The sequence below is a fragment of the Ictalurus punctatus genome, chromosome 16 (assembly GCF_001660625.3).
Source record: "Ictalurus punctatus breed USDA103 chromosome 16, Coco_2.0, whole genome shotgun sequence".
In the NCBI taxonomy this organism is placed as follows: Eukaryota; Metazoa; Chordata; class Actinopteri; order Siluriformes; family Ictaluridae; genus Ictalurus; species Ictalurus punctatus.
In genome coordinates this window covers 11492845-11765582 of record NC_030431.2, presented here as the reverse complement: position 1 = coordinate 11765582, position 272738 = coordinate 11492845, and the positions used below count along the sequence as shown (strand labels likewise).

At 38.6% G+C, this 272738-nt stretch overlaps 6 protein-coding genes and 1 long non-coding RNA gene across 18 annotated transcripts in view; 3 read left to right on the top strand and 4 right to left on the bottom strand.

Annotated features, from left to right (window-relative positions):
* The window catches only part of map3k7cl (map3k7 C-terminal like), a 9110-nt gene extending 49 nt beyond the window's left edge, over positions 1-9061 (top strand). Inside the window, exons 1-5 of the mRNA XM_017489487.3 lie at positions 1-356; positions 843-924; positions 2455-2513; positions 4722-4837; positions 7944-9061. The exon at positions 1-356 is cut by the window's left edge and continues 49 nt beyond it. Of these exons, the coding sequence (XP_017344976.1) occupies positions 849-924; positions 2455-2513; positions 4722-4837; positions 7944-8124 (432 nt within the window). The 5' untranslated portion in view covers positions 1-356; positions 843-848 and the 3' untranslated portion in view covers positions 8125-9061. The remainder of the gene's footprint in view (positions 357-842; positions 925-2454; positions 2514-4721; positions 4838-7943) is intronic.
* Positions 9062-11330: 2269 nt separating this feature from the next.
* bach1b (BTB and CNC homology 1, basic leucine zipper transcription factor 1 b) lies at positions 11331-31122 on the top strand. Of its 8 annotated transcripts, none has more exons than XM_017489810.3 (5): positions 11332-11458; positions 12957-13233; positions 13416-14579; positions 20060-20266; positions 30019-31122. In XM_017489810.3, exons 2-5 carry the CDS (start codon positions 12994-12996, stop codon positions 30430-30432), a joined length of 2025 nt encoding a protein of 674 aa, XP_017345299.1. In that variant the 5' UTR covers positions 11332-11458; positions 12957-12993; the 3' UTR covers positions 30433-31122. The 8 variants fall into 8 exon arrangements, with proteins under 8 accessions (XP_017345300.1, XP_017345299.1, XP_017345292.1 ...); XM_017489803.3 differs by having other exon boundaries at positions 20048-20266; XM_017489807.3 differs by having other exon boundaries at positions 11348-11454; positions 12982-13233; positions 20048-20266.
* An 8064-nt stretch (positions 31123-39186) lies between these two features.
* On the bottom strand, positions 39187-100232 carry grik1a (glutamate receptor, ionotropic, kainate 1a). Its single transcript, XM_047160856.2, has 17 exons — positions 99762-100232; positions 83521-83688; positions 83009-83263; positions 65897-66078; positions 65668-65721; positions 63607-63780; positions 62519-62662; positions 56541-56648; positions 51834-51944; positions 51545-51748; positions 50768-50991; positions 49139-49257; positions 44248-44465; positions 43309-43534; positions 42531-42781; positions 42076-42245; positions 39187-39888 (listed from the first exon to the last, which is right to left on the bottom strand). Exons 1-16 carry the CDS (start codon positions 99877-99879, stop codon positions 42111-42113), a joined length of 2691 nt encoding a protein of 896 aa, XP_047016812.1. The 5' UTR covers positions 99880-100232; the 3' UTR covers positions 39187-39888; positions 42076-42110.
* Positions 100233-102766: 2534 nt separating this feature from the next.
* tiam1a (TIAM Rac1 associated GEF 1a) lies at positions 102767-164588 on the bottom strand. 4 transcript variants are annotated; one of them, XM_017489643.3, is made up of 28 exons: positions 164327-164588; positions 155938-156010; positions 144737-144818; positions 142773-143673; positions 141261-141732; positions 138968-139140; positions 138108-138332; positions 136342-136527; positions 134705-134851; positions 134333-134407; positions 132847-133014; positions 130434-130538; positions 129678-129759; positions 129465-129551; positions 125008-125220; positions 123910-124046; positions 111721-111933; positions 111334-111402; positions 110649-110774; positions 110421-110529; positions 109627-109806; positions 109008-109126; positions 108691-108799; positions 107193-107251; positions 106498-106594; positions 105694-105781; positions 104975-105144; positions 102767-104840 (listed from the first exon to the last, which is right to left on the bottom strand). In XM_017489643.3, exons 4-28 carry the CDS (start codon positions 143661-143663, stop codon positions 104293-104295), a joined length of 4848 nt encoding a protein of 1615 aa, XP_017345132.2. In that variant the 5' UTR covers positions 143664-143673; positions 144737-144818; positions 155938-156010; positions 164327-164588; the 3' UTR covers positions 102767-104292. The 4 variants fall into 4 exon arrangements, with proteins under 4 accessions (XP_017345132.2, XP_017345131.2, XP_017345133.2 ...); XM_017489642.3 differs by lacking the exon at positions 155938-156010; XM_017489644.3 differs by lacking the exons at positions 155938-156010; positions 164327-164588 and adding an exon at positions 154445-154463.
* Positions 164589-197976: 33388 nt separating this feature from the next.
* On the bottom strand, positions 197977-204298 carry sod1 (superoxide dismutase 1, soluble). Its single transcript, NM_001200992.1, has 5 exons — positions 204165-204298; positions 203114-203210; positions 202066-202135; positions 198702-198819; positions 197977-198337 (listed from the first exon to the last, which is right to left on the bottom strand). Exons 1-5 carry the CDS (start codon positions 204228-204230, stop codon positions 198230-198232), a joined length of 459 nt encoding a protein of 152 aa, NP_001187921.1. The 5' UTR covers positions 204231-204298; the 3' UTR covers positions 197977-198229.
* A 1171-nt stretch (positions 204299-205469) lies between these two features.
* scaf4a (SR-related CTD-associated factor 4a) lies at positions 205470-232217 on the bottom strand. Its single transcript, XM_017489486.3, has 20 exons — positions 232083-232217; positions 226362-226445; positions 226142-226186; positions 225858-226019; positions 220249-220387; positions 219497-219642; positions 219235-219411; positions 218985-219073; positions 218688-218802; positions 217075-217233; positions 216778-216848; positions 216418-216608; positions 216082-216182; positions 215852-215965; positions 215608-215764; positions 208686-208792; positions 208196-208358; positions 207950-208030; positions 207732-207797; positions 205470-207193 (listed from the first exon to the last, which is right to left on the bottom strand). Exons 1-20 carry the CDS (start codon positions 232110-232112, stop codon positions 206448-206450), a joined length of 2943 nt encoding a protein of 980 aa, XP_017344975.1. The 5' UTR covers positions 232113-232217; the 3' UTR covers positions 205470-206447.
* A 15-nt stretch (positions 232218-232232) lies between these two features.
* Positions 232233-254646, top strand: LOC108277105 (uncharacterized). Of its 2 annotated transcripts, none has more exons than XR_008398117.1 (5): positions 232233-232316; positions 232771-232830; positions 247378-247460; positions 253747-253828; positions 254260-254646. It is a non-coding gene; the product is annotated as an uncharacterized LOC108277105 (long non-coding RNA). The 2 variants fall into 2 exon arrangements; XR_008398118.1 differs by lacking the exons at positions 253747-253828; positions 254260-254646 and adding exons at positions 245035-245093; positions 249175-249651.
* The last annotated feature ends 18092 nt before the right edge of the window (positions 254647-272738 follow it).

Below are 272738 nucleotides of genomic sequence, written 5' to 3'. Positions count from 1 at the left end.
AGCACTGATTGGAACAAAGGACATTTTTCTTGGCTAAAGTCATGCGTCCGAGCCGTTTAACTGGCAACGGTGTAGGGGGAGTATCTGTAGTCCTAGTGGGCAGCACACACACACATACACACACATACACACACTCGCACACACAGAACTGCCATGTTTCTGAAGAGTAGACGAGATGTTTCTTGTGAAAATGGTCTTCTTCTCCTCTCTGGCCCTCATTAGCTGGCCCAGATGATTGCATGACAAGCTCACTGTGGAAAGCTCTGACACGTCCTGCACGCTTTTTCTGTGGAAGGAGTCACTCTTGAACCTTGTTAAGTTTAAGGACTTTCTAAGAAGTAAGCGTTTGTTGCCAGGTAAGTTTTAATTCACTTATATACATAGCCATAATATTTTATCGCCAGACCAATAGAGTTCTAAAGATTTATTTAGCTTTGCTGACAATTTTCTGAATTTTATGTTGTATCTCTTCTGCAACTGCTTTGATTTTTTAAAAACTATTATTATTGTGGAAGCCAAAATGTTTCAGTACATTAAGTGGTTTGACTTGATGGGGATAATAAAATCATGTTTAACAGTTTATATGACTCTCATTCATAAATGCACCTGGATTAAATGATAGAAAATGCTTTGGTCAGTGCAAAGACATTGGAGATGTGTGACCTCATCTTCTGGCTCGGAGGGGCTCTACCTCTAATTGTTTAATCCATGATGCAGCTTTGGGCACATGATGAGATCCAGACATTGCCCCTGAGAGGTGAATGATCTCATGTTACAGCTGTGTATTAACGGAAACTCACTTTATGCCCCCTATGTTGTCATACTTATCTCCCTTTTACAAGGAATAAATGATCACCTCAGCAAGACGAATCACCTCAGACAAACCTGAAGTTCAAATCTCCTTCAGCCTTGATGAGTCCTCAGGTATGTTGCTTGTTTTGGTTCTACATTTATAGGTGTTACTTAACTGTTATGATTTTAAAAGGGTTTTGTCCTCTCAACCACCTCCCCCTCATCTGTAATGGCATACACTGCATGCCTCCCACCAAAACAGCAACCCGCAAAAGCCAGCACAAAGCCCTTCTCGTGCCGGATCCGTTTTTGTCATTCTTTTCAGTAAAACAGGTGCTCCCTCTATTTCGGTTGATCACTGGCATCTTACAAACAAAATATCTACCTAGACACAAAGCCAATCTGGTCCCTGCTGTCAAAGTGTTTTACGGCTATTCAGACGAATGTTTGGATGGCAGCTGCAGAATCAAGTTTCATCTTCAATACCTCACTGCTGTGTGATTCACTCATTTGCTTTTATAACACTGGCCTATATTTAAAGGAACTTATTATATGTCAGAATGGATTTTACATTGTTTGTCAAACTTAAAAACCTCTTAAAATTTTATACCATAGTAGAGTGACAACAGCAAGAGCCTGGATCTTCTACACTGGGAATTACTTCATCCCTACAGTGTCTTAATCGAGTTGAAATGCTATATCAGGCTGCGGTTGAAGCCAGTGGCCAATTCTGCTTGTGTATATCTCGCTTATAATTAGTGCCATGGTCAATGTGTGACCACACCCCATTTTTAGCTGGTTGCATCACAGGATTCCTGAAGTGTGTACCCTGGCTACGTACATAGCTTGCATGATAGCAGCCAGTGTAGACAACTCGTCTGTCATAGTCCTCTTTAAAGACGGCTCATCATCAGGTGTCTAGGAGATAGTTAGGGCCAATCTGTCCACTCAAGCTTTAGTTTATGTGGACCAGACTAACAGGTGTTGGCTGATGTTCCTCTTGCAGTGATAGAAAAACAGGCCTGTTTTGTTTCTATAAACATAGCCATGCTGAAGATCCTCAGTTGTTGGTTTGGCACTTAATTTTATAATTAGTAATGATTTAATTACTCAAACTATGAAATATGTAACCAGGAGCCTCTGGGTATGCTCTGTTTGTGGGAAGGGGCAGAGGAGGGCATGCAGAAGCACCTCTGGCATTTAGTATGTTTCTAAAAGGGTATCTGGCCAGTGGACAAAATTAGAGTCATTACCATTTAAGAAATTAGGTTTTAAGCAATTACTGTAAAAATAACTGATTTTTATCCTGAGTTTGGGTTACTGTCCAAATTGAATTTTGCATGATCTCTCTGTGTAAAAATGAGTTCTCCAGATTCTTTTCACCTCCCAAAAACAATAAGGTGGACTGTCCATGTAGGTGTAGGTCAATGGCAATGTAGGTGGACTGTCCATGATAAATTGCCCCTAGGTGTGAATGAGTGTGTGAATTTGTGTATGCATGGTGCGCTGTGACAGACTGCTGTCTCATCCAGGGTGTATTACCACCTTGCGCCCAGTGTTCCCCGGATCCACTGCGACCCTGACCAATAACCAATACTTGGTATCCCTTCTTACATCCTCAATGAACCAGAGTTGCTAAACTGATTGTCTTTATTAATACAGAGCTGACCGATGCAGAGGATCAATTTCCATCTTTCCCTGATCTTGAGCAACGCCTGCAGGTAAAATTGAGTAATTCTCTAAAGACAGTGGTATATTGATGTAAATCACATTTCTGTGATTTAGCTGTTTATGGTAATTTGACATTGTTTTTATGAGTAGTCAGTAAGTCAGTCAAGGGAGGCAGAGCAAACATTGCAATACACTTATTATACCACAGTTTGAACACAAGAGGGCAGTAGTATGTGTTTGCAGTTTGTAGTTCTTAAATGGCGAACTTCTGCGAGAACTTCCAGTACAACAGTGTTTCTCAATTTTCTGGAGATCCTCTAATAACCTCACATTAGTAATTTCCATTGAATCTTATTAGTAATTAGCATTGAATTTTATTACCCATTAGTATTGAATAATTGTATTAAGTACTGTTGTTCACTAGATAAAAGTCAGGAATCTTTATTGCTTTATTGTACTATATTCTTAAGATTAAATTAATTTATTAACATGACCATATTTCATATAGGACCTACATTATAAACTGGCCATAACCAACCATTAATTTAGTTATTTGTTGAGCAGTGACTGCTATTATACAACAAACTCTTCAGTGGCTTCTGCATGAACTTCATGTACAATACAGGAATATGCATATGCAGACGGGTGATTAATTAAAGTTAAAACCAACATAAGTGTGTTATTAAGGTGGTGGGCCACCACAAGCAACCAGCTTCAATACACCTTGGCATACTTTCTATAAGTTTCTGAAAGTGTACTGGAGGGATGAGCATTCTTCCAAAAGATATCCCCTCAACTGGTGTTTTGATGATGATGATGGTGTAGAGTGTTGTCCAGCATGTCAGTAAAAAAATCTCTTATAGCAGTTCAGCTGAATTGAGATCTGGCGACTGTGAAGGTCATAGCATATGATTGATATTTTTTACATACTCATCAAACTATTGTGGATAGGGGCACTGTTATTCTGGGAAAGACCACTTCCATTAGGATAGAAATATTTCATAGGATAGGTGATCAATTAGAATAACTTTTTATTGATCCGCAGTAACAATTCCTTCAAACAACATAAAATAAACCGAAGACCCAAGAATATTTAAACATGTAACACATTGGGAGCCAGAGGCAGATAAATGCAATCACACTGATATCTGTTGCAGGGGCCAAGGTATAGCAAATGTCAGATAAATTAATGAATAAATGAATACATACATACAGTACATACATACATATACAGAGCCAGCAATTATGTAACCAGATGCTGAAAACAAATGTGTATAGTTACACTGACAGCTAAGTGCTAATTAGACTATTAAGAACAAACTAAACACAAACAAAGTCACTGGAAGGGAGAAACTGTGGAGCTGGAAAAGGAGGAAGCAGACAGCCAGAAAACCTCAAATGAGAATCTAAAGCAAAAGGAAACAGGAGTTGTTTAGGACAAATCACCATGCTTACAGTACATCAAGAAAATATCTTTTCTCTGTAAGTGCACACAGTGGAAGAACATCATTGAGTCAGCTGTACAGTCAGACCTGCAATAATTTCAGATCCCCTAAATGAGCCATCTTATATTATATTTTCACTTATTGCTAGAACTCAAGCCATTATAGCTTCATTCCTTTATTTATAAGGGAGTTTATACATTTATATACAATTATTTTGTTTAAATGAATTAATACATAAATGCTCTGTGAGATAGCAGAAGTTGAAGTAATATTTTGGAGTAGTTGGCTATGAGTCATCTTGAAAGCAGAAGTCCTGCTCGAGATGAAGCCAAAACTTTTTACAGACAGTTTCCTACACAGTATGGTTTGATCTGTAAGTGGTGAGCTGGTTGATATCATGGAAAGTGATAGTTTCTGGGGGGATTTTTGTTCCATGGGAAGCCCAGGTTTGTTCAGCACTAGTTTTGTGGACAGCTATTTAAATAATAAAAAGTTTGAACACGGAACAGAAACCGCAGAACTGGCTAGCTGGCAGAGACCACAGCAATGAGTGGGTTATACCTCTTCTTTTCTGACTGCGTTGTGATTAGTGTTTGAACTTGCTCCAACTCTCTCATGTAATCTTCCTGAAACTTTTTACTACAATCTTTAACTTGTGTCTGGTAGAATGGTGGAACCCTAATAGTTTTGTATTACTGTCTGTCAGCTGCTTTGACATCAGTATTTATGAAATCTGTTATTTCTTCATTTTAAGTCACGTTGAATGAATGATTATGTGTGTGTGTTGGTCTTGTGTCCCCTTCATTTCTGCAGCCAGTGTTGCCATGTCAGTCTCTAAAGGAGTCTGTCCAAGTCTACAGAGACCATTGCAGAATGGCAAAAGAGTTTCACCAGGTTAAAACAGAAATCGCTCTGCTGGAAGACAGAAAGTAAGTGGGAAGGCTGAGAGCAGAGAAAACCCTGCCACTGTACAAGGAAAGCTGATTTTCCACTTTACCCACGACACATTTGTGCGTACATATATGCAACAAGCTGAAACTTGATAAGTTTCATAAGGGAACAACGACAAGAACAATTTCGGATTCCTATTAAAGTTTATTTCAGAGACTCTTCACCGTGATGCAACATGGTTTGTCTGGTGTGCTTCCTTAGGACGCATTCCATTTTGACTGACAAGGGGGATTTCCTTACAAGTCACGCTGTGCTGAGTAAAAATAGGCCTGTGTAATCATGACAGCCTCTTACATACTGTATTGTGGCATGCAGCACTTGTGTTTTTCGAAAATGGCTTGTGTTGCCTGTAGCAATCAGGCATGATTACATTATATTCAAATTAATCTTTAATGTAAGAAGCTAATTTATGAATTTATATTTCAAACTAAATTGGATAGCATTGATAAATAAACTGTAATCTTTTCTTGAATAAGTAATATATCAACCTATCAGATATAATGTGGACTTCCACAATAGCATCTTCTTCTGTCTTTTGTATCACCCCCACTGGAATCATTGGGATATTTTGTAAGGCAATTATGTGCGCTTTCTACAGGCAAGCAGGTTTTAAATTACAAAATGTTTATAACTTACATTATATCACAGCATTGTTGAATTCTCAAATTTGATTGGTCAGAAGATGTTGATTACTTTTCTATAACAGCACGCCTCTGACACTAGTGCAGAGTTTAATTCTAGTCACATGTTAATGCACTCGTTCCTACGTTGTTGTTTCTAGGGTAACGACTCATTAACAGGGACTTGTATGGCAGATGATCTACATTATCTACATCTAAGACTTGTAATAAATAGATCTATAGATAAATAGAAGTGGTATTATTTAAAGAAATGAAAGGAACATGTGTAATTGTTGATATGATGAAGCTTACTATAAGAAGACATTTATTTAACATAACTCTCAGTCAACTCCCAGGTGTCTATGCTTTGTAATGGTCGGTACATTTTTTTTTTTTTTACATGGGAGACTCTTCATGCTTTCTGGTTTCTCTATAACATGACAGGCTTGCATTTTTTTTTCTTATTAACTCGTATAGAGAGAGAAAAGACAGGCTGGCAAGCGAATGATTGTTTATAGTTGTTGTAATGTACAGATAAAAACCCACACCACATTTCATTCATTAATAAATTAATCTTTATTTGTCCATTTAACATTGGCAAACCATTGAGGTACTATAGGAATAAAACATCATGGGTCATGCTGTTATATGAAAATAAGTGGAAATACCCAAATCATTCAACCCAGTTGTGGATTATTTTCCTCTAATAGCACACCTTGTCATCTTTTATTCCTTAAATATCACATATTTATGAGCTTCCTGGTAACATTCCATTAACATTACATTCCATCCATCAATCCATCCATCTTTGGTAGTATGTATCCTTACTAGGTTGCAGGGAACCTAGAGCTTCTCCTAGGAAGCATAGGGCACAAGGCAGGGGACACCCTGTACAGGGTGCCAGTCCATCACGGCACAATCACACACATTCATACACTACGGACACTTTTGGAAATGCCAATCAGCCTACAATGCATGACTTTGAACTGGGATAGGTAATCGGATTACCCGGAGAGGGGAAACCCCTGAAGCACAAGGAGAACATGCAAACTCCGCACACACTGCCACTCAACCCTGGAGGTGTGAGGCAAATGTGCTAACCACTAAACCACTGTGCCCCCCATTCATATACTTAATAATAAAACTTCTAGCACTGATTAAGAGTATTCTTCCTAAGTTCTTAACATTTTTATGACTTAAAATTTGTCAAAGTAAATTGTGGTTAATTTACTGGAAGCCTCAGGCTATTGTACCCACCCTAGATGCGGTGCACTGGCAGTTTCACTAACTGGCAGCTTGCCATGAGATCACATGCTATTGGAACAGGAAGTGATAGTACATCCAGTAGAAACAGCACAGCCAGTTACACTTTAGTTGTGTACAATCTGAAAATAGGTGTTACAGGTGTATGTTTAGTGTCAGCTTGGTTTTGGTGTAGATAAATATGATTAGATTAGCAGACCATAGATTAGGCGTTTGACCTTCATTTGATATTAAAATTATATGTTTGCACAAACCTTGTGCAAACTATTCCATTTAGGAAACTAAATTGAATTGCAAAAAGTAAAAAAAAAAAAAAAAAAAAAGTATCCTCAGAATAAAAGGATAGTAAAAAAATTGAAATAATAAAATATTGAGAAATTATATTTAAGTGAAATTTAAGATACTTTGTCAAAATGTTATTAAATTAAAAAAAGTGGAAGTATCCAGTAAAATACACTCAAGTATAAACAATGCTACTTTTAAATGTTTTTTTTAAGTAGATGTTGTAACTGATGAATTTAAGTAACAACGTTTCCATGTGAGAATTAACTTTCATTGCTTATTAAAATGCTGTTTTGCCTGAAAACAATCTTAGTAAGTTATGTATGACTAACTCTACATAGGTTGCTAATGAATTACTCAGAAGTAAAATATCATGGAAATAACCAATATTTACCATTGGCTATAATTTAACTTGCTGCCTAGCCAATTATACCACTGGAATCAATGCTAAGCTGGAATTAGCAAAGAAAATAGGATAACTTAGTTCAATATTGCCAGTTAATGTTAGCAAATTGGTGAAACTTACCTTGTCTTGCCATGCTTTTTAAATGAGTTGGCATTCATGCCTTCTAGGAAGCCAAATGAGACAGCCCATTTTATGAGAGTCTCTGCTTACTGTAGTATATTGTAACATTTTACTCTGGCCAGCCTGATATCTATAGCATTAACTACATTGTGTAGCATGAGAAGGTCATAGCAGGTGATGAATTGGCACAATTCTTGATAGTTTTTTCTACATTTTATGAAACTGATTGAATGTCAAACTGATATAATTGAATGTTAAACTGAAATGATCGAAAAGTATGTTTTATCTTGGAAATGTAATTAAGTAGCATTAAAAGTAAACAGCAGTGAAAGTAACAGCTGTAAAGTTTATTTCCTCCCCTGTTCTCTGTGTATGTTTGTATGCCCACCCCAGAAGGGAGCTGATAGCTGACCTGGCTGAGGACGAGAAGGTGACATTGGAGATTGCTCGACTGGAGGAAGAGTTCCGCCTTTTGACGGAGGAGAACCGTACCCTCGTCACCATGTACACGGAGCGCACTCAGCAGCTTGCAAATTTACGCATAGTCAATCAGAAGAGGCAGGGTTCCTCATGACCCTTGGCCTTTTGTGCAGTGGTCAGAATGAATGTGTTTTCAAGATTTTTTTTTCTTTATGAGCCACCTTAACATTGGGGTATGATACAATGTACATTTAACATGCCATCAGTGTTTTGCTGTACTCACCAGCAGTTAAAAATGATGAGCATTACTGTTATATAATGTGAGGTTGAGATCAGTACAACGAAAGGGTGAGTATTTCATATTAAGAAGAGTAAATATTTGAGATCATTGTATCATGGTTCAAACTCTATCACCAGCTAAAGAGAGAAAATGGCTCTCTAGCACTTATTGATTGTAATACAGATCTTAGAATTCTAGGCAACTGTTTAGGTGACTAAAGGGTTTTATTCTAAACCTGGATTTACAATATAAATTATTCATTAATGAATAATGGGTATAGTTAGCTGTGTTCTGCAATGAGTAATAAAAATGAAAGTGTGCTGCGTTAATACCAATCTGAGCAAGAAGCACTTGTAAAATGATCATAATTGGTTATTGCGTCTGCATTGGAGACCAGAGGATTATCTATTCTGACTCTTATATGGGCTCAGGTTAGGGGCTTGTATGATGTCTATATATGCAAGTATTATAAATAACTAGAATTTTGACAAAAAAAAAAAAAAAACCCCACAAAGCAGCAGAATATAGTTATGGTTAAATTAATCACAATTTAAATCAATAAATACATATACTGATGCTGAATCCAGAAAGCTGAACATGATGATTGCTCCTGAGTATCTCAGTTAAAGTGTTTTATGTTTAATTCAAAATTCACACTTCCTATGATGTCTGATGTAAACGATAAAGAGGCTAAATTTCTATATTATGCTATTTTTTATAAATATGGCATCCCTGGTGGAGAACATTCTGGGTTCTGAAGTTTTGTAAAGGATCACATCAATCCTATCAATAAATGCTTTTTAATGTTTTATTTATTTTTTAATCTTTTGCTTTTTACTTTCCAACCTGCATGTCTTCTCATTATTTGTCTGATATTCAGAACTTGGTCATTGATAAACTGACATAGTTATATCACTCTTTAGTCTGTAAATATTGTGGCTATTCATACTGTATGTCAGTGATTTTGTGTCATTTCCTTTAGTAAATATATCCTTAATTAACAAGAGAATCATGCAAATTGAATATTCTTCACTATGGTGAGTCAATAATAATAAACTGCCTCATTTAAAATGAGATCAGCACATTGTGGGATTGTGAAAATCTTCATAATGCAATGTCTCTCATCCCACGCAGTATTATCGGACAACTTCAGAAAGATGCAGTTGATATAGCTCTGGCTATGCAGTAGAAATTATATGATAAATATGAATATGCATGTGGTGCAGTGTTGCTACCTCACAATTCCAGGGATCTGGGTTTGATCTTGAGCTTAGGCCCAGAAACCATCATCCAAAAACATTCAAGTAGGTGAACTGGCTATATTAAACTGACCCTTAGTCATGTCCTATTTGGGGTGAGTTCTCACAGTGCTGCCAACAAAGGCAACACGCTGACCAGGATAATGTGGTTACTGAAAAAGAATGAATAAATATTGAGTATTAACATATAACATCAATATTGAAGCCCGAAATCTCAAACATAAATGTTCTGTAAATTAGTAATATAAATTTTTTCATTATATATTTTTTTCTAGTTCGATATTGAAACCAAGTTATTGTCTGTATGGAATTTCACATCTCCCACCGCTTAAAATCATGCCAGTAGGTGGATTGGCTAAGTTAAATCGCACCTGGGTACGAATGTGATGTGTGTGGGTGTGTGTGCGTGTGTGTGTGTGTGTGTGTGTGTGCGCATATACATACTCTGCCTGTGCCTGGGGCCCCACTGCTCTTTTGCCCCCTTGAATGTACTCATATTGACCTACACAGACACATAGACTGCACAAACCTGTTCAACTTTTACATGTCAGATGAAGTTTAAATTTTTTATATTTTATTACTCTAAATTTCTACATAAATTTCCTACATAATTTCCAACAGGCTTTCCACTAGATTTTGGAGCGTGGCTGGGATTTGACCATTCAGCCACAAGAGCATTAGTGAGGCTAGGCACTGATGTTGGGTGAGGACGCCTGGGGGGCCTCCATCATCCCAAAGATGCTCAGTGTGTTTGAGGTCAGGGCTCTGTGAAGGCCACTCAAGTTATTCCACTCCAACGTTTGCTTTGTGCACAGGGGCATTGTCATGTTGGAACATGTTTGGGCCCTTTATTTCCAGGGAAAGGAACTTGGAGTGCTCCAGCATACAAAGATGATTGTGTGCTTCCAACTTTGTGGCAGCAATTTGGGGAAGGCCTACATTTGTTTGCGTTGGTCACATGTCAACAAACTTGTGGATGAGGACTAAGAGATATTGTAGTTTCAGATTTTTTTTTTTTAATCGCCCACGAAGCATCTCCTTTTGTCAAATTCAACAGGAAACAGTGATATTTTGATAATGTAGTGGTAGAATGTAGTATGCAGTACTCTTTCTCTCATTCATGTTACAGCTGGAACTAATGTCCAAACCGGACTGTTATATGAAAATAATGTACAAATTAGATTTGAGAATTCCTCCATGCTGTGGTATAGCAACAACGGTATGTTTTTTAATTGTTTAATAACAACATAATTTTAATCCATTATTGTGAAGCATCAAGGCCCTGTGAATGAGTTGTTACTATAAAAGCGATAAGAAGGAGCACATTAATGTACACCTGTGATTTACAGTCATTAACTCTCAGGAATTTGTTGTATGCCATCGCCCTTTTTTATGCTGATGCGGCCAAATTTGACCTATTTGTTACTTTATTTATTAATAAGCCGCAGAAGCTTGTTCTTTTAGGCTAAGTAGTTTTAACTGAATTAAGTAGTCACATTTCAGGACTCGACCGATGAGGGATTTTAAGTGCTTTTTACTGTCTTATGCGCGAGGTTTTGCTAAATCAAGTCGCTATCAGACATTTACACGTTTCCACCGCCCGTTACAGACCCTAGAGCAAAAATACCGCTGTTGGAAGTGGTATTACGAGGGAGTGACTGAAACACTGACCGTGGCTGAATCCCAATGAATAGCTATTGGTGAACTACATAGGGTGTGAAAGTCGACATTTTGTACTGTATCTAGGGCGTCTATACAGGGAGTATAAAGGTATTGGGAATGAGCCTCCGTGTTTCAGTGGGCTGGATGATAACAAGTCTTGGCTTTGGTCACATGACGGAAACACAAGCTCCTCCTTGTTTGCTACGATCGGAGGTTTTTTTTTTTTTAAGTTACGTGTATTGTTGACAAATCGAAACGTCTCGAGTTTTACTCGAGTGACATGGTAGGTGAGTATTAACTTTTATCTTGGACGAATGTTTATATCGGTGAAGGATTTACTCGTTACAGTAAGAACGGGAAACACGAGAGAAAAAAAACAGCTTTCCTACCTAACATATGCTGTCAAAGTTTTTCAGACTGGGTGTTTACTACAGTTTGGACTGAAGTTAAATGGGGTGAACACGTGTGTGTTTATATAGAATATGTCAGGATTTCTTAGTAACCAACAACACCACTGTTTTAAATCAAAACGGTTTCACTCGCGTCCTTTTTTCTCCTGACATTTTTCTTTATGACTTTCCCCCGTTTTTTTCCTCCTTAAACTTGGGCAGAACTGAACCTCTCCAGGGCTTTTAGGGAAGTAGGTTGGTGTGTCCGCTGACGTGCGGTGTTGTAGAGTTTCCTCAGAAAGTGACTGGAATATGTGAAGGGAGAGGCGGAGAAATGTGCTGCCTCATCCTTTATCAGCAGCGCCGTGAGTCAGCAACAGCCCCAGCACAGACTCGCCTGACCCCACTTCTCTCTTTACTTTACCTCTGATAACGACCGGCAAGGACACGAACATGGCAGCAGTCACACTGTCTTTGTAATTAGTTTGTATCCGTGTATTAATTTTTTTAAAAAAAAATATATATTAAACAATGATAGGAGATCCCAGGTTTCTTTCATTGAGGCGTTAGTTGTTTATACCCTGACGGTGTTTATGTCTCAGGAACTCGGTCGCTCCCTGCAGGATTGTTCTCTTATCTTACATGTGTACGTATCAAGAGCTATGCTTCTGTCATTGTTTGTTTGTTTGTTTGTTTGTTTGTTTGTTTGTTTATTTATTTTTTAAAGACGTGATGATTGTGGTGACTACTGTATTATAGTTGGTATAGTTACAGTTGTTGATTTGTAAAAGCACAATTGACTGGTCACTTGAATTGAATGGCTTGAAGACTGTGTTGGTCACACTAATGTGTTGGTTAGAAGTTGTTCATTTCTCAAGCTGAAGTTTATTAAATGAAAACAAGCATCGCTTCAACTACAGTTTTATTAAAACTAAGAAAACAGCTGTTTAATAAATTACAGTTTTAAATCTAGCTCATTTGTAGCACTGTGGGTGAAACAGAATGAAACGCTCTTAATAGCTCCAATAAACAAATACACACTTGCCAATTTGAAAAGAGTGAATAGATTTATTAATGTTAATAAAATAAATCCGTGATTTTAATTGGGTCCATGCAGCTTGTCGGTGGAATTAGTTTTGGACCGGAAGTCTGCCTTGGCCCACGTTAACACTTTTTCCTCTTTGTTCCTTCAGAAGCAAGGAGGAAAAAGTGTTAACAGCCCAGAGCGTAGCTCTCTGACTACAGTTTATTTGTCAAGACGTAGTATGTATCAAAGTCCATCTGTTGTAAATCCTGTCAGTGAGATAATGAGCAGCCGCAAATATCTGTCGGCCTCAGTTATGATTAAGTGACAAAATCAACACTTTCACGTTTTTTTTCTTCTTCTCATGTGCAGAATTTCCTCTTTCACTATGATGTAGGTGTAATTTAGCATGACAATGTCGAGCTGCAAGACTTCAGAGTTCACGTTCCAGTCGTCTGTGCACAGTACGCATGTACTACGCTGTCTGGATGAGCAGAGGCAGAAGGACCTCCTGTGTGATGTGACGGTGGTGGTAGAGAACCGCAGTTTCAGGGCTCATCGCTCGGTTCTTGCCTCCTGCAGTGAATACTTCAGCGCCCGCATGACCAACCACACAGGCCAGGGACTCATCATCAATTTGCCTGAGGAAGTAAGTGCATACTGTACTATCTAATGCCCTGTAACACTGACTGCTCTTTACTTTATTACACATTCAGCTATATACAACAAATACATCATTGCTTACCCTTTTGAATAGTATTTCTCAAAAAAATGTCCTTTAAAAAATGAAGTGATTTGATTCCAATGCTTAAAGTGGTTTTGTTTTCCAAGGTATCGACTGAAGGATTTGAACCCTTGCTGCAGTTTGCATACACCTCAAAACTGCTCTTCACCAAAGAGAATGTGTTGGAGATCCATAACTGTGCGACTGTTCTGGGCTTCAAAAACTTGGACAAAGCCTGCTTTGACTTCATCTTGCCCAAATTCTTTGACAGCAGCAAAGGTTCATCGAAGGTCCAGAGGAATCAATGCTGCAAGACCAAATGCTGGAAAGCCAAGGTTGAATCAAGCTTTAACAATGATGGTGCTAATGATACTGGTGATGTATCATCAGCAAGTCAGCCCTTGAAGAAACAGGAGCCAAACATCTCCTCAAATCTCAGTGAAAATGCAGCAAGAAGCTGTAGCCCATGTCAAGTAGAAACTGAGCCAGATACAGAAGCAGAGTCAGACTACTCCTCACTTTGTCCAAAATACCGCAAGTTTCAGCTCGCTTGTGGGAAAGGCCAGTCTTACACAGACACAGAACCAGAGAACACTGAGAGTACCTGCTCTCTAAACTGCCTGCCTTGCTCCAGCTTTGAAACATGTGAGTCTGCAGATACTGTGTCTGTCAAAACCTCAACAGGAATCACTGAGGAGGATACTATGTCCATTTGCTGCACATTAGCAAAGCAATCTCCAGTTGAAACACCTCCAAGTCATTGCTCAGGCAAGACATCTCCACAGATGTGTCCAAAGACTGCATCCTGTAGCCAAGGAGGTTCTTTCCTTCTTCCTCCTCCTCCTCCATCAGCTGGTGAAGTGGTTGAACATTCTTCTGTGCGTGTCATGGGAAAAGACTGCACAGTATCAGATTGTAGAACTGGAACTGTTTGTCTGAACCCAAGAAACGAGCAAAGGAGCAGTGTGGAGATGGAGGTGGCCAACCAACTCAGCACCTGGTCCGACATTTGCAGTTCTCGTGGCTCAGAGCCTGCTTCAGCACATGGCCAAGGCATGGTAATGAAAAGCTCAGAGCTACAATGGCTAAAACAGCTAGAGTGTCCCTTTCTCAGGGATTTGGGTGCAGTGAATGCTCAGGTGCGATGCAGTGAGGTGACATCCCGCTCAGAGGAGTGTTCCTACATTTCCTCCATTCATTCAGGAGAGGACTCTGACAGCTTTGATACTGAGGGGGACAGTGAGTCCTGCACCAGTGAGCAAGCAAGTCTGGTAAGCGTCTTTTTGATTTCTGATACCTTGACATATTAGCACTCAAATGTAGGGCTGCAAAAAAGTTGTATAAAAAATCGTGATCTTGATCTGGTTTGCAATGGAATTTGATTCAAAACAGCGTTGATTCTGTAGCATTTACATTTGGGTAACAATTGCATAAAACAGCACCCCTTATTCGTTATGATCAATGACAATAGATGTTGTACCATATGACCTCATGCACAAACCTGAAGTGCAGCGAGCCTACAGAAGAAAAGGGCAAGAAAAATCATTGGAAAGCTAAACTGTAAGTGAATTTTAAAATGACCCAATTGCCTGCATGTATTGAGAAGGGACACTGCAAAACATTAAATTCCTAATCACTAAACACTTGGTGACTAAATGTATGAAATTAAATACTGAGCAAGTGCATCATGGCTACAGCTGCTGTCTCACACAAAACTTGCCAGTAACACATAACGCATAGAGCATCTTTATCATCTTTGAAGCGAAAGTTCACCCTAAAAGGAAAATTCTGTCATCAATTACTCACCCTCATGTCGTTCCAAACCCATAAGACCTTAATTCGTCTTCGGAACACCAATGAAGACATTTTTATTGAAACCTGGAAGATTTCTGTCCTTCCATTTACAGTCCAGTAACCAAAACTTTAAAGCTCTAAAAAGTTCATAAAGGCACTATAAAAGTAATCCATGTGACTACAGTGGTTTAATCCCAATTTTATGAAGTGATACAAATGCTTTTTGTGTGCAAAAAAAACTTTCTTTATTCACAAAATATCTTCACTTCTACACAGATCTCTGACTCGCATTCACGAGAGAACCACGATGCATGCGTGTTGTGTTGACGCGAGAGTGAAGCAGACATAAAAAGTCCTTTATGTCGAAATCTGCAAACATGTTTGTTACAAAGATTGTTCTATGTGACTCAGTTTGTGTACAGTATACCTTTTCCTCTGCTTTAAACAGTGCAGTGCTTCCGGGTCCAGATGTTCTCGCAAGAGCAGAATGTTTTAGTTTTTTTGCGCACATTGTATTGCTTCATAAAATTGGGATTAAACCACTGGAGTCACATGGATTACTCGATAACATTACGATGCCTTTCGGAACTTTTTGGAGCTTTAAAGTTTTGGTTACTGGACTGTAAACGGAGGGACAGAAATCTCCCGGGTTTCATTAAAAATGTCTTTGTTTGTGTTGAATGTAATTGACGACAATTTTCATTTTTGGGTAAACTATTCCTTTAAGACTTTATAAAGTGGCTTATGAGTTGCTATCATTTGACCTGCTAATTTTTTAACAAACTGTTAATATTACTGGTTTCTTTTTAACTTTGGGAGAACACATTCTGTGCTCTTTAATATGTTTTAAAGTTACAGCAGTAATTCAAAATGCAGATGAGCTGTCTTTAACAAACCTCCACTAGGAAAATGTAGCTACTAGGGATGCACCGAATGTTCAGTGAAAAGGCCGAATAAATTTGACCGAACAATGACGTGTTTGATGACGCGACCAAATAGCCTAGCAACCAGAGTGAGATGTGCGAATGTCACGACCTCCATTTCTGGCAGCGCGCTCGGAGAGATGAGGGGGTGCGCGCATACACGATCTACGTGCACGAGTGCTCAGCAAGTGCATGCTCTTCGGATGTTGACAACCATGACATTGTTTACTGTGGACAAGTGCGTTTGTTTTGTTTCTGTTCCGGAGTATTCTGTCACGTCGCGAGACATAAGGGAGTAGAGTACGGAAGCAGGTAAAGATGTATTTATTTAAGGGCAGGCAGACAAATCCAAATCGTAATAAAAAAAAACGTAGTCAAGACATACAATAGGTCGGACGATCGGCAAACAGGCATGAACGGGGCAAAGCAGGAATCAATGTCGCGATCACAGAAAACAGGGTCACAAAACAAAACAAGAAACATGAGTACAAAGTACTATGGACTGGGAGCGGAAAACCAGCGGGGACTAAATGAACTAATCTATAGTTTAAACTAACTAAATCTATCAAGGAACATAACATTAACAATGTATCTAACTATACTATATCTACTATAATACTCTGCGAAGTGTATAGGGAAACGAGTGGTATATATCCCCAATATAATCAGCCGTATATATAACCGAATGGAACCATTTTTTGCACTCTTATCAATGCACTTTTTATGCACTTTTTTGTTGTAGGCTACAGAGTGTTACATTCTTTCAGCAGTCAGTTATAGGCCTAACATAGGCTATTCAAGGGGGGCTCAAAGATGACCACATAAAAATATTTTTATTGTAATAATTTATTTATTTAAAGTTATATTGTGCCTTGTTGGTAGCCTATGCCTGCTGGAATGAAAAAAAATGTTCAATGTTAAATAAATATTTTGAAATTATAATTTTTGTAATTGATTTTTTTTCTTTGAAAAGCAAGACAAAATAGTAAAAGGCACATTTTGACTATTTAATTTATGCAATGGTGAAAAAAAGGCCAAAATAAATGGAAAAAATGTGTTCGGTATTTGGCCTTCGGGCAAGTTTTTCATTCTCGTCGGCTTCGGCCAAGAATTTTCATTTCGGTGCATCCCTAGTAGCTACCACTGCCTGATGCAGTTATGTAAGAATTTAATAAATAAAACATATTATTCCTTAGAAATTGGTCAAATAATTGCAATTTTAATCATTTACAACCAGAACTTTAAGGGGCTAAGGAAAAAGGGGAATAGCAGGGCAGCTGTTTTATGGCTAGGGATAGAACAAATTTCCAGGCTAGAAAAATTTTAATATACAGTGGATATTTCGCATAAGTATTCACCCCCCTTGAACCTTTCCACATTTTGTAGTGTTACAACCTGGAATTGAAATGGACTTAACTTTTAACATTTGATTTACACAATATGTCCAGTATTTGAAGGTGCAAAAACATTTTTTATTGCCTTTATATTTATGACACAAATAAAACAAAAATAATTTGTTGATGCATAAGTAAGATATATAAAAAATGATCTAGTTTATCCCTGCAAAGCACAACATGACAATACTTCCACCTTCCATACTTCCACCTTCACCTTCCACTCTTCAGTGTGTGGCTGGTGTTCAGGGTGATGAGCATTGTTGGATTTCCACTTGTGGCTTCCTCTAGGCAGTTCCACAGTTGTGCCATATTCTGTAAATTTCTATATGGATTTAATGGTGCTTTGCAGGTTGTTGAAATTTTGGGATTATTTTTTATAACCAAACATTGATTGGTACTTTACTAAACTCTTTTGATAGCTCTGTCACCTTCATGCTGTTTGCATCGGTTCTCTCTCGGTCTCCCAGGAACAGGTGTATATATGTTCTGATCATATTACACTGTAATTCCACACAGGTGGACTCCAATCAGCTAATTATGTGACTTCTGGTGGGGACAGGTTGCACCAGAACAGATTCAGGGTTTTTACAGCAACAGGGGTGAATATTTATTGAAAAGTTTTACATTAATTATTTTATAAAGCACACTTTTTGCAAGGCACTTGAGGAATGAAGTGAAGAAACAATTCCAGGTCCACTGCTTGGCAAATGACTGTTTTTAAAATATATAATTGGTATATGCATTGAAATTAAATGTACCTTTAAATGCCTCTAAATTGTTTATAGGGTTTTTTAATTTTAAAGTTATAAAAACCTATTCTAAAGAACTCGGATGTTTTCCAATAGTCCATGCTATAGAAGTCTAATGACCAATTGTGCAATAACAGCACTTGTGGTGCAATAACTGTGCTTGTTGAGGGCCTATAAAATGTTGGTAGTGTTCTTATGTTGCATGATTGCTGACCCATAACCAGCTTTATTGAAAAGGCAAAAGTCCACTAGATCACAAAAAAAAAGGCCTCATGTTGGGCAGACACAGGCACACACTATAATAAACCAGTTACAGTTTTATATGTACATTTACATTTATTCATTTAGCAGATAATTTTATACAAAGTGACTCACAAATGAGGAAATACAAGCAAAACAAATTTATTGTAAACAAACAATGCAAAGAATTAATGATAGCCAGGCCAGGTTTTGTTAATAGTTTACGATTGCACTGTCATAATTTTTCAGTGCTGTGAGGCTAGAAACTTAGATGATAAAGTGGATATTGTACTTATAATTCAGGGAAAGACCCAGTGTAATAAACAACTCATTGTACAAATCTTTCACAAGCTTTAGGTACAATAATACAATGTTTACTTTTGGCACATATTAACAAAATTATATTACTGTTGTTTTAAGATAGTAAAAAAACAATGAAACAATATAGCCAACAGCAGTTAAGGGGTCAAGCACTTTCTCGCTCCCACCCCACGACACAGGAAGAGCAGAAGCCACTGGGGCCATCAGCTCTTATTTGCAGGGACATATATTAAATTTGATTTAAATTTCAATACAACAAGCTTTCGGCTTTAATTTGAGTGTATTCCAGCATCACTCTATAAATTTTGGAGCACCAAAAGGCCCAGGAGACCATGGAAAACATCTGTGATTGATGATAGAAGAATTCTTTCCCTGGTGAAGAAAAAAACCTTTCACAAAAGTTGGCCAGAACAAGATCAACCTCCAGGAGGTAGGTGTATCTGTGTCAAAGTCAGCAATAATAATAAAAAAAAGCCTTCACTAGAGTAAACACATATGGTTTACCACAAGATGTAAACCATTGTTAAGGTTCAAATCAGGAAGACTTAAATGGACAATGACCTGAAGCACATTTTAAAACCAACCCAAGACTTTTTTTAAAGGCAAAGAAAAGCAATGTTCTGCAATGGCCAAGTCAATCACCTGACCTGAATCAAATTGAGCATGCATTTCACTTGCTGAAGGCAAAATGCCCCTGGAACAAGCAGGAACTGAGGACAGCTGCAAAGGATTTGCAACCAAATATTAAAAATGGCAATTTAATTTATGATTGTTCATTTGCCCAGTTGCTTTTGCTCCCATAAAAAGGTGGGGGCCATATATAAAAAGTGCTGTAATTCCTACACCTTTCACATGATTTGGGTATGAATATGCTCATATTAAAGCTGAAAGTCTGCACTTATTAGTTTATATTCATTATTGAAGTTCAAGTCCAATATACTGTGGTAGACAGCTACAATAACAGTAATTACAATAACCTTGTCAATGTCCAAATATTTATGGACCTGTCTGTATATGCCAAGTTTGGTGTCAAAATAATAGCATTTCTGAGATGTGACCTTACTTCCTTTTTGGTGACCTTGTCATAAAGTTTATTTGCATGTTGTGGACAAACTGTACCACTATTATTTATCAAAAATCTGAGAAACAAGTTGTTTGTTAGTCTCACAATGTTGTGATCCAGATTTTGTCATGAATTGACAATTTTTCACAAAAGGAAAGGAATTTTATAAAATCAAAATGTCTGACTTCCTGTTCGACAAAACTTTGAATTCATTACTTCAAGAATGCAAAACAGGTTGACTGAAATTTCCAGCTTCTTGCACAGATGCAGCTGCCATTTTCTGTGGAGGGCATCGTATCGCTGAGCCGCAATGACTTCCAGCAGATGTTGAAGACGCAGCGGCTGACACGTGAACAGCTCGATTTTGTGCATGATGTACGGCGCCGCAGCAAAAACCGTATTGCTGCTCGTCACTGCCGCAAGAGGAAACTCGAGTGCATCCACAACCTGGAGTGTGAAATTGAAAGACTGGTAAGTGACTGATGTGTTGATTCTTTCCTTCTAAACACAGGTAATTACGGTGGACCTGTAGTGCACAACACAATGAAATTTAAAAAGCAAACATAAGTTAACAATACAACGGAATCAAGCCGCAATACAACGGAATCAAGCCGCAACACAACGGAAATGCTCCCAACCACTAGGGGACAGTGTTGGCATGGGAAAGAAAATACGAGTACAATGTAAAAATACTTCTTTACAAGTACTGTAAATAAACACGTAAGCAAAAGACACTAAATATGTTTTTGTGTTTTAATGCCTAAAACAAAAGAACTCATTGTGCAAATTCAGGCGCTTTTTTTTTTTTTTTTTTTTTTTTTAACACTAAAAGCTCCAGAAACATCACATGTACGGTGCCTGTAAACCACGTCATCAGACGTAATTTTATAGCCATACCCCTGTATGACAAAGCTACCCAACATCTCGTTCCCTTCTCACGGAACAGGGTAACATGCATGACCCAGATGTTCCCTTTCAAAGGGAACTTAACGTTGCTTGAGCTTCACGCCGTGGGAATGAGTATACACACTCCATCATACTGAGGGTATGGCCTGTCCAAAAACGGTCTTGACCTGAGGGTCACTGCAAGATCCTTGACCAACCTGTAATACTGAATGAATGTGTGCAGCATAGACCACCTTGCCACAGCACACACATCCTGTAAGGGTACCCCTTAGATAACGCCTTTTGCCCAGGCAACCCCCCAGTGGAATGAGCCCCTATGCCCAGAGGCTTAGCGAGACCGCGCGCCTCATAAGCAATAGAGATTACTTCCACTATCCAAATAGAGATGTGCTGCTTTGACACAGCATCACCTCTACTGTCACTACAAAGCAGACCAGCAACTGCTTCGCCTTATACCCCTGGCCAGAGTGGTGGAAGTACACAGAGCCCTCACTGGACACAGTAGGTGCAGTATTCCTCATTCCGGTGTAAGGAACACAGGAGGGCAGAAAGCCTGCAACACTACTAGCAGAGCAGCAGACATAGGTGCATAGGATATAATCTAGCCTAGGATATAGGGAGGCCTTGGCTAATCCAGGGGCAAAGTCAAGGCAGGAAGGGGCAAAAGAGATGTCGGGGCCAGCCAAAAGAACCACCTTTAGGCTCTGAAGCTGACTCTAAGGGTTCAAATGCGGTGCCTGACTGAATTTCCAGGACCACAGAAGGTCCCAGGAAGGTATGCATGGTCTGCAGATGGGCCTCAGTCATCTGACACCACGCATAAACCTCGAAGTTAGAGGATGTTGCCCCACAGAGGCTCCATCAATAGGGGTGTGGCTGGCTGAAATGGTAGCTATGTAGACCCTTATTGTAGAAGTAGCCAACCCTGCTGAGAAACTTTATTGTAAGAATTCCAGGCATGTAGCTATTGTGCAGTTTACTGGGTCTCACTGACATTCCTCATACCACAATAAAAAAAGTTGCCTCTTGAATGCATAGTTTTCTTGCGGATGGCGCACTAGTGTTTACCATGGTCTCTGCATCCTCGGTTGAGAGGCTGGAATCTTAAAGTTGGTACCCCACAGGGGCCAGACCCACAGTTTCCATAGTTCCAGCTGAGAATGATAAATCAACCCTCTGGATTGAGATAATAGATTCATGCAAATGAGAATCTCCCAGGGAGTGCCGTCCAGCAGAGATATCATCTCCGAGAACAATATTTGAGCTGGCCAATCAGGTGCTGCTAGCAGCAGATGTAGCACAATCTTGGCAAACTCTCGCTAGAGCCTGTGGGAGCAGAGCAGTCGGGGGGGAAAGGTGTACAAACATGACCTTGGCCACGTGTGTACCATGGTGTCCAGCCCTAACCTCCGCCATATGAACTCTCCCACTATGCACACCTCCCGGGCCTCAGCCCCTGCATCGACAGGATGTCTGCCCAGATTGTACATTGCATACTGACACAACTTCCCCTCTGCCAGAGAAAAATTACAGGTGAAAATTCATGTCAAAGGAAAAGACCAGTAGGGGGCAGTCATGTTTCATTTGAACAAACATGGCTTGCTAGTCAAGTCTTTGTTTGACTTGTTTATTACTGAACCTGCACCATCACACGCCGCGCCAACCATCATAAGCCGTGCCAACCACCACCACAAGTAAATTCTCAATCTGTGGGAAACACTGACCATTAAACTAAAGCACTTTGCTAGCGGTTAGTCAACTCACCCAAACGCATCCTGTAAGAGATTAATCAGATTCATACACAACATAAATGCGATATTACAACCTGCATCTGTAACAACACATTTGATAAATGTTGGCAAATTTTTAATACACAATATTTGAATATTTGGTTTAATTTTGATCGATTCAAACAGTATAGGTACTATAACTATAGTATTTAAATTAACATGGTTAAAGTGTGTGTGGGTGTGTGGGTGGTAGAATAACGTAGTGGTAATGTGGTTGTTGGAGAACACCAGCAACATGGGTTCAATCCTCAGAGTTTCATTTTACTCAGGGCATTGAATATATATGATCAAATCATGTTAATGTAAAATTATGTTAATGTAACTCAATTCAATCACGTGGAGCTGATGTACGTATTTGAATGAAATAAATTAAATGAGCTTTTTTTCAGTGTGTGGACTGTGTTAATTTTTTCACTAGTGAAACTTTAAATCTAAGAAAAGTACAAAAATTTCCATTGGCAAGAAAAGAGAAAATGGAATTCATTCAACACTAATTTGAGGAAGGACATTCATATTTACACATGCACACACAAATTGACTTTATACACTGAAAAAATGTTCATTAAATGAATCTTGTAATTAGAATTTTTTAAAAATTAGGTTTAGCATATTAACCCATAATATCCTCTAATATTAAACCATATGCAACCATATATTAAACCATAATAACTGTAATATTAAACCATATGTAAACCATACATAATATTTTTTCTAAAATCTAACCGACCACACATTACTATTTTCACTTTTTTTTTTGTGCTATGTGTTTAGCTACAGTATGTTGTTCCATGCGCCACCTGATGGTTATTGTGTGAAGCACAACAAATGAATTTATATTCTAAGAAGCATGCCTGTAGGTTGCTGCATACTCACACTTGACGTATCACGTGAAACCACGTGAAAAAACACACATTCTTAAAGGCTACATCGGTAATTGAGCCTGTCTGAACAGGGGGCATGAACGTAACCCTCTCTGGTGATTGATATATGAGACTACCTCTGTACTGTCTGCCATAACTAACACATGGTGATCTCTCAGTGCTAGGAGTACGGCCCACACTTATAAGCAATTTATATGCCACACTTGATGAGGGCCGCTTGGGTCTGCACTTATATAGTGCTTATTTAACTTTAGCGGTTCCAAAGCGCTTTACACTGGTTCTCTAGAACAACATCTCAATGTTGAATCGCCAACTTCCTGGACCATGCTAGAATTAATCAGTCCTCCAGGTAGTTTAGCACACAGATGTGTGTGTCACCCTGGAGTCGCAAAGGCGCCAGCACAGCATCCATGCACTTCGTGAAGGTGCAAGGGGATAAATCTCGCGAAAGGAAGAACCTATATTGATGTGCATTGCCTCCAACCGCGAACCTCAGGAACTTCCTGTGACTGGGCAATGGACTATGCGTCTTTTTTAGATCTGTCATCACAAACCAATCCTCGAACTGAATCTGTGGAATGATGAGCATCAACATCCTGAACCTGTATGTCCGAACAGTATGTTTCAGATGATACAGATCTAAAATTGGACGCATACTCCTGTCTTTTCTGTGGACCAGTAAATAATGGCTATAAAAACCTCCCTGTCTATGACCCCTTTGTCCAAGAGTAATCTGCTTCCTAGGCTAACATCAGGCTCTGCTTTGTGCTGACTACTGTGGCGAGCACACCTCTGAAACAAAGGGTCGAACTGTGAACTTGACCCGGTGCCCTTTTCTATGGACGACAGAACCCATGGAAATACATTTGGCAGTAGTTTCCACGCTGTTACATGGTCTCTGACTTGTTGACCCTAGAAAACTGAAAACTTGGGATTATCTTGACTAGGGGAGCCCTACAGTAATACTCGGGGCTAACTGCCCTAACAACCTCTCATCTCATGATACCTCCGTGGCCTCTCAGGACAGCTTATTTTTGCCTTTTTGGTACTGATTATCATTTTAAAATCAGGCCTACTAGCAGGCTGCGACTGTGTCCACCCAGTCCCCCTGGCTTTCTGCTGGGGGAGGTGGGCCGCCACACTCTCTTCTGTGCCTCCCTCACAGTTAAGCAGGTTTGCCTGGTAGGCCTGCAACACTGCTATTGTATGCAAAGACCCACAAGCAAGACCCTTTGCTGCATGGTTTTGACAATCACTGCCGAGGTGGTCTTACATGGCTTGGATGTCAAAGCTGGCCCCCCTGATTTTGCTGCATTCGATGGAGAGAGCTAGCTCACAAGTGCCTAATCCACCTTCGGCATAACAAAATAACCGTACTGTTTATCCTCTGCGATGGCCGAACAATCCGAAGTCATGGAGTTATAAACACAGCTTTCCCCAGAATCTGAAACTTTATGTTGCACTTCCAGGGGAAAAAGGGGAATTTTTCAGTGGTGTGTGGGAGCGCTGTTATTCTCACTGGCTCTGCCTTCTGGCTCCTTGGAGTCGGAGAGGGTGGGTTGACTCTCCATACCAGAAGGAAAAGTTGCTTTGTGAACTCCAAAACCCGGAAGCAGAGAGTGAGATCCGGAGGAAAGAGCGAGAGATAGAGCAGTGCTCGTCTCTGGTTCCCTCTCCAGACCCCCAGGGTCCTGAGGTTTTGAAGCCTGAGCCGGGTGCAGAGGTGCTTCATTATGAAGCATTCACAATGAGTGCATTCAGCCCCCTCGAGGGCTGCCACAGCAAGCTCCACTCCCATAAACTTCATACATAAAATATGTCCACCCCCCCCATCCAGGAGGGCCATTTTATCGATTAGTTGTCACAGCGCTAGTACCATTTGCTGGTTAGCTGACATACTGATGTGAATATAGTGGTAAATAGTGGTAAAAAGTAAGGATAACTTACTCTTTTATGCTCTGCTCATTTATGCATTTATGCTCTGTTGGTAATTTTTTTTAAACATTTTTTTATTACATTTTTTTTTTTTTTTTAAAGTAGTGCCTGGGTAACCTTACCAGTCTACTTCAAGTGTTCACTAAAGTCATATAGTCAACAGTAAATTCTTATAAAAATGTATCTAGTGTAGTTGCTTTGGTTTATGCCATCACTTCCTTTACTCATATTGGTTTACTAGTTATAATATCAGTACACTATACTAGTTATAATATTAGGTAGAATAGACATCAAAATAAGTAACATACTGGAAAAACTGCAAAAAAAAAAACCAACTCCCTGCTGTGATTCTGTTAGAACAGTTTACAGCAAAAAAAGACGACTGAACTGTCAAGGGTTTCAGGTGCATGTTGGAAAGTATTTTCCAACTTGCACATTCATGAAGCTACTGTCATGTACAAAACTGCCAATGACCTCATCAACCATGCCCTTTTATTATTATTATTATTATTATTATTATTATTATTACTATTATTATTATTATTATTTAAGTAAATCCTATAAAACACAATTAGTATATGGAAAAAATACTAGGGGAGACATCAAGGGCAACTGAACTTATAAAAAACTACAGAACACGATTCCCTAACATAATTTGTATATATGCAACTTAAAATACAAAGGTTAAAAATTGAACTCCAGCCAGCCACTAAAGGGCCTCAGAGACATTTTGGCCACACCTTTTCACCCCTGTTATGACAGCCACCCATATATACAGTCATTTTATGGAATATATTGCTTTCACTGTCTGATAGTAGGCTGATTGTCAATAACAACAAACAACAACATCACTCACCTATCACTGTAGACATTCTTGCCTAGCCTGCATCAATGCTGCTTTGTGCTGCTAGTAATGATCTCATGTTGACTTTTATGTTTATGATGCTTTATCAGGATACTTGTATTATTGGAAGTTGCTGTAGTTCCTCCTCTTGATAATTTCCTAGAACACATTTTGCAGTCTGCTTTGAATTGATCATTATTTGGGAAAAACATCATGATTCCTGCCATTTCACGTCATCTGTTCATATGCTAGCCTTAGGTCACACAGTATCACCTGATATTGGATGTTGGTATTGGGGCATCTTTCATGAATACGAGCATGAGTAAATGAACTCAGTATCCGGTTGATACCCAATACCAGTATTATTATCGCTGCATTCCTAGTAGCGACCAAGTGAGGGGTTTGACATTAAAAAAGCAAGGTGGGGTATGGCATGCTTAAACACTTTTCTATATTCACAGACCCAGTTGTCGGTCCTCAAGTGTCTACCAGTCATCAGTAAGAATAATCGGTGGAGCTTTATTTATTCAACAGTTAGTGTTAATTTATAATAATTATAAAATATATAATTTGAATTATATTTACATTAAATACAATAAGTTGAATGAATGTGTCTCGCTGTGTAATAGGGTTCAGTTAAACACTCACTGTAGTGAAAGCTAATCTCTGAGCAAAGGTCTACAAGGCTATTATTTTCCAAATATTGTAGAATAGATTAGTTTATTAATCTGTTCATGTGTAATCTAATTAATATATGAATCATTAATTAGTCATGTTTGTTACTTTTGTATTCCTAAATGTGTTCATTGTTCAGAGGGTTGTGTGGTGGGCACACATGCACTGCTATTAAAAGAATCTGAATTAAGTGGTTAGCAATTACCTGAATAATTGTACTTTGTTACTATACTTGAGTATTATTTTGCGGGGTATTTATTGTTAAAATTGAATACTTGTATGTGAGTAATTGTAATTGAGTATTACATTTCTAATAAACAAAACACACTTTTTACTTCTTATATTTTTATTTATACCTTCGGAATACTCATTACAGATCACAAAGGTCTCTTCTTCTCTCATCTAACTAATGACTATATACCATATGTCAATTGGCTGGGCTTCCTCTCATTTTATTTAAATTTCACTTTAAAGCATTCAATGAAGTTAAATCAATAGAGAGAAAACGATCAAGAATCATACCAATTCATCATCTACAGTAACCTTCACAATGTAGTTAAAGCTATCTGTGTGCATTTGAAGATGGATAAGCTGCTGGACTGCAGTGTCAAACTTGAGGATGAGCGGCCCAACCCTACCTCAGTATAATGTTTCAATATAATAGCGTAAGCAAAGACTCAAATTAAATGATGTAAATTTTCTTCCCTTCGTAGAAGTCATGAACTCCATCTAGTTTGAAAAAGCATGCTGAGGTAAATTTTGCTAATTTGCTAACATTATCTTATTCTTCTTCTATAATTGTTATTATCATTATTATTATTATTATTATTATTATTATTTACCAGTAATGCAAGGCAAATTCTAGGTAATTGTAAATATTTGTTATCAGTATGATATATATATATATATATATATATATATATATATATATATATATATATATATATATATATATATATATATATATATATATATATATAATCTTCTGATTCATTAGTAAACTGCATGGTCATGTATATGACCAGTGAACTTACAGAGATTGAATGATATTTTCAGGCAATATGGCATAGTTGTTTACAGCAGTTTTAGATTAGTAACAGGATTTACACAAGTAAATTTACAAAGGTTTTTACACAAAAACACATAAAAACACTTAATTTCATCTGTTGAAAACCTTTACTTTTTATGTTTAATACTCTTTTAACTTTTACTTAAGTACATTTTTGCCTTGATACTTTCACTTTTAATTGGGTGTGATTTATAAAAATGAATTAGAACCTATCGCACAAACACTTCTTATACTCCTGCTAATTGACCTTCAGCCACATTATTAACTTTCTGCTTCACTGAAGACTTTCTTATGTGCCAGGCAGATTAAAAAAAAACAAAAAAAAAAAAAAACAAGCATGGGTGAGATTGGTCAAACTTTCTGCAGGAAATCAGGCATCATTGGTCAAAATTCCTTTGGGTACAGGCAGGAGTCTGGTTGAAAAATACTTCTTGCCCACACCTCTATCCTGCATATGTCAATATAAACTATCATTAATCACTGAATAATGACTCCCCAACTAACCATGGTCAAAGGCATGAGCCTTGTCTCCTGACTGCCCATGAAGGAAATTCACAGGGAAGGTTGGGAAGTGTTTACCTTCCCACCCCCTCGTTCTCCCTGACTTAGAGCTGCTGTTGACAGCCATATTCCCACACCTTGATTTGCTAATGCAGATCCCATCCACAAGCATTTGACAGCTCTTGGAAATTTGACCTATTTGTGTCCAGGATTAGTGGATGGAATAGTCACTACCTTCAAATTATGTTTTTTTTTGTGGTCGTGTTGAGACACTGGTCCTGGAAATGCCTTGGCTCCTCAAAGCACTAGCTCACCTGCACGGGCCTTACCCAGAGAGGAAAAAAAGGGATGGTGGGGATAGACAATATAAAGTTGATATACGAGGTGGGGACACAGAGGGGATCTCATTTCTGGGCAGTAGGGATGGGAGAGCGTGTGAACATGCGTCCCAAAGCTGTTGCACATACTGTAGGTGAACAGGTGGCCAATCTTGCTGAAAGTCAGACACAGAACATCTGATTATGTTGTTCAGGGACACAGCCTGATGGCCTGAATCAGTTGGTTGTACTCCAGCTGGTTCTGGGCTGGTATCTGCCATTAGCTCGGCTTCCCCAAACAGCAGAGACAGTCCATTAGGCTCCAGGCAGCAAGCTCCAGAGACTTGTTCCTCAGACTGTGCCTTAAAGTGTTAGTGATGTTTGGCCCACAGGTTGAGCAGGGCCTGGTGTTAGGCTTGATGGAGCTGAGAGATTTAATCACCTGAGTCAAGTCAAGTCAAGTGGCTTGAGATTAATCTGTCCTTTAGGTTTTTTTTTTTGCATCTCTGTAAGAGTATGGTAGGCAGAAAGAGGAAAAATGACACATTTTTGTTTCTTCTATTTTTTTTTCTAGAGTGTTTTTTAGGAACATTCTTGCAAATATAAATCACTTCTCAAAATTTAAATATACAGCACACACACAACATTTCATTCTCATAGCTCAGGCCATTGTCAAATTCCATAGGATTTGTTCCAATCTCCATGGTCCTGCTCTTTATCTGCAGAGAGATGCAGAGAGAGGAAACACAAATAGTTTATTGTAAATCATACACTGGTGTAGGTACTCAGTCATTACCTGCTCGTTCTCTGTGACTCCTCCCTTCTGTTACAGCTGGTGCTTAAACATGCCTCCTTTGCCACAGCCATCATAACCAGACTAGTGACCATTTGTCATGGTAGAAATGAAAGCTTTGTTATTACTTGTACACGGAGTGCCATACTAACTGAACAGCTTTATCATCCTAGTTAACATTGTTTGCTATATAGTATGTACCTATGGTGGGATACTACTTTGGTTTACAGTTAGGTATTGTAGTAAACATATTTGGACTGTATTCTCATTTGTATACATCACCTTGAAGAAAGCTTTTCAGAGTATTAAATATTCTAATAAAATAATAGAATATTTATATTTTCACAAAAACAGCAGCTGAAGGAAACACAAAGATTAGCATTTTTTCTGGCAAAATTATCAAAACAATTGAATAGGACTTATGTCCTGTGATCTTTTTCTTTCTTATGTTCAGTTAGATATTCATTGGAATGCATGGGTTTGACACTTGCTTGCTTTTTTCTGTTCCACAGCGGTGTGAGAAAGACAAGCTGAAGACTGAGAAGCTGCAACTGGACCAGATGAGGCTGAAGATATGGGAGAATTACTCAGTTCTGTATGACAGGCTGTGTGCTGAGGCCAAACTGCAGCCTGAGCAGCTACAGGTGTTTGCCAAGTATACCTCTCTGGCAGAATGCCCTTTCTCTACCCACCTGTCTACCAAAGCGCAGCTTTACCACTGCTGTGAACCTGAGCTCCAGCCCTTAGCATCATGCATTGGCACTGACACTTGCATCTATGAGCCTGGCACCTCCACCAGATCTGCCAACACTCAGAATCATGCAGCTTCAGATCTCCGATCTACTGAACCTCCACACACAGGGAACAGAGAGACCATGTCCATCTCTCCAGACCAAATCGGTAAACTTGAAACAAATAAATTATAAGGTGCTTCCTTTTACATTGTTTGTAAATCAAGAACTGTGCTTGAATTTTTTTTTGTTTACTATATGAATCAAACATTTATTGTTGACAATCAGTTTATTAGATTAGATCAGTGTATTCAAGTCTTTTCTCTTTATGGTTGTATGTTGCTTCTCTTATGTATGAAGGTAAGGTTTGTTTCTTAGTGTTCTATGAACTTTTTGGTGAACCAAATTATATTTTTTATACTTCTAAGGTAGGTTCCGCATAATTATACTCCCATGGACTTTTTGACCATCACTTCTTGACCATCCTGATCATTTGAGTCCTGAAGAGGTAATTAAAGATATTGTATTACATATGGAGTATATAGCATTAATTATGGCTGAGGAGCAAGGTGTACAGATGGCCCAGGTATATGTGAATTTTAGGATGATTTTCTAATGTACATTTTTATGACAATCAAAACCTGGGCTACATAAACTGCTTCAACTAACTATGTTATTGGCACAGTTTTGTCTTAAAGCAAATGTAATTGTAACAGGCCATTACAGGGTGAAACATTTATAATATTTTTTTTCCTCTCAAATATCAATATTTTAACCTGATAGTTTTGATTATGTTGTTACCTCTGCGGTTTTCTTGCAAGGGGCCATATTATTTCATTTGTCTTACAAGACAACTCAATAAATTGTTTGAACTTTTTAACTTCACTAAGCACTGGATTGATTCATTTGTACAGAATCTAGCAGTCAGTTTGATAAGCAATTTGATCTTGATTTTATCATTTGTACAGTTATATTTTTTTACATTAATGTTCATTGTTAGTCACTACTGTGAGTATTTGTTGGAAGGAACAAGTATTTCACCAGCAGCTGGCAGCACATGACTCTAATAACTTTGGTAACAACCAGTCTTAGTCAAGGTTTAGTAGATTTCATCTGGTAATAAATGCAGCTCAAGCAAGCAACATGATCACCCAGCGCCTTGTCGTTTTATCGTTCTGAAATGTTTGTCTTCAGAGAAACCTTTTAGAGAATCAACATAATGATGGCTATTGTTTCCTTCCCTATAAACCTCACCTTTCCCAGATATGTGAAAGTTTGAGTAACTTTTTTTGTTTAGTTATAAAATAATTCTTAAATAATTCTGCAACGTAGTTTCTAACTGATATGACCTCTATAAAGCTGTATAAATCAGTATCAGAAATAGAGTTTCTATCCAGGACCAAGGCAGTACAAAAGAATGCTGTTGGGATCTTTTTTGTTAGAAAACAAGTCGTGAAAGGAAAACAGCAAATATATTTTGTGCTGTGAATGCAAAAAGCATGAAAACAGGCAAGGAAATTGATGGCAGGTGTCACTACTCATTCTATCTTGAATTGTAATGTCTGTTACAATTCAACAGTATCTAAGGCAGAATCAGAATCCGCAGTGTCCTGACAGATTGTTCTCGAACTGTCATTCAGGTGAAATCAGATGCTAAGAACAGGACAGCCAGAGAAGCACATAATCCACAGTCATGTTCATTCAAGATTAAAATATAGAACAAAAAATCTGCTTGAGGTACAAAGCAGATTAGAGGTCACATAACGAGTATTACAGATGTCTAAACCCAATTGTGGAATTAATCAAAATAGGCTACAAATGAGGGGGGAGGGGGTTACATCAATGAAAAGTCTTCTTGGGCTGATTCCTGACTCCTATAAACATACAGTCATGTGAAAAAATAAGTACACCCAATGCAAATTTTGTTTTTCTTTTTTGTTTTAGATATTTGGACAAGCAAACATTTGATCCTCTTTGAAACAGTGCCTATTAATAAAGGTGATGCACTCTTTCAAATGAAACATAAAATTGACAGATTTAACTTTCAAAATTTCATTTTTTTCACCTAAAAAACACCCAGATCAGTCACATGGAAAAAGTAAATTATGGCCAAAATGATAATCCCGATTATTTTGATCAATATTGAGATCTCGATTATTTATCACGATTATTAATTGATTTTAGTGACAACATATTTTTATTGCATTTTCACATTTATTAAATTTTCTCATACCACAATATAACACACAAGTAGGCATGAGAAAACTTGAGCTGGTCAATTATGACAGAATTTAGGAACATAACGTGAACCATGACACATTCATTTACCTTCTGATAAACTAAATTTAATATTTTCAGTTCATTTTACAGACTATGCAAAAAAACAACCTTTAACCTGTTCCACCTTGTAAACAAATACAATAAAAATCAATTTTCAGTCTTTGAAGTCTACTCCTCTTAAATATATTTAAAGCTACACTATTAGACATTTTCCACTGTCATGGTTCTGGGCTGGACTCAGTTCTCGAACCACTCTCCGTATATTGTGTATATATCTGAATAATCTCATATAGGATGTGATTGGGTGAGTTCATTTACCCGTCAGATGCACAGCGCTTTAGTTTAATGGTGTTCATTACTCACGCTCCGATCAGGATTTTTACAGACGATACGATCCAGATACCAATCTTTTTTTGTTTAAACTTTAATCAGGAGGTCATAAACAGTTAAATTTAAGCTCTCTGCTCGTGGTCACTGTTAACTGAGTTAAAATAATAGCAATGAGATATTGTTGGTTAATTGATCAATAAAAAATAAAATATTTCTTTTTAAATATCTAAATTAGGATTCTTTATTGTTTTTAAGAGTAGACTAACACAAAAATGATCCATATTAGGAAAAAGGCTAATAACTTTCTAAGGAAATAGCGAACTAAGCTTAATGTCAAATTGATATTAAATGCAAGCCATAGTAATTAAACATTATTTCATTTCTCATTTTATTTATATTTTATGAAATTATATATTTTTTATATTAAGTGATTTATTTATAACTAAGCACATTTTCTGTCTTTACATTTTAGTAGTTATATTTTTGTTTGTTTATCAGTTTTAGATGGGTCTCCCCAGTACAGTGTTCCATGTCTGCTGATAAATAGTGTGTTTTGGGGGGAATGATTCAAAAATGGCAACTGATTTTGACTTTTCTAGTGATATCTGGCAACCGTGAGTTTAAATGGAGTGAATTAGTTAGTGAAGGAGACCGAAAAGTTGCTGCTCTTGATTATGATTGGTGAGGAATTTTTTTAAAAAAACAAGTTTGAATTAAACTCACCTTGTAGCATTAGCATTATTATTAATTTACTCGGCGCGAAGCCGCTGTTTCTACACGAGCAGCTCACAGTAGCGGGTTCAGGTTATTTTGCGGGATCAATAAAAGATGGCGGTTGTGAGATCGGGAGGTTGAAACCGATGATGTACAGAGTTACTTAATCATAATGGCTCCTCTGCAGTATTTACACACTTGTTCGGTTGGCTGAGGAGATGAAAAGCAGTGTGAAAGTAACTGTAGATGCATTTTGGACTTCCTGTAGTTTTTATTCCGATTGTATTACGCAACTCCGAACAGGTCACTCGCACCGGTGCGAATAAATATTTATTTATAGTCAAACAAAATACTTTTCAGTCACAAATGCGAGTGAAATGGTCGCACTGTAGAGCCCTGAGTTTATCTGCAAAGTTTTTTTCCCGTTCGGCGTGATGACGTTAAATGTCCCCGACAACCTCCGTAGTGCCATTTAGCATCATGTTAATGTCATGACTCCTCCTCGCGCAAAGCGCTGGAGCTCGAAGCGAAGCTGACCGCTAGAGGCTAAAATCCTAACTCCGTTTCGGGGTTTTGGCACTACAAAATGACGTCATCCCCGCGCCGCTCTATGGTGATTGGCTGTAGTGTAGGAAGCTTTTGATTTGATCTGCAGCAGAGTTTTCTATGACCGGAGGACGAACTTTAATATCGAAGTCGATCATGTTCATTTAATCGTGGGCAGTCAAAATCGGAATCGCGATCGATATACGATTAATTGTGCAGCCCTAACATCTATACATTTATCACATCTTCAAATCCATAAAATTAGAATCAGGTGTTGAAGATTTGGTGCCAGTGATTAGAAACTGCTTAGGGAGTGCAGGTGGAACCGGTCTTATTTATACCCCTCTCATATCTAGTGTCTGGTGTTCCCTTTGCTATTACGGTGTGTGGTGTCATCATGACAAGATCTAAAGAGTTCTTTAAGGCCTTCAGGAAAAAAGGTTGTGGATGCCTATGAGTCTGGCAAGGGATTTTAAGAAATCTCCTAATTACTTGAACTACATCATTCCACTGTAAGGAAAATAAACTACAAGTGGCAGAGATTTCAAACGATTACCAATTTGACCAGGACTGGCCAACCCGGCAAATTCAGCCGAAGAGCAGACCATCTGGTGCAAAAAAGTCCTCAAGAAACCAAAAATGTCATCACAGAATCTGCTAGTAAGTCTTACAACTGTTGGTGTCTAAGTGCATGCTTCTACAATCAGAAAGATATTTCTTAAATTTGACCTGCATGGGAAGCGTGCCAGGAAAAAGCCTTTGCAAGACTCCCGTTTGCCAATGAGCATACAGGCACAAAGACCAGACTTTTTGGATTAATGTGCTCTGGACAGACAAATCAAATATAGAGTAGTTTGGCCAAAGTAAAAGCAGACATGTTTTGTGCTGACCAAAGACAGCTTTTCAGGAGAATCACCTCATACCAACTGTGAAGCACGGTGGTGGAAATATTATGGTTTGGGGTTGCTTCACTGCCTCAGGGACTGAACAGCTTGTATTCATTGATTCAACTGTGTATTCTGCATCATATCAAAGAGTACTTGAAGATAATGTGAGGCCATCTGTCCAAAAGTTGAAGTTGAACTGAAAGTGGATCTTTCAACAGCATAATGATCCTGTTCTGAGGCCAAGGGTGTACTTACTTTTTCCACAGAAAAATATCAAATCTATTGATATTTCAGTTGAATAAATGCTTGAAAGCTATTTTTCCTTGTGGTTTGTTCAAGTATATCAACTTTATTAATAAGCACTGTTTCAAAGATGATCAAATGTTTGTCCAAATATGTCAAAAAATCCACGTTAACACGTTTGCCTCACACCACCAGGGTCGGGGTTCGATTCCTGCGACTCTGTGTGTGCGGAGTTTGCATGTTCTCCCCGTGCTGCGGGGGTTTCCTCTGGGTACTCCGGTTTCCTCCCCCAGTCCAAAGACATGCATGGTAGGCTGATTGGTGTGTCTAAAGTATCCGTAGTGTATGAATGGGTGTGTGAGTGTGTGTGTGTGATAGTGCCCTGCGATGGACTGGCACCCTGTCCAGGGTGTACCCTGCATTGTGCCCGATGATCCCTGGGATAGGCTCCAGTTTCCCCCGTGACCCTGAAAAGGAGTAAGCGGTTGACGATGGATGGATGGATGGATGGATGGATGTATATACAGATCTGTTAAATAAGTATTTGCCCCATCCTGATTTCTTCTGTTTTTGTGTATATCTCATATAAAAAAATTCCAGACATTAAAACAAAATCTAACATAAAACAAAGGCAAGCCGAGTAAACACAAAATTGTGTTTTTAAATGATAGTTATTTATTGAAGCAAAAGTTATCCAAGATCAATTGGGCCTGTGTGAAAATATATTTTCCCCTGTAATGACTAATTCCCCAAATCTATGGAACTGCATTCATAATGGGGTTCAGCTGGACGCAACCAGGCCTGATTACTACAAACCCTGTTCAATCAAATCAACACTTAAATATAACTTTTTCAACAGCATGAAGTTGGTTAAAAGGTCTTACTGAGTAACACACTATGCCAAAATTGAAAGAAATTCCAAAAATGATGAGGAAGAAGGTGATTGAAATACCTCACTCTGGGAAGGGTTACAATGCTATTTCATAGGGACTCCAGAGAACCACAATGAGAGCCATTATCTCCAAATGGAAAGAAAAAAAAAACTTGGCACAGTAGTGAACCTTCCCAGAAGTGGCTGACCTTCCAAAACTCCTCCAAAAGCATACAGTACTCATCCAGCAAGTCACAAAAGAGACAAGGACAATATAAAAGGACCTACAGACCTCTCTTACATCAAAAAGGTCACTGTTCATGACTCCACTATCAGAAAGACACTGGGCAAAAATGGCATTCAGAGTGGCGAGGTGAAAAGCACTGCTAACCCAGAAGAACATTAAGGCTTGTCTAAATTTTGCAAAAACACACCTTGATGATCCTCAAACCTTTTGGGAGAATGTTCTGTGGATTGATGGGTCAAAAGTGGAACTGTTTGGAAGATGGGGTCCCATTACATGTGGTGTAAACCAAACACAGAATTTCACAAAAAGAATATCATATCTACAGTCACAAATGGTGGGTTTCCGGCTACGCAGCCCCATATCCAGCAAGCTGTGATGCCCTGTGTGTTCTGACACCTTTCTATCATAGCCAACAATAATTTTATCAGCAATTTGTGCTACGGTAGTCCTTCTGTGGGATCAGACCAGACAGGCTAGCCTTCGCTCCCCACGCACATCAAAACATTCAGAGCTATTAATTGCTTAAACAATAAATCAACCATGGCAACAAGCAACACCTGTCAGTCACATGTTCCTATATTTTTGATTACTGGAAAAAAAGATGAGTGGGTTCAAACATAAGGTGCCATGGTGCAAGTTGTTTAACACAACTAGATGTAATATATGAGGAAATAAAAGTGAAATTCTGATCTATCTTCTCATGTTCATCTTTGGAGCTCAAACACAAATGTCTTCAGAGTATGACAAAAACAAATTAAATGGATTTGCTGTTTCAATACCTCTGAAGGGGTATATGTTTCCCCCTTAGTTAAGGTTTTTCATGGTTCATGGGGTTGTAGAAGACTTAATTGTTCCTAGAAAAGACATACAAAATACAATGTAAAGGAGGCAAACACTTCAGTTGGCATTTAACTTTCCAATCTGCTAAAAACAGATGTCTGAGCACACAGATGCTGGTGTGTTAATTATATGAGAGTAACAAAAGTCCAGCCTTTTGTTGCCCCTGTCCCAACTTTTTTGAGACTTGTTGCTGCCATCAAATTCAAAATTATCTTTTTTTTTTTCATTAAAACGGTACATTTACTCAGTTGAAACATTTTATATCTTTTTTTTACGCTCTATTGTGAATAACATATGGGTTTATGAGATTTGCAAATCACTGCATTGTTTTTATTGACATTTTTCACAGCATCCCATTTTTTTTGGAATTGGGGTTGTATTTCTTGTACACTGTTTGCTTTGGATACCTTCCTTTGTTTCTGCTTGCACTGGTCCCATAAAGATTTTCCTCATCTGTAAATGAGAAATCTACTCAGAACTCACAGCACAGAGACTGTATGGTCAAAAGTATGTGGACACCCCTCCTAATTATTGAGTTCACACCCATTGCTAACAGATACATAAAATCAAGCACATAGCCATTCAGTCTCCATAGACAAACATTGGCATTACGACCCATTCAAACGAGAATGGGTCATACTGAAGCGCTCAGTGAGTTTATACTGGATGCCACCTTTGTGAAAAGTCAGTTTATGAAATTTCTGCCCTGCTAGATCTTCCGCGGTCAACTGTAAATTGTATTATTGTGAAATGGAAGCATCTAGGTTCAACAACAGCTCAGCCATGAAGCAACAGACCACACAAACTCACAGAGTGGGGATGCCAAATGCTGAAGCACATAACACATAAAAATGGCCTAACCTCTGTTGCATCACTCACTACTGTGTTCCAAACTGACTAATTAATAAGTGTGAAATCTTTTTTGCACTTTTAAAATCACGTATTTTTAATTAATTTTTTTTTTTTTTTTTGAGGAGCCAGTCTCAAAAGGGAACTCTGTATACAATAGAGTCAAGCATTAAAAGCTACAGTAAACTGTGAAAATACACCCCCAACTGCTTTAACAGATGGAAACTATAGCAGGAGCTGCTAGTCCAGGCTCTGCAATCTGTTCACACTAACCCTACACTGTTATATTTTTCTGTATGTCTCTGCACCATAGAGTGCATATATCCCTTCCAAATATATGCACCATTGCTCTGTACATGCATGGAATATATATTGTCAGATTTTCCTGTTTCCTTCTTGCTAGAACTGATAACATTTATTATCAGAGGAAATATACTGACCTTTGGCTATGACAGGATTGTTATAGGATAATTTAGAATGCAATATGAAATTTCATATTTTATTTCAATCTTTCATCCTTCAAAAATGCAAGCTCTTGTGTAACCTCAGCAGAGGCAAACATATTTTAATCTAGTTAATAATTATTATGGAGTGAAGACTCCTTGAAGCATTTTCTCGGTGCATTCACCCGAGTCTCAGGGCTTTGATACGTACGGCTATTTCTGAACAGCCTTGAGCATTTCTTATCTGCTTATTTGAATGGCTTTCTCCATCTCTCTGAAGTTCTTGTTTTCTATGGAGGAAACCTATGTGAAAACCATGCATGTGTGTGAACACACACCCATACTATGTAAGTAAATGACTTTCGGCTAAAAAAAAAAGTAAAAAACTTCAAAGCTTTCCATCATATTTTTCATGTCTTTCAAGTTGAGCCATATTAGAACAAAATATGTACATACTAAGAATAATAATAATAAAAAAAAACATATCCAAACCATCTGGTTTTAACTGAAATAAAAAGTTGCTGTATAATCATGATAATAACAGTAAAGAGTTTGTTCTTTCACTTCTTCTGATGACTTATTAACAGCTATTGCTTTTTAAATGAAAGCTTTTAAGAGTGCATTTCGCAGGGCTTCAGTAAAGGTAGTAAGTCAGGGCAGTTTAATCTTTGACCTCTGTTGAGAGCCCCTGAGCTTTACAAACATCACTAGTCTGGTCAGTAGAATAGGGAAGTGCATTGTGTATATCAGAGAGGATGTACTGAATTGTCAGAAACTAAACAACAAAACAGAGGGGTTCAAATGAGTCTGGAATGGCTTGTGCTCAAATTCCATTTGGCACTGTCTATGTGCAGTTATTGTCTGTTCACATTCCCTCCAGGAAATAAAAATGATATCATTTGTGAATACTTGCCATTTGATCAAGACCTTTGTACAGATTTTAATTCATATAGACTAAGACAGTGCTGGTTAAAGTATGCAAAACCTCTTTATTTCGAAAACTGAGGACTGGGCACAAGAAATGCTACGATGGAATAACTGATGTATTCCCGATTCCACTCCATTTTCATTCAATAATTCCATGTACAAACAACTACACCAAGTGTTCCACTACCACAAAGTGAGATATACAAACTATGCCCATGTTCAAATAAATAAAATAAAATAAAATGAAATAAATCATTCAATTCAATTGACAAATTAAAATCCTTTGCCAAGTCATTAGAAGTCAGATCTTTTTCCATCTCCCTAGGCCACAGTTTCTTTCCTCAGGAAGCGTTTGGAATTGTATAAGACTCCTGTGAGTACTGCTTTTCCTCGTGGTCTTCTTCTTTTCCTCATTGCTTTGTGGCACCTGAAGGAGACTCCTAGCTCCTCCATCAGGTCGCTAAAACAAATGCACTGAAAAAGAAGGTGAAGACACAAGTGAGTGCTCATTGAAAAAGAGTAACACTGCGCCATCTCCTTACCTTAAAATCCTAAGCAGGAATAACTGAAACAGCATCAGACATGTTAATAGAAAAAAATTGCTTGGCACTTGCAGCGAAACTTAATAAATATCTAATATTTCAATTGAAGAAGTGCAATTCCAGCTTGAAGTCATAATGTAGGGCTCGCCTTATTTCTTTACATTCTTGGGCAAGTGCTTTTCATGGTTTAGAGTTCATGCAGTCTTTTGTTTAAGAAATAAAAAACTTCCAGCCAACACACTGTTATGCTCCTGAGTAAAATGCAGTCTAATGCCTTTCTCCAGTTTTAACAAATAACTTTTAATTACCTCAATTAATCTATGTCACATTACTGTAAATTACCACACATAATTTTGTTAAAAGCACACAAGATAAAATGAATATAAATGTCAACAAATGATACATGAAAACAACTGACTATTCTTTGAATTTATACAATGAAATAAGGCTACATAACAGGCAGATGATTTTCTTTGCTGGATGCAAAACATGGTCTTATTTTTGCTCAATGACAACAAAGACAAGTGTTATCCTGTTATCAACAATAATACATGTTATGCCACAAAAGCCACAAGCAGAGAGCTAATGCTTTGCTTATACAACCCCAATTCTGAAAAAGTTGGGACAGTATGGAAAATGCCAAAAAAAAAAAAAAAAAAGTCATTTGAATACTCAATTCACCCTGTACTATGTTGAAAACACATTATTTGATGTTTTACTTTGGGAATTTATCTTTGAAAATATACACTAATTTCAAATCTAATGACTGCAACACACTCCAAAAAAGTTGGGACAGTTGACTGTTTACTATTGTGTAATGTCACCTTTTCTTTTAATCACACTTAAACACTTATCACAGTGTTTGGTCACTGAAGACACCAGTTGGTTTAGTTTAGCAAGTGGAATTTCCCCCATTCATCTGTTATGCATTTCTTCAGCTGCGCAACTATATGTGACCTTCATTGTCTTATTTTACGATTCATAATGCGCCACACATTCTCAATCGGAGACAGGACAGCAGGCCATGCTAGCACCCACACCCTCTGCCATTGTCCTGCTCTGGATGGCCGCACATGTTGCTCCAAAATGTGTACATATCTTTCTGCATTAATGGTGCCCTCACAGATGTGCAAGTTATGGGCACTGACACACCCCCATACCATGACAGATGCTGGCTTTTGGACCTGATGCTGATAACAGTTTGGATGGTCCTTTTCCTCTTTGGCCAGGAGAACATGACGGCTGTTTCGTCAAAAAACTATTTGAAATGTTGTCGTCGGACCACAAAACACGATTCCACTGTACTACTGTCCATCTCAGATGAGCCCGAACCCAGAGAAGTCAGTGGTGCTTCTGTACAGTGTTGATGTATGGCTTCTGCTTTGCATAGTGAAACCTTAACCTGAGCCCATGTCAGGATATCCATTAAAGACTCATGACGGTTTTTAAGACAGTGACGTCTGAGGGATCAGATATCAAACGCATTCAGAAGTGTTTTTCAGCCTTGCCCCTTATGCACCAAGATTTGACTGGATTCCTTCAATCTTTTAATTATATTGTGCACTGTAGAAGGTCCTACTCAAAAATTCTACTCATTTGTTGTTCTCAAAGTGTTGGATTATTCGCTGATGCATCTGTTGGCAGATTGGCGAGCCTTGACCCATCCTTGCTCTTGAAGGACTAGGCCTTTTTTTGGAGGCTCCTTATATACTATGATTAGACGATTGCCTTGCCTGTTTATCTGAGCTAAACGTGGCCAATGCATGGGCACACACTCTGCATAGTTTATTGTTTTCCCTGCTTCAACACATTGATCAAACTAATCAGCTAATTAGCAGCCAGTCCTGTAACAAATAATATAAATATAAAGGGCAGGGCAACTGTCACATGTCACAAAAGTGAGAAGTCCATATTAAAAAAAAAAAGTCAATCTATATTAAATGTTCTCTATTATTCTCTATTATTTATCTGTGAATGATACATTTAGAGTCTAAAGGTATCATTCACAGATAAATAAATTTTAGACAGTGTATGTACATTAAATTGGGGTAAAAAATTGGGGTAAAAAGTGGAGGAAGGTCTGGTCATAGGGAAGGGTGATTAATAAGATCACACGCACCCCTTCCAAAGCTACTGAGGCAAGAGTGGTAGTGATTAATGCAAGGAGCATACGTCATCCTCAAGAAGGTGCCCACTCTCTAAATCTGTGGATTTGGATGTGCCAGTGATTGAGGGAGAATCGCGTCTCTGCAGCTGCCGTGACTGAACCCCATAATAGAAACAGAAGGCCTTGCAGATAAAAGACACAAAACATATGGGCAAATAAATGGAATCATGCAAATAAAAACACACAAAGGGAATGTAATGAGATAAGGAAATGAAATTTTAAAAATAACAAGTGAGCCCTTACTGAGATAAAATTAAAAATTAAATAAAATATAGTAAAGTAAGCATGTAAAGCCACCTGTACATATTCCATAAGCATGTACAGACCAACAATTCACCTGTAAGATCATTTAAGCTGTGAGCTATAAACATACACATAACATTTAACACACACTCTCCCATCCCCACCTCCTCAACATCGCTGTTCTGGCGAGATTTGTAGACGAATTCTCCAATTGCCACAAAAACAGAGAGAACGAGGCCAGCAGCAAGCACAATAAAGATACCCCCTATGTTCTCAACTCCCAAGGCATTGGCCTCCTTGTTGTTCTCCTCAGGGCAGCCATTCCCCCTCCACCACTTCTCCTTCATCATGTGGAGCTTGCCCTCCTCCTGCAGCTGCAGGATGGCGATTGTCACCTTGTCCCTGTAAGGCGAGCCTGGAAAAGATACAACTATTATGCTGCAGCTTGTGTTACAGGATAATGGACATATTCAGTTGCATAGTGCATAGGTTCACAAACAATGGAACTGCTTACAGCCATTAATGTCTTACATTTAGCAGTATAAACTGGATTACTGTCTGAACTGATTTATTCAAATATTTCCTCTCAGCTCCAAAAATACTCCAAGTAAAATCAAACTCAATGTAGACATAAACTATCCCATAAGTTATATAACAAAATTTAAAAAACCTTCAAAATAAAATTTTACTACATTATGTGCTGAACTATTGAACTATTCACAAATCTTACCAGATAAGCTCGCAAAATAGGTACATGCACTTATGAATAGTCCAATAATTTATAAATATTTCATGTGTTAAATATTCATGATATGTAGTTTTGCTTTGTGTGTTCAGAATTTACAATATAGAAACTGTATATGACATTTGAGGACCAGTGAAGTCATGTTCCTTAAAAACTAAATAAAAATCTAAAGTCCTTGAATCCATCAGCTGCTTTACCTATAGGTGTGCCTACTCCATAGCCTTTGGAGTCTATGAGTCCCCCAACCTGAGTGAGGTTACAGTTTCTCTGGCTAATGTATTCTATGCTGGTGGACTCCATAAGGAGGGCATAGTCAGTGGTGAGGACGCGTGTGATGCCCTCTCTATTGTTCTTCACCAGGGCTGTGTTCTTCCTGCTGCTCATGAACGCCCACATCTTCTCATATGTTGAGATCTTTGACTTCTGAAGGCAAACAAAAGCAAAGCAAAGTTGCTATGGACTAAAACTTTCTAAAGGTGGAAGAGCAATTCTTTCTGTGTTTCATTTGCTGTTTATGTAGTTATCAATGTCAGCTTATTGACATTATAAAGTGGGTCAGATCTGTGCAGCTGATGTGTAATAACATTATACCCACTGCCTCTCAGGATGAAGCAAAAACGGCCATGTGCCACTGATATGAAGCCTGTGTGTGTCAAGAGCTCAGCCAGGAGAAGTGGGACAGCTGCATGCTGAATCTTTCTGAGCTGATTCAATTTGTTTTGTTCGTCTACATGTCCCTGTTTTATCAGCTACAGGAAGCAGTAATCATGGTCTTTAATCTTTTCTGGATAAACCCATACTGGCTGTGCTAGCTCTCCTGACCTCAGCATGGGTCTCTACTGCCAGCTCTTTCTCTCTTTTTGCTCCTTCTTTCTTTCACTTCATTATAACTCTGTCTCTCCACCTCCACCCTTAAAAGCAGACAAAAGTAGGCTTTTTTATGTAAGCAGCACAAATATAGCTCATATACACTAGAGAAATGTATATGAGAAATGGAACTTTGGCCTGAGAAAAACCCCCTAATATCATTCAAGGGGATTTTAGTTCTGTCAGACTCTTACTTACTTAAATTAGTGCACAATTTTTTAAATGCTGAAACACAGCACATATACAGACCCTGTTGTGTGAAATCTTACCTTAAAGAAAGTCATGGTGGAACCGTCTCTCACTGCTCCATATTCTATTCTAGTCTGCTTGGCCAGATCATCAGCTGAATCGATTGGTGCGTCCATCCGCTCCACAGTGAGAAAGGCAGCCAGGTTAGCAGTGTAGGATGATATGATGATTAGTGTGAAGAACCACCAAATCCCCCCAACAATTCTGGTGGATAAAGCCTTGGGCATCTGATCTGACCCTGTCACAATAAGTAGGAGCACTGGTCAGCGCAATATAAGAACACGTATAAAAAAAAATTTAGGACCTGCAAAACTAAAACTGCTAAAATGATAAATAATTCATGAAAATTAATAACCATTTAATTGAACCATTTTAATAACCATCTTGATTTACTTTCAAACTGTAATTTGTGATTACTATTTTTTTTATTTGTAGCATTAGTATTGATGTTTCCAACTCTTACTTTACTGATACTAGCATTATTTCACATACAGTTGCAATCAAAATTATTCAACTTCCATTGCAAAGAGTTTATTGTCAAAATGTACAGACTTTCAGCTGCAATGAGCAAATCAAACAAAAGCAATTGAAATAGTTCAACACAACGAATGCTTCAAGTGGTTTCCCCAAATTTAACTGAAAATGCAACTTATAATAACTTCTCCAGTCTCACAATTACTCAACCCCTTCATGGCAAGCATCTTTAGTACTTAGTAGAGCACCTTTTGCAGTTATGACTTGCTGCAAACGAGATGCATAACCAGACACCAGCTTCTGGCGGCGTTCCTGAGGAATCTTAGTCCTACCCTCAAGATCAATGGCCTCCAGTTCAGCAATATTCTTGGGTAGTTTGCATGCTACAATTGCCTTCTTCAAATCCCACCAGAGATTTTCTTTGTCAGGTGACTGTGATGGCCCTGTAGAATCTTCCAGTACTACTTCTGCAACCAAGCCTTGGTAGAATTTGAGGTAGGTTTGGGATCATTGTCCTGTTTGGAAGGTCCAATGACACCCAAGCTTCAGCTTTCTTACAGACGGCATGATGTGGGGCGGCTGTGGCTCAGGTGGTAGTGTGAGTTGTCCACTAATAGTAGGGTTGGCGGTTTGATTCCTGGCCTGAATGACTCCACATGCCGATGTGTCCTTTGGCAAGACACTGAATCCCAAGTTGCTCCTGATGGCAAGTTAGTGCCTTGCATGGCAGTTCTGCTACCATTGGTGTGTGAATGGGTGAATGAGACACAGTGTAAAGTGCTATATAAATACACCATTTACCATTTACGTTTTCTCCCAGGATTTCCTGATACTTCAATTAATCCATCTTGCCTTCCACATGCTGCAGGTTTCCAGTGCCAGAGGATGTAAAGCAGCCCCAGAACATCTGACAGAGTGTTCTTTCTTCATTGTATTTCCTCCAGACATACCGCAGATCCATTGTGCCAAAAAGTGCCGGTTTTGTTTCTTCGCTCCACAGAACAGAATCCCAAAACTTCTGTGGCTTATTTATATGATTTTGAGCCGACTTTTCTTGTGCTTTTGGGTCAGTAGTGGTGTACGTCTTGGAGTTCTGGCATGGAAACCTTCTGTGTTTAATATGCACCTTACTGTGCTCACTGAAACCTCAGTGCCTGTTGCCACCAAATCTTGCTGCAGGTCCTTTGCAGTCACTTGACAGTTTTTCACAACCTGCCTTCTCAAAAATCTGGTTGCAGCTGTTGACAACTTCCTTTTTCTGCCTTGTCCAGGTAGTGTACACTCAACCCAGTTCAGGTATTTCATGTGTTCCAGCTCAAGCACACCTGGTGCAACTAATAAAGCCCTTGATTATTTGCATCAAGTGTGCTTGAGACACCACCTGTTTTGCATTTTTGTGCTGTTATGAGGGATTCTATTCAGGGGGTTGAATAATTTAGATGCTGGAGAAGTCATTATAAGTTGAATTTTCAGTTGAATTTGGGGAAACCACTTGAAGCATTTTTTGTGTTGAACTATTTCAACTGCTTTTGTTTGATTTGTTCATTGCAAACAGTTGACATTTTGACAATAAACCTGATTTACCATGGGGGTTCAATAATTTTGACTGCGACTGTAATAAGAAGGTGTAACCACTGAAGAGCTTTGCCTAGCTATAAACTGCATGACTCTACTACTATACACTATGTGGCCAAAAGTTTGTGGACACCTGACCATCACAACCACATGTGCATTTTTAACATCCCTTTCCCGATTTAGTCCCCCTTTGCTGTTATAATAAACTCCACTCTCCTGGGAAGGGTTTACACTAGATTTTAGCATGGCTGTGGTTATTTGTTCATTCAGCCACAAGTACCTTAGTCATTCCATTCCAATCTTGGCAAACCATGACTTCATGTATTTCACATTGTGCACAGGGGCATTGTCGCGCTGGAACATGTTTGGGCTTCTTAGTTTCAGTGAAGGGAAAAAAGTTTCTTCCAACTTTGTGGCAACAGTTTTTGAAGGAACCACATATGGGCATGATGGTCAGGTGTCCACAAACCTTTGGCTATATACTATATCTAATAATTCACATATGTATCATATATATTTCACTAAAATATTAATAATATGTAATATGATGCTCCAGTAACTGATATGAGAGTTTTGCATTCTATCTCCAAGACATGTGTACTATTTTAGGGGTTGTCAACTAGTGGACTACAGTTTGGAAGTGGACTGAGGAAAGTAATCCAGTGGATGAAACCAATTTCTCAAAAAACACTGTAACGAAACACCTGTAAAAAAAAAAACAGCCATAGTTGAATTACTCCAGGCGAGTTGAACTACTGCGGGTTCTGTAGCAGTTATGTTGCAGCATGTGGCCAATCACATGCATTAAATGATTTACCCCAAGCCAGGGTTATTCAGAAAGAACAGCTTTCACAGACTTTCATTAAAATAAAATTCATTTACTCTCTCTGCACAGAGCAGTATGCATACAATTCTTCACTTCAAGTTCAAAACGGATCTGTTCATAGTCTGTGGCACTAACCCAAATGGTAACGTGCATACACAAATGTACATCTTATGGCTGGGAAATTGAAGGATATTATAGGCTCATATACAGTACATCATGGAATTATGAAACTGAAACTATACAAAAGGACTACATTCTGGTTGTTACCTTTACTATGGCCTTGTTCAGACCTGGTATTCACATATGTCTCTTGATGTTGTAGGGGATGTACCAGGATGCATAGTCATTCACAACAATCTCTGACCACCTCCAAAATTAGTTTGAGTGATCAGATCACAAGGAGGTCTGTTCAAACCTGAATTTAATGCTGTCAACTTGTAATAGGATTAAACAAGACAGATGTTAAAATCACATCTGAACTGGTTTCATGCATGACCCCACCATACTCAAAACACTACCACTCTTTGGGACCAGAACTGCTTTAACTGCAGCCTCAATACATGGATTCAAGGGTTGCAACAGACTACAGCACAAGGTTTGTGGATAAATATCCAGGATATTTATTTTGTTTACAATATGACAAAGCTTAGGAATTTGGCCCATTTTTTGGGGTAAGGCTAGGGCCAAAGAAGACTTTGTGGATGAGCTCATAAAAGTGAGATCAAAAGGCTTCAGGTGTGAATATAATAAATATAAAGTTATTCAGAATGTAATGTCTTTCATGTATGACTGCTCAGAAGACAGATAGAACAGACTCAGCTGGTGATCTTTAGCTCGGCTTTGAAATTTCCTTTGACTTGCGGGGCATTGCTGTTACCCTATGATTCATGAATTACATCAAACAGCTGTGTTTAGTGGCATGCTGCGGTAAGCAAACACCAACACACAACTGCCCTTACACTGTGTTGGTTTATAGGCAAAACATCCATCCATCCGTCCATCCATCCATCCATTATACCGCTTATCCTTCCTTCAGGGTCACGGGGAAATCTGGACAGGGTGCCAATCCACTGCAGGGCACTCTCATATACACATTCACACACCCATTTATACACTACAGACACTTTGGACATGCCAATCAGCCTACCATGCATGTCTTTGGATTGGAGGGGGAAACCGGAGTACCCAGAGGTAACCCCCGCAGCACGGGGAGAACAAGCAAACACCGGACACACAGGGCCACGGTGGGAATCGAACCCCGACCCTGCGAGGTGAACGTGCTAACCACTAAGCCATCGTGTGATAGGCAAAACAAATGAATTTAAAATACTATGCCATATTTAAAGGAATAGTTCATGTGAAAGCACTAATGCTAGCCATTAAATTAAAATTTTATTGTTAGATCTCTTACATTCATTATTGACCATAGCTGTCAGATATCAAGTGGACTGATGGATACACATGCATTTTAATGAAGGCTTATGGATATGTAAGAAATTACAGTATCTGGACAAAAAGTGGATTATGAGCTTGTGGGAAGACCCACACAACTGCAACTACTCCCACAACAGGATGCTGAATAAGCTGCAACACCAAATTTCTAAATCTTTATTTTTTTCAACATGGCTGAAATCAACATGGTGTTTCAGCCTGCAGATCCTGCACTCACAGGATGTTTTTTTTGTTTGTTTTCTGCACCATTCTATGTAAACTCTAGAGACTGTTGTGTGTGAAAATCCAAGGACATCAGCAATTTACTCAAACCAGCCTATCTGGCACCAATCATACCATGGTTAAAGTCACAAGGATCATACTTTTCCCCCTTCTGATGTTTGATGTCAACATTAACTGAAGCTCTTCACTTGTATTTGAAAGTTTTTTTTTTAAAATTGTGCTGCTGCCATATGACTGATTAGATAACTGCATAAATGATCAGATGTACAGGTGTTCCTTATAAAGTGGCTGGTGAGTGTATAAACTGGCTTTTGCAATAGACATATTTATTTCATATAAAATATATATTTTTAATTTCCTACCTTGCCTCATGAGTGCTGCAATTCCAAACCACAAACTATTTAATAACGTGAAGTTGTTTTCCATCACATCTGATGAAGGATTGCAAGGATGAGGGTTATACCATTCATATGGTGTGAACCTGCATGGAGTTTGAAAAAGAGAATCATACACACACACACAATATAAATAATTAAGTTTTCAAAGTAGAGGAACCACACACGACATCATTATGGGACCTAATTTTCTGAACTGTCTGGTGCAAAAAAAAAGGTAAAAAAAAAAAGTTGTTTCGTAGCCAGATTAATTCACATGTATTATAATGAAATTGTGAGTGATAGAGATGAGTGCTATAAATGTGAGTTTTCAATAAAAACTCACAGTTTTTTAATAAGTGCTTAAACTCAATCCTGAATGTCCATCCATCCATCTTCAACCACTTACTCCTTTTCAGGGTCGCAGGGGAACCTGGAGCCTATCCCAGGGAGCATCGGGCACAAGGCAGGGTACACCCTGGACAGGGTGCCAGTCCATTACAGGGCACGCAATCACACACACATTCATACACTATGGACACTTTAGACACACCGATCAGCCTACCATGCATGTCTTTGGACTGGGGGAGGAAACCGGAGTACCCGGAGGAAATCCCCGCAGCACGGGGAGAACATGCAAACTCCGCACACACAGAGCCACGGGCATCGAACCTCGACCCTGGCGGTGTGAGGCAAACGTGCTAACCACTAAGCCACCGTGCGCCCTCATCCTGGATGTCCAATAACAGCATATGAGCCTCACTATAATTTTAAGCAAATGTAGACATAAACACACATGCCAATACTAACTTATGAGAACATTATATGTTCATTAGAAATACAGAACAAGTTACACAGGTAATTCAAAGTGTTGAATTAAAACCCAGAGTGTTGACTTAACACTTTCAGAGTTAATTTGTGTCCAATTGGACATATTAACAATGTAGAGTGTTAATTCAACACTGGGGATTTTGCTGTGTCTTGTAATTACATTTGGATTTCCAAATGTAAATTGTGTGTAGTCTTAAATTGATTTCTTTATTCTATAAATTCTCTCTATAACCATAGAAAGATGGATATCTGTCAATTTTAAAACCGGGTTTTTGATAATAAAACAAAAAGGCTTGCACTCTCACAATAATAAAGACAATTTATCATAATGTTATTATTGATATTACTTTGTAGTAGCACTCTGAAATTTAAAGGCTACATTGCCTAACAATCTACAGGATACACAAAACATATTTTGACAACAGATGTAGCTGGATTTTTCAAATTAATTTGAAACATTTTCAAATTTAAAAACCCTTTCAATGTGAAAGAGTACATGCTTTTGTATTAAACATCCAGGTGGATGCTACACACTGGTGGTAGTTGTGGAGATTTTGAGTGCTTTGAGTGCCTAGAAAAGCACTATATAAAATCTAAGGAATTATTATTATTATTATTATTATTATTATTATTATTATTATTATTATTATTATTATGTCCCTGATAAGCTTCTAGGAATCAGTTTCCCTGATTAAGCCTGGTCTTTGATTTTAAGTGTTTGGTGTATAAAAAAAGAAGCAAAATGCCAAAGCTAAGGTGTGGTAGAATACAGATTTCCTAATATACCTAGCAATAATGAAGAGCACGCAGCTGACTCCCAAACATGCCAGCAGCACATACATCCAGATGTCTGGGGTGAGAGGGTTGAGGAAAGAAAAAACTCCAGGGTTGGTGCCATTGGGTTTACGGTACAAGATACTAATCCCCAGGGTCATAAATGGCTTAGAGAAGTCTATGACTTTCTCTCGCACATAAGTGATGGTCAAAGGTGCCACAGCCAGATCAGCAATCTGAAGAGAAAATATACAGTTGGTTGATCATTTAGAGTAAAACAAATCCATGAATGCAAGTGACTGATGATCTGCACAGTGATAGGTGAGAATTTGGGAGCACTTCGAAATTCATGGAAGTCATGGAAGACCTGATAAAAAATAAATTACGGTGAATCACAAGATTTCTTATAACTTTTGTCAACAGACAAGTCCTCTCTTTAGTATTATGTGCTTCAATCTACTTATGGCAAGTTATTTAAGCAAGCTAAATTAATTGTCCAATTAGCCAGACCAAGAATATGTAGTTAATTAAATCCTGCACACTAATTCTCCAATCACGTTTTAAAACTATATTATACTCTCTGCTTTATGCAGCAGCATTTTGTCATATGATGTCAAAGTAATAACAAAGAAGGATATATATCTGCATTTATTTCAACCAATTACATAAAACTATTTCCACTGCAATGTCTGAATGAATATCTCAACTAAGCACAAATTCTACACCAGTCATTTGTCCTTGAAGGTAAAATGCTTTGGTAAATGAGACCTATTAGTGTGAGTGCCTCACATGGTCAATGAGCTCCCTGACCATTCCGTTCCATTCTCCCTTGTCATTCTGGGCACCGTACTTGCCATCCGACACCAGCTTGACTTCATAACTGAATCCCAGAATATTGGAGAGCTCCTTCAGTAGATCCAAACAGTAGCCTTCAAAGCGATCATTCCCATAAAGCACCTTATCAGACTTCTTATACATTACATACGGGTTCTCCTGCAAACACCCAACAAATCCACCTTATAAAAATATATTAATTTCCTACGAAAAGACATTAAAATCCCTACAAAAAAATTCTTACCAAAATTGTGGTAACAATCAGCGTTCTGTTGACCAGAGAATCTGTGACGTTATTAGAGCTGTCCCTTTTTTCAGTCAAGTTCAGACCAGTGTATGATTTCCACACCCCAATCTATGAGTAATGCAAAATGAATACATCTCAGGAAGAAACATAGCCAACATATTATGGGATGGAAAAAATATGGGAATGTAAAGTACTTAAGACAATAACAGAAGAATGACAATTTTATAGACAACAAAGGGGAATGTGGAAAGAAGACAACAAGAAGAAGGTGTGACATCTAAAGGACTGTCACTGAGGATTGAACTACGATATACAGTGTGTGTGTGTATTTATATTTACATTCACATAGATGCAATCAAAATTATTCAACCCCTATTACAAATCAGGTTTATTGTCAAAATGTACAGACTTTCAGTTGTTTGCAATGAGCAAATCAAACAAAAGCAATTGAAATAGTTCAACACAATGCATAGTGAAGCTTGGGTGTCACTGAACCTTATAACAGGACAATGATCCCAAGCAAACCTCAAATTACACCAAAGCTTGGTTACAGAAGAAGTCCTGGAAAATTCTACAGGGCCATCACAGTCACCTGACTTGAACCCCATAGAAAAACTCTGGTGCAGCATGCAAGAATATTACTGAACTGGAGACCATTGCTCATGAGGAATGAACTAAGATTCCTCAGGAACGTTGCCAGAACTATGCATCTCGTTTGCAGCAGGTCATAACAGCAAAAGGGTGCTCTACTAAGTACTAAAGATGCTTGCCATGACGGGGTTGAATAATTTTGAAACTGGAGAAGTCATTATAAGTTGCATTTTCACTTGAATTTGGAGAATCCACTTGAAGCATTTGCTGTATTGAACTATTGCTTTTGTTTGATTTGCTCATTGCAAACAGCTGAAAGTCTGAAAGTCACAAGTATATATATATATATATATATATATATATATATATATATATATATATATATATATATATATATATATATATATATATCCCCAATTCCAAAAAATTTGGGATGCTGTGTAAAGTGTATATAAAATCAATCAGAATGCAGTAATCTGTGGTCAGGTGAATCGAATTTTTAAATTATTTTTGGAAACCACGGACGCCGTGTCCTGTAAACTAAAGAACACTAAAGAGGAGAGGGAACATCCAGCTTTTTATGAGCACTCAGTTCAAAAGCCTGCATCTCTAATAGTATGGGAGTGCATTAGTGCCTATGGAATGGGCAGCTTTCACATCTGGAAAGATGCCATCGATGCTGAAAGGTATATACTGTACAGGTTTTAGCACAACATATGCTTCCATCCAGATTCCATCCCATCTTTACTTCTGAGAGACTCTGCCTCGATAAGATACTCTGCTCTTTTTATACCCAATCATGTTACTGACCTGTTACTAATTAACCTAATTAGTGGCAAAATGTTCCTCCAGCTGTTTCTTTTTAGTAACACTTACTTTTCCAGCCTTTTGTTGCCCCATCCCAACTTTTTTGAGACGTGTTGCGGCCATCAAATTCAAAATGACCTTATTTTTCTTAAAATGGTACACTTACTCAGTTTAAACATTTGATATGCTTTCTATGTTCTATTGTGAATAACATATGGGTTTACGAGATTTGCAAATCCCTGCATTCTGTTTTTATTTACATTTTACACATCGTCCCACTTTTTTTGGAATTGGGGTTGTATCTGTCTGTCTGTCTTCATTACCAGCACCATAAACTACTTTAAACATGGTGTATGACATACAGAACTGCTTCCCTCCAGGGATTTCTATAAATAAATTAGCACTTCTCCCCAAACATCTGCCATTGTATTAACTGTGTTTGTGTTAGAGCCACCTTCAGAAATATATTGGTTCATAAGAATTCAGTATTGACAAATGAGGAGGCTTTTCATTACTCTGAGTACATAAAATGTAATCAGTGCCGTTAATTATAGCTTACATATTCCAAAATCTCAGCTGTGCTTTATCCCTGTGAGAGTTCAGGGATAATCAGTGTTGGAAATTTATGAGGAAATTTTTATACAGGAAGATGACTCAGGGAAAGGGATATTTTGTTTAAGAACTGAAACACCAAAACAAGACTACAACAGACCTTTGTCCACAATTTTGTACGACGTGGTGCACCATCACCTACATGCTTTTGAAAAGTAAGCAAATAAACAAGGTTTCTGAAATTACCTTCTCTAACAATTCCTGTCTGCATTCAAATCACTTTGAGTCATGAATAAATGAATAAAAAATATTATTTTAGAAACATACAGTCCCCTCCGAAAGTACTGGAATTATGGAAGTATTTTGCGGACAATTTTCAAAAGCAACTGCAAACTGTATTTCCAATTGCATTTCCTATTTCCTACAGATGATTGTGCCAATGCTTTACTGAAAGATAATGAAGGATAAATCTTTCACCATAAAACCATAGATTTCAGAGCAACACTGCTAGTTTTTTTACTTGTAAAAAAAACTTTAGAAAGTAACTAAGAAATAAATGACTATAAACAAATGTACATACATTCAACAATACAGTCAAACAGAAACACTAGTAACGAGGCTCTGAAAGCACAGATAGACACACAAGTAAACTCTGGATTATCCAACACAGGTCAGACTCACTCGTTACCCAGTGTTGCCAAGTCGTGCAAGACAAATAAGCAACTGCATCCACAAAAACAAGCCCAAAACAAGCTCAATATAATTATTGTTTGTTACGGCCTCAGTGTAAACAGCCTCAATAAATGAGCCTGCAACATATTAAACTGAAACCACTTGCAGTTTAAAAAGAAAAACAGAATTTATTTAATAAAAAAAAAAAATCATCAAACGGCAACAAAGCTTATAGGAGGACAGGCACTATCCACTCATCTCTGATCACCTGTGAGCAAAATGATTGGAGAGATGGAAAAGGAGATTACATTACAACCATAAGTACTATTAGAATATCTGAGTATTATATGCTTGTTCTTTTTTTATAATAACCTGTAATAATTGTGGGAGGGTGAAATGCACTACAGCACTGATATTATTGTGAGGCTGTGAGCAGACAGTGTCAGTGCATTGGGGAAAATAGTGACCATAAAAGTTAAAAAAAAAAAAGTTGTTTGTCAGATTTTCTTAACAAGCAATTATATATTTTTTAAAACAAGCCCAAAAAACTGCAACATGTGATCCGTGATTTTTCCAAGAGACCTCAGACAAAAAGAAGCCCAAAGTCGTGTATTATAAGCGGACAAACCTCTGGCTTTACCTGCCGATTCAACCCTACCTCCACTCCATTCACAGCTGACGCTCAACCACGGCCCTGCCGGCAAAATCACATATATTATGCACATTCCAAAACGTTACAGTGCAAACTACACACCGAAATGAGATGACTGGATTTTTTCTAGTTTGTCCGATAAACTTTATCATTCCCGGACATGTTGGTCGGCACCAAATTTTTTTTGCGGAAACTCTGCTCTGAATGCCTACCCTTGGTTTGAGTCCAGTTCCACCTGTGAAGACTGAATTTGTTGTTAAAAAAGATAAACTTAGTGGAAGATCAGAGAGTTGTCTATGGGAGAGAAACAAACCATTTTGCAGCTGAGAAAAGAGGGAAAATCAGTTAGAGCCACTGCACAAGCATTGGGCATAGCCAAAACAATAACAGAATACCCTGAAACAGATAGAAAACCACTGGTGTACTAACAACCAGTCATGGAAAAAGTCAGCCAAGAAAAACAATGGCAGTTGATGACAGAAGCATTGTGAAAGCTGTTAAAAAAAACCCAAAACAACAATCCACTGATTGTGACATCATAAATAACCTTCACATGGCAGGGGTGAAGGTATCACAATCCACCGTTCAAATAAGACTTTAACAGCAGAAATATAGAGGCCATACCACAAGATGCAAACCACATATCAGCAGTAGCAACTGGAAGGCCAGATTGGAATTCACAAAGAAATATAGAGATGAGCCACAAAAGTTCAGGAACCAAGATTAACCTCTACCAAAGTGATAGAAAGGCCAAAGTGTGGAGATAGAAAGGATCTGTTAATGATTCAATCATACGGGCTCATCATTCAAGTACGGTGGAGGTAGTGTCATGGCTTGGGCTTGCACAACTTCTTCTGGAACTGGCTCACTATTCTTTATTGAGGATGTAATGCATGATGGTAGCAGCAGAATGAATTCAAAAGTCAACAGAAACATTCTGTCTGCCAATTTACAGAGAAATGCATGCCAATCTAATTGGGAGGGACTTCATCATGCAGCAAGACAATGACCCAAAACACTCTTCCAATTGAGCATCCATTTCATCTCCTGAAGAGGAGACTGAATGGAGAAACCCCCTAAGACAAACAACAACTCAAAGAAGCTGCAGTACAAGACAGGAAAAGCATTTAGCAGCAGCAGTTTGATGGTGTCAGTGGATTGCTGGGTCGATGCAATTATTGAAGACAAGGGATATGCAACCAAATATTGGTCCTGCCATTCCAATACTTTTGGAGGGACTGTAAATTACGTACATTTTTAAATCTCATATTGGAATAACAAGGTACATTAGATCATGATTGCCATACAAAAAGAAGTATGTAATGAATAGACTGTATTTAAACAAATCTATCAATGATCCATCGGTCCAAATACTGTTCAATCAGAAGCTCTAAAAATGTTCTTCCAGAGCTTTAACTGAGCTGCCTCACCTTTGTTGTACCTTCCTCCATAAGGCTGATGAGGTCCAAATCAAAGTCTTTCCTCAGTCCATCAGTCTTGTTAAGGACAATCCGTCCTGTCAGGCCATCCCATTGAGCCTGGGGTGTCCACCACAGTGAAAAAGAGACAAATGCTTAGATGTTAATCATTAAGTTCCACAACAGGATAGGTCAGCTTTTTAGCAAGATCAAAACAAATACTTGCTCTCTCTTTTATATAATTTACAAACTATTCTGATATATCTGACTAAAACTATATTACTAAAATGACTGAAACCGCTCAGTCTACAAGAAATTGATAGTGTGTCCTTTATGTACTATGCTGTGAAAAAGTATATACCTGATTTTTTCTGTTTTTGTGGATATCTCATACTAAATTGTTTCAGAAATTAAAACAAAATCTAAGATAAAACAAAGACAACCTCTGTAAACACAAAATACCGTTTTTAAATGATAGTTATTTATTGAAGCAAAAAACATTACCCAGAACCAACTGGGCCTATGTGGAATGTATTTGCCACCGCAGTTACTAATTTTCCAAAACTACGAAACTGCATTCATAATGGTGTTCAGCTGGAGTAGATGCAACCAGGCGTATTTACTGCAAATGCTGTTCAATCAAATCAACACTTAAAAACTTTTTCAACAGCATGAAGTTGGTTAAAAGGTCTTACCCAGTAACACACTATGCCAAAATTGAAAGAAATTCCAGAAATTATGAGGAAGAAATGTGAAATATATCAGTCTGGGAAGGGTTACAAAACGATTTAAAAGTCTCTGGAACTCAAAATGGCCACATTATCTCCTAATGGAAAAACTGGGCACAGTAGTGAACCTTCCCAGAAATGGCCGACGTTCCAAAATTCCTCCAAGGGCACAGTAACAGTGACAGCACAGTAACAACTAAATAAATAAAAAACTGTATTGTATGTTTTACTCGGGTTGCCTTTGTTTTATGTTGTATTTCGTTTGAAGATCTACAACTGTTTAGTATGAGATAAACACAAAAATAAAATAAATCATATCAGAAATCAAATACCTTTTCACAGCACTGCATATTTGAAATTCTAATACAGTGTCTTGCATTCACCTCCCCCTGAACTTTTCCACATTTTGCATCGTTATGCCCTGAAATCGAAAGGGACATAACTGGGATTAAAAACATTTACACAAAATAGCCTATAATACTATAAGACTTCTGGGTTGACACCCAATATTTTGGTGAGCAACAGTATAGAAAAATAGTCTTAAGGTTAATTAAAGTAAATAACACTTAATATTTGGTTGTATACTGTATCCCTTGCTTGCATTACCTACATCAAGCTGATGACCCAGTGAAATCACTAAACTGTTGCATTTTTATTTTGTGATACTTTTCCAGGCTTCTACCACAGCTTCTTTTAGTGGTTGATTGTTTGGGAAGGTTTCTCCCTTCAGTCTCTCCTTCGGGAGCTAAAATGCATGCTCAATTGGGTTAAGGTCTGGTCATTGACTTGGCCAGTCTAAAAGCTTCCCCCTAATGTGGGCAGTGTGTTTTGGGTCATTGTCTTACTGCATGATGAGGTTCCTCACAATTAGATTGGATGCATTTCTTGTAAACTGGCAGACAGAATGTTTCTGTAGAATTCTGAATTCATTCTGCTGCTACCATCATGAGTTACATCATCAATAAAGTGAGCCTGTTCCAGAAGCAGCCATTCAAGCACAAGCCATGACACTACCTCCACCATGCTTGACTGATAAGCTTGTATGTTTTGGATCATGAGCAGATACTTTCTTTCTCCACCACTTTTTTTCATCACTTTGGTAGAGGCTAATCTTGGTTCCAGAGCTTTTGTGGCTCATTTCTGTATTTCTTTGTGAATTCCAAACTGGCCTTTGCATCTTGTGATATGGCCTCTATATTTCTGCTCTCAAAGTCTTCTTTGAACAGTGGATTGTGATACCTTCACCCCTGCCCTGTGGAGCTTATTGATGATCTCACTGATTGTAGTTTTTGTGGTTTTCTTAAGAGCTTTCAGAATGTTTCTGTCATCAACTGCCATTGTTTTCCTTGGCTGAGTTGTTCCATGTCTGGTTGTTAGTACACCAGTGGTTTTCAGGGCATTCTGTTGTTGTATTGGCTATGCCCAATGCTCGTGCAATGGCTCTAACTGATATTCCCTCTTTTCTCAGCTGCAAAATGGTTTTTCTCCCATAGACAACTCTCTGGTCTTCATGTAAGTTTATCTTTTTTTTTTTTTTTTTTTTAACAACAAATTCAGTCTTCACAGGTGGAACTGGGCTCAAACCAAGAGTAGACATTCAGAGCAGAGTTTCCAGGTAGTTGATGTTGATGTAGTCTGTTGTTTTTGGGTTTTCCTTCACAGCACTCACAATGTTTTTTTCATCAACTGCCTGTTCCATGTCTGGTTATTAGTACACTGGTGGTTTCTTTCTTTTTCAGGACATTCCAAATTGTTGTATTGGCTATGCCCAAACAAAAGGTGCCATGTTATAAGTTGTTTAACACATCTAGATGTAAATATTAGGAAATGAAAGCTGAAATTCTGATCTCTCGTATCATATTCATCTAGTGTATAGCAAAAAACAATAATAACTGCCTTGCCTTTCCAATACTTTCAGTGGAGACCATATAGTAATACAAATACAAATACATAAAAGTATTTACAAATAAAAAACATAAAAGCTGTGATCACATAAATATTCAGCTCTGTTGCTGTGAAACCCCTAAATTAGTTCTGTTGTAACCACTTGCCACCAGAAGTTAAATAATTAGTGGAATGCACATAAAAGGGCCCAGAGAACTGTTAGAAATCTAAAAATACACGTAACAGACTATCAAAAGAAGTCCAGGACCAAGTTCTGGTAAAAACTATCAATTAGCGTTTCAGATGGGAGAATATGCTCACAGGACAGCCACAAGCTAGGCACTCCACAAAGTTGACTTTATAGAAGAGTGTCAAGAAGAAAGCCATTACTAAAAAGAAAAAGCCATAAGAAATACTATTTGCAGTTTGCCTACGAGGCTTGTTGGAGTACAAAACCCAGACCTCAGTCTAATTAACTATGTGTGGCAAGACATTGTTATTGTTTACCAAAGGTCTCCATACAATCTGACAGAATTTGAGCACTTTTGTCAAGATGTATGTGCAAGAAAAGGATTCACATGTGTAAGTGCAGACCCAAATGTGGAAAAATTCAAGGGGTGGGTGCTGATTACTTCTGCAAGGCACTATAGTTCACTGTAATTCAATAATATATGAGACATTCTTAATTGCAATGCATTTTTGAATTAAATTACATTTTATTAAACAAAATTAAACATTTTGATTTCACCTGAAACTACTGGCAAGAGTACCATATTTGAGTCAGATCAAGCCTGATACTGATGGTTCTCAGACTTAATGATATACAATACTTTATTGTGATTCCAATGCTAAATATTGTGATTGTGGTATATTGTTATAAGGCTTGAGTTACTTTGTCTTATACTGTAAAAAGGTACATTAACACTGCTTCTGAAGAGGTACAGAGGGGAAAGAAAGCTTAGACATTAGTACAGATGGCCAACCCTTCTCGTTTCTGCTAGCCATCCCTTTATAGACATTGGTGCTGGCCTTCACAGAAGCAGATTTCCAACCTGTCATAACACTTGGTCACTTTCTGTCAGATCACCAGGACATTACACTTTTTCTCCAGCCATCTCTGTGATGATCACAGTTCTACTCCCTTATCTCATTACCATTCAGAAGAAGGAAGTCCAAATCCTGTCCAGGAGAATGACAGCACTGCAGTGTGTGTGTTTTCTCAGCTCATGAATGGTTTGATAATTAGCTGCTGAGTAAGTCAGGTTAGGGAAAAGAAAATGCTACACACAGCAGTGTCTCAGGCTTCAAGGGATGGATTGTGTGCACCCCTGCTATGAACAGTAATGAGTCAATCATAGGTTTTATACCTGTCTCACATACATAAAGTAAAGCCTTCAAATAGTCTCAAGTATATTGCTTGGATTTTTCTAAAAGACTTAAGAAGGGTATAATGCATGACCTTGCTCATTGCAGGATACTTATTTCACAGGCCTTGTGAAATAAGAGCCCAGATGACGAAAGCTATATCAGCTTCTGCAGTGTGGCCTTGAATGGCAAATCAAAGCTGCATAGTGTAATCTCCACTGCAGTAAGCATATGCTGAAGTCCTCCTGCCCTAAATCAGATCCAGTACATTAGTTAATATTATAGCTTGGTGGATAAGCTGTGGGGGAAAAAAGTTCACAATACACAGTTAAATGACTTAATGATGATGTAATTGAGTTTTTATAGGTCATTTAAACATGGCATCTGGAGTCATTTGAGACTCAGCCAAGCTGTCTCTCTTTCTCTCCTCTTTCACCCATTTTATGTCACTGGATAAAGCTTTATTGCATTCTGCCTTGATTGTATTCTCTCATTCTCTACTCACACCCACTATTAGAGAGTGATAAGACCAATTATGCACAAATACTGTTCTTCTGTTCTGTCCAATTCATACTTAATTGTGAAGTGTTATTAGCCCTGGGGTCTGAGAGATTCCCTTTCAAAAATGCATTCATGGAATTGTAATGCCCATTATTACTGATGGCAATCAGTCTGCATGATATGCACAAAATATTAAACTGTGATTACACTGTGTTAAGTGTAATATGCACATAATATTACATTATTTTAACCGAATTGACTTACGTTAGGTCAATTTATCAAGCATCCACAAAAAGATGGGATATATGGGACTGAGCATGATGATAACAAGAAGGATTTAATGTGCAATAGAAATACTGAGAGATCTAACACAGTAATAACTAATAAATGATATACTGATATACTCAAACAGCCAAGTGACAAAATTTCACCTGTAAGCATGCAGCTGCATTGCCTTTTCATTCAAGTTAAAGATCTGGGGCTGAATATTCAAAACTGCATTTTGAGGCTGATGTCTGTAAGCCATATTGAAAACTTAACCTGAAATGTGTTGAAGGACTACTCCATCCTAAAGCACCTCCAGGAACTCATTTAATAGTCATCTTTTGTGTGATGAATTCTCAGAACAAAGAGTAAGCACAGGCTATAAAATGGACAAGGCCAGTGATTTACGCTGCATTTAGAGTGCATCAAGATTTAACAGGATCAATCTACACATTTATCAAAGTCCATTTTCTGCCCCCATATTCTGGCCTGCAAAATATCTTTGGCATCATGCATATGTCTTTGGGTGCCTTCAGGTGGAGTGAATAAAAGTGTAAGACATCAAATAAACAAGGTTGGTGGTCAAAATACTACTGATATTCCAGAACTAAAATGCAGGTTTGAGATGCAAAATGAAAATGGTTTGTCATTTGAAACTCTTGTGTTATATTTGCTGATTAAATTGTGACATGAAAGGGCTGTACCAGTATATATATGTACTGGTATGACCTGTAATATACAGTACCCTCCACTAATATTGGCACCCTTGGTAAATATGAGTAAAGAAGGCTGTGAAAATTGTCTTTATTATTTAATTATGCAATATCAACATAAGTCCTGCACCAAACAACAAATGAATTCTTCCATAAATGGAGCTGTAATCTTTAATTACTGTATATTGTATATTTTGGATTGTGCTATTCTTGCATGTGGTCTATAACTAGCTAAATATTTATTATTAGGTTAGAGAAGACAGAAGTCAGTCAACTACCCAGAAGAGTGTTTATTTTATGTGCCTGCAGAGTCTCACAATTGTTTATTTTTTATTTTTGTAAGGTGGGTTGGGATAGGCTGATGATATTCGCTTGTGAATTTCAGTTGTATAGTTACCATGCTATGAATTTTTCACACAATCTCAGCCCTTCTATGAATATGACCACTGAATAATGCATATTTTCTCTTGTGTCACTTTCACTTTTGTGTTCTTCTGGAAACTACCAGCAGCAAGTGTTTGTTAGGAGCACTCACCTCCTTAAACAGGTTCATGAAGCGGGGTCCATACCGCCACGGTTTGTGCCTGTGGCACTGCAGTGAGCTCACTGTCATCTGATTGGCCCGCTGTGATGCCACCGCAACCATGAACACAGCGTCATACATTAGAGCGGCTGATGTCTGCAAAGAAATAAAAATTATTCCAAAATATTAATAGAGCTCAAATTATGATCCCATCTGTCCTTCAATATATCATGATACCTCAATATGCAATTATGTGGTTCAAAGGTGACTATCATTGAAGTTGTCAGGAAGATAGGGCACAGAGGAATAGCTTCTAAATGCTGCCTCCAATATATACAGGATGGAAGAGATCCACAGTGCTCTCTGAGTGGCTAAAAGTTCAGTTGGCAGCATAGCTTCAATGCTTTTGGGCCAATATGGGGGCACTCAAGCAGGTTAGCTTAAAACAAGTTATATTATCCTGGGAGTTGTCTATAAGGGTCATTCTAGTAACCAGCTTTGTATTGACTATTTTTATTTTATTTTATTTATATCTTTTTTCAAAGCAAATCTGTGTTCATATATACAGGGTGTCACAAAAGTCTCCAAACATAAGGGACTATGTATGCTAGCACCACTTCGTTTGTGCCTTTTTCAATGGATGTTTGTTACTGTTGGTTTCCCAACACTTCCAGTCTTTTTGAATTTGTTAATAAGTCTGGCAACAGTGTCATATGTGATGTGCTTGCAATGTTTCCTGTTAATCAAATTTTTAATCAAAATCAAATTTACCATCAAACTGTAAATATGGGTCTGGAATACAGAGGTATTAGATACCCTCTTGAGTGCTCCATCTTTTTTTAAGCAACCTCAACCAGCTTGACTAATTCTACCTAGTGTCCAGTACTAGCATTTCATTTCAAGTACATTGTATTCTGGTTTTTGACCTTGAAAAATAACAATTAATAACTAACATAAAAATCCAAAGTACACATAACTGCGATGAGATAAAACAAATTAATTCTATCCAAAACATTTGTTACAACTGTTACACCTCTAACACACATGGTTAAAATGAAGCTTTAATGGATGGTTGACAAGTGAAATAGATCAATCCTTACAGTCATCATGCCACTCATCAAGCCACTTTCAGGTCTGTATGGGGCAAACTGCCATTCTGTGCTCCATTTCTGAACAACAGACACAACATAGGGGTTGTCCAGGTTTAGCAGGCGGAAAGAAGTCATGTTCACGCCACTGTATCGGTAGGGTTCCAGGTCAAGTGCAAAGAGATCCTTAAAAGTAGGCAAGAATTTTTTTAGACTGATAAAAGCTGGTGTCTTCTCTGTGAAAAACTGTGAGAGAGATTGCAAATAGAGAAACAGCATAATACATAAAGTTTCCAGAAATACAGGACATTATGGACAAAGGCTCTTCATTAGCTGTGTAAGCAAAGTGCTTCTGAGGCCGTAGGAGGTTAAAACCAGTTGATAGTTTGATTGCACAGCTAATGAAGCACTTTTATCCTAAATGCCCTGATTCCCTGAAAAGATTGCATTATGCTGCAATTTAACTACCTCAACATTTATTACTGAATTGCTGAATGTATTAATATATAATAACTGTGCAATAGAGTTTTCTGAGAAATATCCGTTTTAACGTTGTAACAGGGTTGATATACATATATGGTGTGAGGCACAAATATAAAGCATACTCTCTGAGTAGTAGGCCTACATGATACAGTAATGTGATTTCTTCTGTTTTTGTGTATATCTCATACTAAATTGTTTCAGAAATGAAAACAAAGTCTAAGATAAAAGTAAAGGCAAGCCGAGTAAACACAAAATACAGTTTTTAAATAATTTTATTTATTGAAGCAAAAAAGTTATCCAATACCAACTGAGCGTGTGTGAAGATGTATTTGCCCCCGTAGTTACTAATTCCTCAAATCTATGAAACTGTATTCATAATGGGGTTCAGATGGACTAGACACAACCAGGCCTGATTACTGCAAACCCTGTTCAATCAAATCAACACTTAAACAGAACTTTTTCAACAGCATGAAGTTGGTTAAAAGGTCTTACCCAGTAACACACTATGCCAAAATTGAAAGAAATTCCAAAAATGATGAGGAAGAAGGTGATTAAAATACATCAGTCTGGGAAGGGTTACAATGCTATCTCAAAGGCTGTGGGACTCCAAAGGACCACAGTGATAACATTATCTCCAAATGGAAAAACACTCAACAGTGAAGCTTCCCTGAAGTGTCCAACCTTCCAAAATTCCTCCAGGAACAGAACAATTAGGAAGTCATCCAGCAAGTCACAAAAGAGCCAAGGACAACATTACAGGAACTACATACCTCTCTTGCATCAATAAAGGTCACTGTTCATGACTCCACTATCAGAAAGACACTGGGCAAAATATGGCATCCATGAAAGAGTGGCAATGTGAAAAGCACTGCTAATCCAGAAGAACAATAAGGCTCGTCTAAATTTTGCCAAAACATCACCTTGATGATCCTCAAACCTTTTGGGAGAATGTTCTGTGGATTGATGAGTCAAAAGTGGAACTGTTTAGAAGATGGGGTCCTGTTACATGTGGTGTAAACCAAACACAGAATTCCACAAAAAGACATCATACCTACGATCAAGCATGGTGGTGGGAGTGTGATGATGTGGGGATGCACTGCTGCTTCAGGGCCTGGGCAACTTGCAATAATTAAGGAAAACATGAATTCTACTCTCTAACATAAAATCCTAAAGGAGAATGTCCGGTCTTCAGTCCATAAGTTGAAACTCAAGTGCAACTGAATTATGCAGCAAGACAATGATCCAAAGCACAGAAGTAAGTCCTAGTCCTAGAAGTAAGTGAAAGACTGATCTCCAGTTACTGGAAGCGTTTGCAGTTATTGCTGATAACAGTTACACAACCAGATTTTAAGTTTAAGGGATTGGAAAACAATTTTTTGCCTCAATAAAAAATTTAAAATAAAACTGTATTGTGTGCTTACTCAGGTTGGCGTTGTTTTATGTCATATTTTGTTTGAAGTTCTAAAACTATTTAATATGAGATATACACAAAAACACAGCACTGTATTTGCATGTGCATTTTCTTTGCATACAATGTGCTGTTATTATCAAAGCCGTCAACATTTGTAAATACTGTTTTTGCAAACTTACCAAAGTAGTGAAGAAAAAATGGTAGTACTCAGTCATCATTCCCATTGACATTAGCTATATATACAGAAAAAAACAGGAATGCACTATATCTTAAAATAATTTATAAACAGCCATATTTTAAGTGTGATAAAAGAACGTTTTAAAAACACTTTGGAACATTCCACAATACAAAGACTTTTAAGTGTTTAAGAGTCAAAGAAACAAATGTTTTTTCTTAGACATCTGGCACCTGTTTAAGCAGCTCAGAGGCCATTTGGTAGGAGCAGTCAAAAATGACATAGAACTCCTGTTCCTTCTTCATCTCCTTGAGAAGTGGGCGAGCATCACTGCTCCCCGTGGGCAGCTGGCGAATACGCACCTTCATACCATTTCTGGATGGTGCTTTGATAACCTCCTGCATGCGCATTAGGCCTGTTAAAAGTGAACATAAAGGGAACTCAAATGAAGGACAAGAAAGTTAGGAGGAAAACAAACTCATTAGGGGCTGGAGTAGTTGCATGTTTTTGATTTCCCTGGTGTGAGAATAGTGCTGCTCTGTATCACCACAATTGGGACCCTAATCGTTTTCTGTCTATTTATCTAATTTAACATGCTTATAGCTCTTTCACTTTCTTTAATCTAAAATTTCTACTTGTAAAAATGTGGGGTAGATGGGTTGTTAAAAACAAGAGAACACTTTAATGAGGCATGAAACAAGATTGGAAAATATGGTTTGGTTCCTTGTAACAAGTTATGTAACTATATGGCAGAATGTTTTGGTGAATACACATGGGTATGGAGAGGTTAAGCAGCTACACAATCCACAGTTGAAACAATTGCTATATCTCTTTGAGCAATGGTAGTATCAGACAGAGATTGACAGGGGTTTTGTTCAAAGCTGTCTTTAGGGAGGCGTTGGGGAGTCATATTCCTTTGAATCATAACGATGAGTACGCCAAATCTATAGATCAGACGCAGAAAAAAATATAGAGGAAATTATTATTATTATTATTATTATTATTATTATTATTATTATTATTATTTCATTTATTTGTTGTTATTTATTTTATTTTTTTTTACACCCACCCAAAAGAATACACACCAGCCCAGTTTCCTTCTGAACTAGGAGTATTACTGTGTTCTCGTCTCCTTGCCGAACAAAAAGAGCAAAGGCATTTTGTGTCCATGACCTGACCGTTTAGAACTTTGAGGCTTCAATGCAATCTAGCATGTGCTTTTTTTGTTTTTTGTTTTTAAATATGTGTACGTGGTATAGCCTTTCTTGTTTGGACAATTATAGTACAAAATAGCTTAGGCATTCAATCAGCTGTGTCCAGTGGAAGACCCAGTTTCAGTTTTGCAACCTTAATACCAACCTACAGCTCATTTGCTTCTATTGTTGGGCTGCGTTCCTGTGTTATGCTCGGATCTTCAAAATGCTCCATTGGGCTTTCTGCACTTTCTGCCAGGGGTGGGCTCATTACACAAGTCTAGAGAAATAGCCACTGAGAGTATATCAGTATCTGTATGTTAGGTAGGTGTACTAAGCTTCTGTGATTTCAGTTCATTTCACACTTTTTGCTATTGTATTGCTGCTAATAGCTCTTGCATTTGGCTCATGCCTCTTGCCAACTCCACTACTTTTCATTCATTCCAATATAGTAAAGGTTCTCACTCTTCCCATTACAGGAGGCTGAGCAGGCAAGCATTCAGAATGTTCCTGCTGCAACAACACAGCAGAGGAGCTTACATTTTTCTTCCTATAAGGCTCAACCATGCTACTTGCCTGCTTTACTCCTTCTGGCAATTGTGCAGAAGGATTAATGCACAGTCAGCAGTATTCACATAGTCTGTGAGCTTCATACGTTGCTATCAACATTATGCTGCAGTTATAGTAAGGCTCTGTAAGTCCTCAGGTCCCAAAATATTTGGGCTTTGTTGACTGTCTATCATCAAATTCCACTGGGGCCTGGCAAAAAAAACAAAACCCAGCAATCCTGCTCTATTCATGTACCAATGTACCTACTAATGTAGGCTACTGTATAAGGTTAAAAAAAATTTTTTATCTTGTTTTCAATGATGTAATAAACCACAGGTTCATCCATTAAGTATAATATTACATTCGAGCATAATGTTGATAATATAAACCTCTATATACAGTGGTGTTTGAAAGGTGAATTTTCTATATATCTGCATATATATGACCTAAAATATCATCAGATTTTCACACAAGTCCTAAAAGTAGATAAAAATAACCCAATTAAACAAATGAGACAAAAATATTATACTTGGTCATTTATTTATTAAGGAAAATTATCCAATATTACATATCTGTGAGTGGCAAAAGTATGTAAACCTTTGTTTTCAGTATCTGGTGTGACCCCCTTTTGCAGCAATAACTGCAACTAAACGTTTCTGGTAAGTGTTGATCAGTCCTGCACATCGGCTTTTTTAGGAATTTTAGCCCATTCCTCAGTACAGAACAGCTTCAACAATGGGGTGTTGATGGGTTTCCTCACATGAACTGCTTGCTTTAGTTCCTTCCACAACATTTCTATTGGATAAAGGTCAGGACTTTGAATTGGCCATACCAAAACATCAGCTTTTTTGTTCTTTAACCATTCTTTGGTAGAATGACTTGTGTGCTTAGGGTCGTTGTCTTGCTGCAAGACCCACTTTCTATTGGGATTCAGTTCATGAACAGATCTCCTGATATTTTCCTTTAGAATTCGCTGGTATAATTCAGAATTCATTGTTCCATCAATCATGACAAGCCGTCCTCCCCCAGATGCAGCAAAACAGGCCCAAAGCATAAAAAGAGCAGCATATGTCACAAATGGGATAAGGTTCTTACTCTGGAATGCAGTATTTTCCGTTCTCCAAACATACCACTTATCATTTAAACCAAAAGTTCAATTTTGGTCTCATCAATGCACAAAATATTGTTCCAAAAGCCTTCTGGCTTGGCAGTGTGATCTTCAGCAAACTTCAGAGGCACAGCAATGATAATTTTGTAGAGCAGTGGCTTTCTCCTTGCAACCCTGCCATGCACACAATTGTTGTTCAGTGTTCTCCTGATGGTGGACTCAGGAACATTAATATTAGTCAATGTGAGAGAGGCCTTTAGTTGCTTAGAAGTTACCCTGGCTCCTTTGGACTATTGACTCTTGCTCTTGGGATGATCTTTGTTGGTCGAACACTCCTGGGGAGTCTTGAATTTCCTCCATTTGTACACAATTTGTCTGACTGTGAACTCTTTAAAGATGGTTTTGTAACCTTTCCTAGCCTCTTGAGCTTCAATAACTCTTTCTGAGGTCCTCAAAAATCTCATTTGTTTATGCCATGATACACTTCCACAAATGTTGTGAAGATCATACTCTTATAGATCCCTGTTCTTTAAATAAAACAGGGATAAAACACTTACCTGACTCTAATTTCACCTTCAAATGAACTGCTAATCGTAGAGGTTCACATACTTTTGCCACTCACAGATTATATGTAATATTGGATAATTTTCCTTAATAAATAAATGACTAAGTATAATATTTTTGTCTCATCTATTGAATTGCCTTCTCTTTGTCTACTTTTAGGACTTGTGTGAAAATCGGATGATGTTTTAGGTCATCGTTATGCAGATATAAATACATTTCTAAAAGGCTCACAAACTTTTAAGCACCACTGAATATACAAATATATACAAATATCCCTATAAAAAGCTGACGTAGAGTATATGAGCATATTTATCAGAATATTTACAATAGGTTACTTTGAAGACTGTGGATTTGACAGAGAGAAAAGGGAATTCAGACATGCATTTTAGTCATGTAAAGTTTTCAGAAACAAGGCTATTCAGAAATAAAGGATCACAGAAGTCATTTATTAAATGTCCAGATGATACAGTGTGTATAATTATATTGCTCAGACTCATGACCTAAAGTCCCCATAACCTTAAAAAAGAATGGATGTAATAACCATAACAATAGAACAATCTCCTGAGAGTGTATATATATATATATATATATATATATATATATATATATATATATATATATATATATATATATATATATATATATATATATGGACATACGAGATAAAGGTTTTCATAGATAGCTATATGAAGTACAATTATTTTGAGCATCCAAAGATAAAATAGTGCTTTGTATTTACAAGTTATATAGCAGAGAGGATGTGGCTTAACAATACAGGATTTTATTTACTGACACAAGCAATCAGCTATAATGGGGTTCAGAAGATTACTGGCATTAATGGTTGTCGGGCTGTGGAAAACAAATGTAAACCTTTGGTGCATGAACATCTAGATTTACTGAATGACACAACTGGAATGTGACCATACAATTGGCCACTGTCATGGGTTAAAATTAGAAATTCACAGTTTATGTTAAATATAAATGGTAAAATATAGTCTTCACAATTCCACAATGATGCCTGTAGAACACAGTACATCTGATCTGAAGTATACTGTTTTTGTATCAAATTTGGCATAGTTATACTGTTTGCTGAGTTTGGCCCATGCTCTAATAGCCCGTAAGCCCATCTATTAACCATTGATTATTTCAGTTGCTTCTTAATCTCAGTCTAGTCTGCAGTGACCACTTAGCATGTGATTTTGACCTTCATATTTAATCACTTAATACATATGTATTCATTAAAGGTATTCCACTACCTATTACTCCTATTTCCTAGAAATTGTTTAATCTGGCAACGTACATTTTTTGATCAAACACCTTAGAGCAGGGATCATCAATTAGATTTGAAATAGGGCCAAATTCTTGAAAACAACAAACAAACAAATAAACAAACAAAAACTCTCATAATACATTCTGTGTTACTGTTTCTTGATGTCACCTAGGGCATCCAAAATGTGACAAAAAAGTTTCACGATAAAATGACAAATGATAATGGAAATGCATCAAATAATTATTATTTAACCCTACAGTATGTATAACTATTGCCCACACACATTGTAACATTTTCCTACTCTAATGTTAATTTTAAATGCTGGGGTGCCAAACAGGGTTTCTGTCATTTGAATTACAGTTTACGTTGTCCGTAGTTTTTATCAAGTCTTTAAGAAAACATACGAAGGTTGCATGCAATACCATAAAAAGTTTCATACAAAATACATGAACCTTTTACCTTGTTCAGAGGATTTTTTTCAGATATAAAACACCACTTGTTGAAAAGCATTCAAGTTCAAGTTCAAGTTCAAGTGGTTTTGTTATTTCAGCCATATACACTTGGTACAGTACACAGTGAAACGAAACAATGTTCCTCTAGGACCATGGTGCTACATAAAACAACACGCTAACCACATGAGACACAGAACTAGTTAGATCCACTAACATTCTACATAAAGTGCACATGCAGACGTGTGCGAACAACACAGGAAAGTACAGTACTACTAAGACAGGACAATAGGTACAGTAAGTGACAGTGTATCGCCGAGCAGTACACAGTTCTAGTGTGGAAGTGTCTGATATAACAGGTAGTGCAAAAGATGGGTGCCAAGGAGTAACAATATAATGAAAAAATGGTGTATAAAGGTAAACATAACATGCTATGACTGAGTATTTAGCAAATTAGCTTATACGAAATATTAACATAGCAGTTATAGTGGTAGCAGCCAGGTAAAGTGTATATAAAGTGTATATAGTGACAATAAATTAGATACTATATTTTTATAATACAGTAGCAGCAAAAAAGCAACAGTGTCAATGCAGGAATGTGCAAATATTTCAATGGGAGTTGGATGGTGTTCAGTTCAGACTGTGTGTGTGCATGTGTGTGTGTGTGTGTGTGTGTGTGTGTGTGTGTGTGTGTGTGTGTATATCAGACCAGTCTCTGAGTATTGAGGAGTCTGATGGCTTAGGGGAAGAAGCTGTTACACAGTCTGGTTGTGAGGGCCCGAATGCTTCGGTACCTTTTTCCAGACGGCAGGAGGGTGAAGAGTGTGTGTGAGAGGTGTGTTGGGTCATCCACAATGCTGGTGGCTTTGCAGATGCAGCGTGTTGTGTTAATGTCTGTGATGGGGGGAGAGAGACCCCGATGATCTTCACAGCTGTCTTCCCTATCCACTGCAGGGTCTTGCGATCCGATGAGGTGCAATTTCCAAACCAGACAGTGATGCAGTTGCTCGAGATGCTCTCAATTGTTCCTCTGTAGAATGTGGTGAGGATGGGAGGTGGGCTTTCTTCAGCCTTCGCAGAAAGTAGAGATGCTGCTGGGCCTTCTTGGCTTTGGAGCTGATGTTGAGGGACCATTTGAGGTTCTCCGTCAGGTGAACACCAAGGAATTTGATGCTCTTGACGATCCCCATGGAGGAGCCATCAATGCTCAGTGGAGAGTGGTCGCTCCATGCTCTCCTGAAGTCAACAACCATCTCTTTTGTTTTGTCCACATTCAGAGACAGGTTTATGGCTCTGCACCAGTCCGTTAGCTGCTGCACCTCCCCTCTGTATGCTGACTCATCGTTCTTGCTGATGAGACCCACCACGGTCGTGTCATCGGCGAACTTGATGATGTGACTGGAGCCATGCATTGCTGCACAGTCGTGAGTCAGCAGAGTGAACAGCAGTGGACTGAGCACACAACCCTGGTGGGTGCAAGTGCTAAGTGTGGTGGTGCTGGAGATGTTGTTCCCGATCCAGACTGATTGAGGTCTCCCAGTTATGAAGTCCAGGATCCAGTTGCAGATGGAGGTGTTTAGGCCAAGTAGGTTCAGCTTCCCAATCAAGTGCTGAGTTATGATTGTGTTGAATGCTGAACTGAAGTCTATGAACAGCATTCGAACATGAGTGTCCTTTTTGTCTAGGTGGGAGAGGGCCAGATGTAGGGTGGTGGCAATGGCGTCATCTGTTGAGCGGTTGGTGCAATATGCGAACTGCAGTGGGTCCAGTGAGTGGGGCAGCAGGGTCTTGATTTGCCTCATGACGAGCCTCTCGAAGCACTTCATGATGATGGATGTGAGTGCATGCCTGAATGCCCTTCCACATGCGCTGTGTGTTGCCGCTATCCGTGAAGTGACTGTGGATTTTCTGGGCGTGTGCGCGCTTTGCCTCTCTGATGGCCTAGGACAGTTTGGCCCTCGCTGCTCTTAGGGCTGCTTTGTCACCTGCCCTGAAGGCATAGTCTCAGGTCTTCAGTAGTGCTCGCACCTCCTCAGTCATCCTCGGTTTCTGATTGGAGCATGTGGTAATGGTCTTGGAGACGGTGACGTCATCAGTGCACTTGCTGATATAACTGGTCATTGACGCCGTGTATTCCTCCAAGTTGGAGGAGTTGCTGTCAGTTGCAGCCTCTCTGAACATGTTCCATTCAGTGTGCTCAAAACAGTCCTGAAGAGCAGAGATGGCTCCTGCTGGGCAGGTTTTCACCTGCTTGAAAACCGGTTTGGAGCGTCTGACGAGTGGTCTGTATGCTGGGATTAGCATAACAGAGATGTGGTCTGAGTAGACGAGGTGGGGGTGGGGCTCTGTCCTGTACGCACCGTGGATGTTTGTGTAAACAATATCCAGTGTGTTCGCCCTCTCGTTGCAAAGTCAACATGTTGATGAAATTTAGGGAGCACTGACTTGAGATTCACATGGTTGAAATCTCAGGCGATAATAAACAGTCCATCGGGGTGTGTGTTCTGCAGAACACAACACGACTCAAGGAGTAAAGTTCACTCTGTGTATTTACAACTTAAAGTGTCCAGAAAACAAGTTTCACCAATCCAAGAAAAAAAAAATTGTAAGTAAAAACAGTTCCTGTGCACAGTTGCAACAATCTCAACAAACAAATCAACAAACAAGAAGAACAAATAAATAAATACCATAGTCAGTCAGCAAGCTTGGGTAACTGGGTACTCACACCAATATGCCATTTATCTAATAGTCCGGCTTATAGATTGGCAACGAATGTATATATATGAGCTATAGATCGCACTCCATAAATCCAGATCACATTTTAGAAAGTGTCACTCCTGTTAAAAAATATGCATGCTGCGTCTCCACAAAATTCACCCACAACAGATAGGATATATTCCTATATTCTTTTCTTGCTGTGATTGGGATTGCAATGAATTAATACCACTGACGGAATTAAAATTTTAGCTGTGGGTAAAACAAATAAACCACAAGAAGAGGAGATCACATAGCTTTCGGTGCTATCAGAAACTGAAGGAGATTTTTGTGTCACGACTGTCCAGGACATTTCACTTCCATGCTACCAAACGACACCCTCCCCATGAAGTCTAGGGCTGCTCTACTGTCTTGCTCATTGAAAGGAGCCAAACCATGACTCCTGAAGTGTGAATGCTGCTGAAAACCAGAGACACTGCCCTCCGCACAGCAAGGGCCAATCTGTTCCGGGCTATCAGAGAGGCAAAGCACAACTATGCAGAAAGAATCCATGGTCACTTCCTAAACACCAATGACACAAGGTGTATGTTGCAAGGTATTCAGGCCATCACAGACTACAAAGCTATACCACTTGTCTGTGATGGTGACACCTCACTCCCAGGCAAAATGACTGATTTCTACACATGGTTCAAAGCACAGAACAACATACCAGAGAGCAAGACAACCCCAAATCCTATCAATCGATATTACTTTGTCTATCTGCAGTAGATGTCAGGAAGACTGTCTAGAATTAATCCACAGAACTTTGCAAGTCCTGAAAACATACCAGACTGGGTGCTCAGGTAGTGTGCTGATCAGCTTGCAGATGTCTGTAAGGACATCAACATTTCCCTGATGACCACCTGTATCCCTGTGCCAAAGAAATCATCTGTCCTTCCTGAATTACTACGGGCCCGTTGCACTCTCACCTATCATCAGAAAGTGCTTTGAGCAGCTAGTCATGAAACACATAAAAAGCAGTCTTCCCACCACACTGGACCCATTTAGTATGCCTACAATCCAAACTGCTCAACACAGGATGCCATATCTGCTATCATCCACCTTTCTCTGACCCATCTGGACAAAAAGGACAACTATGTAAGGATGCTGTTCATAGACTTCAGTTCAGCATTCATCCCACAACAACTGATAACAAAGCTGAGCCTGCTGGGTCTGACAACCCATCTCTACAACTGGATCCTGGACTTTTTGACTGGGAGATCCCAGTCCATCAGGATCTTGAACTCCACTTCCAGCATCACCACATTGAGCACTGGCGTTCCCCAAGGCTGCTTTCTCAGTCCACTGCTGTTCACACTTCTAACACATGACTGTGCTACAAAATGCTGTTCAAATCACATCATTAAGTTAACCGATGACACTACAGATGAGGGCCTTATCAGCAACATACAGAGAGGAGGCAAACCAGCTCACAGAATGGTGTAGAGACAACAGTCTATCTCTTAATGTTCATAAGACTAAAGAGATGATTATTGACTTCACGAGGACCCAAGTAGAATACTCACCACTGCAGGTCAACAGAACAACTCTGGAGAAGGTCAAAAACTCCAAGTTTCTTGGTGTGCACAGAAAAGAGGACCTCTCCTGGATTCTCAACACCACCTGCCTAGTCAAGAAGGCCCAGCAGTGCCTCTGCTTCCTGCGGAGGCTGAAGAGAGCCAAATTCCCCCCTGCAATCCTTACAACCTTCAACAGAGGGACCAGATTTAAAGCAGAGAGTATCCTGACCAGTCTACCCAGTCTTTGACTGCAAGGCCCTCCAGTGGATTGTGAGGATAGCTGAAAAGATCATCAGAGTTTCTCTACCCAACATTGACACCTCATACAACAACCACTGCATCCACAAAGCCACCAGTATTGCAGATGACCCCTCTCACCCATCCCATGGACTCTTCATCCTCCTGCCATCTGGAAGAAGGTACAGAAACATCCATGCCAGCATCAGCAGACTTCTTGTTTCTTCCTTGTGAGCATTGGGAGGCAGCAAGGTGTTGAGTAACCTGACTGCCTCCCAATGCTCCTCTGGGCTAGTCAAACACCTAACCCAGTATGACTAAATACCATTGAATACTGCACTTTACAAAGTGGCATCAGACAGTCTATGGAACAATTAACGTATTGCTGCTACATTACCAATAGATTACAGTTTACAGCCCATGTTCTGCAAAGGGCTTTTGATGCAATTCTCCATATGATAGAATTGGGGTACTCAAACCTGGACTCAGAATTGAGTCCGATTATGAACGAACTCGAACTTGTCCTGCACTCTGGTAAATTTGTACTTGAACTTGACACGGACTCTGACATTTTGGACATTTTGAGTCTGTGTCATGCGTAACATGAAAAGAAAGCTAAAAAATAAATAACAACATAAACTTAAGATAACAAGCAGGGGGCGCAGTTTGTGAGCAGGCAAGGCAGACAACTGGCCATTAGGGGACAATAAGGGGGCCCCGGGGCTGACAAACTTTACTCCACAGCAATGTCTCAAAATGTGGCAACAGCAGTGATAATGGAGAACTTGCAACGATATGACAGTTGGAAACCTGCTGAAAGGTGTCCCATGTCATTTCCGTTGACTTTTCGCTGGTAATATTTTCAGAAAACAACATCAATGAGGGAAAATGAAGAGGACTTTTCCGTCAGGAAGTGAAAAAAGGAAGAAAAAGACAAAAAACAGAACGAGGAAAAAAGAAAGGAAGACAGTGGTAAGTGGATCAGATAATGTCGATTATTTCTTTAAATATAACAGTAAATAACCAACTGCTGTTATTTAGATATGGAGGACATAGCGGCAGTATTAGCACTAGCCAAGGCCCGTAAGCAGCATTTGTAAAATCAGTGCTTAAAGCATGTTACTGAGCACTGTGGGTTTAGTTCCCTAAGAAAACAAACCACCCCCCCCCCCCCCCCCCAATTTTTTAGATATATAGTTTGTACTATGCTCATATTGTTTTTATTTTAAGTGTTTTGCAATGTTTTATCGTTCTATATATTTATATTTAAAATTTTTAATGGTCTTTTGACCTAGAGTTAATTAGTTATTTATTTAAGTTTTTATTGTTCTTTGTATTTATCGTTTGAATATTGTAATAATGTGAACATTTGAAATACACACAAAAGTTTAGATTGTGTACAGTTTTGGTTGGTGTCAGATTATTTATAACACAAGAGTGATGAACGCTGGTTGGAGGGGCCCCCTGAGCATTTTTGCCTAGGGCCCCAACAGACTTTAGAATCACCCCATGATAACAAGAATTTAATGAATGTCTCCCTGCCTGACCAGGGGCTTTCTGTGTGCACACCCTTGAAATGCGTGCACAGAAAGCCGGCTCATCGTGCGAGTACCAGATTGAGTTCAGACGGTCAAATAAATACACACACATCATGTCAAATTGCAGGTATGGCCAAGTAATCATGCAAACACTGTCGGTTATGTCTTAAGAAAATGTGAACAGTTGGGAAAAAAATCGAAGGTGTGTCAATACAGTTTATTGGATCTGTGCATTGGATCTTAAAGTGACAGCAGTCTAATATACCTGCTGATGTCTGTGTCATTAATGTTAATCAAACAACAAAAGACAAAGAGAATATCCCTCACTCACTCATTTGACGGAATAACGTCAGTAAATTTAACAGGAATCACAGTATACAGTGCATCTGGAAAGTATTCACAGTAATTCACTTTTTCCACATTTTTTTTGTTGCAGCCATATTCCAAAATGGATTAAATTAATTATTTTCCTCAAAATTCTACAAACAATACCCCATAATGACAATGTGAAAGAAGTTTGTTTGAAATCTTTGCAAATTTATTAAAAATAAAAAACAAAAAAAGCACATGTACATAAGTATTCACAGCCTTTGCCATGACACTCAAAATTGAGCTCAGGTGCATCCTGTTTCTACTGATCATCCTTGAGCTGTTTCTACAACTTGATTGGAGTCCACCTGTGGTAAATTCAGTTGACTGGACATGATTGGAAAGGCACACACCTGTCTATATAAGGGCCCACAGATAACAATGCATGTCAGAGCAAAAACCAAGCCATGAAGTCCAAGGAAATGTCTGTAGACATCCGAGACGGGATTGTATCGAGGCACAGATCTGGGGAAGGGCACAGAAACATTTGTGCAGCACTGAAGGTCCCAATGAGCACAGTGGCCTCCATCATCCATAAATGGAAGAAGTTTGGAACCACCAGGACTCTTCCTAGAGCTGGCTGCCCGGCCAAACTGAGCGATCGGGGGAGAAGGGCCTTAGTCAGGGAGGTGACCAAAAACCCGATGGTCACTCTGACAGAGCTCCAGCGTGTCTCTGTGGAGAGAGGAGAACCTTCCAGAAGAACAACCATCTCGGCAGCACTCCACCAATCAGGCCTGTATGGTAGAGTGGCCAGACGGAAGCCACTCCTCAATAAAAGGCACATGACAGCCCACCTGGAGTTTGAAAAAGGCACCCGAAGTACTCTCAGACCATGAGAAACAAAATTCTCTGGTCTGATGAAACAAAGATTGAACTATTTGGCCTTAATGGCAAGCGTCATGTCTCGAGGAAACCATACACCAGTCATCAATAGGCCAATACCATCCCTATAGTGAAGCATTGTGGTGGCAGCATCATGCTGTGGGGATGTTTTACAGCAGCAAGAACTGGGAGACTAGTCAGGATCGAGGGAAAGATGAATGCAGCAATGTACAGAGACGTCCTTGATGAAAACCTGCTCCAGAGCTCTCTGGACCTCAGACTGGGGCGAAGGTTCATCTTCCAACAGGGCAACGACCATAAGCACACAGCCAAGATAACAAAGGAGTGGCCACAGGACAACTCTGTGAATGTCCTTGAGTGGCCCAGCCTGAACCCAGACTTGCACCCGATTGAACATCTCTGGGGAGATCTGAAAATGGCTGTGCACAGATGCTCCCCATCCAACGTGATCGAGCTTGAGAGGTCTTGCACAGAAGAATGGGAGAAACTGCCCAAAAATAGATGTGCCAAGCTTGTAGCATCATACTCAAAAAGACTTGAGGCTGTAATTGGTGCAAAAGGTGCTTCAACAAAGTATTGAACAAAGGCTGTGAATACTTATGTACCTGTTTTTTATTTTTAATAAATTTGCAAAGATTTCACACAGACTTCTTTCACGTTGTCATTATGGGGTATTGTTTGTAGAATTTTGAGGAAAATAATGAATTTAATCCCTTTTGGAATAAGGCTATAACATAACAAAATGTGGAAAAAGTGAAGCGCTGTGAACACTTTACAGATGCACTGTATGTCATATAGTGAAGTCTATTTTATTTTACATTTAATTGGTTTATTCAATTTCTGTAGTATTTCTTACTTGAATACTGATAAACCTATCTGAGAAAACGTATTGTTATTGTGAAATAAGATTGTAGTCATATTGCCCACCCCTAAACATTAGCATTTGGTGATTCCAGTCTTGAATTTCATGTAAAATGTGAAATGTACTTCTTAATGTAGTAAATATCACAAACCTTGCTGATAAGTTTTTGTTGTTTTTTTCATTTTGGGAATTAAAATGAAAAAAGTTACAAGAATAGAACTGTGTTCAGAAACGAGTTTGTTGTCATAGACAGATTAAAAGCAGTAATAAAGCATGAAGCTTGTTGTTATGACATGCTCTAAATGTAACACTGTATTCTCTCTCAGCCTATATAACTGTGGGGGAGAGGCATCAAATAATTAAAATGTCAACTTGAACTGGAGGACACAATATAATGATACAATAACAAAACAGATAAATTTGCATTTTCATACACATATAATATAATAAAAGTTCTATTTATACCTTTATATCCCTTTTTTTCTTTGAAACCATTTTTTGATAGTTGAGGTGCATGAAATAAAATATCAAATGACAATAGCAAGATGTAATAATGGTATGTTTTGTTAGATTTATGTTGCCATTGGTTTGTGAAGATGAAAATATAAATTTAACAGCTCAGTGTTGAGTTTACAATTGCAATTTCAAATATTTCTGGACTCGGCCAGGCTCGACTCAGACTCGATTGATTAAAGACTTGGTCGCGACAAAGGTGGATTCGGCCCCAATACTACTATATTATTGGCAAGCACTTCCTCTGCTTTTCCCAGAGACATGGACAAAATCAAACAAATGCTCACTTTCATCAGAAGATCAGAAGACCTGGGCATTCATCAAATAATCAAGTTAGTGTAAAACAAATTCTGCTGAGCCATATCCTGATGTTACAAGGTTTGTCCAGTCTGTGCACAGCCCTGTACCCCAAGACAAACCACTGGACTCCTTGGAACCACTACCCATCCTGCAGCATCCTTGGTCTCACATAACAGTAGATTTTATCACTGCTCTCCCTGCTTCTCATAGTAACATACTGACATGTCACCTCAATTCACCTCACAGGTATGGCAAGCATTTTGAATGAATTGACCAAAACCAAGAAATTGGGAGGTTCATCAAAACACACTGCAGTAACAACCAGCATGACTGGAGCTGCTACCTACCCTGATTCACTCCTCCACTGGTTGTACCTCATTCCAGTGTGTATTTGGTTACCAAACATCAATCTTTCCATGGTCAGGAGAACCCTGAGTACCCTCTGTCAATGAATGGAAAGGAGAAGCCAGAAAACCTGGGCAGCAGCTGACCTCCAACTTCAAAGAGCCATCAATCAATAAAAAAACAAAGCAGATTGACATCGTGCCACAACTATAACCAGTAGAGATGGTCTGGCTCTCCACCCAGGATCTGAAACTAATAATGCCTTTGAGAAAGTCCCCAATTCTTTTGTCCATTTGAGATTTTAAGACAATTTAACCCTGTATCACGTAAACTGGAACTACCACCTAGCTATTAGATTGTACCCATGTTCCATGTCTCACTGCTATAACCTGTCTCTCCACCTTTTCAAAACAAGGTGACTGGAGGTGAGCCACCACTGCCGCTAGAGATCAACTGTTATATGTTATAATTGTTATAAAAACCTATTTGCCATTTTTTTTGTTTGTTTCTTTTGTTGTTTGATTTTTACTTTATCTGCTGTGTTTGCTAATAAGTCAGTGTTTACATTATTCTGCATTATATCTCAACTAGTCTTGATAAGCTTCACATGACATAAGACGTAGCTGCCAAATGGAGACAACAGGTTCAGGATCACTGAAGTTGTGGCAGTTTGGGGTGACTACTTGGCCAACAACAGCAACAGTTCAACTCTCTGAGGATCAGATGAGATCACGTATCAGATGCAGTGGCTAAATATCCTCACCCCCCCCCAACAGCAGTAGGGCTCACGAGGTAAAATTCCATCCTTACCCATGAATTCTGTACTAAATAGTGAGTGGTGAACTGTCTAGAAATTTTGAAAACCTTTTTCTGGACTTTTTAATAACATTTTTCATAACTTTCACTAGCAGGGAGCCAGTGGTGTATTAATACTTCTGCCATGAAAGGGCTCATGATCAGCTACTGAGTATACACTCTATGCATGTGTTGAAACACTGAGAGAGAAAAATGCACTCTGTGGCCCAGCTGTTACCAGAAGCTTAGCATAGCAAAGCTATGCAGCAATGTAAGTCACATCAACACTGGACTAAAGTTGAATGCTGCACCAGCTGCTGGCTAAATTACAATGATTACTGTTTAGAATGATTGTAGTTGTACACTCCTTTTAAAACATAAATGTAGCTTAGAATGCACTCAGAAACTCATCAACTGTCAAGTTAGCTCATAATGGATATCATTACTTATTAACTAAAAGTGATAACTACAGTGAAGTGAGTGAAGTGCGTTAGAGCAATATAACAGATACCTGGGTTGATTTATAACTAATCATTTTGTGAATGCCAAATTTATCTTAAATGGCATATGTGCATCAGGAAAATCAACATGCAAGCATGAACAAATTGATGTTTTTTAAACAATAGTTAGCTTGAAAAGGAAAGATCAATGCCCAAAGACAAAATCAGCACCCATTTTGTAAATGTTTATCAAAAAAAAGAGATTTGTTTAGCACTGAAAGTGTAAAGTTGCCTACTTTTCATTATACTGTGGGGTTTTTTTTTAAATGTTGTTGTCAAGTGTTTTTGCATTAAGCCAATACCAATAAGCCTTATATAGGGTTCATACACATTTTTATTTCCATGACTTTTCCATGACTTTTGAGACAAATTTTCATGACTATACATATAAACATGCAAAATAAGAATGAAAAATCAAACCAAAAGCAAAATAACTATAGTGAGGTTGTGTGTATTGAAAAATGTTTACACAGCTGTACTATAAAATCAGTCCATATGACACAAAGCTCTAGTATGGCCACTTGGAAGATAGCTTTTATAGTGCACATTTAAAGCTCATGATTGCAATGTTCTGCCATTTTATGGAATATAGCTATAATAGAGTGGAAAAGAGTTAATAAAAAGAGTTAAAAAAATATCTTCTTTATTGTTATGAAAAGTAACAGTATTTGGGTTTGGAATGACATACGGGTAAGTAAATGATAACAGAATTTTCATTTTTAGGTGAACTTACCCTTTAACTTTTTGAGCACAGACCTGGACATACCGACTACTATCAAAATACAATGGTTGCAGACACTTGGGGGTTTACTGTCCAAAAAAGAAAATTATACAAATAAAGAAAAATAGTTAAAGAACTAGATTTGCAAATAATGTTTTATTTTAATAAATGACTCTGTCCTCCACAAACTAAAAACACACACGTCAAATCCACACGTTTTACCATGTTCTAGTTTAAGTCCGAGGATGATAACTCTTCCACTTGGAGTGTTATGAATAAGTTTCTTAGATAAGTGAATTTACTGAAAGGCTACCAGGAAAACCAGGTTACCACGTTCATTCAATTCATTCTAAACTTGTAACTTTTTGTCATCCTAACAACATACATAGCAGTGTATACTCCAGAGCACATATTGCAGGGGGGATTATTGGGGAGGACATGTCCCCCTCAGTGTCAATGGTGGTTACAGCCCTGATTCAAAGTAAAAGCTGCAACTGTGCCAGACGTTATCCCATGCAGAGAACGTAATATTACATGACGTGACTTATCGTACTGTTTAAAGTATTAACAATTAAACATATATTCTATTATAAATGTGTTTCTGAAGCAAATTTCCATGACTTTTCCAAAACTTTCTGGGTTTATTTATTTTTCCAAAACCATCTCCAGGCCTGGAAATTGCTATTTTACAATTCCATGACTTTTCCAGGTTTTTCATGACCGTACGAACCTTACTTATATTTCTTTGCCAAACTATTATGACACTACATTTATGTGCCCCATCAAAGCCCCTCCTCACACTGACAATGTAAAACTGGGGGGAGGGGGGGGATGAAATCATAAAACATGAAAAGTGTGTAATACTGGTGTACAGACAATCACAAACATTGTCAAATAGTCTCTGTGACTCACCTATGCTGTCTTCATAGACCACTGTTAGAGTCTTCCACTTGTAGTAGGTCACAACGTCCAAAATGGCCCTGCTGATGGAGTTGTGCTCTGGATAGAGATTGATAAAGAAGGAGTCCTTGTTGTCCACTGGATGTTTCCAGTGGGTCTGGATGTGTGGGACCTCCAGGGCATTACAGATTGACTGAACTGCACTGACTGAGGAACTGTGAGCAGGGCCAAACACTGCAGCAACACCTAGAGCTAACTGATCACACACTGAGAGAGGACAGGCGTAAAGGAGTAACAAAAATCAATAAGGAGTTTCAAAAGAAATACAAAAAGAGAGAAGAACCAGGGAACAGAACAAAATTAAACACATAGAACGAGTACACAAATAAAGTTGCAACAGAATCAAAATGCAGAACAGAGAGAAGAAAGGAAAGACAGGTGAACTGAAAAGGTTGAATGAAAGTAAAATTATTACTCTTTGTCCAGACCACAATATAGCTATACAGCATGATCTGAATTCTGACCTCTTCGGGAGGCTTCAAAACTGTCAAAAAAGTTCACTCTCTGGATGTCGTAGGTCAATGTAGTGTTTGACATTAGTGTTCTGTTGCGGTTGATACTGGTAACAGCAAATTTGAAGGCTAACTCATCCACACTCACTGGCTCATTCTCCCGAGTTTCAAATATACCCCCTGCAAATGGAGATAAGCGGAGGGACAAAAAAGAGGAAGAAGAGAAAAAAAGAGATCAAAGAACAAACCAACACATTTGCATATGTGAACACCTATTGTCATTTTTGCCATTTAAAAAGGGAAACAATAAAACATTAATAAAAACTAGATAGATTTAAACTGTAAATATAAATGTAATGCTGTCTGAAATGCATTGTGGATATCATCAAATAAATAAGACTTTACTTAGTCAAAACTCATAGTGGTCTGAGAAGTAATAACATACTTGATGCTTCCGAAATGCAATTTAAGAACTTTAATTCTCATCCAAAGAAATTCAGAATACAGAGTAGAAGGAAGTGATTTCAGTCAGTTGGCATATTGAATTATGTCCCATACATAGAAGACAATGAACAAAATTGTTCATGTCACACTAAAATAATGTAATATCTGTAGCAGGTACTGCTGACTTTACCATATCATTTCATGAATCTCAAATTGGCAGCATGAGCATGGAAACTGTTAGAACATTTTGATTTTCAAAGTATCCGGAGATGTGTCTGTTTAAATAAAAGGCATATTAAGAAGTCACTGACAAAGCCAGGGTGTACAGTGAGGTGACAGTGAATGTGGCTGCTGTTGACAACTGTTCAAATTACCCACAGTAGTGGAGTTGGTTGAAAGTGATTAAAACACAATGTAAATATTTAATGAATTTTTAATATTACAGTGAGACTGAAACATATGCCACAAATTCATATAAACAAAGTAACATTCTGTAATGCTACAGCAATATTGCTACAGCAAAAGAGCAACTAAAAAAGGGCAGTAAGTGTCATGCTCTCTTGCCTGGACACAACACACAGACTGATCTTTCAAACTAATACCCAGTGCAGTCACTGGATAGAGACAAATGAAATTTAGCAAGTCAACACCTACATAAGATACTGTATACTTGGCTTACTGATGTATAAGGAATTTAAATTGCTCATCTTAAAATATAAAAATCAAGCATAGTATTTTTATCAATTGCTGAAACATTTGGAATGTGGTTTACACATACACTATGTGGCCAAACTTTTTGGACACCTGCTCATAATACTCATATATGCTTTTTGAACGTTCCATTTCAGATTTATTCCCCTTCTTTGCTGGTATAATAACCACCACTCTTCTGGGAAGGCATTCCACTTGATTTTGCTGTGGCTGTGGGGATTTCACCCAACTGAGCATTAGTGAGGTCTGGCACTGATGTTGGTTGATGGTGTGCAGGCCACTCGAGTTCTTCCACTCCAACTTTGGCAAATGTTTGAAAGCTTTAGATCCAGTGAAGGGAAATATTAATTTTACAGCATACAAAGACATTCTAGATGATTGTGTGCTTACAACACTGTGGCAAAAGTTTTGGGAAGACCCAGATGTTTGGGTGTGATTGTCAGGTGTCCAAAAATGTTTGGCCATATAGTGTATTAACAGATGGCATGATTGCATTGCCTTCTCACAGCTCCAGAGTCCATGGTTCAATAGGGTTATGAGCTCTGTGTAGAGTTTAGCATGTACTCCCACATGTTCTTGTGGGTTTCCTCCAGTTTTATTTCAACTCCCAAAAAACATTGTGATAGGTGGTCTGGCTACACTAAATTGCCCTGAGGTGTGAATGAGCGTTCAAATGTGTGTGTGTGTGTGTGTGTGTGTGTGTGTGTGTGTGTGTGTGTGTGTGTGTGCGTGTGCATAGTGCCCTGAGATGGACTGGCATCCCACCTGAGCTCAGGATTGAATTGGGAACCCTGGAGCTGTGAGGCAGAAACACTACCCACTGTGTGGCCCCAAACAAATAATTGCTATATAAATATGTTTGTGCAATACAAATATCTTGTGACAGGTAAACGGAGGTCTTCCAGTTGGAAATGAAAGGCTTGTCATCAGTGTTTGGGTGTCAATTAAAAGTAAAACAGATTTTTTGTGCATTTCTGTTGCCAAGTGTCTTAAAAATGATCTAATGAGAAAAGAGTGAGTTGTAAATGAGCTGATGTGACAAAACTTCTACAATATGGCTGATTTGACAACTACAATATGGCTAAAAAAAACTTTTACTTTTTTTGTGAGAAAGAAGTTTATGTAAGTTATGCATTTGTCAAATAAAACAACCATGTAGTGAATATTACTTGACAGTTCAGCTGATTTTGTTTTTCATACAACAGTGGCCTCAAGCTAATGGATAATTCACACGCAGTTTATTACATTGTGCAAAGGTGACATCTAGTCACTAGGGAAAATCATCACAATCAGGTAATTATAAAAGAATTGCAACAGGATTACTTTCAGGTGTTTTTTTTTTTTTTATATATATATCATTATCATTATTTTAAAGCATGAGCACATCATAGCTTACAGAAACAGCATTTACTATTGAATATGGATATTGGTATTGTAAAAGAAAAGCAGCCTTACAACTTTTATCTATACTTGTGTTGAAAAAAAATTGTAGTAGACAATTAACATATTCGCACAGCATTTGATTATTGGTTTGTTTATAAATAGCAGAGACAGAACAAGAACTCAGTTTGGTAATCACAACAAGACTCTTCACGGACCAAATTGTGACGTTTTTCTTTGCCCCAGAGTGGCTAAATTTCATATGATGCTTACTGAATTGTTTTGATTGGTATATTCCATTGGTCTCCATGGATACCAGAGAATTTATAGAGTATACTGCCCACACAAACTTGGCTCTGCCTAAGTGTTTAGCAGTTCGAGGAAGAGATACGCAGATTTGGTTTCAAATAGAGAGAATTTGAATGTGCATGCTGATATAGCCACTTTAATATGAACACCAATACACCTGCTCATTCATGCCATTTATAAAACCATACAGATACAGGTCAAGACCTTCCGTTAATGTTCACTTGAAACATCAGAATGGGGATAGTGACCATGGCATGTTTTTTTATTTTGTGTGAGATGGGCTGGTCTGAGTATTTCAGAAACTGCTGATATCCAGGGATCTTCGTACACAATAAAAAAATCCAATGTGCAGCAGTTGTGTGTATGGAAGTGCCTTGTTGATGAAAGAGGTCAGATAAGAATGGCCAAACTGGTTTGAGCTGACAGGAATACTACGATAACTCAAATAACCACTCTTTACAACCATGGTGAGCAGAAAAGCATCTCAGAACACGGCACACCTTGAGGTAGATGATCTACAACACATCAGGTTCCACTCCTGACAGCCAAGATCAGGAATCTAAATCTATAGTGGGTATAGGATCATTGAAACTGGACAGTTGAAGATTGGATAAACGTGAACTGTTTTTTTAAAAAACTTCAACTGTCCAGTTTCGATGAGCCTGTTCCTTTTATAGCCAATGAATACTGATTAAAACATTGAGAGTAGTGCTGTAATTCAACTGATATGTTTATATTAATGTGTCAATACAAAATTTAATCATTTCTATAGCAACAGATCATTCAGAGGGACTTTTATGACGTACGCTAAGTCCAACAAATAGCGGATTTAAAAATTGTTATTTTAACAAAGATAAACATACATACTGTGAAAAAGTATTTGTTCTGATTTATTCTGTTTTTGTGTCATACTAAATTGTTTCAAAAATTAAAACCAAATCTAAAATAAAACAAAGGCAACCTGAGAAACCACATAATACAGTTTTTAAATTATAATGTTATTTATTGAAGCAAAAAAGTTGTCCAATACCAACTGGGCCTGCGTGAAAATGTATTTGCCCCCATAGTTACTAATTCCCCAAATCTACAAAACTTGAAAGAAAGAAGTTGAAAGAAATTCCAGAAATGATGAGGAAGAAGGTGATTGAAATACATCAGTCTGGGAAGGGTTACAAAGCTATTCCAAAGGCTCTTTGAAGAACATTAAGGCTCATCTGAATTTTGCCAAAACACACCTTGATGATCCTCAAACCTTTTGGGGGAATGTTGATGATTCAAAATGATTCAAAAGTGGAACTGTTTGGAAGACAGGGGTCCCATTATATCTGGTGTAAACCAAACAAGGAATTCCACAAAAAGATACATCATAACTACAGTCACCATATGGTGGTGGAAGTGTGATGGTGTGGGGATGCTTTGCTGCTTCAGGGCCTGGGCAACTTACAATAATTGAGGGAAACATGAATTCTGCTCTCTACCAGAAAATCCTAACAGAGAATGCCTGATCTTCAGTCTATAAGTTTAAACTCAAGAGCAACTGGAATATGCAGCAAGACAATGATATAAAGCACCGGAGTAAATCCTAGTCCTAGATGTAAGTGAAAGACTCATCTCCAGTTATCGGAAGTGTTTGGTTGCAGTGGGAATCCACTGACTCTGTTTTCATTCTATTGGCAACAGAGGGGATATGAGGTACAGAGGCGAACCTAGATTATGTGGGAGCCCCAGGCAAAATTTCAGGATTTATGTTGCTATTATGTCTGAATGTTATCCAGAGATATTGTTGTGACCCTTTACTTCCGTGGAGGAACAGCAGTTGTTTGGAAGACTTTATTTCTTTATTGAAACAATTGTAATAACATAGAAAAACGAATAAAGAAAGGGGATATCCTATAACTGCTGAACACGGTCTCAAAACTGTACATGTTGAAAATATAAATATATAAACAAACATTTAAACATCTTTAAGGCAACAAAATGTCCATATTCAGCTAATGTTAACTAACATATAAATCAAAGTATTGATGTCCACAATGGCCACTTTAGTATCGTGTTTCCAGCTTGAGCATGAAGCTACCCTTGTGTTTTTTTCACTCATGAGGGAAGCATAAACTCAGCCACTGAAAATACAAAACCACAGTTTTTATGTATTGTGCACTTTATTTAAAATCATAATCTACATTGTGTCACCTGTACTGTATCTGCATAACTCATATCACATTTCTAGCTGTTTAACAGTTTCGTGAAACTGTTTAACAGTTTCGTATTTACAGCTGGCATATTGTTATTATAATAATAGAGCAGACAAAGCGTAACAGTGTGAGCTCTTCTTGTTTTTTCAATGCTTTGTATCCAGTCCTTTTTATTAGCACACTCTTCCTGACAGTTTGCCAAAAACTTTTAGTTCCTACTATGGTGGAGTGTGGAGGAGACTTCCTAATTGTGTTCCTACATCTTATTATATAATCCTGTATATCAGTGTGTTCCATACTAAGCAACATTTATCAGTCCCTCCAGGATTTTGCGATTTCGCAATAGCAGAAATTTACACAAAATCAAGCAAACTTCGCAATATGCGGAGGAGCTTGCAATTTTTCATTACCGCAGATTTTCGGCATTTGCCCTCTATGATTCACATGCGTCATGAGTACAGCTAAAAGGTCTCATTTACCAACAAACTTCAATGCAAAATCCAAACGCAAAACAATTTCACACAATTGCAATTTTATCAGTTCAAGTAGTTTTCCGCAAATAAGCACAAAAAACTCCATCGCAAAATCAAGAATTTTGGGCCAATTTCAAACAAACAATCACAAAAAAACTCTGCGAAATCCTGTACGGACTGATTTATAAAGGACACTAATGAAGTAATAAGCAACAGGTAAGTTCAAGTGTAATTACTAAAAAGCAGAGCTCACTCAGTGTGACAGAGAGAGAAAGACATGGTTATAGGTCACAGGTATTCAGTAGCTCTAATACTACACTTATACCATTCATTATTGCACATTTAACAGTTAATCTCACTCACAAAACAAAACAGAAAAAAGCCCTTAATTAAAATTTACCTACTCATAACTGATAAACAAACGGTATAGTTACCAAAACAGATTAAAATCAAAGTGCACTGTTGCCGTTTCTGCTGCCAGTAGTTGTAGCTGGTACAGTGTGAATGGACTGCGGTTGACATGCAATGCTTGACGCAAACTTTCATGCAAAACCTGATATAAAACACAACGTTTACATTTACAAATCAGGTTGAATCCAGGATAATACTGATTGATAACCATAAAAAGCAGCCTTACTTTTGTGAAAGTCAATAAAGAAAACAATAAGGATAAAAAAGAATAAGGAAATAAAATATCAAGTAAGAAAAGATAGACAATTGGGCAGTACACCTCAAGCTACTGGTGTTTCATTTATTCATTAAGCATAGCTGCAAAAAAAAAAATGTTCTCTTCCTTCTTTATGATTACACTTTCTGTAATAATTTAGTAATGCAGGTTAGCCATATAACTTGCTGATGGCCAGCTGAATTATTTAGTGCTCACACTATGCTATATTATATGATCATTTGTTCTGTGATTAGTGTTCTGCACATTCTGAGAACTAACAGGATTTTTTCTGCATGAGTTGTGAATAACTGCTATGAAAGTGTTATTAATGCATTACAATGCCTCAAGAAGTATGCCTCAAAAGTATAAGACAAAAAAATAGACAAAAGAAATTTCTGTCATTTCCGTTGAAATGTGACATAATCGCTTTTGCATGTGATTAGTAAAATCATTGGTGGTCAATCAACAGTTACCACTGTATCATGGTCAGGTAGATACACCCTGAATGTGATGTTAGTCACATTCACAGCTAGGGGCAATTCAGTGGTGGAAGGGAAAGTGAAACAGACAGTAACCAAATTTTTTTATTAGCTAATCTTATTTCAATTCTATGGTGTGTGCAGCTAGAATTCTTTAATACGTGCTGATACATTTGTCATGAATTCTGTGCACATTTTGCGACTACTGTGATTACATATGAGTGGGAAAGGAATATCTGGGAAAGCAAATTTATTAGTGAAAGATACAGTGCCCTCCCTTGGTAAATATGAGCAAAGAAGGCTGTGAAAAATTGACTTTATGGTTTAACCATTTGATATTTTGTTCAAAATTTTCACACACACACAAAAAATGCTCTGCTCTCATGGATATCAAACAATTGCAAACACAACACAGGTTTATCCAAAAAAAAATCTTTGTTAAATATAGATGTGCAACAATTATTGGCACCCCTATGAATTCATATGACAGAAATATGTTTGAAGTATATTCCCACTGATATTTTACATTTCTTTTAGTTCACCTGATTGACAATGAACAGGACATTGTTCAACCATGACTTCCTGTTTCACACGGGTATAAATATGAGGTAACACATAGACCAAATTACCTTAGTTATTCATAATAATGGATAAGACCAAGGAATATAGCTGTGATGTTCGGCAAAAGGTTGTTGAGCTAAATGGGAAGTGGCTATAAGAAAATAGCACAAGCATTGAAAATGCCCATTTCCACCATCAGGGCAATAATTAAGAAGTTAGAGTCGACTGAAAATGTTATGAATCAAATAGGAATTGGACGTGTGTCTATATTGTCTCAACGCACTGTGAAGAGGCTGGTTCGAGTGGCCAAAAAATCTCCAATGATCACACCTGGAGAATTGCAGAAGTTAGTTCTGTCTTGGAGTCAGAAAGTCTCCAAAACTACAATCCGAAGTCACCTACATCACCACAAGTTGTTTGCAAGGGGTTCAAGAAAAACAAACTCAAGCATCTTCAGTGTGCCAGACACTACTGGAACTTCAAATTGGATCCGGTTCTATGGTCAGATGAAACCAAAATAGAGCTTTTTGGCAATTAACACTAGAGGTGGTTTTGTCGCACACAGAGATGTAGCCATATGGAAAAATACCCCATGCCCATGGTTAAATATGGTGGAGGCTCTTTAAAGTTTTGGGGCTGTTTTTCTGCCAGAGGACCTGGACATTTTGTTAGGATACATGGCATCATGGACTCCATCAAATATCAACAGATATTAAATGAAAACCAGACTGTCTCTGCCTGAAAGCTTAAAATGGTCCGTGTTTGGATCTTCCAGCAGGACAATGATCCAAAACATACATCAAAATCAACACAAAAATGGTTTACTGACCACAACATCAAGTTCCTCCCATGACCACCTCTGACTTGAAACCCATTTGAAGGATCTGGAGAGATTCTGTATGGAGGAATGGTCTCAGATCCATTGACATGTTTTCTCCAACCTCATCGTAAGAGAAGACTCAGAGCTGTTATCTTAGCAAAGGGAGGTAGCACAAAGTATTGACTAAAAGGGTGCCAATAATTGTTGCACACAAAGATTGTTTTTGATAAACCTGTGCTGTGTTTGCAATTGTTTGATATCCATGAGAGCAAAGCATTTTTGTGATTTTTTTAAAACAAAAGATCAAAAGGTTAAACAATAAATACAATTTTTCACAACCTTCATTGCTCATATTTACCAAGGGTGCCAATATTAGTGGAGGGCACTGTATATTGAGGACACCTTGGGAGATATCTCAGCATCTCCAATGCCAAACAAATTTACAAATATATGTATAAAAAAAGAATATTAATGCAAATACAAAACATTCTGTTGATTAGGTGTAGATACTGCCATAACCGCAATAGCCTCATTTCATAGGCTTTAAATACGTGTTGGTGTTTCCAATTGATTTTTAAGTCTGTTCATTACTGGAGTCTAAAATACCCAGTAGGCGTTGACAGTGTATTAAAAGTGTATACTGGCAGGGAACTGAAATTATTTTTAAAATCACACAATAACACAAGTCTAAACAAATAAGCCAAGATGCTGCCTCCACCAGTAGGGCTGGGCAATATGGCATAATATCACCCGCGTGATATATTTTGTCATATATTGTGGGTGTTATGGTATTGTTTTATAACTTTTTACATAATGTTTCTTCTTTAAATAATAATTACTAAAATATTAAAGTTTTATACTGTTTTGAATCTTAAAAATTATAAAATGATTAAATCTTTCAAATTGTAAAAAAAAAAAAAAAAAAAAAGTATTTTATTTTTCCTTTTACAGATAAATAAATTAATTAATTTAATTTATTATCGCATTTTTAAAAATCATCATGCAACTTATTTTTTAAAGGTTTATTTTTAATGCTAAACTACTGTTTTATTGCCATTTTAAAAAAAGCAAATCTATATATTACGATGCATATTGTTTATCATATCATATCGTATATCAATTATTGTAATATGATATTTTGTCATATCCACCATTTTATAAGCCATTACTAAAATAAATAAATAGAAAAACATATATATCAGCCACCTTACTTTCAGAGGAACTTACTTTTAGAGGAAAGGTATATGAATTGCAGTCATAAGGGGCCCCTGAATGGCACAATATATAATCGTTTCCACTAACGCTGGGAGATTGTGAGTTTCCATCCCAATGATGCCACAGCCATCTATGCCCAGGAGCCTAGAGAGCAAAATTGGTGGTGCTCTCTGGGTGGGAGGGATGGCATACTCTCTCTCCCCTGTCGTCACAGCATCACTAGCCATCATGGTTGTCTGTGAGTTTATGCATGCAGAACAGGGCAGAATGTAGCACAAGCAGCAGTTTAAAAACATGTGGTTGGTTTAACTCACGTGTCTCAGAGGAAGCAATTGTTAGCCTACACCCTCCATGCCTGGTAGCTGTCGTATGATAGTCAAAGCAGGTGGGAAAATGGGCAGGAAAAATATGTGTTGCATTTATTAACATTGTGCACTGAGGACACAGCTGGGACAAAACTAGGCCACACAAGCAATATGTCAAGCCTTTCAGTCCAAATCAAGTCCAGTGTTTGGAAGAGGAGACTCAAATCAAGCTTTGGACAGAAAAGAGGATTAATGGAGGTTGTTAAAACTGATTTGGGGATTTTCTGAATGGCTTTGGCAGACGTTAGACACAGGCAAGGCTTTTCTTAGATAAAAACGCAGCTATAAATGTCTATTTAGTCATCCAGGTCATTTTTATTTGTGAAGTAGCAGTATGTCTAGACAACTGGTCTTTTTTTATTCCTGCCTAAAAGTCAAAGCCTACATCAGAAATTGATACAGCTTTCATACAAAAGTAAAAAACAAGATGTGAGGCAAACCTGAAAGTATGCATGCCTACAAAATACGAACAGGATGTTATGAGGTGTTTAAATTAGTGGAGATTAGTATACCAGTTTAGACGAGAAACTCCAAAAACAGCTAATGTTGCCGCCGTAAAACATACTTGTTGCAAACCTGCTGTGGGCTTGCCGCACTGAGTGCTCCCACTACCATAATCTCTAGTTTATGCTTTCAGAATTAAGTGTTGACACCTGCTGCACATGATCAAAAAGAAGTAGCAAACCTTTTCATGTATGTGGCATGATGATCGAGAGACTCACGGTGCCAAAGATCAGGAACCTACAGCAACCTTGATTTGACCATTTTTACCCTCTGGAGACATAATCTGTAGGTCTTTCAAATACACATGACAAACAATATGTTTTTTGGCTCACAAAAGCAGAAAAACAACCAAAAAAATACATGTTTCAAGGAGACCAGGAACAAAAATGATGGCAGTCCATTTCACACATGGACAAACTGCGGAAGTGAAGAGAAAAAGTGTTTGCAAGTCAAAGCTCACTATCAGGGATAAACTGACACTTTACAGCATAGTCTCATACTGCACCACCACTTCTGTCACCTAGTCTTAACATAAAACTGTATGCTGTAGCTTCACAAAGTTGGAAATCAGAAATATTTTGGTTTCAAAGGCCAATATGTGAAAATGAATAACTTGCTGTAAGAAGCATAAAGTCTTGACCCCTGAGCATGGGGAAAAAGTTGTATGGTCTGTTGAGTCAACTTTCATCATTTCCTACATCCTGAATGGATTTACATTTGGAGGAAGCCAAACAATACTTTTAACCCACAATGTCAGCTGCCAACTGTTAAGTATGATGTAGGACAAACAATGGTATGGGCAGCCCGGGGAAATCATTAGGTCCATCAAATATGAGACAATTTTAAAAGACAAGCAATGTTACAGGCAAGTTTAACGCTCTTTCCTGACAAAGTTCCCATACTGCAGGATAATAATGCCTTCATACAGACTACTAGAAACCATGATAAAGTCAAGTGCCTTTTATGGTCTCCTCAATCACCAGTTTGAAACATCATTGATAGGCTCTGGATCCATCATGACCCTGACCAGGATACAGTAGTAACTAAACTGAATGAATTAACCTTTATGCAAAGTTCTACAGCACAGAGCACAAAGTAGATCTGCCTTCTTATCTCTGAAAGAACTGGAAGATTTTCTTCTTGAATAATGGTCAAATATACCGCCACAAACATTCAGCACCTGTATGACAGCAGTCCATGGCCTTGGTGCATAGAGCAGCCCTAGTCTTTATTAGACCGTTTATATTACTATATTGTTACATGTTTTCATTATTGTGCCCACACTCTGTGTTTTACAGTAGAGCGTATATATTTTGGCAGCTGCCATCCCACATCAGAGCTTAAAATAGCTGGACAATGCACACAAGCATACACAAGTAATGCTAAATGCCCACAAGAGCAAAACTGCAAGTGACATAACTGGCTTATCTTTTGCTAGTGTGAACAAAGGGTCAGTCAGTACAGATCTGTGCTGATGGCTACAGATGAAATATCATCCTGCAGTACAGTACACACATGTATTGGGACTGGGATCCTGTGAGACCAACCAAATAAGTTGTTGGAATGGGTCCACTGTTATATTCTCATGTGGGCTGAAGCTCCCAAAACAAAGACAGGCCATTTTGGGAAAGTACTGCATATGGCATAGTGCTGCTTTAGTAACTGCTTTATTCTGGTCAGGGTTGCTGTGGTTCAAATAACCTTTTTCTTTATATTTTGGGAAATAGAATCAACTAATTAAAATATATTGCAGGCAAAAATAATTGGAGTTGGGATTGGTAAAACCTTTTGTGGAAGTGGGTAGGGATTGGTCAAGCTTTATTCACGAGCAAGAGGGATTGGTCAGAATTCCTTTGGGAGTGGCCAGGAGTGACCTCTAGTTGAGAATATAGTGTAATACTGCAATGATTGCTTAACAGAACTGACAATGAAAATTACAAAAATTCATCAATGTGGATCTTTAAACTACCAAAGTTGTTGGAGAAAGTGGCAGCAGTACTTCTATTGTTTCTTTGCACCCTATCATGCTACACATGGATCTGGTTTCAGTTGGTTCAGCTATCAACAATAAAAATAAATATTATAATATTACAATTAAACACAATTTTCTTTTGATGAAAATTAACCCAAGAAACAGACTGACTGGTTTTACTTGCAACTCTGCTGCACAATATTCACTTCTCACCACCTAAAAGTAAAGTAAAAACATTGAAGGCCTGATGTACTGACAAGCACCATACAATAAATCACATTTCACAAAGACAAAACTTTGATCAGTAGCACAAACAAATGTTAAAACTGTGCAAGCTTTCCACTAAAAGGCCACTCAAGTTCTTTATGGACGTTGCTTTGTGCACAGAGGCCTTGTCATGCTAGAACATGTTTAGGCCTCTTAGTTCCAGGAATTTAATGCTATAGCATACAGAGACATCCTATATAATTATTTGCATTCACCCTTGTAGCAAGAGTTTGGGAAAGGCCCATATTGGTGTGATAGTCAGGTGTCCACGTACTTTTGTCCTTATAGTATAAAATAATTACAAAATATTAGCTGTAACTTGTATATCTTGTTTATTGTAAATACAATTCAATGCAACTACAATTAATAAATAGTAGTTGCTTTTAGACAATCAGTGTGTTGGTGTGTCTCAGTAGAACTGGAGTGGAATCTTTAAATTTATTATTTCCTTTGAATGCTAATATTTTGTTTTCACTTTTGTGGGTAGTCAGACCTAAAATGCTGGTTTCAGATATATGCAAAATAGAAACACATGTATTTCTGTTCAGGAAAACCCATAATTTTCATCAGGAGAAAAGTAGAAAATTACAACATTTGACCATATGAAGATTTATAAGATTTACACATTTAGATGATAGTACAGTGCCCTCCCCTAATATTGGCACCCTTGGTAAATATGAGCAAAGAAGGCTATGAAAAATTGTCTTTATTGTTTAACCTTTTGATCTTTTGTTAAAGAAAAATCACAAAAATACTCTGCTCTCATGGATATCAAACAATTGCAAAGACAACACAGGTTTATCAACAAAAAAAAACAAAAACACATCTTTGTTAAATATAGCTGTGCAACAATTATTGGTACCCCTATGAATTAATATGAGAAAAATATATTTGAAGTATATTCCCATTGATATTTTACTTCTTTCTTTCTTTCTTTCTTTTTTTTTTTAGTACACCTGGGTGAGTAAGAACAGGACATTGTTCAACCATGGCTTCCTGTTTCACAGGGGTATAAATATGAGGTAACACATAGGCCAAATTTCCTTAGTCATTCATAACAATGGGTAAGACCAAGGAACATAGCTGTGATGTTCGGCAACAGGTTGTTGAGCTTCACAAAATGGGAAGTAGCTATAAGAAAATAGCACAAGCATTGAAAATGCCCATTTCCACCATCAGGTCAATAATTAGTTCCAGTCAATTTCCAGTGGCCAAAAAATCTCCAAGGATCACAGCTGGAGAATTGCAGAAGTTAGTTGCGTCTTGGGGTCAGAAAGTCTCCAAAACTACAATCCGAAGTCACCTACATCACCTACATCAAGTTGTTTGGAAGGGTTTCAAGAAAAAAGCCTCTACTCTCATCCAAAAACAAACTCAATTGTCTACAGTTTGCCAGACACTACTGGAACTTCAAATGGGATCGGGTTCTATGGTCAGATGAAACCAAAATAGTGCTTTTTGGCAACAAACACCGGAGGTGGCTTAGATGCATGTAGAGAGGTAGCCATATGGAAAAGTACCTCATGCCCACGGTTAAATATGGTGGAGGCTCTTTAATGTTTTGGGCTCTCCAGAGGACCTGGACATTTTGTTAAGATACATGGCATTATTGACTCTATCAAATGTCAACAGATTAGGGCTGTGAAGGTGACAGCTTTTTACCACCGCGATGCTTTAGTTATTAACCACCACGGTGGTAAACAGCTGCTGCCATCATAGCCCTAATCTGTTAAGCGGTGGTAATATATATAATTTTATAGGCATAAATTAAATAAAAACCTAAATATAAAAACATTAAATGAGGCTTTATTTTAGCACTTCTGTCAGTGAGACAACTCAATGCAGTTGTGTCGTGTTGTTGCAATGAGAAACAGCCTGAGGAGGCTGTGGGGTACGGTATTGTGATTGCACGCAAGAGGAGAGGAAAAGAAGTGGATAATAAAAAGATGGAGTTAAACATGGTCGCATGTTTCTCTGAGGAATACTTTATTTCTTTTACAAGTGTAGCATACCACAAGCCTATAAAACTTTGAAAGAAATACCAGTAGGATGGTAACCTAAATAATATGTTAAAAATCTAAATATTAGGGTTAGGGTAATAAGATTTTTAATAAGATTTAAAAAAAAACGCTGCCGGGTGACATGCCTGGAGATGGCTCCTGAGATTTGTAGGCTAGTGGTCGCCCGTTTAACACTTATTTTTTCCACAAAGCCGACATATGGCTTCATCCAAATTTATTGGTCACCTCTCTCATTAGGTACGAATCCAAAATATTCCCAGATCCCCGATGTAACATTTGGTTTCCCGAAAGCATCCATCGCAGCGGCAGAACCTGAAGTGAAATCACAGAATTTCGCCTGACTGGATTTTACCGCGCTCAAACAGACAACACCATATAAGGCATTTGATTATGATTAGGTTATTTGTGTATTAACATAAAATCTCCCGCTATGGTAGGCTGTAAATACAAATTAATATTACAACTGTTATTACTATTACACTTGTATACAAAACATTGTGTTTTGTACTTGTCAAAGTGCCCACTCCAACCTCATCAGGTTGTGTTTTCTCCAACCTCATCAGGTATCATAGGAGAAGACTCGGAGCTGTTATCTTAGCAAAGGGAGGTAGCACAAAGTATTGACTAAAAGGGTGCCAATAATTGTTGCAAAAATATTTAACAATATTTTTTTTTATATAAAGTTGTGTTGTGTTTGTAATTGTTTGATATCCCTAATAGCAGAGTATTTTTGTGATTTTTTAAATCAAAAGATCAAAAGGTTATAAAATAACTGCATTATACTGGTCAGGGTTGTGGTGAATCCTAAACCTATCCTGGGAACACTGGGTATGAGGTAGGAACACACACTTGATGGGACAACATTCCATTGCCCACACACACACACACACACATATGGAAAATTTAAAGGAGTCAATCCACCTACTAGCATGCTTTTAGGAGGAAACTGAGGAACACAGAAGAAGCCCATGTGGACAACACTGGATAAACAGAAATCCGAGCTCAAGATCAAACCAGGAACCCCAGAGCTGTGAGGTGGCAGTGCTACCCGCTGCACCACCATGTCATATGATCAGTTCATTTTAACCTGTTTAATATTCAAACTAACAATAAGGTCATGTCTACGCTCGGTCTGGCCTCCTGATTCGATACGGTTTAGAAGTTTACTTCTGATGTCGTGTTAATTTGACGTCACTTGCTGAACTCAGAGAGTTCCCTAGTAGGCGTTTTCTTTATTTTGGAAATTATGAAAATACAGAAGTTACAACCTTATGTCGAATACAGCATTACTTTCTTTCCAGAGGAGGAAGTGTAGCTTGATTAAGTTGAAATGTTTACTACACCACACATAATAAGCGGTAGGCTTATTTTTTCATGACGAATAGCCTACTTCATTATGCAGCCTGTTGAATGTCTTGTACGTGGATGTAATGAATTGCGAGCTTTTTATCGAACAAAAATGATTTAATGCATCATATTGGTATAGCCCTACTACTTTCCCTGAAGAGATCTGGCAAGCCTGTATGACCAACCAAACACTACAGCAGCCTCAGGTCAGTGAGTCAGGCGAGGATCAATAATCCAGCTATTTGGCTTGTACATGAGGATGGAGAAGAATTTAAATGATGATGTAAATGAGAAAGATTTTTATGAATTTTGCTTCACTAAAATTCTTATTTAGATTAAACTCTAATATTGATCTTGATATTAGCACAGGGCACTAATATCAATAGGTTAATCAAACCGTATCAGAAACTGAGCTTGAAAGAGAAACACTTTCCAGAGACCTGCTAATATAAGTTAACATTATCAGCTGAGTTCAAACTGAACAAACACAAAATCAAAGGCGACACAATTCTGTCATGAAACATACCGATTCGGAGGACCTGGTGCTCACTGAGACACAACTTCGACATCAGGAACAACAGCGAGAGCAGCAGCCTGGCTCGTTTCTCCATGGCTCCGTGATCGAAACTGATAATATACTTCATCTCCAACGTCTAGAGAAGACGCTGTCGAGTCAAATCCACTCGCATCCTCTTCCTTGCTCTTTCCGTCTCTTTCGGATACCTCAGTGAAAACTGGCTGCAGGAAGCCCTCTTCTCCGACTCGAACGTCAAAAACAGGACTTTTTTTTCGCCTCCGGTCTCTTTGCTGAGCTTTATTCCGTTCAAATCTTACCTGTCAGTTTCTACAGACAGAACACCTGGGTGAGCGCGCGAGAGCGTTAGCGCGCACTGGGTTGGGGCGCGTGCATCCAGCGTGCATATGTGGAGCATGTTTAAACTCAGTGGTCCATGAAGCACAGCAGTTTTATAAAATCAGCAGTTTATAAAACGTTATATGATTTAGGCCTACATTATAAGTTTATATTATTATATACCGTATACGTTATATTCGTGGAAATCACAACCCACCATTATCAAAGTTATAATATTTAGCCTATCTTTGAGGGTTTTTTTTTTTTTTTAAAGTTCGTTACTTTACATCTGTCATTTCAAGAAATCACAATAAAACCCTCTTGACTTGACAGTTTGACTTGAATTGAACAGCTTAAATACAACAAATTAAAAACAACCAGGCCTAAAAATAATGTAAACAATCTAATGATACAGTAATAATAATAACAACAGCAGCAGCAGCAGCAGCAGCAGCAGCAACAACAACAACAACAACAACAACAACAACAACAATAATAATAATAATAAAATAATAATAATAATAATAATAATAATAATAATAATAATATGATAATAATGCATTCGGAAGGTGTATTTCATCCTCCCAAGTTTGAGAAGTCCTGTGAAAACACAGTATGCTCTGGGGTACATCTGTAAAATTAGTATTGATACATTTTGACATACTGGCAAAAAAATTAATAAATAAGTAAATAAATGAGAAAAAAAAAAGCTGACCCATAAATCATGAAAAAAGAAAGTCAATTAAATATTAAATATGATCCATCCTTCTATGCTGCTTATCCTACAGGGTTGCAGGGAACCTGGAGCCTATCCCAGGGAGCATGGGGCACAAGGCGGGGTACACCCTGGACAGGGTGCCAATCCATCGCAGGGCACACTCACATACACATTCACACAATACGGACACTTTGGGCATGCCAATCAGCCTACCATGCATGTCTTTGGACCAGGGGAGGAAACCCAGAGGAACCCAGAGGAAACCCCCGCAGTATGGGGAGAACATCCAAACTCCACACACACGGGGCCCCAGTGGGAATCGAACCCCCAGCACTGGAGGTGTGAGGCGAACGTGCTAACCACAGTGCGCATTATATATGATGATGATGATGATGATGATGATAAATATTAGTAGTAATATTGAAGTGTGTGTATACTACCACTACAATGACTACTATTGTTGTTGTTTTTAATAGATTAACAGCTTAATTAGCTCTTAATATGATTTTTTTATCATTCAGCTGGTGAGCAAACATCTAATCATAGCATTAGTTGAATGACAAATAATTAGATTAGACAGCTCCTTTAATTCCATCTAGCTTGGGTCCTCGCTTTTCATGTTTTGGATTAACATTTTTTTGGGGTGGACTTAATTTGCAGAGTGACAATTTACAACGAACTGAAAGGTATTAATATGAGCTAAACAGACCACTTTTTACTGTGAGTTGGAGAATGGCGCCATCTAGTGGACATTTATTTACAATATGGACATGTATTTTTCAACCACAGTTCAGTACAATCTATTCTTATAAATAGACATACTTCTTGTTTTAATATGGATTTCGATCAAACTGGTGATCAGTGGTACTGGAAACATCTGATGAAACTGATTTTACTCATCAGTTTATTACCATGTTTAGTAAGGGTGTGTGAACTGGGTAGCTAACTACTTAAACTAAAACGTGACTAGAAAAGACCAGCGAGACACAATGTGGAGGACCCCTCCTGCAACATCCTACATGCTCTAACATCAGAACTGGTAATCATCAACCCAAACTTTATCAAGTTTCTTGTCCTACAGACAGATGCATCAGGGACTAGACTGTGGCAGTGACGACTATGTAAGGAACACCTGGCCACCCATCCAGTATACTGTGTGGGCAAAATACACATCAATCAAAGTTTGTTATCTGTAAATTACTACTCCTACCAGGTCAAGTACATTTATTTACATCATTTGTTGTTTCAATAATACTTTGTTAAATTACAGGAGTAAGTGACATTACCAAATGTTATTATATCCAAAAGCAGCAGAGTCACAGTTCATTCTGATTGGAGCATTCACCATGAACTGAATCCAAATTTAACCACAAGAAGAGCTATTGAAATTGAACTTGAAAAAAAGAACTCTGCTTCAAGTACAAGGGTTCAAATAGAAACAATGTTAAACTGACTCGCATGTTTCTACCATCACAAGCTTTCCTTTTTAATCTAAGAACTTCTTTATTCATTTATAGTGTTTTTTTTCATCCTTGTATCCTTCTGCTTAAAACCATACAGTCCCCCCCCCCTTTTACATTAAAGTGGCTGTATTGTATTACTTTAATTCTTGTGTCAATACATATTAAATAAATTGTTTTTCTATTTCTCTTCCTCTTTAGCTCAGGCCATTTTGCTGAGGTTGCTTGCTATCCATAAGCAGGCCCACAGTATTCATTAATATTAATTTATTGACACACATAGATTACAAAATACAGCTGCTACTTCCTGACCATACTTATAAACATCTCACTCACAACACTACGCACCTATGAACATCTAACACAAAACACTATGAAAAAGAAGCTGTTAATTGTGTTTTAACTGAAGTTTTAAGAGAAATATGTTTCACTGTATGTAGTTGCAATCGGCCTATCACACTACTGAAACTAAAATCTAAACTTGTTGAATAGGTCTATGATCTTTCTTTCTTTCTTTCTTTCTTTCTTTCTTTCTTTCTTTCTTTCTTTCTTTCTTTCTTTCTTTCTTCCTCTCTCTCTCTCTTTCTCTTTTTAATCAGGCAGGTAGTTTTGTCTGTGCATCCAACAGTAATGGACTTTATACTCAAGTAATGCCAATATATGCCAATATAAATAAAGAACCTTTATTTAAGAAGCGCAATAATAATAGTTCACAAAACTATGAGCATACATTTTCAAAAATGCACATTGTAAAAGTTGAGGAATATTTACAGTTGTTTTTTTTTTGACAACACGTCAGCCAAAAAATTTCATAACCACGTATACAGTAAGTGATTGCATTTCACAATGTCCACATTAATTTTAAAAATATAACTTATCTTTCAGTAATATTCTATATCCACCATCATCTAAAGAACCATTGTATAAAATACAACAAAAGGTCCAAATTCATCAAAGCTTTATATTTCACATAATTTAATTCAAACTCACTGCTTTCGAACTGTTCAAGTGTAGATTACATTACAGGTGTAATTGGTGATGTTATATCATACAGTGTGTCAGTGTTGACTTTGAGTGGGTATGTAATTCAGTAGTATATCATCATATAGAGGAGAATTTGTGATGAGTAGCTTGAATCAAAAGCACTCACATTATTGCAGTGTGCAGGGCTAAAATGTCAGGGCATTACACCTTCCCAAAAGAACTGTGATAGAAAATTCAAGTACACCAGGATCCATAATAATAATTTAAAATGTCCCTTCAGTGAATAGGGCTGGGTAATACTGGACTGGAGGGTATACTGTAAAACCAATAGGAAAGGACGGAACAAGGATGTTGCTGGGAAATGCTAAATAGTAAACAGTGACTTTCAGTTGACAAAGCTCTGGACAAAGTATTGGTCTCTGTGGTCTATTGGCCTGTGTGGTCTGTGTGGTGCTGTTAAGTATAATAAGGCCTGAGTTTAGCCACGGGTCCCTGGACATCACGAACACACACAGCCCTTGATTATGGAACAGCGGTCAAAAGCTATAAAAACAGGACAGCCCCACGTTCCTAGCATTTTTACAAAAATAATTATTTTGGCAACAAGGTTTGGAAAGGAAGTGTAGCTGCCTACAGGATATGAGTGCACATCATGCAGCATGTCAGTGTGTGTAGGATCTATAGACATGTGATTGTGCAGTAGGTCCCCCATGAAAGTTTACATGAAGTCCATACCAAAGTGCGATCCTATCCAGATGTTTTTCATCATCTTAAGTCAGTTCACACAGTCCCAATGCACTGCTTAAGAATTTAAGAGCTTGGAAGTAGTGTCACTACATCCAAACAAGGTGTGCAGGGACTTGAAGACTCATTGATACTGACCCATATTGCTTCTTTTAACTTATTGTCAAATGTATTTACACACGCAACAGAGTTTCCTTTGACCTTTTGTCTAACAGTAAGCTTAATCTATGGATAGAAAACTGGCTCAAATGTCTCTATGCACCTATGTTTTCAATCTCTTGTACTTTTACCATTGACTTCAGAAGATATCAGTGCCACAGCCACTGTTAAAATCATCTCTGCGAACCCAGATAACCTCTACCTCCCTCTGAGCCACATTGCCCTCTACAGCACACTGCTTGCGTAGCGGGGTCAACCTTAGTTGGCCAAGGGATTTTTCTGGGAGCTTGTTCTCTGAACCTCTGTTGGGAGCACTGTCTTCCTCCTTTTTGTCCTCTTCCTTCTGCTCCTCTTCTACTTCAGCAATAAGAGCTTCAAAAGACTCTTCCAGGCTGGGCTCAGCTGAGGAGCCCTTGACAGACTCACAGTATTCATCATCATCGCTGAGGATGTCTGTCTCCTTTACGTCCGTCTGTCTGTCATACAGCTTCAAGTCCAACTGTTCCTCCACCCAGTGGTTGGTGTCTCCATCAGCCTGGTGATTATTCTGGTATACCAAGGGATGATGTCTCTGAGGAAAATCTGAGGAGTCTTGGCTGGAGCAGTTGTCAAAGACAATGTCGGTGTTGATGGTGAAGCGGTTGCGTACAAGTCTTTTTTGGCCGAGGTTTCCAGGTGGAGCTGAAACTGAAAGAAGAAGTGAAATACAGTCAGACAGTTGTGCCTTCTTGGCTTGATAAGTAGTTGTTGGTAAGTTTCTTGGCTTGATAAGTAGATGCCAGGCAAATTTTTACACATGAAGAAAGGAGATGGAGGTTTACCTGCTCTGTTCATTGGCCTGACTCCTTTCAGTGCAAAAAAGCGTTTCCCTCCAAATGGAATGTACTGCTGATTAAGAGGCAGACTCTCTGTCTTTAACAACTGCCGACGCTGTTTGTCCCTTAAGACAGAGTGCACTGTTTTCAAGAAGTCCCTCTTACTCTCAGAGGAGCTGGAAAAGAAAATAGAAGGTGTCAATACATGTTTGTTTTCGTATAGACGTCATAGCTGGTGTTAATATATGTAGTCCATAATGATAGTACCATGCAAGTATATGTGAAACAATGTGCCTTATGTTTTATGCTCAAGATTTACTAATTATTACAGATTAATTAACTATTAAGATTAAGAACTATGCACAATTAATGGATATTTCTGAAAAACATAATTGCTGTCTTTCACTGTAATAAGTCATGTCTTTCAAAGATAAAAAGACATAACTCTTAAGTTTCTGTTTTTTGGCATCCATATCAGATTATGTACTGTTAACAAATGTCTTAAAAAAGATTATTTTGGATTGTTGCGGAACCAAGTGCAACAACACCACCAATGGTCATAAGAAGAACACAAATTATGGTATGAAGAAGTGGGTCTGGGATGATTCTTTCTAGATTCATGACAGTAACAGTCATATCAGGTGAGTACACTACTAGTACTATTAATCATCTACTAGCCATGTACTAGTAAATCCATATATGAGGTCTCATGGTTGAGGACTTACCTACAGCACAGTTGAAAAGTCCTCTCTGGCCTCCCTTCAGATTCTGATCGTGTGTGAACTATCTCACACACTGCCGTTCCATCTGAATCTTGACAAACATAGACAAATACTTACATTTGTTTATCGACTTCAATAGATCATCTACTTTAAACACAGATACACCACATGCACATCACAGGCATAATTTGTCCAATAGTAAGAGACTTTGTAGCTAATTTCGTAAACTGCAAGGACTCGAGAGATACTGAAATACATTCTCAGGCTACTGAGCTTCAGTGCAATAAGTTAAAAGTTAAAAGGCAATGCCTGGAGCCAACACTTTCCCATTTACTGAGAAGCATGCACTGCAATCCTGACACAACCTTGCAAAAATGAAGTACATGGGATATTTACCATCTTCTGTAAATAAGGAGTGAATGTAAAGGCAACTGGATGCCTAATATAATGTGTTTATAAATGTCTTTAGTAAATATAAATAAACATATATAACATATATAATATATTATATATATTTAGTAAATGGGATGGAATGGTTCGCTATATGCCTTTAATTATACATAGGGTTGTTGAATCTTCAAATGTAAAATATTCAAACAAGGTTTGCAAGCATGATTAATGGCCATATCTCTCAAATACAGTGGTAGACATGCTTGTGTTTTGTGTGTCAAGCTCGCATAGGGTCTTCATTTAACATCAAACTGTCGGAATGATTTATTTTCCAAGCTATTTTCCAAGTATCAACCTTACAAGGAGTCAGTAAGTATGGAAGTAGTGGAATGGAAGAAACTGAGTGGAGGGACTTACTAGTAGCATTGCGGACTTGGAGAGCATCTGAAGGAATCATGTGCCTGAATCTAAATGGATCTCTCTCATCAGAAACAAAGCCTCTGTGAGACGTTCCCTACAATGAGAGAAAGAAAAAGAAGAAAGAGAAATAACAAGAAATGATTGTAACCACTTAGAAAGACTGGGGTGGCAAAACAATTCATAGAGTCCCTGCGTCAGACTTTTTGGTCCAGTCCAAAATTATTGGCGCCCTTCATGAGAACAAGCAAAAACTATTGTATAAAATAAACACTGGAAACAATTGTAAAATTTTTAAATAAAAAATCATTTGTATATAGTTGTACTGTATTGAAACAGCTTCCCTATATATTTTATATTGAAAGAGTATCACCCAATGTATGTTATTTATTTATTTTTTATATAAATTTTTGCACATTTTAATAAAGTGTGCCAAAGTGTGCAGTTAGTAAGGTCTGGGTCAGTCCTGGGTGTCTCTAGCTGTTTTGACAACTAATGAGAACTTTAAGTTTCACTCAATGTAAAGAGCTTTTCTTCTCTGACATTTTTATTGCAGAGGTACACAAAGAAGGGCACAAAGAGACAACCATAGATGCATTAACAGTAATCATGCTGTCAGGACCAGACTTGTACTGCCCACGCTATAGTTCTCTTAATGCATAATAAAAGAAAAAGGGGGCAACAAAAGCACTCACAATTTTTTTCTTCTGCTTGGAGCAATCTTTGTACACAAAAACGATGGCTGTCTTGAAAACTGAAAAAGAAAGGCAGAGAGAAAAGCATTAGACCCAGGAGTTCAAAAGGCATGTCAGACTTTAATAGAATTCTTCAGCACAGATGGCTGACTAAATGGCGCTTGGGGCTCCATGTTCTTTTTGTTACCATCCTTTTAGTTTAGCATTTAAAGGGGGAAGTCATCCCCAATATGATGACCCAGGATAATGAGTAACCCACATCCGTGGGCAAACCAACTTTAATACCATCTGGCTATTTCTGTTTCTTTCTTTTTAAATTTCCTTATTTGCAAAAAAAATTGTAAAGGCTAATAGAAGCAATATTAATGTGTATAGTAGCAATTGTGTTTTCTGATGCAGTCCTGTGCAGTGGTGTATGGTAACAAAGTAGAAATACTTTGCTACTGTACTTACATACCCCTATGTTTTGAGAATAGTTATTATCCCACTATAAAGTTTTTGTTGACCTTAACTTTAGCTTCAGTACATATTCAAAATCAAATGGCTGTTTTCACTTCTTTACTTTTTCCTTTGTATTTTCCCCCCAGTCCACGTACATCAATTAGGCTACAGCCATGTCTCTATTGTTTACATCTAAAGAACCTTATATACAAGGACCCAAACTAACAGAACAGTAAATTGGTGCTAGCTAACAGATGATAATGTTCACTTTGTTATTAGATAGCACCAAATCCAAATAACTACAAATATAATCAATGAAAAGGCCATTTTTCTTTTGTTTTTGTAGAAAGAAAACTGTGATTGTTGAAGATAAAATTTACCATACATACAAATAATTTAGTTAACATGCTTGTTTGATGTACATATGTTTATATTTTAATGAATGTATATTTTATAATAAATTAAATTAGTTAACTACCTAATAATTACAAATTGATGTTTCAGTTCATGTTAGTCAACTAGCTAGCTAAAGTGTTGGTAAGGTAGCTAACATTAATGCTAGGCAAATGCTTGAGTAAAGGGGTAAACTGTAGTTACATAATGTAATTTCTTAACTATTCAGCTAAATGTACATTCCTATGGGTAACACTAAATTAATAATATATTAACACTAATCCCCCAGCTGTCAAATGGACAACATCTCTATGCTCAGAGAGTGTCTTTATCCAGCTGAATATCCTGTGATATCCAGCACCCAGTAAAAGTAGTCTGAAGAAAGAAGGTGTGACAACAGAAATATAGGTCATTGGTGTTCTTTAAAACTTACTACTTCATCGGTTGCTTTAACTTTTACACAAGTCATTTTCCAGAAAGGTATCTTTGCTTTTACTTAAGTCTGACTGATGGTTCCTTTACACAACACTGGCCATGGAACGGTAATTGCAGAGATCGGGTAATGAATAAGAGAAAAGATGCTATTCCAGGAACCAGTATACCACATTTTACATTCTCCCTTCAAAACACACATATGCATCAACACACACAGATGCACATTTACCAAATGCAGCAAGCTCTGGGTCTTTCTTTCCCTTCATCAGAGATGATGGAGGATTGATCCAAACCACAGTGGCATGCAGTAATAAGTCACCCATAGATAAATCAGCCACCTAGTACACATTGCAAACAGAATTATAATATAATTTTATAATATCATATATTTATAATAAAAAAGTATAATATAAAAGTAAAAGTAGCACTCTGCACTTACTACATAGGAATTTGTAAGCATGAACTATTAGTTTAGCACAAAATTTTATATAAAAAAAATTGTCTGCCTTTATTAGATGAACAAACAAATTTCAGCAGCTAACTTACCTCTTTCTTGTCTGTACTCTGGTCACTGATGAGCTGGTCAAACACAGCTCCATACTCCTCATGGATCTTCTGCATCTCATTGATGTGACTGGCCACTTTATTCATTGCATTAATAGCAACTGTACATGATGAAAAACAAAGGCAATAGAGTCAGACTACAAAAGAATACTTACTGCTCCATATAACGTAACCATGATGCATTTAACTGAGAAGCCAAGTGATGTTCCAAAAGTGACACAACATATAATAGATATTTTATAAAAATGATTGATTATTGAGTAGTTGGACAATGGTGATTTTAGTTGTTTTGCCCACCAGCACACTGGATTTTGAATTTGGAACAATGAATGTGAGTATAGTGTAGACTGGCAGCCTAAATTGAATTATTTACATCTAAATAACTGTCTAAAGAAATAAGTATACATTCATTTTGTCCAATAGTGTGTCCTTAGATCTTTGGTTAACAAAATATACAAATAATTGATTTTAGAAGTTGTGGTCAGTGAAACCATTGCTATTTCAGAAAAAACAAAAACAAAAACTGTTATTGAGCAATCACTTACAGACTGCATTGTAATTTAGACAGTAAAATGTAAAGCATGGTATTTTATCTACTTACCATTGAGATGGTAGTGCTCCTCACTTTCAGGGTCAGTGAGACAGTAGAGCTCTCTGAGCAGCAGAGGGTATTTCAGTACCCTTTGGATTGGCTTGATCAGGTAGGACTCCAGAGTGGATGAGTGTTGCTGCCTCGGGTTCCTCTTGGCAAGAAATGCTTTAAATTCAGGGTCTGTTTTAGCTACATTCACCCACATAGACAGGAAAATGGTTGTTAGACAATTTAGAAGCAAGGGGACAGACATGAAAACCTTCATCTAAGAAGCCAAGAATGGTAAGGAAGACATAGGAAATATTATATCTTAGTATGAAAAATATATAAGAAATGTTAAGAATTATACAGTTATCTTTAATCATTGGTTATACTTATGGTATACTTGTGTTCACAGTTCAACAATACAGCTAATATTTTGAAGTACTGTGTTTAATGCTTCCTTTTTTGATAATATAATATCCATATCCTTCAAGGTTTAAGGCCCCAGTGTTTCTAACAGCACATGGGGTCACTCCATTAAGTAAAAGTTCATTTTATATTTTTGTTGTCTTTAACTAATTAATGAATTAGCATTTTACATGGTTTTGGGCTGATCACCATAAACCTCCAAAGTATAGATAGTCATAGTTGCTGTTCTGAATGATGGGGGAGCAAACACTGCCATGTTTCCCGCCCAGAGAGCGTGAATTCTAACTTGGCCTCTAGGCCAAGGTTTTAATTAATGTAAAAGCAGCCAGGTTTTCTGGCACAGTGATCTAAGGCCTAAAAGGGAAATGAGGGTTAGTGTTGACTGGGTTTACCTTTGGTGAGGACTTTAGGGACTTTTGTATGGCTGGCACAGAAAGCACTGTAAATTTTGAAGCGGTCTGCATAGTAGAGGAAAGAGCCTCCAAGAGAGAACAACACTTTCTGTGGAGAGGAAGAGGAAGAGAATTTACTATAGTACTGGACGTTTATTGAAATGAAGTTATCTACACACAGTAGATAAACATTCCATTGGAAACAATTTAATGGTTTGACAATAGCACCTTGAACTGATCCACTCGCTCAAGCTTGTCTAAATCTGGAACCAATCTTGTGCCATCTTCCAGAGTCTTGAGAAACTCCACTTGAAACTCAGCCATCTCTGGCAAGTTTCCAAAAAGCACGTCCAGCTGTAAACACACACAGACAACACATCAGCATCCAGGTCTGACATCTCTACCAGTGAATCCATAGCATCAAACAGCACACAGTGTTTTAAAAATACACAACCTTTTTTATTTGAATGAATGAATGAATGCCTTTTATTGTCACTATACATATGTACAATGAAATTAAGAGCCACTCCTTTTTGTTCCGTGCAAACATATACATTCAATACACAATAAGAATAAACAGATAATACACAGATAAATAAACAAGATAAATAAACAAAATAAATAAACAAGATATACAATATATGCAAGATAGATATGCAAGATAGATATTGGGGTGGATGGGGGAGGTACTATGAAATGCACAGTTTTGAGACACTATATTTTTAACCAAGTCACCAAGTATTTTATATTTGCTTCTGTATTTTAAAAAAAAATGTTACTTCCTGTTCGACAACATACTGTACTGTGCTGCATGTCATTTCATTTAATTACTCATCATATTTTAGAAATGACTCAGAGGCACATCACATGAGTTCTATACAGAACTTGGTCCTAGGTCAGTTTTGGCACCTACCTCATCCTGTGACAGGAAATTTTCTTTCTGCAGAGGAGTCAGGTATCGTTCTATCAGAAAATGTAGGTCCTATGAACAGACAAATTTAGAAAGTGTAAGAGAGAGACTTTTTGGCTTTATTAGCTATTTCAGATGGTAAGAGAAATAACGAGAATGTAGTTGTTGTTTTTTGCCTGCAACCACACGAAGTAATCAGGATCAAACCATGGAGCCCTACAAGAGTAATTTATACTTCCTTATTCTTCAGATTCAGTAAATGTAGTTTTCTGACATGACAAGTGGATCCATAATATGTAGATGTGTCACACACATCAAGAGAGTAAATTGCAACTGGTCAACTAGTTCAGTGGCTTTAGTATTAAATGGTTATCTCCAGCAGGGTCTGACCTTCACATAGGTGCGCTCTGTGTCCACCAGTTCACTTATAACCTTGCGTAGTTTGTCAGCATCTGAGAGCTGGCGCTGGGTGGAAGGTACAGGCACTGGAGAGATAGGGCTGGGTTCACACGAGGAGGAGGGGGACGAGGAAGAGGATGCAACAGGCTCCGCAGGATTCATATCATGAAGGCTGCGGCAGAATGAAGTCATTTGCTCTGAACTCTGAAGAGAAAAAGCGAGAGAAAGACCCCAATTAGATACAGTGCATTAGATACAGGACCTTTCAGGTTCAGACTTCCTTCTTTTCATGTTCACTTATTGGAGGAGGATAAGTTTCAGTTGATCAGATGCAAAAATCTAATCTATTTGTTTCTAATTATAAGCATTAGATAACACAGAGAACCACATTAATGGAGTCAATGTAAATATAAATGCTATTCTATCTTAAGGAACAAATATAACATTAAAATTCATAATAAGTTCATATTAAGATATTTTTTGTATATTTGTTCCTAAATATGCAATCTCCGAGCAGGTAAATGTACAAACAGTTTAGACACAGCTAGTGAGCTTGACATTATAACATAACTCGAAACACTTCTGACACATTAGACAAAGTAAAAGAAAAAAAAGCCTGAGCTCTGTAATCACTCTGTGATTGTATGTTAGGAACATACATTAGCATTTAAATGAAATATCTTGGATTTAAAAAGAATGGGGCAAATGGTGTGGAAAAGACCCTTCAAATATACAGTGCCCTCCACTAATATTGGCACCCTTTAATGTGCAGATTAAGAAGGCTGTGAAAAATTGTCTTTATTTTTGAACCTTTTGATTGTTTGCTCAAAAAATTCACAAAAAATACTCTGCTCTCATGGATATCAAACAATTGCAAACAAAACACAGCGTTATAAAAAAACAAAACATCTTTGTTAAATCACTGGCACCCATTTAGTCAATACTTTGTGCTACCTCCCTTTGCCAAGATAACAGCTCTGAGTCTTCTCCTATGATGCCTGATGATGTTGGAGAATAAATGGCAAGGGATCCGAGACCATTCCTCCATACAGAATCGCTCCAGATCCTTCAAATTTTGAGTTCCACGCTGGTGTACTCTCCTCTTGAGTTCACCCTACAGGTTTTCCATAGGTTTCAAGTCAGGGGATTGGGATGGCCATGGGAGGAACTTGATTTTGTGCTCAGTAAACCATATTCGTGTTGATTTTGATGTATGTTTTGGATCATTGTCCTGCTGGAAGATCCAACCATGGACCACTTTAAGCTTTCTGGCAGAGGCAGTCAGGTTTTCATTTAATATATGTGGATATTTGATAGAGTCCATAATATCATGTATCCTAACAAAATGTCCAGGTCCTCTGGCAGAAAAAGAGCCCCAAAATATTAAAGAGCCACCACCATATTTAACCATGGGCATGGGGTACTTTTCCATATGGCTACCTCTCTGTGGTAATAATTTTTATTATTGGTTCTTAAATTAGTTCCTAAACTGTTAGATATTTGGGTAATTACCTATTGGGAACTAAATTATTTCCTAATTTGGTTTTTCTAATTGCCACCCATTAGCTAATTATCACCCTCTTATCACAGAGCAGCTATCAACCAGGAACTATGCTTTCTCTGAAATGTGAGGTCTAACACTCATTTGAAAACATCCATTAATTCTGAGGAACTAATGGATGTTTTCAAATTCCTGTCATGCATGTGACCGTGCAGCTGAACATACTCAGAGCAAAGTGCTATCTGCCCTCTTCCGCATACATGAGCTCAGAGTCGCCCACACACTGGTTTGTGTCACTCTGACAGGGGAGAGAGTTATGCCATCCCTCCCACCCAGAGAGCACAGATAAACTTTTGCGCTCTAGGAGAGGGGATGGTTGTGACATTGTACAGTAGGGTGAACACATTACTTTTGAGCCCACTGAGCAACTACCTTAACATTCAAATGGTGAACTCTACTAAATTACTTTATCCATGCCTCATTACTGAATGTAATGAGAATGTGAGTCGTGCTCGTGCTTGACCAGGCTTACATGCGTGATTCTTATCAATGCATGAATTAAGGGGTATTTTTATAGTTCACTGGTAGTTGCGTACAATTTACTGAAGGTAGGACAAAGACAAAAATGTGGACTAGCAGGATTGACTGGCTACAGTTTAGTTTTATAGATGCACACACACACACACACACACACACACACACACACACACACACACACACACACACACACAAATATACTGCTGACTCCAGTTAATTCTAGTGAATTATTTTTAAAGGAGAAAACTTCACTAACTAACTAATCGAAAAATATAAGCAGAAGTGAATTTGATATTGCTTTTAACTCAACACGCAGTCTCACATATTAGAAAAGAAAAACAATAGGTGGAGCTCTATGATTAATGACAAAGAACCTTGTGCTCTGGTTATAACAACAACAACAACAACAACAACAACAAGAAAAGAGTTTCCCTGTCCAAAATAAAAATAATTAGTAAAGTATATTGGAATTTTCTGCATGTAACATGATTAGATGAGGTATCTAGAACGCTTACATAAACTGAAACGAAATGTTGCACATGTGCACACACACACACACACACACACACACACACACACACACACACACACACACGCACGCACTAATAGCTGAACTGTAAAGATAAGGCTGAGAACAAACGAAATAGACAATAGAAAATTACGTCATGAAATGGCTGTACAGTGTGTAAATCTGTAAATCTATAAATATGCATTAACATGAAAAATTACTTCTTAGAATCGCTGCTCTGAAGAATTTTCCTCTGGGAAATGAGAGTATGTGTTTGTGTGTGTTCATGTGTGTTCTTTTTGCTGTTCAGCTGAATAACCGTATTCAACATAAAAACACACACACACACACCTTTTTTTAATGATATTAACTCATTAACATTAACTGCATGTTTCAGGGGGGTTGGAATTAGACTCACCGCCTCTTCACTGCTGCACTTCCGGTGTAAAATGTTAGCAGTGTAGAGTTTACAGAGCTTACAAACTGCAGTTTTGTCATCATTTCACACAAGAGACATCTTCTTTACACACAGCATGAAATCGATGTGTTTTCCCGCTCTCTTTTGATTGACAGGATATAATCAGCCATGATCATCGGATGTTTTTTAAAAAAAAAAAAAAGCCTTTATCGGCCGATACCGAATATCGGCCGATACATCGATGCATCTCTACAAAATGTTTATGTTTTTGTAATATGCAAAAAATGTTGCTTCTTTATCAAATCTTGGCTAAATCTGTGTGTATAGAGATATGCATTCTGGCATGAGAGCATTGCAATTTAAACGCTGGCCAAATTAGGCATGAAAATTGGTCATGGTGTAGGTGAATATTTTTGCTTCAAGGGACTGACAAAAGGTAAAATTATCCATAGTTGCTACTGTTGTGTAAAAACACAATATTTGATTCCTCAAACATCACAGAACGCATCAGTGATTCTGTGAAAAGAAATATAACACAATTTTATAATGACACAGATTTAGGATTGTATATTTTTCACCCACTATTATGATATGACACAATTCTCAGGCCCTGCCCAGGCCTATTTTACCCAACCTGACTAACAGTAGAGGTGGAACATATCCACGAGGACAGCAGGAGGAAAGGACAGATGTGGCTGCCAGCAACGTGGCCTCTCCCCTAACACACAGAGACAGACTGACATCTCATCACTGTCTCCTCTAAACTGCTCAGACAGCCACGGAAGAGTAGAATGAAAAGTAGCTGAAGGATTGACAGATCTTTTGGAACTACAGCAAGTAATTATTAATTTTACCCTGAGAGAGATCATGAATTTAAAAAAACACACACTGAAACATATACAAGTATACAAGTGAACAAAACATATACATGTTAGAGACTTAAAAAGGTCATACAGCCTGCAAGAGTGGTTATGTAACATTGCCCATAGCACACACACATGCTCAATCATGTACACACACACACACACACAAGGGTTGGCTCACCAGCTGCAGCATGTCATAGACAGACTCAGAGGAGCGCTTGGAGCTCCTAATCCTCCGCAGCACAGACATCCTAAACCTAACGTTTAAGGAGGTAACAACAGGATGACCCCTAAAAGGACCAAACCCAGCTCCACCATAAACTTATCTCCTCACAAGAGCTGCCCAAGCATGAGAATGAGACTCACTGCTCTGATGAGATGAAAAAGACTGCTTTCTTCTATAGTTCAGTGCTTTATCAGCAAAACCCTTTCCTCCCTTGTATCCCTTCCTCTCTCGCTTTGACTCGTCTGTTCTCTTGGTAAATGGCACAAGTGGTAGTGTTTGAAAGAGAGAGCAGGAGAGAGAGAGAGAGAGAGAGAGAGAGAGAGAGAGAGAGAGAGAGAGAGAGAGAGAGAGAATAATAACAATAATAATCCCATCTGGAGCAGGATGAGAGGGACAGGAGGGATGGGGAGGGGTAAAAGGCAGGAGAAGCTAAGCAGTGGCACGTCACTCGCCCCCACTTGCCCAGCAATGCACAGCTTAGTGTTGCTAAACACCAATAATACTACTGTCACCACCAACTATAAGATCCACACAAGAGCATGTGACTGTGTGATGCTCGTTGATTCACTTCAACTTTTCAACTTTTCTTTTCTCCGGAGAATGAGTGTGAACGAATTCCAGTGTAATTACTGTATATTGCAAATAATGTGCTGTGGGTCTTGACATGCTCATGTAATGCGTTTTCAAATGAGTTATGAATTGAATCCGTTCGTGTACATTTAGAGCTGCGAGTGGCACAAACGCAAAAGGTTATGCAAATTAACAAGGACTCCAGCATACGGAAGTGAGAACTTTCAACAAAGGACACTAAAATCCAGAGATCCTCGTTGCAATGATGCACAACATAACCAAGTGCAGTTCTAAACAAATCACAAATAAATTTGCTACCTTTATACATAGAACTGGAAGCATGATTATTATAGCCATTATTTAAGACAGGTGCAGGAAAACTGGCATAAGCAACTAGTGCAGCCAAAACATTTAGTCAAAAACCTTAAAAATTAACATTAAAAACGGCTAAATTTAAGAAAAATAAATAAATAAATCACTAAGGTGTCCAAAGCTAAGAAAATTAATACAAACATTAGCCATACCTCCATCAATGCACGTACGACCAGTAATAAGCTCAAGGGAAACAACCAAAAGAAGATGAAAAGGAGAACAAAAAAAAGGGAGCAGTCGAAAGTATGAGAGTGAGAAGGACACGAGTCCAAACTTGTCCACAGACTCTTGTGCTGCCAAAGGAATCTGAACTAGGAAACAGTTTTGTAGGTGTAGCTTTATACTCCAAATTTCCCACCTCCCCACTTACACAAACATACAGCCAAACACTTAAGGAAGACTTGTCTTATCAGAATGACTCATGGGACAGAAAGGCAAACATTTCCTTCCCAAGAGAGCAAGGATGTCCTCTTATCACTCACTTTCATTTAAACCCTATGTTACTATAACACTTCTGAATGACAAATATGCTGCCAGCACTTGACAAATTAATTGAGCTGTAAACAAGACCTGTAAAGTTGCTGTAAAAATTATTATTGTTCTGTTCATGTTAAGAGTATGAACAGAATACAGAACAAATGGAAAACTTAAGACTAAAATAACTAAAAGAAAAGTTCACTCCTTCCATTAATACACACCACAGTACACACTCATATGTAAACCCCACACACAATCAACAATGATCAACATCAGCACACTATAATGTTGTTCTTAAAAATATGTCCACCATATTTTACCTGCTCCAGACATTAAATGAACGCATCCCTTAGTCTGTTTAATCACATTTTATCGGCTGCCAGCTACAATAGTGAGAATTGAGTATCAGTATAGTGAGTATCATGCATCTTTCTCATTTCTGTTTGAAAGCCAACTAAATACACTCTGAAGATAGTGATATCAAGGTGACAGGTGATGAAGCACTGGAGGTTTACTGGAGGAGGAGAAAAAGACGAGCGGATCTGGTTTTGTAAGAATCATTTTCAGTGCAACTATTATAAATGTACAATATGTGGCAAAACTCAAAAATAATGATTAAATAAGAAATTTGTGCAATAACTGCTTAAACTATAGTTTGGACATCCACCCAAAATGTATGAACATGATCCATCCATCTACTTTGTGTTCCCTTATCCTACACGGGGTTGCACGGGAGCCTATCCCAGGGGACTCAGGGCACGAGCAGGAGGAAACCCTGGACGGGGGGCCAGCCCATCAGAGGGAACAATCGCATGCACACCACAGACAATCTGGAAATGCCAATCAGCCTACAATGCATGTCTTTGGACTGAGGGAGGAAACTGGAGTACCCAGAGGAAACCCTCGAAGCACAGGGAGAACATGCAAACTCTGCATGTAGGCAGGAATCGAACCCCCAATCCTGGAGGTGCGAGGTAAATGTGCTAACCACTAAGTCCCCCTATGAGCATGATGAACTTATTAATTTAATTGTACAGATCACACAGTGACATTTAGTATATGTCCTCACGCAATTAATTCTTGGCCATGTGACTATTTATGATTAATTTTTGCAAAGAAAAAAAAAAAGATAAAACCATATAGTTACAAAGTCTTGGAATAAGCTCATACATACACAGCCCACACAAAGCTACATGATAAATGTGAAATTAATTTGACTATCAAATCCATCTTTGTTTTTTCCCAGTGTGATTTGGCAAAGTAGCAAGGGCTGTATTGAATTAGTCTACAACTGAAATGACGACCCATACCATCTCATCAGAGAGGATGAGAAATGCACACAGGCATTATTCAATGAGAAATCTAATGAAGTCCTTCTCCTCATTGTGTGCTGGGCTGTCCGTTTCCTCCAGCACCTGCCTCAATTCATCAGAACAAAGCAATCTGAATTGTAATCGAGCAATTAGAATGAAGGGCTAATAAAAAAAAAAGGTGTCCTCCTTCCTTTTTTTTTTTTTTTTTTTTTTTTTGCTTTCCAGGAAAAAAACACGCTATGAGATCATAACACTGGTCGGCAGTGTGATTTAAAAAGGATAAAGTGCACAAAGCATGGCTGGCCTAAAAGATCTCACTTAGCAGGAGCTGAATAGCTGTTAAAGATGTTCATTTGATTATACAGAAGGAGCATTAGCTTCAGTAAGAGCTGTATGAAGAGGGAAAATGGGGTCTAATTACAGACTCTTCACTGTGAAGTAGCACCAGGTGAGAGATGTGAGAGACATTGTGATAGCTGTGATGGATACTTTATTAATTTCAGTAGAGGAAGAAAATATCTGTGAGTTACATTAGCTAATAAATACTATGTAAATAATAAATAAATAAAAATATAGGAATAATACATGTACTGATAGACAATTGTTATTTAGCAATTGTGTTATTTAGCAAGATACTCAAAAAAGTGTTAATTAGCTGTTAAACCAAAATATGGTAGTGTGGATTTGAATCTTTTTGAGACAGGATTTCTGTGTGTTGTTGTGCAGTGCATTCTGCGAGCTGAATACCGGTATAATGAGACATCTTAAGTCAAAAAGGAGAAAAAGAGACAGACATGGGGACACACACACATGCACACATGCACACATACACAGATGCCATGGCTTTGCTGTGCATGAGTTATTGGGGCTAAACATGAGGCTCAGCAGCAGATGGTGTATCGGCTCACCAGCTAGAGAGACAAAGATTATTCTCTCCTGTCATCAAGGTGGCAGAAACAGAAATGTGTAAACAATAAATAGAACAAGAAAGATGAGTATGAAAGGACAGATATAATGAAAACCCAGCTATCACCTTTTGCATTCAGTCGAGTCCCTAGACTGGTAAAATGCAAAAAGCACTCAGATCTGACCTCAGCTCAGCACTGCAAACAGACAAACAGGCTAAATCAAGCATGTAAATATCACTTTATTACTTATTACTGTGTGCTAAGTGAATGTACAAGGTATTATTTGAGATTTAATACCATGATGTGCTCTCTGAAGCACTGATTAACAGGAGGAAATGGGAATAAGTAGAAATTGGTTTTGAATGCAGCAACGGAAAATCAAAATGACAAGCATGGAGAGTGTAGCATGGCTTCTGCACTGACACTGAGGCAAATCAAATACATTGAGTGTGATTGGAGTCTGGATCTTTATTAGAATGAGGAAACATATGCAAAGAGGGTCTGTTTTTGTCTTTAAAGCAATAAATATTGCAAAAAGATCTCATAGTTTGCTTTTGTTTTTCATTTCAGATTTACTTGAACGATCTTGATTGACCAGGATATATACTCAGCAAAAAAAAGAAACCTCCCTTTTTTAGGAAACTGCATTTTAAAGATAAAATAAGTTTTACAGATCTTCATTGGAAAGGGTTTAAACAATGTTTTTCATGGTTGTTCAATGAATCATAAACAATTATTGCACATGCACCTGTGGAACAGTCCTTAAGACACTAACAGTTTACAGGATGTAGGCAATTATGGTCACAGTTACAATAACTTAGGACACTAAAGAGACCTTTCTACTGACTCTGAAAAACACCAGAAGAAAGATGTCTAGGGTTCCTGCTCACCTTCGTGAACATGTCATAGGTCTGCTGCAGGGAGGCATGAGGACTGCAGATGTGGCCAGAGCATTAAACTGCAATGTCTTTAATGTAAGACGCCTAAGACAGTGCTACAGGGAGACAGGAAGGACAGCTGATCGTCCTTGCAGTGGAAAATTACATATAACTGTCTGTCCCCCCAGACATGATCGAGAACTTGCGAATGCCTTGGTGGAAGAGTGGAGTAACATCTCACAGCAAGAACTGACAAATCCGGTGCGGTCCATGAGGATGAGATGCACTGTATTACTTAAAGCAGCCGGAGGACACACTACGTACTGACTGTTACTTTTGATATTGACCCCCCCCCCTTTGTTCAGGGACTCATTATTCCATTTCTGTTTGTCAAATGTCTGTGAAACTTAATTCAGTTTATGTTTCAGTTGATGAATGTTTTTATGTTAATACAATATTTACAAATGTTAAGAAATTTGCTGTAAATAAAAGCAATTGAATGTTTCTTTTTTTGCTGAGTAAGGCTCCAGAATACACATACATATTATATATATATATATATATATATATATATATATATATATATATATATATATATATATATATATATATATATATATACACACACACTACATAATTATTATACTACATTATATGTTGCATAATTTGTAATGAACATGATGTACACGCGCACACACACACACACACACACACACACACACACACACACACACACACACTGCTTAGCAGAGGGGGAAAACAAAATAAATACAGTTCAACAGTATATAACCACTGAATTTATAAAGAATTAGAACCAAGAACTGAACCGAGAAAAATGGAGAATTAATGTGTTTATTTCTCTTTCTGCTGTCCTCAATGGGATATAACAGTAATGCATCGTTACTACAGTTCACTGCACACGCATGTGTGAGCAGTCCCATCCTTCTGATGCTGCCTATAAAGCAAATGTGACCTGTGCGATCACATGACAAAAGAATACACTATACAATAGATTTATACAAAACCAAAAAACTCCAATGCAATGATACCCATGAGCTCAGATTACTGTATGGCCGACACTGTGCACAGTGTAAATAAAACCTCACAGAAATATTGAGAAATTGTACAGCTCAGTATAACTTATGCTCAAAGAAGAAATAGGTGTCAGTTATAATGTGAAACAGGAGATGGCCACATTGTGCTTTAGTCAGTGAGCTGATGTAAGAGGACAGGCTGTAAGAGAGATGTAGAACCAAAGAATCTGATCCTGGACAAATGAAAACCAAACCAAAGGCCCTGTAGCCATCATGAAGACCTGCTGAAGGCAGGGACACAGTGGCACACAGCGGCACACAGCTCCGTGTGTGTGCGTGTGTTTATCTACACTGGCACAGTGAAACACAACTCTATGTTTGTTTTTGAGTGCAGTAGGAACATAATTCATATATTTTTATATTAATATATGGATTATATTCCTAGTGTGTGCAAACTCATGGGGCAGATTGCCAGGCTTTAGCTATATTCCGCACCCCAACTACAACTGCACAAAAAGCCTTGAAACTAGCCAGAAATGTTTGGGAAAATGAAAAAATATTGGAACGTTTTACCAGTCTTTATCCAGGAAACAAGTTAACAGTGGTGCATTTCTGATTTGCAGAATCTGCAGTACGCATGCAGTGGGGGAAATAAGTATTGGACGCGTCAACATTTTTTTCAGTAAATATATTTCCAATGAGGCTATTCACATGAAAGTTTCACCAGACATCAGTTTTAACTCAAGAAATCACCAGACATCAGTATTAACTCAAGAAATCCAGAAATATAAAGAATTCACAAAATTAGTCCATAAATAAAGTTATGTGTAATGAAGTGGAATGACACAGAAAAAAAGTATTGAACACGATAACTGAAATTTATTTAATACTTAGTGGAGAAGCCTTTGCTTGTAATGACAGCTTCAAGATGCTTCCTGTATGAAGAAATTAATCGGCCGCAGTATTCAGGTGTAATTTTGGCCCATTATTCTAAACATATCTTTGGATTGCTGTCCTCCTGGAAGATCCACCCACATCTCATCATCATTCTGGTGGATGGCAGCAGATTCTTCTCAAGAATCTCCCAGTAAAGGGCTCCATTCATCGTTCGTTGAATTATATGACGTCTGCCATTGCCATGCGGTGAAAAACAGCCCCACACCATGATGCTTCCACCTCCAAACTTCACTGTTGGTATAGTGTTTTAAGGGTGATGTGCAGTGCCATTTCTTCTCCAAACATGGTGTGTGGTATGACAGCCAAAAAGTTCAATTTTGCTCTCCCAGTATTTCATAGGCTTGTCCAAATGAGTTGTAGCAAGTTTTAAGCAAACTTCAACATGCCTTTTTCTTTAGTAATGGAGTCTTGCGGGGTAAGCGTGCGGAGAAGCCATGGCATTGGAGTGCATTGCCTATTGTTTTCTCTGTGATGATGGCACCTGCTGCCTCCAAGTGTTTCTGGAGCTTTAGTAGTCCTTGGCTCTTGGGGTACACTTCTGATTATTCTTCTGACTCCCTGGTCAGAAATCTTCAGAAAAAGCGAGGAGCTCCAGTGCATAGCCGGTTGATGACGGTGATGTTGCTTCCACTTGCAGATAATGGCCCCACTGTTGCTTACTGGAGGATTCAGAAGTTTTGAAAAACATCTCTATCTGATTCCATCAATATGTTTTGTAACAATAAGATTGTGAAGGTCTTGGGAGGGCTCTTTGCTTTTACCCATTATGAGATGTTTCTTGTGTGACACTTTGGTAACGAAAAGCCTTTTTATAGACCATCAATTTACTAACCCAGCTGATATCAATTTGCCCAGATAGGGGGTATAAGTACTTACGGATTTCAGCTGTTTCCTTGCCTTATCTTGCCTTGGAGAACTGCATTCGCGTGTTCAATACTTTTTTCCTGTATCATTCCACTTTATTACACATAACTTTATTTATGGACTTTAATGTTGTGAATTCTTTATATTTACGGATTTCTTGAGTTAATACTGATGTCTGGTGAAAATATATTTACTAAAAAAAATGTTGACGCATCTAATACTTAATTTCCCCACTGTATAGTTTATGCTGAACCTGGCAACCCTGCATGCAGGACAAAGACCAAGTTCAAGTTCAAGCCGAATATGAAAACAGATACGAATTTTTTGAGCCCTAAACAAATGCAGATAGAGATAATGGCATTGTGTTACACCCTTAATCCACAGCGACTCTCTCTCTCTCTCTCTCTCTCTGTGTGTGTGTGTGTGTGTGTGTGTGTGTGTGTGTGTGTGTGTGTGTGTGTGTGTGTATCCACAGGGAAAGTGTCACACAGCTCTGTGTTTGTGTGTCTAACAACTCTGAAGTGAGTTGAACACATTGATAATGATACTCCAAACCTAGCAGTAAGTTGTGTTCCTACACTTTACTGTGCACTGTTCACACTCATACAACACCTCCTATCCACCATAATGACATCTGATCTGAAACTCATTGACCTCCATTTAATTACTTGAGCATACAGAGCATACAGAGTGCATACAGAACTCTGAGGCTGACTGCATTGAGCAACATTATATCATAGCAACTCTGCCTTACCTTGTGTTCAGAGTCAGTTTCCAGCTCAGCCACAGATCCATCCACTACATCCTCCACAGGTGAAATGGCATATTCTTCCATGTCTTCAGTGTCCGGGCTCTCAAGCACATTTCCAGAGGTCTCATCCAGGATGTCCTCTAGAGGGAGTAGGAGATGGAGAAGGAAAGTGGAGAGAAATCAGAGGTCTTTCCCATCCAAAGTTTAATCAGTTTTTTTTTAAACCAAATTTCATAAACTAACCACCAGATGAAAATGCAATCATTGAAATGTGAACTGCATACTTTCCAGGTAATCATTTATTTATTTTTAAAAATCTGTTTCAATCACCTTTACATTTTTTTTTTGTTTTTAATTCCTGGTGTTTCCTTTAAGATTTTCTCATGCACATGCCTGAAAGCTTCTCAATTCTACCAAATTTACGATTACTCACACTATCTCACCAATTCTAACATGTCATGTCACACCCATAAATAAAGCAACCATAATGTTAAACAGTTTCTGTGTTACTATCAACATCACTGAATAGTGTCTAGTATTTATTAAATAAAATAGGTGTAGTACCAATTCTACTGAACATAACATGAACCATTTAATTTATTTGATCTGAATTTACTCTTCTCTCTTTCCTAGTCTAGTTATCTTTGCTATTTATAACTTTTAAACTCTGTTTTCTATTTGAATTCTTCACTGTGATTGACTGCTGTACCAATGCAATTTACTTTATGGGATTCCTTAAAATTAATTATAATTATGAATTAAAATTAATGAACTAAGTAAATAATAATAATATAATAAAAATAGGGATGCGGCTGTCTGCTTGTTTGTGATGGAAAGTTCTACAAAATGCCAAAAGTATGATGGCTGCATGCTTTAAGACATGTGTTCTGAGTTTGTGTGGATGATCTGTGTTCATCATAACACACGCTCATGGTATAACATTCATCACTGGATTCGATTAGAAAATAAGCAACTCCCCATTCAATAAGATCCAGATTTTGAGGCCAGTATCATTCATTTTCAGGTAATCAGTGATATACAGTATCATACCATTACATCCCAAAGCCAATTTTAAATATGTTGTGAGTGTAATAATTGTACCTTGGCTCTGGGAGAAGATGTCTGTGTAGAGATCGTGGGGTGCGTCTGAGCGGCGGGGAAGCAGTAGACATCGCTGGCATGGCTCAGATTGGGGCACAGTACTGATGGTGACTGTGAGAGAAGGCTGAGCAAACGCGGCATTCAGGTCCGACAGCTCCAACACACTTGCCTCTTTATCGTTCAGCTGCAGGATCTCATCACCAGCTCTCAGACCTATAGACATGCACAGACACACACACACACACACACACACACACACACGCACGCAAGCTATCAGATGACAATTTAATTTAATTAAACAAATTTAATTAGAAATACTATCAATTTGAAAGAAGTAGATAGTGCTCTTTGGGAAAACTCTATGACATGCTAGATAATTCTCTATTTGACAGAGGTGTGTTCCTTAGTGTGGGCAAAAAAAAGAGCTGGAAGCAGTGTCACATGGGCTTTTTTGTTCCATATTCTCACAGATCTGTCATTTTTAAACCCTTTATTACACTCCTTGCTCAATAGGAGAAACAAAAAAGCTGTCTCTGCTGCACGCTCCAGCTGATTCCCATTCTCTTGATTATCAATTAGCAGCATAAGAGCTGCCCAATCAGCATCTGATTCGGTGCAATTTCAGTACTACTTATTACAGTACCACATGACTGCCACTCTAAATGCTTACTGACGCTCATAGCCAGGTCAGAGACTGGCTGCAGAGTCTTCTCTACCGCTTGAAGCTTGGGATGAGGTTACACGAGGTAGGCAGAGTAATATGCCTGATGTAAAGAAAAGACCTTTTACCACCCTAAAGTTGAGTACTTCCCAGCAGCATGTTTTGAAGTGTTTTCTTCTTCTTAAAATGAGAACAACAATTTATATTTACATTTAACATTGTCTGTGAGACAAGGTATTTCCTGTAATCACTTATGTTATAGTTATAAACAGTCGTTCCTCACCAGGCTCTCTTTTTTCTCTGCGTTGAAGTTAATAAGAGGCAGCTTGTCATGTTATTGAGAAAGCAGAAACTTCAAAGTGCTCTATCCTACAACCACTACAAACACTGACACACTAATGTTAAAAAAAGCTTCACCATATCAATGAGCTGAGTCCGTGTGAATTAGCTGTTACTATAGAAACAATAATGTATTAGTATGAACGCATTAATGCCAACCCATGCTTTGTCTTGCATCTGACACTACTGCCAGGGCTGCTTTTATTTAAAAATAATCAGTACCTTCTGACCAATCAGAATTTTACAATACTATGGTATACATATTAATAACAGTACTATTAATAACATATTAATAAATACCTTGCACATTATGCATCATTCCAGAAATTGGTTTTGTAATTTTATGTAACAGACAATCCCTGATATACTTATAGCCTACGTTTTGTTTTTGTCCATATCATTAGATAATGTGCTCATGATAAATCTGTAAATTATACTAGGAAACATGCATTAGCTCCATAGTTAGCTATCGCAGCTGGCCATATATTTTCCCATCATTCATTGAACATTGTGTAGACATAATATTCTTATTGTAAACATGTTTCAAATACAGCTTAAAAGCTTGATTTTGAAGAGCCAATCAAAATAGTTGTAGTTCCCCATGTGGAACCCTGCACTAAGCTGCACAACACAGAGAGGAACTTTTTTTTTAATATATAAAAAAGACATACATAATGCCACCAATATTAGTTTATGTAATATTCATGTCTGTTTATGAATGTGTTATGAAGGCCTAAAGTAAGTACACTTCAGAGAAGTGTTACCAAATAATTTAACTGGCCCTCGTTCTTGTAGGTGAACATTTCATTTTCAAGTTGCCGTTCTACACACAAATAACACACACACACATACAAACCCATACAAACATAGCCTGAAGTGTGACCCAATTGGATGTGAAGCAAACCGTCGCTACTGGAGTAATGATAAAGGCCAGAGAGATGTCATAAAATGAAGTGCCAGTGCCAGTGTGTCCAAACTGGCCTAAATAAAGAGCACAGCCCCTGGGCAACATGCTACAGTGCTATATATTCCATGCTCATTTGTCTCAGACTGCATGTGGCTTTATTTTCAGCTTCAGTGTAGAGTGTATGTTTGGGGCACACGCTTGACACACAGGCTTTGTTCTCCAGGGACAAACACTGTCTACTTGGCTTTGTGTTGATTGGCCTGGTTATTCAGGGAGTCTAGCTATAAGCACTTTTCTGCTCCAATACTTGTGCATGACTGGATGACCAGACTAACTAGTGCCAGTTAAAGCCTAGCACACACACATGTGCACATGTTTTAACTACAACAGTCCCAAAATATCCTACAGACTACTGTGCTTAAATTGTCCTCATATAGACATGTGTGCAAACTCCCTCATCACGTGACCTCTAGTAAAACACCTATCCGTGCTCCCAGTCACCTGATTACTAATGACACTCGTCTGTTTGCAATCACACTACACCCATTAAATAACACAGACTCTCCGTATAGCGACACAAACTCTTGCTCCAGCATTGTGTCTGTGACAATTTTAATCCTTTTGTTATCTACCTGATGTGATAAGTGTTTTGGCCATAGCTTGATTCTTATTACCGATCTAGTTTTGTCTAGTTTATGTTGATCGCCTGACCAATGTTTCTAAGCCTTACCTAGCCCTTGTGTTTGTTTGCTACATTGGTTTTAATATAACCAGAAAAACTGTGTCTGTCTATCTGCTCCAAGAGATACTGAAGTAAACAACATATCAGAAAGAGCACTGGAAACTGAATTTTTTTTTTAGCTTCTGATTTCATTCAACCCCAGTATTTTTGTTAGGACAGTATGCGTCACACATTTGAACCAAGTCATAACCTATGTCAAATGGAGATGAGTTGACATTTGGTGGCATGGAATTAATTTAACTTGCTGATCCAGTCACATGTGAAAGCTTTTAAAACACATTTCCTCCAGCTGAGTGGAGATTTGGGTCAGTCTGTGGTGTTTTAAATAGCTTGATATTCCCTCAGCAATGTGTCAGCAAAAGGCCAAGGTAAAGCACTTTATAAGAACACACTAAGTGAGGTTTGAAATAAATCTTCTGCCAAATCAATTTCCATTAGCCAGCAAAGCTATAACTTTTGACAGTAACATTAATGGTTCATTTGAACTTATAAAATAAGCTATACTTTAAGGTCTATTGGAAGATCACTGGATGTCCATTGGAAGGTTAGTGAATAAAACCAATTAAACTATGCAACTGCTTGTAAAATCATCTTAGATATTTATTCATGGGCTTAGTTTTTTCTGACTATGTGTTATATTTAATAATTGTATATTTATGATTATCTTTTACTTCTGATTAGATTGATTGATTATTAATGCATTCTTAATTTCTAGAATAGTGGTTATTAATGTGGGGTCTGGTATGGTTGGGTTGGGTTTAGTTATCACAGTGGAACTCACAACCCATATTGCCAAAGTTGTATTATTTATTGCTGAACAATTCAAACTTAGTGTATAGCTTGTTCTATAATTTCTTGTACTTATAAAACTATTTGATTGGCCACTTGAATTGAACAGGTTTAATCCAAGCCTCATTAACTCTATAAATAATTTGGACATAGTATCTTTCTGTTGGTTCAGGTATAGAAAGGTATGTTGCTTGAACAAATAGGGGAACAAAAATAATTACTGTACACATTAAAATAATATTCATAAAACAGTTTGGACTAAGGGGGAGTTCACATTAATTTATGAGGCATGTGGCTACAAAAAAGTCTGAGAACTCTTGGTTTAGAGATAATGTCTTGTGCTTTGCTCACTGCAAAGTTGGAGTGACCCTACAGATTAGTGTCTAGTTTGAGAACTAGTATATTCGGTGCAGTTTTTCCAAAAATGTAGCTTTATTTATGACAAAAGAACATGTAGTAGCTCCCAGTCAAAATTTCCTGCCTATCTGGTAGTCATGTTTGAGTGCTGATTTGTCACCATGAAGTAGGCTAATGGAAACTGTATAAAGTTTGGTTGAGAATACCTGTCTGTCAATTCCAATGGTGTCTTGTACCATGGTTTATCTCACTGTTTGAGATTTGAAAGTTTTTCAAAATTTACTCAGGATAGCTTTAGATAAAGCAGTGCACCTCTTTCAATAAAAAAAACAACAATGGCTTCACTTGTACAAAGGCAACCTAAATGGCTCTGAAAACCTTGTGGTTTAGTCTGAATACAGAATCTGTTCCTGAGTCAGCACTGTTACACTCAGTGGGGACATCTTTTGTATTTTTCATATATCTTTAATATGTATATGGACCAAAATTAATTTTTCAAGTTTCACTATGTGTATCTTTCTAGGTTATAGATCCATACTAAAAGTACAGAAATGTACCGGCAATAAGGAAAGGTATAGTTTAGTACCCTTTTTCTCATAGTGTACAACACTCTTACATCAGATGCCTAATTTACATTAAGGCATCAGAGCTGATCTACTCACCTTTAGTGAAAGCCATGCCTCCTGCCTTTACGTTTGTAATATGTAGCTGCTGTGTGCCATCCTCATCCACCACAACTACAGAAAACCCTATGGAGGAGACAGAAAGAAAAGAAAAGAGAATTTGATACCAGTTGATAAGTAGACTGATGCATTAAATTCAATAATACAATTTATGTATTTACTAAATGAGACAGCAGTGTATAAAAGTCTTACCATAACCAATAGCACAGGATTCCTTTCTGTCAAACTGGATAACTTTGGTAGTTTTGGTACAAATTTCAATCTCTTTGTAGAGCTGAAAGAAAAGGAAGAAAGTGTATAATGATCTGGATTTCTGTGTGAAAATATAATCTTATTACTATTATTTTAAGTTTTTAGAACCTACAGAAACCTCATAAAAGAATCCCTCTGAAATCAAACACTCTGACAACCTCTTTACACATAGGGAAAATAACACATAAACATAAACATCATTTGCTTAAAGACCCAAAACTACTTCACTGCAGATGTGTGTGTGTGTGTGTGTGTGTGTTTGTGTGTATGTGTGTGTGTGTGTGTGTGTGTGTGTGTGTGTGTGTGTGTGTGTGTGTGTGTGTGTGTGTGTGTGTGTGTGTGTGTGTGTGCATGGGTGCGAATGCAAATATTATTGTGCTGTGTTATTCCAAGGTTAAAATGGCCTGTACATCTTTGTGTGCAAATATGCTTTCATGTTTATTAAGGACACTGAGCCAAGCTGTTAGGGTTTAATTTAGGTAAATCATTTAAATATTTTTCCACCTTTGAAATGGTTAACACAATCCTAAATCAGGTATTCTGAACACTACATCTATGTCACACTGAGCTCTGTGTTCACTATCAGAAAATCATGGAATTGTTTGCATGAATATGTTCATCAATCAAAGATACTAGGGACTCTATCAGTATAGCACCAATATTCAATCCATGCTTATTGCTGTAGCTACAACTCACCAGGTCCCAGAGTTCCTCCTCAGGCTTAGGGACATAAAATTGCACTTGATTGTCGATTAGAAACTTCAGCCGGAGATAGTGCTTGGGCCGATCCAGAAAGTGGGCCTTGGGAGAGAACAGAGAAAAGAAATACATGATTAGCATCCACATCATGATTGATGAGGTCAAACATAGTGGAGCAAAACTGATGTAGTAAAAGACACTATGAAACACTGACTAAGAACCACTTGGGGAAAAGCTTTTAAGTCAGATCTGTTAAGTCATGTAATAATACAAAAGGTCATGGGTCAGTGCCCTATACTAATTCATTTCCTACAGGCATGTGGCAAATATCCATGGAACATTCTGTACATACCTCACTGTTAATATTTTGAAGCAATCATTTGGGTGAGAATGGTGCTACAGAAAGCATGAATTGCTTGAACTTGATCTAAACAATGGTGCTCCTTTCCAAGTGTCCTAGCAATGCTTAAAAGCCTTTTTTTCTTCTTCTAATAAGGTAGTTATATATACACGTGGCTGGCCCTATGTATCATAAACCCATTACTTATTAAAACATGAAAAAGTGAAAATATAAATTTTTTATGATGGAGTACAAAACATCAAGTGCCTCATACTGTATTCCATTACGTTACTTGACAGAAAACCATTTTTAAGATTGAACTGGTCTGCATACTAACATCACAATATAATTTATTTAAAATTCTATTTCCACAGCTGCTGCTCTTTTTTTTTTTTTTTTTTTTATAAATATTTGAGGTGCGTTTGCATATGCACACAGATTAAATGGCAAAATTCAAGGTCTCTTAGCAGCATTTATGTATCAAACATGCAATCAACCATTCAGTACATTATAAGTATACAGGATGAAAGTAAGTATTGATTATTGTGCACTTTCACATCATGTTCTTTTTTAGTTTAAAGTCTTTTTCAAGATATCATTCTGCATTCCTTTCTATTACCTCAACCTCCAACCCATAACATGCGTTACAGGGATAGTTTTTTCAAAAACTAAAGTATGTGCTGTTTTAACTTGTTGTTCAGGGTCAAGTTCTCTGATCCCTGGTTTACCGTTACCTCCAAGTAAAGTAATAAAGAGAAACACAGAAAAATTTACCAAGGTCACCAGACAGGAATGTGTCTTCCTTTAATTACACCAATCCAGGCCAGATAATTGAGATTACTCTCTATATTTATGCTTAAATGACAACAGCACTCGGGAATTAAGAGTTTATTCCTGGCTTTGGCACATGTACTGTAATCTAAGTTTTGGCCTCTTTATGGTAATTACAGGTCATAGTGTTTTCAACCAAAAGCAACCCAGTGGAAATATGTCTACAAGAGTGTAGAGTGAGGAACACTTTAAACATGCATTGTAATTGGTACAATGATATTTACACTGTGTTGCCTTTGGGAAACTGGACCACAGCCTGTCATATAGCCAATAATGAAACAAACTAAAGTATAGTATTTACATTGATATTTACTTAAATACTCATTAAGGATATGAAAAATTAGGTTTTTACACTTCTTAATTCATTAGACCTATGCTGACTAAATTTTGCTCTGAGATATATCATCCATATTAATAGAGGTTCTTCCGCTAATACACACATGGCAGATATAAAAGCCATTTTGAGAGTAGTGTTTAATAGTCTTTAGTGTTTAATATTACAGTCTGGTGTGGAAACCTGGGAGTGAGGAATAAGTATGAGTTGCACAAGAAAGAGAATACAGTAATAGGATGCCAGCAAACACAACAAGCTTGATAAACTATTTTTGCTGGCAATACAAGGGTTATATCCAATTCCACACACCTACTTTACTCTAAATTTGTAATGCTTCCATCTGGAAGAAGGTATAAGGTTCCCAAAGTTTTTAAAAACACTCTTTTATACCAGCGGCAGTGGTATGGAATTAAGTAAGGGTAAGCATCTTTTGTGAGAATGATTACTTTTATTTTATTGGGTGGTTGTTTTTTAAATTTGTTGTATGATTATGATTACTGTATGTGTCTTAATTGTGTAAGTTTATAACTTTTGTGTTTTATGAGAAGCCAGAGGAAAATTTCCACATTGGTAGATAATAAAGTTCAATCAATTACTCAATATAAATATTGTGATTTATTCAGATTTGTTGTTTTTAGTTCAGATTGTTCAAATTTAGTTTTTGTGGAAATTAAGAGATGCATGTGATAATTTAGCGGTATAGAGAGAATATGGTTAAAAAAAAGAATTAAAAAAAAGAACGAGTCTATATTATAGCTTTGAAGCTATACCCTCGGGCCTTTGCTGACCTGTAAGTGTGTGAATTGAGCTGCTTTGAGACAATGTCTATTGTAAAAAGCGCTATACAAATAAAATTGAATTGAATTGAATTGAATGTTTGTGTGCATGTATGCTTGTGTGTTCACCTTGCAGACAGATTCCAGGGCTTCCAGGGTCATCTCTCCTGGCTGTATAATTGCCAGAACAGGCTGATCATTGGGCAAAATTACCCAAGATGGCGTGAGGTATTCAGTGACCCAAACGTCACTGTCGGCAGCATGCTGAGGAAGGCTCCTCATGGAACCTGTCTGATCCTTGCATAAAGCAAACAACAAGAACGTCAATATGCAGGTAATAGGGCTGTACAATTATGGTCTGCTCTTCAGACTGCTCCTCAGTTTAAGTAACAATGTGCATAATATAAATGGGAATCCAAAACAGAAGTTAAACTAACAAATGAATAAATGAACTAATGAACAAACAAGCAAATAATGGTTTCATAATAGTAACACTGAGGTACAGTAGATTTTTTTAGCCTTCCCATTCAACATAACATCCACACACACACACCATGCCCATTTGACTTTGTCATGCCTGTACTATTTTAAATGTGGGCTTTATTTAGCCATATCACAATTAAACAGAGCTGTCTAGATGAATATAGGAGAAATGCATCAAGCCAGATCTGTCACTAATTCCAGCTAATTTGCTGAATCCAATTAACTTGGCATCAAACCATAACGGTATCTGATCTCTTTTTGCCCCTTAGAGCTAAAGCTTGGCCTGTGGTTGTTGATCAGTGGGGTGAATTTTGATGAATAGGAGAACATTGTGGCTAGGGTATGAGGCTCTTGGACTCCCAGGCCTGTCCGCAGATCCATCCTGCTGTCAGCAGCAGCATACTGCCCAAGTGCTGATATCTTATCATCCCATATCAGGTGACAGGCTTCACTGTGCCCTTTCCCTCCCAGCAATCTGGCTACAGCATGCCACTGATGGTGGACTATGTAATGAATGAGAACATGATCCCACACACAGGGATTAAAGGGAGTGTAAAGGATTGTGGTTGCATACACATGAACACACTGATGGCAGGCTGAAGAAGCTTGGTGGAAGGCTGATGAAATGGTAGCAGTTCGGTCGTTCGGTCACTGTGAGTTACTAATACAAATAAGCCATTTTTAATTCTCCCTTTGCATCACACACAGTATGCATAATCATTCCTTTGCATTCCTTCTCTTATACACAGATACAAATTCTCACATGTGTGTGCTCTTTCAAATGGTTCTCGCTCTCTGTCACATACACATGCAAATACATTTCACCCCCAAGACTCAAACCATCTGTCTCATCCAGCTCTGTTATGGATGTGTCGGGTGGGAAAATAGTCTAGCATCCCCCATCTCTCCCAGGAGACCCTTAGCAGCAATGTCCAATGAACAACTAAACTAAAAGTTTACACCCCTATTACTCAGTGCATTCCTCCTTTCCACCCCCCCCCACCCCCTTTACTGGGTTTCCAAAAAAAAAATTCTCTCCAAAAAATTGCACATAATGTAATTATTTACAGTTTGCAGTTCTCTTTCAAGGTTAATTCTTTTCATGAATTAAGTAAAGCTGTATTTTCATTACCAAGCTCTCCTTGGTTGGATCACCAAACATTTTCTCCAGACTTTTCTCCACTGGTTCCTCTCTATCCACAAACACCTATAACAAACAGAATAGACAGAGAAGCTCACATTTTGGCACTGTTAAAGGAGTCACTTTTCCAAAATATATATATTTTTTAAAAAAGCAGCGATGGCTTTGTGTACATTAACAACTGTCATCAGGTAGACTTAATGACAATACACATTACTGGCTTTCCTGACTGTGCTTAAATTTTGCATAGACAGATGCTGTTCACCTCTACTAGTGTCTTCCAATAGCTGATATCCTTTCAATATACTCATCTTATATGATTCAATCACATATAAACTATGATATTCATGTTAATTTGAAGACCTGGCTAATGCTGGGTCTGCTTTTGCTTTTCTTCTTTGAGGTAGTGTCCAGACCCCACAGTGAGGAAAAACGGCTCTTGCGTTTACTGGAAGAGCGGGACAGGGCATGGGTCCGCCTTTGAACGCCGCTCTCTGTCCGTGCTGCAACCTGGAAACCACACACAAATGCACAGAAATGCATAAATTTCCCTAAATATGGCTTTTAACGACATATGCTAATTAATGCATTAACCACAACATGCTTACATAGTTAGCCTCAAGTTTCAAAATCATGCCAAATAAACCTGCTGACATAAACAGTACCAAGCTTATCTTCCCTACAGTTACCATTTTTTGATAATGGTGAATGTAACCTGCTGACACCTCAGCAAATCCTAAGCCTCTGATAAGATTGGAAATATAACTTGCTGCATATATAGGTCACAGCATGAATATACACATAGCCACAATGTTTTGGCATCCACATTCACCTCCCGTAGAGACCCAGAATCTGTCTGGCATTTCTGGGTTAATTCACATTGGGGCAGAGCTACACAACAAAGCTGTAACTCTGTAGCAAAGATGAGAACATAAATCCCACATGTCATTAGCAAAGCACTAAATCACTTAGAAAATATGATTGCAACTCTTGTATGAAAGAAAGTGTAATCGCTGATGGGCCAATGCACTGAAGGCTTTATTCTGGTAGAACAGGGTTTATTACTATTCAGTTTTTGTGCTGAAGAGTGAGAGAAAGAGCTCTTTTAAAAAGACATGTTATGGTTCTTTAATCTTTTTAAATGCTCACAAAGAATATATTACACAGAGAGCAGTCCCTATACAAACCAAACAAAGCCAATTACTGACTCATCACTGAAGCTTTCCCCGGGAAAAAACTCTCTCTCAGCTTAAAACTGTAATCAATTTCTCATTGAATTCCCTTCTTATAGGGAAGAACAATGCTGACAGACTCATGTAGTTCCTCTATTTATTCCCCAAGTAGTTCCTTCAGGAGAAACTTTTTTCATGCATTGCCATTCGGCATAGTAATGGCAGAAGTGTGGGATGATGCTGGATGTGTTAAGAGTAGAGTGTACAGGTGGCTCATTCCTTCAGTCTGCCTACATAACTCGAACCTGTTTCCTTTTAAACATGAGAGGTGTTACATAAGATCACTATGAGATAGTGAATGTGTCTGTGGGTGTGTGAGAAACTGAAGGAAAACTAAATATATGCAGATTAGTACTGTAGAATGGCATGCATATGATAGAGGTATGTTTGCATTTGTGTGTGTGTGTGTGTATGTTTCTGTGTTGGCATACACAGAATGTAGCTCAAAGGAATTTTCACAGAAACAAAGCAAGAGAAAGGTAGTGAAGTAAGATATTCCAATTATTAAAAACAAAAAAAAGCTAAAAGGAAAAAAAAAGAAAACCTAAAGAGACATTGCTTATGCAATAATTAAGGAACATGTTTACAGGGCCTTATTAAAGCTACATATGCCTAAAGAAATGCTTGTAACACTTTACTTAAGGGCCATGTTTATAAGACTACATGAAACCCAAATAACTACAGTGTACATGTACATTTGAGTGTTTTTGTATGGATATGTGGATATGTATGGGTGGGGGGATGGTATGGTTGTAAGTGGGTGTGTACCAGGGCATGGAAGGAAGAGACGGAGAAGATGCCCAGGCGGCCCATGGCCAGCTTTGTGGGCCGCGAGGCGAAAGCCAGTAGACGCTTGGGGTTGGGAAGTTCGCCGCCCTGCAGGCTGGATAAGTAACAGCGAAAACGAAACAGATCCACATGAAACTGCTCGAGGTTCTGCTCCCAAAGGAAGATCTGAGTCAGAAAAAAAAGCAGGTGAGGCATAGATTCAGTAAGAACAATAAAGACTACAATACAATTCAATAGCAAAGGTCTACTGTATATGAAAATGCTTGCAGTCCTACTAGAATTTTAGATTCAAATAGAGATGATTATGGAATAAGATCAATAAAGAATAAAACAGCTTAGAAAAATGTTATCCCAACATTTATTTTTCTACCAAAAACTGGCAAAAATATAAAGCATTAATTGTTTTTAGGCTCTTATATTACTCCTATTACAAAATATTTAGAGGTATGAATATGATTAGGAAGGGATAGTGGTGCTTTGTGGTGAGTGCTGTGGGCAGGAATTTTCTTAATACTTATATTGTGCTAGAGAGCAGTGTTAGTGAGCAAACCAAGCACACACACACACACACACACACACACACACACACACACACACACACACACACACACACACACATTATACTGAGTCTATTTAAAAACCATGGAGGAGTGTACACCTCCATCATTGGAACAACAAAAAACAGAAAACTCTCTTAAGCACAAACCCCCTGTAACCCGAACACCCCCCCCCCTTCTCCCCCCGCAACAAGCACTCAGGCAAAGAGTTTTCAAACACATATTGCATACACCAATCTCCCACACACAAACCATAATGTCCATGCATGAATCAAAGCATTTTCTTTATCACAGTCCTACTCAAAAGATTCCCTACAAACAACCATTTAAAAAAAACAAAAAAAAAAAACACCTTTAATACAAAAAACACAAATATTAACTATTAAAGTACTTACAGTACTGTGCAAAAGGCACATGCAGAGAGATTCTCTTAAGCAAAGAAGCTTCCAAAAATATAGAACATTTTGTCTGAAATGTCTATTACATAATATACCTGCTTTACTGGCATACAAACATTTAATTTGCACATTTAATTTTAGATGGAAAGTAATGTTTAGAAACCAAAACTTTTTTTTTTTTTTTACTGACCCCATAATGCAGAACATTTAAGACAAAAATATTAGTTTAAAAAAATTTGGGTGCCTAGGACTTTTGCACAGTACTGTACTCCATACAAAAGGATTTTGTATAAACCATCAGGATGCACTTAAAGCACTTCAGCTGTTTATGTATGAATATGTTTTAAGTAAGCTCTACAGGAAGTATAAAACTGGCTACATAAAAACAACGACATAACTAGAAGAAATTAAAAACAGCAGCTAAAATGCACCTGCTTTTCAGAAATCCAGTAATCCTAACTGTGTGCACTACATTCCAGTCACATTTAAAAACAAATGCACAGATTTAGGACTGTGCCCTCAGTGCAAAGAGCATGGAATTCTTTCTGTAAATCTTTATACACGCAAAAATGTTTCAGAAGGAAATGGTACAAAAAGTCAGATAATTAGCCGTGAGACATATATGTATTTAAAACAATGAAAGCATGCAAACCTGTTCTTTAACGTTTGGCTCTATTTACTTAAAACAGTGAATGTTTTATGAATGTCTCCCTAAATATAACCATTCCTGAAAACCATCAGTGCTACAGTAAATCAGGATCTGAGAAGTTGATTGAACTCTGTCATGCACCTGTTCCAGAATGGTCTTCCTCTTTTTACTGTCAGTGACAGCTGAGAGCTGCATGTCTCCCATCTTCTTCATTTTCTCGTCCATATCAATCTTCTGCTCCAGCTTCTTTATCTCAGCACGCAGGAAGCGCACAGTGTCCTCGCGGTGGTGCTGCCGGGCCACCGCCGTGGCACATGCTGAGTGGATGGCCGTGATCCAGTTCTCCAGCTCTGTCTGACCTGACGTCTGATCACAGACACATCAAAGATTGCGTTTAGACAGTGGACTGAAATGATGGACTGAGTTCCAGCAAATCTACAAGATGTTTGCTGAAAGATGTGCCTATAATTATATTCGGCATAGATCTGTTTTATATTAGACATATACAACAATATGAAAACAACTGAGAACTAGATACACTTTCAACCAACAGCTAGACCTAAAAAGTGTATGTCTGAAAACAGAGAATTTGGGTATTTGCATGGTTATTGGGTCCTCCTTTTAATATGAAACTGACAGAAACAGAACATTTTGTTGCCATTTATGAGAGTAATAGCATGAATAATGTTAATGTCATTATTGGATCATGCCTGACAGATTGGCCTTTTAAACCAAGATACATATAATCTGCAGCACAATGAAATGCCACTAAGGCATTCAGATTTCTTGTATTATTACCAAGCACATAAAATGGTTCAGAAGAACCCTAACCATTAAGCCATTTATTGCTACACCTTGCTTGAGGAACTTGTAAAATGCTGAGAATTGCCTAATTTGGACAAATAGCTGGAGGTCTCTAATCACCTGATGTAACCACGGTTGCTTTCAAATATAGGTAGTAGCATTGCTAAATCCATTGGAATCAGGAAAAAAAAACTCACCTGGAAGAAAAAGGCATCACCTAATGAGTTACTTAGGCAGAAAACAAAGTCCTTCTTTGGGTGTTCAGGAACAGCCTGGACGATGCTGTTCTCAGCCCACACTGCATGTTTGGGAATGCTGTTGTGATCAATTCCTGAGCGTCCATCAGTCTCATAAAGGAAAAGTGTGCAACCTGGAAAGGGTAGACAACAAAAGAGAAGAGAGGGTAAAGATTTGTTTGATAGCATACTGTAGCTAGTAATGAACAGACAACTCTAGGATGGTATAAAAAGCAAGGGTTAGCAAGACCAGTTAATGCATGATTTTAACATTTAGTCCTTTTTGACTAAAATCTGTGTGGCATGAGATCATCACACACCAGTGGCCACAAGATAGGCAGTGAAAACCTAATTAGAATATCACACCAGATTTGTTTGGGGATTGCAATCCACAGACAGAGACATCTTGGAACCTGCAACAGACACTGCATTAAAATTCAAGGGCAAGTCTTGGCGTCTAGGTCAGAACTGATTTGTAATGAGCACTGAATAAATAAATAAAGGGGAATCTGAAGAATAAAGGGAAACAATTATAAAGGTTCATCTCTACCCTCCCATGATAATGAGAAAATGAACTGAGGAGTGGGAGGGCAGCAGTGATTTGATTTGACACCGCTAGGTTAAGGGGAATTACAGCACAAGGTCCAGAGAGAATACTTTCAAATTATTTTATTAGGTTTCATGTGCAAAGGACAAGAAAGAGTGCAATCTGTGATATTTTGAGGTGCTTCTTGAAGGAATAATGAATGAGATTAAAATTAAATCTATAGTGTGTTTTGTTAAATATGAAGAAAAAAAAGAAGACAGGATTCTCTATAACAGTGGTTCTGAAACCTGCTCTATCTATGTGTTGTGCATGTCCTCATGGGTTCCTTGAGGACTGTTTTGAGAACCACTGCTCTATAATAAACTTTTCCTGGCTGCTGTGATTCGCATAGTCAATCCTGCAATATTAATTCACTGTCAGCAGTGCGTCAGAGGTATTGAGTTGGAATTGGCAAGGAATCTGTACTCATTCAGTGCAGATGCACCAAATTATTTCACCCCAACTTAATATATGAAAGAAAACCACTCTGATGTGATGTGAACTGTGGTGAGGGTTGTAAATAACACGCTAACACTATCTGGTTTGTGCCAAACTTTTCTGACAGGCTGGTGAACAAAGTACACAGATTAGGTAACAAAATAAATGGAAAACACAGATCAGGTTAAAAAAGACATCAGAAAGAACCAGGTTTTAGATTTGTTCACTATTTTAGCTAGCTAGTTCACATGTAGTGTGAGATTACAACAGCACAACCCATTTCCCTTCAACCAGTGCTTATATTTTCACTAACTATAGTTAACATTAGGCAACTAGTTCTTTCTGTTGGTTATGTGTTGTTTATGGTGCCAGAGAATGAGTTACACCATGGTATCAGTTATGCATGGGCACTGATGCTTGATCAGGCAGTCACAATAAGAGCTAACAGCTGATTAAAACTAAAAGCCCTTCTTGAGAGACTTTCATCTTTCATCTTATACTAGCATCTGTGACAGACACATTGATGTGCACAATAATGTTATTTTATTCGCCTAACACTCCTAAAACTGAGCAACTGAGAGTCAGCACTAAACAACGGTGTCATTACTATTTAGTTATAATACTTAGAGAATGTTTTACAGTTTGGGACACAACCCTGACTCCTATATAGATGTGTGTATTTTCAGGCATGAGGTTAATGAATGCAGTGGAGGAAAAGCACAGCACAACCCACGTTAGGAAATGTTCTCCTGCCAGTAACTCACAATAGTTTTTTTTTTTTTTTTTTTACCAGAGCGTGTGAAATTCCACAATGTCCCAAGTAATGCCTCAAACGAAAGAATCAAAAGCTCTAGGTGAATTAACTTTACTGTTGATGTGATTAGCTGGTGAGGTAGAAAAGGAACAGGTGCATTGATGCATTTTGTCGTTGTGGCCTGAGGGTGTAATTCTATTGTACTTCAATGGATGAATTAGAGGACATGATCTTTGGAGGGAACAAATGTAACCACATGTATTAGAAAAATAGATGGGGCTTGGCAGGACAAACCAAATCCAACCAACTACTATTAAACTGAACAGTCATTCAAAGTATTCAAGTTTATATAGCTTAACAACACATCCAGGAACTGGAATTTATGTAAAATAAATAAGTAAAATCATGACAAATGTCTTTAGTTTTACAATCAGTATCACAAATAGGTGCCACTTAAAGTCAATCAGTGTTCTTACCTTTCAGTGATACCCAGTAGCGCTTCCACTTGCGCTTGGTTGCCGACTCAACCTTCTTATTCTTCTTATGCACCAAGAAGTTCTTCACAGCCAAGGCACCTGCCTTGCGTACTGTACCCTGCGTTGTCTCGAGAAACAGTGCCTCTGACAGGAAGGCAGAACTCGCTGTGCCACTGCTTCTCTCATCACTGACAGCCGACCCCGCCTCCTCAAGGCTTTCGCATGTCTGCCGTGAGCTTATCTCAAGCTCCTGTCGAAAGTTCTCATACACTCCTTGGCCTTCACCCAGCCGCCGCTCCCGATCCCCTCCTCCTCCACTGCTGCTTCCACTGCTGCTCCTGATGCTGGCAGCAGAGTACACGGAGAAAGAAGCCGACATGGCCTTGCAGCGACGTGACTGGGGCTTGGCATCAACAGTCACACCATCAATGCCACTGTCTCCATATTCACTGCCCTCGCCTGCTGTGATGTCCTATGAGCAGCATTAAGAACAGGTTTTAGTGCCTTTTAAACACTAATGCATTACTGGTACAATGACACTGGGAAGTGTATACTTTTAGAAACATTCATCAGTTTGCATGGTTGTACTTTTCAAGATTGGCGTCCTGGTCACCAGACCATTGTATCTGTGTGTGGTGTCTCTGATCCTAAGTTTCTTGGACCATAAGTCTAAAATATTAGACTTATGGTCCAAGAAACTTTGGACCTGGTCTTAACTGGCAAATGTCTGTTTTGGTCTCAATTGGTATATGTCTTGGACTTGTCTTGGTCTTGACTAAGACTGATACAGCACTGTTTGTTTGTACCTCTGTAGAAACCTAAAAGCTTCTATGTAGCGGGTTACAACAAAAAAGGTTCCAAATAGAAGCTGTTTAGAAAGCTATTAAGTTTGCCCATCCAAAGAACCATCTAAAACCCTCTACATTGCCCTCTTGAACTATAGAGATCACTCTGGCATTGCAGGGCACTTAAAAAGCTGGCGAGTATTGGCAAAGGTGTTCTATGAAACTGAGGACAGCGCCATGAAAATCTCAGTATAGCAGATATGTAGAAGGCAGAATTGCCATTGTGATCCTTTATTTTCAGCTCCCTTTTATCTTCTTACTTCAACATTTAAGAACTAGCCAAGCACCTCAAAATTTGGTCTTGATTATATATTCTAGGATCTAGAATTTATTACCATTACAATGGCATCAGATATCAAAGAACACAGCATTAGTTCTTGATTATTAAACTTTAATAGTATTGGGTGAAGAACAACAAGCTTGAGGTCTGTCACACTTTTTCTGATCCAATATTAAGGATAAGTGAGCTTATCATGTTATCATGATAATTTGAAGAGTCATACTCTAGTCATACACTCCTTGATCGTTGCACTTGCTAGCTGTTTACAGATATTACAGTAATTCAAATATTACAGTATTTTTGGTACTTTTTTTTAAATAAATGGAGTAAATGTTGTATATGCAGTTAATGGGCAATAATGCATATTATTTTAATAAAGGTACTTACATGCGAAGTCTGTGCACGCCGACCTTGCATGCTGGGGCACAGTGCCCCCTGTTGTTTAGGACGACCTTCAGAAAGGCAGTGAGAGCGTCTGCAGGGCAGTGTATATGCTCCATAACCACTGCCACCTTCTTCCTCTGGAGACAGCATATTATTGTTTATATTCCCGGCTGTTGTCCTTTTGCTATCCCGCCTGTACTTGTAGCGATTCCTAAAGCCACGGTGTGTGGATGTCTTCTGCATGCACAGCTCATCTAAAGAATTGGTCCTCTCGCCACAGTGACCCTCATGTCCTCCATTTAACTTTCCATTTTTAGGCTCAGTGGTATGGACGATCTCCTCTGTGCTAGTCAACTGTTCCTGGCTGAGGTCAGACAGCGAGAACTCAAGCGAGTCTTCGCGCCACATGTCGGCTGATTTGGAACGCTTCTTGTTCTTGAAGCTTCCACCTTCACCAAGTGGATCATTCACCCTCTGCAGGTATGACTTCTCTGTCTCATTGAGGCCGTCATCATCCTGTCCATCACCCACCACTGTTTCCCCTCCATCCTCTGAGCCTGGTGTGGTACTCTGTTCACCAGGCTGGTCATGAAAAGATATGGGCCGCAGGTTCACGCCAACTGGATCACCCCAGACATGTCCACTCAGAGCATCTGTCTCATTAAAGGGCTCCAGGCCATTTTCGCACAGCGACTGAGGGATGCTGGGAGTGCTGCTTGATCTGGTGCTGGCTTCCGAACCATTGTGCTCCTCTTTACCAGACGAAATGTTGCGAGAGCGGCAAGAATGCTTATTGGCGATCCGGAGAGAGTGTGACATGTGCTTGCGTGATAGATGGTTTTGAGTCTCGAAGTATAAGCTGTGATCTCCATTCTGGCTCTCTATATTTCCCATGGTTTAACATCTGAGACAAACAAGAACCAGGTTAGCATGGTTTAGCATCTGAGACAGACAAGAACCATTGGCAATTTTGCCACAACATAGCCTACTATTGGAGCTGTCATGATAAGGAATGCGCTGTTCCCAGCTTTGAACTACCTGAATAACACATTAGTCCTCGAACTCTCAAACATGTTTGACCAGCAAACTGTAAATTACTCCTAGAATGTTACAACTGACATACAAGCAAGATACTGACACCATGCACCACATTCAAAGGGAGTGGTTTCTCAGAGCATGTGTACTCACAAAGCACCTGCTGAGGTGAAAAACAGTGGAAGGCAAAAGAAGTCTCACCATCCACACACACAGCTATCAGAGTGAGAGAGCTGCAGCATGTGTATGCAGTGTCTTAAACACCAGAAATATCTCTGACACACAGCAAAGAGTACAGGATGTGAAGCCTACTCACCTCCCACTTCAGCAACATTAAAATTATATTTACAGTTAGACACAATCTTTTTCATAAATATGCAAATGGATTTACTGCTTTATGCATATTAATGGTCTGCACTTATATAGCAATTTTTTAACCTTAGTGGTTTTACAAGCACTTTACACTGGTTCTCATTCACCCATTCACACACCAATGGTAGCAAAGTTATGCAAGGTGCTAGCTTGCCATCAGTAGCAAATTGGGGTTCGGTGTCTTGCCCAAGAACACTTTGGCATGTGGAGTCATGTGGGCCAGGAATCGAACCACCAACCCTACGATTAGTGGACAACCCGCACTACCGCCTGAGCCACAGCCACCCACAAAGACAATTTTGCTTATTGGATATTTAAATAAAAAAAAGCAAAGCTACCATATTATCAAAGTGTTATAAAAATAAATACCACTACTCTAATATACATAAAATGACATTGCTGCTCACTGCCAATAATATTAAAGTTGGATGCGGGATATCATTTGTTAGCAATTTTACTGTCTCCTGTACCACAACAATTCTAACAACAAGTAATAAAACTCAGAACAAATTTTTGGGGCTTGTGTGATTTCTCTCTGTGTATAAAAGTGATCGCATTACCTGACTAAAACACTGGCATTACTGGCATCTCCAAAGAGGGATGTCACTGTTCACACACCTCATGGTCTTCTCATGCAAGGGTCTGTGGAACAAAGAAAACACAGATATAAGTCTTGCTGAAAGTGTAATAATGGTTGTGGGTAAAAGTATTGTTCTTTAAAAAAGACAGACAATAACTGGTCTTTAATTCTAAAAATAACTCAAAGAATGAGAAAGAGGAATGTTAAATGACCTACACAAACAGTGAAATTTGGAAGCGTACACCCACCCACACAGACACCCACACACACACACAAACACACTTACACACATACGAGCAAAGATTCCCCTAATTTGACTGGAAAGAAGAACATCAGCCTTGTGTAATAAAGTATGACTAAGGAATTATAGTGGAACAGCTGCAGTACTGAAACAAAAAACAAACTCAATTACATCCTTTTCAGTGCCTGCATGACCTAATTTCCTCTAAGCCAAGGCTGAGAGAGGGAAAAGTTCCCTCAATAGGTTAGTGGCATGCTTGCAGAGCAGGTGCAGGATACAATCAATCAAAAACTTAAATATATAAATGTAAACACAAAGTTATACATGCACATGCACAAATACTGGGTCCGTAAACACTCACCAGACACTTTATTAGGAACACCTATAGTCTTGCTCATTCATGCAATTATCCAATTAGCCATGTGGCAGTGCTGCAGTACATATAATTGTGCACACACTGTACATGGCAAGAGCTTCAGTTAATGTTCACATCAAACATGGGAGAAACTTTCAGAAACTGCTGATCTCCCAGGATTTTCATGAACTCTCGTAAACAAGGCATTTCCAGCCGCTCACTGGGATTTTTTCCCCTCACCATACTGAGTAAACTCTAGTGACTCTTACACGCTATATATGAATAGTTGGATAATCTTCATCAAAAGGGAGTCTGTGGAATTCCTTTTACAGTTAATGGGATCCCTGGCTACAAAAGCGTTTTAGATCCTGGGATAAAATGTGGATCTGGCCTGAGAAATGTATTCTCAAGCTTATTAGACTATCTGAAAGTAGATTATATGAAACTAGGCCACAAACAACCCAATGACACTTTTTATATAGCTCTCAAACATTAACATAGTGCCGCTGTATTTAAATAAATATGTGAAAATATTATAAGCATTTACTTGTTTGCCAAACTTTCATAACTTTATGCAACACTAATTCATTTTCCAGCATTTAATCTTTGATCAGCCAAAAAAATCAGCAAAATTGGAGGCTGTGAACAAATAATAAAGAGAAAATTAAAGAGCAGAGGTTGTATTTTTGTGCGTGTTCATGTGTGAATGGAAGCAATATGTGTGTTTGGTTAGACAGGATGAAGTAGAGAGTTGTCTGGATCAGGTTCAGAGAGAGAGAGAGAGATTGAGAGACAGAGAGCATCAAGGGTCCATTAGATGCTATTACTTAGCCAGCTTTCCTACAGAGTGGAGTATGATTTTGTGTGTGTGTGTGTGTGTGTGTGTGTGTGTGTGTGTGTGTGTGTGTGTGTGTGTGTGTGTGTGTGTGTGTGTGTGTGTGTGTGTGCGCGTGTGTGTGTGTGTCTACCATGCACTGTAGCAGTCAACCCTGCTGTAGCCTTACATAAACTTGATTTGGCCCCTTTTTCTTCCCGCCCAATGCACTTCACTCTTCTTTTTCCAACCTCTTCTCCTTTCATCACCCCTGTGTCATTTCCTTTACAACTCTTCCTTTCCTACTGCCTTTGCTCATCTGTCACAACAGCTGGAGGAATCTCCACCACAAATAATGAAGATCTCAACCAGATCTCGGGGGGAAACCAACAGACTGCTCAATGTGGTAATTTGTCACAGTGATTCCTTTGTAAAAGGAAAAAATAAATCCTCTGGCTTAAACTGTGATCCAGTGGAACTCAGGTATGATTTTCAAATTAATTCATTAATATGTTTAAGCGTAATCCTGTATCACAAAGCCAGTCCCCTTTTCATTTCCTTATCACTATAATTGAATCTTCTATCTAATCTATCTAATATTCTGTTTGTCTCTAACCTTTCACTGATGTTATTTGAATGATGCAGATCAATTTGGGCATGAATCAGAAAGATCAAATCTCTCACCTAGGCCTTTCATAAAAATAGATTTTAGTGATTTAAATGAAAGGGAAATGTGCTCACAGTTATCTGTCATATATTAATGTCAAAATTTAGAGAAATAATTCTAGGTGAACCGATTTCCCTGTTTTCTCTTTCTCTCACTCTTCTCATTCCCCTGTTAGGCTGCTGTGTCCTTCTGGTGCAATTAAACAACAAACACCTGCTACAAATCTCACTATGCTGCCAGAGGGTCTCACAGAATCGCAAAAACTCCTTAAAGGAGTAGTGACAAAAACAACAAAAAGAAATTTATTTAGCCTTTTAAGCATTGTGTTTCGTAGAAATATGAAACTATATTGTAAAATACAACACCTAATAACACAAACAATATGACGTTTGCATCAATACAGTAAATAGATTGAACAAGTGTGCTTAGATTCCACAAACACAAGTATTCAGAAACCACTACAATCAGCAGCGTTCAGGATGGCGAGGAACTATGAAGGTTTTTGGAATTACAAAACAGGAAATAAAATGCACAATCCTTTCTCAAACTCAAAGTTTCTGAGTTTCTCAAAAAAGAAAAAGCATATATCTACCATACAGCATATCCCAACTCCTAAGAACCTTTTCAGGAACTCAGGAACCAGGGCAGATTTTAGATGTTGTAGCTCCAGAAACCTTTTTAGTTCCATAGCAGCTTCTTTTCTACAGACCAGGAACTATGGGTGTAGCTATAGCTCACACTGTTATCTGGTTGCACACCACACTAGCAAAAAAAGGAAAGCAAAACAAAATAATATGTACATACCAGGCACGCAAATTTTCCTCATATGCTCACTTCTTCTTACAGTTAGCAAAAACACTGCATAGAATAATATGTAATAATAATAAAAAAAGAGCTATTCTCTATTTATGATACATCCATTTGAAGTGTAATATTTTGAGTTTGTCTGTATGTTTACAGAATGTTTTTAGCCATTAGATTGGCATAGTTAAATATTTTTAGACCATTGGACAGAATTTCTATATAAAAGCCATGGAGCACACTAAATGGTCAGAAACTACACAAACAAATATCCAGACATCCCAGAAACTGCCTATTGTAGAAAGAATGTTATTATATGTACAGTATATTTGAGTTATTATCCCTGTGCGCTGTATTCAGATTTATTAGAGCTGCTTGTAAGAGACTGGTTTTTAATCAGAACTCTGACAGTGTGTATCCATGCTCTTGTTATGCAGGAAATAAATTTATGTAGTTATGCAACTCAAGTTTTATTTAGGTTTTCCTTTCCTCTGTTTTTGTTTGAAAATACATGAAAGGTGATTAGATGAACAAAAGTCAAACAAAATGCCACAGAGATGATAGTAGGAGTAAAGCTTTTACCAACTGATATGAGCGCCAACCTTTTAATTAGGAAATGACATTCAATGGCTAAAAATAAACATTTCAATTGCGTTTGTTTTGGTAATGGCTGGAATTTTGGAGTCTCGTTTTGAAGTGACACCAGGCTGCTGATTTTACATCCGTTTTGAAAAGTGCTCACTGAAAATACCAGGTGATTTTCATGACCCATGAAAATACCAGGTGATCTGTCTCTGTGATTGGATCAAAAGTGGACAGTGCTAACTACAGAGCCTGAGTGACTGGATCACAAGACACATTTTACACCATTCAGACATGTATTTAATGCTGCCCATTTGCGATCCGGTCATCCGAGACAGATACTATTATCAAGTCTGAATGGGGCCCAAGTGTCAGCTTTAACCCTGAACTGAGCACTGCAGCAAAGGAAGAGGGAGGTAAAAAGGAAAAGAGGAGTAGATAGAGAGAAAAGATAAAAAAACATGGCTATGTTCATGTTTTCATCACAGCTTGCCACGTCTGCTACCTTTCCTGCAACTCTCCATGCAGTATCTTTTTGAACCTTTAATCACAGGCGCTTAGTAGGAGGCCTACCTCCTCCTTACTGTGTAGGATGTGCTGATCTGAAGTCTGTTATTAACACACACACACACACACACACAGACACACACACACACACACACACACACACACACACACACACACACACACACACACACAGATATATATACACACACAGATATATACACACATACCACCTCCTACAGAAATGCACTACAGCCCTAGTGTTAATCATCACACACTGACTCAGCATCCTTTCCTTCCTATCTATGAAAGAATAACAAATATGAATCCACCCAAACCATCCTTATGCAACAGGGAGATAAAGAAAACATCACACTTTTTTATTATTATAAAATGTGTCATCCATAACAAGTCATTTGTTGGTTCTGCAAAGCTTCTGCATCCCGATTCTTTCGCTAGCTCCATTTCAAAGGAACATAATGATCACCTAACTCAAAATTCAGCAGCCTGATTCTACAGGCTTTGGAGAGAAAGAGTGCAGGATAATAGGATAATGGAAATGAATGACTCCAGCAGCCCCTCCCCCGTATCTGATGGCATATTTTGTGAGAAGAATAGACTCCATGTGGAGTAATGTAGAGGGGGTTTGAGAGGAGGTCATCCCTGCCCCCCAGCTCAAGTGGAGGTCAATGTTTCCCCCCAGCTCTTCATTGCTCCTCATAGTACCACTACACTACAGCTGCAACCTCAGATCAATACGGACCTTATCCAAAAATAGAAACTCTTCAGTACTCTTCCCTAAATGTTCCCTTACATCCTGTACACAGTCGCCTCACATTTAACTGCACTGAAATAAACGAATTAGCAACAGCCCTGGATATGAATCATTCAGACAGGTTTCTTAGCAGCCAAAGGAAAGCCACAAACTCACAGTTATTATAATCCTCCCGTTTTTCGGCTGTAAGAGCCAGCTTGCAGTGATGACTGTGGAGAGAAGTGATGAAACGAGAAAGGATGCAGAGAAAAACAGCCCAAACAGACAGAGGAGGAATTGCTGTGGGGGACGACGATGATGAAGATGGAATTGCATATTCCCACTTCTACTTCAGTTCCAGTTAGTCAAGCGCTTAGTCTTTCGTTTTGGGTTGCTTCGCATAAGGCCCAGGGCACTGAGTAGGGTGAGATAACTCCCCTAAGCCCACTGGTAGAGAAGAAAGAGAGAACTGGGGGAAGAAAGATAGACAGAGAGAGAGAGAGAGAGAGAGAGAGAGAGAGACAGGATGTTCTATTGTTCTCTCAGCTGGAGTCTGTAATTCAGTGTCTGTATTCAGCCCGGCTCTGGTCTAATTGAGAGAGCAGAGACAAAGTGATGAACCCAATCAGGACACGCAAGGCTGCTTGTTATAGTGCTGAGTCATTAAAGAACACACATTCACACCGTGTCTTAGTCAATCTTACGACCAGAGGTGTTTATATTGTATTATTTTATGGTGTTACTCTAAAGAATGAAATCTAATCTGCTTTCCTTTGTTGGTTGGGTTAATTTGTAGAACAGGAATCCTGTTCTTAAATCCAATTCATTTCTTGAAGAAAAAGTGCATGCATTGCTTGTTATTACTCTCACAAAACTGGAACATTCAATAATTTTGCTGAATTGCACATTAAAGCAATGATTAGAATCATTTAACCCTTTCATGCACAGCATTTACATTCAGTGCTGTTTTAGGAAAATAGAAGACAATATAAATCACCTCCACCTGAAACATAACATACTATTGCTAAAACATAAATTATTATCCTCAATTCTGTTCTAGGCTATTTGGTATTCTCAGTGCACCATGTTTCCAATATATTTGTCCAAACTTTTTATACGAAAAGTACAAATCAAATCAAATATATTTTTGAGGTGCTAAAATGAATGTCAAATCTATATTGAAACTACTGAATAATCTCAGAAATCAGCTACATCATGCAACAGTCCTAAATTGTGTACATTTTCTACTTCAGCAATATTACTATACAAAGGTGCATTTTTAATCCTACATATGGCCAGTTTATTTACTTTTTAAATAAATTATATTTAGAAAGAAATCAAAATCCAGATAACATGTAATTTTAAGTTAGCTAAAGAACCTGGACAGGTTTTTAATGATTTACGCATGAAAGAGTTAATGCTATATTGGAAAATTAGAGAGAGGATTGGCTCTCTAAACCACCAAACATTATATGCTTTGTTTACCCTAGTTAAACATGCTGCGTGGAAAGTCCCCCCCCCCCCCCCCACCAAACCCCCCAAAAATAGAGGTACACACCAACTGCTCGTGCCACAATCCCCCCCACAGAGCATTTATCATTTCACCTCCTCTACACAAACACACACACACACACACACACACACACACGCGCACACGCACACTCACACACACACTCACACACACAGCTCACAGGTATCGGGTTTTAATGGCTTCTGTTCTAATGTCTTCCCTCCTTGCTGTGTTTGTGACAGCACTGCCTCTTTTGTTCCCTAAAAACCAAATAGGTGCAGCTACCTTTTAGCTAAACCTGCCCCAACAGGATAAAACAAGTTATTTCTCTCCTGCTTTCCCTGCCTCTCCCTCTCTCAGTCGCCTGCTTTACCCATTCTCATTATACATTCATAATCCCACCTGTTAAACATTATAACTGAAAAATGTGGTGATATAAAAGGATTGTGCTAATAGTGTTTGGGTAAAAACACAGTAGGGGAAAGCCAGACAGGTCTGAGAGTGTTTACTTTTGCATTTAACCTTGTTGACAGCATTAACATGAAAATAGTAGAACACCCACAAAACTGATCTTATCAGTGCTGTATATACACTATGTCACTGCCATTCTTTGGCATCTCAAACAACATTGGTGAGATGACTCACATTCATGTTCTGCTCTTTTACTGTTAGGCCACAACATATCACAATGACCTCAACAGTCCGGATATGATGGTGTACTGTGATAAATCAGTGTGAAAAAGTTTTAAAATGTTAAGCTATACTGGTGTGGGTAATAATGTAAGAGGGGAAAAAGGTGTGGCAAGTTCCTTGAAATATGCTGCAAAATTTTAAAAAGAAGGTAGAATCATTTTTAAAGAGCAGAAAATGAGTGCAAATATACAAAACTGAAGGTAATTATAATAAAAATGTTGTCACAGAACCAATTTAATACTTGCAGTACCTCTGCAGTGTCTTTTTTTTATTATCATCCTTTCTGAAAATACAGTGAAAGCCTGAAAAAACTTCTATCAGGGAATAAATTATCTTGTTAATTAATTATGGAGGGCTTTCACTGTGATTACAAATTCTCTGACTGAAGAAGAATGTGTATCTTAGTTTCACACTAACTGCTTTCACTTCTACATCTCTGCTACACCTACTGCCTTCAGGTCAGGTCTCCACTTCCCACATTCCTCATCAGATTCCCAGCATGGAAAAAGTCATGGAGTTGGGAGGAGTAAGGAGAGCCATTGTTCTTGGCAAAGCTTAGCATAAAGATGAGAGCAGCTACAATCCGAAAGCTGACAAGAAAATAGGGGGTTGAGTAAGGGAAGCTGAGCCAGAGAGAGTGCGAGAGAGAGAGCGAGAGAAAGAGCGAGAGAGAGAGATTCTTGTATCTCAAGTCTTGGCTCATTCACAAGAAGCTTATCAGCGCTGGTTCTGGTGAATTTATGTTCCCGCTTCAAGCCTCATTGGCTGGTAAAAGACATGTATGACACTCTGCAACCACATTTTCATCTTGTATCAAATAGAAATGAGGGTGTTGACTCTGTATAAGCACGGTGGTTGTGTGTGACATGCCAAATCCAAGACCAACTTATGCAGATAACATTCCAACTTATAGATGTTGAGAAGGAATCCCATCAGGGTTAAAATTACACATGCTAAAGATATATGCAATTCTGATTTACACACACAGAAATCCCCAGTCTTACACAGTTTCATTTAAGCTTAAATAAACATTGGGGATTTTGCTGAGTGTTTATAACACAAGAGGTACCATAAAACCTTCTATCATTATAGATTACTAAGGGTTAGACTGTATAATCAAGATCCATGGCACTCAGTCCAAAATATGGCTCTAAGAAATAAGTAGTGTATGTAATAAGTGCAACTTGCATTGAAGCAAATCCAAACCATTAGCAGGTGTTGAAAAAGTAGATAGTGGTTAGTGGTTTCTAAATGTTCATTGTAAACTGTCCATTTCTCCTAATAAAACAAGAAGACACCTACCTCCTCCATGTCTGCACATGTATTGCTTCAAAGCTATGTTTGCCCTCTTACACTCACATTGACCGCTTAATTAATATCTGATGTTCTGAACAATATCCATCAGCATCAATATAAATATCAGTATAAATTACTGCCTCACATCCTGAGCTCAGGTTCCTGTGTGTGGAGTTTCACATGTACTCCCTGTGTCTGTGTGGGTTTCCGCCGTGTTCCCTCCCACCTCCCAAAAACATGTTAAACAAGTTAATGGAATGGCTATGCTAATTACGTGTAAATGTGTGAATGCGAGTATGCATGCTGTCCTGTGATAGACTCTGGATCCACAGCCCTGACCAAGATGAAGTGTGAAAATGAATGAATGGATGGATGAATGAATAATTATTTCATGTCAGTTGTTAGTAATATATTGTACATGTACATGGATCATATATGGAATATGGAATATTCTTGCACTGACTGCCATATCAAATTACAGTGTGCTATAAACATTCAGTATAAGAAGCATTTTTTATCTAACTTCTCTCTTCTACCTAACATCACAGAGATTAGCACTGTAGCCTAGTCTTAAGTAGTATCTCTGATTTATATTCTCTCTGAAGGTTTAAGGTTCAACTACAGACACTTCAAAGTCGGACTCATCAGTTCATCTCTCAAGTCATGGGCTTACCATAGATTAAACTGTATAGCTCCCTGCACTCTCAGTGCTCATACTAATGACAGGAAATAAGCTTGACTCAAGGAACTCTGTCATCCGGGTCCATCACAGGGTACCATGCGCACTCACAGTCAGACACTCATTAAGACCTATGGGCAATTTATATTAGCCAGTGCACCTACTGGGATGGCTTAAGCTCAAAATTCGAGCCAAGGATGCCAGACCTGTGAGGCAGCAACACTACTACCCACTGTACCATTTAGTGAACTACAAAATTTAGTACATTAATACAGAACAATACATTATAATTGTACAAGGTTTATGCTCATACATACTACAGTCATATTTGTCTAATTTAGTGTTATTACATTGCTGTGTATTTGCATTATTACAGTACTGTTTGTACTATAAAGGGATAAAGCCAAAAGAGGACAGAGTTAAATTGTTAATCACATTTCTTAATATGACAAGTAATCATCAGATAAAATTTCATCACCAAGATTAGGCTAGGGTAAAATCGGTTAAATGGGTAAATACGATTGCTGGATTTCCCCATTGTGTCTATTTCTCATTCTGTAGGTCTGAAGGCAAAATGTGTTCAACGAATGATCTGTATTTTTTATTTTAACTATTACTTTCTGCTGCATGTCACTGCAAAGCTTCATTCTGTTTTCTGTAACTGGTTGTGTTAAATGGCTTAATCTAATTCAATGACTTGTATAGCTGCCTTGAAAGCATCTCATCATGTCTATTTAGTGGAATTCATGTCTACATCCTCTACACACACACAAACGACTGGATGGTGGTTACCTGGTTACCAGCAGTGAAGTAGGGAGAGATGGGAGAAAGGGGCTAATGTCTGTCCTCCGTTTTTGAGAGCAAAGGGGAGTGTGCAGTGATGGAGTGATGACATGCAGGAGAAGAGGAGAAGAAGAGCGCGGGTGGGGTGGGGTGGGGTGGGGTGGGGGTAAGCACAGATGGGCCCTTCGGCTGTTCAGAGAGAAGGAGTTTGGCGAAGGGAACTTATCATTAACACTCTCCCACTGACACGCCTGAACAAAGCCTTGCAGCCTGAGACACACACACACACACACACACACACACACACACACACACACACACACACACACACACACACACACATACACACTTGAACAGGGAGACACAGATTAAGACAGAGAGGCTGTCTGGCTGGTTTGATGAATTAATGAAAGGAACAACACAGAGATTCTAGTTTTAATGCATTTATCATTTTATATCTTTTTGTTTCCATTCCATTTACAAGCCTCATTGCCTAGTAAGGCAGCATGTCTGACACACCACTGTGACAAAATCCAAACACTCTCAAACGAAAAGAAAAACCTTTACTAAAAGTTACAGGAGAAACTGCAGAGAGATGGAACATGGTTTTACTGTAATAGTTGTTGTTTAGGCATTTAGGTAGCTACAGCATTAGTAAAGCTTTCTAAAGTTAAAGAAAGAACAATGCAGAGAGTGATAAAGAGAAGAAAATGATAGTAAACAGAATGATATTGACTGTATACATGTTTTAGTCTAATTCTGTGTCGGTTTTTATTATTAGGATTTAATTGTCTTCCCAGCACAAGGTCTAAGGCAGCTCTCCAACACCTGCCAACATGCAAACAAGCTATTATGCTTAATCAGCATGGTTTCTTAGAATTGGCTGAAGCAAACGTTCATGGTGGGGTTTTTTTATAGAACGTACTTTCCTATTATTCCTATTCCTATAATGGGTTGGGTGATAAACAGAAGGTAGTGAATATTTTGTTCACTGCTCATCCAAAATGGTTGCAAACTTTTTGTTAGTGAGTACGTTACAAGTGTTAGTGTGTGTTGATTTTTTTTCCAAGCCACTTTAAATTCTATTTAGTTAAAATATATGTTCAGATACATGTTAAGATGCAGGTGCTGAAATACTGAATCCATAATAAACATCTTCAGCGATAAAAGAGAACCATATCTCCAACCAAGCAAAATCAATTCATCAATTCATTCTTTAGACTACATTAATTAAGAAAATAAAACAATGTAGAATTTATCAACACTACTGCACTCCTTTGTTTATAAAACTGTTCAACTTTTTACAAGGTACGCACTGGTCAAATGCTGCAGAGATGAGACGAGAATGGGCCTTTTTGTTCCTATATCACAACAAACAACACTGTATTATCCAGGTCTTACTCCGGTGTCCTCCAGGGAGTCCAGAGGACTGAATCAGGCTGATTGGCATTTCCTATTGGTCTGTAGTGTGTGAATGCGTGTGTGAGTGTGTGCAATTGTACCCTGCGGGGTTGGTACCCTGTCCAGGGTGTCCCCTGCCTTTTCCCCGAGATAGGAGCCAGGCTTCCCACGACCCTGTGTAGGATAAGAGGTATATTACATTAATCTCATTTGTACAACTGTGCAGTTGAGGGTTAAGGGCCTTGCTAAAGGGCCCAGAAGTGGCAGGTTGGTGGAGCTGGGACTTGACTTTCCATGACCTGATATTACCTTCTGATCAGGAGTCCATTGTCGTAACCACTGAGCTACCACTGCTCTGTTTAACTTTATATTATACAGTCGTAGAGAAGTAATGATGCCAATATAATGCCAGTATCTGATGTCAGAATAGGATGGGTTCCATTTTGAGTTCCAAGGTTTCTTCCTCACCCTGTCTCAAAGAGTTTTAACTTTCCACTGTCACCTCTGATCCTCAGTAGAGATCTAAATCTTCAGATTTGTGCTCTATGCTTTATGTTAGTGGTATAGAAAATGGATGGATTGATGCGTAAATGAACAAAGAACAATGTTATTCATGAAAAGAAAAGCCCATTCAGTCATTCATTCATTGATTCATCTTCATTAACTGCTTTATCTAGCAGGATCGCTGTGGATCCAAAGCCTCTCTGGGCAGGAATATACGCTGGAGGCGGGAATACATGCTGGATGGGACACCATTCCATTGCAATGTACCATGTACACACATTCCCACACTCATTCACACCTAGACTTACTTTTAGTGTAGCCTAAAGTGGGAGGAAATCAGAGAACATAGAGGAAACCAAAGAAAACACACAGCGAGAACATGAAAAAACTCAGCAGATACAGTCACCCTGTAAGTTGGGAGAAGACGCAAAGTGAGATAAGTAAATCAGAAGTTCAATGCCTTGTTCAATGACAAAATTCCATATAGAATAAATGTCTATAATGTTCTAAAAATATATTCACCTCTGTCTCTTTCATCCCCAGTTGTGCACTTGATCTGTGTACACACGCAAAATAATTTTTAGAAGCTGCTAGTTTTCCGAAGGACACTTAGTGAATTTATTTCTAACAAACACACGCACTGGAGCAGCTTCAGAACCGGGTTTTGCTACTAGGCTCTCATAAACAGGGCAGACATTTAGTAAGGATGGGGGGGGGGTGCTCACATGGACACACCCAACACACCTGAGGGCAGATCTTAGAAATTCCCACAGCTGATGGGCCGGATTCATACGAGCCCTGGCAAGACCAGACAAGATGGGGGATGGGCGGGGGGTTTAAGAGGGAGCATTTTAAAGAGGAGGAATGAGGGTTCTCCCGTTCTGCTGCACCTGGGTCAACATGCACTGTCTGCAAACAAAGTGCATGTAGAAAAGAAGAAAGGGGAGGAAAAGGCGGAGAGGGAGGTGTAAGACCGCAGCTTTTGTTTTGGCCCCGGAGAAGATCAGAATGTCACACACAAACAATGAAGAGACACACACACGCGCACACACACACACACACACACACACACACACACACACACACACACACACACACACACACAAATGCTCATAGAGAGAGTTGAAAACTTTTGAGTAGCATTTGTAGTCAACATTGTCTCCATAATTAAGATAAGATCCAGTCTGCCATTATTAAAAGAATGTGCAACCTTTTTAAAATAGTAACAGCCATTGTAGGATGGTGTTTTTGTGACACACACTTACAAATGTCACCTGTTAGGCAGTCAGTCGTTGCGTTTTTGTGCTTTTGTGTTCATTTTGTAATGAGAGCTGAGTATAGGTTTGAATCACAATAGATTCATCCTAACGTTGCAATTCGTCAGTGAGGAGACAACAACCAGGTGTCTGTGTGTGTGCTCGGGTAAATCCCTCACCACACTATTAAAATTCACTCTTGCTGATATACAAAAATTAACAGTGAGTAACTGTAAATTACATGTAAATAAATGATTTCTTACAAAGTACTGTCCCATCACACTCACACTCTCATATCTATATAAAACCCTGAATATGACACATCACTACACACATACTCACCTCTCCTTACCTCTGAGCTGTGATTTTCAACAGCAGGTACTGAGGTCAAGCATGTGTCAGCCGCAAACACACAATTCACACACTGTTGCTTTTCATCAACAAATTAACAACACTCCTTTAGCAATCCGCACCAAAATGTATATTCACTCATGACGAATTCTGTCCTATTTCACTCCTATATTCACTTATGAGGAATTCTGTCCTGTCAATTGGTAAAGGTGTCCAGAACAATAGCAGCAAGTTTAGTAATTAATTTAACAGGTTCACAGAAGCTTAGGCTGTAATGTAAGAGAAATAACGCTCCTGAAATGTTCTGAAAGGGTAGTAGTAATGTAGCCCCTGTTTAGTCCATGATGTTCTTAGAATGTTTCTCACATAACACTGGGAAAAAGATTCTGTTATAGAAGCTAAAAAATGTTTTTATACACGTTATGTAAAAATAAATAAATAAATACATAATAAATTTTAAAAAATGGGGGCGGCTGTGGCTCAAGTGGTAGAGTGGGTTGTCCACTAATCGTAGGGTTGGCGGTTCCATTCCCGGCCCACATGACTCCACATGCCGAAGTGTCCTTGGGCAAGACATTGAAACCAAAGTTGCTCCCGATGGCAAGTTAGCGCCTTGCATGGCAGCTCAGCTATCATTGGTGTGTGTGTGTGTGTGTGTGTGTGTGTGTGTGCGTGTGTGTGTGTGTGTGTGTGTGCGTGTGTGTGTGTGTGTGTGTGTGTGAATGGATGAATGAGACACAGTTTAAATTGCTTTGGATAAATAAGTGCCGACCATTCATTCATTCCATTCAAATAAAAAAATACCAAGAATATTTATTAAACATTATAGGAACCAGAAGTTCTTAGAGTTGTAAAAACACTGATGTTATCAAAACACTGAATACATATTGGCAGTTTATATGAAGGCTGTAACGTTCCTGCAATGTTCTCTAAACATATGATGTAATATCACAGCACTTCCTTGTAAAATAAACACTACCGTTATATGAAGCATAATATATTTTAGAATAAGCATGATATATAAAATACAGAACTATGTAAGTATTTAAAGCCAGAACCATAGCATTCAGAAAAATTATAAACCCCTTCTGCCAATGCTATACCTGCTAAATGTCTCTCCTTCCTAGTGAATTAGCCTGTGTTAGAATTTCATACTAATTTACAATTGCAAGATATGAGATCAAACATGTATTTTGCAGAAAGGAGGAAGTCCACTTCAGATTCTAAAACATGGGCCTTTGTGGCTTTCATGACTTCCTGTCTCTTGCTGTAGGAAGCAAAATGGCACTTTTGGTGAAATGTGTGATCAGGTAGCCTTACTGCAAGGCACAGGTGACAGACACACTGCAGTCCGGGCGCTGTGTGTGTGTTTGGGGGGGGATCTTCTCCGTCAGCGAGACCCAGCTCAAAGGAGGAAGACGTACAAAAAAAGTAGTGCAAGAGCACAAAAAATAGGAGTGCCTCAAAACATGTGAGCTGAGAAGTAAAACAAGCTGCCATCTTGGATCTTTCCATTAAGTGATCTGATCTCCTCCACATGTTACTGAAATGCATGTGCACAAAAAAAAACATTGAAAGCTGCTTGATCACAGACAAACTCCTGTGGATTAAATACCCTTTTACTCTGGGCTCATCATTTCACACTGTACATAGAGGCAGCCAGGTGGAAAAGAACCTCATCAACACTGTTCCTTCTGTGCACACACTCTCACACACTTATAGACTCGATTTCTCTCTTCTGTGTGCTTCCTGTGTGTCATTTCATTCTTTGACCGCTGACACCAAACTGCGATAGCATCTAAAACAAGTAATGGACCATGAGTTTGTCTACAGCTGTGCTCCTCTCCCAAGCTGGTCTTTGCCAATGCTCTGAGTCAGTTACAAGGGGTGTGAGAAAAATGAAGCAAGGGCTCATGGTGATCTGAGATCAGTATTTTGCAATTTATTATGTAATAACTGTTATTATGTAATAACTGCTAACAACTTGATGAGATCAATTTATTTTAAGATAATGATATTTTTGTTCAGGTATCCAATGGGTAGGTCACCAGACCTCACACAAAAGTTTTATTTTTAATGACCAGTGTACCAAAAGTTTTAGCGCCAGGGAACTGGAACTTGCAGCCAATATAAATTGCAAAACAGATAATAGGACAAAGAAATAAATGTTAATCCAAGCACCCACTTTTATTGTCTTCACTGTGACAAACAAACTAACACTAGTGCTTCGTAATGTGGAAGAATCACCCACTGTGTCTGTAGGTGTGAAATGCAACTGAGGACTGAACAATTGGCTACTACAAACTGGCTAACCCTAATCCTACAGCCTCAGTTTGGGTCAATGTAGGACTACTCAGGAGTGCACTAATCCCAGCTATTATAACAGCTCATTTACAGTGGGTGTGTTGTGTCTGTGAGTGTGTGTGTACGACCACAAGGCACTTTGGTTCGAAAACCTGGACCTCCACCAAAAACAATGCTGGCCACACACACACACACACACACACACACACACACACACACACACACACACACACACACACACACACACACACTGCTAAACAAAAATACAAAATACAAATGATTGCTTGTAATACATGTTTCTATGTGTTTTGCTGTTCCTGTGGGAATATATGCACTTCACATGTCCTGTGGGAATATATGCACTTCACAACACGTCTTCTCTCAAAACATGTAAAGGATAAGAAAATAACAAGAGAAACATGGAGGACGATTGAAGAGATGCAAAGAGCGTGTGCATTAATTATACATTGCAGGGAGAGGATAAGAAAACAAATTTGTGGGCCTTTTTGCAAATGTCAGATTCTTTCCCCCAGAAAGCGTCCCCCCTAGACCCCCAACACCCTCCCTCGTGTCTCCTCCTCCTTTTTTCCCCTCCCGCTCCCCCCTCTGGGTGATTCTGGTTAAACAGCTATACACTCCTATGCTAATACCAAGGCGGGGGGACACAGCGCATTAGGAAGACACACATTAGCTTAAGAGATGAGGAAGCAGCAGGGGAGGTCAGGAAGCCCAGAACACGTGCAGCTCATTCATTCATGGAGCTGATAAAGGATGAAAGAGGAAATTTGAACAAGATAACACAAGAGTTGAGTTATTGATTTCATTTGAATGCAAGATGTTTATTTATTTCTTTTAAATATTGCATTTTTTACTGTATGTAAGTCAATGGCAATCTTGTGTATCAGTTTCTCTGTAGTTGGGGAAAATAACACAGGGATTATATTAAGTGATGTGACCGTGGCACAGTGTGAAAAACTAGGTCACTATAACGACTCTCTCTCTCTCTCTCTCTCTCTCTCTCTCTCTCACACACACACACACACACACACACACACACACACACACACACACACACACACAGCATGCTCTCTTATTGACTTCATTAAGGTGTTCTTTAGACATGCTACGACCCGTTTAAGTAACATCATCCAACACCCTCACTCACTCACACACACACACACACACACACACACACACACACACACACACACACACACACACACACACGCACACACACATGCTTCCGGAGACCCTCTCCACCCCCACCTAACACCCTGATGCCCCCTTCTCCACTGGGGCAGAAGGCTTGAGTGAAGTTGCTTCAGGGTTCCTGTGTACTCAAAGCAGAACCTCTGTGTCTCCTTCACACACAACATACGCATTGCTACCGTATATTTGTAGGGTATTTCCACTGACCTATATAATAAAATAGCTAGATAATACTATGCCGAATCCTAAACATAACCCTAACCTTAACCCAGTAGCCATATTTTTTTAGCTCTTCTAGTTTTTCAAATAATAGCTGAAGCATGTGTCATCATGGAGAGAAACCACATGGTTGAAAATGTCATATATTCCCACACATACACAACACACCATCCCCATTAAGCATCTAAATGTCAGTAGCCATCCAGTATATTCCAGTCTGTCAGAAAAAAAATGCCTAGTGTCTCTTTATCCTTATCTCAACATGTTTTACATTTTGTGCTAGTCACATGGACAACTCTGATAAAATACAGCCCAATTCCCCAGATAATCTACATTTGAAGAGAATGTGTTTAAAGCACCAAGTCAGACATCCAGACTGAGCCACAATGAGTTGTGACTGTGATAGAAAAGAGCTGATAAGGCCAACCGTTTGAGAGAGGAGGAGTGTGCTTGCTGAGCTTAATCTTCTATCTACAGCGTATGTGTGTGTGGGTATGTTTTTATATCTTGGTGGGTACCAAAATCACAACAAGCATGACAGTTTTGACCTTGTGGAAACCTTTTTTTTTTATTTTTTTTTTTTACTTCTCCCCACTAGGGAAGACATTTTGTTAAAAAATAAATAAATAAACGAGCCAAAGGTTTCCTTTTGGCTATTGAGGTTAAGGTTAGGGATAGAATTGGGTGTAGCATTGCATTAATTATCTGCATTAATGTCATTGGAATGTCCTCACGAGGATAGTAAGACAAACATGTGTGTGTGTGTGTGTGTGTGTGTGTGTGTGTGTGTGTGTGTGTGTGTGTGTGTGTGTGTGTGTGTGTATGTTTCTGTGTGTGTGTCACAATGCCAGGGCAACTGGAGTGTGATAAAGAGCAGGCACTTTCTAAAAGAAACTACCCAAACACAGCCAACCATTAAAACCAGAGTCACACAGGGATATACACACATAGGTTCTCTCTCTCTCTCTCTCTCTCTCTCTCTCTCTCTCTCTCTCTCTCTCTCTCTCTCTCTCAGTCCCCCCCCCCCCTCTCTCACACACACACACACACACACACACACACACACACACACACACACACACACACACAATTGTGGCTCATTGTCTCTTAACTCTCCTCGGTGTGGAGTGGAGGAGAGGCAGCAGGTCTTTGTTTGGGTTGGCTCTCCTCCACCATACTGCACACTAAGCAATTCCATTCAGAAGTAGAGTGTAAGACAGAACATGTTTAAAGTCTAGGAGCAAGTCTGCTGCTTCTTTATCCTCCTCTCATTCTTTGTCTCTCTTGTGCATTCTCATTTCCCTTCATGCTCTCTGTTTCTTATTGCACTATGCTGAAAAGCCAATTGTGGCACACTTTCTGTGTTTCTTTCTCTCTTTTGTGTCTTTATAGTCATCTTTTGGAGTCACCCCCACCCCCTTCTCTAGCTCCCTCATTTTCTTTCCTTCATACTTTGCACTTCAAATGGTTTTATAATGGATCTTTAAAGACAATTAAATGACAGTGATAATAAGCAGAGCAGTCATAAACACAACTGTAATAAGCACAACAGTGTTGATCGGTGTGGTCAATGACTTCCTTTGATTGTCATTCGTAAGCCGTCTGAAGATCAAAAAGGAAAATGTATAAAAATAACACCGAAATCAAATGTCCCTCTCTGCCCCCCTCTGTGTGTCTGGATGCCTGCAGTGATGCTGCACAGCCGTGACTTACAGCAGTGACCTAATGACCCCAGCAAGAGCATAGTCGAGTCTCTCTCTTTCTCTCTGCATTCACATGATCTTCATCTTATGACCCCTGTCTTGTATTCCCACCACTTACTCTTTGTTTTTATTTCCTTCCTGATCTTTGCCTTTCTCATCTTCCCTTTTCCTACACATTACCCTCTATCCCTCCAGTTTGACTTCCTTTTACATCATCCCATCTTCCTCTCTCTTTTTGAGTTCTGAGTTACAAAACAGTCTGAAAATCTTGTGAATTATGTAGTTATCTGTCTGTCCACATTACTTATTCCTTTTAAGAAAAAACAAAACAAAAACAAACTCAGACCTACACACACACACACACTAAAGGTCAGAGTCCAGTACAGCTGAGACATCAAACCAAGATACAGCCAAGAGTGTGAAACGAGGCAGCACACTCTCTGAGTTCTGGGACGGCTCCAGTTTTGACAGGTTTAGATAAACACAACACTTCTGGTACAGACTTGCGAGCCCTGTCATGCTCTTGCAATGCAATTTAAAAAGTTAGTGTGGAAGTGAGTGAGAGAGAAGATAGATTTAACTTCATTGAATCCACATATTGACTGCACACTCACAGAGCATGCATGCAAGATAGAGACAGATGAGTGTGCACCCCCATCTACTCATCTCTCTAATACCTCCATCTGGAGGCAGGGGCTGTACGACCACAAGGCACTTTAGTTCGAAAACCTGGACATCCACCCAAAACAATGCTGGCCACACACACACACACACACACACACACACACACACACACATAAAGACACCAGTTGTGCAACGAAGGTAGCCCCCCCCCCCCCCCCCCTTAAAGAAGCACAAGTGTAAAAGAAAGCAAAGAAGCACCAAAAGACTATACAGACTATTAAAAATCCACTTATGTGGACTTATGGTTTGCTCGTGTGTACCTCTAAAAAGTCCAAGAAATGCAGCTCCTCTCGTCTATGGCTCTCCTCTTTTGTGAAAGAAAGAACTGCAGGTCAGTTAGATCCCAAGCTGTACAGGTAAAACTGTAGATTCCACCAAGGCATTCCTCCTTCTCTTTCTCTTCATCTATCTCCACTGTGTTACTTTTGTTTCTCCAGTCATGTGTGGAGTAGAGTAGTCTATCCGGTAAGAGCTGGCGTATAGAGGGTGTGTATGTGTGTGTGTGTTTCTCTCTCTCTCACTCACTCACTTGTTCTCTTGCTCCACCCTCCTCTCTCCTCCCCCTCTTTCTCCCTCCCTCCTTCACTCCCCCTCTCCAGTCTCACCTCCCCTGGATGAGAATCGACTGCCAGCATGCAGTCTGGCACTTTGCCTCCGGGTCACATGACTCCCACAGACTAAAGTTTGCATTTTAAAATTTTCTGTTCCACTGAAGTAACAAGAGAACTTTCTAATGAGAACTAGGCAAAAGCTCTGTATCAGAGAGTTCATCCAGGAAAAAGCATGCACTCACATACACACACCACTACTCTTCACTGCCTTTGCTTTTTTGTTTTGTAAAGACCTCCCACTTTTTCATGCTGCATTAAAGTAAGTAAAGAGATATCGTTAAGCAAGCTGATCACATTATCATTTAGCTGCTTTCTTATCTGGAAACAGGGAGAGCATGGGAAAACCTCTTTCTCACACGCCCATGCATTTTAAACCACAGGAACCTGCCGGGAACGGTCACAGCTCGAACAAACACTATTATTGTTACTGTAACTACTGGTAAATGAGTAACCATAATTGGCTACGAGCACAGATCAGTTGTTTCCATGGTTGGTTATGAGATCAGGGCATATTGGACTCCTGCCAGTCACAGAACCTGAATTAACACCCTTCTACAGTCGTCACATGCTATGCTGATGAAGTAGCAATGCCGAGAAAGCTAAATGCCATAAGCACATTTCATTCTGTTGAGTTTCCAGGGAGTGAACACTTCCAGCTTTTCTACCTCTAGCTGTTAAGAACATAAACACACACACACACACACACACACACACACACACACACACACACACACACACACACACCTGAGTTTTCTTTCAATCAATGTGATACATGTGACTAGATAGGTATAATCCTTTATACCTAAAATATTTTAAGGAGAAATGCATTGCTAAGAGCAGATCAAAACTTGGGTATAGGATTATAATTGCCAAGAACTGTAAAAAGTACACTACATACAGTCAGAGAAAAGGAATAGAGTAAATCCAGTTGTCAGAATACAGTAAATGGTACCTATAAAACAGACTACATTTTGTACTTTAAAGCTCCAAGTCAAACTTTGGGTGGGTCACAGCTGCAATTAGTTCCCATTTACTGTTTCACTCCAACCCCCCCAACCCCCCCCCCCCCCCCCCCCCCCCCTTCGGAAAAAGAATCTTGGTTCGTCTTACCCAGTCATATACTTATGTACTGCTCATTAATTGTGTAAAGAGACAATAAGAAGAAAAATATAGCTTTGGAATGAAGTAGCAGAGATCGTTTTTGTGCCTCTGGTGACTGTATGGGGGTAGTAGAGGTAACTTGCTTTGATAATATGTCAGCGAAACTAGTATGACGCCAATTTTTATACTGATTACTGCATTACAGCATTAATTTGTGTAATTCGTGCATTATAAGCACATTGAAGCTTTATATATAGCCATTACTGTTTCTCAGTGGAACTATACCTGCATGTGACAACAGTAACAATCACTGTGTGTCCACAAGAGACAAACTACAAGTGTGAATGTAACAAGTTGATAGTTTCAAGGTAGATACAGCAAAATTAATATACAGTTATGAGAACAAGGCTTCAGGTTTAACCCACCTAGACTAGTCAACATCGGGATGTTAAAGGGTTAAATTGGTGGAATAAGGAATTGTTATCTTACATTCAGCACTGTAATTTTCTGCAATCCTGTGTCTCATAATGACAATGTAAGCTAGATATGTTACTCTTGTGGATGATGTCTGAGCTCTGTATATTGTGCCTGCTGTATTCACCTTACAGTGAAGGAAAAAAGTATTTGATCCCCTGCTGATTTTGTATGTTTTCCCACTGACAAAGAAATGATCATTCTATTATTTTAATGGTAGATTTATTTGAACAGTGAGAGACAGAATAACAACAAGAAAATCCACAAAAACGCATGTCAAAAATGTTATAAATTGATTTGCATTTTAATGAGGGAAATAAGTATTTGACCCCTCTGCAAAACATGGCAGTACTTGGTGGCAAAACCCTTGTTGGCAATCACAGAGGTCAGACGTTTTTTGTACTTGGCCACCAGGTTTGCACACATCTCAGGAGGGATTTTGTCCCACTCCTCTTTGCAGATCTTCTCCAAGTCATTAAGGTTTCAAGGCTGACGTTTGGCAACTCGAACCTTCAGCTCCCTCCACAGATTTTGTATGGGATTAAGGTCTGGAGACTGGCTAGGCCACTCCAGGACCTTAATGTGCTTCTTCTTGAGCCACTCCTTTGTTGCCTTGGCCGTGTGTTTTGGGTCATTGTCATGCTGGAATACCCATCCACGACCCACTTTCAATGCCCTGGCTGAGGGAAGGAGGTTCTCACTCAAGATTTGACGGTACATGGCCCCGTCCATCGTCCCTTTGATGCGGTGAAGTTGTCCTGTCCCCTTAGCAGAAAAACACCCCCAAAGCATAATGTTTCCACCTCCATGTTTGACAGTGGGGATGGTGTTGTTGGGGTCATAGGCAGCATTCCTCCTCCTCCAAACACGGCGAGTTGAGTTGATGCCATAGAGCTCCATATTGGTCTCATCTGACCACAACACTTTCACCCAGTTGTCCTCTGAATCATTCAGATGTTCATTGGCAAACTTCAGACGGGCATGTATATGTGCTTTCTTGAGCAGGGGGACCTTGCGGGCGCTGCAGGATTTCAGTCCTTCACGGCATAGTGTGTTACCAATTGTTTTCTTGGTGACTATGGTCCCAGCTGCCTTGAGATCATTGACAAGATCCTCCCGTGTAGTTCTGGGCTGATTCTTCACTGTTCTCATGATCATTGCAACTCCACGAGGTGAGATCTTGCATGGAGCCCCAGGCCGAAGGAGATTGACAGTTGACACTTTTGTGTTTCTTCCATTTGCGAATAATCACACCAACTGTTGTCACATTCTCACCAAGCTGCTTGGCAATGGTCTTGTAGCCCATTCCAGACTTGTGTAGGTCTACAATCTTGTCCCTGACATCCTTGGAGAGCTCTTTGGTCTTGGCCATGGTGGAGAGTTTGGAATCTGATTGATTGCTTGCTTCTGTGAACAGGTGTCTTTTATACAGGTAACAAGCTGAGATTAGGAGCACTCCCTTTAAGAGTGTGCTCCTAATCTCAGCTCGTTACCTGTATAAAAGACACCTGGGAGCCAGAAATCTTTCTGATTGAGAGGGGGTCAAATACTTATTTCCCTCATTAAAATGCAAATCAATTTATGACATTTTTGACATGCGTTTTTCTGGATTTTCTTGTTGTTATTCTGTCTCTCACTGTTCAAATAAATCTACCATTAAAATTATAGAATGATCATTTCTTTGTCAGTGGGCAAACGTACAAAATCAGCAGGGGATCAAATACTTTTTTCCCTCACTGTATGACTGCATATGCTATAGCAGTAAAGCTGGCTGGACTGGTAATGTTTTACTGCACCCATTCTAAGATTATTTAAAGAGCTGGAAAACTACTCGATGCTAATGATAATGTAATAGTGTCACAAGAGCGGGTGAGGTAGAGGATGAAATGAAGGCTTTTCCAAATATGAAAGAAATTGCTTATGATACAAAGGGTCGCAGACAGCCTGGACCCTAGCTCTAGGCGAATCGGGGCACAAAGTGGGGAACCTGGACGGGGTGCCAACCAATCACAGGGCACAAACACACACTACAGACAATTTGGAAATGCCAATCAGCAGACAACACGTTTTTGGAGTGGGGGAGGAAACTGGAGTACCCGGAGGAAACCCTCGAAGCACGAGGAGGACATGCTAACTCCTCCCACACAGGGTAGAGGTGGGATTCGAACCCCCAACCCCAGAGGTGCGAAGCAAACATGCTAACTAATAAACCACTGTGTCCCCCTAAAAAAGATAGACATAAGAGTTATTTCTCAGTAAGCTACAATTTCTTACTATTGACAAACAATTCTATCATTTGTATATTTGTTCAAAATCAATTATACAAATTAAAATCAAAATCTAATTAACTCCAAACCCAAGGTTTCAGTCAGAAACCATGTAACAGCCTGCATATTCCCCATGGTTTGACTGAGATTCATTTCCTCTGTACACCACAGTTACAAGGAGGACACACCTTCCAGGAATCTAGGCGTGGATGACATTCCAGCACGCAAGGAGCTTTATGTCAACGTGAAGTACGGCAGAGATGACATAAATCATTAGCATTGAATGGCAAGCATTGAAAGACACTACACTGAAGAATGAGTGCCAAATTCACAGCACATTATATCAGTCAATCTCAGTATGTGCAGTGACAGCTGTTGAGCGTGTTAAAACATGCACACAGAAGAATGACTGAAACGGCAGGGTTTTCCTTCAAAATGCTATTCTAGACAATGTTGTTACTCAACCCCCTTATCACAGTATGTGTCCCTGTGCAAGTGGTGGGTACAAAGAATGCATGAATAAAGAATACTGCTGTAATACATGTACAAGTATAGGGCATAGGAATCATGAACTATTTGTCTAAAGTAATGTTTTTCATATTATTATTGAAATCCAAACCAGTCAGTGTCACTGTTTCACCTGGTTTCATTTTTAATCATGATGAGCATGAATTGAAAAGAAACTGTAACTAAACCAGTAACCTTCTCAGCTTGCAGAGAAAATGGAAAAAAAAATACCATAAGAGCATTTTTAAACAGCCAAAGTAAATGTTACATCAAAATGGGATAGGTTTCTTACATATTTATTCTATTTATATTTCTAAGAAAGTTTTTTGTAATATTGTAAATATTATAATACATTTTTAAAAAAATATTACATTTTTCATGGCAATGAAAATGTAATATTTATTGTCAGTAGCTGGATAAAAACAGTAATATTTCAGAAAAGAAAGCACAGAAAGCTTGCAGACATAATCTCATATTATTTCTTTGGTTGGTCCAGGCTAGTAGGCTTACTGCTGATGTGAATCTCAGTGCAGGCTTTTGTCCTGCAGTCCACCTCATCATTTTTCAGGACACAATGCAGCACACATAGTTGCTGATTTGAAAACCAAATGTTATGATTATACAATGATGTACAATGAAAATTTAGCTCTGCACTGCAAGGCAGTTGATTATGTCACACACACTCACGCACATACACACACACTCAGTGTTTGTATATTTGGGATCTTTGGGAGTTTTTGATTTCACGTAGAAACAATACATTAAATCACTTTAGCATGAGAACACATTCACAATCTCCATACACAGTGTTGCATAGGTAACATATGGCTAAAATGACCTTATCATGCATTCATTTTTGCCAGCAAAGCAAAGCTTCTTTGCAGGTTAAGATTCTCGAGCAGCCACTGAAACAATCAAATGTCTTTAAAGAATTAATCTTATTTTCTCTACTCTCCAATTCTGATAAGAGTGGGGAATGAAAAATAAAATTTTAAAACTGTTTGATGAAGATAAAGTGGAATGAGGTGACTGAGATGAAGAGAAGGAAAAGAAAAAGATCTTCCTCTTCCATCCTTCCCTCTGCCTGCCCCTCTCTCTGTTGCTCAGAAAAAAGTGGTGAAGTCGGCAGTGCTCGTTGTGCTAGTGACTGACATGGTTTATTCATTTGGGATGCAATTCACTACTGGTGTCTGGTGCATGCACACACACACACACACACACACGCACACACACACACACACACACACTCACACACACACACACACACACACACACACACACACACACACACACACACACACATTCAGTACCTCCCCTGCGCATAATTTGGGCTTAAGGGAAGTATTATGTGTTATCTACATATGTGTTGGCCTGTACCTTGAGGAAGTGTGTGTTTGCCTATTACAAGTGTGTATGTGTTTGTATGCATGTGTATGCTGTTGAGGGATAAAAAATCTTACCCACACCTGGTCGCCTATCTGTCATCTCATAAAGAACAAACTACACTTTAAGGAACTTAGATCTGCAAGGCCTCGCTCTCTCTCTCTCTCTCACACACACACACACACACACACACACACACACACACACACACACACACACACACACACACACACACACACACACATACCCACACACACTGGGCAGGTTATAGCCTGTGGGAAACAGGATCAAAGGCAATCATGGCACAGCCTCTCAATTAGGCTGGCAGCTGACCACCCGGATCCATCAGTGTCCCAATTACTGTGAGGAGGAGTGTATTTATCTTGAGGAATAACATAACACACAGCCCCTTTAAGACAGTCAGACAGGTAGTGCACACTGGCAATGGGATGTACTACTGTACATGTACTGCTGGGATGTACAGAAAGACAGCGAGAGAGGCAGACAGGTATAAGTGAGCTGTCTAGCAGGTCTGCTCTCACCTTTTCATCCCTGAGCAAGGTCGGCTCATCCTGCCCGAAGCCACCTGGACCGAAGCATGCATATTTATTTTGGGAATGCATCACCTGCTTGACCAAAGGCAAAGAGAAAAAAAAAATTGAAAACTAAGTGATTAAAAGAAAAGCATACTTTTTTGAAGCATTGTAACTCATACATACACTCATATACATTTCTTACAAAGCTTTATGGTCCTTCAAAGGGTGGTGGTGGAAGTGTATTTAAAAATATTTAACTATTTTAAAACAAATACATCTTAATGACTGTATGAATAATGGAAAATCTGAAATTATTACATTTATAGAAAATAGATTACTGATGAATTGTGCCCTGCGATGGACTGGCACCCTGTCCAGGGTGTACCCCGCCTTGTGCCCGATGCTTCCTGGGATAGGCTCCAGGTTTCACGTGACCCTGAAAAGGAGTAAGCGGTTGAAGATGGATGGATGGATGGATGGATTACTGATGAAGTCTCTTGTCTCTGAGGATTTTCTCATGAAACAAAAGACCTCAGTAATCTAACATACACTGTATGTTTCTTCTTAAACTTCAGTTTCATCTCTTTAAAATCAGTGATGTGATTTAATATAAGCATACTAATGTAAATTTGGACAGACCTAGAATTAACTTTTGATATATGATGAAGCCCAATTTTAACAGATGAGATGAACGCTAGTGTACGGAGAAAACTGAAGAACCCAAGGAAACCCAAATGGACATGAGGACAAGTGAAGGATTGTACCAAGGACCTTGGAGCTGTTATTTCTTGCTAAATGTAAAGAATGATAAGCCTTGCATTTTAATTGCATTTGGAGGAGAGATTTTAAATTCATTTTAGTCAAATATTATTTTAACTTTATTTTCTTCTGTGAAGCTCTGCAGCCAACACTTGAAAAAAAGTTACCTAACCAGTGAATAATATAAAGAAACATGTTTGTAACAGTGTCATCAAACAGCATGGTGCAGCATTAAAGTGTTTGATCAGGAGCTTGTATGTTTGAAGTATGGCCCTTATCTCTGTTCTGACTACTCCATGTTTCATTTTTTTGTCTGACTGTATTTCTCCTAAAAGATTTTAGTAGTAACGTTTGACAATGTTGACACCTACATGACAAACAAGAGAAAATCATTATTAAGTCTCCTGAGATATCAAAGAGAAAGCCTTCAGCAAAAAAAAATTTCCTCTGGGAATAAAGATTATTATAGTCTTGCAGTTACATATACCCAGGACAATACAAAGATGAGCTTGAGGGACTTGGTTTTATACTTCTAACATTTCACTAAAGTGCTTTTGGGAAAAACTTACTGTCTTTATGTGTCACTCTCAGAGTCCCGATGAATATGTTATTCTTCTTGGAATAAATGAAAAGAAGCATTGCACAATCCTCACTTACATTCTGTAGACCTGACAGACAAGCTCTAACCAACCACATCCATAGTAATAAGTGTGTAATAATGCAGTAACATTTCTGATGGTAGATTCTGAGCAGGAATCCCCGTGTTTCTTCAGCCCTCTATTCCCCTGAGAGCACTTTAATAAAGAAATAAATGTAAAAAAAAAAAAAAAAGAATTGAAAGAACAGGCTTGTGGAGGTGTGGCTTTGGGGTGAAAGAATGTGATGTGAGGGTTAGAAAAAAAGAGAGAAACAAAGAAAGGACAGAGAAGGAGAGCATCATTAGGCAGAAAGCCAAGCTTGTGTCTTTAGTGTTCCAATACAGCAATTTACATCAAAGTTCTCCGAACTCCGAAGTACAGGGGCAAATTAAACCCCATTTAGAAATGATGTGGAAAAAGAAGAGGCCTTGAATTCCCTGACCCAGACACACACACACACACACACACACACACACACACACACACACACACACACACGGACGTTGAAGGTTTGAGTACAATTTTCAATCAGTGTTGAAATATTGTCTTGTCTGATTTTTATCGGATGTATTTGTAATTTCTATTTATTTATTTTATTTATTTTTATTTATTTATTTATTTATTTATTTATTTATTTTTTTATTTTTACTATTTCACTATTCCACATATCTCAGTTCATTTCTAATAAGGCTTATATTTGATGAATTGTTGTAGAGTATTTCTCTTCATTTCCAAAGTCCATTAATATAATTCACTTGCTATTCGACAAAGAGAAGCATTTTACTCATCAATATGTCTTCTTTGATATCAGTTGAATTAATCAATATATTGAAGTGAGTTTATTGCCACTTTGCAACTGGAATGATACATATTTCCAGACAATTTTCACTGCTCATGAGTTCATGTTAACACTCGTGGAGCATCCTCCATACAAGTCCATGTGAATGAGCTGTGATTATAGAAACAATAGCATGATCAGAATAAATTTAAACCTGTGATTTCAATTACAGCCAGCACTACTGTCAGAGTTACGTTATCAAGTCAGAGATGAGAATTCAACAGACCTGTGGAATAAACTGTTTAATAAATGATATCATATCATAAGAACCATGGTGTATCAAGAAATACCATTTTTTCTTGATGAAGTGTTAGGAGTTATTATCGGTATGAGCATAAAACAACTTTAATATGTTTCCAATTAGATATTTTACAGTCAGTGGGTCATGCAATCAGAACATCATTTTCTATATTATAAAATGTCCTCAAATGTCATTCAGTCTAATTTACTTTATCTTATGATTAGGTGTACATTCATCATAATCTATGTATTTATTTGTATCCAATGTTGTGTGCAGGCATTGAGCCTGTAATGGCAGTTTTCTGCTTAAGGCAAAACTTCTCACACAGAGGAATCTCGCAACAGACAGTAAGTATAGCAGGAAGGAGAGCCCTTCAAACACAACTATCATTTCTCTTAGGCAAAGCAGACGTAAACCGATATGCACATGCAAACACACAGATACACACACATCCTGATTCTGAGGTCTGAATATAATTTTAGTTTGACATGAAGTCAAACTAAAAGAACAAAGAAAAGAAAAAAATGGTCATACATCAGAGGAACATGTACTATTAGTGAGTCATGTGTTTTCACAATCACTTAGAAATTAACCCTGCAAGTTGTGCAGTACAGTTTGCAGTCACATATGGAAATGTAAGCTAGAAGAGTAAAGTTGGGTTAGGCAGTGGGATAAGACTGTCATACTGAAACGGCACTGTAGAATGTGGATTATGAGCTCCTATACTTCCATTGTGATAAGAGCTAACATGGCTAATGCATTCATTCATCTTTAGTAACCAATTTATAGTAACCCTCTGTCCCACCATGCCACCCAATATGGTTAATATGATGGTAAGAAAATGTATTAGAGACCCATTATTAATACCACACTCTGCATAGTAGTATTTTAAATATAGTGTCAGTATTCAAATATAAGTCAGTATGTGGAACTGTCCCCCTATTTTTATCCCCAATTTGGTCACTACCCAATTTCCACCCACCAGCCAGCTCTCCCCTATCACAAGATCGCTACCAACTGGGGAGGGTGAAGGCTAACGCATGCTTCCTCTGAGACATGTGAAGCCAGCCAACCGCAGGTTTTTGGACTCTTGCTGCATCACAGGGCAGCTTAACACACTCTGAAGAAAGCACTATCTGCCCTCTTCCACATTCATGACATCACAGACAACTACAGTTGGTAAGTATCACTGTGATTGACAGGAAAGAGAGAGTATGCCATTCCTCCCACCCAGAGAGTTTAGCTTTCTTGGCTCCTGGCTACAGATGACTGTAGCATTGTCAGGATTTGAACTTGCAAAACTTCTGCCAATAGGGTGAATGCTTTATGTTGCTCCACCTCTTTTTTGACTTCTTAGTAATTAAAAAAAAAAAAAAACTTTTATTTTGTTATCTTGTTACAAAACTCTTAGTTATGTACTGCATCATTGCTTTTAAATTGCATAGCATCAAACACATACTCAATTATTTATACCTAGCAGTAATTTAAAGTAGGCAGTTGTTTTTGGGAAGTATCCTGAACTTAAGATTGAACCCTGGATATGTGAGCCACTAACACTATCTACATTGCTGTGCTGCCCGCTGTTTACACTGTTATTATAGGTTTTTTATTTTATTTTATAAATGCTATCATACTCCTGGCTTTTACCATAGCACATTGGGTAAAACAAACAAACAAACATACAGGTATTATGTACACTAATTTATATCGCTATCCCCAGGTTCCTGCATGTTCTCCCCATGTCCGTGTAAGTTTCCTTGGTGTGTTCATTCAACGGTCCAAAAATCATTATGGTAGGTGGTTTGGTGACTCTAAATTACCCCTGGGTGTGAATAAGTCTGTGAAGGTGCCTGTGTTTGATGCCCACAAGAAGGACTGGCATAGCATACAGAGTCTATACCCATCTCGAATAGTGTTAACAGATTAGACTCCAGATTTATTGTGAACCTGACCAGGACTAAGTGGTTACTGAAGATGAATGAATGTATTAATCAATCAATCATTTGACCAATCAATGTCAGGGATTAATTTTTAAAACTGATCTGAGTTTTTTTGAGCATGACACAGACACATTCCACTGCTGTTGTTCTAACATAGTAACACACTTGCGCATAAATAAACAGCAAGTAAAGACCCATAACTACTAATCCAGTTTTCTACACTGACTAATGCTTGGACTAAATATTAGCCTGTGATTACAATATTCATGCGCTGCAGAAGCAGTCCTCTGTGTTACAGTATATTGTAGTTAATCATGCTGTCACTTCTGTGAATTCCTGAGTAATTCACATGTTGAGTAATAAACATGAGTTGGACTGAAGTTCCATCTGTCTAGTGCTGATTGCTCATTACTATGGAAATGATTAATAATGGTAAGTATACTAGTAAGTGAAACAGAGTGACAAAATATAGTAGTAGTGTAAAGTGTAAAGAGTATAAAGTACAATAATTCAAATGTGTTTGTGTGTGTGTGTGTGTGTGTGTGTGTGTGTGTGTGTGTGTGTGTGTGTGTGTATGAAAATGTCCCTTATTCTAAAGATGTTGGAACTTGTTCCTCTTGAACAAAACCATGTCGTGAGCAGTTAACTATGAAAACTTAACACACCCAGTATCGACACAGAGCAATTTCAATTTATCTAGCTTCACATAGTAATGGCACACATGAGAAGCTTGAATTACAGCTCCACCGAGCCATAAGCCAAATCTTTGTAACCTATATGCCTATTCCTTTTTATCTAGAATTGGAATTACTATAATTAAAAAAAAAATTGTTCACAAACCAGTTAGCAATTTCAGCGTAATATTCATTAATTTGGACAAATTCATCTAAAGTGATATTCTGTGTGAAGTAGCTTCACCGTTTGTGTAATTATCTTGAAAGAAAATTCACACAAGGTGCTTAGCAAGAAGGCCCAACATTAGGCTATTTGAGAATGATGATTATTAAGAAGGTCACTGGCATGAGAATGTTTACACATCTCTCCTCTAAATATGCAACACCAGTGTGTTCCAATGTGTTCCTTGCTAAATGTCTAATTTGCTATTTCACTTATTTTACTCCATTAAACTTAGCTAAACAGTGATACTGAAAGTCTAAGTTCCCCCTGATCTGAAACTAGTGTGAGAGGATTGTAGGAAAACTATTTTACATTTATCAACATACTGTGAGTATGAAACAAATGAGCAGGTGTATGCATGTGTATACCGACCCGGAGTTCCTCTGTACTCTAACCAAAAGGTATTCCTTGTTCTGCAAAGATGCTGGAACTCATTCCTCTATGCGGTTAATCATGTTGTGGTAAACAATGAAAATCTATCACACCCAGTATTCAGTAAGTTTAAGTTGTCTGACACCCGAGTCATGCATGAAAGAGTGTATGTTTCCTCAATTGAAGTAAAAAATAAAATATGTATTAAAATCACACACCTGCAATATTACACTATAAAGTTCAGTAGGAAGACCTTTACAATCTGCCCAGTTTATCCTGAGCATGTAAACTCAGGATAATAGTTTTGCTGCTGCACTTGTCCACCCCAGCAATTATGAACACATAATTGTGAAAGCTGTTATGAAACAACAACAACAGCCAGTGACATCACCAACAACCTCCACAGGGCAGGTATCACAATCCACCATTCAAATAAGACTTCTAGAGCAGAAATATAGAGGCTATACCACAGAATGCAAACCACTCATCAGCAGTAAGAATTGGAAAGTCAAATCAGAATTAATAAAGAAATACAGAGACGAGCCACAAAAGTTCTGGAACCAAGATTTACATCTACCAAAATGATGTAAAATTTCTCCCATACACCCAAAGTATGGAGAAAGATGGGATCTGCTCATGATCCAAAACATACAAGCTCATCTGTGAAGCATGGTGGAGGTAGTGTCATGGCTTGGGATTGCATGACCGCTCCTGGAACAGGCTGACTAATCTTTATAACTCATGATGGTAGCAGCAGAATGAATTCAGAAGTTTACATTAACATTTTGTCTTCCAGTTTACAGAGATGCATCCAAATTCATTGGGAGGAACTTTATCATGCAGTAAAACAATTACACAAAACACACTGCCAACTCAACAAAGAACTTTATTGGGGGAAACATTATTGGACTTTATTGGAAGGCTTTAGGCTGGCCAAGTCAATCATCAGACCTTAACCCAATTAAGCATGTATTTCACCTCCTGAAGAGGAGACTGAAGGGAGAAACCCCCGGAACAAACAACAACTGAAGGAGGCTGCGTTAAAAGCCTGGAAAAACGTCACAAAATAAGAAATTAACAATTTGGTGATGGTAATACGTTGCAGGCTTGATGCATTTATTGCAAGCAAGGGATGTGCAACCATATATTAAGTGTTATTTACTTTAATTTACTAAGTCTTATCTGTTCCTATATTTTTGCTCATCTAAAAACTGGGTGGTCTTCAAAACAACAGGTTCTATTTTTCATGTTGTTTAACACATCTAGATGTAAATACCAGGAAAAAAAAGCCTTAATCCTAAACTCTCATCTCATATCCATCTTTTGATCTGAAACCAAAATGACTTTTGTGTATGGCATAAACAAATGAATTGGCCTTACCATTCCAATAGTTTTGGAGGAGACTGTATATGCATGATAATTCATTTTTTGTTGTTGTTGTTGTTGTTGTTGTTGTTTTGTTTTTACAAATTCCCTGCCTGTTTGGATTCTTAGGATATTGTACAGTATGTACTATATTCAGCATTCAGTGTTTACCTAAAGCCCTGCACTTTGTATTTACATTCACATGGAAATTCATCTCAGCAGGCAAAACAGTGACTTTGTATGAGATCCAGGCATATAGCTTGTAGTGCTGTTTACACTGATACAACAACTCTCAAGTGTGAGTTCCTTTCAAGACAAAAAGAAAGCCACAAGTAACCATGAACTTGGAGTTGAGTGCCAGTAGTAATGAGTGCTACAAAATGCACTATGAATGATAAGAGCCAAAGATGATCGTGCAACATTTACTGAGAGAGTAATGTCATAAAACATGTACAGTTTATGACTGAAACTATACCACACCCACTGACCTTATTTTTACTGAACTGAGCATCCACAAAACAGGAACAAAGAGAAATGGACAAGAGTCATTCCTATTTTCATGTTCCTGTGTGGCCTGATGGCAAGCTACTCACATAATAGCTTGGAAAATGACTCACTGTACATGTCAAAATAAATTTAGCTCCAGTTGTGGCTTCTGATTTCATAATTGTGCCAGTAATCTCATATACAGAATTGAACAGGAACTATGCTGAGTGGCGTAAGGTTTGAGCCGAAATGCTATGCTGTGCACAGAGATCCTCCAGCAGTGGGTTTATAATTTTACCTGTAATGCTGTGTAGTACTACAGTTAGGTTCTGAAAATAGTGCTGTTCACACACACACACACACACACACACACACACACACACACACACACACACACACACACACACACACACACACACACAGAGAGAGAGAGAGAGAGAGAGACAGAGAGGGGCGCATGTACCCAGAGCACTTTTGATAACCTTTGGGAGTTATCTCCTGTTCCCCCTGGGCTCAATTTGTGCGCAGGGGCATTGCCATGTAGGAACAAGAAAGAGCCTTCTCTATACTATTTCACAAAGTTGGAAGCATACAATTGTCTAAAATGTCTTTGTATGCCTTTGTAGCATTAACATTACCCTTCACTGGAAATAAGGGGCTAAGCCCAAACTCTTAAAAAAAACAACTCCAGACCATTATCCCGCCTTCACCAAATTTTACTGTTGGCACTAAGCATTCTGGTAGGAGGCATTTTCTTGGGGTCTGCCAAACCCAGATTCGTTCATCAGACTGCCAAATAGTGATGTGTGATTCGTTACTCAAGAGAACATGTTTCCACTGCTCCAGAGTCAAGTGTCGGTGTGCTTCCATGTGGCATCCCATGACAGTGCCATGTTTAAAGTCACTGAGCTCCTTAGTACAATCCATTCTACTGCAAATGTTTATCTTTGGAGATTACATGGCTATGTCCTTGATTTTATGCAACTTTTAGCAATGGTGTGGCTGAAACACCTGAACTCAATAATTACAAGGGGTGTCAACATACTATTGGCCATATGGTGTATTAAGATAAACTCTATTGAAGTAAAACAATAATAATAAAAAAGGTTTGGGATATTTTGCTAATCACCTGACCTTTGCCTGCATATGTTTCAATTTCTTGTCATGATAAAAAAAGAGAAAATTCTGTGACATCACAATAGTCATTTTCTTTTATAAACACAACTAAGGGAGGGAAAAAACATGCAATTCACAGTGAAGGTAGTGCATAGATTTACGTACTTTCTTCACTGATCACTAATGTAGGACCATACGTATGACATTGCAATTACATTTCAGTGAGGGAGGGTAAAGAGTCCAGAAAGGAGCCACAAATTTTTTCAAAGGTCTTTGGCGTTTTCCTAAAATTGGAAAGGATTTACCTTTCTTACCTTAAAATATTCCCATTCTATGGGGTTGTATGTGCAGGCGAGGTCTATTTCCCATTTCAGTTTCAAGATTGCATTATGAAATGGTTTTAAATTATTTGTTATTGTGCTGTAGATTAAAGATGTAATACCTCTTGGGGACGATGAAGTCCCATTGACCATAATGTTTTCAAGCAGTGATAGTGTTGAAATATAAGGAAATGTCTGAAGGGTAATTTCTTTCACCCAATGTTTAATTTCTTTCACCCAATGTTTAATAAAGAAATAATGTTTTGGGATATTAAATGTCTGAGATAGCAGATCAAATGCCATTAAGGAACCATTAGTATACAAATCTCCTAATGTCTTTATAACTCTACATGTCCACGCTTTTAGGGTACTATCTGCTATACTAAGTTATACTAAGGCAAAGTTATTGATGTGATTCTACCCACGCAGAAAACGTATAGAGTATTACTGGGTTCTTTTTGAATTTAGACAAGCTTCCTTTCAGCCCCAAAAAAGGAATGACCCTTAGTGGAATAGAATTCATCTCCCACTGTTCTACTGATGTCCAACTAGTATCTACTCTATCAGGGAACAACCATATCCATATAGGGCAGAATTTTGAAGCTAAATAATGGTGTTTAAAATTTGAGTGGTGCTGTCCCAAATTTAGCCTATTACCCCAAAACACTTAAAATTCAACATAGAAGCAAATACTGACATCTGTAAACCCAGTTGGAGATAGAAAAAAAGACACCAGCCATGAGTGAAAAGAAGCAAGGGTCCATATTTATTGGTTCCGTTCCACACACGAGATCCACACCGACAGCTTGACTCAGCTACCCTTATAAATGGCTCCTCATGGTTTTCTCTTAAAATTAATTATGAATTATGAGTAAGTTACATTTTTCTGTATTTCTGGTTTATAATTTATTTTCATATTTGCTCTATATCTCTATTTTATATATAGTTATACTGCTTGCAAAATGGTTTACTGTACTTCCTACTTCATAATATCATTATATTACCCTTCTACTATCCTACATATCCTACTACTCTTTATTTTTATAAAGAGTTTTTTTATAAAGCGTATATATTTTATTATTATAAGATATTACCCTTATAATATCTTAATACTCCTTTTTATTATTCTTATAAAGTTATAATATTATGTGTGTGTGAGAGAGAGACAGAGAGAGTGTGTGTGTGTTATGTCTACATACCTGCCCTTGACTGTACGCGAGTGTGTGTGTGTGTTTGCACTCCACAGCTCTTATACTTCTTTTTGACTTTTTGACTAATAAACCATAGTGTGTTACTCTTTAAAAGATCTTAAAGTGTGTGTCCAATTCGTCAATATCCGCCTAATACCGCTTCTGTGTGTCTAGGTGCCCGTCGTCATTTCTTCTTCTCTCCTTCACTGGATCTGGATCTGGACACTCACTATCAGCTCGCGCATCTCACTGCTGATATCATGGTGCTACTTAACGTTCAGTGCTACTTAACGTTCAGTAACGAATGAGCCAGCCTACCACCAAGAACTCAAGAACCCAACCTTCTCACAGAGCTAGTATACCATGATAACCAAGTATCCCTCAACACACTGAATGATATTTCCATTTCCTAGATGCTCTCCTCCATAACTGAGGCACCACAAAAGTGAGCATTTCGCCAATACCTGAAACCATGTGGCTAGGACAAGAAAAGCTGAATGACATTTAATGCCAGTGGTGACATCGAGAGAGGCTGTGCTTCTATTTTGGCAGTTCCCAGCATCAAGTGGCACAATTTTCTGTCACACTCACAGAGTCAAGCCTCTCAGCCCTCTTCTGAGGGAGCTCCCTCCACACCTCACTCCATTCAGATTGATCACTCAGGGGATGCACCTTTTGCTACAGTGCTAATTGACACCAGGGCCACTAGAAATTTCATTGACCGCACCCTGGTAGAGAGACTCTAGTTACCCCTACAACCACTGCAACATCCCCTCAAAGTTCAAGCCCTGAATGGAGGAGCCATTGTTGGAGGCTCCATCATACATTGCACCAAGCCCATCACCCTCAGTGTCAGCACTATGCACCATGAAAGTATCTTCCTCCTCATCACCGTCACCTCCAAGTTCCCGGTGGTGCTGGGCTTTCTGTAGATGCAGACTCACAATCCTCAAAATTTATTTGCCTTGATGCCCTACATGGGCGGTGTCACTTTTTGCTAATGATATAAAAGTGAAAAATTATACAGTTTGGCAAAATTGCCCTATTTTTTTTTTTAAATAGTGGCTTAGTGGTCAGCATGTTTGCTTCGCACCTCCGGGGTTGGGGTTCGAATCCTGCTCGGTGTGTGTGGGGTTTGCATGTTCTCCCTGTGCTTTAGGAGTTTCCTCTGAGTACTCCGGTTTCCTTCCACAATGCAAAGACATGTGGTTTAAGCTGATTGGCATTTCCAAATTGTCCATAGTGTGAATGTGTGAATAGGCCACAGGCTCCCCCATGACCCTGTGTAGGATAAGTGTTAAAGACTTTGGACTGTGGACTTTGAACCCTACTGTAGCTATAAATGTACTATTATAGTTCTACAAGCCTGTGAAAAAGTATCTGATTTCTTCCATTTTGTGTATGTCTCATACTAAATTGTATAAGGAATTAAAACAAAATTTAAGATAAAAACAAAGGCAACCAGAGTAAACACAAAATACAGTTTTTAAATGATAATGTTATTTATTGAAGCAAAAAGGTCATACAATACCAGCTGGGCCTGTGTGAAAATATACTTGTCCCTGTAGTTACTAATTCCCCAAATCTATGAAACTGCAGTCATAATGGGTTTCAGCTGGACGAGACACAATTAGGCCTGATTACTGTTCAATCAAGTCATCACTTAAATAGAACTTTTTTTCAACAGGATGAAGTTGGTTAAAAGGTCTTACAGAGTAGCACACTATGCCAAAGTTGAAAGAAATTCCAGAAATGATGAGGAAGGTGATTGAAATACATCAGTCTGGGAAGGTTTACAAAGCTATTTCAAAGGCTCTGGGACAGAAAATGCCCACAGTGATAGCCATTATATCCAAATGGAAAAACTTGGCACAGCAGTGAAGCTTCCCAGAAGTGGCAGACCTTCTAAAATACCTCCAAGAGCACAGCAACAACTCATTCAGCAAGTCACAAAAGAGCCTAGGACAACATCAAATGGCCTCTCTTACATCAATAAAGGTTACTGTTCATGACTCCGCTATCAAAAAAAACACTGGGCAAAAATGGCATCCAATGAAGTGTGGCAAGGTGAAAACCACTGCTAACCCAGAAGAACATTAAGGCTCGTCTGAATTTTCCCAAAACATACCTTGATGATCCTCAAACATTTTGGGAGAATGTTCTGTGGACTGATGAGTCGAAAGTGGAATTGTTTGGAAGACAGGGGTCCAGTTGCATCTGGCATAAACACAGAATTCCACAAAAAGAAAATAATACCTTCAGTCAAGCATGGTGGTGGAAGTATGATGGTGTGGGGATGCTTTGCTGCTTCAGGGCCTGTGCAACTTGCAATAATTGAGGGAAATATGAATCCTTCTCTCTACCAGAAAATCCTAAAGGAGAATATCTGATCTTCAGTCCATAAATTGAAACTCAAGCGCAACTGGATTATGCAGCAAGACAATGATCCAAAGAACAGGAGTAAGTCCTAGTCCTTGAATTAAGTGAAAGACTGATCTCCAGTTATCGGAAATGTTTGGTTGCAATTATTGCTGTTAAAGGTGGCACAACCAGATTTTCAGTTTAAGGGGGCAGTTAGTTTTTCACATTGGTGATAGGTGTTGGATAACTTTTTTGCTTCAATAAAAATAAATAAATAAATAAATAAATAAATAATTATTATCTGTTTACTCAGGCTGCCTTTGTATTATGTTTTACCCCAGTTCCATAATAGTTGGGACGCTGTGTAAAATGTAAATAAAAACAGGATTCAATGATTCGCAAATCTCATAAACCCATATGTTATTCACAATAGAACATAAAAACATCAAATTGTTTAAACTGAGGAAATGTACAATTTTAAGGAAAAAATAAGGTCCTTTTCAACTTGATGGCCGCAACACGTTTCAAAAAAGTTGGGACTGGACAACAAAAGGGTGGAAAATTAAACGTTACTAAAAAAGAAACAGCTGGAGGAACATTGTACAACTAATTAGGTTAATTGGCAAAAAGTCGGTAACATGATTGGGTATAAATAGAGTATCTTAGAAAGGCAGATTCTCTCAGAAGTAAAGATCAGATGGAATCTGGTTGGAAGCATATGTTGCTCTAAAATCTGTATATATCTTTCAGCATTGATGGTGTCTTACCAGATGTGCAAGCTGCCCATTCCATAGGCACTAATGCACCCCCATACCATCAGAAATACAGGCTTTTTAACTGAGCACTGATAAAAAGCCAGATGGTCCCTCTCCGCTTTAGTCCTCTTTAGTTTACAGGATGTGGCATCCATGGTTTCCAAAAAGAATTTCAAATTCCGATTAGTTTTTCACTTTGCCTCAGTCCATTTTAAATGAGCTTTGGCCCAGAGAAGACGGCGACGTTTCTGGATCATGTTCACATATGGTTTCTTCTGTGCATGATAGAGCTTTAACCAGCATTTGTGGCTGTAATGGCAAGCAGTGTTCACAGACAATGAGTTCTGGAGGTGTGTCTGAGGCCATGCAATGATTTCCATTACAGAATCATGCCTGTTTTTAATGCAGTACCGCCTGAAGGCCCGAAGATCATGGACATGCAATATTGATGCAATATTCACCCTTGTCCCTTGCACACAGAGATTTCTTCAACTTCACGAAATCTTTTGATGATATTATCCACTGTAGATTATGAGATATTCATAGTCATCACAATTTTACATTAAGGAACATTATTCTGAAATTGTTTCACAAATTGTGAACGCAGTTTTTCGCAGATTGATGAACCTCTGCCCATCTTTACTTCTGAAAGACTTTGCCTCTCTAACATACTCTTTTTATACCCAATCATGTTACTGACCTGTTGCCAATTAACCTCCAGCTGTTTCTTTTTAGTAACACTTACATTTTCAGCCTTTTGTTGCCTCCATCCCAACTTTTTTGAGACATGTTGCGGCCATCAAATTCATAATTACCTTGTTTTTTTCTTAAAATGGTACATTTGCTCAGTTTAAACATCTGATATGTCTTCTATGTCCTATTGTGAATATGGGATTATGGGATTTGCAAATCATTGCATTCTGTTTTTATTTATATTTAACGCAGCATCCCAACTTTTTTGGAATTGGGGTTGTATTTCGTTTCATGATCTAAATCCATTTAGAACTGTATTTGTTGCCTGATTGTGTCCTTAATGTCTTGTGTACAGTAGGAACATAATTAGCCTGCAAGTGATGCTGCTTTTCCAGATCATCCAGTAGACAGAATGACAAGAAAGGAAAGCTGCTTTCCATGGTTTAGGGCATGGGGTATATAAAAATAAAGCTGACATGGCATTACTTTGTTCCTGTGAAATCTGTTTTGAGTTTTGATGATGATTCAGACAGAATGCTTATTGAGGGCGAGGACAGGGTGTAGGACACATTCTGAAAGCTGGTGTTTCATCATTATTAATTTAAGATTGCATGATTGTGTTTCTCCTTTGTCTGTGGCAAACAGTAGTGCCCAGAGATATAGAGCATGCAAATGGGTCTGACAGACCAACACTGGAATTGGCTGGCCTTGGCATCTCTCTCTCTCTCTCTCTCTCTCTCTCTCTCACCTTTCCCTTTCCCCTCTTTCTTTCTACTGCCTTTCTCTCTTCCCTTCCTCCCACTCAATTTACTCATTGCCAGGTCAAAGCAGTGACATGCAACATTTCTACCTTCCTCTATATCTCTGTACATCCTCAATACGTACAGTTGATCTTATACCCACACTCACTGAAATAACTTCTCCGGAGCAACATATTACAAAAGAACTGAAAAATATAAGTTTGGCATGCAAACAAAAAGCCACTGTATTCAGTTCCAAGTTGCATTGTATATTTAATACATGCACATCTCTCTTTTCTCTCTCCCTTTCATGCACACACAATTACAGTCATGTAAAAAAAGAAAAGAAAAAAAAAAAGAAAAAAAAGAAAGAAAAGTACACCCCATGGAAATTGTTGGCTTTTTTGACATATTTGGACACGCAAACATTTTTTCTTTGGAATAGTGCCTATTAATACATTTTATACACTTGAACAAAACCACAAGGAAAATGAACTTGTTAAATTATTTATTCAACAGAAATATCATTAGATGTGATATTCTTTTGTGGAAAATGTAAGTACACCCTTGGCCCCAGAAGCATGTATTGCCCCCTTTAGCAGAAATAACTTCTTGTAGGCGTTTTGCATAACTGTCCACCAATCTCTAACATAGGCTTGCAGGAAAATGACCACGCTTCCATGCAATATTCTTTCAGTTGCACGATGGTTGAGGGTTTACTTGCATGTACTGCCTGTTTCAAATCCCCCCACAACATTTTAATAGCATTCAAATCCGGGCTTTGACTAGACCATTCCATAACTCTCCATTTCTTCTTTTTGAGACATTCCTTGGTGGATTTGCTAGAGTGCTTAGGATCATTATCCTGTTGAATGGTCCACTGGTGCAACTTCAACTTTTGGACAGATGGCCTTACATTATCTTCAAGCAGAATTCATAGCTGAATCAATGAAGGCAAGCTGTCCAGTCCCTGAGACAGCGAAGCAACCCCAAACTATAACATTTCCACCACCATGCTTCACAGTTGGTATGAGGTGCTTCTCCTGAAAAGCTGTCTTTGGTCTGTGTTAAACATGTCTGCTGCTACTGTGGCCAAACAACTCTATCTTTGATTCATCTGTCCAGAGCACATTCCAAAAGTCCTGGCCTTTGCCTATATGCTCACTGTAGCCTTGGAAAAGCTTTTTCCTGGCACGCTACCCATACGAGTCACAATTATACAATCTCTTTCTGATTGTAGACACGTGCACTTTGACACCATCAGTTGCAATACTTACTAGGAGATCCTGTGATAAAATTTTGGGGTTCTTGGAGACTTCTTTTTTAACATCAGATGGTCTGATCTTGGGCTGAATTTGCTGGGATGGCCAGTCTTTGAAAAATTGGCAGTTGTTTGAAATCTGTGCCATTTGTAGATTATTTTCCTTACAGTGGAATGATGTATTTCAAATAATTTGTTGATCTTTTTAAATACCTTGCCAGACTCATAGGCATCCAAGGCCTCATAGAACTCTTTAGATCTTGGCATGATGACACCACACACCTTGATCGTAAAGGGAACACCAGACACTAGATATGAGAGAGGTATAAATAAGACAGGTTCCACCTGCACTCCCTAAGAAGGTTCTAATCACTGGCACCCAATCTACAACACCTGATTCTAATTCTATGGATTTGAAGGTGTGATAAATTTAGGGGTGTACTTACTTTTTCCATGTGACTGATCTGGGGTTTTTAAAAATATTTTTTTATTTAAATTGTAAAAATTACTGCAAAATGTCAATTTTATGTGTCATTTGATAGTGTATCACCTTTATTAATAGGCACCGTTTCAACGAAGCTCAAATTGTCATTTGTTTATCCAAATATATCCAAAAAAAAAAAAACAATTTCATGTTTCCATGGGATGTACTTATTTTTTCACATGGCTGTACACAGTCAAAGATAGCATCTTATTTTGATGAGTTTAATATCAAAGTGAGAGGTGAATTAAAGGGGATTAAGAAATCAAGAGGGAAATTTTCCACAACGAGACTAAAGTATTATCCTGTAGTACAGAGGAAAGAATAATCCCAGTACAGAGAGATCATCTGTACTCTTACCAACACACATATACATACTCACCCTAAACCACAGCAAACAGCTTCGATACGTTAAACTGAGTTTGGTTCAGGACTAATGTTCCATGGACCATGTAATATTTAAAATAAGCAACAAAAAAGTGGTTTGTATGTATCAGTCATCTTATAAAAATCCCCTAAATCTCTACTATCTGCTACTTAAACAGCCTCTATTCCACACAGTATATATTCAACATCCATAGCTATTAAGGATGATGGCACTAAGGTGTTTTTTATAATTTGCATAGTCATGTATATTTATATAGTATTTTATCAGTTTCTTAGGCATTCAATGTGTTAATTTATTATGTATTAACAATATATTATTCCACACAGTATGTAACCAACATCCAACACATTCTAATGTGATTCTAATAGCTAATGTATTATACATGCTGTAATTAGCATTTTCTATAATTAAAATTAAGAAGAAAAACAACAGTGCAATTTTACACACACAGAGAGTACAATATTCTGGGAAATTCTTCTATTTTGCATTATTTGTTCAATTTAATTTAAACATTTTAATAATTTGATCATTTAATTTAATTATATTGTCAGCAGTAACCTGAGTTAGAAATATTTACACAAATTTCAGAATTTCTTAGTATTTGGTGTTTAGTATCTTATCTGAGTATTTATTTCCCTTTTGCTATAATGACAGCACATTTGAGCTGGCATGGACTCCACTAGTTTGTAAAACCTGATGATTCATGTTATATCAAATCCATCTGAATATGTGCTTTAATAGAATGCACAAGATTAATGAAAACTTGACCTTTAGTGCAAAGCAGTTCACATGGTGATACATAATGATACATACAGAGTTCACTTAGCTTACATTTACATAGGGACCTAGAAATAGTGCAGGATCTTGAATATTAAATATTCAAGCTATTGAACATTTACTTTCTTTGTTTTAAATATTTAAGAATTCTAAAACCTTCTGTTTATCTCCAATTATATTTATGGCATGGATTCCACTATGTGTTGAAAGTAGTCATTTTCAGATTTTGGGCCAAATATACATGCTTGCATCATTATTTCAGCTGCACATTCATGCTGTGAATATCCTATTTGACCACATCCCAGAGGTGCTCTACTGGCTTCAGAGCTGGTTACTGGGGAGGCCACTAAATTATACTGAACTCACGGTCATCTTCATGGAACCAGTTTGAGATGGCATGTGCTTTAGGCCCGATGGTGCATTGTCATGCTGGAAGTAGCTATTATAAGATGGGTAAATTTGGATGTATGTGGTCGGCAACAATATTCAGATAGGCTGTGATACTATCAGGGGGTCCAGTGTGTGCCAAGAAAACATTATCCACATCATAACACCACCAATACTCTTGATGAACTCTTGATCAGGGAGGTAGGTTCATGCAGCTGACTCCAAATCCTTACCCAACCATCTGCATGTCACAGCAGAAATGGAAATTAATCAGACCAAGTGACATTTTTAAAATGTTCAACTGTCCAGTTTAGGTGTAACTGTGGCCACTGTAGCCTCAGATTCTGGGTGCTGGCTGAAATTTGTGGAACCTAATGTGTTCTTCTGCTGTTTTAGCCCATACCCCTTTTAATGCATCCATCTTTGATGTGTTGTGCATTCTGTTGTGAACTCTGAAAAGCCTAAGTAAGACACTGCTTGATATTTCTATTTTTTTGTGATATGTTACTCCAGCATTATTTAGAGAGTGTGAGAAGGAGAGATAGCACTATAGACTCAAATACTACCTATATTATGCCCACCCTCCCCACCCCCCACCACACACACACACACACACACACACACACACACACTATAATTTACCTCAGATATGCCCAAATCTCAGAGCCTTAATGCCCTCAGGTGTTTATCTAGCCCACAACACATTGTATCAATTATCATCTCTAATTACTGACAAGCTCAGAGACAGACACAACTTCCACCAGAGTCTGATAATGAAAAGCAATTACAGAAATAACATTTCTGTTGAGGCCTGACTGCTTTTGGGGTTTTTCTAGTGTTAATGATAAAGATCACACAGATGTAAACACAGGACGCTATCACAAAAAAATGAGTAATCGTAAATTATTAAGTTTCTTGAGTGATGCTCACAGTACAGGGTGTGTGGCTTGCTAAATCACCATGGGAAGCAGGAAGGCAGTGTTACTTTGGCCATTAAGATTCTGTGCTACTGACTTGATGGTCTGCCAGAAAGCCAACAGTGAGTTCATCTCTGACCCCATTTTGTCCTACAAATATGCAAACCTTTGTGCTCATCTGTATGCTGCTGAATGTAAATTGAATTACTTGGCTTTTGTCACTATTCTTCTCTCATAGCTATGAAAAACAAGCACTGCCTTTAAACAGGAAATCGTTTATATAAAAAAGCAATGTCCTTGTATAAGGACAGTGGGTCTACTTTTTAAATTATGATGGCCTCAAAGAGTAACACTCAGAAGGATATGCAGGGGAAAAAGAGAGAATAAGGAAGATGAATGGAAAAACATTGTTTTTTTGTATAGAACCCATCAACAATGGCATGACACAAAGTCTTCCTCCTTTCTTCTCGCTCTCTCTCTCTCAAACACACCAATGTGCACACACTCAAATATCAGCTAAGCTTACTTTGCTTCTGGAAATCCATTCTCACAATTGCTGTACATATGAATGTTCCCTTTCTGCCTGAGCAGTGCCAGAATTGTGTCATTTTCCTCTTTGTCAGTTTCTCCAGCAGCACATTGGACATTTGCATTGATGTAGGTCTTTGACCAGGAGATTTAAATAACTGCTATTCAGATGGGCTGTCTGGAGTTCCACTGGCCTGCCAGTCTCACAGGACACAAATAGCCGAGACATATTCATAAAGACATAGGCCTCTTGACCTCTCTGAACTCATTAACTTTAAAAAGTCTGAAAGACCTTTGAACGTTCCATTTCCTTTTTAACAGTATGAGAGGAATACCCTACAATGTCAAAGTCTCAGAGATATGCACATTCGGCAAGTGTAGATGGAATCTCTGTTTACAGCTAAGTGTAGAGTGGTGCCTTCAGAAAAAAGAGCACACACTGTGAGGACAGAGGATTTTATCAGCACTGAGCTTGAGGCTTAATGTGTTCAGTCATCAATAAATTATATTCAATAAATGACTGAATATAACTTTCAGGATTTGCACATTCTAAAAACAGTTTATGCCCAAGTCTTACTCTTTCATAATCTAATTAATAATCTCACCTTCGTACAGTAGACTGTCCTGTGTTCATCCCAGTACTTATACTCACAATATGCTTATAATGAACATACTTTAAATACACTCAGCACTATTTAACTTTATAGTATATAGTATATCTCTATTATATACAGTAAATAAGTTTATATAGATGTATAAATTTATAAACCCACTATCAGGTGTCACCCAGAAGAGAAGGGGTTCACATTAGAGTCCTGTTCCTCTCAACAATTTCCATGCTATCATGACACTTTTGGCTCTGGCTTACTCATTAGGAGTCTAAATCTAGATCTGTATTTCTGTAAAGCTGCTTTGAAGCAATGTCGATTGTTAAAAGCCTGTACAAATAATAACAAATTGACTTGAATTGAGTACAACTTCAGCGTTTTTTATTATTATTATGTACAATGTTGAATGCAATCTTCTTAAAATCATTTACAGATTTAAGGGCTACTGATTGGCATGGCTACTTGATTGATTTGCTCAGGTCACTTGCACTAAGGTTCAGTTCCTGTCTGGAAATTTGCCAAATCAGTTTGTGGTCAAAGGTCAGGTCCTTCATGCTGTGAACCACTGACCGTAAGTAAACAGTTCAATAAGGAAACAAGATAATACTTCTGATGCTATTCTGAAACTTAATTGTTGTATGGTAAATGAAATTGAATTCATTGAACTGAAAAACCTTTAAACATGACAACTGTCTTATAAAGGACAAATGGCTTCTTTACTGCCACCGTACAAAGAATATGTTATCAATATTTTGATACGTTATCTGTACATTTATAACACTCCACAGTTCCATTTTTTCAAGTTGACTGTTATTAGATTATTAGTTGTTTGTTTGCTTGTTAAGATCTATTTTTGTACCACCCTTTAGCACTCTTAATTATCATTCTATTTGTGCCTTGTAGGGGAATCCTATAACAGCTTCCCTTTCAGAAAAGGTATAACAAAAAAAAAAGACTTTGAGAAAGATATAATTGTTAACTATCCAAAGACCACTTAAGGAACCCACTTTTTTTTTTCTAAGAGAACATGTTTCATTGTTCCTTGTTTTCTTGTTAGACATTTTTTGTAGATATTATACAAAAATATCATCTAAGTCATGGTGCCCATGGGTTTATACAACATATTATAATATTATAAATAAATAAATCCCTTTTCAGCTTCATTAATTTCTATTTTCCATGGCTAGATTTCATTAATTCTATAATGAACAAAAATTAATTGAACACACCCACCCACACCCATGTTTTTGTCTTACTATCCTTGTGAGGACTTTCCACTGACATAATTATTGATGCAGCTAATTAATGCTATGCCTACTCCTAAACCTATCCCTAAACGTAACTTCAGTAACCAAATTCAGTAATCAAATTAAAGCTGCAGTTATTGGGGGGGGGCACACTTTGCCTCATGAAGACCAGCCAAATGTTCCCATGAGGTCAAGACTAACAGATATTCCTAATCCTTGTGGGGATATTTGGTTACACAAAATATCCCTTGTGGGGATATTTGGTTACACATATCTTACACAGTAAGATAAATTCAAGGACATTATACATTCATGTTGGTAATTGTATGTGTGCATTCTCAGAGAGAGAGCGCGCGAGAGAGAGAGAGAGAGAGAGAGAGAGAGAGAGAGAGAGAGAGAGAGAGAGAGAGAGAGAGAGAGAGAACTGACAAAATCCTCCTTTTATCATTCTCTTCCAAATAAATGTAGTGGTATGGTGAGTGGGGAATCCCCACTGATCCTAACACTTACAGCTGTACTAAAAGCTCAGATACTCTTAAAGGAGAGAAAAAAACAAACTCTCCTCGGAGATTCAATATTCTATGAAAAGTCTGGCCAGACAGGACTTCTTAGCAGGCTGTTCTCAGACCCACTCATACTATCGATTCAGAGAATCTAGACAAAATTATGTGCATACCAAAGGTGAAAGGTCAGGTCATGAGGGTGCAGTCATTTGTAGAACACTAAGTAACCGGTGGCTCCCACCATGATGGTCATGCATGGCATCTAACCTCTCTGACCTACAAATCTAACATTGGTTCAGAAATATCTTCAGATTGCAGAATGTCTGTGTGAAATGAAGACCTGAAATGCCCTGGAGGGGTATGGAGCAGTTTCAGAACAACTCAGTTAATGTATACCACACCTTTAAATGCAAAGCAAGAACAAGAATTCATGCACCATTACGTTTATCAGAGTTTAACAAATGAAATACAGTTGACCTCTGAAGTCAAGTTTTATGTTTTAATTAAAAATGTCACCATGCTTAAATGTTATTTTTTTCCAGCATGAAACTTGGGATTTCCCTGAAAATCTTTTTAAAAGCCATTTCTATTAGAGAAAATTTAACAAAGTGAAAAAAGAGATTTTAGTTTGTTTCATGACCTCTTTATTTGGCTGCACACCTGTTCATTCACTCACACACACGCATGCACGCACACCCGCACGCACGCACACACACACACACACACACACACACACACACACACACACACACACACACACACACACACACACACACACACACACACACACACACACACACACACACACACACACACTTACTTGTCTTTAGAATGGTCTTCAAGCAGCTGAAGAAACTGTGTCTATTTACATAAACTTTAGTTACTGCTAACTGACATACAGATAAGATTGGTTTCTTTGTATTGTTTTTTTTTTTTTTTTTTAATTTTATATAGGACATCTATGAGTCCAAAATGCATATGACCTCATTTACTTGTACTTAGCACTAGCACTAGGCACCTTGCAATCTAATCATTCTAGACACAGTAATATCAGATATAAACTTTTGATTATACTGCAGCTGTATTGCCCTAAAGTGAAAATGTCCTGTGTCAGTATATTGCCCATTAGTGAATAGCACATGAAAGTTAAACCTGTTTGTACCAATGATGTCATTGTACTTTGAAGTGCAGTGACAGTAGGGGGCCATTATGTAAGCTTAGTGTTAAACCATACAGGAGATTTGAGCTGTGTTGAAACAAAATCCTGCTCACTCCCCACAGGAGCATACAATCTCTGTTTAACAGGTGCAAAAACATAGATTGTGTATCATCATGACAAACCAGCACAAAAATCTCAAATAACTTTTAGCAAAACCTGGGCTAGGTTTGTAAGAAAAGGACAGGAATCTTTATTTCTAGATTTTCAAGTAATTGAATGTTTCTATAATGTACGCTATATGGCCAAAGGTTTGTAGACACCTGACCATTACACTCATATGTGGTTCTTCCCCAAACTGTTGCCACAAAGTTGGAGTCACACAATTTGATAGGATGCCTTTGTATGCTGTAACATAACAATTTCCCTTCACTGGAACTAAGAGGCTGTTCCAGCCAAACCTGTTCCAGCATGACAATGCCCCTGTGTACAAAGCAAAGTCATGGTTTTTCAAGGTTGGTGTGGAAGAACTTGTGTGGCCTGCACAGAACCCTGACTCCTCCCCCACTGAACACTGAATGTTGACTCCCCAGGCCTCTTCACCTGACATCAGTGCCTGACCTCACTAATGCTCTTGTGGCTGAATGGGCAAATCCCCACGGTTGCACTCTAAAATCTACTGGAAAACCTTCCCAGAAGGGCACAGGATATTGTCACAGCAAATGGGGACTAAAACTGGAATGGGGTATTCGGCAAGCCCATATGAGTGTGATGGTCAGGTGTACACAAACATTTGACCATGTAGTGCACGTTACCTTTTAATGATGTCTGGAAATCGTATCCTGTCAGAATTATATTGGATATTGTCTTTTGCTACTTTGAATGCCACTTTCAGATTTATGAGAAAGACTTGGGAAAAAAAAAAGCGGAAATGAGGAGTCACAAAACGGGCAATGCAGGGGGTCTTTTCCTGGCTTGTGGTGTGATTTGGCCATATGTTGACACCTAACCATCTCAATCATATGTGCTTGTTGAACATCCAATTCCATAGTTGGTCCCCTCTTTGTTGCTATAACTCCACTCTTCTGGGAAGGCTTTATGATATATTTGGGAATGTTGCTGTGGGGATTTGTGCTGATTCATCCACAAGTGTATTAGTGAGGTAAGGCACTGATGTTAGGTGAGGATCCCTGGTGTGCAGTTTGTGTTCCAGTTTATCACAAAGGTGTTCAGTGGGGTTGAGATCAGGGCTCCGTGTAGGCCATTCAATTTCTTCCACACCTACCTTGGCAAACCATGTTTTTACAGACCTTGCTTTGTGCACAGGGGCATTCTAGACAATTGTGTGCTTCCGAATTTGTGGCAACAGTTTGGGAAAGGCTCATGTATGGGTGTAACGGTCAGGTGTTTACATACTTTTGGCCATATAGTGTACCTAGGTAGGCAAGGGCAACTGAATAAGATGTTTTGGTGAAAATCACACAATGCAACAAACTTCTAAGATAAATTTAGTTATTGAAAAATGCATTTTAAAAAAACCATGGGGGGAAATGTGAATTTTGGTCAGCCATCACAAGAAATTAAACACTTTTTCATGGGGCAAATACTTATTAATGGAAATCAGTGAAAGCTAGTTAAGATATTAAACGGGAAAGTTAAAAACTTCTAATACCTATCAGTAACTCATAGTTACTATTATGAAAACATTATTAGTGAGCTAGATAGCACAAGGTCTCATCGTAGACATAAAACTCCTACACATATGCACAAGAATGTCATTAAAAGAAAGCAAAGGGACTAACACCATAGCAACACGATACATTAAGAGTCGGGGGTGTAAACTTTTGAACAGGATGATCTTTGTAAATTTTTATTATGCTCTTATTTTTTTTTTTTTTTAGCATTTAGTACTGCCCATAAGAAGCTACATAAGATATTTACATTTTTCCCATAAGTCAAAATAATAACAATTTACACCGATCACCCTGTTCAAAAGTTTACACCCCCCTCGCTCTTAATGCATCATGTTGCCTTCTTGAGCATCAGTGAATGTTTGCACCTTATGTAATACAGGAGTTGTGTATGAGTCCCTCAGTTGTGCTCAGTGTGAAATTCAGATCTCAGCATCATATAGCCACTGTTGGAAAGGGGTCAAATATGCAGAAGACGCTGGAAAAGAAAATAATGTGCAGGACATGGAGGATTTTTTTCTGAAGAACAGTGGGCAGTTTAATTGCTCAGGGCAAACAAGGGACTCATGAACAACTATCATAAAGCATAAACACAGTTGTTGATCATCAAGATAACAACACACAATATTAAGAACCAATGGTATGTAAACTTGTTTACTGGTTCATTTGTGTAAATTCAGTTATTATTGTGTCTTGTCTTATATGTAAAGAGCAGTAGTAAATAAAAAACAAAATGCAATTTTTATGATCCTTTTTATTTTTTTTTAATTATTAGCATTTTGCAGATTCTGCAAGGGGTGTGCAAATTTATAAGCAGAACCAATTAAATACAGTATATTTATCTGAAATTATATATTTACTAAGTATTGATGTACATGTAAGATTTAACTAACATACTACTGTAGATTCACTCATGCACCCAGCCACCCCTTCTAGATCTGGCTTCATTTGCTCTTTGATTGGTTTATTTGCTTTTGAATTTGAAGGAAATGGGGAAAATTTTCACAAACATTCACTCTCTACTAAATGGTCTAGAACTCTGTAGTAAAATAAGATATGAGGGTATAATCAATATAAAAATCAGAATATGTGCTGGAGTCTTTATTCTGGTTTGCCATTTATTCTATTGCAATACATCATGTCTAAGAAATTTAAGAAAGAGTGAAAACACTCCATTCTCCATTATATAAGCTTCTTCTGCTTCCTTTACTACTGTAGGCAATCATTAACATCTAGCACGACCAAGGTTCATAGGGTTGTAAGTTGGATCTTTGCTTAAACTAGCCCAATGTTTATCTGATTCACCTTGATAAACTTAATCAGTTTTTAATCTTGCTGGTCCTTTTACCTTGTTTGAGTTTTAAACATCCTTTGCTTCATGGAGGACATTTTCTGCTGTTTGGGAGCTTGTGCTTTCTCACATCCATTGTATGCTTTCTTTATTATTCAAAGGCTACTGTGCCGAAGCTATTTTTATCAGCTTTTTGAATCATCACGCTTCACTGACTGTGTCTGCCTCAGGAAACTCAACCACTTGAAGCCCATGATTGTGACTCCTCACAATGTTTCAGGCCACTAGGCAGTGCCTCTGGAGATAGAATGGCAAATTAATCTTGAATTGTATCTTAAGTATATAAGGGTAAAATAAACACTATTCTTATTGCCTGTAGTCTGGATCCCTTATGCCTTCTTTCCAGAGATCCATCATTTCCCCAATCTATGACTTCATTTATTGTTAGTTTTTTGAAAGACAGTCCCTGGAGAACCCTAGAATCTCATTTCCTGTGGATGGGAAACTGAAAACGGCTTGCTTATTCATGTGAAAGCCTGTGATATTACAAGGAAAAGGGGTCCTGGAGCATGTCATTTTAGCTGGAATACACTAACCATCTGTGCACGCTGGCTGGGCGCAGCTGTTTAATAGCCGGATCAAATATAGACAAAATGTCAAGAACACTTCAAATCATTTTCTGACAAAATGATGACTTCTATTTGCTAGCATAGAGCACACATGAACAGTTGAGACGAAAGAGATTTCTCATTTCACCCGGTTCCATGAAAAATATCCCAGAATCAAAACAAAGGTGTGTTCACAATGTGGAAGCAACTCGTAATGCAAATGAGGGCAAACACGCTCTACAACTATTTTTGTAAAGACCAGCACTCTCTTTGTAAACATTTCATAATAAATCTTAGTGAAACATTATGAATAGTGAGGTGCATATTCACAAGGAATGTTTCAATTAAAGTTCACAGACATTTACTTACTGTTAAAATGTGTAGTGTGCTCCACCTAGTGGACTGAGCAGGTAATCACAGAAAGACCTGCTGAAACATCTAAACAAACAAGACAGAGATAAAAACCACAACTTCATCTGTAGTGGTACAGAAACAAATTTTATTGGATGAATGGGAACTCCACGAAAAGAAACACCACTTCATTACATTCAAGATCTAATTTACATAAGTAGGTGGCAAAACAGTGATTGCATGACCATTCTATATTTGACGGATTTCTGTAAAAATAACATTTTATTTTCATTGGCTTTAGGGCTTAGTTGGGGAGATCAATATTGGTCACGGAGAGCTGAGTGGTTCCAGTGTTAAAATAGCAGCGGTGACACTGGTTTCACTCAGCAATGCCTATCACGCCACAAGCCAGACGACCTCCTGCATTTCCTGTTTTAAGACTTTCCTCATTTCCACCTTTGCCCAAGTCATCCTCCTTCTCATGAATCTGAAAGAAGACAAGCATTCAAAGTGGCAAAAAACATCCAATATGCAATATCCAAAATAATTCTGACAGAATAAGATTTCCAGACATCATTAAAAGGTAACATACAGGTGCATCTCTTCTTCCCATAATTTATTTCAAAAAGTGGAACTTTCATATATTCCAGATTCATTACACAAAGTGAAATATTTCAAGTTTTTTTTTTTTGGTTATGGCTTACGGCTCATGGAAACCAAAAATCCAAAAAAAATTCAATTCTGATTTCTAACACATTTGAGAAATAAATAAATAAATATAAATAAATAAATAAAAATAAAAATCACTAAATGATATGGCAAAGCAATTATGAATTATTGTGTTTGCTCACCACCATGGTCCTGCCTATGATCGAATGCTGCCCGGTCAGTGACAACTGTTTGTCCACGATGTGGATGATAGCAGTTCCTTCAGAATCAGCAGTCACATTCCCCAGATCTCCAACATGCCTGCAGGGAATGGAAATGCAATTAGAGTGGTAATAAAAGGACAGTTGTGTCTTACACACACTAATCGATCATTTAGACTGGGACAAGCTCAGTCTAGATCAGCAAATATACTGTTGTCCTTTACTGATTTCTTGGGATTGGGAAAAAAAACAAATAAATACATTTATGATGATGTTGACAATAACAACCACCATCAATTCCAACACTGGTATCAGTCCAATACTGTGCTCTTTTACACATCCAATGTAATGTGATACTGTGTCATATATAGCCAAACTTCAGGAAATGGCAGCAATCTGGACATAGATTACCATGAATGATTGTAATCAAAGCAAAGCAGACTGCAAACTGTGCTCTGTGTAAATAGCAAGAGACGGAACTACAGTATCCTCCCACCATACAAGAAAACTGATAATACTGCTCAACATAAAACTCAGTATGAAGAGCTGACTGCACACAGCAGCAGGCAAAAATATCAGAAAAAACTAGGGCTGCAACTAACGGTTATTTTGATAACCAATTAATCTGTCAATTATTTCTACAATGGAGGGCACATGGTATAGAAGATGGATAGATTTCTTCAATGGAGACTCACTTGCTGTCAGGAAAAGCCTTTATTTAAAATGGAAATACTGGTGTGAATTTCTAACATTTACAGATAAGGATATGGACGTCAAGGATGCAAGCAGGTAAGGGTTCTTGTTTTTTTATTTTATATAAAATTATTTTTTTTTTATTTAAAAAGGAGGGGGGGGGGGGGGGGACGACACAGAAACCATGCCAGGGCATGCATGGAAGTTTTTTTGAAAGATATTTGCTTTACATACTCATCTCTAATTACTTTTAAGTATATTTACATCTGCCTGAAAACTAATTCTAAACAGGTAAGGGGTAAAAGAAGGGGGGAGGGAGAGTTGTGTGTTTTATGTAGGGCAAAACAACTGTACATAAAAACACACACACAAACACACACAAAAAGGATTCAATATATGTGGGAGCTGCATATAACAATGAGACAAAAACAAGACAAGATAACAGTATATTGGAAATCAGCTTATAGTAGCTTCTTTACTAAAACTTAAAATCACACCGTTTACAAATGCATCAATATGGCATACTTTATACACAAAAGACCACCTCATAAGTTAAACCCTACTTTTTCTATCATTTATCCACCAGAATTTCAAGGGTCCACTTCCTTTGCATTGCTGCATGCCTCAGCCTTGACAGCCTTGTCCATGCCCCCTTTTCTTCCTCCAAGGCAACCCTCTTGCTCTCTGCAGCACTACTGGATGACCGGTAACCATACTCCTCAGACCTCCTCCTTCCATTATACTGCATTAGCATCAGGCTTTGTCTGTTGCTCCTGCAGATTTAATGTTTTGGCCTTTTATCCACCTTACCATATTTTGGATCATCCCTTCTGAACATCACCGCAGCAGTCTTGTTATTGGCTTTCAGGGCGTATTTCACAGTCTGAATTTGCATTGAATGTGGGGATGCTCATTTTGGTGCTCTTGGGGTCAATTACATCACCCATTTTATTAAATGATGACTACCAAAGGACCATGGAATATGGACAGAGCACCCTTCATGACCTTGCTTTATGCTGGGTATTTTTGATGATTCAAATACATGGGCCCACCAATCCACCCCTTCTCTGAAAGTGGCCAAGCAGAGATCCAAATTGTACCCCACTTTCAAGGTGTACATCACTCCCTGTTGTTGTGAGGTGTTGCTGCATAGTGGTCAGCTTCCTCAAGTGGATCCCAGCCTGTGAGTGGCCTCAGCAAGGGGTCCAGGGCAGACAGTGATTGCAAGACTGAACTCTCTAAAAAGGCAACTTCTGCTGCAGGTAAAGGCCAGTGGTAACCTATGCCTTGTTACCTGAATGAGGAAAGTCTGGAGCAGTCAAAAAGGTGAGCTTTCACCAAAAGCTGAGGAGTTTGCATCTATGAAATGTAAGTCATTTCTGCGCTGAACAAATCATGTCTGGAACACATTAAACAGCACATGCATCAGTCACGAAAAGTCCCGTTAATACACTTACGAGTTTGTTTGAAGCACTTAATATAAAACCACTCATGTTTTGGACAACCTGGATTGTGCACTCTGGACAACCAAAAGTTGGACAACCGCAGCAGCGCACTGTGTCCTCCACTGTTTTTCAGATGTGTTTTATTCATAGAAATGTGTTTCTCACTATTGTGAAGTGATGTCAATGACAGGGGTTATCAACAGTGATGTCACAGACCCAACTAATCAATAATTAAATTTGTTGCCAATTATTTTAATTATTATTATCGATTTTATTGATTAGCCATATATAAAACACTTTGTATTTTTCTTTGTACTCAATTTAATCAACTTATGGAAGATGTTTATTTAGATAATAACATTTAAATCACTTAGTATATTTTATGTCTCTACACATTATATTTTTTGGTCACTGTGTCCGAGACAAAGCTGTCAAAGCTCGGGTAGAAGCTAGTGCTCTTAGCACAAATTTGCACAGATAGCCAGACTGCCTTTGGTATGAGGTTTGGTATTGAGCCAGTCCATCTTCCACAACTCGACAGTAAATATTTTCACAGTGGATTTGGAGGTCTCTGGCTTTTATGTTGTTGGAGTGTTTGATGGCAATATCTTTGATAATTTTCATTGGCATTGTTGCCCCAAGTTCCCATTAATTCCCGACTTTGCACCCATACATTCCCCAAACTGTTACAGTTGTATAGGATGTCTTTGTACGGCTATAGTTTTAAGAATTCCCTTCACTGAAACTAAGAGGCCCAAACATGTTCCAGCATGACAATACCCCTGTGTGCAAAGTGAAGACAATGAAGACATGTCCATGGTTGGAATGGAAGAAGTTGACTGGCCTGCACAGAGCCCTGAACTCAACCCCATTCCTTCCCAGAAGAGTGGAGGTTATTAGAAAAGAAGTGGGAAATAAATGTATAATGGGATGTTCAACTAACACATAGGTGTAATTGGTGAGATGTCCACATCTGACACACACCTTCAGCTATATAGCGTATTCATCATCATCATTATCACTATTATCTTCATGCTTTCAAAATGCATATTCATCTAAGACACTATGAAACCATAGTGCAACAGGGGGCAGGTCACAACTCAACAACTGAAACTGGTTTCTGTATGTCAATACAAGAATGGAATGAGAAAAGTAAGACTTTTTTTACGTTTATCTGTGAAATCAGCAAGTTCCTAATGAAACCTTACCTGATCTCATCATCTGGCCCACCATGGGTCTTCTTGTGGGGGTTGAAGTGAGGTCCTGCACTGATGCACCCTAAACATTAAGACAAGTACGAGAGTGGTGAATCGTCGACAGTAGAGCTGCAACAACTAACCGATAAAATCGATTTTGAAAATCGTTGTCAGCGAATCTCATTACGGGTTATTTGGTCTGTGCGTGGCACGGGGTACGTTTACTCACCACGTTACTTCTGTTCTGAAAACACACATCGGAGAGTAAATACTGAATTTATGTACACTATGCACTGTGTACTGTATTGTCTAGTGTATGACTTTTAGAAGGGTAGTATAGTCTCAAATGGAACACCAGCTATTTTTGTTTTACTAACTGGAAGTATAAGCCATTTCCTAGTCAGTGGCACATTTCGTCATATGTACGTAATGTGATGCTGCTAGCTTAGCAGATACCCAGAGTTAACAACAATGACTTTCTTCAGTTTATTGTTTGTCAACGTTACCTTTTATTCCCAACATGACCTCAGTCCCCATCAGATGGAGGTGTAATAGTCAAGATGATTATTATTATTATTATTATTATTATTATTATTATTATTATTATTATTAATTAGGACTGTAGTTTATTTCAGTGCTTTTTGTGCATCCATTTAAAAAAAAAAAAAGATGAATAAATATTTTTATTTTATTAAAATATTTATTGATGATTTTTTTTATGCATGCACAAAAGCACTACACTACATTACACTACAGTCCTAAATGAATATATATATACACTGGTGAGTCAGTGTGTATTGGGTTCTTTTCGGTCATATATAATTGGCCAAACTGTTGTGTAAAGCTTTAGTCTGAAGTTCATATTTGTAAGTCAGTTTGTGGATTTTATATGTAAATAAATGAAAAAAAAGGGCACTGAAAGTTTAATCGAAAAAATAATCGACCATCTAATGGATTATGGAAATAATCGTTAGTTGCAGCCCGTATCTACAGCACATTTCAGTGGATGAGCATCTTGGTACTTAACATTAAAAACTTAAGAAGGAAAAACAAAACCAACCATTTGTGTTGTCCCCAAAGGCATGGACATGAAAGCCATGCAGGCCAGGGGTCAGGCCAGTGATCTTTCCTTTCACAGTTACTGGATCACTTTCAACCTGTAAAATAATGGGATAATTAATACTTCTGGCAGGACGGCCTGAGTATACATGTTACAGGGATGGACAATTCAGTAGCCTTGGTCCCTGGTATAAACAGATTGTGTGTCCGGGATATTCATGTTTTTGTTTTTTAATTCACAGATACCCGGCAGACAAATAAGTTAACCGAGTATTTAGTTAGATGAAAAACATTACATAGCTCATTCACTTATTGTATCACTTCATATGGAAATTGCCTTTCTGCGAGACAGGTCTGATTTGACGCCCTTTTTTATTTATTTATTTATTTTTTTTAAATCTTCTCCCCTGACTCCAAGTACCCGAGCTCGCAGTCACTTTATAGGCCATGAGTGTAGTGCACAGTGAGAGATTGGAGACAGCCTCCAGCTGCAAGATGCACCATATAGTTGTAATGTTAGATAAACAGCCCATGTTTGCACCTGCATCTGAGCTACACTATACCAGTGAAAAAATAAGCCACTTCTCACACCAGAATCCACTGCACAGTACTGCATTAATACACTTGAAAAACATGATGAATTTTGCTAGTGTGACGAGTCAAGGTGATGAATTGAGGTCAGTGAGGTGCATGACTCGGCAATATGAAGACCTCACGGCATTATGCGCTATAATCAGCAACGGTTAACTCCCTTTATTTAAGCTGCATGACTGTAGCTATTATAGAACGTCTTTCGTTTGGCTAACACAACTTTATAGCGTTTAACCAAATTATATATCATGTGGCCCTTACATTTACATCGATCAATATTCAGATGCCACTTGAATTTCTCTGCTCAAACTGTCAGGAGCAGAAGTCGCTTCTGTAGCGTGCATACTTCCTAGCCTACTAATATCAGTTAACAGCTAGTTGCAAAACTGGCTAACAGGCGTTAGCATTGCTGCTAATATGCTAAACAGAAGACTGCAGAAAAAAATATTATAAAACTCTACCTGCTGCTCAAAGTGAACTACGCCAGTCACGTCGCCTGTTCCTTTGAGGACGCAAACAGCTTTCATGGTGAAATTTTGAAATTGTGCCGACTATGATAGTGAACTTAAACTCGTGACAACGCGCAAGAACACGGAATACTACGGTCCCTACTGTCTGTAAGTAACGGCAGGTTGTGCTGATTGGCTTAGCGAGTAGGCGGATTCGCACTGCTGATTGGCTGAGAGAGAAGGCGGAAACGTGTCGCTGATTGCCTTAGCGAGTAGGCGGAGACACACAGCTGGTTCGCTTAGAGTAGACACAGCGATAGAGCAACGGTCAATCGGAGAGGTAGAGCGGAGACCAAACCGACCATTTTACTACCTGAATTGGCGTTATGAAATACAGTAAACTGTTCTACAATATTTATGGTGACAGACTAAAAACATACTTTTTTTTTTCTTACCTGGACGGTAAATGGGTGATGTAAAGTGGGCATTTTATTTTTATAACAGCATTATATGCTTTATGTCACATAACAGTGGTTCACAAAATGGGGTTCATGTTTGTAATATAGGTAATTTTGGACACCTGAATTGAAACGATTTAACCCAAACCTCAGCAACCCCCCGAAAATAAAAAGTACTCCTATAAAAGAACATCGACTCGACCTAACATGTTCTGCTGGAAGATTCAGGGGGAAAGCCAAATAGCAATAATTAGACTATAATTAACAATATTTGGATTATGTTCATAAAATACATGAGTGCAGAGAGGGTTCCTGAAGTTTACAGCCACATGGGGCCCTTCTCCAAAACGTGTTGTTTAAAACCATAATCCAACTATGTTTAATTACAATTAATAATTAGAACTAATTTGTTGTAGTTCAAACTATGTCACTACTGTAGGCTATAGAAATCTTTGATGATTAACCTATCCCAGTTTTTATTTTACTGGACATACACTTACCCAGATTAATCTTTCAACAAGGCTTACTTTAAATAAAAAGATTTATACTAGTTTAGTAATGTATTTCTTTAAAACACATACCAGCTCCATTACTATATTTTGAATATCTTTTTCCATATTTTTCTTTAACTTCTAATAACAACTGTACAGAATCTGCTTCCAATCTTAACCTTTTACAGTTGTGCCCTTTTTGCACTTCAACTCCAAATTAAAAATACAGTACAAGCAAACTAGGTCTGATCCAAAACAGCTTCCTATTTGACAATATAAAAAAAATCATACAGGGGTCATTAAAAAAAGGCTAATATTGCTTGCACAGATCCTGAGACTTCAACACAAGTCATAGTGTGAACTCAGTATTTTCATTTTGGTATGAAAATAGTTTATTAAAACTGAATCCCCCCATTGCTGAAATATTAAATGAGTTCACATCTGCACAAACTTAAAAATTATACAAACATCTCATCTCTGGTACAATGTAAACACTGTAGGTTAAAAACATTACAGCATAGGGGGCTTTGTCTCTTATTTTAGTCAAGGTTTCCATCGGTGACATTGAAAGAAGAATACTCCAAAAAAACAAACAAACAAAAAAAAAAAACTCCAACTCTACAAATATTAGAGTAATGTAAGCATATTTACAGCAGAGTTATTTTCCATTTCTTTTTGTTTAAAAAGGTTTTTTTTTTCTCCAATCTTACTCAGGGGATAGTCCTGCACTGTCCATTATAGCTTGGCCCTAGTCCCATCATTTCTGAATCAATTCATTAACTACCAAGAAGCCCTTCAGGATTTTTACATGGGCATGTTAGAGCAGGCAAACCACCAAAATGTGCAGTACAGGGATATGAAACACTGGCTTAGTACAACATTTAAATTCAATAATGGGACACTGATTCACAGTGCTCCGTGTTAGCCAGACATTTGATGTCAATTGCATTATAAGTCAATGAACTCGTTGAAGGAAGACCAGGCATTAAAATTAGAATTAAACCACAGACCTTAAGAATGAAGCATGTTTCTGAACCATTTCTGCTCATTAACTTGTAGTGCCCAGGATTTGCATGGGTATGGATATAGAGTAAGCTTATTTTAAATCAGTGCACACAGGGCACTGGCCTGGCCTAAACTGTAAGAATGATGTCGTCTTTGTTTTTTTTCCTCTTTACATATAGGATCATTTCCTTCACATCTAAGCCCATGCAATGTGATCATATCGGTCCCACCCTAGACTGTATTCCTATAAATTTTAGCAAAAGATCACACAAATACACGCTTCTGAATAGGATAAAAAAAGGACACATTATTTAGAGTTCCAGTACACAGCCTAGTGTGACCTAGGATTGATCAGCCTTCGTTTGTTCTGCAGGTTGGTTCTGATTTTCTGACTCTGCACTCCCTTCTTTGGAAGGAGCTGGAGCTTCTGCCTTGGCATGAGGCATTTCATTTGCAGAATCAATATGGCGTTCGCGGCTGCTCGAGTCTCTGAGCATCTCGTGTCCGTTAGGCTCAAGTCTATCAAGTCTGTCGTCCCTGTCCCAGCGGGTGCTTCTCTCTCTGTCTCTCCGTTTACCTCGTTCTTCCTCTCTCCCTTGCTCCCTCTCCCTTTCTCGCTCTCCATCAGGACTTCTCCAGTCTCTACGTGGCCCTGCTCTCTCCCAGCCTCCCCTCGACTCTGGCTCTTCATGCCATCCCCCAAAGCGCTCGCGACCTTCGGAACGTTCACCCCCAAACTGCCTGCGCCCTCCATAGCGTTCCTGCTCTCTGTTCCGCTCTCCCCTGAACGGAGGGCCTGGAGGGGGAAAAGGGCCTCGAATGGCATGTGATGGAGGAGGCGGCATGCCAAAACTCCCTGGTGGAGGCTCCCGATGCATCATCTGTGGCGGGCCCCTGGGCGGCATCATCTGGGGGGGGATGGGGGGCATGCCGGGCCGTGGGGGAGGCATTGGGAAGCGCTGCAGGTGAGGTGGTGGGGGCATTCCCGGGGGCCGCTGAAGTGGCATCGCTCCTGGTCTTGTACCTAAAAGCCCTGGTGGATTTTGCATGTTCATTCCAGGTGGAGGTCCTGGTGGAACCTGGTTACCTGGTGGGATTAAAAATAAAAATAAAAATAAAAATAATAATAATAATAACATATACATATACACATACATACATACATACATACATACATACACATATATATATATATATATATATATATATATATATATATATATATATATATATATATATATATATATATATATATATATATATATATAAATAAATGAATAAAGTGATTTAGATCAAATAACAGACAAGAACCCTTTAACTTTGTTGTCACAAATTCTTTTGTTGTTCTGTAATAAACAGCATGAGTGCATTAAATAATGTTTTATCTGACCATTTGAATATCAACATTTAACTGAATTCTGAATGGATTCATCACACACACCATAGAAAAATTTGGACTAACTTGTACTAAAATTTATGAGAAACAGGACCAGGTTTACTGCTTTTCTCTTAAAACTACTATTGACCATCATGAATGGTCCAACCCAAGTTCTTATTAACACACACACACACACACACACACACACACACACACACACACACACACACACAGAAACCATCTATACCTTCCCTGTTGATCCTGGAGCCCATTCCCACTGGATCACCAGACAAATCCTCAACTGTGCTGCCAACTGCAAAAAAACAAACAACCAAGAAATTACTTATGTTAAGAATTATTGAAATCAGAGACAGAGCCATACTATCAGAAAAGACATACAAGTTTTGTGTAATTCAGAGGTTTATAAGGCTGAGGAAATAGGTACACAGTGTGTGTTGGACTTACCTGGTGGCATGCCAATGCCTGCTGTGGGAAGAGGGGGTCCTGCAGTGCCAATAGGAGGCATGCCACCCGGAGGGAGAAATCCTGAAATTGTAGTCGAAGTTAAACGTACTAGTAGATAAACAGACATTTACTATAGACAAATGCACAACTCTTCTTAATACACCAGTGACAGCCTAAACGCTTCACTTTGATAATGTTAACAGCACAGACAACATTTATGTTCTAATGATAATTCAGTTAGGGTACCAGGAGGAATCTGCATGGGGTTAAAGCCAGGCCTCATAAAAGGTCCAGGTGGAGGTGGAACGCCTGGTGGAAATGATGGTGGTGGGATATTCATGGCAGCAGGAAAACCTGGGGGTGGAACTCCAACTGGCCCAGAAGGCCCTACTGGCTGGACAGGAGCAGCCTGGATGGAAATAATAAACAATGTTAAACTATATCCTAAAGTAAATTTAAACTTAGCTTAGATATCTACTACATCAAATTAGTTTAAGCTTAACAAACGTGTTAAAATTGAATTGCTATAATAGGAGAAAAGTGACAAGGTACTGCTTTTTGAGACTTGTAGCCAATTACTGTAATTACACATTTTAAATCAAAGCACATATAACACGTTTCTTTAACGTTCACTGGATTATTCCTGTAGTCATGTGAAAGCATATCAAGATATCAGAGTTCAATCAAATTATTGTTGAAATTACATTTGTGCAGTTGTCAGATTACTTTGTATTACCTGCACAGGGATCAGTGCCGGGCTCTCGTCCATCTGACCCACGTCGCCTCTGCCATTTTGAGGCGCGTCGTCTGCATTCTCCAGTTCATTCTGCACCCCCTTCCACTCTGGAAGATATAAAACTAGCCAGTAAGCCATTAAGTCCCACTTCTACTAGACAAAACAACATTGTTGGTGCATTTTCTACTTGTACATTTCTAAATAAAAACAATTTTACAGAAAGCCAGACCCAGGCTTGAAATTGTGACCATTTTGGTCACATATGCCAGTGGTTTTCAAAGTGGGGGCCGCCATGGGGAACCCGGGTGGGGGGGATAAATAAATACATGATTTGTTATATATATGCATTACTACAACATGTTATTTGTAACAATACATATTAAAATCACATTTGTTATACCTAACTTTCTAATTGCTAAACAGACAAAACATCAACGTAAAAAAGGGGGATATCTTCAGAAGTCTGTATTTTAAATGTGTTTTAAAGACATCTTGCAAAAGGGGGGCCTCGGTCAAATGTTAATGCCATTTGGGGGGCCTTGCCCTGGAAAAGTTTGGGAACCCCTGGCATATGCTACCAAAGTTTAATCTGTGTGACCTCAAAATATATTTGCGAGCATTTGTGTGAGTGTAAATAATTGTTGTGGTGGGACCTGTTTTAATTTCTCTACAAAACATTTGCTAATTACTGCACTGTATGCACCTACTGTGAGCTGATACAGTGACCGGTCCGCAGTTATATACAATGTTACATAACCAATTAAACTTCAGCTTTACATTGTTAACTTCAATGCAGATTTTAGATTGGTTAATATTACTCCTTTTCACCACGCTCCATTGTCACATGACAGGGAGCTAACTAGCCCACAAAATGTAAAGCGCTGAAGAGAGAAGATGAAAAGAACACAGATCTCTTTTCTAAGTCGCCTACAGTTACAGATAATGTAAACTCCTGGAGTTGGTGATGGCGATCGTGTGGTGAATGTGGATCCACCAGAGGAAAAGGTTTACAGTTTTCGAAGAGAGTGGCTGAAAGACTTCAAGCAGCTCCGCTATGAAAATGGCTCAATGCAGTCCGTTCACTGTAAAGCCTGTGGGACAGAGGTTGCAGGTAACACTGCGTACGCACTGAATCCGCACATTTTAAGCGCAAGGGTTGGTCGCGAGTTGTGGTGTTTTTAAATACAAGAATTTTATATATATATATATATATATATATATATATATATATATATATATATATATATATATATATATAAAAAAAATATATATAAAATATATATATATTTATATATATATATATATAAGAATTTTATTTATATATATATATACACACACACACACACACACAATATATATATATATATATATATATATATATATATATATATATATATATATATATATATATATATATATACTTTTTAAAGTTAGGAGGACCAGTGCTACCAAGTATAAAATTTCATTCCGAGCCCTGCAGAGTGGGGTGTGCATCCTTATTGTATTTTAAAACAGCAACTCCAGCAAGTCCATTCAAAAAGTAAAACAAAAACTGCTTAAGCTATATTATCTAGTATTTTAATAATTTCTGTTATTAGCTTGAGACCTGAGTTGAAGTCAGCTGCTCCAGGTAGTGGATGCTGTCAAAACACATCTCTGCCTCACCCGACACAAGTAAGCGATCAGTGAATAACAGCATTTTTACTCTGTAGGAAAGTTTTTGGTGACGGCTGAAGTGAAATTTCTCACTGCCTCAGATGAAAATGTGAAAAATCATTGCCATCTTAGTGTAATTCATGTAGTGTTTCAGTCACTATTTAAAATTCTCCTTCACCACTGATTTAGATAACCATTACCATTATTAGCAGTAGCAATTGCATAAACTACATGCCTAATCATAAAGAACAACGCAAACCAAGCAGATACATTTTCTTGCCTTTGGAATTACACTGATCCCGGCTGATGTGGCCTGACTATATACATAAGACTAAAAAGCTATCACAGTACATACACGAGAAACAATTCTGACTGGTTGGATGAGGATGCAGCAGCTAGCCACATCAAAGAGATACTAGCTTGTTAGTAGAAGTTAGTAGACTGGTGACAGCATCTTCTGATGGGCTTTGTTTAATTCACAAAACGAGTGAGGGTAGAAGCAAGCAACAGAGTACTGCCTGGAAAACGGCCAGAGAAACCATCAACCGTTATAGACCATTTCAACAGCTATTCTGCGGTTTAAGGAAGTGACGTCTTTGTTCCTCCAATTAGTTGCCAAGCACATTCAAAACAGCAGCAGGCGGGGCTTTATGCACAGTGAGACTGCGATAACATATTTAATCATGCGGTTAAAAACGTCAGCATTAAAATTAGAACCATGTTGTTCGGTGGTTGGATGCTCCCTCAGGCCCAGAACTAATCGACGCTTGGAAATGAAAGTGTTCAGATTTTCGAAAAACAAGACAACGCAACACCTGGATTGCAGCAGTGAAGCGAGAAGGTTGTATACCGAGTAGCACATGTGTAGTGCACACTTTATCTCTATTTAAGTATGATGCAGCATAATTTGAGCCAGAATTGTGGCTCCGTCATTGTATTCATATGTAGCTCACTAGCGTTTTGATAAGTTTGTAGTGAAAATGCCAGGATTGTATTTCTGTTTCATATCTAAATGTTCTGTGGGTTATAATTAGTAAAGTAACAGTTTACATTAGCGATCTAGCTATCTATTCAGCTGACGGCTGTATCTCTTGTGTAGACGCACTTGGCATCAACCAGATAATGGTACATGTCTGGATAAGTTGCTTCAGGTAAATTTTTAATGTTCTATTTGACAACGTGTCACCTCAGTCTTATTTAAAGGGTCCAGTAATGCCACTTCATCATTCATTTTCAGTTGGCATCAATACCTTAACTGTTCAGTTTTAGTTAGAGCATGTGCGGGTCATTTGGTTTTGACAGGTATGGGTTTTTAAAATTTGCACCACTGGATATGCTTCAGGACCAGACATGCGCAGTAGTACTGTAACTCGCTTGTTATCGTTTACATCCTTGAAATGGTCTATAGCCAGGAATTAATTTCAGGAGAGATGAGGAAATATACTAAATAAAGTTACTATGTGATCTGTACTATTATACTGAGAAATGTGACTCTTTCAAGTACTCAGGGTGGACGTCAGAGCAGCAAAAATCTAGAGGTCACAAATTTTATTATTTAAGACAGAATCTATAGTCAACCAATCTTAATATATTAATAACAAGGACATAAAATAGTTTCAGCTTTTTTTCCAGTTCCATTGAAAATAATTAAAACAAGATGTTAGACATGGGGGGGGAAGTGACCTCATCTCATACAACCAGATATATAGTTAATTTTCTCCTCCTGAAATAAACCAATGGTACTTCATGATGTTATTCACCTCAATATTCCTGAGGTCAGAGTGTAACGAGCAGGCTTTCAAACAGAAACGGGAAAAATGCACGATATAATATAGTGCTCTCCCCTAATATTGGCACCCTTGGTAAATACGAGCAAAGAAGGCTGTGAAAAACGGTCAACCTTCTAATATTTGTTCAAAAAAATTCACAAAAATACTCTGCTCTCATAGATATCAAAGAATTGCAAACAAAACAGGTTTATATTTGTTAAATATAGGTGTGCAACAATTTTTGGCACCCCTATGAATTCATATGAGGAAAAATATATTTGAAGTATATTCGCACTGATATTTAAAAAAAAATTAAAAAATTAAAAATAAAAATAGTACACCTGGGTGACTACGAACAGGAAATTGTTCAACTATGACTTCCTGGTCCACAAGGATATAAATATGACACATAGGCCAAATTCCCTTAGACATTCATAATAATGGGTAGACCAAGGAATATAGCTGTGATGTGCAGCAAAAGGTTGAGTTATGGCACGAGTGGCCAAAACATCTCCAAGGATCACAGCTGGAGAATTGCAGAAATTCGTTGCATCTTGGGGTCAGAAAGTCTCCAAAAGTACAATCCGAAGTCACCTACATCACAACAAGTTGTTTGGAAGGGTTTCAAGAAAAAAAAAGCCTCTACTCTCATCAAAAAACAAACTCAAGTATCTTCAGTTTGCCAGACACTACTGGAACTTCAAATGGAATCAGGTTCTATGGTCAGATGAAACCAAAACAGAGCTTTTCGGCAATAAACACCAGAAGCGGTTTTGGCGCACACAGAGAGGTAGCCATATGGAAAAGTACCTCATGCCCACAACTAAATATGGTGGTGGCTCTTTAATGTTTTGGGGCTGTTTTCTGTCAGAGGACCTGGACATTTTGTTAGGATACATGGCATCATGGACTATCAAATATCAACAGATATTAAATGAAAACCTGACTGCATCTGCCAGAAAGCTTAAAATGGGCCGTGGTTGGACAATAATCCAGCAGGACAATGATCCAAAACATAAATCAAAATCAACACAAAATGGTTTACTGACCACAAATTCAAAGTCCTGCCATGGCCATCCCAGTCCACTGACTTGAACCCCATAGAAAACTTGTGGGGTGAACTGAAGAGGAGAGTCCACCAGCATGGACCACAAATTTAAAAGGATTTTGGAGATTCTGTATAGAGGAATGGTCTCAAATCCCTTGCCATGTATTCTTCAACCTCATCAGGCATTATAGGAGAAGATTCAGAGCCATTATCTTAGAAAAGGGAGGTAGCACAAAGTATTGATTTAAAGGGTGCCAATAATTGTTGCACACCTATATTTAAAGGGTTTTTTTTTTTTGATAAACCTATGTTTTGTTTGCAATTGTTTGATATCCATAGAGCAGAGTATTTTTGTATTTTTTTAACAAAATATCAAAAGGTTAAACAATAAAGACAATTTTCACACCCTTCTCTGCTCATATTTACCAAGGGTGCTAATATTAATGGCAGGCACTGTATATTATTTATTTATATATAATTAAATACAATGCCTCCTTTGACATTTTCTAAACATCATTACAGCACAAAACATGTTATTTGACATTGAATAATATTGTTTTCAAAGAACTGTGCTACATTGATGTCGATAAAAAGAATATATAAACACCTAAGCTATATGTATGTTATGTAAATTATCCAAAAGTAACCATATGGAACTGAAAAACGTCTTAGGGCAGGTTCAAACCCGATATCCACCCCCCTAGCTACACCACTGACGAGGATAGTGTCTATTGAACTGAATGATGTTAAGGAGGTTATAGTTAAATTCTGAAAATTTTGGGGCAGTATGGACAATGCATTTCATCCATACAGGGCCTTTGTTGCCTTATTTTGGCTGCAGGACATGCTAGCACCCACACTCTCTGCTTATGCAACCACGCACTTGTAATCTGGGCAGAATGTAGTTTGATGTTGTCCTGGCTTCTGCTTTGCATAGTAAAGCCTTAACATACAGTGTGTATACACTGTGGATGCAGCGGCGAATAGTGCTGGCTAACAGGTTTACCAAAATATTCCTGAGCCCATGTCAGGATATCCATAAAGACTCATGACGGTTTTTAAGACAGTGAGGTCTGAAGGATCGAAGAACACATGCATTCAGAAGTGGCTTTCGTCCTTGCCCTTTACTCACCGAGATTTGACCGATTCCTTGAATCTTTAAATTATATTGTGCACTATAGAAGGTGAAATGCCCAAAATCCTACCAATTTTGGTGAATGTTGTTCTCAATGTGTTGGATTATTTGCTGACGCATTTGTTGACTGATTGGCAAGACTTGACCCATCCTTGCTCTTGAAGGACTAGGCCTTTTTTGGAGGCTCCTTACATACTATGATCAGACGATTGCCTCACCTGTTTCACATCGCCTTCTTATTTCCATTTGTCACATGACTATTAGTCCTAAATTGCCCATGTCCTAACTATTTTTGGAACATGTTGCATGCATCAATTTCAAAATAAATGTTTACCTTCAGAAAACTATGCAGTTGATTAGGTAAAACATCAAATACCTTGCTTTGTAAGTTTTGTAAAACTGTGGACATGAGCAAACAATCACTCCTTTGTTTTTTTGGTTTTTTTTAGCATTTTGCATACTGTCCCAAGTGTCATCCCACTGCTTGAAAGGTTTGCGCACAAAATCAAACAAACTTGTTTGCAGAGCCCAACTATGGCATTTTTCCTCTTTGTCTGGCTATGAGCAGGAAAATCACTTTGCTTTCCCAATGCTCCAGCACCAAGTACAACACATGCAGAGGGAAAACAAAGATGTGAGAGACAACCCAGTCTGTTATAAAACAGTGAAAGTCTTTCTGCCATGAGGTCCTGTCAAGGTCACAAACAAAACAGGCTTTTGAAGAGAGTTCTCAGAAATTATTGGGCTTGAGCTGTGAAAATATCTCTATATAACTTTTACTGGCAAATAAATTAGTGTTTCAATGTGGGTGACCTTCCCTCAGTAGTAATTACGTGAGAGTATCAAGAGTCTGGTGATGCAGACGGTGCTTGAATACAGAGAAGCACAACAGGGAAAAAAATAGGCTGAAGAGGGTATTTAATCATTTCATGATGAGCCTTTTTTGTCTGATTAAAAATTATTATTATTATTATTATTATTATTATTTAAATTGTAATAAAACTCTGCACCATGGAAAATCAAGTTTTGCCCATAATGCATTCTCTCTACAATTCTCATAAATTAATTAATTCTACAGAAAAATCTAGAAATCTAAAATGGGAAAGTGTACCATCACCATGCAATGATGTCTGTTAGTAAAGAAACAAAATTACACAATTGCAAGGCCCTAGGAACTGTTTACTAGGAATCTACACATCAACTTCACTTGCATTCAGAGCTTTGAAACACCAAAGCCTAAATATTATTTGGCATTTGCAGCTGGTTCACTATTACTGATATTAAATATATATTAGCCCGTGCGTTGTATGGTACCTGGGGAGAGTGTATCTGCATCCAGCATGCCCCCCTCTCTAAAAACATCCAGATCTTCCATTTTGACTTTGGACCAGGGGACATAGGTGACACCAAGCTCTACATCCCAATACTGCTTGAACTCTGACTTAATGCCTTTGTTCAGAGCCCAGGCAATCTGTGGATACGAGCGAACATAATCCTTCAGTGTGAATGAAATAAAAAGTACTACATATTTGATGAAGAATAGTTACATATCTAGTACCTTTATGGCTTTTTGGTTGACTTTGTAAGTGCCTCTGCTAAGCTTCTGGAGAGCTCGAAAAGCATCCTGACGATGAACCATGACAATGTAGGCACAACCTCGAGGAGGAATCATCTGCCAAAAGGATGAACACATTAAACAATCACCATTAATTATGTTGTACATTACATATGACGTATTGCAATAATTATACTCGCTTAGTGATAAGAATGTACATATTTAATACGTACATTTATGGACTCTATCTGGCCAAACTCCTCTAATAGACATGCCACGTCCTGCTGTTGCGTCCTTTTGTCCAGCTGGCCAACCCAAAGTGTAGTGCTGCACACTGGACGGAGAAAAAAGAAATAGAAATACAGTAAGAGCAAGAGGGTGAGAATGAATCTCAGAAAGAACTGCAACATTAAACATTAAAATAAGGTGTTGGCTATTCTGAACATTAAAAGAATTCAATTTCAAATTTACAAATTCATATTTTTTAATTCATGAAACAGGCTTTAAGGAACATGAGCTTGTGGAGCTTTTATGCCTTAATTCTACTTAGAAAAATTATCATGGCTCACCACTTAAAGTGTCAGGTTTGATGGGAGGTAGGCCTTTCTGTCTACGTTCTCGCTCCCTCTCCCGATCCCTCCTCTCCTGAGAGCGAGAGCGAGGTGAGTGGCGCCGCCTTTCTCTGGAACGAGACCGTGACCGTCGATGTCGGAAACGTCTGGAACGGGAACCCGATCGTGATCGCCTCCTTTTAGGAGATCTGTGAAAGTGGGCAAAGAACACAAGTAAACCTATGCACACCGAATTTGCAAAGTTTGTTTACAACAAGTATAAACAATAATGATTGTTAATAATGATTATTTAACAATCTAATTATTATTGTGTCCTTCACATATTATCTAATTTTGAAAGGCTGACTGTCACTTCACCTTGAACCAGACCTAGACCGTGTCCTCCTGCCATCTTGGTGTTGTCTTGTGTCTAACTCCCCAGAGGCCTCCTAAAGGGATACACATACAAAAATGTATAGTGTAAATGTATTAAACCAGTTTATTAACTAAATGAGCTGAAAAGACAGGAGGTTTTCTGGAATACTGTCTCCCAGTTAAAACTAATTTTAAAATTCATAATTTTTTGTTAAATTGCATATTGTTTCTCTGATCACGGATTTAGTTTTCCTTTGAACGGTCTATAAATATCCGGGAAGTGTTAACTGAGAGCCTTGCCTGATGCTGCTGTCCAGCCATGAGCTGAGGAAAGGCATTGTTTTGAGGGGGGAAGGGTCCAGGGAAACCAGCGGGACCTACACTTGGTGGCATCATCCCTGGGTAGGGTTGAGGAGGCATTCGGTTGAAAGCCTGAGACTGTCCATTTGGAGATAGAACCTGGAACAAGATGTTTCATCAAATAATCAAATGAAGGATATAGGGATGCGTCAATCTAATCTAGCACTGTTAGTAGGAATAATACTGGCCTGAAACTTTTTCCAATTCACTTATTTTATTCTGTAAAACCTTGACTGGAATATAGATCTGGTACATGTACACAGAGTCTTATACAATTTGGTAATGTGCACCATCAACTCATTTGTGATCTGCTGCATAACTTTGCAACATAGGCTTGCAAAGGGTTTGCTGGAAAGAGGATGTCAGTATCTAATCAACAGCTGATGAATAAGAGCTAGAACATTAGTATAATATCAAAAAGGGGATTGAGGGATTAATAGTTTAATATGGTGGCATGCTATATATTTTTTTATTTCTGCTGAAAAGCAACATAAAAAAAAACAACCACAACAATGTAGCAGAGCCAATAAATGTATGAAAAAAAAACTGCCTCACTGTGTCACAAGTGACCGTCTCAACCATAGTTGAGCAATTTCATTTTTTTTGTTTTTAAAAATGAACTATTGCTTCTGTAGCAGACCCTCTGTTGTTTCAGCCAGTCACATGCATTTATGTATATTACATACCTGAAGGCAGTACATTATGCAAGGAAAGAGTACAGAGGTTTACAGAGTTTCATAGTGAAAGTGATGAGACAACATGGCTTATTTAAAAATCAGAATGTCTAATCATGATTACACAAAAGTATGTGTTTACGTTCCACTTCAAGTTCACAAAAAAATGTTAATGTTAAAGCACCACTACAAAACTAAACAGACCTACTTAAACTTAACTTGTTTCTAGCAATGAGATAATAGTTAAGTACTAAAAGGTAACTGCTGTTAGCACAAAGTTTTGTTAGTGTCTTATCCAGAGATTTGTAAATAAGGAATTTTATGCAGCTGGACCTTCATAAATTTTAGTTGAATATCCCCATCATAGTTCTTTACACTCACTGCCTGCAACAATTTACAGGTGCATCTCAAAAAAATTTAATATCGTGCAAAGGTTAATTTTTTCCCATAACTGAATTAAAAAAGTGGAACTTTCATATATTCTAGATTTACTACACAAAGTGAAATATTTCAAGCCTTTTTTTGTTTTAATCTTGATGATTATGACTTATAGCTCATGGAAATCAAAAATACAGTATCTCAAAATATTAGAATAAAGAATTTATAATACAGAAATGTTGACCTTCTGAAAAACCTTCTGAATCATCAAGATTAAAACAAAAAAGGCTTGAAATATTTCAATTTATGTGTAAAGAATCTAGAACATATGAAAGTTCCAATTATTTGAATTAAATTATGGAATAAAAAAAAACATTTTTCCACAATATTCTAATTTTTTGAGACGCACATGTAGAGCCATGGCAACTAACTGGGGCAGAATGGTTACAAAAGCTCAGGAGAAACATACATTGATTATTTAACATTAAACTTTAAACCTACCTGGTGTTCTTGACTCATGCCCATCATGTGCTGCTGAAAGTGTTGCATCTGATTGGGCGCTTGAGGGAAGACTGCTGAAGCCTGCTGAGGCGGCTGGACACCTTCTCCAAAGCCACTGCAGGGACGGACACACAAGGACATACACTGATGTCAATACCAGCATCCACTTATGGAGAAAACAAAATGCATTAAAACTTTATACATGCAAGTACAAGGCCTTTTTCAGTTGCCAATGTTTAATAATGCTGACATAAAAATAAATAAATAAGTAAATAAATTAATTAAGTCATAACATACAAGGCAGGCTGGACAGAGGCTGTCTCATCCCTCTTGGTCTCTTCTCCCCCTTCTGGTTCATCATCATAATCAAAGCGATCAAGAAGTTTCTAAAAAAAAAAAAAAAAAAAATAAATAAAAATTTTTTTAAATAAATAAATAAAAAAAAGGGGGAAAAAAAAGCAGGCTATATTTTCCCCTAATTCTGTAAACACAAAGCACAACATACCTAAGAGAGTCATTAAACAGGGCATTCTACATGTGTACTCACCTTGTCGAATGTGGCCTTCTTCTCAGTGGGCTGCGTGGTGTGTGAGTGGCCCTGTGCCAAACTTGTGGGTGGCTGAATAGTTGAGGCTTGTATCTGGAGATGGGTCATCATGTTATTCTCCAGCGCTGGAGACTGGGGCTTTCCGGGCTGCTGGAACGTCTGGAGCATCTGCTGGAGCTATAGTTAAAAAATTGTTAGAACAACCTACAGACGCAGAGCATTGCAGACACATGTGGTGTTTTGGGATGATGGTGTCTCAAACCTGTTGGCCTTGTGAGGACTGAAAGAGCTGAGCTACAGCAGCAAAAGCATCAGAGTTCTGCAACTGTGGAACAGGCGCCTGCACAGAGTTAACCGACACTGCAGTGTGGGTCTCAGCTTCCCTTGCTGGGGAGGGAGGAGATGCAGCTGGAGAGGAACAAATTTAACACTTAGTTTATTTGAGTGTCAGTAAATGTAGTTTCTACAAATAAAAGCATTCATCTTTCTAAAGGGTTGAACAAAGCAACTTATACACTGTGTTCAATTTCACTGGTGATAAAAGCATAAAGTTATGAAAAAAATATAAAATAAAAGTTATAAAAAATTAATTGTTTATTAAACTATGAATTATCTATAAGCTAATGATCTAGAAGTCAAAACAATGAGAAAATGAGCATTTAGAAGATATATAGATTCAAAATTTACAGTCTCTCTCTACCACCAGTACGGATCAACAATCACGATGACATCATTCTGTACTTCAGCTTCTCATCAGATTTTTTTGTCCAATCAAATGCTCTCTAGAACCTGAAGTGTCTTGCCCCCAACATTGTAAAAATCCTAAATTCTGAAATAGTTAAACGCTATTGGCTATTTACAAAGGGGAGGAGCCACTCAACATGTCCCACCCTTACTTCATGTTTCAGTGGAAATTACGTCAACACATAGAAAACGTGTGCGCACATCGAAAAAAAAAAAGTGTGCATTTCAAGACACTACATGGGGACTTCAAGTATTTAGCATGGTACTCACCCCCACCTGGGCCATCGTCCACACCTGGAACTGGGCCTGAGCTGCTGGATCCGGCAGCCATGTCCAGGAGTGGCTGGATCACCTCAATCTTAAACACGCCATTCTTTTGCCACAGGTTCAGGACACGTACAATCTTACTCTGCAAGCATAATATAACAGGGAGAAAGGGTAACAATGGAGACTAACCCCATATGGGGAAGGAAAAACAGGCTCAACTTTATTATTATTCTCTGAAAAAGGCACATCTAAAATATATACATCATATCCAGTGAGAAGTTAAATATAAAATTGGAAAATACTTTCTTATGGTTCACAATATTTCTGCTACACCTCAGTGGTTAGAAGAGTGGCAGCATCAAATGTCAGTGATTGACAAAACATTTACTAATTAACTTTAAATGACAGTTGTTGTCTAAAATAGGAAGCAACCCAAAAACATGGGTGTACTTTTCAACTTCTCCTCCCATCCCTGTATAACAGAGGGGTGAAGGAAGTGGTTTTTATTTCCCCACTTTGATACTACATACAGTATAGCACATATTGCCAAAAACTTGGGGATATCTGACCATCACACCATGTGTGCTTTCTGAACATCCCATACCAGATTAAACACACAAGAAGTTAAAGTTTGTGTGTAAGAAACAATTCAAACATACTCAAAAATATTGTTAATTATCCCGCTTATACCATGGTCAGTAGCCAGCATTGACTAGTTAAATCTGCCACTGATTACAATGCAAAATTGGACTGAAATGATAAAAATAATGGTTAACTTTTGTTAGTTATTTTATACACGGGTCGTTAGATCTACAATTCCACCGGCTCTAAATGAAGAGAGAGAGAGAGAGAGAGAGAGAGAGAGAGAGACTGTGCAATGTGTGAATTATGGCTTCTGTCTACTACTAATGAAGCTGAGAGTTTAACTATGTTACTATGGTTACAGTTGTTTATAGGCAGTGCATTAATTTAGAAAGGTGATTATACTGACTGGAACTACCTGTGGTATACACGGTTTTAACGCACACCTTCCAGCCACTCAGAATATAGTATTCTGATAGACCATAGTATAAGGCACAAGACACCATAATTCTCCACTTGGAATGTTTTGTCAGTATGTAACTGAAGGTTAGTAAAAGAAGATGGCTGTGTTGTAATTTTGCATCTTCAGTGAACGGAGGCGAGACCAATCAGACAGGGTTTACAGGAAAATGCGTGGAAATACTTGTGTGTTATTGGCTGACAGCTCTCAATTCTATCTCTCACAGTTAATGTGAGGAAAAATGGATATGCACCAATTTTAATAATATTATTATTTTTATTTATTTTTTTTTACCAGTAAATGGGTTGAAACTGAAACAATAACCTCCTCTCATTCTGAGGAGGAAACCAAGGTGTATAAATGTGTATATGAGTTCCAATTTACATGAATATGATATGAGCAGAGCATAAGGAGAGGTAACATGCTTTGCATGGCACTGTAGCAGCTAAACCCACACAGTGATGGCTTAGTTGTGCCTTCCCTTGGCTAACGACACCAAACTAGCCTAGCCTTATGTTAGATAGCCAAAATGTTTTACATTTTATCAGTCTGGTAGTCCTGCAAACAGTAATAACACCTCAGGCAAATTTTATGATAAATCCAACTTTTTGTCCAATTTTCACATTTTTACACTATTGGCCCTCACATGCAAGAAAAAAAATGCATGTCTATTTAGGCATGTACTCCTAAATAGAAACAGTCTATTTACGAGTAAAAAAAATGTTAAAGATTTTTGATGGAGAAGAATCTGGCCTCAGCCCGGCATGATTAACAGATATCATCATTATTGTCTCCAAAACTGTAATTGAGGCATATATTCAGACAATGTATTAAAAACCGAAACAAGTATACTATAGACAAATTTCATGGCATGGGATTTGAGCAAACTTTGTTTTACAGGTTTGCGTGAGAGGTACATGAGTGGAGCATTCACTTGGGCCGTGAGTGATTGCGTGGAGCTCACACGCGTAGAGTGGAATATTGAGTGGAGTGTCACAACACTCCACCTCACGACATGCTCTGCAAGAGATACATCTGACATGATGTCATTCAAACATATTTTTTATTTTTTCTTCTAAAATTTCAAATGTGCATTTCACAGGCATTGCTTCATCTTCACCATAATGTTAATATACTCCAGGTGAGTTACTGGAGCACTGTTGCCAACAACTTTCAATGGAAAGTCGTTAAATGAGGTCATGCGCTAATTAGAATATTCATTACATAATCGCGTTGTATTTGCATTCTGCCTAGTGTCAGCCCTTTACACCTGTTAGCTTCTTTCCTACTCTTTGTGCTCACTTACTGTATTTTAAAACAGCCAATAAAGCTGTTCTCATTGACATTTTTCTATTTATGTTGTCAGATAGACCACAGTGCTCTGCACTGCTAAAATCATGATTTATAAACACATCATCTGACAAATACATCATAAACATAAATTAAAGACAACGGCTGTGCTGTGACTTCAGCTATATTTACATGTAAAATGATCACTCATTTAATCACTCAAATGAGAGAAAGTTAGAAGCAACTGAATGTGCTGCTCCTTTCTGTCCCTCACTAAACAAAATAGGTGCAGAGAGAAACCAAGACCTCACGCTTGTGGGGCAGTACTGGCCATTCTCTTCTACAGAAAGTAGCGAAGTTTTGCCCAAAAAGTGACTTTTTCTGAAGGAAAAAAAAAAAAAAAAAAAAGCTAAAAAGGAGTCTGAGAAGTGGACCAGAACTGTGTCATAATGAGTGAGTGAATAGTGGGAGGAGCTGCACTGGGGAGTCATATTTTGAGTGAAAGGATTGTATTCCTGTTCTACTGAAAATAAACACTTTAAAATTGTTTTGTGATTTTGTACGTATTGACTATTTATAACTCAAGCCCTTCTTAAGCACCACTAGAAAGAAAATATTTTCAGGTGCCAGTTTTTTTTTTTTAGGATGCAACCACTTATCTATACATCTATATACACACACAACCAAATTATATATATATATATATATATATATGAGAGAAATTGAGAAAGAGCGTGTGAGAGCGAGAGAGAGGGAGAAATATCAGTAACTATGACCCAAAGTGAGTTCAGAATGTCAGGGAATACAAAGATGGCGGCACTGTAGCTTCACCGTTGGTGACGTCATGAGCTATTCAGTTTATATTTTATATATATATATATATATATATATATATATATATATATATATATATATATATATATATATATATATATATATATATATATATATATATACACACACACACACACACACACACACACACACACACACACACACATATACAGTGAGGGAAAAAAGTATTTGATCCCCTGCTGATTTTGTACGTTTGCCCACTGACAAAGAAATGATCAGTCTATAATTTTAATGGTAGATTTATTTGAACAGTGAGAGACAGAATAACAACAAGAAAATCCACAAAAACGCATGTCAAAAATGTTATAAATTGATTTGCATTTTAATGAGGGAAATAAGTATTTGACCCCTCTGCAAAACATGACTTAGTACTTGGTTTAAAAACCCTTGTTGGCAATCACAGAGGTCAGACGTTTCTTGTAGCTGGCCACCAGGTTTGCACACATCTCAGGAGGGATTTTGTCCCACTCCTCTTTGCAGATCTTCTCCAAGTCATTAAGGTTTCGAGGCTGACGTTTGGCAACTCGAACCTTCAGCTCTCTCCACAGATTTTCTATGGGATTAAGGTCTGGAGACTGGCTAGGCCACTCCAGGACCTTAATGTGCTTCTTCTTGAGCCACTACTTTGTTGCCTTGGCCATGTGGTTTGGGTCATTGTCATGCTGGAATACCCATCCACGACCCTTTTTCAATGCCCTGGCTGAGGGAAGGAGGTTCTCACCCAAGATTTGATGGTACATGGCCCCGTCCATCGTCCCTTTGATGCGGTGAAGTTGTCCTGTCCCCTTAGCAGAGAAACACCCCCAAAGCATAATGTTTCCACCTCCATGTTTGACGGTGGGGATGGTGTTCCAGGGGTCATAGGCAGCATACATCCTCCTCCAAACACAGCGGGTTGAGTTGATGCCAAAGAGCTCCAATTTGGTCTCATCTGACCACAACATTTTCACCCAGTTGTCCTCTGAATCATTCAGATGTTCATTGGCAAACTTCAGATGGGTATGTATGTGTTTTCTTGAGCAGGGGGACCTTTCAGGCGCTGCAGGATTTCAGTCCTTCACGGCGTAGTGTGTTACCAATTGTTTTCTTGGTGACTATGGTCCCAACTGCCTTGAGATCATTGAAAAGTTCCTCCCGTGTAGTTCTGGGCTGATTCCTCACTGTTCTCATGATCATTGCAACTCCACGAGGTGAGATCTTGCATGGAGCCCCAGGCCGAGGGAGATTGACAGTTCTTTTGTGCTTCTTCCATTTGCGAATAATCGCACCAACTGTTGTCCCCTTCTCACCAAGCTGCTGGCAATGGCCTTGTAGCCCATTCCAGACTTGTGTAGGTCTACAGTCTTGTCCCTGACATCCTTGGAGAGCTCTTTGGTCTTGGCCATGGTGGAGAGTTTGGAATCTGATTGATTGATTGCTTCTGTGGACAGGTGTCTTTTATACAGGTAACAAACTGATATTAGGAGCACTCCCTTTAAGAGTGTGCTCCTAATCTCAGCTCGTCACCTGTATAAAAGACACCTGGGAGCCAGAAATCTTTCTGATTGAGAGGGGGTCAAATACTTTTTTCCCTCATTAAAATGCAAATTAATTTATAACATTTTTGACGTGCGTTTTTCTGGATTTTCTTGTTGTTATTCTCTCTCACTGTTCAAATAAATCTACCATTAAAATTATAGACTGATCATTTCTTTGTCAGTGGGCAAACGTACAAAATCAGCAGGGAATCAAATACTTCTTTCCCTCACTGTACATACATACATACATATATATATATATATATATATATATATATATATATATATATATATATATATATATATATATATATATATATATATATATATATATATACACATACACACACACACACACACACACACACACATACACACACACACAGATCAGTGGACACAGCGCAATAGAGAACTCTGCCTCAGGAAATTAAACAAAAAAACAAAACGAAAAAGAAAAGAAAAGAAAAAAAAAAAAAAAAAAAAAAAAAAAAAAAAAACAACTAGCTGGCAGTTTTATTTACATTTTTAATTACATCTGATGTTCGGGGGGGGGGGGGGGAGCATTTTTAAAATTTCAAAACATATTAAAAATTCACATTTCAAACCTTGAAATCATGAAAGTATTTTCTAAACTTGTACGAACCCCCTGTATTTACTGACCAAACATGTCACTGTATTTAAAATCTCACAATTGTACAGCTCTCTGAGGATTTGTAATTTGTTATTAGTTACAATCAATATAAAATATTTGAAATAAGTGGAAATACATATAAAAAAAAAAGAAAAAAAAAAAGTGTGTGGTGCATCAGAAGCCTGCAGAGTCAATCCACAGGTGGCTGGGGCAAAAGGGTCAATGCTGAGATCTGAGATGCAAGGATGAGTTATAGCCAAAAAACATTAACTCTTACCCTGTCCTCCGTGGGACATAAGCAGAGGTTCTCAAAAGTCCCAGTGATGTTCTTAGTGAACCGGGGACCAAATACATCCTTATCTGCACCAAACTGATGGCGCGACTGTCGCACAATGGAGTCCACGACATAAAGTCCTGGTACTTTATACTCAGGCTTGCACTGTAAAAAATTAATAACACATTTCAATGCAGTAATAAGACTTGAGCAAAATGACAATCCAGATAATAAGCTGAGATCACAGCAGTGTACAGAAATAGGAAAAAAAAAAAAAGCACATTTACCTTCTTGATAAATTTCTCAACAATCTGAACAACATGCTTGTATAACTGGACCAGAGAAATACAGACAGACATTGTTAATGCCTTGTAGCAATACGAATGATATGACTACCATTTTTACAACACACAGAAGTGAATTTGAAGCTTGTACACATCAGCAAACTTGCCGCATTAAAGGATTTTAAGTTAATTCTAACTCATACTTTGAAGCCGTTATACTTACTTTAATGGCTTTTATTGCAGACTTTGTAATGGAGATCATCTTAGCCCTGGAGATTGGAGGTTTTGAGTCCATCAGGGAGAATAGCTGTAATATAAACATATGTGATGGCCAAGTGTCAAGGATCATATCCACTTAGGCATTTGTGTACATGGAGCATAAAACTCACGGAAAGGTGTGAGATATGACAAAAATATCATCACAATTCTTGAAGATGTGTGTAGCATAGGATTGTTAGGAAATTACCAGTAGTGCATAAAAACAATCAAATAAATAAATAATAAAAATATACAAAAAATTTATAATTAACTGTTCCGTTTTACAGTTTAAAATTTTTTGTACAATAACATACACAACTCCTTCCAGAGTTTGTAATTGTTATAAATACACTAACAATACCTTGATCTCGGTTTACTCTGAGTAATCTCTGATTACTGTGATGTGTCATCATCATATTGCCCAATACTACACTGCAAGTATGCTTGCCGACTCCTATGCAAACGCAATGCGCTGGGTCAAGCACTCCTTGGCTCTTGCACCAAACTGACTGCAACACAATATAATTTCCTACTCCACCCATCAGTTTTTATTTGATGCACAGCACCACAGAGTGAAATTTCAGGTCTGCACGTCACACATACCCACTTATAAATACTAATTAAGGGCCAAGCACCAAAGATGAGCCGGAACCCATTGTGTCCTTTAGTTTTCTTATTATTATTCTTCCGATCGAGTCTATGACAGCCCATAGAACCACTTGCAGTAAAGTTATGAAATTTAGCACACAGATAGGGGGCAGACTCAACATTAATCAGAGCAATTTTGGAATCTCTCTCAACCCCTCCACCAACAGCTAAAAAATTTACTCGTATGGAAGTGGTAGCTCAGTGGTTAAGAAGTTGTACTTCTGATCGGAAGGTCGTGAGTTCAAATCCCAGCACTGTCAAGCTGCCGCTGTTGGGCCCTTGGGCAAGGCTCTTAACCCTCAACTGCTCAGTTGTATAAATGAGATAATTGTAAGTTGCTCTGGATAAGGGCGTCTGCCAAATGCTGTAATTTAATGTAATATTTATGCTAATATTTTTTTTCCCCGCAAGTGCTAGAAACAAGATTTTTTTTTTCCCCTCCTGATTCCTTGGCACGTACCTCCAATTTAGATTTTCTGCCATTTTGAATTTTCCGAAAACCTACTTTTTCGAACTCCTCCATGACCAATCATCCGAATTGCAGGAAATTCGAAAGAGATTGGTCTTGACAGATTCCCTGGGTTATGAAGACAACAATAACAATGCTGCCATGGGAGGCCATGTCTGCAAATTTTAATGATCTGAAAATTGCTTGGCCCTGGAATTGCTGCTTACAGCTATATTTAATACTGATATCAATAGTCTAGTTGTCTACTAATCTTTTTATCAGTCGTTTCAGCTGTTGTATAGTTACATTGGGCATATATTCAGAAGACATTAAAGGCCACTCTGTGAAGACAAAGTGAGTGAAAGAAGTGTTATAAAATTTGAGTTTAAGATTGGTGCATAACCACCTGTGGGGATACGACTGGTGAACGAGACTGTCTTTTTGAGCCAGACACTAAAGGGAAGGAATAAGTATCATTCAGTCGGTCAAATTGTTTAGGCGTTACTGACTCCAGAACCAGTTTCATGACTATAAGAGATGTTATGTGAGTTTATTTTAGGCCTATGTTTATCCATCCATGTTTTTATACATCTATAAATGGTAAAAGTTGTTGCATCATTGGATCCTTTTAGTCATGACTGAGATCTTCACTTTTGTTTAGTAGACAAGTGTCTGCAAATCTGTAAATCTTCTGGTCATCACCAAGATTCTGCTTTTCTTTCTTGTTTAGAGGATCAGTTAAGTCAGCTGAGTTATACTCATTTCCAAACTTCAAGTGCATGTAAAAGTAGTTTGTTTAATTCCTAAAAACACAGACATACAAGCACATTATAAAATTACCAAGGCCATACCAACAAATACACATATTTTACTCTTCAGTTAAAAAACACTGAATCCACAGAAAAGGCATTTTTGAAAATGTCTACACACACAAAAGTTTTGAAAACACTCATTAGCTAACTAAACGTGCAATAGTATTTCATAAACTGTCATGTCAATTGGCTCAAAATACACATTTATAAGGACACGTGTTTTGAGCAGTAAAGAAGGTGAAATGTGGCAAAAACAATAACCACCAGATCAAAAGCACTCATGCATCTTCAGTAACCCTTTAACATGGGCAGTGCAATTTTTAGTCAAACGTTCCAAAACAACAGTTGCATCGGCTTTCGAGCCCAGATCCACTTACAACTGATACAGTTGCTGGAAATCTACACACACAATACATGATTAGGCTGCACTATTGGGCAAACTGTACAACTGAACAATTTGGTGGAAAAAAAGAGCAATTCTCACAGATGAATGCACACACACCTACACACAGCCACAACTTTATGCCTCTCAAAAAACTTTTAAGACACATGCATTTAAGGAGACGTCTCAATAAGACAATTATGACACTACAAGTTTAACTATGAGCCCATTTACTGCTCTTCCTGTATGTTTGCCTGATACGCAGCTGCATAAATGTCAGAGGATTCATTCGAATCATTTAACTAAATATTCCAAAATTACTCGAGTCACCGAAACACCCAAATTTCATCCGTAATCAGCATAAACACAGAAAACAAACTGCTCAAAACACATCTGACTGAAAGTTTCAGCTTCAGTTTCACTTCAAATCATTTTACATTAGAACTTTTATAATCTTACGTTTAGAGCAGGGGTCTTCAATCTTACGTGCAGTACTCAGGCTTTCATTACAGCCAAATCGGAGGCATACACGATAACTGATTGCAGACTGAGATGAACTGATTAAGCATGTGAAATCAGGTGCCTGCAGCTGCACCGACCCTTGGATAAGACTGAAGACCCCTTTTTAGAGTATAAATATTAACTGATTAAAACAGTTCAACAAAACACTTCAGATAAATGTTAAAACGCACATGCAGCAGAAGCAGCAATGGAAAGTTGTACACTTCATTTTCCTTAAAAAAAAAAGAAGAAGCAAAAAAGGAGTCATCTTTTTGTAGTCTGTGGTAAATTCACCAAAGCTACACAATACTAAGAAGCTAATTATTAAAACAAGGAAATGCATTGCAGCTTAAAAGGTATCCAGTTTACCTCCCTGGCCACTAGCTGCACTGTGGAAAACCACAGATTGAAGCAGGTCAAAAATTGTGTACAATATTCCTTTGATGCATAGCACATAAGGGTAAGACAGAACATGGGGTTCCTTCACAATGAATGGTTTTAACGTGTGCCAATATAGCTGGTGCAAACATGCAGCCTGAACAAAGAAAAGTAGAACGCTGTTGTGACATTAAGTGGAAGAAATTCATCAACGAAATGAAGACCACAAGTTAGTATTAGAGAAGAATTTTCACTCAGAAGAATGCTGAAGTTCAAAATAGGATTTCAAACATGCAGAGTTGGCAATTTTCACTTGGTGTATCAAGTCTGCGATACAGTCAGATGTCCATGCCAACTAAATGAAAGGGCTGAGCTAAACACAACATGTCAGGTAAATAAATCACGATCACAGAAATTAACGTAAAATCAAGGAAACTCAGCAATATTCTGAGGAGTTTGCAATTTTTTTAAATTACCGCATATTTTCCACATATTTGGTCCAAGACGTGTCATGTGACGTCATCACAACATACATTCAGCCAAAGCACTCTTCAATTCACGCACATCAAACATGAACACAGCTAAAAGGTCTCATTTACCAACAAACAACACTGTGAAAGTCAGTGCAAAACAATTTCACCAAGTCAAGTAGTTGAAAAAAGCAACAACAAAATCAAGCATTTTTTTTCAGAAAAAAAAAAAAAACTGTGATATCCTGTATTGACTGAATAAAGTAGAAACAGGGTGCACCAGTTGAAAGAAAGCAAGCTTCATCATAAGTATGGGTGTAAAATCCATACTCAACTTGAAGAAGTAGTATGTGTGTCACATGTACATTACAGCACAATGAAACTCTTTTCAGCATATATCCCAGATTGTTAAGAAGTTTAGGTCAGAGCACAGGGTCAGTCATGATACAGCACAACTGGAGCAGAGTGGGTTGAGGGCCGAACTCAAGGGCCTGGGGTTTGAAGGGTGCTGGGGCTTGAACCACAAACTTCCTGATCAGTAACCCTGAGCCTTAACCACTGAGCCACCACTGCCCAGCACTATATAGACCAAAATAAAATAAATACAGTGAAGTATTAACTCAACTTATAAGCCTTTTTTTTATTATTATTATTTGTGTACAGGTATGAGCTAGTCCTGTTCTGTTGCTTAAGCTCTCGTGCGACAATTTTAACAAAGTTTCCCCTGCAAACCTAATCGTCCATCATACGCTAAACTACAAGCATAACATTAGAATGATTTCAATTCAAGTTTACCATTTTTAAATGGTATACAGCCTACCACCCTGTCAATCTCCAAATGAAAAGAAGCATGTATGGGAGAACAGGTGATGAAACAGTGTGTTCATTTATTCTAAAACGAGACTGGGCATCTAAGATCTGCTAATCATTATTTTATTGTTGTAAAAAAAAATGAAGAAACATAAAACGAAGGCCGTTTGAAGAGTGCTCAAATCAACTGCAAACCATAAACAACAATAAGACCGCCACCATCACTATTACCAATGACGACAGAAAATGCACATAAACCCGCGTGTTCAACTGCGATCCAGTTAACAAAATGCCGGACATAGTTAATTGAGTCTAATTATTGTAATTCTCATCCGATTTCCTTTTGCTTGGGCTCATCCCAGTTTATCTAACTGCTCGTTGCAGATGTGCGAGATCAGAAACGCCACATGGTTTAGTTACAAACTGATGCCTGTAAAACAGCACGTCAGTGTGTTAGTGATGTCCAAAACAAACCCCATCACACGGGCTACCAGCTAACTCCTAAAAAACAGCGAGCTGTTTCACCAACTTGCTTCCTAAACACTAAACAAATGCCGAAAAATATGTACTTGTGTTGCTGCTGCTGCTGAATATTAACGACAATGGGGTCACCCTCGTGCTGTTAAGAGGAGGGGGGGACTGTTGCTGTACTCACTCCCAAACAACGCTAGCTAACTATGCTAACAACACAGGACGCCTGTAAACACTCTGCATGCAAACAGGCGTCTAATAAACATTTCCGGGCTTCAAATTAGTAGCAAGTTTAACTAACTATCCAACTAACAGAAGTGTAAAATAAGCAAACAAACTGCAATGCAAACGCTGGCTTAACTACCTGAATAGCGCGCGAGCACAGCTAACTAGCTAGCTAGCTGTGTAGCTAACAAGCCACCCAGCAGCCTGGAGAAGAAATGGGGGTTGTGTGTTAAACAGTTTATCTTCCTCTGTAACTTCAGGCTGTGCATTTTGTGGCTCGTGTCGAGTAACAATCCACAGCAGACAGAAGCTCACTGGCCTGGGACGTGTGCACGTTTTAAACAACGAGGCCTTCGTTTTCTATTTGGCTCGAGCGATAAGGCTAACCGGGGCCCACTTTATATTCCTAGACAACCCGGTTAGCTAAGTAGCTAAGTGGCTAAGTGGCTAAGCTAATGCTAGCTAACTAGCTACTCAGGTAACCAGTTGCTACCTGGACGTACAACTAGTATTACAACTGTAGAGTTATGCTTAAACTGACCTCGTGATTAAAAGCGTTGACGGCATCCATTATGTTCCACCTTTTCTGACTTTTTCCCTCTTCGTTAAATTTCAAAATAAATGCAGTACTGCGCCTTAACGGGCCATCCCAACATGTCCGCCGCCTCTCGCCCTCGGTAGAAGACAGGAGCGGAGTCTTTGCGGCGCGCAAGGCAAGCTGGGATTGCTGCACGTGTTTCCGAATTCAAGCACTAAATGGCGCTGAGATTACTTTGTAAGTAAATAAATTTTATTTATAAAGCACACATTCAGTTTACACGCACCAAAGTGCTGTACAGAAACAATTGTAACATATACAATGAAATAAAATAAAATTAAATCAAAAGATAAGTTAATAATCAACAAGTTAATAGCCAGGAAAGGCCAAAGAGTAAAAATGTGAAGTCTGGATTTTAAAGTACAGATTGAGGGAGCGCTCTTAATGTCAGGTGGCAACTGATTTCCAACTGCAGATGCTCTGTTGCTTTTTAATTTAAGATCTGACCGTATTTGGGAGCTGAATGCAAATAAATAAGGTCAGAAATATAATGGGACTTGTTGATTAAGAGCTTTAAAAAACAATCAGCAAAACCTTGAACTGAATTCTAAAAACAGACCAGAAGCCAATGAAGAGAAGCTAGACTTGGAGTGATTTGATGCCTTCTTCTTTTTTTTGCATTCGTTAACAGTCTAGCCACTGCCTTCTGGACCACCAGCAAACATGCCAATGAAGATTATGGAAGACCAAGGTATAGAGAATTACAATAGTCCAGGCGTGATGTAATGAATGCATGAATGACTTTTTCCCAAATCTTGAAAGGAAAGTGACAATTTAAGTCTGGAAATGAGTCTCAACTGGTGAAAGCTGTTTTTAAAAGCTGAGCTAATTTGTTTTTCTAGACAGAGGTCAAATATAACACCTAAATTTTTTGCATGTGGCTTAACATATGGAGTGAGATTTGTCTAAATAACTAGCTATAGAGCTTCTAGTTTTGGAGGGACCAAAGATAATCACCCTAGCTTTATCATTGTTGAGTTGGAGGAAGTTATTTGCCATCCAGCAGTTAATATTCAAGACAGTCCATGAGAGGCTGCAGAGAGTCTCTAGCCTTTAATGGGAGGTACAGCTGAGAATAATTAGCAAAGAAATGGAAAGAGATGCTATGTTTTCTAATGATATTACTAAGTGGAAACATGTACAGAAGAGTAGTGGCACCAAAATTGACCCCTGAGGAACCCCACAGGAAATAGAAACAGATGATGAAAACAACTGCCCGATAGCCACTGAGAATGTCCTGAGTTTAAGATATAAATCAAACCAGAGTAGTGCTGTATCCTTAAGGCCCACCCTCTGTCCAAGGCGTGAAAGAAGGGTATTATGATCTACCATGTCAGAAGTGGTGCTAAGATCCAGTAAAACCAAAACTGCATTATCAACAGAGTCAACTGCAAGTAGCAAATTACTCATCACTTTTAACAAAGGTGTTTCAGTACCGTGATTTGTCGTAAAACCTGACTGAAATGGTGCCTGAGTCGACTTCAAAAAAGGAAGCAACTGTGACAACTTTTTCCATAACTTTTGAAACAAATGGCAATTTAGAAATGACATGATAGTTATTCAAACACTTTGCCTTAAGATTGGGGTTTTTGAGCAACGGCTGGAAAACTGTATGCTTTAAGAATACAGGGACAATGCTGTAAACTAAGCAAGAATTAGTAATTACTTGAATAGTAGGACTAATTGTATGCAAAGCATCTTTAATGATATTGGAGGGAACAAGGTGAAGTTGTAGATTTCACCTGAATCACTAAGTTCTTCAGCTCAGAAAAAGACACAGGCTGAAAGCTGTTCAAGGTAGCTGTAGTAACTGAACAGTTGAGCAAAGTATTAGAGTGGATAGGAGTGAGGGGGGATTGAATGTCATCAATCTTTTCAATAAAGAAAATCAAAAATCTCTCAAATATTAGGAAATGGTTCTACTTCATAAGAGATGCAAGGAGTAATTATTGAATTAATAGTGTTAAACAGTATTTTTTGGGGTGTGACTAGAGCTGCAACATCTAATCGATAAAATCGATAATGATCGATTATGAAATTTGTTGTCAACGAATCTCATTATCGATTAGTTGGTCTGTGCGTGGCACAGGGGAGATTTACTCATTACGTTACGTCTGTTCCAAAAACACGCTTCGGAGAGTAAATACTAAAGTTGTGTCCCAAAGAAGTGCTATACACTTACACCATGTACTGTGTACTCTACCGTCTAGTGTGTGAATTTTAGAAAGGTAATATCATCTCAAATATATCACTAGTGTTGGTTTTTTAAATTAAAAATTTTTTTTTTTTTTTTTTTTACTACTACTAACTGGAAGTATAAGCTGCTTCCTAGTCGATGGCGCATGACGTCATACAAACGCTAGCATTAGCAGACATCCAGAGTCAAGACAATGACTTTCTTCAGTCTACTGTTTGTCAACGTTACCTTTTAATTCCCAACATGACCTCAGTCTCCATCAGATGGAGACGAAATCATCAAGTGACTGAGGAAGAAAGTCCTCTAAGGCAGGGGCATTTTATTAAACATGCGAAGATCAAACAGTGCTGCACGAGCACAAAGTTATGTTTATATCCAAAATGCTCCACTGTGTACAAGGGTCAGGAGAAACTTGTCTAAGTTGCTTAAAAGGTTTAGTTTAATTCCAGTTTATTGTCATTATATGCTGTATTTGCGCGCTTGCAGTGTAAATTCTGTCGTTTATTATAACGGAAGTGATATGTTGGTAACGAAGTCGCATTGATGATCACGCACAGTGTAGACGCGCTGATACAGAGTGGGAGCGTGAGTAACATCTGTAATGACTAATTAAAACACTATGATAAAAGTAACCACAAGTAAAATAATATTCCTAAAGGCCGCGAGTAACAGAAACCACAAGGTGCAGTGAAAGTGAGTTTTTATTGTTAATTTAGGACTGTCTTAATTTGGTGCTTTTTGGGCATCCATAAAAAATAATGCACAAATACTACTATTTATATATATATATATATATATATATATATATATATATATATATATATATATATACATATATATATATATATATACATATATATATATATATATACATATATATATATATATATATATATATATATATATATATATATATATATACATATATATATATATACATATATATATATATATATATATATATATATATATATATATATATATGTATATATATATATATATATATATATATATGTATATATATATATATATATATATATATGTATATATATATATATATATATATATATATATGTATATATATATATATATATATATATATGTGTATATATATATATATATATATATATATGTATATATATATATATATATATATATATATATATATATATATATATATATATATATATATATATATATATATATATATACATATATATATATACATATATATATATATATATATATATATATATATATATATATATATATATATATATATATATATATATATATATATATATACAGTGAGGGGAAAAAAGTATTTGATCCCCTGCTGATTTTGTACGTTTGCCCACTGACAAAGAAATGATCATTCTATAATTTTAATGGTAGTTGTATTTGAACAGTGAGAGACAGAATAACAACAAGAAAATCCAGAAAAACGCATGTCAAAAATGTTATAAATTGATTTGCATTTTAATGAGGGAAATAAGTATTTGACCCCCTCTGCAAAACATGACTTAGTACTTGGTTTAAAAACCCTTGTTGGCAATCACAGAGGTCAGACGTTTCTTGTAGTTGGCCACCAGGTTTTCACACATCTCAGGAGGGATTTTGTCCCACTCCTCTTTGTAGATCTTCTCCAATCATTAAGGTTTCGAGGCTGACGTTTGGCAACTCGAACCTTCAGCTCTCTCCACAGATTTTCTATGGGATTAAGGTCTGGAGACTGCCTAGGTCACTCCAGGACCTTAATGTGCTTCTTCTTGAGCCACTCCTTTGTTGCCTTGGCCGTGTGTTTTGGGTCATTGTCATGCTGGAATATCCATCCACAACCCATTTTCAATGCCCTGTCTGAGGGAAGGAGGTTTTCACCCAAGATTTGACAGTACATGGCCCCGTCCATCGTCCCTTTGATGCGGTGAAGTTGTCCTGTCCCCTTAGCAGAAAAAAAACCCCAAAGCATAATGTTTCCACCTCCATGTTTGACGGTGGGGATGGTGTTCCAGGGGTCATAGGCAGCATTCCTCCTCCTCCAAACACGGCGAGTTGAGTTGATGCCAAAGAGCTCCATTTTGGTCTCATCTGACCTCAACACTTTCACCCAGTTGTCCTCTGAATCATTCAGATGTTCATTGGCAAACTTCAGACGGGCATGTATATGTGCTTTCTTGAGCAGCGGACCTTGCGCGCGCTGCAGGATTTCAGTCCTTCACGGCGTAGTGTGTTACCAATTGTTTTCTTGGTGACTATGGTCCCAGCTGCCTTGAGATCATTGACAAGATCCTCCCGTGTAGTTCTGGGCTGATTCCTCACTGTTCTCATGATCAATGCAACTCCACGAGGTGAGATCTTGCATGGAGCCCCAGGCCGAGGGAGAGTGACAGTTCTTTTGTGCTTCTTCCATTTGCGAATAATCGCACCAACTGTTGTCCCCTTCTCACCAAGCTGCTTGGCAATGGTCTTGTAGCCCATTCCAGACTTGTGTAGGTCTACAGTCTTGTCCCTGACATCCTTGGAGAGCTCTTTGGTCTTGGCCATGGTGGAGAGTTTGGAATCTGAATGATTGATTGCTTCTGTGGACAGGTGTCTTTTATACAGGTAACAAACTGATATTAGGAGCACTCCCTTTAACAGTGTGCTCCTAATCTCAGCTCGTTACCTGTATAAAAGACACCTGGGAGCCAGAAATCTTTCTGATTGAGAGGGGGTCAAATACTTTTTTCCCTCATTAAAATGCAAATTAATTTATAAAATTTTTGACATGCGTTTTTCTGGATTTTTTTGTTGTTATTCTGTCTCTCACTGTTCAAATACAACTACCATTAAAATTATAGACTGATCATTTCTTTGTCAGTGGGCAAACGTACAAAATCAGCAGGGGATCAAATACTTTTTTCCCTCACTGTGTATATATATATATATATATATATATATATATATATATATATATATATATATATATATATATATATATATATATATATATATATATATATATATATAAATTAATTTTATTCATTTATTTTAGTTTATATTGTATATATGCATTATTTTTTATGGATGCACAAAAAGCACCGTATGTGTATTGGGTTATTTTCTGTTTTGGACAAACAGTTGTGTAAAGTTTGTGGATTTAATAAACAGATTTTAAATAAACAGATTAATCGATTAATCGACTAAGTGAAACATTTGTATTTAAATTTACATTGACATTTGTGTTTACAAGGTGCTATAGAGTCCAAGATTTCTGAGCTGGAAGAATTAAAGATAGAAATTAGATCATCCGGGCTTGAAAAATGCTCAGCAGCAAATAAAATTGAAGGCGAGACATAATTTCTTTGATACATGTCTGAAAGCTGATTTGCAGTAAGAAAACTGATACAACAAGAAAAAAAGCCTGTAGTTTTAACAGTCCACATCGAACTGGATAGTATGACATTGAATACAGTAGGCTTGTGATCTGAAAAACATGCATCTTCAATGTTTATATTGTCAATGGAAAACCCATAAGACGTGATAAGGTCAAGAGTGTGCCCGAGTACATGTGTAGCCTTTTCTATATGCTGAATGAAACCAAAGGATTCCAAGACATAAATAAACTCAGTGAACATAGGCTATCCAGGACAGCAAACGTGAATATTTAATCACTCAGAATTAACAGACTATCATATAACGAGATCATACAGTATCTCACAAAAGTGAGTACACCCCTCACATTTTTGTAAATATTTGATTATATCTTTTCATGTGACAACACTGAAGAAATGATACTTTGCTACAATGTAAAGTAGTGAGTGTACAGCTTGTGTAACAGTGTAAATTTGCTGTCCCCTCAAAATAACTCAACACACAGCCATTAATGTCTAAACCGCTGGCAACAAAAGTGAGTACACCCCTAAGGGAAATGTCCAAATTGGGCCCAATTAACCATTTTCCCTCCCCGGTGTCATGTGACCTGTTAGTGTTACAAGGTCTCGGGTGTAAATGGGGAGCAGGTGTGTTAAATTTGGTGTCATCGCTCTCACACTCCCTCATACTGGTCACTGGATGTTCAACATGGCACCTCATGGCAAAAAACTCTCTGAGGATCTGAAAAAAAGAATTGTTGCTCTAAATAAAGATAGCCTAGGCTAAAAGAAGATTGCCAAGACCCTGACACTGAGCTGTAGCACAGTGGCCAAGACCATACAGTGGTTTAACAGGACAGGTTCCACTCAGAACAGGCCTCGCCATGGTCGACCAAAGAAGCTGAGTGCACATGCTCAGCGTCATTGTCTTTGGGAAGTAGACCTATGAGTGCTGCCAGCATTGCTGCAGAGGTTGAAGGGGTGGGGGGTCAGCCTGTCAGTGCTCAGACCATATGCCGCACACTGCATCAAATTGGTCTGCATGGCTGTTATCCCAGAAGGACGCCCCTTCTAAAGATGATGCACAAGAAAGCCCACAAACAGTTTGCTGAAGACAAGCAGTCTAAGGACATGGATTACTGGAACCATGTCCTGTGGTCTGATGAGACCAAGATAAACTTATTTGGTTCAGATGGTGTCAAGCGTGTGTGGCGACAACCAGGTGAGGAGTACAAAGACAAGTGTGTCTTGCCTACAGTCAAGCATGGTGGTGGGAGTGTCATGGTCTGGGGCTGCATGAGTACTGCTGGCACTGGGGAGCTTCAGTTCATTGAGGGAACCATGAATGCCAACATGTACTGTGACATACAGAAGCAGAGCATGATCAGTATGTTGTATTCCAGCATGATATTGACCCCAAACACACCTCCAAGACAACCACTGCCTTGCTAAAGAAGCTGAGGGTGAAGATGATGGACTGGTCAAGCACGTCTCCAGACCTAAACCCTATTGAGCATCTGTGGGGTATCCTCAAACGGAAGATGGAGGAGCACAAGGTCTCTAACAACCACCAGCTCCATGATGTCGTCATGGAGGAGTGGAAGAGGACTCCAGTGGCAACCTGTGAAGCTCTGGTGAACTCCATACCCAAGAGGGTTAAGGCAGGACTGGAAAATGATGGTGGCCACACAAAATATTGACACTTTGGGCCCAATTCGGACATTTTCACTTAGGGGCATACTCACTTTTGTTGCCAGCGGTTTAGACATTAATGTCTGTGTGTTGAGTTATTTTGAGGGGACAGCAAATTTACACTGTTACACAAGCTGTACACTCACTACTTTACATTGTAGCGAAGTGTCATTTCTTCAGTGTTGTCACATGAAAAGATATAATCAAATATTTACAAAAATGTGAGGGGTGTACTCACTTTTGTGAGATACTGTATGAGATACAAAGTCAGAAAACTCCTTTATAAAGTCTTTATCTGATTTAGGAGGCCTGTAGACCAAGACACATAATAACGGAGTGATAGCGGATAAATTCTAGTGGAGCAGTGCTGCATCAACCATCTAACCTAAAATTTATTAATTGACTACACAATCAGTGTCACCTGATGTGGGGCTAGTTTTGCAACAAGGTGACATTGGGAAAAAAACCTGCTCTAGTTTAAAAATAATCCAGCTGCCAAGATATTGTTTTAAAGCAAACGCTAGTTCTCACTCAACTACTTTCTTTAAGCTCATAATCCTGGTCAGGGTCACAGTGAATCGGAGTCTGTCCCGGGAATACTGGGCATGAGACAGGAATACACCCTGGATGGGAAGCCAGGATATTGTAGGGCACCATGCACCCACACATTCACACCTAGGGGTACTTTATCTTAGCCAATACCTACTTCAATATTTTTGGGAGGTGGAAGGAAATCCACATGGACATAGAGAGAACGTACAGAAACTCCACACAAACTGAGCTCATGATCAGATCAGGGTGGGGCTGTGAGGTGGCAACACTACCCACTGCACCATGCCACCTTTAAAGTCTACAACCTCAATTCCAAAAAAGTTGGGACAGTATGGAAAATTAAAAAAAAAAAAAAAAATGAACAAAAAGTGTCATTTGAAAATTCAATTCACCCTGTTGAAAACACATTATTAACACATTATTTGATGTTACTTTGTGAATGTAATTTATTTTGGAAAATATACATTCATTTTAAATCTGATGACTACATCACACTACAAAAAAGGTGTGACAGTCGACTGTTTACTGCTGTGTAACATCACCTTTTCTTTTAATAACACTTATTAACCATTTGGTTACTGAAGACATTCATCCATTATACATTTCTTCAACTACGCAACTGTACATGACCTTGATGAGAGAGAGCCCAGAGAAGTCGGCGGCACTTCTGGACAGTGTTGATGTATGGCTTCTGCTTTGCATAGTAAAGCCTTAACTTGCATCTGTGGATGCAGCGTCGAATGGTGTTGACTGACAAAGGTTTACCAAAGTATTCCCGAGCCCATGTCAGGATACCCATTATAGATTTATGATGGTTTTTAAGACAGTGATGTCTGAGGGATCGGAGATCACACACATTCAAAAGTAGTTTTCGGCCTAGCCCTTTAAGCACTGAGATTTTACCGGATTCATTGATTCCTTTAATTATATTGTGCACTGTAGAAAATCCTACAAATTTGTCTTTGGGGAATGTTGTTCTCACAGTATTGGATTATTCGCTGACACATCTGTTGGCAGGTTGGCGAGCCTCGACCCATCCTTGCTCTAGAAGATTTAGACTTTTTTTGGAGGTTCCTTATATACTATGATTAGATTATTGCCTCACCTGTTTCACATCACTTTCTTATTTCAACTTGTCACATCACTATTAGTCCTAAATTGCACCGTCCCAACCTTTTTGTTGCATGCATCAATTTCAAAATAAATGTTTACCTTCAACAAACTATGCAGATGATTAGGTAAAACATCAAATACCTTGTCTGTATGCATTTTTTGTTTAAATACAAGTCAAATTACATTTACAAATCACTCCTCTTTGCTTTTATTAGCATTTTCCATACTGTCCCAACTTTTTCGGAATTGGGGTTGTATAATCATCATGTGTTGGTTTTGGCAAACAATGGGAAAGTGTATCGCACTGGAAGTGTGCTCCAAATGAGAAATGAGGCTAGTGATTCTATGCATAACTTGTATTATTAGCAATAAATGGTCTAAATATTAAGAGATAAAAAAGAATATTATTTAGTGGGTAATGGCCATAGCAGGCAATGAGAAAAAGGTGTATTGCAGATATGGCAAATCAAAAATGCATGCACTCAACACTGGCCCATCAAAGAAAGAAACACAAAAATTCTGTATGTTTGGGCTAGTTTCAGGTCTTTTATTTTTTGCCACTTTTAAGATGCACCTAAATACCAAGTATCCCTAAATATATCAAACTGCATTAGGGCTGCAACAACTAATCAATAATAATCAACAATTAAAATAATCGACAGCGAATTTCATTATCGATTAGTTGGGTCTGTGACGTCACTGTGGATAACAGTGGAGGTCACAGAGTGAGCTTCTGCAGGAAAAGTGCACCTTCCAGGTTGTCCAAAACATTAGAATGTTTTATATTCAGCGCTTCAAACAAACTCATAAGTGTATTAATGTAGCTTGGTATGTCAGATACTGTGATGTTTTTTTTCCCAGCCATGTTTTCTTCAGAGCATTTTTAATACATGTAGTAATGAGCAGTAAACAGTAGTAAATGAAAGAAAATCAATATTTGCTGTGACAAAAAAATTAAAATAGTCTCCAGTACAAGTTGTATAAGGAAATTAGCTTTGCTGATAAGTTTTACTGAGCATCTTGCAGAACCAGCCACAGTTCTCCTGGAGACTTTGACTGTCACACTTGTTTCTTAATTTTGCAGCAACAGCCTTCATTGTGTTTTTTTTTTCTTGTTTTTTTTTTTGTTTTTGTTTTTAACATTTTTCTGTAACATTTAATTTTGTCATGGAAAACAAATGTTTGGGAATCTAAAATGTTTTTGTACTCGATAATGTAGAAGTCATAAAATAAAAACAACCTACAAACACTTCTACAGTTTGTGTGTTTTTTATATATATATATATAGTGAGGGGAAAAAAGTATTTGATCCCCTGCTGATTTTGTACGTTTGCCCACTGATGTACAAATTTTGTACAAATGCCCACATTTGACCCCCTCTCAGTCAGAAAGATTTCTGGCTCCCAGGTGTCTTTTATACAGGTAACGAGCTGAGATTAGGAGCACACTCTTAAAGGGAGTGCTCCTAATCTCAGTTTGTTACCTGTATAAAAGACACCTGTCCACAGAAGCAATCAATCAGATTACAAACTCTCCACCATAGCCAGGACCAAAGAGCTCTCCAAGGATTTCAGGGACAAGATTGTAGACCTACACAAGTCTGGAATGGGCTACAAGACCATTGCCAAGCAGCTTGGTGAGAAGGTGACAACAGTTGGTGCGATTATTCGCAAATGGAAGAAACACAAAAGAATCAATCTCCCTTGGCCTGGGGCTCCATGCAAGATCTCACCTCGTGGAGTTGCAATGATCATGAGAATAGTGAGGAATCAGCCCAGAACTACACGTGAGGATCTTGTCAATGATCTCAAGGCAGCTGGGACCATAGTCACCAAGAAAACAATTGGTAACACACTACGCCGTGAAGGACTGAAATCCTGCAGCGCCCGCAAGGTTCCCCTGTTCAAGAAAGCACATATACATGCCCGTCTGAAGTTTGCCAATGAACATCTGAATGATTCAGAGGACAACTGGGTGAAAGTGTTGTGGTCAGATGAGACCAAAATGGAGCTCTTTGGCATCAACTCAACTCGCTGTGTTTGGAGGAGGAGGAATGCTGCCTATAACTCCAAGAACACCATCCCCACCGTCAAACATGGAGGTGGAAACATTATACTTTGGGGGTGTTTTTCTGCTAAGGGGACAGGACAACTTCACCGCATCAAAGGGACGATGGACGGGGCCATGTACCGTCAAATCTTGTGTGAGAATCCTTCCCTCAGCCAGGGCATTGAAAATGGGTCGTGGATGGGTATTCCAGCATGACAGTGACCCAAAACACACGGCCAAGGCAACAAAGGAGTGGCTCAAGAAGAAGCACATTAAGGTCCTGGAGTGGCCTAGCCAATCTCCAGACCTTAATCCCATAGGAAATCTGTGGAGGGAGCTGAAGGTTCGAGTTGCCAAACGTCAGCCTCGAAACCTTAATGACTTGGAGAAGATCTGCAAAGAGGAGTGGGACAAAATCCCTCCTGAGATGTGTGCAAACCTGGTGGCCAACTACAAGAAATGTCTGACCTCTGTGATTGCCAACAAGGGTTTTGCCACCAAGTACTAAGTCATGTTTTGCAGAGGGTCAAATACATATTTCCCTCATTAAAATGCAAATCAATTCATAACATTTTTGACATGCGTTTTTGTGGATTTTCTTGTTGTTATTCTGTCTCTCACTGTTCAAATAAATCTACCATTAAAATTATAGACTGATCATTTCTTTGTCAGTGGGCAAACGTACAAAATCAGCAGGGGATCAAATACTTATTTCTCACTGTATGTGTGTGTGTATATATATATATATGTGTATATATATATATATATATATATATATATATATGTATGTGTGTATATATATGTGTATATGTATATATATATATATATATATATATATATATATATTTACATACATATAAAATCTCATTTTAAAATCTAAAATTGTTTAAGTGTAGTGGGCTGTTCAGTTTACTGAATGTGTGATTGATAAACTTTATGGCTATATGTAGTGATTAAAATTTTTATCCTTTTCAATTTGTAAGATTACATTAATCATATTGTCAGATTGATTAATGATTAAAGTCTGACTAGTGCACTTTTGATCACACATGCTAGCTCATGATCATACTCCAGATTTTGTGTTTAGATGTGGCTGTGTTTTGGTTTTGTTTTTCTTCTGAATTTTTGTGTGTTTTGGGTGATTTGATAGAAATCAGCTCCTTTAAGTTATATGGTACTTTCTCCTACAGAGGGTGCCATTGCTTATGTTATGTTGTTTGAGATTAAATGCTTTTCTAATATAACACCACTTGTAATGAGTCAAATATCACTCAAGTTTGTATCTGGGTTTGTGTTTTACACACACCATCAATCACTCACATACTCAAATCCTGTTATTCATAAGACCGGCAAGGTTACATTCACAAAGGCAAATCAGATGGATGGACATGTAATATTTTGCTGCCAAGAGGTGTAAACAGTAACTGTGGTCCACGATTAAGGGCACAATCCTGGGCATGAATAATGAGATGAAGCTGAAGAATCTCTATGATAGAGGATAAACCCAGACACTACATATCCATGCAGCTGCCGGCAATCTTTTCTTTATAAAGTATCCAGTTTTACATTTGGACAGTGTTATAAAACTATACAATACTGTGCAATACTGAATGTAACTGGATAAGAAACACAGATCTCATGAGTTCTCAGTTACGTTCCATGACTGTGTGCTTACGATTACGTCTTATTTAACATCCCAGTTCCAAAGAAATGCCTTAAAGCTTTGAGGAAACATTAATCTCTTCCCAGTTCCAGCCATTATGACTTCATGTATTCATTTGAATTTGAAGTTTGAGGTTTTAATGGTGATACTAGAGGTATAATAATCATGTCTATAATAATTCCAAAGCTAACATACTAGGAAATCTATGACACACAATATTGCCATGCAGTATAGGGCTCTTCTTTTGTTCACTTCTGTTTATGGTTACATTTTTAGGCCCTGAAAACCTGACAGAACCACTGAGACCACTCTACCACTGACAGAAGGGCTATTAGGTAAAAGGGAAAAGATATACTCATACTGCCTGCCTTTTTTTTAATGTATTTTTATGAAAAAAATTATAATTTTAGATATAAATATGTCTGACAAAGGACTATAGTGCCACAGAAAACATAATACTGAATGAATGCAATATTTCACCTTCGAATCACAAGGTTCTAATCTGACTCTTTTCCCCTTATTGTTATTTACACACTACCGAATATATGTACGAAAGTCCACACAAACACACAAATAGTGCTTAAAATGATTATTTTTTTAAATAAATACTTTAATCTTATTGAGGGTAAAAACTGTTTGTCTTAATTTAGCAAAATTGCCAGGTAGTATCTTTATATGATGCCATGGTCTCAATTTATCTAAAAGACTAATAGTCGAATGATGCAGCAAGAGAGCAAAACTAAGGCTAATATACAGTATGTACTGCATTTGTAATTCCATACATGTGAGAATCATGTGTAAGTTTGATGCTGGTATCCACAATTTCACAGGAGGAGTTTGTTGAAAAGAGACTTGTTGGTGTTTTCATTGCAATTCTGACTACAAACTACTCCTTTAAGCAACCTTTTGCCCTACAAAATTGTTAGGAATTGTATAACAATTCAAGGTATTCTAGTTAGATTTCAAGTGATAAATGCTCACCCCACATCAAACCATAATCTTGTTTGTCTTTTATTTTTATTTTTATTTTATTATTTTTTTTTTAAATCAAAACGTTAACCCAGTACATGATCTTATATTGAACATGTTTCAGGTTTGATGCCCATTTATGTCTGTTGGTGAATTTTGTTAAATATATCCATATATTATCGTTACTTATGGTATTGTTGGACAGAAACTGTTTTATATATTTTTAAGAGCTGATAGAAGCGAAGAGCTGTGCAGAATGGGCACTGGACAGCAAGTTGGATTACACTGTATGCTTGTGAACCATCACAGAAATGCACCCTGCCTGGGGTAGCTTGGTTACAAATGGAAGTATGAGTCATTAATCTTCTATATATTTTGCTTTTGGCAAACTGGCTTAAGGTGCACTTGATGAAGGAGCCACAGCCCATGCTTACCTTTCCATTTGTCCGCTTGTCATTCCCTATTCTCATTCGTCATCATCATGATTATGACATTTTTCCAAGAGCACTGCCAAGATCTGCTTCCAGCCTTTTCATCTTTGCTAAGGGGATCACTATTTTGCCTTCAAAATGGAGTTTTAACTGAACAGTGGAGAATTTATTTTTAACATACCGATTACTGCATGCCCCCAACCACCAGCATTATTAAATACCATTTCTTAGTAGGGTTGACAGATTTTATGTTATTTTATGTTATGTTAGGTTTTATGTTAGGTTTTATGTTAATATTGTTTCAAATGTGTGTGTTTTGTTACTTTTACGTTTGTATGAAATGTAACATGTTGGTTATTTTCTCTTTCTGTCTTTCTTTTTTTCTGTCTTTCTTCCTTTCTTTCTTTGACTTTCTTTCTTTCTGTCTTTCTGTAGCGGCATAACTAAATATATAAACAAAGTTTCAGGTGTCTATTTAAAGTATTTATTACTCCTTAAATAAAATAACAGTTTAGTCAGTATTCAGTAATGATTTACTTTATTATTATTATTTGTAATTAATTATTATGAAATATGTCAATGTGTGGTTAAAAAAAAAAGAAAACTTGTGTGATAATTAGATGAATTGCATAAAATTTGTCCCTTGACTTAATGAAACCTTCCAGAACTTTTACTAAAGTAGTTAAATAACTAACTATGTTCTAACTAACTTTTGTGAAAGGTATTTACAATTACTTATTTTAATGAATAGGTAAACTAATTCATAGAAAAATGCACAAATCATATTGTGCATGTCCAATTTGGTTAAAAATCAGTTCCAGTAAATCAGTTCCAGACTTAGGTTTGAAGTTGAACTATGAATGCTCTAAAACTACATGCATACCGTGCGGTGAAAAAGTATTTGCCTGATTTCTTCTGTTTTTATGCATATCTCATGCTAAATAGTTTTAGATCTTCAAACAAAATCAAACATAAAACAAAGGCAACCTGAGTAAACACAGTAGTTTTTATTTATTCATTTATTTGTTTTTATTGAAGCAAAAAAAGTTATCCAACACCTATCACTAATGTGAAAAACTAAGTGCCCCCTTAAACTTAAAATCTGGTTGTGCCACCTTTAGCAGCAATAACTGCAACCAACACACATCACACTCAAATTACCATGCTTGACTATAGGTATGATGTTCTTTTTGTGAATTCTGTGTTTGGTTTACACCAGATGTTTACGGGACCCCTGTCTTCCAAACAGTTCGACTCATCAATCCATAGAACATTCCCCCAAAAGTTTTGAGGATCATCAAGGTATGTTTTGGCAAAATTCCGATGAGTCTTAATGTTCTTCTGGGTATTTTGAAGGTCATCCACTTCTAGGACAATTCAGTACTGTGCTGAGATTTTCCATTTGGAGATAATGGCTCTCACTGTGGTTCGTTGGAGTCCCAGAGCCTTTGAAATAGCTTTGTAACTCTTCCCAGACTGATGTATTTCAATCACCACCTTCCTCAACTTTTCTGGAATTTCTTTCAACGTTGGCATAGTGTATTTCTGGGTAAGACACTCCTTGGTGGATTTGCTAGAGTACTTAGCATCATTATCCTGATGAAAAGTCCACTTTTAGTTCAACTTTCAGATAGATGGCCTAACATTATCTTCACACACTCTTTTATATGATGCGTTCATAGTTGAATCAATGAATGCAGGCTGTTCAATCCCTGAGGAAGTGAAGCAACCTAAAAACACATTTCCACCACAGTGCTTCACAGTTGGTATGCGGTGCTTCTCCTGAAAAGGAGTCTTTGCTGTGTGCCAATCATGTCTGCTGTTACTGTGGCCAAACAACTCTATCCTTGATTTTGTTGGTCTGGTCAGCACTTATATAGTGTTTTTCTAACCTTAGCGGTTCCAAAGCGCTTTTCTAACCTTAGCCGTTCCAAAGTGCTTTACATTGGTTCTCATTCACCCATTCACACACCAATGGTAGCAGAGCTGCCATGCAAGGCACTAACTTGCCATTGGGATCAACTTGGGGTTCAGTGTCTTGCCCAGGGACACTCTGGCATGTGGAGTCATGTGGGCCAGGAACTGAACCACCAGGCCTGCAATTAGTGGGCAACCCACTCTACCACCTGAGCCACAGCCACCCACGAGTACTGGCTGATACCCAGTGAACATATTATAGATTCCTGTATGAAAGCAGGTACAGAAAGGAGCAATGAAGATGTGGTGTGTCTTGTGTCTTTCTAGATTGCTTCTCTGGTTATTTTATTAAACTACCCAAAATCATGTAAACATAACATTTCTGTTCTACGCATTTCAGCTCTGTGTCACATCATTGAATATTTTCACAGTTTCAATAAAACGCATACACTTTACTCCAGTCAGTTACTGTTCCTGTGATAAACACCTTTGTATTGAGTTTCATATTCAATTAATATCTTTAGTAACTAAACTAAACCTCTTATTACAGTATGCCTGTTCAAAACACTACTATTCAGATTTAAAGTTAGTGTCATTAGAAAGTAGTCTATATTGACCCTTTAATATGTCAAAGTTGACATTAACCTTCTGCAATGACTACAGTGTACTGAAATGTATGACTTGGAAAATGCTTGTTACATGTTTAACCATATATTTAACAAAAACACAGACGTGGGTGTTACTATTACCAACATTCAGTTATAACTACTCATAACTATAACTACTCATAACTCATACAGTCATAACTACTTTCAGTCATTCAGTCTAACAAAGTGCATATTCATTATAAAAACCTCAGCAAACAAACAATGGAAACATTCAGTGTGCATGAGCCATCAGAAACACTTTTCCGCCGTTGTCTAACTACAGGAAAATTCTGCTACAGACTCTCCTTTTCTCTGTTTTTGCACACATCAAAATCACTATAAACACTTATGTTTAATTACATTAATAAAGCCTGACCTTATAAACTTGATAGTTATTTATTAATTAATATAATTTAATTTACCCAATTAATATTGGGTTATACCCTGTCCAGGGTGTACCCCGCCTTGTGCCCGATGCTCCTTGGGATAGACTCCAGGTTCCCCCGCGACCCTGAAGAAGGAGTAAGCGGTAGAAGATGGATGGATGAATATTGGGTTATTTTACACTTCAACAACCTGTATGAAGGCAGGTACAAACAGGAGCAATGAAGATGCGGTGCGTCTTGGGTCTTTCCAGATTGCTTCTGAGGACATAGCGAAGGTGGCGCTCTCTTACCAGTCCCTGCAGCAACTAGCATGAACACGAACATTCTGCCTCACTGCTACCCAAATAACTGGACTCCTCTCACATCATGTTTACCTTAAGTACAAATGGAAACGTAAATGTATACCATAACCCAAAATAATTATCGTAATAACTACTCCTAAAAAGATGGCTAGTATGTACATACTGATTATACATTAAAACAAAAGAACTGAACACAAATGTGACCACACATATGGGTGTCACAATCTCCCCGACAAAAATTAAAAATGGCTTCTGACATCTCAAAGAAAACTTGTCCAATCTTTACCACCAGACCTTTGAGTTCTGTCAACCAATTTAACCTATACTATAGTGTTTGCATCGGCGAGATAAGGTAAGTGTGTTCTAGATAGCTCAAGGTAAGTATGTGTATGTTAGGCAGGTAAAGGTGAGTATGGTTGCTAAGTAGGTCAAGGTAGGTATGTGTATGTGTCCTTCAGTGTAGGTAAACAGGAACAGAATAAGGCACTACTAATAGGGCATGGCCTGTTATGTTAACATGTGGTGAAGTATTTTGGTAAGGTGCCGTGTAAGATGGTGGATAATGTTTCTGTTGTGACATGGGGTATGGCTGCATTGCCCAGATGGGCATTGTTTGTGCCCTTTCACTATTTACAGAGCTGTGTGGTTGGTATGAGGGTTGACCTAAGGACTAATATGTTTACATCCGTGGTGGCCTTCTGTCTCTTTTGGACCTCCTGAGACTAGCTCACTCTGTGTGTCAACTACTTCAGCGGTTACAGGTCTATCATCTTCATCTGTACTGGGTCAAGTTCCCTCATGCTCATACTCTCCCAGTTGTTCTTGATCTTGTCTAGGCTTTCTTTCAGGTATGACAACATTGTGGCTTTCCCGTCTTTCCTCCCTCACCAGTCGGGCTGTTCTAGGCTGTCTCGCTAGCCTCCCTTGCAGGTAAGATGACTCTGGGTTGTTTAGGCCCTTCTGTAGTTGGATTTTGAGCTGCATTTTCCCAAGGCTGACCTGTAGGTCTATCGATTTGCATTTCAGTCTCTTTCTGTATTGGAACCCTCAATCAGTACTGTACCCTGGGATAGCTCCCTCTGATTTTGTGTTCTTCCATATCTGTTTTGCTCTCTTCTCTCTCTAGGTTGCGTGGTCTTTGTCTGTGGCGGTGGGTCAACAGGTAGATCACTGACAAATCAGCAAGATATTTCTGTGAACAGTCTGCACTTTATTCCCGCCAGTCTCTGGGGACACCTTGTAGACAGGGCTATTATTCACTTGTTCTCGAACTACATACACTGTTTGCTCTCAGTAAGACCTTAACTTCCCTGGACCTTCTCTCTCACCCTGGTTTCAGACCAAGACCCTGCCACCAGGCTAGAGAATGACCCCTTTATTGTGACGATCATAATACCTCTTGCCCTTAGCACTGGATTGTTGACTATTTTTAGAGGCAACTTGATAGGCTTCTCTAATTCACTTTGCCCATTTCTCTGCATATCCCCTAGAAGAATCTACTTCCTCTTCCATGAATAGACCAAACAACAGGTCAACAGGTAGGAGTGGATGACATCCATACAGTGAGAAGTGTGGTGAAAAGCCTGTGGCTTCATGTTTGGTGCAATTATATGTATGCACTATCTGGGGTAGGTGTTCTTTCCAATTTCCCTTCTCTTTTACTTCTAGGGTTCTCAGCATCTGAAGTAGGGTTTGATTTAGATGTTCTGCTGGATTACCCTGATGATGGTAAGGGGTTGTCCTGGAGTGGCTTACACCTGTTAGTTGTTGTAGTGTCATGAACAGTTCATTTTCAAACTCTCTGCCCTAATCATGGTGTAACTTTGCTGGGTAGCAAAGCGGGGAATGAAGTCATTGGAGATTCTTTCAGCAGAAGTTCATCTGGACTTGTTTCTTGTTGGATACGCGTGGGCAAATCGGATGAAATGGTCTATGACAACCAAGATGTATTCATAACCACCCTTACTGGTTTCTAAGTGCATGTAGAACCATGTTTCCTTCAGTTTTATTAGTGCCCCAATTGCTGGGTCTTCTCTCTGAGCTTTGAGCAGCTCATCCTGGTCAATAGTAGGCAGCGGCCTCTTCCGAGGTGGTTCCAGGTCTTGTGCTAGATTGAGAGCTGCCACATAAGCGATATCTTGTTTCTTTTGACAGTTCTTCAGTTCATTCAGCCACATACCTGTCAATGTTCAGTGAAAGTTGGGAGAGGGTGTCTGCATCGACATTGCTCTTTCCTGGACGGTATCGAAAGTCTGTGAGTTCTCCCACCCATCTGTGACCAACGGCATTCAGTTTGGCCGTGCTCATGACGTATGTCAGCGTGTTATCTATGTAGATGGTGAAGTGTGGCGCATAAAACGCATAGTTCCTGAATTTTTCACAGACAGCCCACTTCAAAGCAAGGAACTCCAGTTTGCCGGTGCGAAGCCTGTAGTTCTTCTCGGCAGAAGATAAAGCCTTTGAACCGAAGATGATGACTTTGAGCCATCCACTTTGGTGCTGCTACAACACTGCACCTAGTCCTTGCTTTGGGGCATTAGTGTGTACTGTAAAGGGCAGTTCAAAGTCGGTGTATGCTAGCACAGGGGGGTTGATCACTGTGTTGATGAGCTGGCAGAGGATACCCTGGTGCTCCACCATCCACTGTACTGGGGTCCTCGATGAGAGCTGCACACCTTTCCCACTCTTCATTTTCCCTGGTAGCTTTTCTGCTGTGCTTCCTTTTATCTGCAACAAGTCATAGATAGGTTTGGTGATAAGGGAGAAGTCTTGGATGTAGGACCTATATAACTGAGGAATCCCAGTAGCTTTCTTAGATCTCCCACCATGTTGGGCGTCTTCTCCCTCAGGGCTAAGACAATATCCAGGTCCTTTGGGTCAATTCTCACTCCCTCTGCAGAGACCAGCCTTCCCACATACCTGACTTCATGTTTGAACAGCTCACACTTTGTTGGTCTGAACTTCACACCATGTCACTGTGGGGCTCTCAGGACATTTCTTACACCCTCAATGTGACCTTCAAAGGACTTGCCATAACAAAGGACATCATCTAGATAAGGGATACAGCATTCATCCCGCAGGCTGTCAAGCATTTCCTCCATGCTTCTTTGAAAAGCTGCTGGAGCATTGGAGAGGCCAAATGGTATCCTTACCCACTCATATAGCCCCAGGGTGTGACGAATGCTGTCATGTGACGAGACCCCTCAGCAATGTAGCCCTGGTAGTAGGCCTTTCTTTTGTCCAAAATGGTGAACCAGCTGTGACTTCCAAGGGTGTTTATCAGGTCTTGAATGGGAGGTAAGGGATGTCGGTCTGGCACTGTCTTTTGTTTGAGTAGTCTGTAGTTGATAGAGTCTGAGTGTTCCATCTTTCTTTCTAACATAGACCACAGGAGCAGCAAATGGTGATTTTGACTTTATTATCCATCCCTTAGCCAGCAGGTCATGAACATATTCTTTTACCTGCTTGTAGGGTGGCTTTGGAATAAATGTATAGCTTTGCTGGACTGGAATATCATCCTTAAGGTTGATACTCATTTGGAGGCTGGGGATGCACCCTGCCTCATGTCATTATCATCGTGAGCAAACGCCCCAGATTCCTTAAACAGCATTTGTTTGACTTCCTTCTATTGTTCCTCAGTTAGATGGCTTAAGTCAACAGGAGGGTGCCAAACTGTGGTTGAGTTGCCATTGCTGGACTTATTGATATGAGAAGAGTCAACAGCATGAACTTGAGTTGGATGTTTGTGACTCTCTGGCTTGATAACTTCCATTATTTTCTCAACAGGCTCAATACAACCGTGACACAAAGTGCACTTGCGCCTCTCTCTCCTTCCCGGGCACTTCCAGCCATTCCTTCATCTCTCTCTCCCACTGATTAGCCAAATCAGTGCCAGGTGTGTGTCCTCACAGCCTGGCCAGTCCTTCATTGTTGTCACAGACATCAACACATTACTGCAGTGGGACTGAATAGTCTCGAATGCGGTAACAGGTTGTTCCGCTGCCATGACTGTGGCCCGTTTCCCTGCTGCTTTGACTTCTTCAGGCAATCCACAGCGCGGTGACCACCTTCTCTACAAGCAAAACAGTGGCTACAGTTAGGCAGACCTTGCTCCACACACTGAGGACATCCGTAGGGTCTTTGTTTCCTCTGTGGTCTAGCTTTGTCACTGGTGTACTTACACATGATTAAGGTTCGGGTGCCTTAGCTTGTGTCCTTAGTTGTTCCAGCGAGTCGATAGTCTGGGTTAAGGCCTCGACTTGGGCAAGTAGTCTATGAATTGGCTTGTTTTTACTTTCAGTTTCAGCATTTTTGTCACTTTTGTTTGTCTTTTCAGGTTCGGCTTGAGTACTGTGAGCCTGAGCCACTTTGCAGATGGAGTTGGGACCCAGTCTGTGCTTCCTTTCACATTCTTCAATGTTAGTCTGAATTACTTGCCTCAGTGGTGATTCATCAGACACAGTGGGGTCAGATAGAAGAGGTTTTAATTCTCGTATTACATCCTCATGTTTCTCACCTAAGTCTTGGTAAATGAATGTTCAGGAATACACACTGTACTGTGGAGGTGTCACACTTAACTACAGAGTTGGTTTGTGAACATTATCTTCTGGTTTAGCCCAATCATTCTGTATAAGAACCGTTGGGGTGTCTCATGTTCATGTTGCTTTGCACACATCAGTTCTTGAAATAGCTCTGTGCTGCTCTTTTCACCAAGGTGAGATTGGGGGAAACTTTTCAGTTCTGTAATAATCATTTCCTCTTTGTTAATCAGCATATTTCTGAAGTTTCCAGGTTTGATTATGCACAGAACTCCTCTGATGATCTTGTTCTTTGTGTGTCTCTCCCTTAGCCCATCATCTACTGATTTGCAGATACTGTTGTAGCTAATATCTGATGCTGTGTCCCCTATCTGCCCTCCATGTATTTTAAATTCCCTACGCTGTAACAGTGGAAGACCTTTTAAGGGCTATCATGGTCTCGCCTGTGTGGGGCAGCTGTTCTGTGCTGGACTGAGGTATATATTTAGGTGAATGATCAGCATGTAGCCTACTGGTTTGTGTTTCTGATTCTTGTTTAAGCCCAGTTCATGCCTGTTTGCCGATCGCCTGACCCCTCATCTGTTTTGAGACCATGTTCTTTGCTCAACGATTTGGAATGATCTGCCTGCCTCTCTTTAATAAAAAGCTGAACCTGCACTTGCAGCCATCTGATTATCCATTACTTGCAAATAACCAAGAAATTCATAAACAGGAGAATTGAGTGCAGAACCATTCATAGTAATTGCAGTCCTAAAGCTATCATAGCAATTGTAGCAATAATTCTGCTTAGAAACTACAAGCTATCCTTGGAATTCATTTTCATTTAGGATAACTGTCCTGATGTGTGCAATCTTCCATGGATGCTGTCATACCTTATGCTGCCTACATAGCTCAAGAACATAAGTAGACTTTCCATGTGCTTATTTCAGATTAAGGCAATGAAAACTATTGAGCATGGAGCAAAAGTACAGTTTTTAAGTATATTTTAAACATGCCACTGCTTTTGCACAACGCATGAAATATAGACACCAAAATTTATTTTAGGTGCTCCAACAATCCATCAACAAACAAACAGAATTATACCAGTTACCACAATAACACACACAGTAGGCCACATTCAACATAGTATGCCACAAGATAAAACAACCTCTTCTCCATTTTGTCTTCCAAACCCCAAAGTAGTCTGCTAACAATCTCACATAGTTAATGGTTAAGAAGGCAAGAAATATAGACACAAAAATGTTAGACTCTGTCTCTCCTGCAACTCCAGGCCACCTCAGGGATTCCTTGTTTTATCCAACTCCTGAAGCCAAATGACATTTGTTTAAAAAAAAAACCAGAATTTTTATTTGGCCACCGTATTGCTACGTAGGATTTTTTGTCACATACCTCAAGAGCCCAGTTATAGTAAAACAATGTCAGTGGTGTATCTCTGTATTTTGCAGCATCCAGAATTGTTTCCTTCGTTTTATTTCACAAGATATATTTATTTCTACAGTTGTGTCCAAATACTTTGAATCAACTCCAGACCTTTTATCTCCTTAATTTGTCATAAAATAAGAAGGAAACAGGCCACACCTGGCCATGAAACTGCTTATGAGTCAATTGTCCAGTTACTTTTGAGCCTCTGAAAATGGAGGTACTAAGTTTAAAAATGACTTTAATTCCTAAATGGTTAATACAAAACATTTTGTTAAACCCCTTGAATTAAACCTGAAAGTCTACACTCTGATTGCTTCATTTCTAAAAGTGACACAAATAGTTATGGACCCAAGTATATATATTTTGTAATTATGTTTGATCATTATTTTATAATTAATCCACTTACAGTATGGTAGGATCAGGCGGCTTCAGCTATACCTTTGCTGTGTGAATGTTAATTTTTTTGTGTTGATGTTAATGATACTGTAGAAGACTTGAGTGGAGTTGCTATTATGTACACACTGGTGTGAGAAACACATATGTAATCTGCTGCACTGTGTGTGCAAAAACAATGCACAGTAGAGGTTGCTTTTAAGCATGTTGTTTGGAGAATGATGAGCCAATAGAGGAAGAGTATAAAAAGAAACTGTGAATTAGCCATACAATTCAGTTGGGGTTGTTGTGGATTGAGATTTGGTTGTGGTGAAGGGGCTTCTGTACTTTGACGAACCTCAGGGGTCAGACAAAGAACAGTCCTAATGGCCTCTATGAAAAGAAAAAGACAGAGGGACTTTACCCAGATTAGGATTACCTGGACACAGCCTTGGAGTCTGGGGGTGGTGTGTGCAGGCAAGTGTGGTCTACACCCAGGTCAGGCTGAGGCTGAAATGGCAACATGGAGACATCTTTGAGATTCAGGAGGAAAACATTTGGACTGTTTTCTGTGCATATGCACCAAAAATCAGTTCTGAATATTCAGCTGTCTTAGAAAAGGTGGAACAAGTGCTGGGGAGAGAGAGCACCTTCTGCTGACTACATTGTGATACAGGGGGACTTCAGCGCTCATGATAGAAACTACTTGGAGGGCATGATTAGGAGGAAAAACCTCTTGCATCTGAACTGTGCTGAAATGTTATTAGACTTCTGTGAAAGTCACAGACTGTGAATAAGAAACGCAAAGTTGCAAATAAGTATACTTGGTACCAAGGTGTTAACCCTAGGATGTGCTCTTGGACATTAGTGGTAAGCCAGCCATCAAGTTGATTATGTAGACTTTCTAAGTAAAGCTCAGATTCAAAACACTCCTGATTCAATTGAGAGGTAAAAGAAAGCCAGAAGGGCTACAGCAGAAGCACTTGCGGAAGTGAAAGCTTGGGCATGGGAGGAGTTCACAGAGGCCATGGAGAAATACTTTTGGCTGGCCTCATAGATGTTCTAGTAAACTGCTTGGTACCTGCTCAGCGGGTAAACTGCTTTGAGGGTTAGACAAAACCATACTAAACTCTATGGAGCAAGTGTAGGGGGGTGTTGACCTGTGCTAGGGATATTATTGCGTAATGGAAGGAGCACTTTGAGGAACTCCTTAAACCAGTGAACATGCCCTTCAGGAGGCAGTGCCAGAAACCTCTAGTGGTTTGGAGTTCATCTCTGTGGCTGAGTTTACTATGGAGGTTAGAAACTTTCAAAGGAGCAAGGTTGCTGTGGTGGATGAGATATGACCAGAAATGTTAAAGACACTGGACAAGGTTCAATGGTGCATGGAGATCTGGGGCAGTACCTTTAGACTGGAAAACTGGGATTGTGGTCCCTATTTTTTTACAAAAAGGGACAAGATGTGTTCCAATGTTCATGGAATTATTCTCCTTTGAATCATTGAGTCTTTGGATATCAAGACAAACAGCCAAGGACAAACAGGTGTCCAGGATATGGGGCTAGAGGAAACATACTTGTTATTAGCAGATTATGTTCTTTTGGTGTGTGAATGTGTATGTGACTGTGCCCTGAGATGGATTGGCACCCTGTCCAGGGTTTTCCCTGCCTTGTGCCCCATGTTCCCTGGGATAGGCCTCCAAGTCTGTGGCCATGGTTTTCTTCTGGAAAAAAGGGTGCAATAGTAAAGAATGAGGAGTTTAAATACCTTGGGATCATATTCACATGTAATAGAAAAAGAGAGGATGAGATTGACAAATAGATTGGGTCAGCAGTATCAGATGTCAGATATTAGATGTTCTAGATGTCAGTGGTGGTGAAGCAGGATTTTTGTTTACTAGTCAATCTGAACCTTCATTGTGTCTCTTCATCTTCACCGATGGTCACAAGCAGTGGATAGTGACTGAAAGAATAATGTTGCAAATACAGGTGGCAGAAATGAGGTTCATCCACACAGTTGTTGGGCTAACTCTAATGTTAGCCTTCGAGTAGAACTGCTACTCCTCCGAATCAAGAGGAGGCATTTGAGATTACAAGGATACCCCTGGTTAGCTCCTGCTAGAGTTATATCAGGCACACCCCACTGGATAGAGATCCTGACCCAGGATCTGCTGGAGAGAATATATGGTATGGATTGAGAATGTCTGGGAGCCCCAGGTGGAGCTGGAATCTGTGACTGAGGATAGCTTGTTGCCACCATGATCCCCACCAGGAAAAGTGGAAGCAAAATGAATGGTATAAATGAAGGAATGAATTAATGATTTCTTGTTTTTAACCATCAAAATACATATTCACTTACAGTAAACAAAGACTAGGAAACATGAACAAGAAACAACTAGGCCAGACAACAACATAAACATGATGGGCATAGGGAGACAACAGTTAAAGACCGACAAGGATTGTTATACAATACATGACTTAAATATCTGTGCTAATTAAACAACATGATTCCTGTCACTAAGCAAAGTGAAGGAGTGATGTCCTACAAATAGGATTGCATTAAATCACATATAACACTGCTTCAAATATCGTAGTTTATCATCCAGAAATAGGGCAGAAACACAGAAATAAACTATACTCTGATTTTTACCTGGTATATTTTTTTCTGTGTCACACCTTGTATCTTCTTTAAAGCATAGAATGGGAATTAGTACAATGGTTTAACTATCACAAGAATACTTTGCAATATTCAACAGTCACCCTAGATGTTTGTGTAGTCCTGTAAAAAAAAAAAAAAAAAACAAGCCTCTGGTTAATGAACTTGAATTTGCTGCAGTGCTGTCAGTATGAAGACAGTTTAGGTCATTTTAAACTGGTAACTGCAATGCTTATCCACTCTTGCAGTGCTACTTGCAATATGATCTAAATAACAGTAATCAGTGTAGTTTTTCAATTCAGCTGGATTTGGGAAGCACCAATCAAGAGCACACAAATCACATCTTAGTCCATATTTGCTGCTTGTTCAAAATATGCCACATAATATGATGATTCTTGACTTGATTCAAATAAAGCATTGAGGAAATATCCTACTTAGACATTTGAAGTCTCTTTTTAAACTTGCTTACAATACAATAGAACAGTACAATAGAAATGCCACTGGCAATCATTAAATAATTTGACATGCTCAGACTGTTCTGATCAGGCAGGAATTTGGAGTTTTTATATTGTTCAATAAAATGATACTGAAGGATATATAATATATCTCCTAATGCATTTGATACAAGTGATAAATCTATAGCTTCACTATGTTTTTAACCAGAGGCTTTAAGACCTTTTATTTGTTGTCAAAGACTGCAAGGTTTCTAAAAGTGTGATCTCAAGTTAAACTCTCTTCACATTCTGCCATTCCTGGGTGATTTGTGTGTTTTCAGCGGAAACACTGACAAAAGCATTGCTTGATCACATAAGGGTGTATATCATCACTCAAGCCATGTCCAGACATGTAGTTAATGAAAGAAAGGTCTTTGATAGCTCTAGATTCACTTTAGAATTAACCATAAAACGTCCACTGTGGTGAGATAATTTATCAAAAGATCAAATATGATTTTGATAAAACTTTAACATATTTGAACATTTGTAACTTTAGCTCTGCATGGTTGGTTTTCAAGGTATTGCATTACTCTTCAGAATACTCAACATAGCAAAATAAATTAGATAATATCCCTGTGAGTAGAAAAGCTTTCTATGTAATTTCTTGAGTTTGTCCACAGCCAGTTATTTATTATTTGATAAATCATTGATGAGTTATCATTCAGAAAGTACAAGAAAAAAAAATCATATGATGTGTAACCAGAAAAGAACCATTCTACAGTTATATATTTCATATATATTTTATATATTATGACCCACAATCACTGGTAGTGATGGCTGAGATTAGTTAATTACCTGCTCAAAGTAGCCTATGGAAAAAAACCGTCTACAGTCAGTAAATCCATTTTTTAAAAACATAAACTATCAGGGCCAGAGCTAGCTAGAGAAATCAGAAAGGAAATTTTTACAGAAACAGAATGTTTACAGACCAGTGGACATAGACATACATATGTGTTTATTCTCCATGCTTCAAATTCAAAACAGATCTGTCTCATCAGTTCTGAGTTGAAGTAGGCACCTTTGGGGTGCCAAATGTAAAAAATATTTTAAAAAAATAAATAAATAAAAATACGCTTATCTGTTTGATTTTATTATTATTATTTTTTTTTTATCATTTGAGACCATTTTGATGCATTTAGATAGTCAAATAACAGTTTTAAGTTTGTCATGGTAGTACCAAATATGTTGCAGAACCACACTTCCCATCAGGCTATTATGGGCACAAGCTCACACAAACTGGACACTTGTGTAAAAAAAAAAAATGAACCTGGTCTTCAACTGATAGCCTCAGATTCTTGTTCTTGGCTGACAGGAGTGGAACCTGATGTAGTCTTCTGCTGTTGTAGCCCTTGAAGGTTTGATGTGTTGTGTGGTGTTTGTTTTTGATCGCCACAGTTGTAAAGAGTGCTTATTTGAGCTACTATAGTCCTTCCTGTTCCTATATACACTTTCCTGAATGATGTGGTATTGGTGTCCCAAGATTTGTTTATTTGCATACAATTGAAGACAACAATGAAAAAATGATCAGAGTCACAAAACTGTATTTTTGGAGTTGTGCATCCACTGCTGTTGATTGAGCATTGAAGAATGATCTCATAAATGTACTTGGATGATAGAAAGATCAGGGTCACAGAATTTTCCATTTAAAGTAAAACCATGCTATGGAAAAATGATCAGAGTCCATAGCCTACTGTGAGAAAATGATCACAGTCCAGCCACATGATCGAAATCAGCCAATAGGCTTTGAGTAATGGTGGATGCCCAGCTGAGTGAATTTCATTGTTAACTTACTGTCAAATTTCTTCAACATCTCTCATTAATAACTGCTCTCAGCAAACTTCAGTACTAGATCAAACAACAATGGATGAGTATCGTCAACAGACTGATAAACCAAAATACAACAACATTCAGTGTCTAAAAACGTTTTGTGGACCACTCAGTCAAGCCTTTTTTTTTTTGATGAACTCCCTGTAAATGGCAGAATTGTGGATAATATCCAAGTTGAGATTGATGTATAATGTATATTCTGTGAGTTTTCAGTATTTAAGTGATGTTGATAATGCTGTTGAATAAATTAGTATAAGTTCATCACTGTATTACTGTGAATACCCACGAAAGAAAGATCAGATCAAGCATTTTTTCATGCTTCAATTAACACAATGTAAACAATAATGGCTGATAACTTTTGGTGTCTTCATAAAGAATGGGTGTATGAATGGGTCTAGTGAACATATCATCAAGATTTTCTCTGTTCTCAACTATTATGACGTAAGAAGGTTCTGAACTATTAAATTCAAATTCTGGAATTCAAGCACAATGTGACTCTGATCGTTTTATCATTGGTGCCTTCAGTTGTTTTTACAGATGCCTGTGTACCTTCCGTTGTTTTGAAAATTGCTCCTAAGGAGGAAACGGACTTGTGGAGGTCCACAATATTTTTTCTGAGGTCTTGGCTGAGTTGCTTATATTTTCTGATGGTATGAAGAGCAAAAAGTCACTGACTCTCCTAAATATAGGCACTCCAGACTATGACAAGAAGCTCATTTTCATGAAGGGTGCCATTAATTCTAGACAGCACAATATTTTACATTTTAACAGTGATAAGTATAACTGGAAGAACTAAACAAATGTACTTGGACAGTACATATTTCATGTGCACTTTTTAATAGTCTTTACAGGCTGTGTAAACAGACAGTATGTTTACTGGGGACCAGAGTGGAAATGAAGATGAGGTAAACCAGAAAACAGCTGCAGAAGGTCAGTGGATCATAAAACTGGAATATCACCATGAACAGGGAATGAGACCCAGAATAAATCCTTATGGTACCCTAGAAATGTTTAGTCATACTTTCCCAAGAAATGGATATTGTAATTTATTAATTTACTGTAGTAATATTTTCCAGTTTTCAAAAATTTTCAGCCTAATGGGCAAAATTGGACAGGTGAGAGAATAATACAATACAGCTGTCTAAACAAAGGGAAAAATGCCAGAGGATTTCCTTTACATGAGAAACATCATGCTAAAGCAATGAAATATTAAGTTGCTCTACATTTAGAAAAATCAGAACTGTTTACACTGGGAGCTTTAATACATTAAACATTAGGTATTAATACTGTGAAAGGATTGATAGATTAATGAATTAATTACTATCCTGTAAGATTAAGAATGGAAATTCATAGAATAAAAAAATTGGTCCACAGGAGTATGAGTAATAGCATGGCCTAAATCTCTTTCCTTCATGCCAGTTAATGACAATGACTCCTAATAAAAGGTAATGACACCCCCAGATCCAGTTCCACATAGGCACTCATTACTAGGGAAATGCACAGGCCCAGAGCATGAGTGTGATGACCTCATGAGTGTGATGACCTACTGCCTCAGCAATGAGTGGAGCCAAAACCACAGTGCAGTCCAACTCCAAGACTGCTGTGCATCTCTCTGCTGCCTACATTTCAATGTCATAGTGATCATTATGCATATGATCTTATTACTAAGAACGTGAAATCATACCAGTAGCCTTCCTAAACAGACATACTGTTTGGTTTCATGTCATTCTAGAACAATGTTTGCATTGGGCAGATTTTATAGCTGTGTAAAAATATATAAAGCAGTTTATTTTTAACTTATGAGAGTAAACAGATAGATCTTTTAAAACGTTCCTAAATGTCTTGCAAACACACACACACCAGAAACATAAGTCACAAAATCACATAGTTATTCGCTCGTGGTTTGGAGCTGCTGTATGGAGCTCTGTTCTTCCCATGATTTAATATTCATTCTGGTTCATAATAAACATCTTAGCTTACTCAGGCTTAATTGACTGACACTTTGATTTAAATAATATGACAGAATGCAATGTAATATTGTATAATCATATCTGTGAAATGTGATCTGACTTCAGTGAAAAATAAATGCCTTTCCAAAAAAGTCGTAAACCAGAAACCGAAAGCTATTGGTTACAAAACACACTCCACACTTTTAAAACCTTATATTAACATGCAGTGTGATGTACAGTGATCTTTTTTATTCATCACAAAATGTTCACTTGAAATTTGCATCAGATTTTAATCGGGTTGGACGGTGTACTGGTACTACAGTAGTATCGCAATACTAAAGCTTCAAAATACTACCGTTGTAAATTCAGCAGTCAATAATATTTTTGCTAAAATGACGCATCTCGCTTCTTTTGCAGAATACACAAAGGTTAGTGACACTTAACCATTTAACCTAAATTCTTTACCTTAATCTTTAAAGATTTCCTGTTTGCTAACAAACGAGATAACGTTATGCTAACTGCTGTGTGTAAATAATAAAATTAGACATGTTTGCTAGTAAGCGACCTAACATTATGCTAACCACTGTGTCTAAACACTAAAATCAGTGTTTGTACAAGGTGCTTAAAGTGTTTTTACCACTGGGAACATATTTTAGCTAGTTGAAACTTTTTTTTTCTCCTTTTTTTTAATGTTGATTTGTTCAGAGCACTGTTCTACCTGAAAGAGCAGAACTGTTTTCAGGTGTCTCCCCTTTATTGTCATAGCAAAGAGTCCAAAATCATGAATACTACAGCTACACCATAGATGTTGAAACCTCTGGCAGCGTAACAATAAAACCTGGAAAACATTTAGCTACAGTACCTTTTAACTTACTTAACTTCTCACCTTCAAAGGATGATTTGTCTCTTTCTGCTTCCAAACATTTCATCACTTTCTTTCCCTTAAATGGTTATCTTTTCCTCACAAGTGTCTGCTAATGTTCTTGGGAACCTCCTGTAAGGAAAGGAGGTTATAGGAAAGCAATGAATTTATGCCAAAAGGGCTATTATGTTCACTAGCTAGCAAGATAGATTGCCATTTATAATAGCAATAGCTATAAATATGGGATTCAATTATGTGTCTATTTGAATTGGCAAACCTTGATCAGATGAAGTTAAAATGACACAGTACTTTAATAGTGCTCAGCTTGACAAATGACCCATAATCCTACATGGTGCCACTATTGTTCACCCTCAAGTGAGTTATGCCATACTGATCTATCTTCATTATATACAGTATATTCTTAATTGTCCAGAGTTAATACCTTTAGGTTCTAGATAGTGGTTGCAAATTCCCTTCTATATGTTGCAAATCAGTATTTGAATAAATATTTCTCTGCACATAGATCCTCAACCCCTGACTGAGTCTGAAATGTTATAAAAGTGTCAAGTGACTTATACTGTATATCTGTCTGTCTGCAAAGCCATTGCTGTAGATTGCTACATGTTTTGTATTAAAATCTCCCAGGATGAGCATAGTTGTAATTTTTTAGGTTGAGGTCCCCGTGATGCAGTACTGTATAATAGTCCAGGAAAGGTAACACTCCTGTGGTCCAGGCTGGACCTGTATTTATTTGGCACATGTGCAGTCAATGACCTAATCCACATGTGGGCTGGCTAAGGAAAATTTTATGCACTCGGATTTAGCTCAACTAACATGATGAATTGTAATCTATTTTGCTCCTGTTGCACTTCATAAACTGGTTTTAACAAGTAAAGGAATCAGCCACTGGTACATATATTATAATTTATTTCATAATTACTATTAAAGACACAAGAAAAATAAAAAACACAAGAAAAACTTAAGAGTGAGACCATAAGAGAAGAAGAAGAATTTTAGATCCATAAAAAGCCAGTTTTTGGTTTTCTAAAGAATCTTTTGGTCCATGATTCTTTAGCCAGTTTTGCTGTTGCAATAAATAAATAGAGCAAAAAATTTTCACCACAAAGATGATATGATTTTCTTTTTCATTCTCTCTGGCTCTTTAGCAAACCCAAATCTGTGGGAGAAAAAACTAAATGTTTCTGGAATACTGGAATTACAATGTTATAGCAGAGCTTCTCTATATCACTACAAAATAATAAGGGATTAATAGACACCATGATGACTGGTATAAGATTTTGTTTTAGTCTTTCAGAAATCTGCATTATTCATTTTAGTTATGCCAATTAAATAATTTAGCGGTTTGTTCCATCCTTCTGACCTCCTAAGATGAAGATGGTTGAAAGAGTTATTGAGTATTTACTAACTGTGACTGAGAATAAAGAGATACAATATTTGATTAATTTTGCTTTTACATTTATTCTCAGCAGATCTGCTTATGTTTACTTATGTCGATCCCTTCTTTCTAACCAAGGATATGGGCCTCAATCAGACAAAATGGCCCTTCTGAATACTCTTCTGTTTTGTTATGTTGGAGCTCAACTTGTTGGAACATGCCAAGAATTAAAACCTGCCAGTGAGATGAAGCAGTCAAGACATCCATCCAGTGAGGTAACTGAGTGTCGTTTAATGAAAATGCATATCAGTCACTTTACAAACAAACTACTTAAAAATTTGTTTGCACATGTTTACTAAATAAACATGGATACTGATACATAACTCGGTAAATAAAATATGCATAGAATTACAACATGCGGCATATAATGTGAAATGTGGTTTTTAATTAATTTTCTAAAATCTCTAAAAACATGTATTCACTTCATCATTATGGGCAATTAAGTATAGACTGATGGTTAAAAATGGCAAATATATCCATTCAAAATCCACAACACATATATAAACATATATAATATATATTGGGCTTTAGCCCGGGGGAGGGCAGAGCACAGACCCACAAGAGACAGGTTTCAGTCAAAACTGGTGTTTTATTTGTCTGTTTGGGAGCTGTCTGTAGTGAGGAGGTGAGTGTGAGGGGTTTTGTGGGGGTGTGGCTGGCGTTGTGACGTTCTCGAGGGCGTGTCGGGGTTCCCAAGACGTGTGAGTGGGCTTCCCGTGCCGTCATCCACCGTCGAACGCGATCTCACCACCCGGCGGTCTCGTCCGCACTCGCACCTTGAGAGAGAGAGAGAGAGAGAGAGAGAGAGAGAGAGAGAGAGAGAGAGAGAGAGAGAGAGAGAGAGAGAGAGAGAGATATTAGCGAGAGGATACCGTCATGCTAAAGGTTGGCGTGCTTCTATGCACGCACGGAGTCTGTCTCTTAGCCGTTCTCCTCGCACGGGCGGAAGCGCGTCCTTTTATCCTCTTCCGCCGTCGCCTGAGAGGTGGAATTTCCCAGACGGACTCCCCAGTCGCCGGCCGGTGTAGCGTCGACGGTCCCGCCCCACCGTGACGGTCCTTCCGGCTGATGGTGTGTTTGGCACGAGGCTGTCCGCTTCGTGCCGGTGTGGCAGTCGGGGAAGGAGCGACTTTCTTATTATGCACGCCGGCCGTCGGTCTGTCGCGACAGTACCCCCCCCCCCACCTCAGCTCCGAGCCTACTGCCGCTCGGTGGTGGGCCCAGAGTGCGTCTCGCCACGAGAGCCCATCTGCATTGCCATGTTGGGCCCCCGCCCGGTGCCGAACCTGATACGAGAAGTCCTGTAAGGCGAGGAACCAGCGGGTTACCCGGGCGTTTGTGTCTTTGGCCTTGGCCATCCACTGTAGGGGGGCGTGGTCCGTTACGAGGACGAAGTGCCGGCCAGCCAGGTAGTACCGCAGCTCCTCGATGACCCATTTTATTGCCAGGGCCTCTCGCTCGACGGCTGTGTATTTCCTCTCAGCGGGGGACAACTTCCGGCTGATACAGAGGACCTGGTGATCTTCTCCGTCGAAGGTTTGCGAGAGGACTGCGACAGCCCCCGGCCAATGTGGTATCCCAGGTACTGGGCCGCAGTCAGCCCTAGGTGGCACTTCTTGGGGTTGGCTGTCAGGCCGGCCTCCCGGAGCGCCTTCAGGACCTCCCCTAGATGAAACAGGTGGTCGGCCCATGTGGAGGAGTGGATGACTACGTCGTCCAGGTAGGCAGCTGCAAACATGCGGTGGGGCCACAGGAGGATGTCCATCAACCTCTGGAACGTTGCGGGTGCCCCGTGTAGCCCAAAGGGGAGAACCCGGTACTGCCAGTGGCCGGTGGCCGTGCTAAAGGCCGTCTTGGGTCTTGCGTCCGGCGCTAGCGCAACTTGCCAGTAGCCTTTGGTCAGGTCCAGATATGAACCGGGCCCTCCCCAGTCTCTCCACGAGGTCGTCCACTCGGGGGAGGGGATAGCTGTCGAACTCCGATACCTGGTTCAGCTTCCGGAAGTCGTTGCAAAGCCGCATGCTCCCGTCCGGCTTCGGCATGACGATGATGGGGCTGGACCAGGGGCTGCTGGACTCCTCTATGATGCGATCCCGCAACATTCGGCCAATTTCTTCCTCGATGGCTTTGCGTCGGGCCTCTGGAACACGGTAGGGCCTTTGTCTCACCACTACGCCGGGAGGAGTTTTGATGTCGTGGTGGACCAGCTGTGTCATCCCTGGAGAGGCCGAAAACACATCAGAGAATTGGTCTACCAACTCAGTGAGCTCCTGTCTCTGGGCGGGGGTAAGGTCCTCCCCCAAATCGACCAAGGTACGCTTGCCATGGTCTGTGTCCCGGGCCACGTACGCCGACACTATGGGGGCCGGTTCCACCCACTTCTTTAGAAGGTTCACGTGGTAGAGCTTCTCCTCCACGTGCTTGCAGGCGGTAGTTGACAGGGCCCCGACGCTCGAGGACGGTATACGGGCCTTGCCACCGGGCCAGGAACTTACAGGCGCTGCTGGGTACAAACAGGAGGACTCGATCCCCCGGCTGGAATTCTCGGGGCTGCGCTGGGCGGTTGTATACCCTTCGTTGCTCCTCCTGCGCGGCGCGCATGTGCTCCCGGACTATTGGAGCTACCCGGTCGATCCTCGCTTGCATCGCCTGCACATATTCGACGACTGAGCGGAAGGGGGACGGTTGCTCCTCCCAGGCTTCGCGGGCCACGTCCAACAGTCCCTGCGGGCGCCGTCCGAACAGGAGCTCAAAGGGGGTGAAGCCCGTGGATGCCTGGGGGCACTCTCGGACGGCGAAAAGCACGTAGGGGAGGAGGAGGTCCCAGTTCCTCCCCTCCTCGTCCACCACCCGGCGCAGCATCCATTTGAGCATCTGGTTGAACCGCTCGACCAGCCCGTCGGTTTGCGGGTGGTAGACCGACGTCTTAAGGTGGTTCACCTGTAATAGTCGACACAGATCGGACATTAGTTTAGACACAAAAGGCGTACCTTGGTCGGTCAGCACGTCCTTTGGGATCCCCACCCAACTGAACAGGAGTACCAGCTCCTTGGCGATGTTCTGGGAGGTGGCTTTGCACAGCGGCACCGCCTCGGGGTACCGGGTGGCGTAGTCAACAATGACCAGGATGTACTCATGGCCCCTGGCACACTTGGGAAGGGGGCCCACGAGGTCCATGCCCACTCGCTCGAATGGGACGCTGATAATGGGCAGAGGGATAAGGGGCGCCGGCGGGGGCCTCCGTGGGGCAGTGCGCTGGCACTGCAGGCATTGCTGGCGGAAGGCCCGGACCTCTGCGTCCATCCCGGGCCACACAAAGCGATCCCTCAGCTTCTCCAGGGTGTTTCGTGGCCCCAGGTGGCCGCCGAGGGGATGGGTATGAGCCAGATGCATTACGGTTTGTCTTTGGTTTGGGCACCACCAGTAGGTCCACCTGCTCCCCGCGGCGGCAGGCCCGCTGATGGAGGAGACCACTCCGGACAAGAAAGTACGAGGTAGGGAGTCTCAGGTCAGGGCTCTGGTCGACCCCCTCTATCACTCGCACCTGGGCCCAGCAGTGCTTCAGGAGGTCGTCCTCCTTCTGCTCCCGTCCAAACTTCCCCTCCCGGTTCACCTGGTGAAAGACAGAAGACAGAGGGTTAGTGTGTTGGGGGGCCTTACCTTCCATGGTGGCGTCTCCGTCGTCCTGGGCCAGGTAGGCCTGCCAGGCCCGGGTACTCTTCGTGCGTCGCCGCGGCCTGCTGGACTCGGCCGCCGGGCCCATCGGGAATCCTGGCCAGTCCCTTCCAAGGAGCAGGGGCACCGGGAGCTCGGGGATCAGGCCCACCTGGAGGGGCCAGACCCCAGCTTCGCCCTGGATCTGGACCTCAGCTGCGGGAACTTCCCGGGTGTCCCCATGGACGCAGGTTACGGTGAGAAACCCCCCCCCCCGGCAACGTTCTTTTGGTAGAATGGAGGGCCGGGCGAGGGTCACCGTGCTCCCGGTGTCCAGCAGGGCGGTTACTGGGTTCCCCTCGACCCACACCGTCAGGGTGGGGCCCTCTGGCGCCTGTTGTAGATGGAGGGCGCAGCCCGCTAACCATGGCTTCGGACGCGGCTGGGCAGGTTCCATCTCCGGCTCCGTAGGCATGGGCGATCTCCGGCAAGTCCTCCAGGTGCCAGGACGGGGCTGGCGGTCGGGCCGGGGGCCAGGGGCACCAAAGGGCATGTCGGGGAGCCGCTGCTCATCTTGGCCGAGCTCAAGGGTGGCCATGGTTCGCTCAAGGGCGGTTAGGAGCTCCTGGGGCGTTGTTCTGTGCTTGCACCCCTATGGCCTGGCGTTCTGTGGAAACGGTCTGTGGCCAATTTTTCCGTCACCTCCACGGTGGTATGTTGCTCTGGCCGGAGCCACCTTTTGGTTATCCGAACGAGGGTGTTCAGCTGTCCGCGTGGTCAGGCCCCCGGTCGATAAGCCCAGCGATGGAACTCTGTCGCTGCCTGGTAGGGAGTTCGCCCACACCATGCCAGGACTCCCTCCTTCATTGCCGCATAGTCAGCAGCCTCCTCTGGCTCGAGGGCATAGTAGGCCGTGCGTGCCTCTCCCGTGAGCAGTGGGCCGAGGGCACGAGGCCAGTCGTCACGGTCCCATCCCTCCCGGCGGGCAATACCCTCGAAGGCCTCGAAGTACGCCTCAAGATCTTCTTCGGGGGCGAGGCGGGGAAGCAGGCAGCGGATCTCGCATCCCGGGTCGGGGAGGGGTATGGAGGCGGCGGGGGTCTCAGTCCTCAGGTCAGTGAATGTCTGGGTTGCGACCTGAAGGCTTTCAGCGAGCTGCTGTGTCACTGCTTGCTGCTGGATGCTAGTCTCCAGCAGGTGTTTCAGTGCGGGGTCCATGGGTTTTTTTTTTTTTGTTGTTTGTTTTTTTGTTTTTTTTGTGTTTTTTCTCTCTCTCGTGTTTTTTTTTTTCTTTTTCTTTGCTTGTTTGTAGGCGAGTCTGTACTCTGTGCCTCCATCCTCCACCAGTGTAGGGGAATTAGCCCGGGGGAGGGCGGAGCACAGACCCACAAGAGACAGGTTTCAGTCAAAACGGGTGTTTTATTTGTCTGTGTGGGAGCTGTCTGTAGTGAGGAGGTGAGTGTGTGTGTGTGTGAGGGGTTTTGTGGGGGTGTGGCTGGCGTTGTGACGTTCTCAAGGGCGTGTCGGGGTTCCCAAGACGTGTGCGTGGGTTTCCCGTGCCGTCATCCACCGTTGAACGTGAACTCACCACCCGGCGGTCTCGTCCGCACTCGCACCTTCGGAGTTAGGGAGGGAGGGAGGGAGGGAGAGAGAGAGAGAGAGAGAGAGAGTGAGAGAGAGAGAGAGAATGAATGAGAATGAGAATGAATGAGAATGAGAAAATACCGTCGTGCTAAAGGTTGGCGTGCTTCTATGCTGCTGAAGAGCGCGCACGGAGTCTGTCTCTTAGCCGTTCTCCTCGCACGGGCGGAAGTTCGTTTATCCTCTTCCGCCGTCGCCTGAGTGGTGGAATTTCTCCGACGGACGTATATAATATATATGTGTGTGTGTGTGTGTGTGTGTGTGTATATATATATATATATATATATATATATATATATATATATATATATATATATATATATATATATATATATATATATATACACACACACACACACACACACACACACACATATACAGTGTGTGTATATATATGTGTGTGTATATAATATTGCTTTCCTGACAGCAAACATTATTGCAAACTAACAGAGAAAATAAGTTCAAATAATACAAAAAAATTAAAAACTGTAATAAGTTCTGTAACAAGTAGATTTGAACATGATTTGAATATTGTCATACACATTGCGTCTTGACAAAGTTAAACTGTACATGAAAAGCTACATATAGAAAATCCAAATACTGTAGCGTGAAAGGGGCTTAGGCTCTCTTCTCCCTTCCTTGACATACTCCTTCAATCTCTTCTACCCCTCATTCTTTCACACTTACCCCAGTCTTTCATCAGTTTACCATGGGAATGGCAGCAGTGTTTGAGATGGCATGAATCTACTTGATAATATCTCAGCTGTCTTTACCTGTATGTCACAGTTGTCATCAAGACAAGAAAACCAGCCTAGAAACAGAAATGTGTACACAAGTAGACGTGCACATGCAAGTAGACCATCAGAACATGCCAGATGAATGTATTAAGTGACCTACCTAACTTCTAGCAACATAACCATGGTATTGTTTATTATCTTATTACTTCCTGGCAATGAGGCTTAGAAGTTTGGGAAGTTTCCAGCAGACCTCTAACAGTCCAGCAGACTTCTAGCAAGGTGTCTTTGCACCGGCAAAGTACAGTACAAACAGGAGCAATAAATCAGACAAGTGACTCTTCCAAGTGTTATGACATGGAATGAAGTCATAAAGGTGCCAGAAACTTCAAAAAAATTTAGCTTAAAATCATTCACTCTCAGGTTGCTATGGCACTGCTTAAAAAAAAAAAAAAAAGTAACTAGGCTAGTTCACTATCTGTCTTTCACCACAATCCTTCAAAGTGTTCTTTGTTGAGTATCTACTAGGTTAGTAGTGCTCACAGTGTAATGGATGGACGACTCCTTTATTCATGCAGTGTTTTGGCACAGATTTCTGTCTTATGATATTTCATTAATGAAACAGCTGCAGGTCTGGAACACTGGCTTCCTTCCTGATACTGATGAATAATGACTTAAAACTGCAATAAAATATATTATGTACCTCTGGACTCACATTTTGTGAATGTGTCTTAAGAATGTGTCTTAAGATGATTAGCTGAACAATAAGCATGAACTTTTAAGTGTTTCCAAAGTTACTCTACTGACAACAGATCTGTTGGTGTCCTGGTAATTGAAAATAAATAAATAAATAAATAAATAAATAAAACAAAACAAAATAAACAAAACAACAATTGGGAAACTGTTCCTGAAGTGAACAGCTTCCATCTCCAGCCTCCATTTCTCCACCAATACACAATATTATCAATATAATTTTAATTCTTGAATCAGTTTATATGATTTATTAGACACAAAGCTCCTGTTGCTTAATTGAACTAGCTGTATGAATGATAATAATTTGAAATCTTATTGTGCTACACAATGAACAATGAAGTTCAGACCCAAAACCAATTGCTTATGAACAAGAAGTGGGCACAATATCCACTGTGTGCATGCTGGAAAATATAATTTTTTTACGAAATCCTAAAAACCACAAACTGTGAAAGATAAATAAGCTCATATTACTGGCTAAAAAAAGTGTCACATCGCCTCCATCAAGTTCATGTCTAAACAGACATTATTGTGCCTAGTCTTTAAAATCTATCTTTTAAATCTTTCTACAATCATCTGCATCTTTGGAAATCAGTATAACTTTAAGATACACACAAGCTTTTCAACACTATGGTTAGAATTCTGGTTCATCTGTTTTCCATCACGCCACAGATATACATCAGACTTTTAATTTTTTTACATTCAGGCCACGCTGTCATTGTAGCACCGTGGCCAAGGCTTGAAAAACACTTTACGGAAGCTTTCACACTATGCTAAGTTTAATCTCCTTGTTATAATCAGGCCTACTCTTATTTTCCCTAATAGAAAATATATATATAAAAAAAGGGTAATGACTATGCATAGCTTACTCATGTCATGGTCCTTGTTAACACTGCTAAGGCTAATGGATCTGAAAGACTTTGTGAGTCATTTAAAAAAAATTATTAAAAAAAAAAATTAATTTATTTTTTAACAG

What these genes read in the sequence shown, in the direction of transcription:
- bach1b (XM_017489803.3), top strand. Translation starts at nt 12,994, where the DNA reads ATGACAATGTCGAGCTGCAAGACTTCAGAGTTCACGTTCCAGTCGTCT. An exon ending in TCATCAATTTGCCTGAGGAA is followed by an intron (nt 13,234 to 13,415) that starts GTAAGTGCATAC and finishes TTGTTTTCCAAG; the next exon opens with GTATCGACTGAAGGATTTGA. An exon ending in CCAGTGAGCAAGCAAGTCTG is followed by an intron (nt 14,580 to 20,047) that starts GTAAGCGTCTTT and finishes TGAAATTTCCAG; the next exon opens with CTTCTTGCACAGATGCAGCT.
- grik1a (XM_047160856.2), bottom strand. Translation starts at nt 99,879, where the DNA reads ATGAAGTATATTATCAGTTTCGATCACGGAGCCATGGAGAAACGAGCC. An exon ending in ATTTTTTCTTCACTACTTTG is followed by an intron (nt 63,781 to 65,667) that starts GTAAGTTTGCAA and finishes CCTACTTTTAAG; the next exon opens with GATCTCTTTGCACTTGACCT. An exon ending in CCACCATGACTTTCTTTAAG is followed by an intron (nt 43,535 to 44,247) that starts GTAAGATTTCAC and finishes GTTTGCCTTCAG; the next exon opens with AAGTCAAAGATCTCAACATA.
- tiam1a (XM_017489643.3), bottom strand. Translation starts at nt 143,663, where the DNA reads ATGGGAAATATAGAGAGCCAGAATGGAGATCACAGCTTATACTTCGAG. An exon ending in TCTCTTCCTTCCATGCCCTG is followed by an intron (nt 134,852 to 136,341) that starts GTACACACCCAC and finishes TGTGGTTTCCAG; the next exon opens with GTTGCAGCACGGACAGAGAG. An exon ending in GGAGCACTACCATCTCAATG is followed by an intron (nt 109,127 to 109,626) that starts GTAAGTAGATAA and finishes CATCATGTACAG; the next exon opens with TTGCTATTAATGCAATGAAT.
- sod1 (NM_001200992.1), bottom strand. Translation starts at nt 204,230, where the DNA reads ATGAAAGCTGTTTGCGTCCTCAAAGGAACAGGCGACGTGACTGGCGTA. An exon ending in CTTTGGGGACAACACAAATG is followed by an intron (nt 202,136 to 203,113) that starts GTTGGTTTTGTT and finishes CTTAATGTTTAG; the next exon opens with GGTGCATCAGTGCAGGACCT. An exon ending in GGGCCAGATGATGAGATCAG is followed by an intron (nt 198,820 to 202,065) that starts GTAAGGTTTCAT and finishes CATTCCCTGCAG; the next exon opens with GCATGTTGGAGATCTGGGGA.
- scaf4a (XM_017489486.3), bottom strand. Translation starts at nt 232,112, where the DNA reads ATGGATGCCGTCAACGCTTTTAATCACGAG. An exon ending in TGCAGATACACTCTCCCCAG is followed by an intron (nt 208,793 to 215,607) that starts GTACCATACAAC and finishes TATATCTTCCAG; the next exon opens with AGTGGAAGGGGGTGCAGAAT. An exon ending in AGGCATTGGCATGCCACCAG is followed by an intron (nt 207,798 to 207,949) that starts GTAAGTCCAACA and finishes GTTTTTTTGCAG; the next exon opens with TTGGCAGCACAGTTGAGGAT.